Raw genomic sequence first — 288,358 nt, forward strand, 5'->3', positions numbered from 1 at the left:
AATGTTTACACTAGCTGGCCCTGACTTTGAATTCCAGCAGGGAGCCTTAGAGGGATGTTGTGAAGAGTTATTTCTTCTCAGATATTTCAGTAAGGCTGAAGTTATATCAATTTAGATAGGGTGCACAACTTAAGGCAATGCATGAACCATTAATATATTAGACTCACCAGCACTGGGACACAGCTATTGGGCATATATTGCTCTTCAAGAACATTACATTGTTCAATATTGTTGGTTTAGGAGAGAGTAAGAACTTTACAGTGCCACCTATTCAGTTCTTATGAAAGAACAAAGACTTGACTGTAGACTAAAGCCCAATTCACACATCAAGTAGAGCTATTTCACATAAATGGCTTGACTACTGGAGGTACATTCAGGCAGCCAGCCAAGAACTTCTTACATGTACAATGTGAATAATCTGTGCACAAATCACAGCATTAGTGGTTTTTGCTTCCATGTGAATTCTGGTGAAGTCACTGCATGCACGCAGGATTGGTTGATCCAAAAATGTATCATCTTCCAAATTATGAATCAGGCTGCTAAAAACTTGGATCAAACCAGTCTGGAGATGTTTTACGTTTGTCAATTTCTAAGCACTGACATACCCCACAGTCATATTTACAAGCTCTTCTCCATTGTATATGTAGTTAAGGTTACCAAGAATATGAGGGCACAGAAGTGAACCAGCAGAATTGCCAAAAAAACAAAGAACTGGCTGGCAGAAACGAAAAGGTTATGTTTTCATTAGGATGGCAGAGCAGAATTTCAGTCATACAAGACACCATGCAATTATAAGTGGTTTCATTTATCAAACAGAATTGTTTATTAGAAATAGTCTTCCAAAATAATTGAAGATCCGACAGCCTCTCTTGAGATTCACTTTGTGTTCAATTCTGCAAGATGCTCAAGCAATGGACAGCTGCTTCACCCTCCCAATGGATGCTAGCAAAAATAGTAACTTCATGGCCAACTCGCATGCATTCACCTCATAGCATTTAGAAGCTCTTATCATGGCCACATTACAAGTAGCCAAGTCCTTTCCCCCCACTCACTCCACAACCACCACCACAAACAGCAAACAGGGCTGTACTGGGCTGGAGCCCGACCAGCATGCACTGTATTTCCTTCATATCCTGCCTTCTGCCAACGAATGGCACTCAAGTTAGCTCGCAATAAAAACTGCATAGAAACAAAATCTTAAGACAAAAAACATAGCATAAAAGCAAATACATTAAAAACACAATTAAAATCCAACAAAGAAATAAGCAGCATCAGCTGATTAAAAAAAAAACCCTTTCGCATCAGATCAGTTTATATGCCAAAGGAATTTCTGAATATTATTGGGTGGAAATATTACAGCAGAATTGCACTGGTAAAAGCAATGGGTGTAACAACTCTTAGATACAAGTTTAATGTGACTGCAGTTTTTGTGTCACATCCATAGTAGATTGGTGTAAAGTTTATAGATGGGATATAGCGAGCGGAGAAAAAGGCTAAAGGCATCAGTTACCAATTAAGTGTACCTAGCATTAAATATTGAACATGAGCAGCCAGGGCTTGTTCCAGAAGGCAAAGTTAAAACACTGCTACAAACAAAGTAGTACAGGCAGGGTCCAATTGCAAGCCTTTTCAGGTATATGTATGAACTGATCAAAACAGTTTCCTATCATTAGGACCAGGACTTGGGACTATTTTATATTATTTTTTAAATTAAAGATTAAATAGCTGCATACTTGCAATAGTCAGCCATGTAGTCGAATCCTATGTAACCCCATCAGTCCAACGTGAGGATAACGCCTTAAGAATGCATGTTTGGAAAAGTTCAAGTCATGTGAGCAGTTCTTCACACTGGTGTTTGGAAATACTATTCAGTCTCAGAATGGGAACACAGGAACAGGACCTAAGCTTGCCAGGCTCAAGATCAGCATGGAACAAAACCAACACAGTCAGAGGAACATAGAACAGGAGTGCAGAATCCCAAGCCTGGGGTCCAAATCCAGCCTCCTGAGTTCTCCAGATTGCCACGCCCCATTTTCCAGGCCGCACACTCTTTCCCCCAACCACCAGTCATTTCGGGTTTCCTAGCTTTTGTGCCATTTCTTACCTATTCTGAAAGGTTAAAATGCAGTTCCTAAGGTTTAATTACTGGCAGTAAGTGCTCTAAACTAAATTATGCTGGTATTTTTGCCCCTACCCCTTTTGCCTTCAAATATCACAGGAATGAGCCCCCAAAAGCTTCTCTGAAATTGAATCCGGCCCTCAGACTGAAACAAGTTCTGTACCCCTGCTGTAGAGGGTATTTCTCAAAAGGGTTTTAGTGCTTACACTTTCTGGATGACTCCAAGGCAGGGCATGTACAAGTGTTTGGGAAAGAAAGATACCATAGAGCAGTTTCACATACAGGGGACATAGGACAGGACTGAGTTGAGACAAGGAATTAAAAACCAGTAGGCCAAATAAGCTAGGAATACATTCCAGTTTTTTATGCTCCAAAGCAAAGTATGTTCTGTTATATCTGATTACAAAATTGACCACATAGCCGAGATAAAGGTGTGTGCCTTTGTACGATACAAGATAGTACTCCAATAAACGAAGACCTGTGATTAAAAGAAACTAGATTCTGGCCTGTAGACCACTTTACATAAAGCAAAGTGAGGTGGGAGGAATCCCTAGACAAGCCTCTACCATTTCAAAGTATACCTGGAAGCACTCATTTTGAATGCTGTGCCATGCAAAAACTCTTTGCAAGTAAATCTGCATTATCACCTCATTCCCTGTTGTAGTTTTCTATCTGCAGGGAGTTTTTCAGATAGGGGAGGATGAAGAAAATGTTATGGCTCACTTGCAGTCTGAAGCAGTCCATCCAGCACAATAAGCAGCAAATAGCGGCTAGTGGGGTGACTCCCCCATTTTCTGGACCTCTGTAGTTACTTGAAGGAAAGGCACTTTTCACATACAAATCATAACTGAATAATGAAATGGAAATTAAAATAAGGCTGCAGTCCTCCATCAAAATATATATTCTTCAGCGGAATAATGTTTTGGATGGTAATGTTAATGTGAAATCTACCATTATTTCTCTTTAAGAAATCTAACATATGGAATCAAGCTCATCCTCCTCCTTGCAGAAATGCACCCTGTCTGTTATAGGCCATTCCCGAATATATACATTCCTGCCACCACTGCAGTCCATTATAACTCTCCCAATTCATTTTGCTACGCTGTAGACAAGGTATAGAACACTTGCCATTGCACTGAATGCCACCACACTGGGAAAGGGTGTTGTAGTACAAAATATCTTGCTCAGGAAGATTATATTGACTTTGGTACAATCCACTGAGACAACTACAAATAATTATGTGTTTTGGATGAGATATTCAAACGTCATTGCAAATTAAATGTTATATGTGTAACACTTCATTTTAACTTCTTTTTTCATCAAGAGTATTCTGTGTGAAATAACCAAAGTTTCAAAAGTTCTGGAAAGTAATTTAAGTAAGGGATTTAACATCCTTTGCAAAATTGCGGTATTTAGTTTAAATGAGCAAACAGTAGAGGAATGAAATTAAGAGATTTAAGGAAAGAAATACCGCCTGGAAAAAAAAAATGAAGCCTTGTTCTTGCATCAGAATTATTAGATCTTGCAATTTGCATATACAAATAATTCAGCAACATTCACTGGCATTATAAATACAGCAAGATCAAATTATAAATGTAATGAAAGAAAATATCACCATATAATACATACATATATTATAAAGATCTTGACATAAATTAAAATACAGTTTTGCATATACAGAAAGGATTCAGTAGCAATACATTAAAAATGATATTGCCTAATGAAAGCATTTCAAAATGTTGGAAACAAACGTATTCAGACTCTTTTAAAAACCAATTCATAAAATTCTTTTTCAAAACACTAATCAATACAGTAGGCATTCTTCTTTTGGGGTTGATTAATCCAAGCCATTAAGTATATACTTAGTACAAGATTTCAAACTTGATGGCATCAAGAAAGCCTTTCCAAATTGATTTGTCAGCCAAGAATCTATGTGCACTGCAGAGGATTCTGCAGTGCATTTCTGTGGCAAACAACAGACCTATTCAGCCTAGCTGGCCCTTATAGAAAGCAAGTGTGCGCCACAGAACCAGGGCTGCTCCCTGGATTTTGAGAAGCCCATGCAAAGAACATCAGTAGGCCGAAACACTCGGACAGAAACATATAGAAACACACACACACAGCAGATAAAAGAAAGAGGGACACTAGTGTTATGCAGGCTTCACAGCAAACTGTGGAAATAATGCAAGAAAAGGGTGCGAGGTCACGCATGCTATCCCCACCCCCAACATCCCGAGTGGGCCACCCCTGCCTGCTCCAACCCTGGCCCTCACATGTTCTCTGCAAAGGTTGGAAGGGAGATTCTAAGCACTTTCAGCTGAATGTGTTTCTCATCTCCCATTCAGACCTTTGTGCCAAACATGGGAAGTTCAGGGGTGGAGCAGGTGGGGATAGCACACTGAATCAGCTTAGAATCTCTCTTCAGTCCAACCAGAGTAGAGCTGACAGGGATGGGACTAGCACATGTGACCCCACACCCTCTTCACGCATGATTTCTGCAGGGTTTGGAGTAATGTCTGAATAGAGCTTATCTCTCATGCATATGGAGGAGAAAACCGTGATGTTCTCTCTCTCTCACACACACGCACACGCACACACACACACACATGGAACACTGGGCCTAACATCACTGTATTCTTTCTCTGATATTCTTTTCTGCTCCTAAGCTCTATATAGAACTGGCTGGTTAAATGGGGTTTGTGGGTGGGTTGGCTTAAAACTGCTGAGGAGTCAGGAGAGCTCTGCCTGCTGCACTGTCCATTACTAGGAACACTGATGATCACAGTAGGCGAGGCAGACTCAGAGCTTAGGCTATCCCAGCTTCCACAACAGACTGAGATAATCCTGAATGTTGTGGCTGATTGGAGGCACAACAAATCCTATGACAAAGGAAACAAGGGGACTAAGCATGCTGGCCCAGAAGGGAAGAGGCCCAGGTGATGGGGGGTCGAACAGCCAGTAGTCAGGCCAGACCAGGCCTTCCTCTCCCCACATAGCTGCATCAATGCACATACATGTTTGCAGGCATGTGTGTGCACAGTTTAAACAAAAAAAGTTAAGGCAGCAATTTGGGGGGTACTGAGCATTGCCAGTTTGTGCCAACCTCTGATCCTAAGCCTACATAGAACATGTCCAACACTCCCCTGCTGCTATACATTGCAGGACAATACCAGAAATAATAAATAAAATGTCTTTTGGTTAGCTTGTTCACAATTATTAGTCTTCTCATTGTTGAACCCCTGATAAACAGATGAGGAACCCAGGGTTTCCTAAAAACATAGCTTGAAATAACTGCTTTAGTATTAGTACTTGTGCATTTTCCAGATTAAGCAGGTACTTAAGAGCTTTGGCAATCAGTGTCCATTGTCACACAAGACAATAAACTGAGTCACACAGTGACTAGTTATGCAGATCAGAACGTATAATTTCTAATCACTATTTGGCATTTATTAATGCAATCTCATGCAATGTAAAAAAAGTAAGTACGAAAACCCTTAAATATATTTGTTACATCGTTGTATGAAGTATAGCAGCTGTATTGGACTAAAAGCCTCTGTACTGAAAAACAAGCTTTCTAAGGTTGCAGTCCACAAAGCTTGTAAAGCAGTTAAACTATCTTGTCATCACCATATGAGAGAACCTGGTAGAATAAGATTGCCTGAAGGGAATCCAACAAGCAACAGAGGAGGTTGTGTGCTTTTGACTCCTTCAGAGAACATAACCCCATACAATTCTCTGAAATTTGTGACTGTAGAAGTTATTACATGTTGGGAGAAATCTTCTAATTTAACTCCATATTTAGCTCACTGATTTTAGTATGACAATTATTCTGGCTTCACTAGTTCGTGGCCACGGATGAATAAGGAAACTTAAAAATCCCACCTTTGTCAATGAGTCTTGCCATGTGCTGTCTGGGCCAGATCCTATGTTGTTAAAAATGACTTTACTGAACAAGCAACGAATTAAGAGTTCTGCATTTTATTGATGTATCTAATAGTTGCTTCCGTCTACCCGTGCAGGCTTTTCCTCTACATCTGGAAATTTTAATGTCTTTGCTTGGATAATTTAAAAAAGAGCATGTACAATGCTTCCTCTTAAGTAGATCTCAGAGCTATGACTGCTGCTTAGGGAGGTCAAGGAAGAGAGCTGATACTATAAGAAGCAAGAAATCCCAGTGTCATGGGCCAGCTGCTGAAGCATGGGTGAGTGAGCAGCAACCAGCTACAGTAGTCTGGATTTACAGAGAGGCATGAAGTGGGAGATTACACTGGTGACTGTACTGCGTATTTCATGTTGGGGGGAGTTATTTATTTGGCTGGATAACTGCGAAGGGACTATTAAGCCTAGGAACCAAGACAATTGAGGGGAACATATTTCAGCCAAGATACCAAAACACCTCAGGCCATTCCTGATTTCTGGTGGTCAAAAACATAACTGTAGCAGCTGACCCTACTGCCAGAATAGCAGATATCTGTGTTTTAACAAAAGTGATATTAGGAATAATATAAATATTGTTTAGCCCTACTCAGTTTTTCTCTTTTCCTCATACTTTGTATTAGAAAGTGTTTGACAGTATTAAGGCTGTCAGAAGCAGCTTTCGAAACAGTGTGTGGAAACTGCTTTTTAAAAAGAAACTGAAAAGCCGCCTCAATTCGTCATTCAGTGGGTTTAGCTTAGTGGATTGGGCCCACACCACAGCATATTGGGCAGTCAGATGTTTAAGATTTTCAAAAGATGCTAGGATAGAAAATGTATTTAATACTCAACTCTTAACCAAATAATGATGTTTGCTTCAGGGGTCAGAGAGCTCAACATCAATCACCTCTTACAATAAATTCTGTGCTTAAGTGCATAACTACTGTACATATACACATAGATTTACAGAAGTGCATTACTGGGAAGACATAAGCAATAAATGGCAGTGCTTTAAAAACAGTGTGCTTTTAGACTTCTAACCTGAAGTGTATTCAATTAAAAGTAGGTAAGTAAAAGACCGATATGGAAACCTTCTAATCCTTTTCATTATTAAAAGTTTGCACTTTTCTCCCAGACACTATATTAAAATGAACATGGAATAAAACAGTGCAGGAACTAAAGTGAAGTGACCAGGTTACAGCCTACATAATTTTAAATAAGGCTTTTTATAGTTGCATTAAAAAAAATCAAATGAACAAGCCAGAACTATTGCATATTAGACATATATATATAGATGTATGCATTCATATAAATTATTTGTTAGTCTTTGTGCTCTTTTATGTATACCTTCTAAAAGATGGGGAAAATAATTACAAAATGTACTGTGGATTATGTCATTCATCTTCTGAGCTTGTTCTGTTCAAACTGTGGATGTGATCTAGACTTCCCATGAATGGAGTTCGGGTCATGGGACACTGGAGGAAGCGTGGGCAGGGGGAAGGGGGAGGGAAAGAGAGGCAACTGTATGTCAATTCATCTTTCCGCACTGCATCTTACATTGTTCCAGAGCAGCTTTTTCGGGGGGAGGGGGCGGGAGTGGAAATGGCAAAATTTCTTTTCCCCCTTTTTCCAGCAGGAGCCTCCACCTGATCCATGTCCCTTCCCATGAATCCAGCCCTCTGATATTTTATTTTCAGAGTACACACACACACACGAATTGAAGGAGCCCTTCATGGCCTAGATCCAGCCCTATATTTTCTTTTGAGAGAGAGAGAGAGAGTATATATATATGTATGTAGTGTGTGTGTGTGTGTGTGTATAGAAAGATAGATAAGATCAATTATTTTCCCCTTTTGCTGGTACCAAGAAGATTTTATCTTATTTATATCTTTTAAAATATAGTTAAGACCTATTTTGTTGGTTTACAGGTTATGGTAGCCATTAAAGCAAAACCCTAGGATGCAACCAACTAGTCATGTCCCATCAAAATGAACAAGTTTTGTGCTCTATCAGTGCATGATTGATTGCAAACTCAACTTGAGCTTCTGCAGGTACTCCTACATGTATGTGGAGCTCTTGGCACACAAAGGCAGCTTCATTGACTTTGATATTGCAGAGTTCTGTACATTTACAGGCAAAGCTGAAGTAAATGGGGAAATCTTTGCTCCTATGAGAGGTCTGTGTGCACTCTGGAGCTGAGAAACTACCAGATCATTTGGAGGGATACAATCCAGGGCATCATTATTTCCCTTAAGTACCACGGATATTATGGGAACTCAAGTGTATTTATCTGTGCACTTGATTGAATGCAAATACCTTAAAAAGGTAAAGGTGTCCCCAACCAGTCGTGTCCGACTCTAGGGTGCGGTGCTCATCCCCGTTTCTAAGCCGAAGAGCCAGCGCTGTCCGAAGACACTTCCGTGGTCATGTGGCCAGCATGACTGAACACCGAGGTGCACGGAACGTTGTTACCTTTCCCGCCGAGGCAGTACCTATTTATCTACTTGCAATTTCTTGCTTTTGAACTGCTAGGTTGGCAGAAGCTGGGACTGAAGACGGGCGCTCACTCCGTCATGCAGCACTCGGGTCTTGAACTGCTGACCTGCCGACCTTCCAGTCTGCAGTTCAGCATCTTAACCACTAAGCCACCGCGGCCCCCTAAGCCATGTTGGAAGTAAATGTTTTTGATTTCAGTGGATATTCTCATATAGTGGCTCAGATTCATCTAAGGTTAGTCATGACAATGCCCCATTGACTTCACTACTAACTTAATTCCATTACTTTCGATAGTACGTAGCCACAACTAACTTCAGTCAGATTGTTTTAAATGGAAGCAATACATTTTTCTTTACATATGTGTTTTATATCTGTCTTTACATCCATTTTTGACAGGAAGAACAAAATCTCTTACCCTTCAAAATACAAAATAGTTTCAAATATTGATAAATTCATTTATAAGTTAAATATGTTACTTTATGTTAATACTTTCTTTAACATTAGAATAAAATAATTTAAGATGATCTTTTAAGACTACTTAACTGAATTTTTAAAATTCTGTATTTACAATAGTGCTAATTGACAACGTGCCATTAAAACAGAACCATCGAGAATCCTGTCAGTAAAAAATATACTTTTTTAAAAAGCTAAAGTTCAAATCTCATGTTGTTGCTGATGAAGGATTCATGTACCTTTATAATCTACTGAAAGAGCTGTGCTTAACTGTAAGGATGTGAATCGTATCAAAAAAGCAAATGGGTCTAGCCTGGATTTTGAAACTTAAGATGAAGAAATACCTACAGAATATTAATTGACATTTTAGCACAGGGCAGGGCAGAAGGTAGATTTGGATCTAGGGTAGATCTCTGGATGATTTGCAGTAGAACGGCAAGGATTTCTGACTCCTAATTGTTTAACAAAAGGATTCTCCGCTACTCTAAATTATACTTCTGAAGTAAAGAAAGCTTCGGTAACTAGGAGAGAATGTGTGCGTGAAAGGCCTGTGAATTCAATTCAGTTCTGGTACTCGGAACAAATTCCTGGGCTCAGAATTCTTTAATTCTGTGGGTTGGATCCAGCTTTAGTCATGCTTAGAGTAGACCTATTGAAATGAATGGGATGAGTTAGTCATGACTAACTTAAGTCCCATTGATTTCAATGTTCTACTCTAAGCATGTGTAATTCTGGATCCAATTCAGTGTCTTTTGCACCAGGCTTCAGTTAGTGGATCTCTAGTAAAAACAACAAGAAAAAGTAGATCCCACAAGCCCGCCCCTATTCTAGCATACCTCGAACAGTGTGTTTTCCTCAGTCAACAATCCACATTAATATCAGTGGTTTTATATATGGGGCAAGATGTTAATGTTGCGTCAAACCAGTACAGAAACCCCAGGACATTATATGCAGATATTACTGAAATGAATTCAGCTTGCCCAAGAATACATATATGTTCTTGGACAGCCCAAATTCATTTCAGTGCATGGTTTCCTCGTAGAGTGTAACTATTGTGTGAAACATGCCCCAAGTGAAACAATGATCATGTGTTTATGGTAGTGTAAGTTTGGCTCTAGCATGTTTGATTTATAAACGTTAGGTGTTACTTTATAAGTCAGTTGAAAGCTAAATGTTAGAAATAAAAGGTCACAATTTCACATGTTTAGGCAAAATATGGGTATGATCCAGCCAAAGTCAAGCACTTTTAAAGTCCCATTGAAGTGTCTTAAAATATTTATTTCCTGCTCCTACATAGGTTCCTACTGGTCTTTCATCCAAGGGATTGATCAGATCCACACCTGCTTAGCTGCAGCAACACTACAGCATCAGGTGCTTCTAGACTACTAACTGGACTCCAAGTCCCATTAATTTCAATGGGAAAGATTTAAGCATATGCTTAATACACCCACTGAAACCAGTGGGTCTTAAATATGCCTAACATAGGCTGGATTGTGCCCTATATTCTTAACAGTAGATACTGTGATATATTGTACATGGGCATTTGTTATGCAAAATGTGAAAAATCACCTTGATCCAGCTAGGGGCACTACACATTCAGACACAGGTTTTGCACATATATCCTGAACTGGGTGGACATGCAAATGGGTGCTGTGAGTACAGCTCCTCTCCTTTATCCAACAGCTGGAGCTGCGCACATGGAACCCATTCAAAGCAATTGAAGTCCCACTGTTCAGCTGTTTCAAAGAAGGAGTGAGAGGCAGGAATCAACCTCTTCTTCCCCTTCTACTTCCCCACTAAATAACTGATTGGAAGTTTCTTCAACTGTTTGAAAAGGCTCTGTGCATGCACTTTTGAATCAGAGAGAAAGACATTTGAGTAATATATACATCTAAGGTGTCATTCAGAGAAAAACAAATATGGTCATATGTACATTTAGAGTTTAAAAAATCAATGGAAATAAATTAATGATTTACAAATCTCTGTACAGATGATTAAATAAAAAAATAAGGCAGGGATTTTCACTTGAAATTAGCATAATCAGAAAATATATCGATGAAATCTTGTACCACTTTGTAGCAGAATTCATACTGTTCCTGAAAAAGAGAGAGATTATGTGTACTTTGATGTGCTTATTTATCTCTGAAATATAATTATTCCCATGAGATATAACACTTAATTGTAGCATCATCATGCTACAAAGGTAACGTTTTAAATCCCTTAGCATTTGATAAAACTTTCTTAGTTGCAGGCTGTGGCACAATTAGTGATCAAGTAACACTGAATGGACTAAGCCTACTAATTTTCAAACGTAACAAGAACTCTAACTGTAGTTTCACTGAAAAAGCAGAGCTTGAAAGAGAGGTGGACAGGACTGACACTTTTCAATAAATGTGAAATTGTTTGATATTTATTGAACCCAATGTGGCTATAAACATCAATTCTGGCAGACGACGCTGGCAAATCAGGAGCTTTCCCGTTTACTTATTATCCAAGTTATTTATATTCCACCTTTTGGTGCAAGGCCTCACAAGGCAACTAAGAGAGCAATCCTAAGGTGGTGGTGGGGCAGCTACAGTAATGAAATGGTCTGCCACCAACCAGGGAGAACCTCTGCAGGCAGACTGGTCTTTCCACGGGTGGGCCACCCTCTCCATCCTGGGAAGAGGAGATCTGCAGCATTCAACAGCCATTGGGACACTCTCCCAGGAACCACAGAATTGCAACCAAAAAACTGTTAATTTCTGAAGCTGAAAAACCTACATTCTAGTTTGGAATGAATACATAAGCCAGATAATTGTTTTTAAATACATGTGAGAGGCAAGCAGAGCACAAATGTTCAGCTCTGATAAATGTTGCTCAAATATACAGGGAGTAACCTTTGCTGCAGTTCCTGGATTACAAAATGGCATAACAATATTTGCAGCATGGCATTACTTTTCTGATCTTGAGGACACAAGTGGGTCGGCTGTGACTCCCCAGTCCACTGTACAAACACTGCAAAGGGGCTATCTAGCAATGACAGAAGCTGTTGTGACATCACTCTGGAGGCAGAACTGGCTTCCAGTCCCGGATCAACAGGCTTGGGCACTGGGACTACATGTGCATGCAAACACACACACAATCCTATGTTATTCTACTTAAAAATCTGGGGCAAAATGTGGACTGTTGTGCTAGAAATGACAGGTGTCAGAAGGAGAAGAGTTACTATTTGGGGGCCGGTAGAGGAACTCCATGAAACACAGGAAACATTGCAGACTATGGAATGTTTACATCCAGTCATCAGAAGGGACTGGCTCATCACATATTTGAACAGTTTCCTTAAAAAAAATTAAAGCCAAGATTTGTCAGACCTCATGTTAAATGTCTATTTTTATTTTATTTGTCTTTTTATTTTTGTATTGTTGTTAATGATATTGTATTATTCATAAGTCAATAAAAATTTAAACAAAACAAAACAGGTGTGTGCTCAAAATATGGCATGATGCTCTTACCCATAGCTGCCTGCACATTTAATCTTGAATACCACAGAAATGCATGGAAGCTAAACAGAGGATATACCTGGGAAAATGAGCTCCCTGGGTTGTATCCAACAGTATCAATTCCTCTAGTGCAAATGATGTTGCACTAGTGGAAACCAAGTTCTGAACTATGCGCAAGGGGAGAATCCAACTACAGTTCTCCTTGCACAATTGGCTGCAGATCTGGCTTATTTATTTAGCTAAGAAAACAAATAGCCCTGGGTTTGACAAGCAACAAATACAGAAAAAAATAGGTAAGAAAGTAAAGCTTCTGTTTTCTCCACTTAGAATATAAATGATCTAGAATCCTTTGACAATTATTTTTGTGGATAAAATAACATACCAATGTTTGCACCATATGCGGTCTTTGCAGTCGTAAACTCTTCACAGCTTGAAATACATCTAAGAGCCCCTCAGCTTTGACTCGCTCCAGAATATTGCTGAGTGCTATGAATGTACCTGTTCTTCCAGCTCCAGCGCTACAAGACAAATATATTTCTTTGCTTTAACAAGATATCTTGCCAAACCCATATGCAGTGCAATAAAAATATACTCTGAATTGAGTCTCTGCTAATGAAAATAACTTCAATGTGCCCTGTATAGCTTCTTTGTCCCTTCCTAGGACTGGCAGAAGCAGAATAAAATTATACAGATTTGCTTAATTTAAACATACAGGCAGTAGAATTTAGTTTTATTCATCATGGAAGATTTTTTTTTTACCATGCAGACAAACATTCCTGAAATATACACTCATATTGGTCTTATTTAAATTTTTCAACCAGAGGAAGCTTAATCCTGCAATCACTTTATGTGTATAACTACTTACATAATGGCTTATCAATCAATCAGTGGAAACATCAGGTTGGATCCAGATTTGGTCCTCTGCAAATGGAAGTCTCCTTCATTTGCAGAGGAAATCAGGATGCAGTGAAGGCTTCCCACTGGTGGAATGGGGAAAGGCAGCAATTTTCTCCAATTCCCCCTTCCCCCTGCAGCCCCCAGCACTACCTTCTGTGCTGTTCCGTAGAGTCTCTGGAACAGCGTGGGAGGTAGTACTGGGAGCTGCAGGGGGAAGGGGGAATTGGAGAAAATTGCCACCCCTCCCCTTACTATTGGGCAGTATAGAAATGTAACAAATAAATACTACTTTGGCTATTGAGTGATATAGAAATGTAATAAATAAATAGTACAGCGCCAGCAGAATTCTACTGAGCAAGTCTAGATCCAACTTATTGCCATTATGTCTGAACCAAGCCTACTGTAAACTGCTTATCCAAATGCTGCTACCAACATTCAGGAACAGCATTCATTTTAAGTTTGCATAGAATAACATACATTTCTATAAAAAGTTACATCTTACCCTAGCACTTTTGGGAAATGCACAGAATATCCTTGAGTCTCACCTACCAGGGCAGTTTGAAAAATTAATGAAATCACCATGTGACTTTTGACTGCTGTGCATTACTCAGTACTGATAACCTATGAACCTAACGCAACGTGTGTACCATAGTTTTAGCTAACACGATTAGATGAAACGGGACTTCAAAATTCTGAACAGTTTATCCAGCTGAAGCATCTAAGCCAAGCAAGCACTGATCACATTCCCAGTGGTAGGGATATTTACCCAGGCAGCAGCTATACAGCACCAGCAAACAGCACTTTGCTGTTCCAGCTGATCCAGAAGAGGCTTTGGATAATCTTGCCCCAAGATCAAAGCATGACTGGAAGTGTGAATGGGAGCTGGTATGTGAGAGACCAGCAGCTAAGTGGAGAGCCCAAACCACTGAGTGGGTGAGCTGCTGCCTATAGTAACTTTTTCCAGCGAGAAGAGTTATATGCCCAGGCACCTGCCATAGCTCCCAAGGTAGTAGTAAGCAGCAGCAACCAGTGCTTCATTGTCCCACTGATATGAGAAAGGCAGCAGTGCCACTCTCTTGTTAACCTCAAGCAAAGCCACCTTAGTGGGAGCAGGGCCAGAAGGCTTGCAGGGTGGAGGCAAGATGATTGAAGTGTTTGAGGGTTTGGACTGGTTGAAAGGGGCTTAAAGGAAGAAGGGAGGATATGTTTTGGATTTTCCAGTTGGCATGACTGGTGCTCCTGGTCACTCTATGGGATATTGGAATTATTTTCAGCAATTTACACGATCCCAAGCACCCTGTCCCCCTTGGCAGAACCAAACTAGCTCTTTGGTACACCTTGGAGCTGAGGGCAATGAAGCAAGTGGGACATCAGCTGGAACGCAAGTGGAGCAGCACTCATGCTGGATCCGACTAACACTGGTTCAAGCTCGTTGTTGAGTCTACCATCTGGTGGTAAAGATGGCAAATTCTTTTCTGCCTCCATTGCATCTTCACAGAGTCATCCAGCAAAGCTGTTTCGGGTAGTGAAGGAGTTAGTTCAATCTGACCATGAGAGGGAATTGGTCACATCCTCAACAGTTTGCTGTGAGAAATTAGCACGACACTTTGAAGATAAAATTGCTCATATTCAGCATGACTTGGACTCCTCTATTAGTGTGGTTCCTTTAACCAAGGTGTCCAGAGCACCTGGTCCAACAGTATTGGATGAGTTTCAGTTGCTAAGGTATGAGGATGCAGACAAGCTGCTTGGATGAGGTTGATCAACCACTTCTATGCTCCACCCTTGCTCATCTTGGCTTGTTACATCTAATAAGGAGGGGATGGCCAGTTGAGTCCGGGAAACTGTAAATTCTTCCTTGAGAGAGTGGGCAGTACCAGCCTCCTTAAAAGAGGCAGTAATCAGGCCTCTCCTGAAGACTGAGACCTGGAAGTGGAGAACAACTTGCTAACATCTCCTTCTTGGGCAAGGTACTTGAGCGCATGGTTGCTGATCAACTCTACACATTCTTGGATGAAGTTGATTTTCTAGATCCACTTCAATCTCGGTTTAGGCGCAGTTTTGGGACAGAAACTGCCTTGGTCGCCCTGTGGAATGACCTTTGCTGATAGAAAGATAAAGGGAATGCAATCCTGTTGGTTCTTGTGGACCTCTCAGTGCCTTTGATACCATTGACCACGGCATCCTTCTGGAGTGGCTGTCTGGGTTGGGAGACATTCCTACCTGGATGGTCGCTTCCAGAAGGTGGTGCTGGGGGATTATTTCCCTGTTCCATGGCAATTATGTCATGGGGTTTCACAGGGCTCTGTTTCATCTCCCATGCGACTCAACATCTACATGAAACTGCTGGGGGAAGTTATCTGGGGATGTGGACTGAGGTGCTATCAATATGCTGATGACACCCAGCTATACCTCTCCTTTTCATCAAACCCAGATGAGGCAGTAGATGTCCTGAATTGGTGCCTGAGCAGTGTAATGGATCTGAATGAGGGCAAACAAACTGAACCTCAATCCAGACAAGATGGAGGTACTCTTAGCAGGTGGTTTGTCCAGTTGAGTGCCGTTCAGCCTGCCCTGGAGAGGTTGCCCTCCCCGTGAAAGATCAGGCATGCAGTTTGGGGTGCTCCTGGATTCATCACTGTCACTTGAGGCTCAGGTGGCCTTGGTGGCCAGGAGCACTTTTTACCAGTTTAGGTTGATATACCAGCTGCAGCCCTATCTGGACAAAGATAGCCTGTGACAGTCATCCATGCTCTGATAACCTCCCAGTTGGATTACTACAATGCATTCTACCTTTGAAGATGGTACAGAAACTTCAGTTAGTTCAAAATAGAGCTGCTAGGTTACTAACGGGACTGGCTGATTCTGAGCCCAATTCAAAGTGTTGGTGTTGCCCTTTAAAGCCCTAAACAGGTTGGGACCAGAGTATCTCAAGGCATGTCTTCTCCTGCATGTACCTGCTCAGACCCTTAGATCATCTTCAGGGGCCATCCTCTGGGTGCCCCTGCCAAAGGAAGCTAGGCAGATGGCTACAAGAGAGAGGGCCTTTTCAGTGATGGCACCCCACTTATGGAAGTTTGCCTGACACCTACGTTATCTTTTTAGTGATAGGCAAAGACCTTCCTTTTCTCTCAGGCATTTTAGAGACCTCCTTCTAGGTTATTATGGCTGTTTTATCAATTCCTGTGCTGTTTATTGTTTTGCATTATATTGTATTTTATTCTTTTAAATATTTGTATTGTATTTCATATTTTTAACTATATTTTAAAATGGCATTTTAACTGGCTGTAATCTGCCCAGAGAACATTAGTTATTGGGCAGATTAGAAATGTACTAAATAAACATAAATTTGGGCAAGCTGACATGGCCATCGGTAAAATAGGGAGCAGACAGCAGTGGGAGATAGAAGGGCCATCACAGGGGAAGATGATCTGATCTGACCATATACTGGTCACTCTGCTTTCTGGGCAATCTCCCAACCAGTAGTATCCTGGTAACTTGTATGATGGTCCCCAGGATTTGAGAGTCTTGCTGCTGAATGCCAGGTTGGTTAATGGAACACATCTGTCATCCCGGATTTGATTTTGTGCCAACCCTGTGTGTATCACAGAGACTTGGTTGGATGAGGTAGAAGGGATGACTTTATCTCAGCTGTATCAATCAGGTTTCTCTATGCAGCAGCAGGCTCAACCTGGGGGATGGGGAGGATGGGTTACAGCAGTATACTGGAATTTTGTTGCCCTACCATCCATGCCCTATCCAGCCTGCCAGATTTGGGGGGTTTGGGAGAGGTGTACTCTCTGTCCTGTTGCCTAATAGTCTCCCTACTTGCTCTGCCCAAGGTGATCTCAAGGGTAATGCTAGAATCCCGCAGGCTTGTTGTTCTGGGCTACTTCAGTGTCATTTCCTAAGGCCTCCCTGTCAGGAGCAGCTCAGGAGTTCATGGCATTTACAGGCCTGTCTCAGATAATAAAGTTCCATTGTCATAAATAGATCACTACTTGGTCAGACTTGGGCTCAGAGGCAACTCAGACCTTTGCCGGGGACCTATTAGGATAGGATTTCCCAGGAGGCTGATGGATCCCAAGTGGTTTTCTGATGGCTCTTGGGGATTTCCTGTCGGCGATATCGTTGAACCTCTGGTCAACCTTTGGAATGGGGAAAAGTCCTGGATGGTTAACACGATTGTTCCTAAACATCTTTTCACTGGACATGGATCCAATTACCTCCTTGGTGGTCTGAGGAGCTGATAGCAATGAAGAGAGAGGGTAGATGACTAGAACAAGGGTAGCAGAAAACCTGTGATGAATATGCTTGAACACAGGTTAGAGCTTGTATTAGAGCCCACTCTGTGGCAGTGATACACTATGCTCTGCATCTAAGGCCCTCCTCTGGGAGCCTCCTCCGAGGGAGACTCAGAGGGTGGCAACAAGGGAGATGGCCTTTTCGGTGGTGGCTCCACATTTATGGAATAATCTCCCTGATGAGACCCACCTGGCACCAACAATGTCATCTTTTCAGCGCCAGGTTAAAACTGCCCTCTTCTCTCAGGCATTTGGCAGCATATAATGAGTCTCTTGATTGTCTTTAGCTGATAGTTTTTAATTTGTTTTAGATTTATGTTGTTATGGTGTGTGTTATTTGTTTTATGTCATTATGTGAATGGCTTTTATATTTTATATAATAAAAATGGTTTATATTATAAATGGTTTTTAATTTTTGTGAACTGCCCACAGAGCTTTGGCTATGGGGCAGTATAGAAATATAATGAATGAATGAATGCATGCATGCATGCATGCCACCATTGCATCTGTTCAAATCCAGTCAGTGAAGCTATTCCAATTAGGAAGAGGTCTCATCTTGGCTCAGAGGGTGGAGGATAGGACTACTTGGTGCCTGCTGTGACCAATTTGTAGTGCATTTTGCATATCTGTTCCAACTTGCATGCTACAGTTAGAGCAATGCCAGTTGACATACCTTTGGCACCTGCTTCTCCAGTTAAATTGGATGTTTCAATTTGTCTAGTCTAAGGATTCTTGGAGAGGTAAAGCCAACTATATGTGTACTTGACCTTTGCCCATCCAGGCTAATGAGACTGGCCAGAGGTGGACTGGCCAAGTAGGTGGTGAGAGTCGTACATGTTTCTTTGCAAGAAGGGGTAGTTCTTGCATGTTTGAAAGAGGCTGTGGTACGGCCATTATTGGGGGACAAAACCCTCCTTTAGTTTTTAGTTTACACTGGAGAATTCCTGGCCAGTCTCCAATATTCCATTCTTGGACAAGGTGTTACAATTACCTAGATCCATTTCAATCCAGCTTTAAGCCTGGTTTAAGATCTACACTGAAAACTGGACGGGGGAGTACATTCCTGTTGGTTTTGCTAGACCACTTAGAGGCTTTCAGTATCAATGACCTGGACAGGCTCTCAGGAATGGGGAAGTCATTCAGGGTTTGTGGGTTCAGTGTCAACACCAAGCGGATGACACCCAACTCTCTTTCCCTTCCATCTCATTCCAAGGAGGCTGTCAAGGACTGAGCCATTGCCTGGAGACAGTAATGGGCTGAATGAAAGTAAAAGCTCTTCAAGCTGTTCAAGTACTTGAAAGATTGTCACAGAGAGGAAGGCCAGGATCTCTTCTCGATCATCCCAGAGTGCAGGACATGGAATAATGGGCTCAAGTAACAGGAAGCCAGATTCCGGCTGAACATCAGGAAAAACATCCTGACTGTTAGAGCAGTGCGACAATGGAACCAATTACCTAGGGAGGTGGTGGGTTCTCCCACACTGGAGGTATTCAAGATGAGGCTGGACAGCCATCTATCGGGGGTGCTCTGACTTGGATTCCTGCATTGAGCAGGGGGTTGGACTCGATGGTCTTGTAGGCCCCTTCCAACCCTACTATTCTATGAAAACCAAACAAGACAGAGATGCTCTTGGTCAGTAGAACTGACCCCGGAATTGGGGTTCAGCCTGTGTTAAATGGGATGGCACTCCCCTTGAAAACACAGGCACATAGTTTGGGGATTTTGGGGGGACTTGACCTTGACCTTGGATGCTCAGGTCTCTGTGGTGGCCAGGAGTGCTGTTGTACAGCTGAAGCTGGTGTGCCAACTATGCCCATTCCTGGACAATACAGATCTGGTCAGGGTGACATATTCCTTAGTTATATCCCATCTGGATTACTGTACTGTGCACTACATAAAGCTTCCTTTGAAGAGTATTCAGAAACTACAATTGGTCCAGAATGCAGCAGCCTGTTAATAAGGGTCGTGTACAGGAAGCATGCGACTGTCTTACTGAAACAGCTGCATTGGTTTCCAATTTGTTTCCAGATACAATTCAAAGTGCTGCTGATGACCCTTAAAGCCCTGAATATTTTAGGACCAGGATATTTGAATGACTGCCTTCTCCTGTACGACCTTACCCACCTACTGAGATCATCTTTGGAGGCCCTGTTACATGTGCCAACAACTTGTGAGATTTGTCTAGCTGGGACTAGGAAGAGGCCCTTTTCAGTGGCTGCAGCTAGGCTCTGAAACTCCCTTTCAAGGGAGGCCAATCTTACTTCCTCATGAAGAATCTTCTGGAAATTGGTGAAGACTTTGCTTCTTAGAATGGCTTTCAGTGAATAATTTTAAACTTGCTGTTTTAATCAGTTTCTACTTTTTAATATTGTAAATATTGTTGATTATTGTATGTTGTATTTTTCTGTTGCTGTTTTTGTGTTTTTTGTTATGGAGGGATGTTTTTAATTGTTAAATTATTTACTTGTTATGAGATATCTAGAACTCTTCAGAGATAAGGTAGGATATAAGTGTTTTTAAAAAAATTAATTAAATTAGGCCGCAGTCCTGAGCACATCTACCTGGGAATAAGGTTCATTAAATTCAGTGGGGCTGACTTCTGAATAGACATGCATAGGATTGTGTTGTAAACTGCTAATAAAGTTGTTTGCAGTATTAAAACCGGGTCTCTGCCATCTATGCTCCGGTAACCTCCAGATTACACTACTATAATTTGTTATATGTGGGGCTGCCTCTGAAGATGGTTTGGTAACTGCAGGTAGTTCATAATGCAACATCTATATTGCTAAGTGGACCAGGCATTACAATTATGTCATGCTCGTGCTTTGTTAACTGCACTGTCTCCTGATCAGTTTATGGGTTCAAAGTGATGGTTTTGATCTTTAAAGTGCTTCGTGGGTACCTGAAAGATTGCCTTGATCGTACACTAGGATCCTCATAAGATACCCAGTGGCAGCCCAAGACCTTTTGCTGCCTGAGGCGAAAGACAAGATGATGCCCCCTCCCATGCCATGTAAAACCCAACTGGACTGGCAGATGGATCTGTCTTCAACATTGCAGCCTTCAGGGGCAGTATCTTCCACTGCCCCTGAAGACTGCAGTCTAACTTAGAGGGTGCAGAGCAGGCCGCATGGCCCACAACTCTCTCCTCCAATACCTTGCTGCCACCTCCCATCATCTGCTGCCTGAGGTGACTGCTTCACTCTGGCTAATGGTAGGGCCAGCCCTGACCCTTCCCCAGCTTCCCCTGCTATCTAAGGTATGGTGGCCAGCTATGGGGGAAAGGGCCTTCTCAGTAGTCACAACTGACTGGAATGCTCTTCTCAGGAAGATTCACCTGGCACCTAGCCTGATGTCATATCAATGCCAGGCAAAATCCTTTTCACTTTTTCAGGTCTTTACATTAAATTTGATCTACTTTATTTTGACTGGGTTTGTTGTTTTTCTGCTGCTCCTAGTGATTTTGAGTTTATTTCTGTAGGTTTTTAAATGGAATTAAATTTTTTGTAAAACCCATAAAAAAAAACCAAATAAAATATCAAGAGACAAACATGGGACAAAATAGAATATTTTACCTGCAGTGCACCGTAATGGGATGGTTTCCTGTCTGCTGTTGCTGTTTTTGGACAGCTGCGATGAGGTCGATCATTCCTTTCCCTTCAGCAGGAATTCCAATTTCTGGCCATCCGTGAAAATGAAACTGTCGGACAAGCCTGCCCAGCTTCTCCTGATCATTCAAAACCAAGAAAGCCACAAATGTATGGCAGTTGTAAGAATGGCATGAAATACATTTAGTCTCTGAAATCCAACTACGCACCCTCTTCTCTACTGAGCCACCTCTATTTGTGGCCACAAAAATTAATTATGCAATTTATATCAGCCAAGATGATTGTCAGTAGAAATGAACATCTTATTTTAACAAGGCTTCTAAGCTAAATTAAGCTGCATTGTATTTACATAGACTTTTTAAAGCAAACTTGTTCAGAAAATTATAGTGGACACACACACAGTTAAAAAGTTATCAAGAGTACCTGACTGTGTGTAATCAAGAAGTCTCTTATGCTCAAGGCATCTGCAAGCGAGTCACTCTTTATCTCGATGGTAATCTCTCCATAAGTAACAGAATCCTCTGATGGCCAATACTGAAAACATTTTTCCTGTAATGTTCAGAAAATACGAGTAAATGCTGCTTTCAAAACTGAACGGTTGATATCTGGTCATGCAGCTACAGCAATGGTTCCTGAAAACCTTTATGAAAGAACTAATTCTAGTCTTGTTTTTCTCACAAGATTGTAGAGTACTTAAATACATAACAAATACAGGTATAAGCCACCCGTATCAGAGGGGTGAAAAAAAGAAGAAAAGATGTAGAAAATTCTAAATGATATCAGCTTTATTTTATGTCTATTTTGTATGTACAATGGATGCCATATGAACATACTTCATTTGCAAAACTTGTATTTTGGGGACAAACCAAAATGTTTTTTTAAAGAAAAAGCAATAAAGTCATGTTAAAGAACTTCCAAGCATCACATAACAATTTAGGCTGATTTTGTGATAACTTACAATGAAGGTAATCTATATCACTGTAAAAAAACACATTATACCCTACTTTAAAACAGAGCAATTCTATTAGCCTGGTCAGGGAGCGCTAACACTGGAGCCTCTGAGAAATCAAAAGCCCTGCCAGGCTCACACAAGCAGGGTAGAAGGGAGATGCAGTGTTTTTCCCCCATTTCCTTTTCCATTTCCTTTCTTTCTTAAACTATTTCCCTCCTATTGATGTCAGTGGGAGGGAAGGGCTGGCATAGTATTCCCCCTGTTCTGGGGCATAGGAGCACTGCAGAGCCACTCCAGGTGTGCCCAAAGAATGCCTCTTGATCAGGGGCGGCCTGTCCATATAGGTGAACTAGGAGCTTACCTAGGGCACCAAGTTAAGTGGGAGGAAATGGAAAGAAAAAATACAAATAAAATAACAAAGATGCCATTATTTCAATCCTATGCACATACAGAGGGAATATGACTGAGGCTGTGGGGGTGAACGAGGGACCGGCTGGGGATGGTGGGGCTGAGTCATGCTGCCTGCCCACCCACCTTTGGGACCCAGTCCTCCCTCAGGTAATGCAGGATATCCTCCTGCTGCTCCCAGCTGGAGACAGAGAGTAAGAGGCTCCCCCAAGAACAGCCGCTTCCTTTGCTCTGGGAGGGCTGAGCCTAGGGGCTGGCGGCACCTTGCTGGCCATGTCGCCCCGAAGATGCAACCAGGGCGCTTCTTTCAGGTACCTCCCTTGGGCGATACAGACGCGACTTCTGCTCCTGCACAGAGTGGATGGCTGTGCTTGTCTTTGTTGTTTTTATCAGACCATCAGTTCTCACAGAGTGCTTTGTAAAAAGAAAAGCATTTTGGGAGCGTTTTATTATAAATGGTGATATTTCTGCTTCTGAAGATGGGGAGGGGGGCAGGCGTTGCCTCTTCATTAAATGGAAAACAGGGGCAAAATGTTTTCCAGTTTCCCCCAAACCTCACCCTGGATCTGCCCTTTGGGTTAGGGAGAGCCGATTGCATGGTTCACCTAGGGTGTCAGTTTCTGGCAGCTGGTCTAGGGCCGACCTTGCTCCTGATCCATCCCCTTTTTGCTTCGGGAGCTCTGAAATTGGCAAGGGTTCCCCCATGCTGGGGGAGGACCAAAATATCCAAGGGCCCTTGGGACTCCCGGCCAGGGACCATAGGATTGCAGCCTTAGTTAACAAATGTAGGATAATGCTACAGGGAATATACAGACCTCTTGCTATGATGCAGCTGCAGACACTGAGCGCAGTCTAAAGAAAGCTAAGTAAGCATTATTAAGCTCCACTGACATCTGAGCACTCAATTGAGCACACTTAATTCCCATTGATTTCCTTGGCACTTGATTATGTGTAACTTTCTCTGGACTGGACAACAGTCTCTGAATTTTCAGTAGCGAGGATGGTCAAACCAGGTTAGACTCATTTGAATCCTGGCAACTCCCAGGCATATCATGATGCTGGATACCGTGGCTCAGTAACCACGCAACTGTAGCCAGCACTGTCCCATTCCTAGCCAGGAGATTTGGGGACTTGTCAGAGTAGTTGCAAATCATCGTAGCTAAGAGCAGAGCAGTAGCAGTCACATAGCCTCTGCGATGCACAGCACTTTGCTCTTCAAAATACCTGAGGTTTGCTCATGTCCATTTTTGTGGACCATTTTTATGAATCGCTCTGTAAGTGGATTGAATGCACTATATTCTTTTCCCTAACTTTGTTCTGTTTCACAAGTATTAATAACGAAACATTTAACAATACATTGGACAAAATTGTCATACTTGCTCTCTTTCCAGAACTTCTGTAAGCATAACAATTGTATGGCATTTCCACTCCCACACCATTCGCCAGAAGTCTTCCACAGTATGAGGAAGTGGTCCTTGGGTTGCAATGAAATAATCCTTTTGTCGATAGCCCTTCATACAAACACAAACACAAGAACTCATTTGATATCTTTGATACTTTGAAATTTAAAATTCTGATCCATCTAAAAGTAATTCTAAACAATCTGAAATATCAAAATACATATTTCTTTCAAGAAATTCTGTAAAGCTCCTGTCAGTGCCACTGCTGTTAAGCTAACTTTCACACCAACCCACAAATCAAGGAAATCCGAATTACGCCCAAGAACCTCACTGTTGATTATGGCATCTGCATGTGTCAGATAGGAGGTAAATAGCTGACATTCTGGCACTATTTCCTCTGACATCAGAAGGGTCAGGATTTCATCCAGTTATTATATAATGTATTTTCTTACTTACAAGCGGAAGGTGGGGATACCAGGTTCAGTATAGAGATCCACACAGGGAATATATACTAAGATTTAGAAAACTAATGAGCAATCTTGCAAGTAATTTCTGTCTCTGAAAATGTAATGAGGTGGCAGTGGTAATAGAGCTGTGTTCTTTGATAAAAAGTATTTGCTTTCTCCTAGAACTGTCTTAAGAGTATAGCCCTATTCAAGCATTCTACATCTTGGTATAGTAAACACGTGAGGACAGGGTCTATGCTAACACCTTCCCCTCCTCATGCATTTCCACTGGATACAAGAGCACAGCTTCCTGTATTCATGGAGGCTATCCATGTGATTTTGAACACTGATTTTCCAGCATTTTGGTTCATGTGGAGAGCCTCCATGAATACAGGAGGCTCTCCTCTTCAGAAAGTGGTTCTCCATGAGTAGAAGACACCAGAAACACATGAGGATGGGGCAAGGTTTGTATGCTCCTTTTCATCATGTGTTTACTGTAACAAGATGTAGAATGCCTAAATAGGGCTTATCAGTTAGCTAAATATATACACTGGGGCTGTTCACACAACACACTCACACAACCACAGAGTGCTGGGTTGATGTTGAACCATGGGTTGTTTGTTGAACCGTGGGTTAGCAGGTTGTCCGAACCAAGGACATTTTATTCAGGATGGCTTATTAACCATGCAGTGTGGCTTGTTAACTACACTGAACAACCCAACAACAAACCATGGGATCTCAAGGTGGCTTGAGAAAAATAAGCCACATTGTAGGGTTAACAAGCCGCTCTGCAGAAAACACGTTGTATTCATACAACATGCTAACCCATAGTTCAACAACAACCCAACACTCAGTGGTTGAGTGTGGGTTAGCATGTTGTGGGAAGCCAGCTATCGTGTAAAGAGAGCTGAACACCACCACTGAGGCCATAATGGTGACATTATGGAAATAAAGATGACCCACACCCGTGAGGTCAGAAATAAGTACACATTGTCAAAAGCGTAGTTGATATAAGTTGACTGGGGTAAACTTATTTAATGACAAAGAAAGAGCTTCAATACAGCTGGAATCTCCATATCCACTTTCTCCTAAGCAACAAGGAAAAAGGAAAAGGAAATCCTGCCTGTTGAAGCTCAGTTCTTAAGAAAGCAAGATCAAGGATGTTTGCTTCTCCCTGTTGACTTTTTAAATTCAAAGCCTTATTTTGTATTATGATGATTTGATTCTTTTTGAAAATTCTCACAGAATCATTGAGTTGGAAGGGACCTTGGAGGTCATCTAGTCCAAGCCACTGTTCACTGTGGGCTCTGCCCTGCAGGGTGCAGCCATAGCAAGTTACTCTTGAACATAGTTCATATGGCAACGATAACAGCACAAATGCAAAAATGTTGTTTCCTAGTCAAGTCCTAAACAAAGTTGATTTTGAAAAGACTTAAAAAATTGATGTTAAACTTATTCCACATGCAAAGAAGTACTTACATCGATGAAGGAAGCATTGATATAATCTGTGTACTCCTGACCTCGTTTCATTGAAAGAATCACTCTGTTAAAGTCATCTTAAATACAAAAAACAAACAAAACACACATTAGATTTTGCAAAATACTAAACATTTTACAGTAAATAATACTATATGAGCTATACCTGAAGGTTTTTATACAATCAAGTTTACAGTATAATTTATTTGTAGTTCAGTCTAGCAGTGCCACCTGCTGTTGAATGTATGACATTACTGTACTCAATTAAACAATTTGTTTTAATGAAATTGTTACACAATTTCTATTTAGAGGGAAATTAGTATCTTACATGGGATGATTTGGATAACTCTGGCTTTCTTCATATTCGCTGGCAGATTACCAGTTCTCATGTTTTCTTTCATTATTCGAACATTTGTTAATTTCTACAGCAAAAAAAGGTAACATTGAAAATTAGGCTATGACTTTGCGAATTACTCTATTAAAGCTCAGAAAGCGAAGTAACTAAAAGATTCAAGTTCAGATATCATGATAATCAATTCTAAAAGATTTCTAGCTGATAAACCTGATCAGGAACCATGCAATTCTACCTTCATGCATGCTCACTTACATTCCACCTATATATAGCAATAAAAACCCGAAAGCTTGTACCATATAGTACCTACTAATTCCTTTGTTTTCTGCAGGGAATAGAGGGAGCTATAAGAAGTGTTTTCAGGGACTGAAAATTTATGGGTTTGTTCTGTATATTTGTCTCTTTGATTGCAATTGATGTTGGTATGCAAGTACAGAACATATACCGAGTATCAATAGAATGATTTTTCAAAAACTGGTTTATGAATGGAAGATAGGAAACTTCCAAAGAGACCTACACCGATAAGGGAAAATTACTTTTTGTTCATTTTAAGATATTTGCAAATTCACCAGCAGCCAAAATGCACATGGAAAGCTTGAGGCACTGTTAGTCAGATAAATCTGTCAGAAAGAATAATATAAATGAACTTTATAAGACATCTTCACTCTAACTCTAGATGGTTTATGTATGGATAACATGATTAATGTCGCCAATAACCAAATCAAATTTTAATAAATAAAAAACATGCCAAAGTTCTAAGAGCTTTACCTTTTAAAACGTGAAGTTAAATAAATAAATAAATAAATATTCATATCCACCTTTTAAAGCTTGAACCTGACATATTTCTAAAAACGTATTTAATACTTACTTTAAACTCTTCTTCTAGCCCTATTTTGACGAGATTTGGTGTTGCATTGTGCGATGGCTGCAAGTGCTTTTCTAAAGAGGATACATCTAGTTCCGTGTCACCATAGAGGTAGTATTCAAGTAAGGCTTGATAAATGAAGGAGTACTGCATCTGAAAAGAAGCAAGACACTCTATAAATCAGGACACTTGTAATATTTTTGGTTACATAAAACTCAACAACATTATCTGATAGACCAATTTTGTGGGGCTAAATAACTTCCTCATTTCCCATTTTGACGGGCTAATAACACAATTTTATAATCAGAAAAATATACCTGTTGCCTTTAGAATAAATAGGTAAATTGCATATGGGCTATGCTTAGACATAACACTAAACTATCATTTATTGTTATGGAAACAAGCCTAGCCAAGCCTTAGGCATGTTCATTCTCTCTCCTCTCTCCTTTTCCACACAGATAAATCATTTAGTGTTACATCCCAAACCTAAGCTGTAGTTAATCTTAACTATGGTTTATTGAAACAAGCCAGCTTCATAAATCATTTTTTGAGTCAAGTTAGCTTCTTTCATTAAACCATAGCTAAGGCCAACCATAGTTGTCTGGATTTGGATGAAATGAGTACTTCCGATCTCCTTCTTGGGACTGTGCCAGAAGAGGAGAGAGAAAGGCAGAGCACTAGGCTTGTTTCTGTAACAATAAAATATAGTTTATTGTTATGGCGGAATGAGCCTGGGCAATGATTTATCTTTATGGCAGTTTTTTGCTGTTCACTGAATTATCTTTCCTTCAGGAATTGTGGTAGTGAAGGAGAAGATAAGGTGAGGCACTGAGTCAGAGACATGCATTAGGAGCTGTGCAGAGGTCGTACATTTTTCCTCTGGTAGTATGAAGCTCCACTCAAACCCACTTCAGTATCTACTTCCTTAGTAGTTATAGCGTACACATTCCTAAGCTAATATTTAGAACCACAAAGGCTAAATCCTATTTTTCAAAACATGAAACCTGCGTCTTAAAGATCATGAAAAAACTTCACCAGACCACGCTAATGCCAAGAATTGGAACTCTGCAGGCCAATCATAGTCATATAGATATTTCACATCCCTGCCATACTGAGTCAGGTCATTGGTCATCTAGCTCAGTATTGTTTATTTGTCCTCAGTGCCTGGCAACTGCTCTCCAGTGCTTCATAATGCCCTGCCACTGAGATACAGCTTTCCTCCCCTTTAACGGGTTTATTAGCTGTGGGAGAGAGCGCATCTGGTAAGAAACTAGCACTTATATTGGTTTCCCATCAAAAGGAGCACATTATTTGCTGAGGAGCCGAACAAATGTGAGGCACCCAGTAGAAAGAGCTCAAAATGAGTGTCAGATACTAGTCAGTGAAGATTGTTTGGCCCTGCACTGACTTAACAATTGAACAAATATAAATTGACTTTTTCTCTCCACTCCCACTCCCACTGCTTTGTTCTTCTAAGATTAAAAAAAAAAAAAACACGGTACAGGTACTGATAAGGCTACACTGAATTTTGGGAGCAAATACTTTCAATTATAAAAAGTAGGTTTCCACTGAAAGACCACTTTGTTACCTTTTTCACCCCCAGTTTGCTCCTAATTACTGCCCTGATTGGCTGGCTTTGGCAGCTAGCCAACTAGATTTAGCTATGTCACAACTGAGGACAAATTCAGTTAATTTAGAGCAGGAATAGACAGCTTGTGGCCCTCCAGATGTTTTGGTCTGCAATTCCCATCAGACCCAGGTAGCATAGCCAGAGATGAAGCATGATGGGAGTTGTAGGCCCAAACATCTGGAGGGCCACAAGTTGCCTATCTTTGCCTTAGAGTAAGGGCAAAACAAGGCCTATTAGAAAACAAAAAGGTGAGTAGATCAGGGCTGGAAGAAGACACTGCCCAGTTGGAAGGGCACACAGCAGCAGTCTTACTGTGCAATACTTTCCTGCCAACCCCGCCCTCCCCCAATAGCCAAAAAAGGAGGATTTTTTCATGGCATGGGCTTTTTCTTTGGCCAATCCTCCTCCAATTGTATCTGACCTCTACTTATAACTATATAACCTTTTTTCACATTTTAAGCTTAATTATGGTCAAAGATGGCCACATATTTTTTATTATTCCAGTTTATATACTGCTTTCCACAAAGGTAACAAAGCAGTGAACATAAAATACAAATGCATAAAAACAACAATAAATGTAAACATAAAAACAACACAATACAAATTAATCAACAATAAAACCACACATTCTACTGTGTGCTATAAACCATAGCTGGCTGGGTCACACTTCAGGGAAAGCCTGTGTAAAGAGATGAGTTGAATTTACTTACATCAGTCTGAACCATCTGTGGGCGTTGATTCCGGATTCTTGCCACAAACTCGAAAACATCAACTTTTTGTTCAGTATGCATCATGTCAATCATGGCATCTATTACTATGAACGTGCCTGTTCGGCCCACACCAGCACTTAGTAAGAAAAGAAATATACAGTTGAGCCAAGGCATATTGCAGTAACTTATTTGGTTTTATGGCTTCCTCTTCTGATGAATCCTTAGTCTCCATATTCCTTGCTCAACTTAGATTTCAAGTATTCTGATAGGTCACACCTGTATAGCATGTAGCACACAGTCTGTATTAAGTTCAGTAGTAGTAGAATCACTTGTTGCATTCAGTTCATTGTTAGACAGGGAGATTTTCTACACGAGGCTGTTAATCGGCTGTTAATCCACTGTATCTACTTTGGGTTTTGTTGCAGAGCTGAGATCTGACCACTACATAAAGAGCATTTCCTTTCTTGCTTTTCCACTTCACAACCTCTAGGTGGCACTGTGGTATAGCAGAATAGTGCAAATATACAGGTGAAAGAGTAGTTTCTTTCTCTTTCACAATTAAATGCAACATTTTCGCTGCTCTAAAAAAAATTGCCAAAAGTTCTCATTAGACACAGAAGCAAAACTGGAGGGCCACGTCATTTTCTAAAGAACCTGTAAAGAATCCTAGCAGGGAATGACAAGTGCATGATAAATGCTTCCTGTAGAAAAGCCCAGGGACTTGCAATAAAAAGTCTATATATAAACTGGGATGTGATCCCAAAGTCACTCAAATGCAAAAATCCATCTGCTGGACCACACTCATAAGCAGTCCTCTCTCCACCACCACCCTTCTTGAATTTGCTTCCAATTATTTAAGGTCAAATAATTAACTACATACTTAACTACATATGGTGGCAGACCTATGTCTTTAAACAGGTGACTGAGCCAGATCTGGCCTTTGCAGTGAAAGGGGTGGATACTTAGGGGGCACTAAACCCTCCATTTCCCCTTCATGGATCACTGCCTTGTTGTGGCGAAGGGGCTTGCATAATTCAGTGAAGCCATAAGCTATGCCGTGCAGGGCCACCCAAGACGGACAGGTCATGGCAGAGAGTTCTGACAAAATGTGGTCCACTGGAGAAGGAAATGGCAACCCACTCCAGTATTCTTGCCAAGAAAACCCCATGGAATGTATCACAAGGCTAAAAGATATGACGCCAGAAGATGAGCCCCTCAGGTCGGAAGGTGTCCAATATGCTACTGGGGAAGAGCAGAGGGTATTTCCAAGTAGCGCCAGAAAGAGTGAAGCGGCTGGGCCAAAGCCGAAAGGACACTCAGCTGTGGATGTGTCTGGTGGTGAAAAGAAAATCCGATGCTGTAAAGAACAATATTGTTTAGGAACCTGGAATGTCAGATCAATGAATCAAGGTAAGCTGGAGGTGGTCAAACATGAGATGGCAAGATTGAACATCGACATCTTGGGAATCAGCGAACTAAAATGGACAGGCATGGGCGAATTTAATTCAGGTGACCATCATGTCTACTATTGTGGGCAAGAATCCCTTAGAAGAAATGGAGTAGCACTCATAGTCAACAAAAGGGTGGGAAAAGCAGTACTGGGGTACAATCTTAAAAATGATAGAATGATCTCAGTACGAATCCAAGGCAAATCATTCAACATCACAGTAATTCAAGTCTATGCCCCAACCACTGAGGCCGAAGAAGCTGAGGTTGATCGGTTCTATGAAGACCTACAACACCTTCTAGAACTAACACCAAAAAAAGATGTCCTCTTCATCATAGGGGATTGGAATGCTAAAGTAGGAAGTCAAGAAATCACCGGGATAACAGGCAGGCATGGCCTTGGTGTACAAAATGAAGCAGGACAAAAGCTAATAGAGTTTTGCCAAGAGAACATGCTGATCATAGCAAACACTCTTTTCCAACAGCACAAGAGGCGACTCTACACATGGACGTCACCAGATGGTCAATATTGAAATCAGATTGATTATGTCCTTTGCAGCCAAAGATGGAGAAGCTCCATACAGTCAGTCAAAACAAGACCTGGAGCTAACTGTGGCTCAGATCATGAGCTGCTTCTTGCAACATTTCGGCTTAAATTGAAGAACGTTGGGAAAACCACTAAACCGTTCAGGTATGACCTAAATCATATCCCTGATGAATATACAGTGGAGGTGAGGAATAGATTTCAGGGATTAGACCTGATAGACAGAGTGCCTGAGGAACTATGGACGGAGGTCCGTAACATTGTTCAGGAGGCAGCAACGAAATCCATCCCAAAGAAAAAGAAATGCAAGAAAGCAAAGTGGCTGTCTGATGAGGCTTTACAAGTAGCTCACGAAAGAAGGGAAGCGAAAAGCAAGGGAGAAAGGGGAAGATATACCCAACTGAATGCAGAGTTCCAGAGAATAGCAAGGAGAGACAAGAAGGCTTTCTTAAATGAACAATGCAAAGAAATTGAGGAAAACAACAGAATGGGAAAGACTAGAGATCTCTTCAAGAAAATTGGAGATCTGAAGGGAACGTTTTGTGCAAAGACGGGCATGATAAAGGACAAAGAAGGCAGGGACCTAACAGAAGCAGATGAGATTAAGAAGAGGTGGCAAGAATACACAGAAGAACTATACAGGAAAGATCTGAATGTCCCTGATAGCCATGATAGTGCGGTCACTGAACTTGAGCCGGACATCCTAGAGAGTGAAGTCAAGTGGGCCCTAGGAAGCATTAGTAACAACAAAGCTAGCAGAGATGGCAGTATTCCAGCCGAGCTATTTAAAATCCTAAAAGATGATGCTGTTAAAGTGCTGCATTCAATATGCCAACAAATCTGGAACACTCAACAGTGGCCACAAGACTGGAAAAGGTCAGTTTACATTCCAATTCCAAAGAAGGGCAACGCCAAAGAGTGTTCAAACTACCGCACAATTGCGCTCATTTCACATGCCAGCAAGGTGATGCTCAAAATCCTACAAGCTAGGCTTCAGCAGTATGCGAACCGAGAACTACCGGAAGTACAAGCTGGGTTTCGAAGAGGCAGAGGAACTAGAGATCAAATCGCCAACATTCGCTGCATCATGGAGAAAGCAAGAGAATTCCAGAAAAACGTCTATTTCTGCTTCATTGACTACGCTAAAGCCTTTGATTGTGTGGATCACAACAAACTCTGGCAAATTCTTAAAGTGATGGGAGTACCAGACCACCTTACCTGTCTCCTGAGAAACCTGTACAAGGGTCAAGAAGCAACAGCAAGTACCAGACATGGAACAACCGATTGGTTCAAAATTGGGAAAGGAGTACGACAAGGCTGCATATTGTCACCCTGCTTATTTAACTTATATGCAGAGTACATCATGAGAAATGCCGGGTTGGATGAATCACAGGTCGGAATTAAGACTGCCGGGAGAATTATCAACAACCTCCGATATGCAGACGATACCACCCTAATGGCAGAAAGCGAAGAGGATCTCAAGAGCCTCTTGTTGAGGGTGAAAGAGGAGAGTGCAAAAGCTGGTTTGAAACTTAACATTAAAAAAACGAAGATCATGGCATCTGGCCCCATCACTTCCTGGCATATAGAAGGGGAAGGAATGGAAGCAGTGACAGATTTTACTTTCTTGGGCTCCAAGATCACCGCAGATGGTGACTGTAGCCATGAAATTAAAAGACGCTTGCTCCTTGGGAGGAAAGCTATGGCCAACCTAGACAGCATAGTAAGAAGCAGAGACATCACCTTGCCGACAAAAGTCCGTCTAATCAAAGCTATGGTTTTCCCAGTAGTAATGTATGGCTGTGAGAGCTGGACTATAAGGAAGGCTGAGCGCCGAAGAATCGATGCTTTCGAACTGTGGTGCTGGAGAAGACTCTTACGAGTCCCCTGGACTGCAAGGAGGTCAAATCAGTCCATTCTAAAGGAAATCAACCCTGAGTGCTCATTGGAAGGACAGATACTGAAGCTGAAGCTCCAATATTTTGGCCACCTAATGCGAAGAGAAAACTCCCTGGAAAAGACCCTGATGCTGGGAAAGACTGAAGGCAAAAGGAGAAGGGGATGGCAGAGGATGAGATGGCTAGATAGCATCACGGATGCAATGAATATGAACTTGAGCACGCTCCGGGAGAGAGCGCAGGACAGGAAGGCCTGGCGTGCTATGGTCCATGGGGTCACGAAGAGTTGGACACGACTGAACGACTGAACAACAAACCCTCCATTTGCTTTCTGCTTCTCCACCCACAACCCTTCCTCCAGCTGTTGGTCTTTCTAGCTGTTGCTCTTCCACATTTTGGAGGATAGACTAAGGAGGGGAAACAGCAGAGAGAAGGCCTCAGAACCCCCTCCCTGCTGCCCTTTTGCTTTATATCACACTCTGCACTTTCAGCTTTTCACAAGATTGAGGTCATCCCACGTTTCCTATCTTGCATCTGCTATCATCATGTGTATTTTGGCCCTGAGAATTACCTTTAATTTTCAACCTCTACCCAGTGAAGCCTTATTATGAGCACTGTTTCCTTGGTGGAAAGATGGGGTATAAATCAAATAAATATTAATAAATATTAACAGATAAATATGCTGAACCCAATTCTAGAATTTGTGATATTATACCATTTCCACATTAATATAAAAGTTAAAGGTAATAATGTACTGATATACAATTCAGTGCTCAAATGTTATAGTATTTAATATCACAAATGCTAGAACTACCACTAGAGGGAGCACAATTACTACTGATTACTGATCAAATCACCAGAAATTATTTGAGCCTTCTTTTCACAGAGGAAAAGGGCATGGCATCCTGTGCAAGGCATAAACTTTTTTCTTGTATTCTATTAATTTATTTTTTGTTATTGTTGTTATGATGTCATATTCCAGCTTTCTAAATCATAATATTTGTCCTTCTAGCATTAGATTGTATGGATACAATCTAAAGTTTATCAGTGATACCATTTCTTCTAAAATAATAACTGGGAATAGTTTATAAAGAGCATGTCTTATTTTTGCATTTTGATACAGAACTGATAAATATGATTTAAGAGTTTAAAATTCACTCTTCTTTCCTCAATCCAGCTCAGTTTGCCTCCCTCCACTTCCTTCTTGGTCCTGACAGATACAGAAAGCTACACAGAAAGCTTTGGAAATGCTCTTAGACATACACAAATGGAGTGCATAACTATGAAGAACTACTGCCTGAAACTTGTTAGTTTCCTCCCTATCGCTTTTGTATTATGTCTAGGGCAGGGCAGGGACTGTGTTGTTTTCACTGGGTTTTATCCAATTGTGTTGTGTCTCTTCCACTGACAGAAGCTCTTTGTTCCATCAGAGGCTTCTGAGAGTTGGGAGAAGGCAATTTTTACTTATTCCCCTTTTCTTCTGCAGCTCCCTGCAGCCCCAAAAATCTGCTCTAGAGGTGTGGACCCTTTGGAACAGTGTGGCAGGTGGCGCAAGGGGGGTGCAGAGGGAAAGGAGGAATTTGTGCAAATCACCTCCCTGCATTTCTGCTCACAGAAGCCTCCACTTAATCAAAGAGACTTCCATCAGTGGAGAGGACATGACTGGATACAGCCCTTCATCTAGGAGACTGTAGTTGCTTCATCAATACATAAATAATATTTATTTATTTCATAAGAAAAGTTTTATACAATGGGCTATTTTTGAAATTATAAAAATATGTTTGAAGGGAAATTTGGATATGCAGCATTATTGCTTGTTTGCAGAGAAACCCACACTATTTTACTGTGGCATAAGCCACAACAAGTGGCAGCCGTCTCAGAACACAGAAGTGGACAATCCCCACTAACTGATCCAAAAAAGAAAATAATCCAACCCTCCTGGTACATCTAGTTTATAGGGAGACCACCTCTTTTTCTTGACATACTTTAGATCAATATAAATTGTAGCTCTAGTCCTAGGAAGCATACTCTAGTCTGACTTGGGTTGCCCAACTGATGTGCACTAACATGTTGGAGCGGAGAATGCGAAGCCGATCTGTTACTTCATCTTTGAAAGATGCCTGAGTCGATCTAGTACTGGCTGAATGCTACAGCACCATCTTCAGAACATAAAGACGCTTATCTGTTATATCAGACCAAAGGTCCACCTAGTCCAACATCCTGTTGCTGACAGTGGTCAACCAGATGCTCCAGGAAGCATACAAGCAGAGCATGAAGACAACAGCCCTATTCTGAAACAGATATTAAGAGCAGGGATTGGTGCTGCAGTGCTCGTGGGTGCCCCTGTGCCTGCCACGACCCCTTCATCCCCTTCCACTCACTTAGGCTGCTCCAGCATCTCCTCCTCTGCCTCCCTTCCATCAGCTGTCACTGCTACTTGCTGCAGTTCCCACTTCACTGCGTTAATTCCACATCCTCCCCTCATCTCCTCCCCCATGTTGCCTGCTGTCTCCCGCTCTGCTAAATGGACACTTGTGAGTCATGGTGGAAAAACTCCTTCTGAGGGGCGATGGGGGAGGACAAGCAAGGGGAGGCAGGGCAAGGGATCTGGCAAGCAGCGGAACTGGGCAGAGAGACAGAGTGGTTCCCATGGTACTCTTCTCCTCACCTCTGCTTCTCAGCTTCCCCAGCTACATCTCTGGCTGGATTGCAAGATGTCGCAGGAGAGTGACCAAGCGGGGCAGTTTACTTCTCCTGTGGTGTTTGTTACAGCTATCAGAATGAGTCCTGTGAATGGTGTTTGGGAGGTATTCCTTGGTGAGCACGATGGGGGTTCTTCCAGTGAGCAGACAAAAATTACCCAACAAAAATCCAGTGAGTGTGTGTGAGTGGAGGGATGACTGGAGCTCCTCTCTCCACAACAAATATCTAGTGCTCCTTCCTGAGCGAGTGTATGAGCTCTTGCAATGAGTATGTAGGTGTGAGTATTTGCATGTGTCTGCCTGCCTGCGCTCTTTCCTTTGCTGAGAAAACCATGTCTAGTCCATTACTGCCTGCTGTACTTTGTAGCTCAATGGTAGAACATGTTCTTTAGATGCATAACATCCCAAGTTTACGTCTCTGCATCTGCCTCTCTGTTAACATTTACCTATATTTAATATTTAAAGATGGTTTGAATGCATTCTTCTACAATTTAATGACTTCAATGTCATTTGTTGTTCCTGTGTCATATGGTTGAGCACAATGGCCACACACCAACTGCAGGCAATTTGTGGTGGTACCCTCAACACTTCCTCAAAATTTCGTATGAGTCCACAAAACAACATCTCTGTGCCAGATATCTAATCTGCAGCAGTTCTTGACTAGAGAGATACTTATGTTTTGTAAAACAAAGATTCTGCTTCTTTACTTTACCATAACATCCTTTCCTCATTTTACCGTAACATCCTTTCAAGAAGCTTAAGCACTAAAATAAGGAAGTTTAATTTCTATGGTCTACAAATGGAACACACTTTGATCAAACAGAATCTGATATAATGAAAAAATCTTCCAGTATTAAAGCTTTAAGCTAGTTATTTTGAGTAAATCCTAGATCTCTTAACAGGTTAACAGTCTCAATGAGTAAACTGAAATGAAGTGAGAAAAACCTGCAGAACATATTCTCAGTTCAAGTGCGGATGTTATATAAGTCTGCTGTTGCTCTCTGAATAAAATGAAACCTTTCCTTATGCTGAAGATGAATGTAGTTTTGGCAACACTGATCCAGAAAAATGCCAATTTCCTAGCTCTGGTTCTGATGACAACTACCTCTCTTGGTCAGTTTTCCAGAAACCAGAGAGTGAAAATTCCTCAGACAGACATAGAAGTGGCACTAGCAGTTAAAACATGCAAAAACTGTTTTTGCTCAGTCCCTCTTAAGCTCATTCGTAAGAGACTGATAAGCATACTTGCATGTACCTGCACATATATGTACACATACCTGCAGTGAACCACAATAGGTCCAGCATGTGTAGGATTTAATGATTTTACTTTCTTCAGGAATTTGAGCATTCCAATAGGTGTGAAAGGCACTCCAAAATCAGGCCAGCTGGTGAAGTGAAGCTGAGTTACAAGCCTTGGGGCTTTGCAGCCATCGGAAACCTGCTGGGGACCCAGAAACAAAATATGACTATGACCATTTATATCCTGGGCTAGAATCAGTCAATTTACTTACTGATGTGACTGATCCCTCCCTCTTTACAAAACACATCAACAGTATCATCATATTCTTGGATCAAAAACCCTTCAGTTTAAAAAGAAGTATTAAGGTTCCGTCCAAATTCACTAATATGGAAAATTTTCCTGCAAAAAGCAGGAAAATTGCAAGTTAAGGCACCTGACATAATGTCTGAACCACATAAGCAATAAACATGTTCTACATGTTCTCCTCATTCCATCTATAGGAGAAGTACATTATGCACATACTAAAGAGAGGGCTTTCCCTGCAGTCGTGCCCCAAGTTTGGAATGCTCTCCTGAGGAAGGTACACCTGGCACCAACAATGTATTCCTTTCAGTGCCAGGTTAAAAGCTTTCTATCTGCCGAAGCACTTAGAATTATTTTTAGATAGTTATGTAGCTCTATTCTTTTCCATTGGATTGTTTACCAATTTATGTTTTAATATTGAATTGTTCTTACATTCTTATTATACTGCCCTGAAATCCAATTTTGGATGAAAGTGTAATTAATTCATCAATCCTTAAAATAAAAATAAATAAATACAGTCTTGCATATTGTGGTCACTTACAACTTAGTCTTCATGCACCAAAATGTTTCCCATGTCTTTCAGCAAGAGCCCTTGTGGTAGCGCCTTAACCTGGACCCTATAAGCACTGTTAACCCCTGCCCCAGGATTCACAAGTGGGTGAGGAACAATTCACTGCCAATGAACTCCTAGAAGCTCCAGAGAAGGAGGTGCTAGCAGAGTCTGAAGTGCTTCTTGATAGTGACCTGGTTCACATATAACATGTATTACATAACCCATGGTTTATGTAATCAATGGGATGTTGAATACTTGGTTGGCACGATGTGCGAACCTAGCCATGCTAACAAACCATGGTTTATTAACCATGAAAAACCTGGAAAGAGAACCCATAGTTTGTTATGTGGTAGTGAATTCTGGGTTGTTTAAACTATGGTTGTCATTACATGTGAACCCAGAACCATGGGTTGTTTATGGGTTGCTTCATCAAGCGACAGATGCAGTGGGCAAGAGCACTAAAAAAAACCCACAGCCTCTCTACATGCCAAACCTACAGAGCTATGAAGGCATTTTGGATGCAGGAGGGAGCGGGCGAAGGAGGAGGATGAAGGAAGCAAGCAACCTAGGGCTGAGAAAACAAACTGTGCTTTGTTCTACAGTCTGCCAGATAAAACTAGAGTAGGACAACAAACCATCAATTAACTATGGGTTAAATAAACCATGCGTTAGCATTATGTGTGAACAACGTCACTATGGTGACCAAAACTGTGCATGGAATTCCAAATGGAATCTCACTAGAGGCCTTCTACAATAGTATTAAGAAAATCAAAGCCAACATTATGCAAACCTAAGTTTTTTGAATGCTACTTCAACAAAAACATACAATTCCAAATATTATTTGTTAAAAAACAGCAACACAGACCAGGAATGTTTTACAATACGAAGAAAGTAATTACTTACTGGCTGAATACAAAATTTCCGAATAGTATAATCCACAAGAACTATACAGTCCTCCACAGAAACTCGGATGTTTCCATAAGTCCAGCATCCTTGATCAGGCCAGTATTGGAAACATTTGTCCTATGTAGATATTAGGAACACAAACACCGACCAGGTCAAACTGTGTTGTATGCCCCTCCAGAAATGATTGGCTGCAAAACTATACAGTTATTTTGAAACTACTAACAGTGTGCTGTTTAAATTCTAAAATGTAAACTGACCAAGACTGTCTAACTCTAATTATATTCAGAGTGAATTCAGAGTATGTTATGGGATATCGTAGGACCAAAAAATAATTGAGATACAGCTTTGTCCCCTCTGCATCGTTCTCTGACATTTAAAAGCTAATTTCTCCAAGTATAAGATTAGTTACAGGATAGGAAGTACCACATACTTTCAGACTAGAGCTATTGTAGCAGGGATAGAAGGAGACAGAAGGTGGTAAGATGCTTTCTTTAAAAAAGATCTAGGCTGCATATAGAGAGAATTATTGAGAACTCCATCAACATTTTTCTTTAAATGGAAGGAGAGGTCACCCTTGAGCAATGAAAAGGCTCATGCTTGTATTTTCTCTATTTCATTTCTAGTTTCCAGACGTATCATGTTCACTTTTAGCAACCTAAAAAGCATGAACAAAACAAAAAAATGCTAACATACACACACACACACACACACACACACACTATGGACACATACTAGCCATCATCCCCTACTGTTGCAGATGTGCTGGAAAACTTACAGTTTATCTTATATTTCAATCAGCTTTATTCTAAGAACTAGGAAAACATGCTTTAAGGGAAGCTGGAGCCAGAATACGCTATAGTAAAATTTGGCAACTGAAAAATGTCAGTGAATTAGGAAGAGAAAAACACAGTCAAATAATTGTCAGTATTTTTTCACAACGTATTAATTACCATTTTAAGATACATGTTGCTAACCCTACACAAATATATATTCTGTGATGGGAAACAGTTGCACAATAAATAATACTTTTTCTAGCAATGTAAGAAAAATTATATAGGTTCAAAACTAATTAGCTGCTAAAATTCCAGGACTAAATCCTGAAATTTCACATAGCAATTATCCTTTGGCAAAAAATATGATTCAAAAGGTTGACATGACTCAGATTAATTTCCTGAGTTAGTCACCAGTGAATTTTTGTAAGCTCAGAAAGGTCTACTTAGGTTGCCGTACTGCAGCAATTGTGTCAGAGACTAAAATATGATTAAAAGAACTAGAATAGGAAGTGGTTGTATTACTAACAGTCTTGTGGGCTATGGGACGGCTCCACACAGGATGAGGAAAAATAACTTTTGAAAGTTCTTGTTCACAGACTGCTTGGTTAGAGAGCAGATCCTGTACCCTCCCCCTACCCTCCCCAGATACTGGCAGCCATACACATGATGCCTTTAAGAGAATTTAGCTGGGAAAAGGTGGCAAAAGAGACTGCACAGCAGCTTTTGGCCACATGCACAAAGTGAGGCTTGGCATCACCACAGCAATTTAAGCTGCATACATCTAAAGGGACTCAAGGCAGGCAGAATATAAAATTGTTCAAATATGCAAGTAACCAGCCCTAAATAATTTCACCCTCATAACTAAAGTGCCCTCAAGGTGTAAGTAAGAGAAATTTAATAGGTTGTAAAGGTTTCACAGCTTTACTAAGTTGAGAATTTTCTCTCCTGGCTGGAGCACCCACTAGTTTATAGTATCCTCTTTTGTATTTTATTGATGACTCTAGCAGAAGGGTGAACAACCCTTTTTTTTTTCTGGAAGTAAGCGCAATTCCTTCCTGATACTTAAGAATTCTGATAATTAAGAATTTCCCTACAACTTGCATGTTTCAGTCATGATAGACATGTCAAAGTCTTTCTTAAAGTGTATAAAAGTGTATAAAAACCAAGAGTTTGTGCAGAAAGTGTCCCAGTTCTTACAGTGGCTGACAGACTTATATTATCTCAGTCCTTGCCACTGGAAGTTTTGAACTCTTGGTCAACCCAGGTTCCATGACAAGAGCTCCGACTGATCTCACACAGGAAGAGACAAACCTCAGAATCCCACTTAATCTCAGACAAACCCAGACAGAACACATCTACAGGGTGTGGAATACTGAAGTTCTATTGCTCATCAATTGCTTTTTTTGCTAGGACAAAGCCTAGACTGGGTGCTTAGGTCTGCACTTCACCACAGGCAATGGTCCACAAAAGCTTCATTGTAAAACTGGAGTGCAAGGCCTCTGGCCCATAGGCCTAATCGGCCCCACATGGCCTCTGAGGGTACCTGCAGTGGGCAGGGCTTAGGATCCAAGCCTAGCTCCCTGGAAAAATCCCCTCGGAAGGCATCCCCCACCCCCATCTGCTGCTATCTCCGATCTGAGATTGGAGACAACAGCAAGGCTTCCCCTGCTGGCATACAGGTGAGTCCCAGTGTCCCTCATCACTGCTGCTGTCTCTGATCTCAGATCAGAGACAGCAGCAGGGGTAGGAGCGATGGGACTCGCCTGCACCAGGGACAGCATCTGCTCTTCCTCACACAGGCAAGTCCCACTACGTTTCATTCATGCTGCTATGTCCGATGTCAGATCAGAGATAGTAATGGGGATGTGGGGTGGCCTGGATGTCTAACTTTGTACTAGAAGGAGGCACAGTTCTAAAGTGCCTCGTTCCAGCAAGAAGGAAAAGGGGGGGGGTGATGTCAGGCAGCAGGGTCATGCCCTCTGCTGTGACATCAGGAATGGGGCCACCCCTGATGTCATCCAGCACACAGTGGGTGGGGTGGGGTGGGGGCAATCTGGCCCCCAACCCCAAAACAGTTCTGCACCCCTGTTTTAAAAGGACACATTTATCCTTTTGTCATTGAGAGGTAGGAGCTTCACCATGCTCCAGTCTTCAGCTATAGCAATGGCTCAGACCTAGGAAAAGGTATGTTTGAACCCCCATCTGTCTTCAGAGATCTTTCTACAACTGTAACATCCACCCCCTTTTCTAAGTTGTGCATGTGTATAATTGGGTCCAACCTTTACCTTGTTTGGTTTGAAGCCTTAGCCACTTTGCGCAGGTTGCACTGACTGGTACAGTTCCCATACTGTTTGTATCCCAGACCACCCTGGTTCCCACTTCCTGGGGTGCCCCCACTTGACATCAAGTGGTAAAATGTGTACTTCGATCAAAGCAAGTAGAAAATAAATGTGATTGCATTGTGGATTTCAGATAGACCCCTTCCCCCCTCCTTTCTTCTTAGCGTGACTGTAATTCAGGACCAGCCTGAATACAAACTTTCTTCTTAGGACATACCTCCTTCAACCCCCTTCTTTTGCCCCATTCTCAAATTCTCTCTCCAACCCTTTCTTTTCTGCTTCCAAGACTGTTGGGTACCCTGATTTACCTGATCCCCAAGTTGTTGACCTCTCACACTGACAAACCTTCCTACAGTAGGCTGAGCAGTCAGTGCATGGCCGTGGCCTGGTTTAAGCTCAGAGACAGCCTCCAATAGAACAATGCCAGTATCCCCCAAAATACCATTCTCCCTGCAGGCTCTGAAGAGTAATTGTTTTGTATGCTTATGTTTGAATTACAATTGTTCTACCAAGTCCCTTTCCCCAAAGAAATGAGTGTACATTTTAAATGCTTGCTCCTATTTAATAGATTACCTATTGACTGAAGAAGCTTGTGTGCATGCGTGTGTGTGTACTATTTGGGTTTCCCCTCTTTGCCATATATGCACTATTGCCAATGTTAAAAAGATCCTTTTGATGAATGCATGTCTTTAGAATGTGCACAAGTTTTTGTATGTATCTAAAAGGAGCACATCCTGTCACAGTGTCTTACCTCTTTTCTCTCTTTCACATTTGTTAACATGACAATGGTCGCAGACTTCTGTTCCCATATCATCCTCCAGAAATCATTTACTGTGTCTTGCTTAGGACCTACACGTAGGATACAGCTACTGAATCAGAAGTTATGCATAACACAAGCAATGCTGCAATGACAAAGCGCCTCCAAGGGAGGAGAGCTACCAAATCTCATCTGTATTTAATTTAGTTAAAATGATTTCTATTTAACTTTTCCACTAAAGGGATAGCTTGACCACTATGGTTCATGCAGTGGAAACCTCAAAATTGGATTACTGCAGTGTGCTTTACTAAATGTTAGGAATGGGAGCGGCTTATCGTCAGCATATTACTCCTACAGTGAGACAACGAAACTGGCTGTTACTGGGCCAAGTTTAAGGGTTTGGTACTTTTTTACAAACCCTACCAGTACCTCCTGATGAGCGCAGCAACCCTTAAGTATCCTTGTCTTGAATTGTTTAGGGCATTGTAATACCTACCACTACAAATTGGACAGGTGCCAATTCTTCTGTGTTTTTGGCGCCTACTGAAAACATACTTTTTCCAACAAGCATTCCCAAGAAAGTGATCTTGACTTTTGTATACAAGTAATAGTATACAGTATTTAAGTAAGATCTTATACTGTATTGTTTTGTACATCGCTTAGAAATGTTAATTGTTAATTACATTAACATCCTGTTAATGTAAGCAATTCATAAATACCATCAAATAAATAAATAATAATTCTCAAAGCAGCTTGCCTCTTTTCCCAGGCATTTGGCAGCACATGATGAGTTTAGTTGGTCCTGGATGTGTCTTTAGTTATGACTGACGGTTCAAAGTTGTTTTTAGTTATTCGTTGTTTGTGTGTATTGTCTGTGTGCTTTTATATAAATGGCTTTTCAACTTTTTATATTGTATTTAATGTTTTAACTTCTGTAAACCACCCAGAGAGCTTCGGCTATGGGGCGGTATAGAAACGTAAATTATTATTATTATTATTATTATTATTATTATTTAGGAATGATAAACTGCAATAAACAGACATCAAACAAAAGCCAGGCATCTAAATGACACTAGTGTAGGCATCACACAAACTAATCTGGGGAGGGTGTTTCAAAGATGTAGCACCCACTACAAATAAGTTCCAGTGTCCAGCTGCCACCTGTCTAATCGTAGAAGGTGGGACACCTGGAAGAGATACTATCTAAGTTATTGGACAGGTTCATAGTGGAGAAGGCAGTCCTTTCATTTTATGGAAATGGACTGATAACAGCCCTCTGTGTTATACACTATGTGTTTACTATACAGACTGACTGTTTCAAGCACAGTTATGTATCTCCATACACTTTGCAGAAATAAACGTATTACACAAAATTGGGATATCTGGGATTAGTTCATAGAAGGAATGTTATTGTCATGAGCATGCTTTCCGATTATCCAATGGTTCCCTTTACTTTTTTTACAGTGAATTCCTGTACACGTCTACTCAGGTGTAAGTCCCATCAATCGTTAAGTCATGTCCGACTCTTCGTGACCCCATGGACCATAGCACGCCAGGCCTTCCTGTCCTCCGCTCTCTCCCGGAGTGTGCTCAAGTTTATCAATGGGGTTTACTCCCAGGTAAATTAATATAGGTTAGTAGCCTTAGTGGCTTGGAGTGCTTCTAGATGGGAGGCCCTTCTGCAAAAGAAGTACAACTAGGACATGCCACAGGCAAACAAAACCTTCCATAAAAGAGGTATTTCCTAGTGTGGCAGGTTGGCAAGATGGTGGCTCATTTGGCCCTACTGTTGCCCTACTGTCCATGCTGATTCTGCTATATGGACTAGCAGGAATCACAAGAACAATCAGAACAGCTCTCATGTGGTTTGCAGATGGTCCAGCACACATGCCACTCACAGAAGAACTATGGTTACTAAAGGAATCAGACATCTGGAAGCACAATCAGTTCAGATCACCTCAGCTATTTGGATGGTCAGTTCACCCACACACAGGGTAATACAGTGCTGAGAAAATGGTTTGTCATTTCACCCTATCCCCTGCCCCGAGCTGTGCCAATCTTTTCAAAATGCCATGGTTCAACTGCCCTCAACCACAGATGCAACTGTTAGACTCACTCCTCTACTCCTCTTTTTTCCTCTCCCTCCCAGCTGCTTTCCCACTCACCCCTGAAAAAATAGCAGCAAAGAACCCTTGGCATTCATTGTGAATTTTCTTAACTCTATACCCTCAACATTTCATAGGTCCTGAAATTTACAAATAACAAAACCAAAAACTAAAATTTTATATACTTCTGCATACTTAGGAAGCCTCCTGAGTATGTAGAAACTGTTCTCTCTTCTCCTTTTTTTTGGTGGACACATTTCACTTAAAAGCTGAGAGGCACTCAACCATCCAAATTCACCATTAGAGGGACTCAAGATTTTTGTTCCAGCTTTAGGTGGAACAGAATTAGAGGGAGCCTGTTTCCTTATCACAGTGGTATTGGTTTAAATCGGAGGGATGGTGGGATGATATTTGTGCCTCTCCAGATATTTTGGCCTACAGCTCTCACCAGCCTTAGCCAGTGTAGCCAATGGTGAGGGATGATGGAAGTTGTAGACCAAAACATCTGATGGACCATAAGTTGCCCACCCATGGTTTAAATAGTAAGGAGAAACAATGGAGGATAAATAGCATGGAAAAAGAAACTAAAAGAAGGCAACAACTCTTGCAAGTGTAATTTTCTAGGCAGTTTGAAATGGAGTCTTGCAGACTAGCAAGGTCCCAGAAATGCTACATTACAGTGAATAATAGAATAAATTAAATTATAAGTCATAAAATCTTTAAAATCTGACTTTGTAAAAAGTTTTGATTAGACTTGGTATAAGAGGAAACTGAGGTACACATTTCTGAAATCATTTTGCACATGCAGATGTACAGAACAAAATCTTTAAAAAGAGAAGTACGTGCAATAATGGAAACTAGAAAATACCTTGAGCTGCTATAAATTTATTCTTTTCCTTGTAGCCCTGAGAGAAAAAGAAGAAGCCTATCATTCTTTTTTATTTTATTTTATAGAAAATACCTTAAAAGATGCATTTTAAAATACTCAATGTGCTGCTTACTTTAAAAAAAAAAAACACTAGTAATTTAAACAGAAAAGCTATCCACTTACATCTATGTATGATGCATTAATATAGTCTGAACTCTGAACTCCATCCATCTGCATTAACATTACTCTGGAATGATCATCTGTAAAGAACATACATACATAATTAGAACCATTTATGGCAAATATGGATACAGTGTTGACAACTATCTGAAATGCATTTTTTCTTCTCAAAACAAAACAAGCCCTTAAAATATTATCCCGCCTAATGTGTATCTAAAGTCAACAGCAGCATATATGATAAATTGTTTATAAATGTTATGGCTTCCAAATGGAGCAACACCATATGTTCACATGTCTCAGATAATAAGTGGAATTTTTACAAGTATCATTGTGGTCTATATAATACGGTGAATACGAATTTTTATTAGAGAAAAACTGTGTTAATGGTGTTTAGATCTTTGCACTACTGCTAGTTTTTACTTTGGTTTTATTCTGTTGTTGTTTTAGACTTTTAGGGTGCAATCCTATGACAGAGAAAAGTCTGGCTGGGGAATGCTGGGAGTTGTTGGGCTTTTTCCTGTCTAAACCTGCATAGGATTGCACCCTTAACGTTTTTAATGTTATGTTTTAATATGTTCTTATATTTTATTGTTTGAAACACTCAGAGAGCTTTGGCTATTGGGCAGTGCAGAAATGTAATACATACATACAGTTTAAAAAATTATCTCATTTGTATGCCACCCCGTAACATAAAGTTCTCTGGTGATTTACAATAAACAAATACAAAATCAATTTAAATACAAAATTAAACATAAAACCACAACAAATGCAGCATAAAATACAACAACAAAACAAAATTCTCAGCACCACAAAATTAAACTCACAAATTTTTAAACTGAGGGGCCCAGAATTATATATTGTGGAACTTTAAAGATACTGGATTTATTGGGGCATATGCATTCATGGATAAGAGTCCACTTCAGATGTGTGAAAACTTATCGACATTTGGCAGGCACGTATTTTCAGTATATGCTGAAAGACAGAGGGATTCTTGGTTAGGGTTCTGATGACTTTGGAGATGTTCAGCCTGTTTTCAATATGGTTGCACTCCTCCCGGAGCAGTAGTTTGGAGGTGTTACTAGATACACAGATAGCAGCAGCAGCCAGGAATGCCTTTTACCAACTTGCACAAGCTGCACCCTATTCTGGAGAGGTCAGACCTGGCCTCTATTCAGGCTCTAGCCAGGTTGGATTACTGTAATGCAGTGTACATGGGGCTGCTCCGAATATAGTCCCGAAACTATAATTGGCTAGAAGGACGTGGCTAAAATATTGGTCAGGATCAGCAGGACCGTATTATGCCAATTCTGTGCCAACGTCACTGGTTACCAATTTGTTTCTAGATTCAATTCAAGGTGATGGCATTACTGTTTAAAGCCCTTAATCAGGGATGAGAAACCTGTGGCACTCCAGATGTTGTTGGGCTGCAGCTCCCATTGGCCCTAGCCAGCATAGTCATGAGGGATGATGGGAACTGCAGTGCAACACATCTGGAGAGCCACATGTTTCCCATCCCTGCCCTAAATGGATTTGGACCAGGGTTTCTCTGCCTATATGAAGCTGCTTGAAAACTCTGCTCTGCCTTAGACTTGAGGGCCATTCTCCTATATCGCCCCCACCAATGGAAGTGCAATTGGTGGAGAGGGAGATGAGAGGCAGGGCCTTTTCAGTTGTGGGTTCCACACTAGGGACATAAGAAGAAGCCTACTGGATTAAACCAAAGGCCTATCTAGTCCAACATGCTGTTTCCCACCAGATCTCTTTGGGAAGCCCACAAGCAGGAAATGTGGGCAACAACTCTCTCCTGCTGTTGTTCCCCCAGCAACTGGTTTTCAGAGGCATGCTGTCTCTGATCCTGGGGGTTCATGGATAGTAGCCATTATCCTCCATGAATTTGTCAATACCCTTTTGAGGATGCAATCCTATGCATGTTTAGGCAGAAAAAAAAGCCCTCCAGTTTCCCGCATTCCCCAGCCAGCCATTTGGCCACACTGTTTACAATTTTTCTCTATGTATATATGTATCTGCCAACTGAGGTTAACAACTTCATGCATGTGATAGACTCTGGTCCATAAAAGCTTATACCACACTAAATATGTTAGCCTTTAAGGTGCCACAAAACTGTTAGTTGTCTTTCTAAAACAGATTAGCATGGCTATCTGTCTGGAAAATGTTAAGACTATTCAGAATGTTGCACTTCCAAATATCTGCCTTATAGTGAAAATAAAAATAAATAAATACATACAAGGTAGTATGTTGGGATATCTGTTTTTTTCTCTATTTTCCTCTTTATTTGCCATCTCAAGTGTTCCTTGCATATATCCAGGTGGTAATGACTGCAAAGAAAATAAGTCGTGTCAGTTCAAAACAACACCCTATAACAAAGGGTCAAACAATGCCCTATAACGAAGATTAGTCAAACAAAGCTGTTGGCTTAAGTAAAACATTTATACCCCATAAAGTTTCATTGAAATAACAATATCAAATTTCAAATATTCAGCTCAAAATTCATTGGAAACCCAATCAAACATGATGCGATTTTTGTCATTTAGGAAAATGTTATTATTTCAAGTTACCCATGCAAACCCCTAATCTCAAAATGACTCATGTATAATTAAGAACTGAAGGACAAACGTTGATAGAAGCTGTCAAGATTACCAACTACTGATGAAGGACTCAAAATCCTAACAGCTTGAATCCAAACTGAGAAATTATAGATATGCAAGTGGGACAAGTGAAAGAACAATCATAAAGCAAGAAAGGTGTGTGTGGGGGGGGCGCATAGATGTGATCCCATGACAAAACTGGAATTACTAATAAATTACTTTGAGAAATCTATTTCAATCCAACAATGCAATTATATATAAATGGACACTTCAAACTATACTGCCTATAAAACTTTTAAAGTGTGTTAAGAACTGGTAAGTCTGCAAAGAACTCTCTTTCTCACACACAAACTCCCAGCTAATGTATACTCAACAAGGATCTAATAAAATTATTTGCTGCCCAATTCTATGCATGCTTATTTGGAAGTAAGTCTTACTGTGTTCAGTAGGGCTGACTTCCAGGAAAGTGTGCACAGGATTGCAGAATAAGAATTCTATGTATACATGGAAGGGCCCAATTTACATTGCACCCACCAGTTGCTTTTAAGAATATAAGTTTCTTAAAATGTTTCTAAGGCTATTCAATATGACAGAATTGCACTCCATGCCATTTCATATTCATAACACTACAATTATTTTTTTTATACCCTTTGTTTAAGCAGATTTCTTCCCAGATGAGAAAAATGCCTTGGGGCCAAACTAGATGTCACCTTTACCATGTAGTTTGCCTTTCTGTAAGTTGTTTGTGTGTTGTTGTTTTTAAGCAAATAGCATATGCGTTAGGGGGCCCAACTTGGATTGGGATCATGGTATGTGTGGGGGGATGGGAAGGGAGCTTTAATCCTTTGTCCCCACTGCTCCCCCATGCTTAGGAGCTATCTTCCCCTGTGAAGGAAGAGGGCCTTCTTGGTGGTAGCCCCCTCTCCTTGTGCAAAGCTCTCCCCACTGAAGTCTGCTGGTATCAACATTGTCATCTTTTGGTGCCAGGTTTCCTCTACTCCCAGGCATTTGATGGCATACGATATAGCTTTTAATGTCAGTTGTTTTATCAGGTCCCAGTACTGTATTGTAACTGAATGTTTCAGGTTTTATTTTGCTGTTTTAAATTGTTTTTAAATTTTCTAAATTAAAGAAAAATAAACTATGCAAGTGCAAACTACCTGACAAACATGACATCTAGGTTCGATCCTTAAAGGAAAAGGTAAATGTCAAGAGCATTAAAAATAAGCAATCCTCAGAAACATACTGCACATTGTGGAATTTCCTCTCAAAACCATGGTACAAACCAGACTGGTGGGATTAGACAGGCTTTATCGCTTGATAAGGAAGTCACCTTGTATGTGTGTTTTTTTTGTTGCCACAACAAGTATAAATTTGTTGTTTATGGTTTCAATGCCTGGGCTTGCTTTGCTTCTACCAACCTGCTTTATTTCCTCAAAGGAAAATAAAACAAGTAGAAGGTTAACCATGAACAACTATACGCTAAAATAGTTACATTATTTTAATAAACTGGCTTTCCTTAATTTCCCTTCAAAATATTTGTCAAAAAATAAAAGAGACAGCTTTTAAGCAAAAAGCGTACGTTAGATTACACTACTCTGCTTTTTGAACACCGCTTATTGCAAATTCATCAGAAGACTTGTGTAAAACTGGTAAACCGAACTTCCCGTTTCTGTATGAAACTGCAAAATAAAGTGAGGCAAGGGAGATTTTAAAATTGTTCCTATTTTAGAGTTTATACAGAAAAGCTGATTGAAGAACAAAACCATAACCGCCCCCATATGTTAACCCTCCTGTCTTTCGTTGTTTCACACAAATACTAAGGATTTTTATCTCGAAATCTCAACTTTACACCTCAGTGCATCCACATACACTCACAGTCTAGAATTTTCCAGGCACAAGTTGAATGTTCTACTTCAATAATTTGATCCTGGCTGCTTCCTGCCACCTGCATAGCATTAGATATACAGTTGTCCAGAGTGCAGCACTGGAAGGAAACTGATACACTACCCAGAAGGCCCTGGATCACTACACTTTACCTCTGGAGTGGTGAATGTCTTTTAGTTTTGTGATGGTTGAATTCAGTTTTGGAGAAGCACCTGGGGACCGCATTGGGTGGGCCTGGATGCAAAAGGAGATGGGGCAACAGCACCAAAAATGCCAGCATCTTTTAGACTGAAGCTCTTACTGCCAGTACTGGGAATCAGGAGATGCATTTCAACCATTTTGAAGGGCGAAGAAGCTGCCCAAAAGCCAGGAAACCACCAAACAATTGGTGGTTGGGGAAAAGGGAGCATGACCCTCTGGGGAACCCCAGATGACAGGACAGAGACTCCGGGAAGGCCAGATTTGGCCCCTGGGCCTGAGGTTCTCCACCCCTGCTTTACCACAATACTGGGGATTAGGCCATGGATAAGCAAGTAAAAGTGCAATCATATGCATGTTTAGAAAGAAGAAAATCCTACAACTCCCAGCATCCCCCAGCTGGCTGGGGAATGTTGGGAGTTGTAGGATTTTCTTCTGTCTAAACATGCATACGATTGAGCCCTAAGCTGCTCTTCCCCTACTCCTACACACAGTTTCTTCCATTTTTCTTATTTAAATAGTAACAATAGTAGTAGTACTGCAAAGTTGCCACAACTGTCCAATTATACTGGTGCAGGTGCTTCTAACCCATAATATAATGTTTGTACAATCATAGAATAGTGGGGTTGTAAGGGCCCTATAAGACCATCGAGTCCAACCCCCTGCTCAATGCCGTTATCCAAGTCAAAGCATCCCTGACAGGTGGCTGTCCAGCCTCATCTTGAATGCCTCCAGTTTGGGAGAGGCCACCACTTCCCTAGGTCATTTGTTCCATTGTCGTATTGCTCTAACAGTCAGGAAGTTTTTCCTGATGTTCAGCTGGAATCTGGCTTCCTGTAACTTGAGCCCATTATTCCGTGTCCTGCACTCTGGGATGATCGGGAAGAGATCCTGGCCTTCCTCTCTGTGACAGCCTTTCAAGTACTTGAAGAGCGCTATCATGTCTCCCCTCAGTCTTCTCTTCTCAAGGTTAAACATGACCAGTTCGTTCAGTCTCTCTTCATAGGGCTTTGTTTCCAGTCCTATGATCATCTTCATTGCCCTCCTCTGAACCCTCTCTCCAGAACCCTCTCCAATTTTATACCCTTCTGGGGATTAAACTAAGGATTTATATTTAGGGTTCCCTCTTTTGCATTCCTGCTATTAATCCCGCTTCAAGCTTTTAATGGAGCACTGCAAACTGAAGTAATAATTCTGAGGAAAATGTACTTGTTGATGACAGATTAACAAAATGCCATTACAGAGATAAACAAAATGTTGCTGTTTGGGTTGCTCCTGTTCAGGATACTAAATTCTATTCCTCCTCTCATCGGATTTAATGTCTCTCCTAGCTCCACCCCAACCCTACAACAGTCATTCAGTTTTCTGTGGCCACTTAGCATGCTATCTTAATTGGGTTGTTTTGGCACGCGCACACACACACACACACACACACACCACACTTCTGGGTTTTATACCCCTCTCTTGTGTGTTGGTGGTGGTATTTTGGCTACATAAGGAACAGCACTCAGGACACTGAAATAGAGGGGATTATATGTATCAGTTACCACCACTGCCAGCTCACTTGATTTCTAATTGTTGCTTTTTTGCTCCTTTCCTCTTAGAAATGTCCACCAAATACTTAACCTGCCATTTGACCATCAAACGCTTAAAAGTGAAATGGTAATCTTTATTTATTTGATGGATGTATTTATTACACATGCAAAGATAAACATTTAACTGACAGGCACAGTACTGTAAAAGCATATTTTAAGCACATAACCATAATACAAATTTCTGACATACTGTAGACCTATCAATTACAGAGCCCACTTCACACTATATTATAGGCTTAGCGGGCTCTACCCCATACTTGAGACAGTTTAATTGGCATTTGCTTTTTTACTTAGATGAGCTCAAATTTAAAGCAAATGCAGTTTATCCAGTGCCATAGCTACTTCTACTGGGAGTTGCTGAAAGATGTAAAAGTGAGTAAGTTCAATTTTGCACAACTGGTCATAAGTGGTCAGAAAGTACACCCAGCATGGTATGATCCTTTCTGCTACTCAGCTAGCAGCCAAACCAAAACACCCAAGCAAGACTCATGTACACAACCACAGTGAAGCAGGAAGCAAAAGAAGAATCTTTACTTCAAAGCCTACAAAAACAGCCCCTGAGAGACTACTATTAATGGGCAGCAAACACATTGGGGAGAGGATCCTGAGCAGCACTTGAAATCTCTTGGGTTTTCAACATGCTTCAAGCATATGATCAACATGCTTCTTGCTCCTCAAAACTGTCACTATGCTTCTTTACAGGTAGGAAAGTTCTGTCACTGATTCTCAAAGGGAGGTCCATAGTATTTTCCGGAAGTCTGAGAAACATCAGCTCTCCCACCCCCCATGCTAAGCATATAGATGCACCTTGCTACCACAGTCTAGGCTCCAGCAAGATGTGCTTGCATGCTATTTTAGAGGGAGACTAGAGTTTACTGTGGGATAGTTTGGTGATGATGTATCTCTTTTGTCCATAAAGCTTACTTTAATACAATCCATTTTCTTTGCACAATTTATGGTTTGAGAAACCATAAATTTATGGTTTGAGAAACTTCATGGCTTCTTAAGGCAGAGGACAGAATGTTGGACATGAAGAAGAATCTGTATCTTTAAGTGTGGAAGTAGCAGCATATGAGAAAGAAAGGTCATTCAGTTCTGCAAGTATCAGAGAAAGCCACCATGTTTGGAAAATATGAACATCACCATCTTCAGCTAAGATACCCTCATCAATTTTGCTGCCTTTCCCCCTCTATTCAGCATTTCTAGAGGAGAGAATAGTCAACACCCTTAATTGCTTTTGCTGTACCACAGTGGCTCACCCTGTCCTAGAAATTCTGTACAGGAATGTGGCAAATGAAAACCTAGAGGAGCTGCTGAGTAATCTGCCGAAATAGAGACAGGACCCAGGACTGCCAGACTCATGTCTGGGAAGTGATATTGCTCTAAACCAACAGCAAACTGAAAAACAGCCCGGTGGAGAAGAACTATAGGGCAAATTGATAAAGGGGAAGCATAGTAAGCATCCATTAGCTGAGAATGCCTTTTGAATTCAGGCAGAGAAGTGGTTGCAAACAGAGTTTTAAGATGCTGTATACCCAGCTCCATCTATGATCCTGTGCTAGAAGAAAGCATTGAAACCAACCACCTGCATGGTACCACTGACAAAACTGGTCCTGAGTCAGCAAGATTTTTAACATGTTAAGGCCCAAACTAAATGTTCTTTTGAACATGCATAGAAGAACTATGCATAATTGTTTTCCCTACTCTCATGCATGTGTGTGTGATTAGGATCGGGACCATGGCACTTTGGGAGGAAAGTTTAAGTTTCCCCCCTCATCCAGTTTCTTCAAAAATGGCTGGGGCAGGGATGCTTAAACCATCCTCTCCCAAAGTACCACGGTCCCAGTCTAAATCATGCCTACACGAACTTACAGGAGAGCAGCAAAAACAATCATACATAGCTCCACTATGCATCATTAGAAGAAAGTTTAATTTAATCCTAAATGTCACAATACATGTCCCTTCCAAAACAGTACATGTCCCTTCCAACTCAACGGGCAGCATCCAACAAGGCACTTACGTCCTGCTGATTCTCTCGTGCCCCACCAATTCCCATCCACAAGCAGCACCCACCACTTGTGGAATGGAGATTTAGTGCCCTGTGGGCAACCAGAAATGAATGAAAATGCTTGTTTATGGAACAGGGCAGGTCAGCAGAGCTTGCAAAAGGTAGCTCTGCTGACCTGTCCTGATCCAGAAATGAGCGTTTCCACTCATTTCAGGGCTTCCTCTGGGAAGTGTTAAACCTCTGTTGCACAAGCAGTGGGTCCTGCTTGTGAAACAAAATCAACAGGACCAAGCACTTGCACAAGAGAATCTGCAGGGCACAAGAGAACTGGTGGGGGTGTAAGCACCCTGTTGGATACTGCCCTGTGATTCTATAAAAAGCAAATTTGATTGAGTTTATATAGTATAGCTCCCTACTGGATTCTAAAACAAATGCTAAATGATGCACACATGAAATTGTTAAACATTTGGTCCTGCATCCATTCTTCCTTATGGTCACTTATTATTTGCTATGTCTTTTTATTGAAGAAAAACAAATAAATACAAAATAAGATGACTTACATTAAACTCCTCCCGAAATAACTTCCCATCATCAGCTGCTCTTATCCGTATTTCATCTTCAAGGCGCTCTACTGGAATAGGAAAATACTTCTTTGGGCCAGAGGGAGACCTCCTGAGAAGCATCACTCTTTGCTGTTCTGTCAAAAGAGGATGCCAAGCACATTCTATGAATAGTGGAAGTGCAGTGTCATTTAAGAACAAATGTTTGTTTATTTTAGAAGCACATTTCTATGGCTGACTTTAAAGTACATTGAAAAACATCCAGCTGGGAAACTGATGATTTCAATAAAAGCAAAAATATGCCAAGTAACACGTTCAAAGGTATGTGGTAGACTTCAAACAGTGAAATAATCTGTGGAACTCACAATTAGACTTAAAACAGTGAAAGAATCTGTGGAACTCAATCTCAGATCCTGGGTTGTGACCCAACATTGGCTAATTGTGTCAAACATACTGGAAATCCAATTAATTTTGGCATTAACTCTTCCATTAATGAGATTATAAACTTACTTACAGTGCCATGGAGTAATTTGTATTTTCATGGCAAAAAATAGCTTCATTAGTTGGTTTGCTTTTAACTACATCTTGACTTTCAATTTAGGGGGTGTTTAAAGGACCTCAGAGACATAATGAACAGGTCAGGTATTATGGCTGAGAAGTAAAGCTGGAACAGGGATAAAATGCCACAGATAAATCTCCTTAAGCAAATGTCATAGAACACTTGTGATTTAAAGACTTGTTCTCACTGATGTGCCTGGGCTGTATATTCAAACAGAAAACTAGCATGTCAGTGAGAAGAGTTCTAGCCAAGCTTTCCCTGCCATTTAGTTTTCTGTGTGCGGGGAATTTTTAGTATAGAGCAGTATTTTATCAAGTGAGCCCACACCTGCAGTCTAAAGTTATTCCATCCAGTCATAAGTTTACAACACAAGCAAAAACTAGGCTTAAATTAGCATGGGGGTGGGAGGAAATGAAGGAGAACATGGCAGCAATTTATAAATATCCAAAAGGACACTACAAAATGAGAAACAGAAAGTTTTTATAAGACTCAATGAGGAAAGGCCAAGCAGTGGGGGCAAAACTTGCAAAAGACCTTCCAAAACAGCAGATCAGTTTCAAGGCAATCAAGAATCCTAACTGTAAGAAAAATGTGGCAGTGATAAAGTGTCAAGGAAGCTGTTGATCTTTTTCCTATTGTGGATATTTTAAAGATGACACAGTGAGCATCTGCTGGAAATGGTTACATCTAGGGAAATGTGTTATTAGATGAGATAGAACTAGATTGTCCTCGATGCTCATTCCAACAGTATAATTTTATGAAATAACTATAATTGATCTTAAAACAGATGAGCATTCTTTATAAAATTTCCCATAAACTTCCTTTTAGATATTGTAAGACACTCTATACTTTGAAAAGTGTTAAATACATAAACTAATCATCACCAAATCTCTAAAAATCAAGGAGTTGGATCCAGACAGTCATACCTAGAGCAGGCCCATTGAAATCAATGAGACTTCAGCCATCACTTTCTAAGTATGACCAAGTCTGGATCCAACCCAATGATGTCATTTATTTAAACATACATTATTTAAACACAAATCTATCAGAACAAGCCATAGTCAGAAACACCTTTTAAACAATACCACACATCCGCCAGCACTTATTCCTGTCCCGGTCTTTGCATAGCTTGTTTGTGCAAGGCCTTTACTTTCTAACTGAGGTATTTAAATAATTAATTTAAATAGAAACATAAATAGAAACTGATAAATGAATACCCAACAATGCAACGTAAACAGGTTCATTATCATGTGAAGTATGTTCTTTAGAGAAATCATGTAGCAGGTGGCCACAATGCTAGGTTCCTAACCACAGTTAGCAAATAGCAGCATGTGCTCCATTTAATTGCCTGGCAAATATTCCTCCCCCTCCACTTAACCGTAGCTAAGCAGTTTGCATTATAGCAGTTTGCATTATAGGGCACCAGGGTTAAGGAGAAACCCTGTTTAGCCTTAATTGCAGTGAACATGTATGCCAGTCAAAATGGAGTGTGTGTGTGTGTGTCTGCATGTGTGTGTGTAGGGGGATATTTAAACATTTGAAAATTTATACTCCACCATTCCACTTCAAAAATGGAAACATTCAGCACAACTAAAAACCAAGTGTAGGCTACACTAGCAACAACACTGGTTAGTTTGGGGCATCAGATGAAAACAATTCTTTTCCAGTAGGACTTTTGATTAACAGTTGAGCCTATGTTTCAGAGCAGGATAATTGAAGGGCAGTATATATTTAATTTGACACCAACTGACTTTTGTGTATTTCATTGTATTTTATAATGATAATATATTGTATATTGTGACTGATCTGTGATCATTTTACATTGAAAGCTGGGATATAAAAAAAATTATTACAAAATAATAGATTAAAAAAACTATGAAGGAGCCAATTCATAAACAAATAATAAACATTACCAAACATTGCCAAAAGTCTGTCAAACAAGAAGAGTCCTCAACTGATGATGGAACACTGGCAAAGAGAAAAATGAATTCTCCAAGACAGGGGCTTCCACATTCTGGGTGCCAAAACATAAAAGGTCCTCCTGGGGTGGGAGGGGGTACAGGCAGTGCCCATTTGCTTATCATGGTTAGCATGGCACTAATGTTAGAGCTACATCAGCCTACTTTTATTCTTTTTAGGCAAAGCAGACTGACTGAACGCGTAATCTATATGTGATGATGGACCAGCACAAATGTTTGTAGAAAGACTCAGATTTTTGTGTGTGGAAAACTATCCAACAACTACATATAACTGAAAAACAGTAGATGCTGCAGTTTAATAATTCTGAACTCATCACTGAGTAAGTTCAATTTCACAACTGTCTCTACAGAAGGGAAAACCCATTTTTAGAAATACCAACCCCTGTTTCTTCCACTTAATCTGACACATTCTCTCTTGCTTCATTAATTTTTTTTAACTCTTTGTATTAGAAAAGGAGGTGAAGAATAGATTTAAGGGACTAGATTTAGTAGATAGGGTCCCGGAAGAACTATAGACAGAAGTTCGCAACATTGTTCAGGAGGCGGCAACAAAAAAACGTTCCAAAGAAAAAGAAAACCAAGAAGGCAAGATGGCTGTCTGCTGAGACACTGGAAGCAGCCCAAGAAAGAAGGAAAGCAAAAGGCAACAATGATAGGGGGAGATATGCCCAAGTAAATGCAAAATTCCAGAGGTTAGCCAGAAGAGATAAGGAATTATTTTTAAACAAGCAATGCGCGGAAGCGGAAGAAGATAATAGAATAGGAAGGACAAGAGACCTCTTCCAGAAAATCAGAAACATCAGAGGTAAATTCCAGGCAAAAATGGGTATGATCCAAAACAAAGATGGCAAGGACCTAACAGAAGCAGAAGAGATCAAGAAAAAGTGGCAAGAATATACGGAAGATCTGTATAGGAAGGATAATAATATCGGGGACAGATTTGATGGTGTGGTCAGTGAGCTAGAGCCAGACATCCTGAAGAGGGAGGTTGAATGGGCCTTAAGAAGCATTGCTAATAACAAGGCAGCAGGAGATGGCAGTATCCCAGCTGAACTGTTTAAAATCTTGCAAGATGATGCCGTCAAGGTGATGCATGCCATATGCCAGCAAATTTGGAAAACACAAGAATGGCCAACAGATTGGAAAAGATCAACTCATATCCCCATACCAAAAAAGGGAAGCACCAAAGAATGTTCAAACTGTCGAACAGTGGCACTTATTTCACATGCCAGTAAGGTAATGCTCAAGATCTTGCAAGGTAGACTCCAGCAATTCATGGAACGAGAATTGCCAGATGTACAAGCTGGGTTTAGAAAAGGCAGAGGAACTAGAGACCAAATTGCCAATATCCGCTGGATAATGGAGAAAGCCAGGGAGTTTCAGAAAAACATCTGTTTCTTTTTTATTGACTATTCTAAAGCCTTTGACTGTGTGGATCATCACAAATTGTGGCAAGTTCTTGGTGGGATGGGGATACCAAGTCATCTTGTCTGCCTCCTGAGGAATCTGTATAACGACCAAGTAGCAACAGTAAGAACAGACCACGGAACAACAGACTGGTTTAAGATTGGGAAAGGAGTACGGCAGGGTTGTATACTCTCACCCTACGTATTCAACCTGTACACAGAACACATCATGCGACGTCCTGGGCTTGATGAAGCCAAGGCTGGAGTTAAAATCGCTGGAAGAAACATTAACGATCTCAGATATGCAGATGATATCACTTTGATGGCTGAAAGTGAGGAGGAGCTAAGGAACCTCATGACGAAGGTGAAAGAAGAAAGTGCAAAAGCTGGGTTGCAGTTAAACCTCAAAAAACCCAAGATTATGGCAACCAGCTTGATTGACAACTGGCAAATAGAGGGAGAAAACGTGGAGGCAGTGACAGACTTTGTCTTTCTAGGCGTAAAGATTACTGCAGACGCTGACTGCAGCCAGGAAATCAGAAGACGTTTACTTCTTGGGAGGACAGCAATGACAAATCTTGACAAAATAGTGAAGAGCAGAGACATCACACTGACAACAAAGGTCCGCATAGTTAAAGCAATGGTATTCCCCATAGTAACCTATGGCTGCGAGAGCTGGACCATAAGGAAGGCTGAGTGAATGAAGATAGATGCTTCTGAACTGTGGTGCTGGAGGAAAATTCTGAGAGTGCCTTGGACTGCAAGAAGATCAAACCAGTCCATATTCCAGGAAATAAAGCCAGACTGCTCACTTGAGGGAATGATATTAAAGGCCAAACTGAAGTACTTTGGCCACATAATGAGAAGACAGGATAGCCTGGAGAAGATGCTGATGCTAGGGAAAGTGGAAGGCAAAAGGAAGAGTGGCCGACCAAGGGCAAGATGGATGGATGATATTCTGGAGGTGACACACTTGACCTTGGGGGAGCTGGGGGTGGCGACAGCTGACAGGAAGCTCTGGCGTGGGCTGGTCCATGACGTCACGAAGAGTCGGAAGCGAATGACGAAATAAACAACACATTAGGAAAGGCCTACAAGACTCCAAACTAGTACTCTTTATTTTTGCTTTATATGTGTATGGTTAACAGTTTTGTACTTGGAAATGTGGGTGTGCTTATACACCCATTTGAAAAAATGATAATTAAGCCAAGCTAAAAGGAAGTGGCTGGGTGTGGGGTTGGAGAAGAAATTAAATAATTTGTCCCGTTTCCCTCTGCTTTTGTTTAATTATTGCATGTTTGCATTACAGTTCTGCTTTAATATATGGGTGTCCTACGTTCCAACACTTGCTATACTTGTACCTCTATTAATGTTATACATGAACACCAGTAATAAGGGATTGTCTAGTTCGTGTAATTGCTGGAGATGCAACACACCTAATGCTTCTTTTATCAAAATGTTTTGGCAATGCCCAACAGTCTCTTCCTTTGGGGAGGAAGTTATAATATGGATAAACTCTGTGCTGGAACACTCTTTAATATGGAATGATATATTTGTTGTTGTTCAGTCGTTAAGTCGTGTCCGACTCTTCGTGACCCCATGGACCATAGCACACCAGGCCTTCCTGTCCTCCGCTCTCTCCCAGAGTGTGCTGAAGTTCATATTCATTGCATCGGTGATGCTATCTAGCCATCTCATCCTCTGCCATCTCCTTCTGCTTTTGCCTTCAATCTTTCCCAGCATCAGTGACTTTTCCAGTGAGTTTTCTCTTCGCATTAGGTGGCCAAAATATTTGAGCTTCAGCTTCAGTATCTGTCCTTCCAATGAGCACTCAGGGTTGATTTCCTTTAGGATGGACTGATTTGACCTCCTTGCAGTCCAGGGGACTTGTAAGAGTCTTCTCCAGCACCACAGTTTGAAAGCATCAGTTCTTCAGCACTCAGCCTTCCTTATAGTCCAGCTCTCACAGCCATACATTACTACTGGGAAAACCATAGCTTTGACTATACGGACCTTTGTCGGCAAGGTGATGTCTCTGCTTCTTCCTATGCTGTCTAGGTTTGCCATAGCTTTCCTCCCAAGGAGCAAGCGTCTTTTAATTTCATGGCTATAGTCACCGTCTGCAGTGATCTTGGAGCCCAAGAAAATAAAATCTGTCACAGCTTCCATTTCTTCCCCTTCTATACACCAGGAAGTGATGGGGCCAGATGCCATGATCTTAGTTTTTTTTAATGTTGAGTTTCAAACCAGCTTTTGCACTCTCCTCTTTCACCCTCAACAAGAGGCTCTTGAGATCCTCTTCGCTTTCTGCCATTAGGGTGGTATCGTCTGCATATCGGAGGTTGTTGATAATTCTCCCAGCAATCTTAATTCTGACCTGTGATTCATCCAACCCGGCGTTTCTCATGATGTACTCTGCATATAAGTTAAATAAGCAGGGTGACAATATACAGCCTTGTCATACTCCTTTCCCAATTTTGAACCAATCGGTTGTTCCATGTCTGGTTCTTAGTGTTGCTTCTTGATCCTTGTACAGGTTTCTCAGGATGCAGGTAAGGTGGTCTGGTACTCCCATCCCTTTAAGAATTTGCCAACGTTTGTTGTGATCCACACAACCAAAGGCCTTAGCATAGTCAATGAAGCAGAAATAGACACTTTTCTGGAGTTCTCTTGCTTTCTCCATGACCCAGAGAATGTTGGCAATTTGATCTCCAGTTCCTCTGCCTCTTTGGAACCCAGCTTGTACTTCCGGTAGTTCTCGGTTCACATACTGCTGAAGCCTAGCTTGTAGGATTTCGAGCATCACCTTGCTGGCATGTGAAATGAGCACAATTGTACGGTAGTTTGAACACTCTTTGGCACTGCCCTTCGTTGGAATTGGAATGTAAACTGACCTTTTCCAGTCTTGTGACCATTGTTGAGTGTTCCAAATTTGTTGGCATATTGAGTGCAGCACTTGAACAGCATCATCTTTTAGGATTTTAAATAGCTCAGCTGGAATACTGTCATCTCCGCTAGCTTTGTTGTTAGGAATGCTTCCTAAGGCCCATTTGACTTCACCCTCTAGGATGTCCGGCTCAAGTTCAGTGACCGCACTATCATGGCTATCAGGGACATTCACATCTTTCCTGTATAGTTCTTCTGTGTATTCTTTCCACCTCTTCTTAATCTCATCTGCTTCTGTTAGGTCCCTGCCTTCTTTGTCCTTTATCATGCCCGTCTTTGCACAAAACGTTCCCTTGAGATCTCCGATTTTCTTGAAAAGATCTCCAGTCTTTCCCATTCTGTTGTTTTCCTTGATGTCTTTGCATTGTTCATTTAAGAAGGCCTTCTTGTCTCTCCTTGCTATTCTCTGGAACTCTGCATTCAGTTGAATATATCTTCCCCTTTCTCCTTTGCTTTTCGGTTTCCTTCTTTCCTCAGCTACTTGTAAAGCCTCATCAGGCAGCCACTTGGCTTTCTTGCATTTCTTTTTCTTTGGGATGGATTGAGTTGCTGCCTCCTGAACAATGTTACGGACCTCCATCCATAGTTCCTCAGGCACTCTGTCTATCAGGTCTAATCCCTGAAATCTATTCATCACCTCCACGGTGTATTCATAAGGGATATGATTTAGGTCATAACTGAATGGTTTAGTGGTTTTCCCTACGTTCTCCAATTTAAGCCGAAATTTTGCAAGAAGCAGCTCATGATCTGAGCCACAGTCCGTTCCAAGTCTTGTTTTTACTGACTGTATAGAGCTTCTCCATCTTTGGCTGCAAAGGACATAATCAATCTGATTTCGATATTGACCTTCTGGTGATGTCCATGTGTAGAGTCGCCTCTTGTGCTGTTGGAAAAGAGTGTTTGCTATGATCAGCGTGTTCTCTTGGCAAAACTCTATTAGCTTTTGTCCTGCTTCATTTTGTACACCAAGGCCATGCTTGCCTGTTATCCCAGTGATTTCTTGACTTCCTACTTTGGCATCCCAATCCCCTATGATGAAAAGGACATCTTTTTTTGGTGTTAGTTCTAGAAAGTGTTGTAGGTCTTCACAGAACCGATCAACCTCAGCTTCTTCGGCCTCAGTGGTTGGGGCATAGACTTGAATTACTGTGATGTTGAATGGTTTGCCTTGGATTCGTACTGAGATCATTCTATCATTTTTGAGATTGTACCCCAGGACTGCTTTTCTCACCCTTTTATTGACTATGAGTGCTACTCCATTTCTTCTAAGGAATTCTTGCCCACAGTAGTAGATATAATGGTCACCTGAATTAAATTTGCCCATGCTTGTCCATTTTAGTTCGCTGATTTCCAAGATGTCGATGTTCAATCTTGCCATCTCATGTTTGACCACCTCCAGCTTACCTTGATTCATTGATCTTACATTCCAGGTTCCTAAACAATGTTGTTCTTTACAGCATCGGACTTTCTTTTCACCACCAGACACATCCACAGCTGAGTGTCCTTTCGGCTTTGGCCCAGCCACTTCACTCTTTCTGGCGCTAGTTGGAAATACCCTCTGCTCTTCCCCAGTAATATATTGGACACCTTCCGACCTGAGGGGCTCATCTTCCGGCGTCATATCTTTTAGCCTTATGATACGTTCCATGGGGTTTCCTTGGCAAGAATACTGGAGTGGGTTGCCATTTCCTTCTCCATTGGACCACATTTTGTCAGAACTCTCTGCCATGACTTGTCCGTCTTGGGTGGCCCTGCACGGCATAGCTTATGGCTTCACTGAGTTACGCAAGCCCCTTCGCCACAACAAGGCAGTGATCCATGAAGGGTGAATGATATATATGTGCTCTTAAACTATTTACTGGTTTCTTGGAAGTTAACTTAGGGTCAGTACAAATGGATTTTCCAAGCCTTTTTGACAGCTAAAAGACTGATATTACAACGTTGGAAGGACAAATGCTCACCTCCTATAATACAATGGACTGAGGTCCTAACAATGCTATCAACATTTGAATGGGTGATGTATCAGTGCCACTCATGAAAGGATAAATACATGGATATTTGGTCTGCTTTTCTCTAAGCTTATGTATCCTGTCTTTTTCAGAAAGTCATATTTAATGGTGTACTGATATTTTTATGTAGGTAATTTCTTGTCTTTTTCTTCTCCATGATTTGTTTTGTTAAAAGCACAATAAAAAGATTAATTAAAAAAACACTGGTGCAATGAAGGGGCTATTTAAAAATCTTACCTCTGAACTCATTGTCCTTAAGTAAGCAATTATCTCAGTCCCACCACCTGTAAAATGGGGACACTGTCCTACCTTACAAGGTTATTTTAAGTATTAATGGGCTGGATCTGTGTTGATTTCATCCCTAATGGAAGGATCTACAATCTGGATCACATTGGCAGGAGTGGGGGTGAGTTGACTTTGATGAATTCCCCCTTAAATTTGCAACCACGAGCTTCCTCCCATACTTTTCTGAAGGGTCCCTCAACCTTCCAGAGCAGATTTTCAGCAGGTACAGGTCGGGATGTGCGAATCAGCAAAAACTGAGCTCACCAACGTTCTACGAATTCCATCTCAAAGCTTGTTTCAAGTCAAGTCCGTATCAGATTGTGCGTTCTGTTTTGTTCTTTCTGAATGAAAATCCATGTGGATTTTCTCCAAATGTATGCATCAGTTGTGCACATCTCTGAAACGTATGCATTCTTCTCCCACTGACTGAAGCATATGTGTGTGCATTTTTCAAAAGTATGCATTTTTTCATGTGCGTTTTTCAAATGTGCGCATGCTGTTGCACACATTTTGAGGGGGCGGTTTCTGCAAATCACACTGCAAGCTTGGAAATGTACAGACTTCAACTTCAGGGTGTGCCCGAGTCTGTATTCAATCCAGAAGGTGTAAACTGGGTAAATCCTGATGTTCAAAAATGAACTGAAATGAATTCCTCATACATTCCTAGACACAGGTCACTACAGGAGAAAAAAAGAACATCCCACACACCAGCACCCACTTCCCCAAGAAGAAACATTCTCCTCACAGGAACTCTGAATCCAAGGCACTGCAATAATGTTCCTTATGAGGGGGGTGCTTTTTTCAGGCTGAGGACCACATTGCCTCAGTGGTGGAGCCAAAGCCCAGGGTAGGCTGGCCACTCCACATTCTCCCACATACTATTTATACACACTCACTGTCACACAAATAAGACACACATTCTCTCTCACACACACAAGATCCTGCTGCACTGCAAGTGAAGCCAATGGAAGGCTGGTCCCAAGCACAACTGCAGCATGGGGGGGTAATTTTGGAGGGTTTGCATCTGGATAGGGGAGGGTTAACCCTCCCCTGCCCAGTTGTGAACTTCTCCTCATCCTGCAGCACGTAGAGAGGGCAGAGTTGGCCTCCCTGGCATTTTTCAAGGGGAGACAGCAGTGCATGAGGACGGGAGGGTTAGCCCTTCCCACCCAGTAGCAACTCCCATGCCCCTTGCATGACAATTAGGCTTAAGAAAATAGCCCATTTGCACCAGTGGTGGATTTTAAAAAGCCTAATGGCTGAACAAAATGTTCAGCTACCCCCTCTCTCCTGAGCAGTGACACTTTAGGCTTTATGAAACTTCCATTGGAAGCAACAGAGGGGTTTAGAAAGCCTAACTGGTGTATGAAAGGGTGGGCAACCATGGAGGGTCAACTTGGGGGGCAGAGGGAGGCTGGGGGCCTCTCGCAGGTAACATCCAGCAGGCAGGCCAGACCTTCCCTACCGCTGACGTACCATAAACACTTGGAATGTAATAGATAAATGCTAAGCATTAGTAACATCACACGGGCCATGATCTAGCACATAGACAAATGGGCTTAAGCTCCACTGTTGTTAACCATGTGTTGCATTTATATATTACAGCATTATATTCTTAAATAATAAAGCATTATTAATTAGCTGTTCTGTATATTTTTGCAAGTCTAATTCACTTATTTAAGGCTGTTTCACACATTACACAGAAACAAATCCAGATTTGTCTCCCACGGTTCACTCAGAAGGTTGCTACAGCCAATTCTGACACTTCCACATATGAATCTGTATGGTATGTGTGTTTCACACTCCTGTTTGTCACATTCACACACATTTTTGGTGTATTTGTTTAAAATATTTATATAGCACCCCTCATCAAAACTTATTCCATCTCAGTGTATGCTTAATATATCTTTGTTCTACAACTCACACATATAAGTTAAGTGACCCAAAGTCTAACCTGACAAATGCTAACATTTAGTCTTTGCTTAAAACAAAATAATATGCTCCATTTCCAATCTTCTTTTGCTGAATTAAAACTTTCCTATGAAATCCTATAACCTCTTCTAAATACAGATACATGTGACAATATGTTATAAAATATTAAGTATGTTTTTAAAAGTAACAAATAGTTCTCAAATACAATAGAAACTTAAGAGTAACCAATGTTTTAATATGTATACATTTCCACTTTCAGCATATTTCCCACATTAAAAAACTAAAAAGCTAAATATGAAGAAAATTAAATGTGTAATTACCTTGCTCTTCTAAGATTCCATTTGGCATTTTTTTATCACTGGAATTCACAACTGCTTTTCTGTGTTTCCTGAACCTTAATAAATATAATGAGATGCATTTAGGGGGAGGTAGTGCAGATCTCATAGTCACAGATTACTTACAATTAACAAATATTACTGCTGATTATGTTTCACAAACCATGTAATCCTGGAGAAACTTTTTCTAAACATCTTTCAACTGTAAAAGCTTCAGTTGGTGCAGAAAAAAAGGGTGCGACATCCTCTGCTTCTCTAAGTAATGAGACTACAGCCAGCACAGCTGCATATACCCACACTTTCATTTCCGTATTAGATCACATGGAAACAAGATGTAACTAGTTCCAAGCCAAGTGTATATGAGTCATGCTTACCTGAAAAAATAGCCAGCTAAGAAAACTAAAATTATGAACACCAGAATCAAGATCAGCATTGAAGTCAATAGATGCTGCGGCTGGCCATTTACGTTTGGAGGACCTAGGATTTAAGAACAGAGACATGAAGTGGTGAAACAATGGATGGCTTACCGTCTGACACATAAAATTACATACTTAATACTTACAAAAGTAAAAGCACACAAATTAGCCACATGAAATTCTAGACAAGTCTCTGGGCTGGTTCACATGATGATTGCTGAACACTGTGCTATGGGCTGCTCTTGGGTTCTGGTGTGGCTTGTTAACCACCACCACAAGCCACCCTGTCCAGATTTGCACATCACAATAAGCTGCGACAACTGCCCGCCACAGCTTGAATATTTAGAATGGCAGCCAGCGTCCACCGCAAGCCACCATGGTTTATGTAAGCCACAGTGGCGGCCACCAATTATGCAAACCCTGTCTCTAAGTCATATTTTTCTAGTACTACCTGCATTTCAATGAATTAAAGTAAGACTGATTCATTAATTCATTTACACTGCTTTAAAGACATCAATTATATTAAAACTATTCACAAGTAGTCATCCCTGCACATCGATCAAAGTGGTGTGTGTGTTTTTTTAATTTGATATGAGTGAGAAGGATCTCTGTGATTTATCTGACCTGCACCAGATTAGAAAATACCTTTCTCCAATTTGGCCCACAGACATGATGGGGGGAGGGGTCAAAAAACCTGGTCATAAATAGTTTCCTCCTTTGTTAGCAGGGATATGTTGTTGTTTTTGTTCAGTCATTCAGTCGTGTCAGACTCTTCGTGACCCCATGGACCATAGCATGCCAGGCCTTCCTTAGCCTTGTGATACGTTCCATGGGGTTTTCTTGGCAAGAATACTGGAGTGGGTTGCCATTTCCTTCTCCACTGGACCACATTTTGTCAGAACTCCCTGCCATGACCTGTCCGTCTTGGGTGGCCCTGCACAGCATAGCTTATGGCTTCACTGAGTTACGCAAGCCCCTTCGCCACGACAAGGCAGTGATCCATGAAGGGGAGCAGGGATATACCATCAGGCAATAAGTGGGCCACCACTTATACATGGACATTCTTGGCTTTGCGTAGTATTTGACCATCAGCATATAACCCTGGCTGTCAAGAGCCTGGCATCCAGAGCTAGCCCAAGACATTTTACTGGCTGAGATTACGCAAGAAATGGTGTGTGTGTCCCCACCCCACAAAGCCACGGTGCACAGTAACCAAAGCCAGCCAAGTTATTTCAGCAATTGAGTCTGTCAAACACCTTTTCCTCCCTTTGACATTAATAAATTTAACAATAATAAATGAAACAATTCATTGTTCTTTCATGTCACCCTAAACCACGTGCCTGAAGTTACCACCTCACACTGATAGGACCAGCCCTTTAACTTTGTAAGCTTGAAATTGCAGTACTTTCCCCCTGCAGTTCTTTCTCCCTCTCGTATTCTGCAAACCAAGGTTTCAAGGAGGGATAAACTGCTCTTGAGAAAATGAAGAGAATCAGTAGCCAAAATAGATGCTGCCAGTGGTTAATTTTAAAACAGGAGCATATGCCTATTAGTTTAAGGAGGATGTAGTGGCACTTTACAAAAAATCCACACACACTGAGACACAAAGGGAGATAAACGTCAGACAAGGGGCCTTAAATGGTGAATGAAACTGGAGGATTACTGCTCCATGTGTAGCATCCTGGTTCAAAACTCTAATTCAAATTAAGGAAGAAACATGCATTTGCCTTCGTTTCATCCTGTTCTTTCCTCAAGGACTCCCAAGAATTGCTGGATGGGGAGTGGCATGTATTGAATGCTTATATTAGTTCTGGCCCTTGTGTAGTATTTCTGCGTATCTAGGATAGCTTACATTTTAAACGCCACAGGAACTAAATGTGTCAGGGTCCGATAAGTGTCTTAAAACATAGGACAGTGTGGAGGGGATTCTTACTATTACCTAGGTAATAGAGCTTCAGCTATTGGGCAATATAGAAATGTGATTGATTGATTAATTAATTAATCAATCAATCAATCAATCAATCCAGATCTCCTGTTTATTGTCAGTAACACAATTTCTGAGGATGAAATCCAGGATACTATATTTTCAAATGAAGAATGGTATAGTCATACAGCACAGAAACAATGGAGTAAAATGTAAAGACTATCAATAAAACAGTGTAACAGAAGGAGGAATAATATAAGGATGCAGGAGAGAAAATAGATGTTAACATTATTCACTGGGGAGAGTAATCATATGGCCACTAGACAGTGTCTAGAGGGCCATAGGATTTTCGGTTTCTGAGAACTGTGCTCCCTGCACCCTCCCCCAGCTGGTGCAATTCTCTCCATGCCAGCTGCTTCTCTATGCTCACAACAAATGGAGTGTGGAGAGGGCGGAAAGGGGACAGTCCCAGGGGTGGGGAGAGGAGGAAACTGCAGAAGCTCTTTATGAGGCTTCCTATGCACCATGCAGCCTCCCTCCCCTCCTGCTCCAACATCCATGGCTAGACATGCAAAATCACCCATCTGGCTGAAAATGCAGGATGGCCAGAGCACAGAGGAAAGGATTCCCTCTGTGCTCCAACCACTCTGCATTGGATAGGCATCAGCCTGTGAGCTTGGAGGCAGACGTCTTTCTCAATAAGATTGCACCCTAAAATATTGTGTTTAATAATTCCATCTCTGGAAGGGCGAAGAAAGAAAAGATGGATAATGAGATATGGGTGATAAAGCAGTATATAGTCATAGCACATATTAAAACACACAATTTGTTTTCACAATAATATTCTGGAGGCAGATATTCCTTGCGCAGAAATTAAATCATTGTCTGAAGAATATTTAGGGATTTTCAGGAACAGAACCACCCAAAATATTTAGTTATAGAAACAATTTAGCTTTCTTCCACCTCCAGTGTCAGAAAATGCAGGGTGATAACCACAAATTGGGTCCACATAATTCTCCTATTTAAAGTAAATATCAAACAAGGGAAGCACACCCATATTTGCAAGAATAGCTGGCAAGGCTTTATCCATCTCCACCTTTCTTAACTAGTAACCTGTCTTTAATTTTTCCAGGACTTTTTCTGTCTGTAATGAAATACACCTTCCATCCAGTGTCATGGCAACAGAATAACTAGTGTCCACAAGAGTATTCCAGACAAAGATTAAAACAGGATTTTTAAAAAGTACTCTGAATTTTTAATTTTAGGAAAAGTAAGCTTAATGTTCTAACTGTTAATCAGTCAATGCCACAAAGAGAGAATTAGGAAGGTGGCACACAATTTTATTTATTTATTTAATTTATTATTTTTATTTATTTACAATATTTATATAGCGCTCCACTTCAGAAGATTTCAGAGCATGAACAACAAAGGCAAAAGAATAAAACACCGGGTTAAACAAGTTTGATTTTTTTTTTTTAAGTAAAACATCCACCATTTAGTTTTTCTGGAAACCTAGAGGACTCCAAATTGACAATAAAATCAATTTTCTCATATATTTTTCAACCATGGTTTCTTTTTCTCCCTTCTTTCAAACTTTTAAACATAGCAGTAAATCTCTTTACATGCAACACAACGGATTGTACATGTGCAACAGAGTGTTTACTAAATGGTAGTTTTCTTGTACAGCATGACAAGCTGCCATCTGAACTTGGCAAACCATATCATCAGATTGAGATCAGATGAGTTATGTTGCTTTTTGGAAAAGGTAGTACACAGCCTACTTCACAAGCTTGCACTTCTCTAGAGTGGTGTGCACAAGCAAAGAAGTGATTGATTGATTCTATGATGCAAAATCATGATTGCCGAAGTGGGAAACCTAGAAGGGAACAATGCAATAAGGGTTGCCCCCTAGGTTTGGAGTTTAAAAAAAAAACAACTCTTCTACTTCTGCAAACCTCAGGTTTCTCCTGAGCATGCCACTACCTCCCTACACTTGTTTCTCATAGAGCCCATTTTGGCTACAGGTGTAAACTCCATTTCTTAGCCACAACACTGCACTACTGAAAAACGTATGTGCTAAACTGAAATTTAAAAATATATATTAGGAGAACCTACCAAGTGAATTGTACACTTCTATATGCAAACTTCTACCTGCAATATGCAGCTGGAAATGAAACAGTTTTGCACTAAGCACTGCACTACATACAGAGAACCATAGAAATACAAGGACCTGCCTTATACCAAGATCATGCTCTTTGTCTATCTAGCCAACTAGTGTCTATTCCAGGGGTAGGCAACTTGGTGCCCTCCAGATCTTTTGAACTACAACTCCCATAATTCTTGACCACTGGCTTTGCTGGTGGGAGGTTGCCTACTCCTGGTCTATTCGGATGGGCAGCAGCTCCTCAGAGTCTAGGGCAGAAGATTGGAAAGTTCATTCAAAGGATATGTACATATAAAAATATTGGGAAATCCTATTGTTGGTCAATTTCCCGTCACACACTAGGGTTTTCGATGCCAGTGCTACATGCACTTCCTGATTTCAAGATAAAATAAACATGAGGAAATGGAGCTCCCAAGCAACAGACCTTGCGAAGCTCCATCCTTCACTATCCAATTAAGATGTCAATGACAAGTATAGTGACAAACCAAGTTAATTTTAGGTGGTATGAAACAAAAAAGGGTGGTCACTGGAGCTAAGCACAAACTAAACTAGCTGTGAACTGAGATGCATCAGAATTAAGGGTTAGTATTTGGGACTTTGCCCCGATCAAAAGAAAAGAGGGTTGAGCTGCAGTAAAAGCACTAAAGTACACGCGTAGAGTGGAGCAGACATTAAGATCAAAGAACAGATGCACACACAGCAATGTATCCTGTTAAAGAGCGCAAGCACTTTGATATCACTGCATTACTGAAGATAGCTAATGTGAAGTTGAAAAAGAAAGCAGAGGACTGAGGTCAGGCCACATAATACTGAAATAATGCCTAACGCAGAGGTGTCAATATAATCTATACAGCTGTAGCTTTGAGTTTAGGGCTGACAGCAAAATACACCTGTCCTGAGCTATGCTGCTTGATTCTGCTTTTAACTCTCAACAGGTTCAAATATCATACAATACCATATTGGTTTTATGCCTTAACTTCTATTTCTGCAAAAGCTGTATTGCCTCACCCCAAGAGCTAACCTGTGAACGGTTTAATTTCATGGAATGGCAGTTAAAAGGTGAGAAATGTCTTCTCCGTGAAACATGCCAATTGATAAACAAATGGCCATTGCTTTATGCAAAATTGTTGGGTATATAAACTTTAGTTCTTTATTAGGTCTTATTGAACTCTGTTACAAACATAACACTTCATCTGTCTGATGAAATGGACTGAAGTCTATGAGAGCTTATACCATAATAAATTTGTTAGTCTTTAAAGGTGCCACAAGACCCTGTTGTTTTTGCTGCAACAAACTAATGCAGCTACACCTCTGGGAATGAGCACAGGGGGTTCTATTTTTCTTGTTTCACTTTTAATGTAATGTATTTAAATTAGAAATAAGTAAGAATAAAGGCCAGTACCACCCAATAATGCATTCCATAAAAGGCAATTATGGTATCTTGAAAACAGCAAAACAGTATGCAAAGATTGACCAAGGCTGCAATCCTATATGCCCTACCTAGGAGTAGGTCCTGCTGAGCTTAGTGGGGTTTACTTCAGAGTAAGCATGCAATAGGACTGCACTATACATCTCATGATTCAAACTATGGCTAAAATCTATCATAGCTTCTTCTTTTTTTGCCTTCATGCTAGTGGTGACTAAATTAGCATTGCAACAACTCCCCAAGCCTTTAAAACCACATAGATCACCAAATGTCACATGTTTATCAAATCACCACCTTCTCTTTTGAGTTTGTTTTGCAGTAGTTAAAGATCTATTTTGCTAAAGAATATTAAACACGGTTTGCTCTTTGTGCTTGCTTTTACTTCTAATTGCCGAGTAAACTGGATTACAAAAAATGTTGGTATAATGATGGATCAAGTTGCATTTGAGGGGTCTCAATCTCATGTACTCTGGCTGCAGCTATGTAAAGCAAACTAAAACGTCTACTAAGTTCAATGTCTACACTGCAGGACTGGGGCATCTCTAGAAAATAAAACATTATAAAGCCTATAATTAGAAAAACACCTTACAACCAGCTGTATTTCTAATTTCTGCAAAGTTGCCATTTAATTTATGGCAGCTTAGGGGAGAACTGTCTGTAGACATAGCTTTGTATCTTGAGAAATCCCATATGTTTCAGGAACATTTCCATATCTCTGTGTAGTGAGTTGCTACCTGGTCAGAAAATGTACCAGCCTAGCCAGTTTCAAGGTTCGTTTACCCACCACCCACCCAATCCCCCAGGCAGCAAAAGTGGGAAGGAGACACTGTGCTGGCTCAGTAGCTCTCCTTATTCATGCAGCCACTCACCACTGCCCCCTCCCTGCTGCCCATTTTGACCAGTTGTTCCAGCAGTCAGACCTTGATTTGCTTGACAGAGCCCTTCAAATGCCCAGTGGAGCCAGCAGATGAGACCAATGCTGGACAGAGCAGCTGGCAGCAGTATTAGCCAGGTGGCAGGGCAAGTGGTGGTGAGGGGGGGCTGCATGTGAGCATGTGTGTGTAAGAGAAGGCCGTTTGTGTGAGTGAGAAAGACAGAAGGCATCTCTACACCAGCCTAAAATCCTGCATTTAAAACGGGGCTTTCTGCTTCCGTTTTAAATGCAGGATCAGGACTCCCTTTTTCAGCTGCTTCCTTTCCCCCCTCTTTCCCCCCCTCCTTCTCCCCGTATCTAAGTCTTCCGTTATATTTCATTGAACTCGCTCCTCTTCTTGCCGCTTTTTCTCTTTTCACGGAGGGAACTCAAGCGGAACAAAATGGGGTAATTTGATAGCTCAATATCCGCGATCTAGTTAAAAATGGAACAAAGGGCATTTATTGCAGGAGATGCCTTGGAGGTTCATGGTAAAAAAATTCCATGAGGGAGCAATCTCAATCACAGGATAAAAGCTCTGTGTGAAGAAAGCCAGAATATGATAGGGGAAACTTAAGAGTATGTGCATATGAAATAGTGTGTGCGTGCAATGGAGAAATGCTTTCTAGATACTTAATTCCTTGAGCAGATAATGCATATTGTGACTGACCTGCAGTGTGTACCATTTTCTTGACTATCATTAATTCATTTGTGTGTGTGTGTGTGTGTGTTGAGGTGGTGGGGAGAGGGGTTAATTCTGTGACTTGGATCTCTTTCTTGAGTGATCTGTTTTTCATGAGTTTTGAGTTCTTTGTCATGGATTCACTAATTGTCTTTTTGACTAGAGATTCCTAGCCTGAGTGTTTCCTATCTGAAATACGGGTAAATATTTCCCCCCTAGAATGTCTTCTAAATGCTTATTCCTTGATACTATGTTGCATGTATATATGTATGTATGTTATACATGGGACTTGATGTGTAGACTGTTCTGACCTGCTTGAATAATGCATGTTTAGTTTTTGCTTTAGGCCTGGGACACAGCATCTGAAATGTGTAAGAATGACATGTATTGGCCTGGTATTATGTAAGGATGTATTGCATAGTAGTAGAGGGCATCTAAGGATAAGCAATAGCGGTACCCCTTGGATGAACATAGTGTTTTTTTCTATCCCTTTACCACTAGATTACACCCCATGACATATAGGCTCTATCCCTTGACCCTACCATGTACTGTCCCATCCAGGTATCAGACTCTTCTTTCAAGAGTAGTTCATGGGTTTCGTATGTACATAGGTGCTTCTTATTCACATATAATCAATACAGGGTAAACATAAATTCCAGCTAACTCCCAGACATGTTAGGATGTGTCCATTTTTCCAGATCTTGTCCCCAGAATAGTACTTCTAAAGTGGTGTGACTGATTATGACTACACGTCCATGTTCTATGGACATGGGGGGAAGTAAATACCTGATTAACTAAAGGACTAAAATTATAGTTATATGCTAACGATATTTTAAATGGTGCATTTTCTTTTGTTAAAACAGTAAAGCAAGTTTCGGTTTGATAAGAAAGTAAGTCTTGTATATATTTCATTATTTACCTGAACTTTCACTTCCCTCCAGATTTTTTTTTTCCTTTATGGTTTCAAAATTTCTGGAAATTGTATATCTCTTCCTCAGGTGTCTGTTTAAAGCTGCAGGTTGCAAAGGAGATATAATCCCATGCTTGCTACAAGTTGCCCACTCCTACTCTAAAGCAAAAAGCCTGAGAGGAGGGGTCTCAAATGAGGGAAAGGGAAGAATAGCAGAAGAAACAGAGGGCCAGTTCACAGGATCAAAATAAGCCACCATGGCTTATTTTAATCACGGCAAGTGGCAAGCATGTGCAGGGCACCATTTCCATAATCACTGCCCAGCTGTGGCTTGTCAGGTCATCCGAATCCAGGAAGCATGGCTTGTTGGGAGTGGGAAACAACTCTCCAATAACCATGGGCCCTGCATGCAACACAATTTCAATAATAATAATAAAGTTTTTTCTGTCTAAATATGCATAGGATTGTGCCTTTAGAGGTCCATGAGCACAGCACGAAGGGAACCCCTCCCCCTCAATATTATTATGAGAAAAGGGAAGAAAAAATCTTTCTATCCCTGCTGTCCATGTTCCTAATTTCAGGTAAGTTCAGATGTGAACTGCCCAGGGGGCGTTGGGTATTGACCGGTATAAATAAATAAACAAACAAACATTAATTTCAGAAATGTCTATTTTCTTTCAGACACTATTCTATCTCTCCCCACCCCCAGTAATCTTTTTTTCTCTACTAGAATAAACCACATTATATATGTTTGTGGGCTGGGATACTGTCACACATAGATTATACACCTTAACGTTAAAATATTTTACTGCTTGTTATTTGCTATTTATGCAATGATAAGGGATGGTTCTTTAAAAGCAAAAACGTGAAACCAATGTGTAATAAATATGACTTACATGTGTTCTTCCTAAACACTACAGGAACAGCTGCTACACTATTTACTTCAGCTATTATAGTACAATTGTCATACCTGTCTCCCCTGGGCATTATGTGGCTTTTGTCCAAAGTTCCTAAAGCAATTAGTATAATGGCCGAGCATAAAAGCTTCAAGTAATGTATTCAATAACGCTTTGCGTGCAAGGGTCTCAAGGGAACACAAGAGGTAAAGGAACTAATGGCAAAACGGAACAGGAGAGAGAAGGGAAACTTCTGAGACCCTTTGCTGCTGATAAGAGAAGGATCTACCTGAGAAAACATACACACGCATCAATGAGAAATATATAGTATGGACAGGAGCTGGACAAGCCAAACTGCCCTTTTCATTTTCTAAATTCATGAAATTCATATGTCAGACAGAATTTTCTTCTCTTTCCCCAGAGGCATCAGAGCAGTTAGCACTGGGATGATAGAAAGCAGTACATCCTGGGGTGAGAGCCCCACATTAACATCCTACTGGCAAAATCAGCTATTCCTTCAGTACTCTCTTGACAATTCTCAGCCAAAATGCCTCTTCAGCCAAGACAAAGGAGATTATTTTGTAGTGCTTAGTGAAATTTTGAATGGTTGCCGACATGGCTATTCTTTACTTTCAGAGGAATGGTAGTGAAAACCTCCAAGATTGAGTTCACCAGGACCTCCTCATGAGTAGGGCATTGCCTCTGGTATTTTGGTGTTTCTGGACAGCAGGGACTAGAGGCACCCATCTGTCAGAGTGCTTTAACTCAGGAAATATCCATGAATGTCCTGAGAATCCATTGGCTCAGAGGAATACCTTGCTAAAGCTGGATGAAGATCAGGAAGTATAGCCATAGTAACTGCCATGTTGGATCAGACCAAGGTCTAGAGAGTCAGCATTCTTTTTCCAACAGTATCCAACAATAACATCTGGTACACAGAGATTCTATTGCAGCTATCAAGCTTAGTAGTCACTGATAGATCCAGCCTCCATGAACTGAAACTTTAGAAGCCATTTAAGCTAGCAGCCCTCATCAAATTTTGTGGCAGTGAATTCCAAAGTTTAATTATGCACTTTTATTAGACATGTAACTTCTACCTCTCAACTCCATGCATGACCCTGATTTCTTTATTATGACAGAAGGGAAAAAAATCACCACACCATTTAAACCTCTTAGATTCCCACATGCTAGACATCTTATTTCTAAACTAAAAAAAAACCTAAAATACTTTAGCCTTTCCTTGTAGGTTGGGCTCATGAACAGAACACAAGCAAGTTCTGATCTTTGTATAAGATTCCCCTTCCTCTCTTAACATGGTACACAGAAAGAATGAGACCTGAGAGGACAGAAACTGCCCTGCCTGGGAGAAAACAGTTGTGGCAGTGTACTAACAGGAAAGAGTGAACACAGCATAATTTGTGTGAACTGCCAAGAACACTTTGGCTATTGGGTTGTTAATAAGTGCAATAAAGAAATAGAATAAATAATAAATAAAATTATGTGAGGTTAGTGCTCCCATGATTCATTTTTTCCAGCCATTCATTTTACTTTCTTTGGGTTTATAAACCTAAACTTTGCTTACAAATTAAGCCCAGCTGAAAAGCCAGTGTGTTTTTTTTCCTCAAAAGATAGTAGACAGGAGGGAAAAAGGAAAGTCTCTTGCCCTCTAAAGCCGTTCTTCTGTCTCTGGGGGTGAAAGCCTTTCCCAAACTATTCCAATTTCTTCAAGGGAGAATTTAAGTATTTTATCAAAGCTCTGTATGGATAGTTGCTACAAACTGGATGTTGGCACTAAGGAATCCGGAATATTTTGGATATGGGCCTGTTCATTTCGGAATGTTGAAGTGTATGGGATAAGAGTGGAAGACAGCAATCTAGAGAAACCTACCAGTCTTTAAATCCCATGGAAACTTAGTGCTTATTTAATTTTATTCCACAGGGTTTCTATGCCAAAATCATTTTAGATTTTGTCTTTTTAGATTTAGCTACCTTTAAATAAGCACCTAGAAGAGTGGCAGCTGCTTCTATATGGTTTGATCCCATATTGTTTAATACATGCACAGGGCTGATCACATGGGACTTTCCTGCTCAACTAGAACCAGACAGAGAGGACACTGATTGGGCGACAGAGATCTATACAATTGTCCCAGCCCAACCCCATCACATGTGCTCTTCTGTATCCTGGGATTGTACCAGGAGGAAGCAGCTCCTATTCTCTGGGGTGCCTTTGTAAGGGGAGCTAGTTCATGCAAGCAAATGTAAACACTGTTGTTGTTGTTCAGTCGTTAAGTCGTGTCCGACTCTTCGTGACCCCATGGACCATAGCACGCCAGGCCTTCCTGTCCTGCGCTCTCTCCCGGAGCATGCTCAAGTCCATAAATGTAAACATACCTTTGATCAAACAAATCACACAAGCAGTAGTATCACCATGCTTTAGCAGTTTCACGAGCAGATGACAGCAATTATCCTGTTCATGTACGATCATTAATACTGTCTCATACTGAAGTTCCAGTCCATTTCCTTGGCCAGAAAAGGTAATAGATGCACTATTTGCCTTGTAAGCAGTGCCGGGTTTAAAAATATTTTTAGCTATAGGAGGGGTGAACATTATACATACAAGTTTCGGGTGGCAATGTCAGTAGCCAATAAGTTTAAAAGTAAGGATACATGTTTGTAGTTTTGTAATAGTGCAGGTTTATTCTGTGTTTTGATTTGGTGTTTAGGTTAACACCATGTCAATGGTTACATTTGGAGATTTTGCAGAATTGGGTACTCTTTTCTCTATATAAGCATGGGTCCTTTAAGGGAAGAAGCATTGGTTTTCTGGTTCTCATTAGGTTTGAAGTTGTTTTAGATATATGTTCTCTTGTGTATGTGTTTTTTATTCTGTTCATGTGTTTTTTATTCTGTTCATGTGTTTTTTATTCTGTTCATGTGTTTTTTATTCTGTTCATGTGTTTTTTTATGTAAATGGCTTTTAATCTCTGTACACTAGGTTTTTTATGTTTTTAATTGTTGTAAACAGCCCAGAGAGCTTTAGCTATTGGGCGGTATAGAAATGTAATCAATAAATAAATACATGGCAACCAAGCCTCTTAGTTTCTGCTATCTGCCAGTTTTTTTTAATGAATTTGAAACCGTCAGTGACATTTTACTGGTGCCTGGGACTACTAGTGTTTATATGCTTTTTTGAAGTTAGAACCTGAAGCGGTTTCCCATTGCTGCTTCGGCTGCTAATGTTTGCATTGAGTGTGCAAAGGTGTACACTTCTGTATATTGCTTATGAGCGTAAGGATGAGCCTTAATTGGTGAGTTCTTTTTTAATCATGTCTATTGTAGTGGCTTTTAAATAATTAATATATTTTTTTAATTTTATGCTTCTGGATCGTGATACTATTATTACTGACTCAGAACTTTTCTGTACAAGGCTTTTAAGCTGCTGTATCTATTTTCAGTTTTGTTGCAGAACTGAGATCTGAACACTACAGGAACAGCACTTCCTTTCCTGCTTTTCCACTACAAAACCTCTACATGACACTGTGGCATAGTGGAATAATTACACAAGTAGAAAAAGCATTTTCTTTTCCTTTCACAAATAGTACTGCATTCTCCGCACTCTAAAAACACTTGCCAAAAGTTATTTTTAAAAACACTGAGTGTAAACATTTATTTATTTATTAGATTTAATAGCCCCCCTTCATGGTTCACTGCCTTGTTGTGGCGAAGGGGCTTGCGTAACTCAGTGAAGCCATAAGCTATGCTGTGCAGGGCCACCCAAGATGGACAGGTCATGGCGGAGAGTTCTGACAAAATGTGGTCCACTGGAGAAGGAAATGGCAACCCACTCCAGTATTCTTGCCAAGAAAACCCCATGGAACGTAGCACAAGGCTAAAAGATATGATGCTGGAAGATGAGCCCCTCAGGTCGGAAGGTGTCCAATATACTACTGGGGAAGAGCAGAGGGAAGTTCCAACTAGCGCCAGAAAGAGTGAAGCGGCTGGGCCAAAGCTGAAAGGACACTCAGCTGTGGAGGTGTCTGTGGTGAAAAGAAAGTCCGATGCTGTAAAGAACAATATTGTTTAAGAATCTGGAATGTAAGATCAATGAATCAAGGTAAGCTGGAGGTGGTCAAACATGAGATGGCAAGATTGAACATCGACTTCTTGGGAATCAGCGAACTAAAATGGACAGGCATGGGCAAATTTAATTCAGGTGACCATCATATCTACTACTGTGGGCAAGAATCCCTTAGAAGAAATGGAGTAGCACCCATAGTCAATAAAAGGGTGGGAAAAGCAGTCCTGGGGTACAATCTCAAAAACAGTAGAATGATCTCAGCACAAATCCAAGGCAAACCATTCAACATCACAGTAATTCAAGTCTATGCCCCAACCACTGAGGCCAAAGAAGCTGAGGTTGATCGGTTCTATGAAGACCTACAACACTTTCTAGAACTAACACCAAAAAAAGATGTCCTTTTCATCATAGGGGATTGGAATGCTAAAGTAGGAAGTCAAGAAATCACCGGAATAACAGGCAAGCATGGCCTTGGTGTACAAAATGAAGCAGGACAAAGGCTAATAGAGTTCTGCCAAGAGAACACGCTGATAATAGCAAACACTCTTTTCCAACAGCACAAGAGGCGACTCTACACATGGACATCACCAGATGGTCAATATCGAAATCAGATTGATTATGTCCTTTGCAGCCAAAGATGGAGAAGCTCTATACAGTCAGTAAAAACAAGACCTGGAGCTGACTGTGGCTCAAATATACAGTGGAGGTGAGGAATAGACTTAAGGGATTAGATCTGATAGACAGAGTGCCTGAGGAACTATGGACGGAGGTCCGTAACATTATTCAAGAGGCAGCAACTCAATCCATCCCTAAGAAAAAGAAATGCAAGAAAGCAAAGTGGCTGTCTGATGAGGCTTTACAAGTAGCTGAGGAAAGAAGGGAAGCGACAAGCAAGGGAGAAAGGGGAAGATCTATCCAACTGAATGCAGAGTTCCAGAGAATAGCAAGGAGAGACAAGAAGGTCTTCTTAAATGAACAATGCAAAGAAATCAAGGAAAACAACAGAATGGGAAAGACCAGAGATCTTTTCAAGAAAATCGGAGATCTCAAGGGAACGTTTTGTGCAAAGACGGGCATGATAAAGGACAAAGAAGGCAGGGACCTAACAGAAGCAGATGAGATTAAGAAGAGGTGGAAAGAATACACAGAAGAACTATACAGGAAAGATCTGAATGTCCCTGATAGCCATGATACTGCGGTCACAGAACTTGAGCCGGACATCCTCGAGAGTGAAGTCAAGTGGGCCTTAGGAAGCATTACTAACAACAAAGCCAGCGAAGATGACAGTATTCCAGCTGAGCTATTTAAAATCCTAAAAGATGATGCTGTTAAAGTGCTGCACTCAATATGCCAACAAATTTGGAACACTCAACAGTGGCCGCAAGACTGGAAAAGGTCAGTTTACATTCCAATTCCAAAGAAGGGCAACGCCAAAGAGTGTTCAAACTACCGTACAATGGTGCTCATTTCACATGCCAGCAAGGTTATGCTCAAAATCCTACAAGCTAGGCTTCAGCAGTATGTGAACTGAGAACTACCGGAAGTACAAACTGGGCTTCAAAGAGGCAGAGGAACTAGAGATCAAATCGTCAACATTCACTGGATCATGGAGAAAGCAAAAGAATTCCAGAAAAATGTCTATTTCTGCTTCATTGACTATGCTAAGGCCTTTGATTGTGTGGATCACAACAAACTGTGGCAAATTGTTAAAGAGATGGGAGTACCAGCCCACCTTACCTGTCTCCTGAGAAACCTGTACGAGGGTCAAGAAGCAACAGTAAGAACAGGACATGGAACAACCAATTGGTTCAAAATTGGGAAAGGAGTATGACAAGGCTGCATATTGTCGCCCTGCTTATTTAACTTATATGCAGAGTACATCATGAGAAACGCCAGGTTGGATTAATCACAGGTCGGAATTAAGATTGCCGGGAGAATTATCAACAACCTCAGATATGCAGACAATACCACCCTAATGGCAGAAAGCGAAGAAGTTCTAAACAGCCTCTTGTTGAGGGTAAAAGTGGAGAGTGCAAAAGCTGGTTTGAAATTCAACATTAAAAAAAATGAAGATCATGGCATCTGGCCCCATCACTTCCTGGCATATAGAAGGGGAAGAAATGGAAGCAGTGACAGATTTTATTTTCTTGGGCAGACGGCGACTGTAGCCATGAAATTAAAAGACGCTTGCTCCTTGGGAGGAAAGCTATGGCAAACCTAGACAGCATAGGAAGAAGCAGAGACATCACCTTGCCGACAGAGGTCCATATAATCAAAGCTATGGTTTTCCCAGTAGTAATGTATGGCTGTGAGAACTGGACTATTAGGAAGGCTGAGCGCTGAAGAACTGATGCTTTCGAACTGTGGTGCTGGAGAAGACACTTATGAATCCCCTGGACTGCAAGGAGGTCAAATCAGTCAAATTAACAACTGAACAACAACAAATTTATTAGCTGCCCATCTGGCCAGCTACCCAGCCACTCTAGGCAGCATACAATACTAATAACACAAATTACAACGAATTTACATAATCAACTGAACAAAACAACATAACAAAACAAAGCTGCTCTAAAAAAACCCTAACCCACCCCAAATGCCCACCTGAACAGCCAGGTTTTGAAAGCCTGGTGGAAGCTCATCAAAGAGGGGAATGGCGGAGGTCACTAGAGAGGGTATTCCACAGAGTGGGGGCCACCCTAGTCCTCACCAGCCTAGCTGTCCTGGCTGATGGGACAGACAGAAGGCCTACCGAGGCTGATCTCGTTGAGTGATTTCCCTGGTATTGTTGGAGGTGCTCCTTAAGATAGACTGGGCCAGAATCATATAGGGTTTTAAAGGTCATTGCCAACATCTTGAATTGGGCCCAGAAAACAACTGGTAACCAGTGCAACTCCTTCAGCATTGGAGTGATGTGATCTCACTGATGGCTGCCTTTAATCAGGTGGGATGCCGCATTCTGCACTAGCTGCAACTTCCGAACTGTCTTCAAGGGTAACCTACAGAGCATTATGGTAGTCTACGCAAGAGGAGACCAGGGCATGAACTACTGATGGGAGCAGATGGTTAGGGATATGGGGCGCAGACGCCATATCAGATGGAGGTGGTACAGCGCTGCCCGGCTCCCAGCTGACACCTGAGCCTCCATGGACAGCTGGATCAATATTGTATATTTTATGGTCGTAATGATCATAATAAAATTTATCTATGTGTACATGTCAAGCCTTTGGGGTCATCTCATTCACTGTGAATTAAAAAACCATTACAGAGCTCTTCTGCAGTCCATAATCACAGTACTATGAATGATTCATAACAACTGAGTTTTCATTCTTTTTGTTCTATCCAGGTTTGCTTATGCTTCCAAATAAAGGCACTGCTTCAATAAGGAAAACATAGATGTGTAAATCCAGGAAATTCTCATCTGGAAAAGAAAGTTCTCTGGTCAATGTCTATCTGTTTCACATGCCAATGTACTTTTCTCCAAGAGCCCGTTATTTTGGCCATAATCTAGAGATTATGCCCCACTAGAAGTTTTTTTTGTTAAGAGTTTCCCTCTCAGTAGCTATCACTACAGAACCCCCAGACTTGTATCTTATCGGGCAGTATCCAGCCATGTCATTCCGTTAGTACAAATGACATTCTGCTACCAGAAACTAGGTCCTGAACTACACACAAGAGGAAAATCCAACTAAAGTTACAATTGCACAATGGAAAGATTTGATGGAGCTCTGTTAGCACTTTTTGAGTTTGAGGAATGACACCATTGAATACTGCCCAATGTTTCCTCATGTTTAAAAATCAGTTGGATGCAAGAACTACTGTATAGGAAATATTTGTTTGTACATGCAGAGTATTTTGCTCAAGTTTCTCTGTTGGCATGTTTTCATGTAAACCTAATACACTACTTTTTAAGCTCCTTTTCCTCTCCTTCCTTGTATGTATTGATTTGTCCAAATAACTGAGGCTATGTTGCTTCCAAATATTGTTTTTGTGTTGTAATAGCTATTGATGGTTTTGAGATCCAAAAAGACCTCAGGAAGAAGACAGATGCTACATGGGGAAGGGGTGGAGCCAGTCTGGAAGTCCTCACATCCAAATGTGCCTCTTCCTCTCTGAGCTTGAAAAAATGGTTCTCAAAGTTTGCAGCAGAAGTTGTGGAGGGAGGAGCAACACTGGCAGCCACACCACTGGCTGGCATCTGGAATTTGAGTTCTGAAGCTAGACTTAGTCCACAATTTCACTGTTACTATTATGTCTGTTTTCACCTTGACCAATAGTTGCTTCCCCAAATCTCTCCTTCCGAACCATAATGGACACTGCAGATCCTGTAGCCATCCTTGTTTGTCGACTGGCCTGTTGCAAGCGATTAGATTGAGCTCACTAGGAGGGCTTCCCTTCTTTGTCATGCTTGAGGAGTCCCAATTTTCTTCTTCTTTACTAAGGTTCCTAACAACACAGAGAATTCTTAAAGCTGAAACATGAGGAGTGTCCAGAAGTGACACTGTGCAAAACTATCTGGAGCATATGAATACTGCTTGGGGCATAGGAAGTTGCCTTATACCAAGTCAGAGCATTGATCCATCTAGTTAAACACTGCCTGCATTGACTGGCAGCAGCACTCCAAGGTTCAGACAGGGGTCTTTCCCAGACCTAACTGGAGATGCTAGGGACCGATTTTGAGACCACCTGTATCCAAAGCATATGCTCTGTCACTGCGTTGTAGCCCTTCCCCTGCGGTAGCAGCAAAATGTTTAGAAAACAGGTGAGTCAGGATCCATGACTGGGTCTTGGACAGTCTTAACAGTAGCACCACCACCACTTTCTTTATTTGCTTGTTTTTAAAAGAAGAAGAAAGGTGAAAAAAAGAGAGGGGTAAATATACAATAAGAATTGTAAAAGGAGGCCCTAAGTTGTAAATTGTGGTGAGAGGTAGATCCTGGTTCTAAAAATGCTTATGACTGCTTATTCAGTTAATCAGAAAAACCTGACCCAAGAAATAAACTGACATTTTGAATAAGATATGTAAGCTTATTTAGACACACATGAGTTCAGCAAGAGGAAGAGTAGGTCAGTTTCAAGTCAGCTGTTACTATTTTATGTTTTGGATTAAATGCAGTTAAATTAAAATCTTAAAGTTATCATGGGTTTGTAGCAGCAATAAAAGTTTGATTCTTGCTCTTCAACCAAGAAGAGTTATCAAATATCTACTGGCAGCACTTAATGATAAGTACTGGGCTGTTGAAGCTTCTTATCAGTAATTCTGAAGACTCTTAACCTAGTATATAACTCTATAAATATTATTACAAAGGCTGACAGAAACACTGCTTGATTAGAACTCTGTCTTGATTAGAATGTCAATATGCGGATGACACGCAGCTCTACCTCTCGTTCAAATCTTCACCAAGGTTGGTCGTAGAATCCCTGTCCAAATGTCTGGAGACGGTGAGTGGCTGGATGGGGAGGAAGAAGCTGAAGCTGAACCCTGACAAGACCGAGGTACTTTTGGTGGGAGACAAGAGGAGGCTGGGGGATGCTGACCTGGTGTTGAATGGGGTACGGCTACCCTTGAAAGACCAGGTCCGCAGCCTGGGGGTCATTTTGGACTCCCAGCTGTCCATGGAGGCTCAGGTGTCAGCTGTGAGCCGGACAGCGCTGTATCAACTCCATCTGATATGGTGGCTGCGCCCCTTACTTCCCAACCATCTGCTCCCATCAGTACATGCCCTGGTCTCCTCTCGTTTAGACTACTGTAATGTGCTCTACGTGGGGTTACCCTTGAAGATGGTTTGGAAGCTGCAGCTGGTACAGAACTCGGCGGCTCGCCTGATTAAAGGCAGCCGCTGGTGAGATCACATCACCCCAGTGCTGAAGGAGTTGCACTGGTTACCAGTTGTTTTCCAGGCCAAATTCAAGGTGTCGATTTTGACCTTTAAAGCCCTATATGGTTCCGGCCCAGCCTATCTTAAGGAGCGCCTCCAGCAACACCAGACAGACCGCTTAACAAAATCAACCTCAGATGGCCTTCTCTCTGTCCCATCCGCCAGGACAGCTAGACTGGTGGGGACAAGGGACAGGGCCTTTTCTGTGTCGGCCCCCACTCTGTGGAACTCCCTCCCTAGGGAACTCCACCATGCCCCCTCTTTAATGAGCTTCCACTGTGCATTAAAAACGTGGTTGTTCAGGCAGGCATTTGGGGTGGGTTAGGGCATTTTAGAAAATGTTTTTGTTGTAGAATTTTATTGTTTTAAACTGTTTTATTATATGCTTGTACATCGCCCAGAGTGGCTGGGTGACCAGCCGGATGGGTGATTAATAAATTTAATAAATAAATAAATAAATAAATAGAACTCTGTCTGTTTCAAACATTTTTAATGTAGCTTTTTATTTGTTCTATATCTACCAATTAGGCTAGGCCACTGCAGATTGCTTACAAAAATATTTTAACTATGGACCAGTTCTTTGCACATTGTACAGTTAATGGAAATGTTATTCTATTGCCCATAGTCCATCTTAATCTACCCTAAACTTCAGTAAAGTTGCATATGCTCTCCATATCAGGGAAATTCACCTTATAGCCAGAGCCAGAATCTTCCTAGCTTAGGGCTAGGACAAAGGATAAGAAACAAATGTAACATAGGATAAGAAACAAGGAATCATAGAATCATAGAATAGTAGGGTTGGAAGGAACAAGATCATCGAGTCCAACCCCCTGCTCAGTGCAAATCGTGCAAATAAACAAACATTCATATAACACTTTCAAGTGTTCAAAGTGCTTAACATACATTACCTAGTTATAATCCTTACAACAAACCTATACAGTAAACCAGCATTATTATCCCCATATTACAGATGGACAGGAGGCAGACAGGCTTGCCTAAGGCTTCCTAATACATTCATGGCAGAAAGGGGGGACTTCCTGATCCACAGTTCCGTCTCTTAACCATTACACCACACTATTGATTTTTGCTCAAAAGTATCACACTCAAAATTTAAGTTACATAGCAGCAATGACCCTGTCCCCAACAGTATGGACAGGATTTTTAGGCTAACTGGTGTGGTGGGAGAGCTATGAATGGATGAAAATTTGAAGTACTAAGGAGTGAGAGAATGTGAACACATACTGGTAGTCACTGGTTCATGTTGAGCCTCTCTTGCTGTTCACTGAATTGTTAGACTGTCAAAAGCTTTGAAATCAGAGCTGCAAGAGAGCTTGCTTCCTCTTATTTCCCACCTGAAGCAAGTTGATAGAAGGGAAACTGCAAGGGAGTAACAGTTAGACTGATGGCAGTTAATTGTTATTTGGGGAATAGAGCAAGTTGACTGCCACATAGGATTTAGACAGAAAAGGAACACCTCAGAGAAGACTCTGGAGGAGATTATCACAATATTCAAATTGTCAATAGGAGCAGAACAGCAATCGTCAACAGATCCATTACTCATATTGTGGATAGTGTTCAACATATAAGGGCCAGGAAGCCCATTACAGAGGGATACCATGATTCTTAAAGTTTGTGACATATTGATATAAAAATGCTAAAACAGTAGCATCTGAAATGAACGAGCTGGAAAATATTCATGATATATATGAACAAGACTTACCCAAACTGACCCCAAAAATTCAAGGTTTCCTTACTTGTTGTTGTATCATTAGGTGATATAGTTCCATTGCCATGTAATGCTCCAATGTGTAGAAAACTAATAGAAATTAGCAAGACAGAACTGCAGTATTCCATCATGGACCTGTCAAGCAGACATGAAAACATATAAAAGCCATACTAAAAATAAATATTCAAAAAGTCATGTTGACATTCTAGTACAATGAAGGGTTGAGGTTTTTGTTTTTTAAATTTCCAAAGTTTTCTAAGATTAGTGCAATCACTAGTCTAGTACTCCAAGTCTTAGAGCATGAAACATTTTGGTATTCACACATAGTTTAACTATACAGAATATGTTTCCTTATACTGGTGTAAGGGGTCGTGGCCCTAATTCAGATAGGGATCATGGCAATCTAGAAGGGGGTAAACCTTTCCTCCTATCCATTTTTCCCAAAATCCCCCTGTCATGGGGTGTGGGTAGAATTTCAGAGAAAATGGGGGGGAGGTTTAACCCCCACTCCCAGATTGCCATGGTCCCAAATCATACACAGCTAACCTATGTGTGATTACCAGAACATTTCATTTGGTTCTTAGTCTCTGTCCTTTTGACTTCACGGGGTTCCAAGGTTGAATAATTAAGCTATTAGAAGACTTTCCTATACACATACCAAAAATAAAAGCTTACTCCTTGGAGCTGCTTCAGACATTATACAGATGTTGCAACATGGAACACACCCCACCCTTCTTATTTTCAACCCTTCTTCTGTAATATGCAAAGTGGTTATTCTCTCTTCTTCCCCCACATTTGGGATGGAGTACTTCAGCGTAGGAACAATGCACAAGTTCCCATACTGCATGTTACATGGGAAGTGCAAAAAGAGGAAATGCAAATCATACACATCTCCTCTGCTGCTGATTATTTGTAACATCGAAAAGCTTGCATTGATTACAGACACCGTTCTTGTTGAAGAAAGAAAGAAAAAGTGAAACACATTTTTATGAATTGAAAGCTAAACAACATATGCAGATAGAACAAATTCCTAGGTCCTGCGATGATCATTTTGTAACAATCTGCTAATGTTCTAGCCACGATGTTCTTGCTAACATCATTTTATATAGAGAGAGTTACTGTTTTCTACTTGGTGTTTTTCCCACAAGAAAATATTAAGTATTCAATTGTCTCACCTGCAGTCTGAAGTAGTACAGGTCTGAATATCAACTCCATTAATAGAAAAATAACTTATATCCCAAAATTATATTCTTGTAAAGGACTCTTTGTGCTACCACATTTAGATTTTATAATGCAGACTTGCAGTATATTTTTGACTCTCAAAACCACAGACATACAGTAATAGGCTCAATCCCATCTACCACGGGCAAAGCACTGATGTGTGTATGGAATCCCATAGAGATAGGAAATCTTTTTTCTTTTCAAGATCTGCATTACCTTGGTTGAAGCCTATTGGGGTCTAGATTCTAGCAGTGGGTGGGGCCAGAGCCTCAAGTGGGTGTGGTTACAGATGTAACTCTTACTTTTGTTCACTATGCAACAGATGTTGGGGAGGGGGGTTGGGGAAACACATCTGCATCCAGGCAGTTTCCTTCCCCAACTTGTGCAAAGTTCTCTCCATCAGCTTTGTAACTGGAGGACAGGTGGGAATGGGATGCAGTAAAGGTTGTGAGGGATAATAGCTTGCGGAGAGACTAGAAGTCCAAATTGAGAGGCCTGGAAGCCCATGGGCCAGAGTTTCCCGCCCCTACCATAGGGCAGAACCATTTTTTCCTCTTCTCCATCCGTACTCACAGACATTCAGCAAAACAAGCCATTATGGGAAATGGGACACCTCTGCATGCCTCCCATATCCCCATCCAGCTCTCCTCCTCCTGCTCAATCAATGAGCACTAGCCCTTGACCAAGTGGAGGAGTAGGGCAGGGATTTGGGAGGCACAGGCCTCCCATTCTCTGTAACAAATAGGGTGTCCACTTATATCTCACCAAAAACGATGGAAATGCATCACCAAAAAAGAGGACAAAAGAGGACAACAATTTGCATGACATCTGCATATACAAATGCATATGTATAGGTGCAAATTTATTAATAATAACTATAATTTAAATAGAAAACAATACATCTCACTATAGCAGAGAAGAATGAGCTAAGTGACCTGTGGGCCTGCTCAAGCTCCCATCCATGTATAAAGTGTTGAAGGACAACTTCAAGGTTCCTGTTCTCCCTCCTTATGGTTCTATTTACTTGAAATCAGACTTGGGCTGGACACCTTTTGAAAGGGGACACCTTCAAATAGAGGACTGTCACCTGCCTGTAAAGAAGGACACCTGGCTACACCAGTAACAGCCTGGCACAATTCCTGTGCATATACCCATGTATACATAATGGACTGAATCCATTATATTTTAAAATATTATTTCATTCAAAATTCACTTGTACAGATGAAGGATTTTACTTCTTAGTAAACATGCATAGGATTACGTTATAAATGTGGGAGGGGGGCAGTTGTAACTTTTTTTTCTTTATGGAAATATACCAGCAGAGACACAAATCCTGGCAGCTTTATAACACTTTAACTTGAACATGTGAAACAACACGAAGGTAGGTGTGTGTTTGTTGATTTGTGGTCATTTCCCCCCAAATTTAAATGGTTTGCATATCTGAGACAACAAAATCAGGAAACAACTTCTCTGAAGGGTATGAATGTGTAACAAAGGGTCAAAGGCTGTAATTCAGTAATACTGATTACATCATCAACCTTTCCTTAAAGTACTATGTTGTTGTTGTTGTTCAGTCGTTAAGTCATATCCGACTCTTCCTGACCCCATGGACCATAGCAAACATCTCAAATCAAAACATATTTTTTTAGCCTTAGACAGCCTGTTTCACTTCACTAGTCACTGACAATCTCAGTAATTACAGGATAAACTACACTCCAAAAATTGACTCCATTCTTGGCTGGATTTCTTTTAGACACATTGTTACAAACAAAGCAAGTAAACACCTAAATTTGGTACTCCAAAATCTGTTAAATTGACATAGACAGATTCTGCCAGATGGGATCACTGTTCGGAAAGTAGTAAAGTTATAATTGACAGCAATGAGTAATATAGGCAGTATATAAAACTGTTATAAAACAGTTCATAGATGGTAAACTTAAGATGGTACCCTCACTTTGTATTTGGGTCTACAATGAGACATGAGAGGCAGTTTCTCAAGTGTGCAGCATGGGCTTTGGAGGTCATTTTTCAAAGCCCTGTTATAGTTTAAGTCAAGATTTCAAAAGTGTAAGAGTAATATCTGTGGTGTCTATCCCTTTTCTATGAAATGTCCTCTGAATTGCCTAAATCCTTGTATGATTAAAATAAAGAAGTACTATGCCACTTCCAGTATATGTTTTGCTGACAAGGGCTAAAGTAGCTATAAGTGTTGAAGTTTTAGTAATTCTTAGGTTCAGTGAGGGGAAGGGGGAGTGACTGAGACAGACAGACAGCACATCATATTGGCTATGTTAAGATTCAATGCTAAACGAAGATTTAGTGTTATGAAAATAAGCCACAGAAGCCTTAGGCCTCCACACACACACCCCCTCCATATCTGGAACAGTCATGAGGAGATCATCAGAATTTTGCACTACCATTTTAACCATGGTTTGGTGTGTCATTCAAACGCTGTAGTTAATGTTAGCTATGGCTTTTTGAAAGAAGCCAGCTTCATAAACTATGGTTTAAAGTTCATTTGTTTCAACAAATCATAGTTCAGATCAGCCACTGTTTGTCAGAGTTCAGATTTCATGACAAGCTCAAGTTAATAAAAAACTGAAATGAAAGCTGCCAATCTAATCCTTGTGGCTGTGCCAGATATGGGGTGGGGTGCAGGGGAAGCACATGAGTCCAAGGTTTGCTGCAGCTCATTCCCATAATGGTAAACCATGGTTTAGCATTACATCCAAACGAGGCCAGTCTTAACCTGTCCCAAAACTTCATGTAGGGTAGGACGCAAATGTGATAAATGAATTAATGAACAGCTAGGCTAATATTTAGTTTTCATAAACCACAAGTATAAAAAACTACTTCTTCTTGTGTTAGTTCTATACAAACCAATGCCCAATTTGACTATTCTGATGACACCAAAAGATAGCACAAAGTTTAAACTTTGGGCTGTGCACTGCTTCGGCCTGAGGCCCGAACCCTGAATCAAAGCAGGCTGCTTCAGGTCACTTTGAGCCCAGGTCACTTTATTGCAGGGAGCCACCATTTTAAAAATGGCAACTTTCAGGAACTTCCAGGAGGTTACCATTTTAAAATGTCCGCCTCGGGACCTGGCGACGGTGGCAATGGTGGCGGAGATGGCAGAGGCGAGGAGAAGGTGGAGAAGGTGGGAGTGAAGGCAGCAGTGGAGAAGACAGCGGTGAGGAGAAGGCATTAGTAGAGGTGGCAGCGGCAGCAGAGAAAGCAGCAGCAGAGGAGGCGGCGGCGGTGAAGGCGCAGAGGTGGCGACGGAGGAGGAAAAGGTGGCAACAAGGTAAGGAGCTGGGAGGTTGCGCGGGGGCATCAGGGAGGGAACTGAAGCGGGGTTTGGCATCCGAATCCTGCTTCAGGTTCGGAGTCGGGTCAGAGGGCCCCCAAATCGGCCTGACCCAAATCGTGCCCCCATCCAAAGCCGCGAAGCATCTTCCGAGTCAGATCAGGGGCACAGCCCTAGTTTAAACCATGTGATGGGGAATGATACCCATTTTTGCCTGATAAACTAGTAGTCTGGCAAGAAACCTATTTTAGAATTTACTGAACTAGAAAAAGGAAAAGGATATTTTCCTGCCATGTTTGTAAAATATGTTCATTAATGGTAAAATATTTCTATTTACTCAGATATTAGATTATTGTATATTGTATTGTTGTAAATGGATCACTGCCTTGTTGTGGCGAAGGGGCTTGCGTAACTCAGTGAAGCCATACGCTATGCCGTGCAGGGCCACCCAAGATGGACAGGTCATGGCAGAGAGTTCTGACAAAATGTGGTCCACTGGAGAAGGAAATGGCAACCCACTCCAGTATTCCTGCCAAGAAAACCCCATGGAACGTATCACAAGGCTAAAAGATATGAGGCCGGAAGATGAGCCCCACAGGTCGGAAGCCGTCCAATATACTACTGGGGAAGAGCAGAGGGTATTTCCAAGTAGCACCAGAAAGAATGAAGCGGCTGGGCCAAAGCCGAAAGGACACTCAGCTGTGGAGGTGTCTGTGGTGAAAAGAAAATCCGATGCTGTAAAGAACAATATTGTTTAGGAACCTGGAATGTCAGATCAATGAATCAAGGTAAGCTGGAGGTGGTCAAACATGAGATGGCAAGATTGAACATCGACATCTTGGGAATCAGCGAACTAAAATGGACAGGCATGGGCGAATTTAATTCAGGTGACATCATATCTACTATTGTGGGCAAGAATCCCTTAGAAGAAATGGAGTAGCAATCATAGCCAACAAAAGGGTGGGAAAAGCAGTACTGGGGTACAATCTCAAAAACGATAGAATGATCTCATACGAATCCAAGGCAAACCATTCAACATCACAGTAATTCAAGTCTATGCCCCAACCACTGAGGCCGAAGAAGCTGAGGTTGATCGGTTCTATGAAGACCTACAACACCTTCTAGAACTAACACCAAAAAAAGATGTCCTCTTCATCATAGGGGATTGGAATGCTAAAGTAGGAAGTTAAGAAATCACCGGGATAACAGGCAGGCATGGCCTTGGTGTACAAAATGAAGCGGGACAAAGGCTAATAGAGTTTTGCCAAGAGAACACGCTGATCATAGCAAACACTCTTTTCCAACAGCACAAGAGACGACTCTACACATGGACATCACCAGATGGTCAATATCGAAATCAGATTGACTATGTACTTTGCAGCCAAAGATGGAGAAGCTCTATACAGTCAGTAAAAACAAGACCTGGAGCTGACTGTGGCTCAGATCATGAGCTTCTTGTTGCAAAATTTCGGCTTAAATTGAAGAACGTAGGGAAAACCACTAAACCATTCAGGTATGACCTAAATCATATCCCTGATGAATATAGAGTGGAGGTGAGGAATAGATTTCAGGGATTAGACCTGATAAACGGAGTGCCTGAGGAACTATGGACGGAGGTCCGTAACATTGTTCAGGAGGCAGCAACGAAATCCATCCCAAAGAAAAAGAAATGCAAGATAGCAAAGTGGCTGTCTGATGAGGCTTTACAAGTAGCTGAGGAAAGAAGGGAAGTGAAAAACAAGGGAGAAAGGGGAAGATATATCCAACTGAATGCAGAGTTCCAGAGAATAGCAAGGAGAGACAAGAAGGCCTTCTTAAATGAACAATGCAAAGAAATCAAGGAAAACAACAGAATGGGAAAGACTAGAGATCTCTTCAAGAAAATCGGAGATCTCAAGGGAACGTTTTGTGCAAAGATGGGCATGATAAAGGACAAAGAAGGCAGGGACCTAACAGAAGCAGATGAGATTAAGAAGAGGTGGCAAGAATACACAGAAGAACTATAGAGGAAAGATCTGAATGTCCCTGATAGCCATGATAGTGCGGTCACTGAACTTGAGCCGGAAATCCTCGAGAGTGAAGTCAAGTGGGCCTTAGGAAGCGTTAGTAACAACAAAGCTAGCGGAGATGACAGTATTCCAGCTGAGCTACTTAAAATCCTAAAAGATGATGCTGTTAAAGTGCTGCATTCAATATGCCAACAAATTTGGAACACTCAACAATGGCCGCAAGACTGGAAAAGGTCAGTTTACATTCCAATTTCAAAGAAAGGCAACGCCAAAGAGTGTTCAAACTACCGCACAATTGCGCTCATTTCACATGCCAGCAAGGTGATGCTCAAAATCGTACAAGCTAGGCTTCAGCAGTATGTGAACCGAGAACTACCGGAAGTACAAGCTGGGTTTCGAAGAGGCAGAGGAGCTAGAGATCAAATCGCCAACATTCACTGCATCATGGAGAAAGCAAGAGAATTCCAGAAAAATGTCTATTTCTGCTTCATTGACTAAGCTAAAGGCTTTGATTGTGTGGATCACAACAAACTGTGGCAAATTCTTAAAGTGATGGGAATACCAGACCACCTTACCTGTCTCCTGAGAAACCTGTATGAGGGTCAAGAAGCAACAGTAAGAACCAGACATGGAACAACTGAGTGGTTCAAAATTGGGAAAGGAGTACGACAAGGCTGCATATTGTCACCCTGCTTATTTAACTTATATGCAGAGTACATCATGAGAAATGCCGGGTTGGATAAATCACAGGTCGGAATTAAGATTTCTGGGAGAATTATCAACAACCTCCGATATGCAGATGATACCACCCTAATGGCAGAAAGTGAAGAGGATCTAAAGAGCCTCTTGTTCAGGGTGAAAGAGGAGAGTGCAAAAGCTGGTTTGAAACTCAACATTAAAAAAACTAAGATCATGGAATCTGGCCCTATCACTTCCTGGCAAATAGAAGGGGAAGAAATGGAAGCAGTGACAGATTTTACCTTCTTGGGCTCCAAGATCACTGCAGATGGTGACTGTAGCCATGAAATTAAAAGACGCTTGCTCCTTGGGAGGAAAGCTATGGCAAACCTAGACAGCATAGGAAGAAGCAGAGACATCACCTTGCCGACCAAGGTCCGTCTAATCAAAGCTATAGTTTTCCCAGTAGTAATGTATGGCTGTGAGAGCTGGACTATAAGGAAGGCTGAGTGCCGAAGAATCGATGCATTCGAACTGTGGTGCTGGAGAAGACTCTTACGAGTCCCCTGGACTGCAAGGAGGTCCAATCAGTCCATCCTAAAGGAAATCAACCCTGAGTGCTCATTGGAAGGACAGATACTGAAGCTGAAGTTCAAATATTTTGGCCACCTAATGAGAAGAGAAAAGTCACTGGAAAAGACCCTGATGCTGGGAAAGATTGAAGGCAAAAGGAGAAGGAGACGGCAGAGGATGAGATGGCTAGATAGCATCACCGATGCAATGAATATGAACTTGAGCACGCTCCGGGAGAGAGCGCAGGACAGGAAGGCCTGGCGTGCTATGGTCCATGGGGTCATGAAGAGTCAGACACGACTGAACGACTGAACAACAAATTGTTGTACAGCAGGTGGTGCTGTGTCAGTACTGTATAATGCTATACTTGAGACAAACCAAATGTCAGTTTCCTGCTTTTGCTGCAGCACTTCTGAAATATAAAAAATAGGAAACTACATCAGCACCATGAAATATTTGAAAGAGAAAGTAGCAATAGGTGGAAAAGATGAAGAAAAATTGAGTATTTCTAACATAAGCAAGTGGAAAAATGTACAGTGATTTAATAAATACATGATGTCTTAGAATGTGCTCACAAACAGTTTTGTTCTTCTGCAGGGAACAAGTATTACCTTTTATAATTTTATTAACAATCAGGTGCAGATGATTGGTCAAAATACATATTCTAAAGGATGAAAAATTCCTGAAGGCCCTCCATATAATGGTACACCATTAAGCCCCACCTCCCATTAAGATATGGGATTGGAGTCAACATAAGCCTCCCACAGACAGAAGGTTTCTGATCCAGAAATGCATTTCTGCTGGTGGCAGGAAGGTGAAGGCTAGCTATGCTAATTTTCCCTCCCAGTGTAGTCCCTTATTTTAATACAAACCTGTCTAATTTACACTTCCAAAATCAAGTGAAATGTTATTCTTTAGTATTCACACTTCTCCAAATTTTATGATGTAGCTCGCTGATTAGAAATGTGTATATTAGTGCACAAATATAAGTGCGCAAATAACAGAAAAAAGTAAATAAATAAAAGTCCACAGAAATGCGTACATTATGGAAAATAATTTACACAAATGCTTCGTATTAAGGAACATTGCTTGAAAAAATGCGTATTTTAGATAAATGCATATATTTGGTAAAACTGCATATAAAAACATGTATATCGGGAGAAATACACAAGAATGCATATGGATTTTTGTGCTGACTTTTAAGAAAAATTGTGAACTCATAAAGAAATGGGATGAACTTAAGACCGGAAAAAGTTAAAACTGATAGAAGCTGAAATTGTCAGGTTTGCCCAACCCTTTTGTGGGGAAACCTCCAGAACTGTGGGGGAGGTGGTGCTAAGAGCTGCCCTAATTGGCCAAAATCACCTCTCCCTCCCTTTCCAACAGCGGGAACATCCTGAGTTGAACTCCACTCAGAGGATATTCCCACTGGCAGAATGAAATGCTGGATCCAACTATGGAGACAAGGCTCTGCTCTAGATAACACCTCTTCAACAATTTGAATTCATGGAATTTCATTGTGCCACCGATCTTTTAATCTCTGTCTCCAAGGAGGCCTACACATCCATGCTCTAAAATTACTACACTAAGCCTTGATTACTCCAATTCTAGAATTCTTCCAGATTCCTGATTATGACTCCTTCCCCCCAACCGCTGAATGTTGGTGGTTTCCCAGCTTTCGTGCATTTTTTCCCTCATTTTAAAAGGTTGAAATGCCTCTCCTAAGGTTTCTTTATTGACAGTAAGGCTTTAAGCACCAATATGATGGACTTTTTAATTGTATTTTGGCCCCTTTTGCCTTCAGCCATGCCCACCACTGGAATGCAGCCTCTGAGAGCTTCTTTGAAATTGAATTTGGCCCTTAAGCTGAAAGGGGTTCCCCACTCCTGACTTAAATGAACGTTTACTCATACAAACTCTGCAAGTACAATGAAAGCCTTCTACCATTTTATGTGTCATTGTATGAAAGATATTGAAGACCAAAATAATCAGCACAAAATGTCAACAGAGATTGTTTGACTTTGAAAAATGCAATATTTCTTCTTCACAAGGCAGGAAGATCAAGTTCACACAGAGAGCAGAAGTTTTCTTACCCAGAAAGGATTATTTTGCTGTCTCACGGGGACAGTAACCAGTAGTGTCACAGGGACTACTACTGATTACTGATTAGAAAAAAAGAGAGAATACTTTAGCTTTGAATGAAGCTAAGTAGTTATTACAGCATTGTAGTTATTATTACTGTGTTGTTCCATAATATGCACTCAGAGTCCTGTTTAGACAATGCAGTTGTTCTCCATGAGCATTCAACCTTCACTGCTTATATGTTCCTGTTAAAAAGCAGTGTGTTAAAAACAACCACATGACTATGCAGTTTTTGTAATGACACTGAAAGGCTGTGTTTCTGCTGTTCAAATTTTAAAAATTAAGATACCACTTATCATTCACAAACTCCTGGGCTCTTAAAATGACTCTTTAGACCTTTATGTAAGCAGTAATTGCTATGATTATGGGGGCTGGAATACTGCTGCTATTTAATACTGCCGTAAATCTAAATGAAAGATAGGAGCATTGTGAAGACGCAATCCATCGAGTCAGACAATGGTTGCTGTAATTTTCATCTAATGATACAAAAAGATGCAGCTGCAGTAATTAAGCACAATCTGATATAAATTATAACTAGTTTAACAACAGGACAATAAAAAAGATGGGAAATTAGGATAAATGTGAATGGTATACTGATATGTTAAGTCTCATAGTGCACCCCACTGCAATTTACAGGTTCATGCTGAAGAATGGAGATTGGCTGTAGCCCTATGATACTGATCAGTGAATTGTTTTCATAATCACATGTGCATGAAATAGTAAGATGAAGAAAATGGAGATGATAACCAGAAAGTAGTAGAATAGCCAGTCTCTGCTTTGTCTGCAGTTCAGTACTCTGCATGTAAACATGTACAGAAACATGTACATGCTCAGTTGACAAGAGATTTTCAGTTGCAGACTTGATTGCAGCCTATTTAGCGTGCATACCATAGGTAGAACACTGTGCATCTCTGTTTCATACATGTCAGTGTGTTTTTGCATGCAACTTCTGAGACAGAGGCAGTAAATTATATTTAGATCAATTTCTGTTTAAAGCCACCCAACTGACTGGGACAGCAGGATGGCATAGCATACAGAAGTTAAAGCAAATGCATGCAGTGAGAGACCATGGGGCCCAGCAGTGCATCACCAACATTCTTTATTTGGCCCTCAGCTGGTTCCCCCCCAAAGAATTCAAAATCACACAAAGTAAAAAGTGGTAGTTCTCCATGTAAACCATATTAACCTATTTATCAGTAAAGTGTAGCACTTGCAGTGTTTATGTGTAGGCAGTCACAGAGGTTTGAAATGCAGAGCCAGATTAACGCAGTTGGCAAAAAATAGGTTTATCTATAAGAAAACCAGAACCATTTTGGACATACAGAAATAGACCAAAGTATTTCTAGACGTGGCTAAAAAGCAAACTTCCTTTGTCTCAGGATAGTTTAAAGGGACAAGGCACACACGTTAGTTAATGAGGAGGGAAAGAGCTGTCTGTCCTGCTGGGAGTACAATGACTGGAACTGCAGACACTGCTGAGTCATCTTTTCCCCCCACCTATGAACAGAGCTGCGCTGGGCCAGAGGTGCAAACCTTTGGCACAAGTCAAAAAGTGAGAGCTAAAGAACTCTTGCCCTGTGGCTCTTAGCCTGGGGCCACAAGAGAGAGAGACCTGATGCGTTACAACTTACATCTGGGAGGGAGAACTATAAAAAGAGCAACAGTAGCACTGGCAGGGAGTGCTGCTGCAACAGCCAGAAAACTGGCTCTTTAAAATCATCATCTCTGACTGTGCTTTCCAAATGCTGCCACAGTAAGGAACAGTGAAACCAACATCTGTGGATCAGGGGAAAGGACTTTTCCATTGTGGCATCCAGGTTATGGAATACTCTCCCCAGAGAAGTTTGGCTGGGCCTGTCATAGCCCACTTTTAAGTGGGCATTGAAAAAGCTGTATTATTGGAGTGGACTTGAGGGGTGTGGGTTGATGTTCTTCTCTCTTTTTTGGCACTTTAGTTTCTCTTGGTTTCTGTTTTATACTTTTATAAATATTGTGTTATTTTAAGGTATTATAAACTCTCTTGAGAAGGTATTTTGCCTAGAAGGTGGGGTTATATGTTTTTCAGATGGATAAAATAAAGAGGCAGGGAGCTTATGAAAAGTAAATGAGGGAAACGTAATCTAATTAGAGGTTTCTATTCCATATTCTACTAACTACTTTCTGGCAGGTAACAAAGGAATTAGCAGTTCAATTGAGATCTTCAGGAATTTGCCAGGCCTACACCTCACCCCACCCCCACTCTGCATTACTGCTTGCCAAAATGGGGTTTTGCTGTTTTTAAAATGCAAGATAGTGATGGGAAGCCAGTTAGGCCTTTTTGATTAAAAGGTATCATATATCCATCTACTTTGGCTTCCTTTCTAAGAGGATGAAGAATGCAAAGTTAAGTTGGATGATTGGAGTCACTGGTTTGAAACCTGTGACAGAATGTACAAACTCCCAAGGATGTACACCAGTTTCCACACCAATATTTTAGAATCCAAGGCAGAAACAAAATTAATGGTCAAGCTTTTTTTTCTTCCTTTTCTACACAAACCTTTCAAGCACCCACTCCAAATATTAAAGAAGGATGCTACACTTACCATTCAAATATGTGTGTTGCTTACTATAGTACTATAGTCTCCTTCCTGTAGGTTTTCCAGAAAAGACTGCCCCTGAACAAGCAATGACTAGGTAGCCACCAACTGCCACCTAAATAACTCTTTACTGAAATCAGCTCTCATGACCATTCCATAATTGTCGGATGCATTGTCAGAGGCAAACACACACTGCTGAATAATAATTTGAAAAGAAAATGCATGCGATGACAATATGCAAAACTAAAGAACATGACAGGAATAGTCAGATGCAATATTTTCCTTAACTGAAGCACACTTCAATATGAAGATGTTCTTAACATTCAGAACATGGTGCTTCTTTCTGGATGAAAAAAAAGGACAGATAACTAACTATATACCAGCCTTTCATAAGCTGTGTACCAGTAGTAATGCTTTCCTATCAGGACTCTGAAATTAGGTTTCGTCTGGAGATGTTAGACAGCCTCTAGCAGATCCCTGTGGTTCTGAAAAATGCTGCTGACATTTCACTTACTGAGATTGGATTAGAGAGATTTAATTGTGTGCCTAATTAAATTGAAGTCTCTGATAATATCCTATGCTTTATTCATTATGTTAAGCAAATATTACCATTGATTATATACTGCATCACATTGTCAGATTATGAAACTAATCACTGTCAGTGCTCATCTACACTTACATCTTAATTTTAATTTTAAAATTAATACCATATTAATCTGAAATGCAATGTAGAAGATTTGCTTTTAAAAAAAAATACCCACAACATGCAACAATAACTATCATTGCAAAAATCTCTTAAAGATAATATAAATTTGTATTATTTAATGAAAATTTCCCACCCCATTAGAAATGTCTGCACAGCTCAGAATACAAAATGGAACAATGTTGCTTTTAAATATACACAACCAAAGTTTTAAAACACACACACACATTCTGAATCTTTTGTCTCAGATGTAATTTGCAGAAATAGAGATAATTTGCACAAATTTTGGCTGCAAATTGCACAAATTTGCATAATCCGCACAAATTATGACTATAATTTGTGGAAATTATTTAAATATGCACAATCTACAGCTGTAATTTGTGCAAATGTGTTGTTGTTTTTTTAAAAAATCTATATAAATTCTGCCAGCTGGCTCAACTCGTTGCCCACTGAGTCAGGCCAGCTGGCAGAAGATGGAACAGAGTCTAGGGGGCCGAGCCAAAGAAAACTCATCGAGCTCTACCCCACAGCCAGATTCCTCCAACATCCATAGCTACATACAGGCCATGTTTCCACCTGTCTTTCACAACAAGGATGCAGAGAGGAACATTAAAAACATAAGAACTACCAAGCTCAATCAGACCAATGGCCATCTAGTCCAGCATTTTGTTTAACAGCATGCACTGTCATAGAAGAGAATTTTTCAGAGCTACCACTGTGTAGACATAAGCAACAAAGAGAAAAGATATGTACATGTGCCATGAATGAAAGAGTGGGTAAATAAAACAGTGATTACAGTATACTGTGCAGGAACTGAGTTGGTAAGGCACGCACATTACAATGGACAGTCAGACTAAATGCCCCTAGAATATGACTAAATATTCTAGAATATGACTAAATGCCACCTAGAATATGACTAAATACTCCTAGAATATGACTCCTAGTAGTGAGTATGCAAATGGGTGAACTGGAAGAGAAAAGCCTGTTATACACACTTTTAAATAACAATGGTGACAAGGCAAGATTGCCAGTGCTATTTATAGAATCATAGAAAAGTAGGGTTGGAAGGGGCCTACAAGGCCATCGAGTCCAACCCCCTGCTCAATGCAGGAATCCAAGTCAGAGCATCCCTGACAAATGGCTGTCCAGCCTCGTCTTGAAGGCCTCCAGTGTGGGAGAGCCCACCACCTCCCCAGGTAATTGGTTCCATTGTCGTATTGCTCTTACAGTCAGGAAGTTTTTCCTGATGTTCAGCCGGAATCTGGCTTCCTGTAACTTGAGCCCATTTATTCCGTGTCCTGCACTCTGGGATGATCAAGAAGAGATCCTGGCCTTCCTCTCTGTGACAACCTTTCAAGTACTTGAAGAGTGCTATCATATCTCCCCTCAGTCTTCTCTTCTCAAGGCTAAACATGCCCAGTTCTTTCAGTCTCTCTTCATAGGGCTTTGTTTCCAGTCCCCTGATCATCTTTGTTGCCCTCCTCTGAACCCTCTCCAGTTTGTCTGCATCCTTCTTAAAGTGTGGTGCCCAGAACTGGACACTGTACTCCAGATGAGGCCTAACCAGTGCTGAGTAGAGGGGAACTAGTACTTCCCGGGATTTGGAAGCTATGCTTCTATTAATACAGCCCAAAAGAGCATTGGCCTTTTTTGCAGCCACATCACATTGTTGGCTCATATTCAGCTTGTGATCGACAACAATTCCAAGATCCTTCTCGCTCGTAGTGTGGTTGAGCCACGTATCCCCCATCTTGTAACTGTGCATTTGGTTTCTTTTTCCTAGGGGCAGAACTTGGCATTTATCCCTATTAAATCTCATTCTGTTGTTTTCTGCCCAGCGCTCCAGTCTATCCAGATCACTTTGAATTTTGTTTCTGTCTTCCAAAGTATTAGCTATCCCTCCCAATTTGGTGTCATCCGCAAATTTGATCAGCATTCCCTGCACCTCCTCCTCCAAGTCATTAATAAAAATGTTGAAGAGCACTGGGCCCAGGACTGAGCCCTGTGGTAGCCCACTCGTTACCTCTCCCCAGTTTGAGAAGGTCCCATTGATAAGCACTCTTTGAGTCCAATTCTGTAGCCAACTGTGGATCCACCGGATCGTTGTTTCATCTAGCCCACTTTGAGCTAGTTTGCTCATCAGGATATCATGGGGCACTTTCTCGAAAGCTTTGCTGAAGTTGAGGTATATGATGTCTACAGCATTCCCACGGTCTACAAGGGAGGTGACTTGAACAAAAAATGAGATCAGATTTGTCTGGCAGGACTTGTTTTTGACAAATCCATGTTGGCTTCGAGTAATCACGGCACTGTTGTCAAGGTGCTTCCAGATGGATTCCTTTATCACCTGCTCCAGAATTTTCCCAGGGATTGATGTCAGACTGACTGGTCTGTAGTTCCCAGGTTCCTCCTTTTTACCCTTTTGGAAGATAGGAACAACGTTAGCCCTCCTCCAGTCATCTGGCACTTCCCCCGTCTTCCATGATTTCTCAAAGAGAATAGACAGCGGTTCTGAGAGTTCTTCTGCCACTTCCTTTATTACTCTAGGATGCAGTTCATCTGGCCCTGGAGATTTGAACTCATTCAAAGTCATTAGGTGTTCCTTGACCATATGCCTATCGATCTCAAGCTGCAATCCTGCCCCTTCAGCCTGTACTTTGCCTTTGCCAGGGGGGTCATAGACCCTCTTTAAAACATGCCAACGTTAATCATATTCATTCCTGCAAATATTATGAAATCTATTGGTTATTTTAATGAATCAACTACTAATTTTACCTTTGGTAACAGAGATTTATCCTCATCATAATCACTACTGTGTTCCGTTCTGTTCTTCTAGTCAAATGTTCAGTTCTCCTAGTAAAATGAATTTAATATTGTGTACGTTGTTAAAGCATAGTCATCCTGGTTGTGGATGCAGCCAAAACAATTATCACTGCACTAACAATCTGTCCTTGCTCCAGAATTATCTCATTGAAGCTGATCAGTTAATAATCTGAAAGTTGTGGAGTATGAAGATTTCAGGCTTAAACAATTGAAGTCATGATACAATGCCTACATGAACAGAAGAATATTTAAGACCTCAAAGACCAGAGAAGGGTCTGTGCTACTTTAACAAATGCATACTGGACAGATAATGAATACATATTGGATACTCCCTATCCTTTGAAACAAGCCAAGCCAAGCATTCTGCAGAATGGTGTCTTCTACACAGCCATTCCCATCCCTACACATCTACTTCCCTAAAACTAACCTTTCCTGCTAGAACATATTAGGATATTACATTCATATTGAGTACTTAGGACACTCCAATGTAGGTAGCCCAATGCAATTCCAATAGTACAGGTGCAGGAAACTTCCACCCGTGCTAGTCTCCTACGCATCCACATGCTTGATAGCAATCAGCACAAGCTCCAAAGTCCTCACAGCTGTCTTCTCACAGGGTGTGAGAATGTCCAAGGGAAGAGGCACCTGTTCTTTTCCCAAGACACTTGCCTTGTAACCAGTTTTACTTTGTGATGGTAAACCAAGAGTGCAAAAACCTGCCTTGTTCACCAATAGTGTACTATCCGTTGGCCATGGAAATAAAGTGATCCTGAATATGGCTCTTAATGCAAGTTTAAAGAACTGCTCATTCTTGTTTCTTGATAAAGATAAAACAAATATATAGGCTTCCAGATGGACAGCATTTATTACTATGAGCTATGCTTGTTGTTGTTGTTGTTGTTGTTGTTCAGTCGTGTCCGACTCTTCGTGACCCCATGGACCATAGCACGCCAGGCCTTCCTCCCGGAGTGTGCTTAGGTTCATATTCATTGCATCGGTGATGCTATCTAGCCATCTCATCCTCTGCCGTCCCCTTCTCCTTTGGCCTTCAATCTTTCCCAGCATCAGGGTTTTTTCCAGGGAGTTTTCTCTTCACATTAGGTAGCCAAAATATTTGAGCTTCAGCTTCAGTATCTATCCTTCCAATGAGCAGTCAGGGTTGATTTCCTTTAGGATTGATGGATTTGACCTCCTTGCAGTCCAGGGGACTTGTAAGAGTCTTCTCCAGCACCACAGTTCGAAAGCATCGATTCCTCGGCGCTCAGCCTTCCTTATAGTCCAGCTCTCACAGCCATACATTGCTACTGGGAAAACCATAGCTTTGATTATACGAACCTTTGTCGGCAAGGTGATGTCTGTGCTTCTTACTATGCTGTCTAGGTGTGCCATAGCTTTCCTTCCAAGGACCAAGCATCTTTTAATTTCATGGCTACAGTCACTGTCTGCGGTGATCTTGCAGCCCAAGAAGGTAAAATCTGTCACTGCTTCCATTTCTTCCCCTTCTATATGCCAGGAAGTGATGGGGCCAGATGCCATGATCTTCATTTTTTTAATGTTGAATTTCAAACCAGCTTTTGCACTCTCCACTTTCACCCTCAACAAGAGGCTCTTTAGATTCTCTATGCTTTCTGCCATTAGGGTGGCATCGTCTGCGTATCTGAAGTTGTTGATAATTCTCCTGGCAATCATAACCTGTGATTCATCCAACCCAGCGTTTCTCATGATGTAATCTGCATATAAATTAAATAAGCAGGACGACAATATAGAGCCTTGTCGTACTCCTTTCCCAATTTTGAACCAATCGGTTTTTCCATGTCCAGTTCTTACTGTTGCTTCTTGACCCTCATACAGGTTTCTCAGGAGACAGGTAAGGTGATCTGGTACTCCCATCTCTTTAACAATTTGCCACAGTTTGTTGTGATCCACACAATCTAAGGCTTAAGCGTAGTCAATGAAGCAGAAATAGTCATTTTTCTGGAATTCTCTTGCTTTCTCCATGATCCAGTGAATGTTGGCGATTTGATCTCTAGCTCCTCTGCCTCTTCAAAACCCAGCTCATACTTCCGGCAGTTCTGGGTTCACATACTGCTGAAGCCTAGCTTGTAGGACTTTGAGCATCACCTTGCTGGCATGTGAAATGAGCGCAATTGCGCGGTAGTTTGAACACTCTTTGGCATCGCCCTTCTTTGAAATTGGAATGTAAACTGACCTTTTCCAGTCTTGTGGCCACTGCTGAGTGTTCCAAATTTGTTGGCATATTGAGTGCAGCACTTTAACAGCATCATCTTTTAGGATTTTAAATAGCTCAGCTGGAATACTGTCATCTCCATTGGCTTTGTTGTTAGGAATGCTTCCTAAGGCCCACTTGACTTCACTCTCGAGGATGTCCAGCTCAAGTTCAGTGACCGCACTATCATGGCTATCAGGGACATTCAGATCTTTCCTCTATAGTTCTTCTGTGTATTCTTGCCACCTCTTCTTAATCTCATCTGCTTCTGTTAGGTCCCTGCCTTCTTTGTCCTTTATCATGCCCGTCTTTGCACAAAACATTCCCTTAAGATCTCTGATTTTCTTGAAAAGATCTTTAGTCTTTCCCATTCTATTGTTTTCTTCGATTTCTTTGCATTGTTCATTTAAGAAAGCCTTCTTGTCTCTCCTTGCTATTCTCTGGAACTCTGCATTCAGCTGGGTATATCTCCCCTTTCTCCCTTGCTTTTTGCTTCCATTCTTTCCTCAGCTACTTGTAAAGCCTCATCAGACAGCCACTTGGCTTTCTTGCATTTCTTTTTCTTTGGGATGGATTGAGTTGCTGCCTCTTGAATGATGTTATGGACCTCCATCCATAGTTCCTCAGGCACTCTGTCTATCAGGTCTAATCCCTGAAATCTATTCCTCACCTCCACTACATATTCATAAGGGATATGATTTAGGTCATACCTGAATGGTTTAATGCTTTTCCTTTCGTTCAATTTAAGCCGAAATTTTGCAACAAGAAGCTCATGATCTGAGCCACAGTCAGCTCCAGGTCTTGTTTTTACTGACTGTATAGAGCTTCTCCATCTTTGGCTGCAAAGTACATAGTCAATCTGGTTTCGATATTGACCATCTGGTGATGTCCATGTGTAGAGTCACCTCTTGTGCTGTTGGAAAAGAGTGTTTGCTATGATCAGCGTGTTCTCTTGGCAAAACTCTATTAGCCTTTGTCCTGCTTCATTTTGTACACCAAGGCCATGCTTGCCTGTTATCCTGGTGATTTCTTGACTTCCTACTTTAGCATTCCAATCCCCTATGATGAAGAGGACATCTTTTTTGGTGTTAGTTCTAGAAGGTGTTGTAGGTCTTCATAGAACTGATCAACCTCAGCTTCTTTGGCCTCAGTGGTTGGGGCATAGACTTGAATTACTGTGATGTTGAATGGTTTGCCTTGGATTCGTACTGAGATCATTCTATCATTTTTGAGATTGTACCCCAGGACTGCTTTTCCCACCCTTTTATTGACTATGGGTGCTACTCCATTTCTTCTAAGGGATTCTTGCCCACAGTAGTAGATACAATGGTCACCTGAATTAAATTCGCCCATGTTTGTCCATTTTAGTCCGCTGATTCCCAAGATGTCGATGTTCAATCTTGCCATCTCATGTTTGACCACCTCCAGCTTACCTTGATTCATTGATCTGACATTCCAGGTTCCGAAACAATCTTGTTCTTTACAGCATCGGATTTTCTTTTCACCACCAGACACATCCACAGCTGAGTGTCCTTTCGGCTTTGGCCCAGCCGCTTCACTCTTTCTAGCACTACTTGTAAATTCCCTCTGCTCTTCCCCAGTAGTATATTGGACACCTTCTGACCTGAGGGGCTCATCTTCCGGCATCATTTCTTTTAGCCTTGTGATACGTTCCATGGGGTTTCTTTGGCAAGAATACTGGAGTGGGTTGCCATTTCCTTCTCCAGTGGACCACATTTTGTCAGAACTCTTCATCATGACCTGTCCATCTTGGGTGGCCCTGCACGGCATAGCTTATGGCTTCACTGAGTTACGCAAGCCCCTTCACCACTACAAGGCAGTGATCCATGAATGAGCTATGCAAGATGCCTTTAATTTCTCTTTTCAGGAGCCTCTTTTTATAACCTAACTCATTACAAAGATGTCAAGCTTGCTTTTGATTGATTTTAAAATTAGCACAGATCAAGTGACTAGCATTGCATTGATTTATTCTCCACGAGTAACGAATGGAGGCACTAGCAAAAAGCGCTCCAAAGGCTTATTTTGTTTAAACAACTGTAACACACATGAAAAGAAGTCCATCATTTGAAGGTCAGTCATAAATATTCCAGGGGTAGAATACTGGTGACAAAAATTATAAATCTTAAAACAAAATGACACTGCATACAGAGCAGAAAGGTTGCTACACACCCTTCTAATTAAAGTTGCTGGATTTCAAGGTCCCCTATAATTCCTTCACCGCTGGCTCTTCCATAGCATATTCTTCTGAATATATCTGAAGCGAGTGAGCTCAATTGGGAGTTCATATCAACCTCTGCTCCAGTCTTCCACCTCATCTCCTCTGTTGCAGAAAATCCTTGTTGACACGAGCATGCAAACACTCATGGAAACCCAGTAATTTTGGGATATTTTGCAGAGCCATAATGCACACTTGGTGGATTGTACAGTGTACTAGACTAAGGTGGGGAAATCAGCTCAATGATAAGTATTAAGAATGAATACAAGTTTTTATTTCATCAAAACATTTCACAAACTTTTTCATGAAAAGGATGATCAGTTAGTACACAAACCTGTAACACTGGACTGGCAGACTGTTCCTCTTAACCATGGAACAGCAAGAGAAGACAAAGCTGGGGCATTATGGTTCACCAAATAAGGAGTGAGGAGGGTGCTATAGAAATAGTGAGGTGGACTTTGGCAGGCCTAACCACAATAGAATGACCTCAAGTTTCAGTGCCATTGGGTGGGCCCTGTGAGGGGCACAGTGGATAGATTTCCCTATATTAATGGGAAGAGAGATACATTAAAAAAAATCAGAGTGAGTATATTTATCTTGTTTCAGGAAAAGGGAAATACAAAAGATTTCACTTCCTGGTTGGTCACAGCTACTTGGGACTGAGGACTACAGTGTACCACCACCCTCTCCAAGGCTGATTTCCCAATGACAGTGGAAAAGGTGATGATGGGGAAACTAACAGCTGTTTAAGCCATTATTAGGGACCCTGGAACTCCACACAAATGCAGAATGTAGTTCAAAAACAGAATCTGGAATGGACAGCACTGGAACACCGTCTCTCCTTGAACTCTGACTCACCTGAAGAAAATAATGAGCATGGACAGAAGAAAAGGAGCTCAGAGAATAAAGGAAGGAAGGGAAGCTATCTATGTATTGGGGGTACCTGTGGAAACCTAGTAAAAAGAGCCTTGACTCTTAGCTCAGCTACAGGAGGAATGAACCATTGTGCTTAAAATCAACAACTCATAACCGTCACACCACTTTCTTTCACTATGAAGACACAATTCCCCGCAAGACACCTGCAGGAGGACAGCAGCCCCAATATTGTGGTCATGTTCACAAAGCAGGAGGGCCCTCAGATGTCACTGGAAGTTGAAAGGAAATGGGAGTTTGGCATCAGAGGGGGAAAGGAGGGGGTGCTATGAATGGACAGCAAAGAATGGAGAGAAAGCCAAATGAACCCCAGGCAGAGTGAATGAATGGTCTTGGAGCCAGTCTAACATTATGTCCACCATGCATGACATGGATCAACCTTTGTGCAGTATGAACAAACTGTCAGGATCAGCTAAATCAGGACCCTCATGATCTGTGCTTTAGTACCCCTAATAATGACTCTGCATAAATTTAAATGAAGTAAGCTAGTTGCATAGAGAGGAAAAAACAGAGCAACAGGCTTTAGTTCAAAGCTAACTGAAATAAACAATGACCTCTAAAAGGTCAGAAACAAGCTAGCCTGGGAATGTTTCAAATTTATGATGACACAGAAAAGCTGGATGAACTTTGAAGTTCTTTTTATAAAAACAAAAATCTAATTCTGTTGCTGGATAACCAAAACATGGCATTTCCACAGCACTCTCTGTAAATTATTATATTGCAACCTGTGAACAAAGTTTCATACTCTCTTCCCTACCCCCCACCCCAATAATACAACACAGCTATTGCTCACTCTCCCGTTTTCAAAGTAAACTGCTCTCATCATAGTTATTTTGCTATGCACTTAATTATTGTGTTATGCAATCCTATGTCAACTCACATGGAGAGGCCATAGCTCAATAGTAGAGTACATGCTTTGCATGCAGAAGGTTCCAGGTTCAATCCCTGATAACTCCAGGAAGAGCTAGGAAAGATTGCTGCCTGAAACCCTGGAGATTCGTTGCTAGTCAGTGTCGACAGTACTGAGCTGGATAGAGACCAATGATCTGATTCAGTATTAGGCAGCTTCTTAGGTTCCTAAGTAAGTCCCACTGAATTCAGTGGAACTTACTCCCATGTAAATGGGTACGGGATCGCAGTCTTAGACAAATATCCATCCAAGCAACAATTAATGTAAGTGTTACAATTCTGCTGTTCTCCAAATCCAGTTTTGATAATGGGCATTTGAGGAATTCATCAGATAGAATAACCTATCATTAAGCATACTCAATCAGTTTCAATGAACTGCATTTTCAGCAAGGCCATCACTGCATCTCTGATCATGTGGAAAAGATATCACTGCATGCTTTGGGTATCTATTTAGCTGCATTCCATGTTCTACAGCAAGAGTTTTACATTGGTACTGATACATATTCTAAACATATTTAAACCCTTTGACTAGATAATAGTGTACAATATAATCTGCTAGAATTTTGGTAAAGAAATTTAGCTGATAAATATGAAATTATATATCTGTTTTCTGATGAATTTGTCCTACAATTAAATAATTTAAGTCAGTTTAACTTGCCTTTTAAGTGGAATGTATAAATAAACTCAACATTCTACAATTACAGATATATCGAATTCCAATACGTTCTTCCATTACTGTTCAGAAATGCCCAAAGCACTCTACTTACCAGTAGACCAAGAATAGTGCTATTGACACATGCATGTAGCCTCTTATCGAAGGGGTGGATTATTCTTCAAAAATAGCTATGCTCCCCACAAAGACATATACAAATGAAATGTTATGCTGCCTTCAGAGAATAGCATGACCACATGTATCCTAATTCCACCACTCCTGTGCTCCATTTTAAAATGAATGTTTATATATCAGCCTCTCATGAGATTGACTTGTAATTCCCAACACACTCTTTCCCAAAAGCTCTGGCTGTTTAGGAATATGAGGAGGACAATTAATAAAATATAATAGATACCTGATCCAATGTACTTCCCCAGTATAATAGACCCCTGTAATAACGACAGTAAGCAGTGCTCTGATGCAGGAAGTTTTGTCATTGGAATACCTTCATTCATTCTATTTCATTAGGACTGCCCAGCTTACTAAATATATTCTCACACAAAAATGTTTGCATGACCTAGTCATATGTGAACATCCAGGCTCAGTAAAGAGTAAATCTCCTTTTATGCTTTATTTTGAAATGGATTTCAAGATTCAAACAGCCAAAATATAGATCTTCTATAATTCTGCATACAGACACATTAACATTAGAAAAAATAAAACTGGAAACCTCAGGATATAAGAACCAAGGCATCAGGATACAAATAATGTATCCAAACTCAATAATGTTGAGTTACTTACTTTCAAAGACCCATAACCCGTGGTGGGTGTCATGAGAGTTGCCTTTAGCATTCCTCTGCATAAAATTTAGCAGTTTGTAAGCAAAATGAAGCATGTAGAGCCTTGCAAGATAGAGGGGCTCTGTTTCTGGCTCTGTTAACTTACTCCTATCCAACCATTCCAATTTTACAAAAATATTATTGGAGGATTGTTTGGTTTCTGAGGGCCTCACTTGATATCTTTAACAAATGAAGCCCTCAGAAACCACACAGTACTCCAAAAATATATATATAAAAAAAATTGGGACGGTTAGATAGGAGTAAATTAACAGAGCCAGGAATACTGCTGGAGACTCTCTTAATAGTCCTGGCAAAGTGCGTGCAGCCCCTATTTTAGAGAAAGTTCAGAATGGGACCTCAGTGTACCAGGATGAAATTCATGAAATCCCCCCCACAACACACACAGGGTTAAAAAAATATGTCTCCATTCATGGTGGGGATTTCAGGAAACAAACTCTCTCTCTCTCTCTCTCTCTCTCTGTGTGTGTGTGTGTGTGTGTGTGTGTGTGTAGGGGCGTAATTCTCCCCACCTAGGGCACATTGGTCCACCCTGGTGCATTTTTTTTTTTACTCTAAAGTGTACTCACTCAGCTACATGCTATGCAATTAATAGAGCATGTAGTTTGACCCTCACAGCATGTATGGGAAGAGGTGGTTCTTCAGATATTGTAGTCCTTCTTTTAACTGTCTTATTTCTGTTGGAAAATGCCTATATGGTACTCTGCATATGCCTATGCTCTGTGGTTAACTGAAATGAGGATACAATCTGATGGACAATTACTAAGTATCTGGCAATAAAGGGATGAGGGCTGATGATATATCTATAGATACAGATAGCAGAGTTAGGCCTTTTGTGGGTCTTTGTTATTGTGGGTGATATTCTTGGAGTCTTGTCAGGAGGAAGAAGAGGACTCAGAGCTACACAGGTGTCATGGTCCAGGATCCCAAACTTTTGTCGTCAGAGGATTCTGATCCCTTGTACTCAGAAGAAAAGGGTCCTGAGTTTACGGTTCAGGGAGAGGACTTGGATGCAGAAAGGCATCAAGAGGCTTCCACCTTCTCAGAACCCAGTTCCCCAGGAAAACCGAAAGGTCCTGTCACCTGCATTCAGAGGAGACTGCATTTCTGTCCTTGAACTTTGAGGACTCTAGTCATGGCCCCCAACCACAACACAGCCACCCCTGCATTGTTGCAGCCTGAGGCTGCTAAAACAGACCAGACCCCTTTAAGAGAAAAGGCCTTAGTTGGTTAGAGGCAGGGCTAAGCAACATAAAGGAAGCCAAACCCTGCTTAAAGCTTAAGGGTCAGTCATGATCTGCTGCTTGTTGGAGCAACATACAGACAAGCACTCTGTGTTGCTATTCCCATTCCTGCTTCCCTGGGAAACCTGGCTTGCCCAAGACCTTGGTGAAAACCCAATCTATAGAAGACAGCCTGTAATCAAGCTTTCACCAATACCTAATGCTAAGCCCTCAGTGCAACAGATGCAGAACAGAGCCACTGGAAGCACACACAGGCTGCGTTCGGATGTCACTTTAAGCCATTTTTGAAACAGTCCATAATGCCCTGCCACACAACTGGGCTAATAAACTATTAGGCATAATCTGAGCCATCCCCCTGCCCCCTGTCCCACTACAGTCCTTCTGCCTGAGAAGTGGCACTGTTTCACCCATTGACAACATCACAGCAGCCTGTTTTAACCTTTCACAATATCCCAATGAGAGTGGAGAGGGGTGTGGTGAAGTACAGAGGCTTAATTCAATGCTTCAAGTATTGCCCCAACAAGGGGGTGGTGGCAATAAAGTGCTGGAAGTTTTCAGGATTGGGACCAAACCTCATACACAGCCTCCCCTAGCTGGGAGGCACCCAAAACACCATCAAATCCCTGCATGATTACTAACAAAGTAGCAGAAATCCTGTGAGCACCAAAACAGGGATGGCACAAATAAACCCTTGGGGGTTTGCAGGATTGGGACAAAACCCTCAATTGTGCATTTCCCCCCATAGCCATTGCTGGTATAGACACCTTTATTGTCCAAAATTGATGGCAAGAAAGTGGGGTTGCACATTTAGCCCTCCCTCCCAGAAATTGTTGGCAGAGCCACTTCTGTTCACTATAGAGCTAAAGTGAATTTGCACAAAAGCAGAATTGTATGCCCCTCAAACCCATTGCTGGCTTTATTGTCTCAAAATTGCTAAAGCACTTTAGCAATACAGTGGAATTGTGCACTACACACACACACACACACACACACACATTTTTGGCAGAGTCACTCCTAGTCGCTATAGCACTTTAGCACTAAAGCTAATTTGTGAAAAGCAGAATTGAACATCCCCCCCCCCCAACCACCACCATTTTGCTTCTTCACAGAAAAATGACTGGAGAAGGAAAAAAGGGGTGGGAGCTATAATTCCCTGACAGGTTGCTGGAATAGGGTGAGTTTGCACAGGTGGGGTGCCCTCATGGGAACTCTTCAGATGCTGTAGTGGATAATTGCATAATTTTGCTTCTTCATGAAAAAGTGTACATCACAGGAAAAAGGTGGTGGCAGCCATAACTCCCTGACAGAATAGGGTGAAATTGCACAGGTGGGTCCCCTTATAGGGTGCCTTCAGATGCTGTAGTGGATTATTGAGGAACTGTGCTTTTTCATGTAAAACTAAGCAGTTCTTTTCCTATTCCCCTATTTTTCTCTATTTTCCCCTATATCCCAAGTTGCGCAGTTTCAAAATAGCGATCAGGGAAACTTGTCATTGTGTAACTTTGCTGCAGCAAGAGAATGCAAGTACACCAAGTGTACTTGGGTAAATCTGTCATTTTGTAACTGTAGCATGATATCAGGGAAGGCTGTGCTTGTTTTGCTGTGGCTGTCTCTGGGCTGCTTGTCAGATCTCAGAAAAAGAGCTATGCAGGCCGGAGCAGACCAGCCACAATGGTTTTAACTGCTCTTGCCAGGCAACTCTGTAGACAATCAGAGTAAGCCACGCTGAGCACCAGACAACACGATAACCCACGGTGGGTTAAATAAACCTTACTGCAGTCCGTTGGATTATCAGAATGGCTTATTTTGGCCAAATAAGCCATCATAGATTTAAAAATTTCCAACAGACAACATGATAACCAACAATGGTTTAAAGAAGCCATGGTGGCTCATTTAACCAATCATGGGTTATCATGTCATCCAAACCCAGGCACAATCTATCACGTGGAGAAGAATTAAGATCTTGTAACAAATGCTGGAGAACTGCCTTTTCCATTGTTCCCAGCAGGGACAGCCTTGTATGAAGGATTCAGAAGTTTGGCAAGCTGGATTAGGCCATCCAGAGACTGCTCATCCCTGATCTAACTCTACTTCTTTCAACAATATTAATTTGGGTAATTTCTCAGATAAAAGCTTTTTAACTCAGCCATGGGTTTTTATTTCCTTGTCAATTCATGAAGTCACAAATATATTTTTTAAGCTGTTTATGCACAGATCAATAAAACACTCATGTCTACTGTAGTTTTGAACAGTGTCACCTACACATAATGCTGAGATCTGCTAAAGGTAAAATGGAAGCTGACGTTCAGCAAGGGCACAGTATACGCTAGGAAACACAGACTCCTTCCAGCTCCCTAGATTCCTAGAAATACCGTTCCCCCTTAGAGCTTGCACACCTATTTTTCTTGACCCTCTGCATAAGGGCTGCATCATGTTATGTCACATTCTCAGTCAAGTGACATAAAAGAAGCTGGAATGTAATTCTGGGAGAGAGCTAAAGTTTCCTATCTTTAATCAATACAATTAAATGCATTCCCCAAAGGATGATGAAGAAACCAAAAATGCAACTAATATACAACAAAAGCAATAAAACCACCAATACCATAGATCTCTCAATTTCTCCTATTGGGAGTGTGAAATATATTTATAATATTTATTGCTGATGCTAGGCAAAAGGTTTTGTTTAATGAAACACATAGTCAAGACCTTCATCTCCGCTGTCTAGGGGCTATACCACGTTATGCACACACTCTGAAAGAGAATTAAACATTAATATTATTCACCACTTCCACTTAAGCAAAATATTGCCTCATAAATGAAGAAAATTAATGATTAAAACTACACAAATAAATATTCCCACTGGAATAAGAAACTCTGCTGAAAAGATTATGATTGGTGTATAAACCTTGAAGATTGCATTAGAGACTAACAACTGCATGATCATAAGTTTCACAAAATGTAAATATTTTTAAAGACCCCAGATGCTAACATCTAGAGGCTAAATCCAAAATCTGGATTTTGCCTTCAAAAAGATTCATGTTGAATGACTTTGAAATGTTCACTAAGAAAGTATACAAAAACCTTGAAGAGACTGTGTAGGGTTTTTCCCCAGAGAGATTTAGATCTGACAACAATTAAAGTCAGTCTCATATCTTGTAAAAATCTGTGGACAAAATATTCCCAATGGCATCACAACCAGAGGGCCTGAGGGAAGAGACAGGGTCACTGGGGAAAACAGAGTAGCATGTTTCCAGTAGAGAGTCCCACAAATGTGTGTGAGACCAAAGTGCTCTTGTAGATGTTGGATGACATAAGACCTATAACTTGGATTTTGAGGAAAGTTTAACCTTTCCTTTTCCAGACTGAAGAGGAAGAAACATAAGCCTCTGACATGTACTGGCTTACCTTAGACAACTCTCCTGACTTAACTAGGACAGTCACAATTTTCAATCATCCTGATTTTAAAGTAGCACCTACAGTTATTTCTTTTTTCTACTACACTGTGTTAGCTAACACAGCAATGGGAGTAGATATCACAAAATAGCTGCCTATCAAAATTGTATATAAATCTCTGTGTTCTTGATAGACATTTCTTCACAGTGATTCCATAACATGATTCCAATAACAATAATAAAGTTCGTGCTGATACAAACAAAGGAACTAGTATACAGCATATCCTTGAAAATGAAAGTGCCATTGTCTTCCCCCAGAAAGCAACCATACTCTAGTCATCTATCATTTCAAATCCACGATAAAAAATATTGTACAGAGTCAAGTAACAAGCTTAATTCTGGTCATGTACACCTTTAATTTTGGTCAGGGTTAAAATGCTCTCTCTCTCTCTCTACCTGACAAATATGCTTCAGGCAAGCTGATTAAGGAACCCAATATAACAATCCCCTTCAGTATTTTGGTTGCTGAGAATGCAACTGAGTAATCAAAGTGGTAAACAAGTTCATGATCACTCCCCATTTTTTAGTATAGTGCAAGCAAAGTGCTATATTTTCTAATCAGCAGGCCAATCCAAAATTTGGCTTCTCTAATTACCCAGCAGGAACCAAACCAATCAAAATATTAATTATCAATTATCAATTATCAATCAATAAATGCACACGTGGAACTCAAGCAGAAAGAGTGCCAAAGCACATGGATCACTATTTAGCAATATATATTGCTAAATATATGGTGTGGGGGTGATCTGGACTGAGACCTCTGTGGGGAGCTGCTTGCTATGTCTTACAACTTTGACCCTCAGATTGTCTAGTTACAGGTAGCCCATCACAATATGCTATCTATTTGCTACTAATCAAATCAGTGTGACTTTTACCTCTTCAACAGCACCATTGTTAGCTGATAGTTTGTAAGTATACTCCAACAATTTCATCTACTTGTTGTTGTTGTTCAGTCGTGTCTGACTCTTCGTGACCCCATGGACCATAGCACGCCAGGCCTTCCTGTCCTCCGCTCTCTCCCGGAGCGTGCTCAAGTTCATATTCATTGCATCGGTGATGCTATCTAGCCATCTCATCCTCTGCTGTCCCCTTCTCCTTTTGCCTTCAGTCTTTCCCAGCATCAGGGTCTTTTCCAGAGAGTTTTCTCTTCGCATTACGTGGCCAAAATATTTGAGCTTCAGCTTCAGTATCTGTCCTTCCAATGAGCACTCAGGGTTGATTTCCTTTAGGATGGACTGATTGGACCTCCTTGCAGTCCAGGGGACTCGTAAGAGTCTTCTCCAGCACCACAATTCGAAAGCATCGATTCTTCGGCGCTCAGCCTTCCTTATAGTCCAGCTCTCACAGCCATACATTACTACTGGGAAAACCATAGCTTTGATTAGACGGACCTTTGTCGGCAAGGTGATGTCTCTGCTTCTTACTATGCTGTCTAGGTTGGCCATAGCTTTCCTCCCAAGGAGCAAGCGTCTTTTAATTTCATGGCTACAGTCACCGTCTGCGGTGATCTTGGAGCCCAAGAAAGTAAAATCTGTCACTGCTTCCATTTCTTCCCCTTCTATATGCCAGGAAGTGATGGGGCCAGATGTCATGATCTTAGTTTTTTTAATGTTGAGTTTCAAACCAGCTTTTGCACTCTCCTCTTTCACCCTCAACAAGAGGCTCTTGAAATCCTCTTCGGTTTCTGCCATTAGGGTGGTATCGTCTGCATATCGGAGGTTGTTGATAATTCTCCCAGCAATCTTAATTCCGACCTGTGATTCATCCAACCCGGCGTTTCTCATGATGTACTCTGCATATAAGTTAAATAAGCAGGGTGACAATATGCAGCCTTGTCGTACTCCTTTCCCAATTTTGAACCACTTGGTTGTTCCATGTCTGGTTCTGACTGTTGCTTCTTGACCCTCGTACAGGTTTCTCAGGAGACAGGTAAGGTGGTCTGGTACTCCCATCACTTTAAGAATTTGCCAGAGTTTGTTGTGATCCACACAATCAAAGGCTTTAGCGTAGTCAATGAAGCAGAAATAGACGTTTTTCTGGAATTCTCTTGCTTTCTCCATGAATCAACTATTAAAAGCTTCCATAGCCTAAATAGAATGACACATAATTGCCCAAGAAGCTGTGTGCTTCTTTTGGGATTCCAAATGATGACCCAGAAATAATTGGTAGACTGTCCTGACATTTTCCCTATTGAACTGGACAAAATATTTCATTTTTATTAAACTCTGTGGCCTTGGAAAGATAAAAAGCAAAACAAAACAAAATCTCTGCATGCATTCAGACAAAAAAGAAGAGCACAGTTTGAAGTAAAGTTTAAGACTTGAACTATGATGTGGAAAATTTTGTACTTATTTTAAGTGAGAGATTAAATTTAGGAATTTTAACTTTGAATAAACCTTATGAATGATGTGAGATTTAATCCCGCTGTCTTCTGGCACACATATTAGACCAAGACTCCATTCACCAAGGTGAATCAACCTGCTTCAGGCAACACAAAGAGGGCAGGATACATGAAGGAAAGAAATGGTGTCTGAGTTGTGTGAAGCAGGAGGACATTTTTAAAGTATTAGCGCTGGACAGGGTGCAGGAGGGATAGCATTTGGGTTCCACTTTAGGCAGCAAAGTGATTTAGCTTTGTACTACAAATTCCCAAATTAAGTAAAGAAAAAATTACAGATTAGGGATGGTCAAGGCCGGCCCGAGACATTTTGCTACTTGAGGTTAAGATGGCACTCCTTTCCATTCCATGTACAAAAGCCAACTGAACTGGCACTTTCTTCAACTCTGGTATGGGATGGCATCCTCCTTTGCACCTCAAGGCAGCAGGCTAGTTTAGGGAGCACAGGGCAGGTTGCATGACACACAGCTGTCTCTTCCAATATCTTGCTGCCACCTCCCAGCATCTGCTGCCTGAAGAGACTACTTGACTCCATCTAATGGTAGGGCAGTTCTGGGGCTGGTTTCAAACTAGTGTCCCTCCACTGCCAGAAGCTATCTAACAGCAGAAAAAGGAGAATGATTTTTAGTGATTCCTCATCCCCCTGCAGCTTCCCAATACACTTCCCCAAATTGTCCAAGCCTCTGGAGCAGATTTGGGGGTGCAAGGGGAGAGGGAATCACTGAAAATCACCCTCTCCCTTATACTGCTGATGGATGCCTTCATTCTATACTACCCAGTGTCATGAGACATTTTTCTACCTCAAGGTTTCCTAAACTGAAGATCTATCAAATTCATTGACAACTTTTCTATAAACACTAGATATATTTGGATTCCTGAAAATGTCTTTCAGTCTACAAGCCAGGACAAAAACTCTTACCATGTGTGATTAATAATGCTGAATGTAATTTTTAGAAAGGACTTCACCCCCAAAAATGGAAAAAAGGTGGTAGAAAGTTTCAAGAATGGTGCTTCCATGCAAATAATGTCCAGCCTATGCTGAAATGAATACAGAAGAAATGTGTACCCTGCAATGAGCTTTGGCCGCATCAAACCATACACCAAAACCTCCAGGAGAGTATCCTCTATGAGTGGCATACCATCACATCTGGCCCAACAGTTTGTCTGAGCACAGGGCACTGTGAAGTGCAGGGGCCCACAACCACTGGGTGTCAAGGGCTCCTTCGAGGCCTCTCTCAGTCTAATCCAGTAGCCAAGTCCAGACACAGACAAAGGGATTCCTTTCAAAGCTTTATTCTTCTTTTACAACCTAACAACTCTACCGTTTGCAACTAGATCTGAGCAGCACAGTATCTATGCCCTAAGCTGGAACAGCTGGTCCCCGTTTTAAAGGGAATTACTGGCAAACCCCTGAACTTAAGGACTAGGGAGAGTCCCTCCCCTTTTCCCTTGGATCCTCTGGGCGCAGCTGTTGTTTGTGCGCCAACCGGGCACTACGCCTCCTTTCTGCGCCCTCCATTTGGCGCCATTCTCTGCGTCAGCATCGCGCATCCACCAAGTCTGCTATCCGCGCTCTGTCACACCCTGGACTGCTATCTAAGCTAGGAATGCTGGTGGGAGGAATCTCCGTCAGCTGTTGGCCCTGGGAAAGAGGAGCGCGCTCCTCTCCCAGGAGCGACTGCTCTTCCTCAGAATCAGAACTACTCTGGGATTCTATGGGCTCAGTCTCCACGCTGACATCAGGTGTGATATAACATTGTTCTTTGGTAGGAAAGGCAAAAAAATAACTTGGGACACAATGAACGTATTTACAGAAGCCACAGCTGGCTGCGGAAGGTGAGCTCATAAGGATCTAGCAAACTAGGACCATCTGCACTTGAAAGTTCTCTACCAAACCTCTCTAATGAAAAGGACAAGGGGATGTCACCATGCTCCATCCACTAGCTGTGTGGCCTCTTGAAATGGTTAAATTTTCAATTTTCCTCCAGTTCATAATCTATTTAAAACAACACTGTATCATCTATCAATTGGCTATGGTGAGCCTTGACTTTAAGTGTCCTTTACAAGAAGCACTTTAATTTCCACTTAAAGCCTGGACCGCTTTCTTTTAAGCAGAAACAAGACAATTGCCCTTTTTGTGCACCTGGAAATTGCTCTTCCAGGACCAACCTATTCCTTTGTGAGTCTTTGTACCAAAAATTCTGATCTAGCCCCTACTGTTGTCCAATTACTTTACAAGGGCACTTGGCTAACTTGACTGAAGAATCCAAAATGACTCACTCCATGTGTCAGGGTGGAAACTGAGCCGATAGAACCCCAGAGCAGTTCTGATTCTGAGGAGGATCAGCAATCCGTGGGAGAGGAGCCAGCTCATCCCTCACAGGCACAGCAGCTGGCAGAGATTCCTCCTGCCGGCATTCCTGAGATAGATAGTGACCCGGGCAGTGAGAAAGTGCGGGAGGGGGGCTTGCTAGACGCTTGACACAGACGCAGGGAAGGCAATGGAGGGCACAGAAAGGTGGCGTAGCGCCCATTTGGCATGCAAGCAACGGCCGCCTCCTGTGGACCCAAGGAAAAGAGGGAGGATCTCTCCCTAGCCCATAAGTTCAGGGTCTTCAAGTGATTCTTCTTCAAATGGGGATCAACTGCCTACTCGGAGCATAGGCTACTCTGCTGTTCATTGCTTAGTTGCTGGTGATCAGCATTTGAAAGAGTCATTAAGCTGTAAAAGGATTAAAGCCTTGAAAAGAATCCTTTTGTCTGTGTCTTGAGTTGGCTATTGAAGTGTACTGAAAGGGGCCGCTAGGGCGCTCCTACCACACACACACACACTCCTAAGAGCATGGGCAGGCTGGTGCAGGTAAAGCCATGCTTTCAGATAGCTGGGTCCCAAGTCATTTAGGGCTTAAGTCAATACCAGCACCTTGAACTCAGCCTAAAATCAGATAGGTAACCAATGCCGCTCTTTCAGGATCAGTGTTATATATTACATAGTCCCTGACAGCTGTCCCCAGCAGCATTCTGGCAGCTGGATTTTGTACTAGTTGCAATTTTCAGAGCATTTACAATAATAACATTACAATAATCCAAATGAGACATTACCAGAGCATGTTTCTAGACAGAGCCTATCTCTGTCTTGAAACAGCTTTATCAGGTGCATCCACCAAATCTAGGCAAAGGCACTCTATGCTACTGAGATCACCTGGGCCTCCATTGACAAAGATGGATTGAGTAGTACTCCCATATTATGCACCTTTCAGACTAAATGCAACCCCATCCAGAAGAGGCTGTCTACCCAACTCCTAGACTCAAGAATCGCCCACCCACAATCCTGTCTTGTAAGGATTAATTCTACATTTATTGAGCCTCATCCAACCCATTACTGCCTCCAGCCACCATTCAACACCCACATAGCCTCACCTGATTCAGATTAAAGGAGTAATAGAGCTTGGTGTCATCAGCATACTTTTCACACCTCATCCCAAATCCCTTGATGACCTATCTCAAAGGCTTCATATAGATGTTAAAGAGCATGGACAGAGACATGTGTCCAGAGCACACATGATAACAATGTTTAATTAACACATTTTCATTTAAGAAGAGCCCTTCTGGATTAGACCAATGTTAGCATCCTGTTTTCCACTGTGTTCAATAATATATGCAGTGCAATCCTGTGCATGTCTATTCAGAAATAAGTGCCACTGAGTTCAATGTGGCTGATTCCTAGGTAAGTGTGTTGTTGTTGTTCAGTCATTAAGTCGTGTCCGACTCTTCGTGACCCCATGGACCATAGCATGCCAGGCCTTCCTGTCCTCCGTTCTCTCCCGGCGTGTGCTCAAGTTCATATTCATTGCATCGGTGATGCTATCTAGCCATCTCATCCTCTGCCGTCCCCTTCTCCTTTTGCCTTCCATCTTTCCCAGCATCAGGGTCTTTTCCAGTGAGTTTTCTCTTTGTATTAGGCAGCCAAAATATTTGAGCTTCAGCATCTGTCCTTCCAATGAGCACTCAGGGTTGATTTCCTTTAGGATGGACTGATTTGACCTCCTTGCAGTCCAGGGGACTCGTAAGAGTCTTCTCCAGCACCACAGTTCGAAAGCATCAATTCTTCACGCTCAGTCTTCCTTATGGTCCAGCTCTTATTTGCCTGTCCTTTTTACTCTCTAAAGACCTGGCACAAGGACAAGTTGATACCATATTATTGGTCCATGTTACAAATGAGACAGGGGAGAGGACAGTAACTGAACCGCGAGAATTCTCATCCCCACCTTTGGTCTGTGGTTTGTTTAGCAAGACATGAGAATCTAGACCTTTGGCTTGTCTCTAGCCCAACATGCCAGAGAAATAACCCAACAAGCTATGGGTTATTTCTCTGGCTTTTCAAGGGGTGGGCAACTCACACTAAACCAGGGGACCTGGGCACTACTTTAATTCCTACAGACATACACCCCAATGGACCACACTCCTAGCACCACTATGCCACTGAATTTGGTGGTGGTGGCAGCAAATTTAGTTTGTTCTCAGGCTAAATTTGACCTTTTTATTGCTCTGTAGCTGTTTGCCACCAAAATTCAATAGCAAACTGCCAGGGGGGTTGCAATGGCAAATTGGGCAACACGGTGGCAGGGGCTTTACTGAGTGGCAATAAGGCTTACAAGCTACATATTGCTCACCCCTATACTAAACAAACCAAGGTTCAAAGGTCCATGTTCGTTTAGCAACTCCCACTTGCAGCAGGACCAATTGGGCAGTGTGTGTGACACAGTGTGATTTTATGTTTCCTATTTTTCTTCAAGTTGTCTTCTAATGTCTCCTCATATCCACTTATATTTCAGTTATATCTTATATTATCGCTTTTATTAATTTCTCTTATTTCTTAAATCCACGTTTACTTGATTTTTGTCAATAAAGATGGCTTCTCTCTATAACTTCTCTCCCTGCTCCTAGTAGAGAACCTTGTAGACTTCAGGTGCCACAGTGTACTCTTGTTTTCTTTTACAATGTAACAAATGTGGCGTGAAAAGAAATAGAATGCAAAGTTTGAAACTGAGTACAAGCCTGAATACAATTGTAAACATATTGAAATGTATTTTGTAACCCAAAACATTTAAGTGTCCATGATTTTTGTCAATAAAGATGGCTTCTCTCTATAACTTCTCTCCCTGCTCCTAGTAGAGAACCTTGTAGACTTCAGGTGCCACAGTGTACTCTTGTTTTCTTTACAATGTAACAAATGTGGTATGAAAAGAAATAGAATGCAAAGTTTGAAACTGAATACAAGCCTGAATACAATTGTAAACATATTGAAATGTATTTTGTAGCCCAAAACATTTAAGTATCCATTGAGAACACTATGAAATGTAAAAAGGTCAACATTCTAAACCAGTCTATATCATGTGAATAGCCCAGATCAGGAAGGGGAGGTGTGAATGAGGGTGCTCTGGTATGTACTGAAGATTGCCAAAGTATCAGTTACAGAAGACAGAAATGGGCCAATAAAAGAGGGGTATCAGTAGATGTTTTGATAACAAGGACGGCACTTGATGACCAGAGAAGCAACCTTGAGAAATGTTGGAGAGTTGGAAGGAGGTGCCAGGCTGTCTACAACAAACGTCAATCCTGGGAATTTGGAACGTGATGGATTATCAACAAAGAACATAATGAACCCCTCCTTGACCTCATGAGCCCCAACGAGGGAAAAGGGTAATAAACCCCCTGAATCTGCCATTGTTCAGGAGGGGCGTGGTTGCATCTGGATCGTTTGTCTGTGCATATACCAACAGTACCCTCAATCCACGGGACACATATTAAGTGCTCTGGCCAAATACTTGATAGCGTCGTGGTGAGTATGTGTTGGGTAAAATTCAAGGAAAGGATTTTACTTTCCACAGCTCAGATAAGGTGCAGTTATCTTTGTTCTGTCATACTTAACCGTTTGGGTTTAGGATATAAGACAGCAGGCTTAGGCTTGGGCCTGGCTGACACTGTATCACCATTGCCTCAGTGGGCCATTTGCGGCATGGACCAATCTGGAGCTGAGCAACAAACAGTGCTAACTGTATATTTAGTCATTTAATGCACCACATTTGGTTAACTAAGTTTCTGCCTAAGAGGCGTGCAACCTCTTAAGCCTCAGAGAAGGGCACAACTTCTTGAGGACTGTTTGTTTTAGGCTCTTATCTAAGAGGCGTGCAACCTCTTGAGCTTCAGAGAGACTGAAACTCTTTGAGATTTCTTTGTAACTAAGTTTGTACCTGAGAGGCATGTAACCTCTTCAGCCTCAGAGAGCGTGCAGCTCTCTGGGGAGGTTCTACTTTTGCTTATTTCTTTTATTTCAATAAATCTCCTTTTCTTTCATCTACATTGGTTGTCTGCGTGTTCTTCTCCACCTCATAAGATCCCAAACCTCTCAGCCTGATCAACTGTGTGGTCCTGGGTAAATTGAAATCCATATTTCATATGTGCAAGCAAACTGCTCATACACAGCATGATGTGCCAACAAGGTCAGTGTTTCTCTCATGTGTGGATTTTAGAACTACATTCATTGGCTGCTAGAGCATCTAACCAAGACAAGCCCAGAAACCCAGAACTCTGTAGAATAAAACCCAAATTCTCAAGAAAGTACATTTTCTTCACATATTATGATGAATCTAGTCATATGTTGGGACACTGAGCATGTCTTGTAGTATCCTTAAACATCTATCAGTAAAAGATACATTAAGGGCGCAATCCTATCGGGATAGGCGACTGCCTCCAAACTCGGAGGTGACCACCTATCCAATGCAGGGCAGGAGAAGCATGAAGTGGATTGTCCCCTCCACGCTTTAGCCACCCTGCATTTGAGGCTAGACAGCTGATTTCAGTTGTCTAGCTGCAGAAAGGTGGAGTGGAGGAAGCAGCTGCCGGATGACACATAGGATGTATTGTCCCAGCATTTCTGCCTTCCCTGCCCCAGAACACCCCCAGGGACACCCCATTTTCGCCACTCCATGCTCCTCTTCTGAGTGCAGAAGGCAGGGCCATTCTGAGCTGCCTGCAAGGCAGCAAAGGAGGGGGGGAAGGTTGGTTCTCAGGGAACCGACCTCAGAGCGTGGGCTCCAAGGTCGGTTCCCAGAAACCAACATATCCTATGGCCATCTAGCCACTGACTAGCGGCCATAGGATTGTTCCCTAAATCAATAAGAAATAGCTATGGTGGGTACCTTACGGAGAGGATGAAAAAAAACCCTCTCCTATGGCCTCAACATTTCCAGAAATTTTATATCTCTAGTCTTATATTAAAGTCTTCATATTACATAGATGTTTAGAAAATATTTTGTGGGAGTAAAGGCCTGGTAGCAATATACTATCACCTTTGATTCATTATCTAAAAGAAAATATTTTATAATCAAAAGTTGTTCACTTCTTCAGAAAAAAACAAAAAAGGTCCTTGGAGGAAAAAAAATAGAAAACCTGTATTTCCCCCAAACTTTCAATTTTTTTTCTGGACCTTCACATTTCTAGTCTTTCCCCAATCTCTTGTCTCAGTCCAGATTTTTATAGTAAAGCCAGGAACAGATACTGTCACACTCTCAAATTCTATTTCCAATATTTTAAGTACAAGGCAACGTATTCCAAAATAAGCCATCTGGAAAAAAAAACAGCTTCTACAAAACTAAATAACTATAGGCGCAATCCTATGGGGGGTAGTCAGCCACCTCCAAACTCAGAGGTGACCAACTATCCAATGCTGGGCAGGCGGAGCATGGAGGGAAGGCCAAACAGTCGTCCCCTCTCCTCCCCCAGGAATGCCCCCTTTTCAGCCACTCCGTGCTGCTCTTACAAGCGTGTAGCCAGGGACGAACAATGCCGCCTACAAGGCAGCAGGGAGTTGGTTTTCTGGAACAGACCTCAGAGCGCTGGCTCCAGGGTCGGTTCCCAGAAAACAAAAATCCCATGGCCATCTAGACGCTGTCTAGCAGCCATAGGATTGTGCCCTGTATCTTTTAAAAGCTAAACAAATTAAAGTATTTCTTAGAAGGGCTACATTCCAACGTTGCCTTTTTAATTCTTACAGTGATAAATTGGGTGGAATATTTTCGATATGTTACTAATCATTGTTCAAGTATCACAGAAACATTTGCATTAATTAGTGTTGGTGTTGTATGCTTTTCAGCTCATCATAAAAAACTGGAAAAATCCAGATTTCCAATATAACTTTACATACAGCCATTAAAAAAGAATAATTGAGTGAATAGCAGAATATTTTCTATTCGCAATTTTAATATTTTGGTTATACACTACAGTTATTATTCTGAATACTCTATACTTCTACATTTCATTTATATTCTTTTGAAATAAGCTTTTGGCAAAATTGTCTTCATTCCCTTTTTAGTTAATTGAAACAGAAAAACTGACTCAAAGTTTTTTTTTCAAACAGCTGTCTCTGTAAACAATGATGGTCTAAAATAGATTATTAATAAATGGAAGTTATCTCAGAATGGTTTGTGCTCAACAAGACTAGACCTGTATAGGAACATTTAAACAGATTTAAAGGCAAAATAATAATCAGAAGAACAAAATGATCTCATTAACTTGGTATATTATATAGTTCACATTATCACCATGTTATCTTTATTATTTATCAATATGACTGATTTTATAGAGCTACGTGGAAGAAGTTTACTGTCTGAAATTCGAGCCATAAAAAGGCAACAAGGGCAAGGAAAGACAAGGTAGTATCAATATGGTAGACTATAACAGCATGCACGTTTAATTTAGTTTAGAATCCTAAGTGCTGGAAATTAAGATCCACTGAAATCAATGGGAATTCCAGATAAATATATTTAGAACTGGGAAGTTGGAAAATAATGGAAGAGAGATGCAGAGAAGGAGGTTTTGAGCAACATCTTCAATGAGGAAAAGGCAACGTAACATAGATATTCTGGGACAACACTAAGAAGTGGCCTGGGGAAAATACGGCAAAGTTTGAAACAGACAGTGAAGGTTGAAAGTTGTGAGGTTAAGATCTTTGCAAGATGTGTAATACGTGATAAAAGTGTTAAACCTTTAAGGTCTTAAGGGTGCAATCCAATGGGATAGTCATCTGCCTCCGAACTCAGAGGTGACCGACTATCCAATGCAGTGCAGGAGAAGTGCAAAAGGGATGTTCTTCTCCGCACTCTGGCTACCCTGCATTAGCAGCTAGATGGCTGATTTCAGCTTGGAGCAGTGGGAGAGGCCAGACAGCACATAGGAAGCATCATAACGATGCTTCTGCCGTCCCTTTCCCTCCCTGCCCCCAGGTGCACCCCTTTTTCCCCCGCTCTGTGCTGCTCTTACAAGTGTGGGGCTGGGGACAAACTGCACCTCTTACAAGGTGGTGGGGGCTGGGAGGTGGTTTTCTGGGAACTAGCCTCGAACCACTGGCTCCAAGGTCAGTTCCCATAAACCAAAAAATCCCATGGCCATCTAGCCGCTGTCTACCAGCCATAGGATTGCGTCCTTTGTACCGCTGATTCCAACAGTTGTATACTAAACTCTATCATTCATTGAATTTTCTTCAAGAATATGGTTTTGCTGATCTTGTGTGCAGTTTTTGTCATTAAATAAGAAGCAGCCCTGACTTTACTCTTTTCAAAGCTCATCTACATCCATGGAATTACTTTACAAATGTAGAAAATAACACACTTCAAGTTTTCTATTAAAATGTTTTGGGTAGATACAGACATGATTCAGCTATATGTGAATGTCTACACTAAGGAAGTATGGGTGTTAGCAATTCCAAATTGTTTTTATTCATCAGAAATCTTGCAATAATAATGTTGATGTACCATAATTCTAAATGAACATAATACACGTTTTTATCGGAATTTGAGTTTCATGGTATTTTTAAACAATACCATTATTTTCAGTGACTGTCATATTGATAATGTACAGCTCCCACTTCCCACTAACACTGAAAATGTAAGTCAAATCATTTGTTTTACTTGGGAAAGCTTGCACAGCAAATCAGAAACATAATTTCACTACAAAGCCTCATTAAGGGACTATACACTTATCTGTCTTATGAGGAATGCAACATAAAATTATGAGGTCTGAACTAATAAATGCATTGTGTCAAGTCTTAAATTACATATCCTAAATGTCAGAAGCTATAATTCAAAATACAAGATAGTTTAAACACCTCTCTCATCTAGCAACCTAAAGTTAATTAGCAACTTGCTATATATTATAAAATATGGCTAAAGACGCTTGAAAGAATATGTCTGATTAAGTATGAAATTTAATTCTCTTATAGTTCAGTTTCAAGCCACATGAAACTTCTACCTGATAAAGCATTTAGGGGGGGAAATCCTACTCATCCCAAATAAAATATTGATATATGGTCAAGTCAGAGCACTATTTTAGCACTAATGCAGACTTCCGAGGAAAGGGGACATTAGAAATATTTTACAATTTTCCTTCATAATCAAGCCAGCAGAGGTCCTAAGGCGTATCAGGTGGAAACTCAGTTTTCAGAAAAATAGACACTAGCTACAATACCCACTGATGAGCCACACCCTCAAGTTTTAGAACTCAGCATTCACTTCTCAACCTTAAAGAACTGCCAAAAGGCAAATAAAATGAAGTCAAACTCGGGGTTAATATGCCAAATCAATTGGCCAGCTATTATTTAATTGCAATCAAATATTTTCAAAATGTTCCATGAAGCCTGGAATGCTACTGTGTAGGTGACAGCTTCTCTTTTTAACGTTCTTGTGGTGTAACTGGTTAATAGCAGCAGGAGGGGTCTGTTTACCCCCTAACCCTGGTGCAGTCAGGGGGAAACCTAGCAGCATAACAAAATACATCCTACCAACTACTTGCTATAGACTGCAGACCACAAGAAAACAAGCACTCATCAGCAGAAAAGGTCAAAGAGCTGAGATGACAGTTCTCTACAGAGAACATTCATCTTGAAATGGGGAAGGGGTCAGGTGTGGGGGAAGGGGGCAAATATTTGCCAATAGTAAGCATTATGCCTGAACAGAGTATAACAATGCATGTAAAGGACATTGTGTTACACATGCTGACCCCACCGCCAACATCCCTGCACTAAGCAGGGAGATCGGAAGAGGGTTTATGTGAACAGAGGAGTCCACACGATTGGGAATCTGGCTTTATCAGGGTTACTGATCATGCAGGGGGATCTACTTGCATTCAAGTAGAGATCTCCTTCGGACCCTCACCCAGACACAAAAAGGGTGTGGGACTGAGAGGGCAAGGCCAGTACACAAGGGGACCCATGCCTGTTCAGGCAAAACACCTGAACAGGGCTGAAATGCTTTGCAATATCTCCCTTAAACTGACAGCTTCTTGTTGTTTGTTTGTAGATCACCACCACACATTTTTTCAGTGGCAGCCACCAGTTGATTTTGTCAGCAGCCCCACACACGCAGTGATCAATAGTGGTTACCTACTTTTGAAGGTCTCACTTCCACCATGCTTGTTGTAAGGTAATAAGTACCGTTTACATTACAATGCAAAATGTAGCAGGATATTTTAAGCGATATAGTAAGTTCATTTGTTTTGCCATATTTTTCGCCTTGATGAATTGCCTTCTTTTATCAGCCACCTCTTTGATGTAATCTGGAAATAATATTACTTTATCTTGTTTCCAAAAAATACTTCCACCCTCTCTTGCCAAACGCAGGATATAATTCTTTGTGGAAATTCTTGCAAATAGGACTATAATCATTTAGTCAGTCCCTTTAGCATTTGGCACACAAAATGCCTGCTCAATATCAAGTAAATAATCAGATGGCACAGGGAGTATCTCATGCAAAAGCTTGTCTACAAAGCTAGGCAAATGTACATCACTAGGCAAATTTTTAATACCAATAAAACATACATTGGATCTGCGCATGAAGGCCTCCAGTTGGGAAATTCTGGCAGATAATTTTTTTTTAAAAGCTTGTGTCATAGTTTCGTTCGTTGTCAGCCTATCTTGTAGTTCATTAACCTTCGCCTCCATTTTTTGCCACCAAGTGTTAATTAAACCAACAGCCCCTTGCAGGGCTGTGATGGAATTCGAATTGAATCCAACCTCTTGGCTTGCTCCGCAAATTGTGAAGATAAAGTTTTTATCAGAGTAAATAATTTCCCTATATCTTCTATTCTCGGAGCTTTTGCCAAGGGAGGTATGGGGGGAGTGGGTGGTGATGCAGTTCCTTTCTTTCTCCTTGCTGTAGTCATGTTTCTCTTCAAACAAATCTTGCAAGTCCTCAAATATTCTCAAATATGTTGATATTTCTTAAACCATCCTTCAGATGTTGTTGATATTTCTTAATCCATATATTACAATGGAACACAGCCCTGTTTTCTCCTACTAAATAGGAGTTTCAAAACAGCTTTTTGAGATGGTTAAGCTCTGGGAAGGTAGTCTTGGAATCCAGCCCCCCTGCTGCCTCACAAGATCTTATCCAGATGCTGCCTTGCCCCCCTTTTACTTCCGGGGGGAGATGAAAAGGTTTTTCAACCTTTTAAAAAGCTATTTGAGATAGCATCCCATGGAGGCTCCGCAGGATGCTGCAAGAGCGACACTGGTTCCAACCGGAAGTCCAGCTCTGATTGTTTCCAGTCATCATAGGTAGCAGGACTAGTTCAGAGATGGTGAGTGCTACTGATATACCTCAGTTTTAGTTCATTATTGTCAACTTAATGAAACATTTTCTATGTGATGTTTTGTTTGCAACTACATGCTAGTGACACCTCTTTGTTAAGCGATGACAAGGTAGTCTACGTAAATAAAAAGTGCTTCCATATATGGTATTAAAAGAGATGGATACCAGATACCTTCAAAATTGCTAAAGCAAACTCTGCCACATCTTTCTGACCTGACTTTTAAAAAACAGAGGTCAAAAAGCTTAGGTGAAAGTGGCAGAAATTGCACTCATAGCGCAATCCAAAAGTGTCAGTGTGTAGATCAAGCTTTTTATTCATTAAATAAGCTTGATCAGGTAGAGACATGGTGCTTTTCTTATCTTGCTGTTTAAATTTACAAGAACGTCACAAGATGGTGCCTTAACACTGTGAATAACGTCCTGAATTATTTAAAAACAGTGTAATGCAGAGAGAAGATAATGTGGTATGTGTTCAGTGCACAAATACAGAAAGAAAAACAAGGATTTCTGATGAATCGATAGAATTTAATAGGCTGAAAGTTGTAACAGCGCAGGACTAGCAGTAACCTACTTAGGGTCAAGAATACTTGAACCACAAAAAACAACTTATTTACACAATCAAGAACACAGCTGACAGGTAGCATTCTCTCTCTGATCTTATTTGAAAATTCCATACAGGCTTCCTTGGGAGATGGGATGCTCATTGTGTAAGGTCCAGCTCCCAGGTAAGCTTACATAGGTAGGCTTTCTCCTGCAGACATCTATTCCTAACACATGATGGAAGTTAAGGGCTGGGCTTGGGGAAACCGTGCAACCTCGGGACTCTCAACTGAGCCAGTTTCGAGGACCCCTTTGCCTTTGTGCCAAATGTGTTACCAAAGCTGATTCACATTAACCCAATTTCTTTTTAATATCAAAGAACATCCAATTTCCGCTATCATTCCTCAGCTTTATGAAGCAGAGCAGAAGAAGAGAGTCTGATGTCATGTTCAAAGAATACCCTCCCCTGTCCCTGGTTTATATGGGATGTTCCTGGTGGTTCTGCATGGATCTATGGCCCAACTGGAGTCCATCCAGAGTAGAGCCTTCAGTGTGGTGGCTCTCATTCTATAGAACTCCCTGCCTCTGGAAGTCAGGCAGGCACCAACATTGTGTTGTTTTCAGTGCCTGCTGAAGACATTTTTATTTCAAGAAGTCTTCCTTGATTGACCAGCCACAGTTTTTATTGGTATTTTTAACTTTTAATGTGTTGTTTTATTCTGTATTTTAATATAGTATTTTAATATAGTGTTTGTTTTATTCTTTTTCTCTTTTATTGTTCACCGTTCCGGAATCTGTTTAGATGTGGAGCAGTATATAAATGTTGTGAATTTTAAAAAATGTGAACGGGGCAGACAACTAGATAAAATACATGGCTACCCACGGGTACATTTTCTTTACTGAATCATGTTCTCCTCTTTCACATTTATCATGTCAGTCCAAATTAGACCATAAGCCCCTTGCGGCTAGGATAAAGGCTATGAACATTTGTGTCCTTAGAACACTACAGGTGTTAAGTTTATGCTAAGAAGCAGGACTTTCCCTAAGACAAGATATGGTATTTTCTACTGTAGTGCCTAAGGAAGTTATTATCCTATGAAAATTTCTCCACATACACAAACAATTAAGCATTCATAAAGTATATTAATGACATCCATCCTTAAAATTATCCAGCTTTGTTAAATCTTATGCACAGTTATATTTATGGATCCTCTTTCTGGATCATTGCTTTCCAGGAAAAACTGTACACAAACAATAAAATTAACAACACCGCACCTCGTCCTAAACAAATTTAAACAACCTTTTTTTGCCAGTCTCAGAATATGGCAAATAAAAATGAAAGATTTGATTTCCATGTGGGCTTCAGATTTTTCTACTATGACATTTACAAGGGTTGTAGAGTTATTTTCACAAATTTACATCCATTTCAACTTGAAATTTTAGTTTATTTCTAGAATTGTAATCAATTAATCAATATGAAAACAATATGACATGCTCCCCACAATGTCTCCAAGAGTGTTTTACATAACACAAATGAAATACAATTAGGGCTCAATTTTCTTACATGGCATATTAAAATCACTCCAAAAGCAAAGTGTCGGGAAAAGGATGTATTGCAAACTCTGATCAAGGAGGACAAATCAGTCAATCCTAAAGGAAATCAACCCTGACTGCTCATTGGAAGGACAGATACTGAAGCTGAAGCTCAAATATTTTGGCCACCTGATGTGAAGAGAAAACTCTCTGGAAAAGACCCTGATGCTGGGAAAGACTGAAGGCAAAAGGAGAAGGGGACGGCAGAGGATGAGATGGCTAGATAGCATCACGGATGCAATGAATATGGACTTGAGCACACTCCGGGAGAGAGCGCAGGACAGGAAGGCCTGGCGTGCTATGGTCCATGGGGTCACAAAGAGTCGGACACGACTGAACGACTGAACAACAACAACAACAACAACAAATACACTTCACATCTGATAGTTTCTTTTCAGATGGAAGAAATTGCTGTGGCTAAATGGCAGAGTGTATGCTCTCCATGTTTAGGGTCCAAGGCTCAAAGTCCAGCACCTTCAGCTAAACCTGGTAGGTAACTTGCAGCAAAAGTAGCACTAGAGGTACAGTTAGTGAGAATTTGTGGCACTCCTGGACTGCAGCATGTGTGTCCTTAAGGCTATGATGCAGTCAGGCTGCACTCCCACCAGCCTCTCCCACACTATCCTACAGTCCACTACCTAGCTATGGTGACTGCTACACTGCTAAAAAAGGGGAAATACATCACCAAGAAAAGAGGACAACGATTTGCATATGCACCTTTATACGGTTAGGTGTGCATGTAGAAATAATAACTACTATTTAAATAGAAATACAACACATCTCACCAGAGCAGAGCAAACTGACAAGCTGACCTGTGTGCTTGCTCAGTCTGCTATCCAAGTGCAAAGTACTGATGGGCAATTTCAAGGCCCCTGCTCTCCCTCCTTAAGGTTTTGGTGTCTTGTTTTTATTTTAAACAAGAATTGGACTGGATAGCCCACCAAACAGAGGACACCTTCAAACAGAGGACTGTCCTCTGTCAGCTTTCCAAAATATTAGTCTTCTGTAAAGTAGGACATCTGGCCACTCTATACCTAGCTCAATAGAGAGAGGTTATTCCAAGGTGTGGGGAGAATAGCTGTATCTGAACAGCAGTGCATACTAGAGCGGCAGTCCCTCATACTTGTAACACACATTTGACAAAATGTGTTGGCCATCACTGAGCTAAAGAAAGTCAGATAACAGGGTTGCAAAGGTCTCTCCCTGAGATTCCAGAGAGCAAGCAGTAGCAGCTGCCAATACTGGACTAGGTGTAAAGCTAGTGGTCTCTCTCCAAATAAGGCAGCTCTTTATATTTATGTAACTGCATAGAAAGATGTAACAACCACTGATCCAATAGGAATGTCTGGTTGCCAAAACAAGTGCATTTCATGGATTGCTTCCATCAGGTCAGAGGAAAATAATTTGCATCCAGCATAATTCATTATGTGCTTCCTTCCTAAAAGATGATCAGTCCTGTCAGTTACCACTGTGCATACACCTATTAGGTGGAGATTCACATACTCCTTCACCTTCCCACCTACACTTACCTACCTAACAATGCTGATCATGTGTTTACCACATGTGTTTAACACAGAGTAACAGCAGGTGCACAGCCTTCAGCTATGTGCAATATATTTTAATCAGGGCCAAAATTTGTATATAAACACTAAGTAATAAACTCTGTGCTTAAGTTGAACACAATTCTGAGTTTTTCCAGATTTAAAGAGCTATGAATTACATGGAATATTCCTGTTCCTTCCACATGTAAAGAAAGAGACCATATTTTAACTTTGATTTTTTTTAAGTAACAGCCTCCTTCACAGCACCTTCAATGTAAGAATGTACACATTAAAAGCTCTACAGAAAAATGATAAGACATTTATGAGTTACCAGCTGCTAGCCATAGTGTTCAATGCCCCCAAAAGCATGTATAATAATTTAAGATATATTTATTATTGAAAAGATACGATAACATTACTTGCATTATTACCACATTAGCACATATCTATTATTTCAAAAACCTTACACACAGGCTTATCCTTAACGCACCCATCTATTTCATTTTATTATTAAAAAGCAATTCCTTGACACTGACAATATTCTCTTGTCCAATTACAGCTACAATTTTATGCACATTTATTTGGAAGTAAGACCCTTTGATCTCAGTGAAACTTGCACTGAGTAAACATGCACAGGATCAGCTTGTATGTGACAGTAAATGGAACATGTCACTTCTCCAAGCTCCAGATTTTAATTTTGTTATATACAAAATTATATAACAAATGTGATGTTGTTCTTTTTTTTTGAAGTTATTTCACATCTACAAAATGCTGTCTTAGAAAAAAAAAACCCACCACTATAACAGTTAAACATATTTAAAACTAATAAAAGGTATGAATTAATTGCATTCTGTTACTTACAGTACATTCTTCCTTACACTACACACTTTGTTAAATCAAACAAATTAACCTCATTTACCTCTTTTTCATTCAGAGCAGGTCTACTGGACAACAAGTATAACAGCCTGGGATCCATTTTGCTTATTAACTGAATGTAACTATCAGCAAATCCTTCTTTCAGGAAATCCTGGCCTGAGTGAAATGCAGTTCCTTTTAACAGACAATGTATTGGCAGCTCCACCCTCCTCCTCTCCATCCCTCCCCTGCCCACTCATGTGCTTCTAAATGGAAACCTTGACTTCTGAACGCTATATTAGTGGTCTTGCCATGTGATAAATGGTCAAAAGGCTCAAGAGTCATAGGACTGTCTGGGAAAGGGCTGCTCTGTTTAACAGTGTAAAGATTTCCTCCTCTTACTGGAACAGGAAACATTCATTCTGATCAATGATTAAGAAATTACCAGCTTTCAACCCCACTCCTCAGACAATTTTTTCCATGCAGCTGCACATAGCCTGCATTTCCTATTCTAAAAAAGGCATAAAGAGAAAACAAGAAAGAAAGAAAGAAAGAAAGAAAGAAAGAAAGAAAGAAAGAACACACTAGAAATAAAACATGCAAGTTTTAATCTGGAAGGGAGAGTAACCCAGACCCCAAACATGCCCTGTATGAGCTGAGGAGACAGCTCCACAGTATTCTTTGCATTTGAAATTATAATCCATCAGCCCTATCAACAAATAGCCCCATCAACAAAGGTGGAAGTTTACGCCTCTACTGTAGTCTCCTTACTGACAGAGTAAATTACTACTCAGTACTGCAATTGTATCATGGAATTATCTTACAGGGCTGTAATCCTCCATGCATTCATCATCTGAGAAGAGTTTTAATAGAAAAGCAATACTGTTCCAGCAACCTCTAGAATGATGTGGGGCTGTACCAAATCTTCAGCTGTGACTTTTTTCTTTATCTATTTTGCAGGATTTCCAGCCCACCTTTCAGTGTGCACTGCCTCCACACGATGGTTTACAAAAATTTAACACACCACTACAAACAACAAAATATCCCCATCAACTCCACTAATTAATATGTAGCACAATAAAAACTTTAAAACACAGCACATTAAAATTAACCAAACACAGACTGGAATAAAATATCCTTTGCAACCTCTTAAAGATTGGAAATGATGGGGCCATTCGTATTCCCCTAGGAAGGGAATTCCAGAGGTGCGGGGCCACCACTAAGAAGGCCCTGTACCTGGCACTTACCAATTAAATAGCTCTTACTGACAGCAGCTGAGAGAGCAGGGCTTCTGGTACAGATCTTAAAGTTCAGGCAGTCTCGTATATGTGCAGGCAACGCGTCAGATTCTGTTCCAGATTCTGGAACCAGGTTAGGGCTTTAAAAGCCAAAACCACCACCTTAAATTGGACCCCAAAAAGAATAGGCAGGCAATGTAACCAGTACAGTATTGGTGTAATATGGTCCAATTGTCTGGCACCTACAATCACTTTCAGCTCAATTAAGAATGAGTACAACTCGTAACTCCCAACAGCCAATTCCTATGTGACCCACTTAACAACATAATCAAATTTTTAATTAATACACTATAACAAAACAACATATTTTAAACAAAGAATAAGTCTGCTGCCCCAAGTCTCAATATCACTCAAGTTAGAAAAGTTCAACTTAAAGACATGCATCCCTGTTTCCTCATTTATTTATGTGAAATTTGCCTTCAAAGGAAAGGGATAGGGTTAAAGGTTTGATTAGAAAAGAGAAGCCATTAGAGCCCTACCTTTCACCTCTTATGCCAGAGGAAGACCTGTCAAGCCTTCTTAAACCCTCCAAGCAGCATCAACGAGGCCAGTTCATCACTGGGACATCTCTGCTATAGCGTAGGCTTTATATGTATAGGATTCCACTGGATGGCTAGGGCTGCCAGATCTCCAGCTGTGGCCCTGAGACTCTGGTTTGGTGGTCTATGCTCAGGATGGCAATCTCAGGGTTTCAACTAGTCTCAAATTACTACCATTGAATCTTGAGTTTTGCAGCAATCTTAGCTGAAAATGGAACTATTTTTTTAATCATTCATTCTGAAAGAGGAAAGATTCCATAAGAGGGTTTTTTTTCCTTCTTGTCAACGTTTCCCTGATTTCCAATTAGAGTAGGGAGAGGTGGGGAATAAATGCCAGTCCCCGCAGCTTCTCGGAAGCAATGGTGAATTTCCTGGAGGGCACCTTGGAAATGATCCCCTGTAAAAGCTTGAAAATATTTTTTTTAACCAGAAATTCACTTGTAGTCCCTTGTGGAAGGGAGGGTCCATCCCATTTGCTTGCTCGATGAGCATCGCTAACCAATCGGGAATACAATAAGGAAAAACACATGCACACAATGTGGCTGCTAGTCGTAGTCTGCAGCAGAGAACATGGCTTTTGGAGAGAGAGGTGATGTGAGTGAAACAAAACAAAATCACTGCTATTTTCCCTGCATTAGGAAGAAGGGGGTTGTTTAAACTGTCTGTCCTGCTCTCTTATAGTTTCGAAAAGCACTCGGTACAGATACTTTATTTTATTCTGTTATTGCTATTATACAAGGCATTTCTACACGAGGCATTTATCGCCCACTCATCATTCCCTAATCATGGTTGTTTATGGGTTCTTAAGGCGACATAGTGACCCTCTAGTTTCACTTCTGTGTCTAAAGAGCACTACCAGAGAGGTTTTTTAGAGCAGGGGAAATGAGGTATTTATTTGTAAAAGTAAAAGAAACTGGTTTTGCCACTTGTATATTTGCGCTATTCCACTACACTACAGTGCCACCTAGAGGTTATGTGGTGGAAAAGCAGGAAAGGATACACTCCTCATGTAGCGCTCGGATCTCAATTCTGCTACAAAACCAAAAGTAGAAACAGTGACTTAACAGCTGATTAACAGCCTCGTGTAGAAAAGATCATTGTTTCATTATTACTACTAATAGCTAGCATTTTTGCTTTTTGAGCACTCAAAGAATTTATCTTATATTGACTCAGTAATTCTGATAGAAACCCTATAAGTATTATTGCAGGAGGGACATGGGCATGACACTGAGAGCTGGTGCAGTTAGTAGTTCTACACTCTGGACTTAATGGCCTTGAGGGCACTATAGATGGCAATCTGTATTACTTCATTTACTTCAAAATATTTCTGCAGTACTTTTTTGTTCACTTGCTTGTACTGTCTCTGTGAGCCCTGAGTCTAACAACTTTCTATGCTCTGAAATGAACATTTGCAATGCTCTTGGCAGGGAGGATAGGGAGAACACTAGATCTAGTTGGCTCTGCCTACAGGGACAGCCCCCCCCCCACCCCTCTGCACACCACCGGTCCCAAAAGGCTGGACTTTTATGAGTGACCATCAGTAACTTCTATTGCCATCAGCGACAGCCTTCTTAAGACTTTAAATGATCTTGCATTATCTATCAAAAACATAGTTGTTATACAGCAGACAATGCTGCTGTAAATTATTGAGCAAAGAGTCTGCATAACACACAAGAGTTTTCTTGTCAGGGCCAACTGTCATTGCCATGTGTTCCATAATGCTGCCAGACATGCCTGTTTAAAGATCAAGTACAATGTGGAGGCTCTTGTTCACAACATTTATTATGAGTTCTCCTGGAGCACCCTCAGAAATGAGAAACCCAAGGAATGCTTTGAGGCGGTTGGCATGAAGTTCCATACACTTTTCAGCCATGGAAATGCTTGGTGGGTCTCCCTCTTCCCTACTATCAAACTGCTACTCCTCTCTTGGCCTGCCATTAAATCCTATTTCCTGGAGCTGGGGGAAGAGCAGACCAGTGACACCATATGGCAGTTTATTAACCATCAGGCAGATGAGATGACAACCAATACCACTTCCCAAATTTCACTTCCAGAGTGCTACCTCTAGTTTGTGCATCATTTCATGAAAACTTTCCATGACTTTTATTATATTGGAAAAAAACATGCAGTCAGGCCACAGTTGCACACATTGGTATGCAACTTGAGGGAGAAAGTAATTAATTGTAGGGAAAAAGATTTTTGGGCAAGCAAAATTGTAGTCAAGTTCAAAACAGCTACCTGATTCTCAATGTGAATGTTTCAAAACAGATACAGTCAAAATGTACAACCAGGCAATAATGTATCTTCAGAAATGGTATGACTTTCAGAACACCTACGGGACTTTACAGCCTTTGATCTTGATCTAGATTAAGATAAGTTAGGCCTTGAACATGTATGTACAGTTGCCAAGATTCTGGATGTTGAGGTTAATGTAGAAGATTTTTTTTTTATGAGCTCAACCTAATTCAGAAATTTCTGCCAGAGGTGAGAAAATTAGATCTTCCTCTGGACCAGAAATGGGTGCAAATTACTGGAAAACATCAAATCTGCATCTCTTGCACAAGTTGATAGTGCTGTGATCACCATCCCATTAAGTGATGCATACATAAAAAGGGTGTTTTTCACATGGGAAACATATGGACAGACAAAACAGGAACCGCATGCCAGCCTCCTTAATTAAAGCAGAGTTTTATGTTAAATTCAATTATGAATTGAACTGTGTCCAATTTTTCAAATATATAAAGCTGCAACCACAGTTGCTTAGAGCATAAATTTCAAATCCCTAGTATAAATTTTAAGCACTGTGTAAATATTCTGTGATTGCACATTCAGTTTGTTCGTTATTGTAAAAATAAATAGTTAATTCTTCTTGTGTATTTAATTGCATAAAGGAAGCCCTGTCTGTCTGTCTGTCTGTCTGTCTGTCTCTCTCTCTCTCTCACACACACACACACTATTTTGCAATGGTTACTGCAGGGCCCCACCTCCTGTGATGGCTCAAGGGCCTGGCCCCCAGGATCTCAGGTTTTGGCCTTGACATCTCAGGGAATGGGATGCTGCTGACCTGCCAACCCTATGGCTGGATTATACTTCCTCAGACTCCTCCACCCTATGCTCTAACCCACAGGTGAGGAACTTGTGGCCCTCCAGATATTTTGGCCTACAACTCCCATCAGCCCTAGCCAGCATAGTCAATGTGAGTGATGATGGAAGTTGTAGGCCAAAACATCTGGAATGCCACAAATTGCCCATCCCTGCTCTAAGCAAATATCATTTAGCTTCCCTGTACCCCTATACAGCACATTTCTCTCTCTCTCTCTCTTCCCAGCTGATCCTGGCTTGCCGCTGGGATTTTGTAACCCAAATATCCACAGTCTCATCTCCTTTCACTCCTATCCCAGTTCTGCAGGTGATGAACAGCTGAGTTGACAGCTTCCTGGCTGGGTCTTCTTCTCTTTAGTTCTTCTCACTGACCATCCTGTCCAAATTGCCCTCCCTGCTGCAGCCCCTTGCCCCCGCTGTCCTGTCCACACACCGCCCCCCATGAGATACAACTTTAAAAACAGACTCATACAAAGCAAAACAAAGACAGATCAGAACAAAGCCATCTTTAAAACAAACCAGAGAGAAAATCCAGTTTTAAAATACATAAAAAAACCAGTTGGAACAAAACAGTTTTTATGGCCTACCTAAAGATAGGCAAAGATGAGGCCAACTTGACTGCCTTAGGGAGGTGAACTCCTCAGTTGGAATTCCAGTCACAAGTAAATCAGTTTTTTAAAAAGCAAATTTTTCTCATTACATTATCCTTAATACACATGTTTTAAAAACATAAACTTGTTCTAAGGAAAATCAAGTATTACCCAAGTAAATTGTTACTGAGGTGGTCAGCCTCATTGCCATTTTAAGCACATGGCTAACTCCTTGATTCTAGATGCTTCCATGTTGCCCAAAGTATGCCAAGTAAAAGTGTGAACATGTAAGACAGTAAAGAAGATGCACACCAGTTGCCCTCTTTTGGTGTGCACTACAGGTCATGTTTCCACACCTATGCAACAAGTGTGGCACCGCCAGGATACACAGAGGCATTGGTTGTGCCTGATCCCTAACCCAATCAAGCAATCCAAGGCACATTCCTGATTGACTGTCCAAAGCCTAAGAGGGAACATTCCATGTCAAAAGTACCACCAGTGGTAAACACTCATTAGCATCTGTTAAGGACCTACACCTAAACGTTGCACAACCATCTCCTCCTAAGGACTTTGCATTTTTGTGTTCACCATCGTGGCAAACCCATTAGTATGCTAGACACCCCCTTAGCCTTCCTTCCTAGGGGAAAACCACTCACTAAATCAAGGTCTTAAACAGAAATTCTTTCCAATAAAAGTTCAGTACATGTTATCCCAACAGTTCATTCTATCCCCTCCAGAGATTTCATTGCACATAGTCAATTCCCCCCCCAATTTCCCCATAGTCAATTTCCTCCCTCCTATCTCTCCTAGTCCTCCTTCCCCCTCCAGCTGTTTTTATTATTTCATACTTAGAAAAGGCTTATTTCCCAGTAGCGCAGTTTTAGGTCTATCACTTGCCCCATTTGGGCATCCCAATTCCTACCACTGCACACTCTTACTCTAGGTCAAGAGTAATGTGGTGCCCTCTACAACTCCAATAATCCCTGACCACAGGCCATGCTGGTTGGGGCTTATGGCAGTTATAGTCCAAAACATCTGGAGGACACCAGGTTGCCTACCCCTGCTCTAGGCTAAAGACTGTATTGACACAAATTCCTCTTCTATATGTACACATTACACACGTGGATGAGGATACATGGCAACAAGATAAGCAGATGGACTCTCAATTTTCCTTTCACCCAATTCTATCCCTGTTTTGAATCATGTCCTTTTTTCTTTTTTTTTACTTGACCCCCAGAACTAAAGGATTCTACCCTGAACGTTAGCCTTAAAACAGCCGGTGTGGTGTAGTGCTTAGAGTGCTGGACTAGGACTGGGAAGATCCGGGTTCTAGTTCACACTCTCCAACGAAGCTCACTGGGTGACTTTGGGCCAGTTACTGACTCTCAGCCTAACCTACCTCACAGGATTGTGGTGAGGATAATGTTGAGAGGAGCAGGACTACATAAGCCACCTTGGGTTCCTTGCAAAAGGGGAAAAAAAGTGAGATATAAATGTAATAATAAAACAAGAATAAAAATAGTGAATGCAATTATAATGAAAGCAGTTTTGCTGATATGTTTCGAGCATAGTTCTTTTTCAGCCATCTTTTCCCAAAAACAGACCAGTGTAAGAAGTAATTGCCATCAGTGCCATTATCTGACCCTATATTCTCTAAGGGGCTTCAAATACCATGTCTGTAGACATAGGGATGGCGGAGAATTTCTCCACGCATTCGGGCCCCCGAAATTGGCGGTGAAATTTTCCACCCCCCCCCCGGGATGGGACTTACCTCCTTCGAATGTCCCTCTCGGCGGCGGGTCCCGGCAGCGGTTCGGCGGCGTTTCAGCGGGGGCGGCGGCCGGTCTTCCGACCGGCTGCCGCCACCGCCATTACAAACTAAATGTAAAAAAACAACAACACACACACGTGATAGGCTACGTAACGATTTACGTAGCCTATCACGGCTGACTTTGGAAATCTAGCCGTGATAGGCTACGTAAATCATTACGTACCCTATCACGTGTGTGTGTGTGTGTTTTTACATTTACTTTTGTATTTCGCGGCCGGGGAGACGGGGCGCTTCTCCCCAGCCTGAATTTCGGCGGCGAGGGATGGGGCACCTCCCCCCCGGCCTGAATTTGAGCGGGGCGAGGCGGGGCGCCTCCCCCCCGGCCTGAACTTCGGGGGGAGAACCGAAGCGCCTCCCCTTCACCGCGAAGCAAGCTGCGAGACCAGGTAAGGGACTTTCATCCATCCTTATGTAGACATACAACATCTTCTTTTCAAGACTTCAAGTTAATGGAACAATTAAATGCTAAAAATTATATTCTGAGCACTCACATCTCAACCTAAAGCTAAACTGCAAAATATAGTTTAATGAAGGGTACTTCCACACATGCTGACCTTTAAAACATAACTTCAAGCTGTTAACTTCATACAACAATCTGAGGTTTCTTGAAAAAGAAAACAACACTTAAGATGGTGGTGGTGAATTGTTCATAGTTAATTATTAAATTATGTAGTGTACTCACCTACTAGAATAAGATGCTATAGGCTGCAAAGAAAAAGAGAGAGAGGAATTTAAAATATTATTGCTTTTTCCATTTTAGAAAGCTTTGCTGCTTTAACTTGATTACACATATCTATGATGCTTTACATGGACAGTTTCATCTCAAATTTAATCCTTTAGAAGAGATATCTAATAGTCGTTTCTTACTAGTTTAACAGAAGCACCCACATAAATAAGGTCACCTCATTGCGGAATCTGAACTAGTACAAGGCAATTATTGACAAACAGAACTTGCATATATTCACCTGAAAAAACAGCAACTGAAACTGACAAAAGCCCTGGTCAAATAAGAATGAACACATGGGGGAAGAAGTAGATTGAGATCACATACACTGGCCACATTTCCAGCTTCCACACACTAACAGTATCATTTGTGCAGGAACCTCTGCACAACAGCTCCCTAAAAACACATGTACTCGGGAAACACGGTGTGGATTACAGGGAGGCTTTTGCGCAAACATCTTGTACACATGAAAATTAGGTTGGGCTCTGGCTGGATCCAAACAACACCACACTTCCATGTTCCTAAGAAAGGTCTGGAATTGTATTTGTCAAACTGAGGCCTGTCATGCCATACAGCAAACCTGTTTTGAAACTGAGGAGAATATCATAAGCAGTTTGTAATTTGTCATGGAAAGGGCTAATATTCAACAGGAGGATGGGGGAACCCAACACATCCTTTGGACAAGCCCAAAGTTTTGGATCTTGGCCTATGATTTCTGTTCCATTAAGGCAACCATGACAGTTGATGGAACCATGATTTATCTGTGAAATCTAGGATAACCTTACAGATACACCTCTCTTTAACCAATACATGAACACCTCTATTAATATACTAGTAAAAATGTGAGGTGTAAATGGGATATACAGACAACTGGCTGTGTTCATAATCAGCAAGTATATTTCTACAACAAGTTTACACATACATGTTGGCTGCTGGTTTCCTCCCAAGGTCCCTTCCATATACAGGATAACATGGAGAAATCCCCATGTGAACTGAGCTGTTCACAGATATATCTCACAGCGGCCAGCAGTCATTTCCATAAACAAGGTTTCTTATATATAAAGATGTCAGATTATAAAGAAAAAGAAAGTCATCTGAGCAATCTACATCTACTAGTCGATTGCAGAGACCATGCCGAGAAAGGGTACCTCGTTGTTGGTTGAAAGACTATAGTAGCTAAGGAGGGAGGAATGTTATGTACCCTAGCGGGGGTACTGTGACTTAGTTATTGTTTTGAACCTTGGCAGCTCCTGTAGAGTTGGTAGTAGCAGAGTGGGTGGAGCTTCTGCTGAGTGCTTCACTTCTGTGTGTGATAAATAAAGAACAGTGGCTTGCTGATTCTTACAGTCATTCCTTCTGCCTATACAACATCCAGTTAAAATAGAACCTATTATGGCATTCTATTACCCTTCCTCCCTATATGACTCCAACCAGAATCTGGTCAAGACACAGGTTAAAACTAACTTTTTTAATGAATTCTTCTTTTCAACAGCCTATGCACAAAATAGTACAAGAAATTAGGTCACAAAGCACTGCACAGAAAGAGAGGGAGAGAGAGAGATGAATCCAAACACTAACATAGTTATTTCATAATCTGTAGCAATCTACTTGTTTTGTCCTGCATTCTAGAGAGAATTCATCCATCTTGGAGGATGTTGTATTGCACAGTATCTACCTGAATCATTTCAGTTGATTATGCTGCATATCAGAAACCACAGAACTAAACCTCATTTAACAGTCATTCTGCATTATGAAGATTAACAAGCTGCAAATAGTTCCAGTAACCAACTGAATTCAATAAAACTAGTTGTCCCCTTACACTCTAACACAGCTGCCCTCATTACCTACTGTATTCTCCTAACTACCAGAACACCCTCCTCCCTTCACCAAATCCCTCAGCCACTGACCTTCAATTTGGAGGTGCAAATGGCCAACATAAACAATTACAGAAGTAATTTTGCAGACAGTTACACAGGCCCAAACAATTTAGAAACTATCATACAATTGCAGTTGATTGAAACCGAAGATATGAACATAGCTCCACAGTATTTTCCATGAAATATGTATAGTTTCATATCTCAAGTGAGAAGGAAATGCTGTTGTGAACTTGTGATACTGCCATTCCTATTCTTATAAACAGTGTTTTCTTTTTAAGAATGCCTGAGGAAGCCTGGAAATGGATGTGAGGAAAATTGCCTTACAAATATTACGTCTTTATTTGAAATAAAGCTTCCAGGATAGAAATTAGTCATAAATAGAAGAAGGAGGTGTTGTCCCTAATGGACTGCAGATTGAGGACAAGGGACTTCATATATATATGTTAAACTCAAATACTATTGGGATTAGGGAAAGTAGGCAGAATAATTGGTTTATTAAAAAGGCTCATGGTTAATACTGTTTTGGAATAATAAGGTATAGGATAATATTCTACCTTATACAAATCACAACTATTGAAAAGTTGGTTTATACTAGAGGCTAATGTTCAAAGCAAATACTTTATATATAGTATAAACACAGAGACACATCTTTCTTTTTAAAATGTTTTTCTCACAGAGAATATGCCTAAACTGCTTTGTACATTATCTTCCAGAGTCTCAGGTTCTAAAATCTAGAAACATCCCACCCACTCTCCTCCAGACACAGGCACACACAGGACACAAAGAAATGAAGGAAGCTAATATTGAACTTCCCAGTTCCTAACAGATGTTTCCTGGAAAGGGAATGTGCATTGAGTCATTATGGCACAGTAAGCAGCTATATATAAATATGAAATTGTGACATTTAACCTAGTCAAATGCCTATAAAATGACCCATGCACATAATGTGTTCCCTCATTTTAAATAAGATCAAAATCTAACTTATTAACCTGCCTCAGTTATCTACAAAGTCTACAAACTTTCATAGTTATACTCAAAACCAATTTAAACATTATAGCTCTCAAATGGAGGCTTACCTATAGCAGTGCTTCACATGTCTGATACAACAGTTAATTCATGGAAACTCCCCTCCCCCCAATACAAATTGCAGACATGAGAGACATATCTGGATTGCTACCACAGAGGTAGCAAAGAGTTAAAGCACTCCTACCCCACATTCTAGGGTCCCAACTCAGATCACTTATTTTTAAGTTTTAAAAGAACAGGCGCAGCTGAATACTACATATTAAAAGCAATTTGTAACAGAAGCATTCCGGGATAATGAATATAGCAGGCAGTTTGAGCCTCAAACGGCACTTCCCATTCCAGCCACCAAGTAAAGATGTTTTGTTTTTAAATTTAAATTGCAGAAGAAGACCCGGATCTTGCAGATGCCGAGGGTGGCCCCTATGAGCACCATATTGGGGAAGGCACGTTTAACAAAACCAATATATTTTACTATTTTCAACATTATGGCCATAATAAACTTTTTCATTAGCACTCTTTCCACTTGAAGTTAAGATACTATCACACCTGGTGGGAAAATGAATGAGATCGGGTTGCTGAGTCATACTTTCAAAAACTGAGGGATGCCTACTGAATTCCATTGATCAATTGTGGAAGTAAAGGAGCAATTGCATAAAACAGGGATGGTCAACTTCTGTATTTTCAAGAAGCCACTCTATTTTCCAGATAGCGGTCTGGGGTAGCCACACCTCCCCATGGGTGGCCTAGCACTAGAATAAAGCTGGCACCACCTAGCAGTAAGTCTGCACAATTGTGGAGCCCATAGACTGAGATATACCCAAGGCATCACATATACTTTCCAAAGGGAGATACAACATTAAAGCATGGATCTTTCTTATAACACAGAAACTTATTATTTTCCTTGAAAATTAAATCCTGTGGTATGCTTTGCCACACTTTGATTAAAATTCTTTGGCTGCCAAGGACCAAATACAATTTTCTGAGAACAAATGAAAACTAGAGGCCACTTGTTTGCCATTCTTGGTCGACAAGGGGCTTCCCTAGCCAATCCATCATGTAACGTATTTATCCATTTAGTAATCCAAACTGCAATTTGAATTTATGATAGTGCATATCTTGACTAGACACAATGGGAGTACAGATACAACAAAACACAAACAAAAATATTATAAACACACCCCACTAACACAGCCCAACATCTCTCCTTTTAGTTGTTAACATGTACATTATTAGCCTTTCATGTTTTGTTAAAAGCAAGGCTGGTTACCAGCATTAATGCATTATGCTAGTGAGGTGAAAGGGAAAATGAATCAGAAACATACCAGCGATTTTCTGCTGCAAGTTTAAGTAAAGGATGACAGCTATAAATTAAGGGAACCTAGCAGAGCTAACTACATGCTTTCCAAGTGTTCTCAAAATAGGATACACAATATAGCATAGAAAGAAAACTACAGGATAGTGTAATCCAAATGAAAATTTGGAAACATTATCTTTGTGAATTCTTTCCCAATACTACTAAGACAATAATAGGAAGTCAATCAGTTATGTTACCATAATCCCCAGGAATACCATTCAATTAATAAAAATGGGGAAATGTTTAAAAAGCAAGATACTTTCTCTGAAAAATCTTTTTATAACCCTCACAGACCTTGTGTTAACACCAAACATTAATAAAGCAAAAAGTAAACTTGCAAACCTCTCTGTTATATGCACAAATTGATACTGTCTGAAACATAAAACTGATTTATGGGACATAAATATGGTGAAGGTTATGTACCTGTTTTATGAATAAACTTGACTGGAAAACCTAGATGTTGTTTATTGCATAAATTCCCTCTGAAGTATATAATGTCACTACTGTTATTCAAGTTAAAATTATTCCTGAAAACAATTCATGATGGCAAAAGCAGGTCAATTAAGGGTGGTACTTTAGCACTCGCATAGGCCTCTGCATGCATTCTTAGAGTTACAGGATTGATTTCAGAGCTTGCTTCTACCAGTAGAAGCATTCCCTGAGCAGGGTTCTGATCAGGACACTCTAGCAGATGGAAGAGGCCAATTCCTCCTTCCTTTGCAGCCCCCAACACCACTTCCCACACTGTTCCAGAGGAACCTCCAACCCTCTGGAGCAGATTTTTGTGGGGCATAGGTGACCACAGTAGGGGTGGGGTGGAACTCGTGTTCCAACCCATAGTGTTGGAACATGAATTCCATAGCACTTTTCCTGACCTTGGCCAAGAGCTGTTCACTTTTGTTGCCAATGACATCCACCTTTAATCTCCCAACCCCAGTCTGCAAGATGTGGTAACTTTGGATCTCTGAAATATTTTTCCCAGCATGTATCCTCCCCTATAGACTGAGTATATTGTGAGTTATCTGAGACCTATCTCTGTTGGTGGAACATTCTCCAAGGATTTGCGTGACTTTCTTGAAAACAGTTGCTGCTTTGCCTTATTGACTTTGCACAATCTATTGGCTCTACCAGAAATATAACATCTCAGGTAGCACCTTGGTGTTGTGTTGGATATGTGCTGGGGCTTCTTCCTGTGTCTAAAATTGCCAGCTGTGACTTCTGGACACATATTCCATGTGTCCCAAGCTAACTTTTAGCCTTCCCCAGCAAAAAACGTGTTAGTGCTGTGATGAAAATTCTTTATGCTTTCCCTCACCCCTGGCCATTTACAAGGAGGTTTGGAGCAAAAGAAGCTCTTCCAAAAGCAGACGAGAATTTCTCCAAAATCTTTGCAAGGGCATGACCTCCCACTTAGGTTAACTCTATGAAGTAGGTGAGGGTTTCTTTTGCTCTTTTTAAACATTAAAGCAAGGGTCCCCCATTGCTGTAAGAAGCACAGGACCCTCTCTGCTGCTTCTCACCACTCACACGTCCTAGAATGGCTTCAGAGCAACACTACAAAAAGTGATGTTGCATCACTCCCAAGCCTGGACTGGCTTGGAAGCACAACATCGCATGATCAAAGAAGCCACCGTGGCTCTTTTAAATCATTGCTGTATACCCAACAACAGGCCAAGGGTTATTTGAGGGTTGTTTCCCCCTCAAACAAGCCATGCCACCCACGTTCACACAACACGACAAGCTGCACCCAGGCTGGCAATCAAGCTAATGGCACCTGGCACAAGCTGCTGAATTAAATAAGCTGCAGTGGCTTGTTTTGATCTTGCAAACCGGGTCATTGCTCCAAAATCATTCTAAGCAGTGGAAGGCAGGAAATGGCAGAGAGTGCCTCATGGCATTGTGAGAAGCACAGGACACTTGTTTTGAAGTAAAAATAAGAGCAAAATACCCTCAGCTACCTCATATGGTTAAAGTAAGCGACAACCCATCCCATCTTTGAAGATTTCAGAGAAAATTCTCACACCCCCTCTCCGAAAAATCAAGAGAATACTGGACCCTACCCATGGGTGTGATATCTTCAGGAAACCTAGAGGGGGATTTTGGCCCAGCACTACAATAAGGTCTTAGCACACGCAGGCTAAATCTACACTAGTACTTAATATCGGTTTTGATATGCACTGATAACTGCTGGGGATATTATGCATTCTGTATACCGCTTCTCTAGCATTATATCCTGCTTTTTTATTCTGTATTGTCCAAAATGCCACAACAGGTGTCACTGCATGCACTACGAGGTATAAATGCGCTAGAGGGATATAGCATCACCATGATGGGATCGTATCTATATGACACGAGGTGTAGATCTGCCCCAGTGGGCATTGGCCCATGCATTCAACAGTGACCTGTGCCCGAACAAAGAGTTGGACTAAATGCAAAGGTATGCCACTCATAGAGGACAATCCCCTGGAGGTTTGGGTGTAAAATTTGGGATGGCATACCCCAGTTCATTATTCAATTTTGAGTATATTGGGATTGGGTAGCATTTGCATGAGGGCGCCATGCTTGACTGTGATTTGCACCCCAATGAAGAGTTGGCTGGATGTGAGGCTGTGGCTGCCCATCGAGGCTGCTCTCCCTGAGGTTTGGGTATATGGTTTGGGATGGTCCAAGTCTTAGCTTAAGCTGCACACACCCAGGTTCTTATTAATTTATTCATATTTCAGCTATTATTGGCGCGTTATTGACACACTTCCAGAATGAAGTGTTGAGTGCCGGAAGAAATGCTGTGACAACTCATAGAGGATATTGTACTTGAGGTGTGGGTAACCACACAAAGCACTCTGGGCCCTGTATTCTCCTCCTCTCCTAGTGCTGTCTTGCCTCTCCCCCAGTGCTGTCTTAAACAGGTAGCTTCACCTTGCTACATGGCAGGGTCAGTCCTGAGTGAAATTTATATAAAATTGTGATTTCACACTAAACCACACAATTGCTGCAGCTCTAGCCACCTATTTTCCATCTCCTGGAATGTAGACCTTGCTAAAAATTACATACTGCATTATTCATCACATTATTCATCCTGGCTCATGGACTAAAAGACAGAGTAACACATTTGTCAGTATCCTGTCCCCTGGGGGTTATTGCTTACTGTGATCCATATAAAAATGTTTCATATTTTAACCCAAAGTGCACAATATTAGGCTTAATGACTGTGCTAGTGGGGAAAATGAAATTCAAAGTATATGTCAGTCATGATGGGTTGATTCAGTCCTTCCCAGTTAGAATGAATTAACAAAATATTTGAGGAGTTACGGGATTTTGCTTTAGGAAAATCAGGTTAGGCCAAGTGGTTCAATACTGCAACTTTTTCAGTGTTTTCTCCAAAATATTCACATGCCAGACATTGTATGTAATTCCAAAAACAAATTAAGAATCCATATGTTTTGTGATGCTTATAGGATTACACTGTGTCCATATCTGCCCTTAATCAACCAATGGGTACTTTCGCCCCACCTTGGTACTTAAATCCTGATACATCTGCTTTCTATAACTGTTCACCCGCTCCAAGCCTGCAAGGAAGACTGCTGTCCCAACTTTATAGGGGGATATACAAAAGACCTGGTTATTAACCTTACACAAGCAGCCCTGACTGCCAGGGTTGGCCTTCCCATGAAGCAGGGTGAGACACTTGCCTCAGGCAGAAGAGCAGCAACTTGTGTGCTTCCTCCTCCGCTAGGAGGACCAGCTGCTGCTGTATGCCACCCTCCCTCTTCCATTGCTACCATGCCTCCCTCCACCCTTCCTACCCCACAGCTGCTGCCGCAGCTGCCACTCACTCTGCTGATCATCTCAGAACAGGCAGATGTGCTCTCTGAATACTGCCTGTACCACAGGCAATCTCCAGGGATCCCCCCCTCCCACAATGCCTGGCTGTGAGGAAGGACCCCTCAAGCCAGGTATTTAGTCCTGGTCAGGTCTTTGAAGAGGCACACCAGCTGCTTTTCTGACCAACACAGCTCTTCAGAGCACAGCAATAGGTGGGAGATACAGCGCCAAAGGGGTGACTGGGCTGGGCTGAGGCAGGAGGAAGACAGATGCGGTGAGCATAAGGGCAGGAAGAGGGGGGATGGACAGGGTGGCAGAGGGCAGAGGTGGGGGTGACGGATGAGGGAGGTGGGACACAGATGTGTTGGGGGAGGCTGGTGCAGAGGCAACAATGATGGGTGGCAGCCCATGTGCTCTCCTATCTCAGGTGGCCGGAAAGCACGCACCAGCGCCGCCAACTTTCTTACTATTCTAGACCTGTAAAACTTAAATGTAAAAAGGGGAGTTGAATGAAACTTGAACCCAGCCCCCCAAAAGAGTTTAGAGAAGTCTTGTCAGAACTGAACCTTCAACCTGAACTGGAAGCAAACACCTAAATACTGTGTCCAGTTCTGGGCACCACACTTTAAGAAAGATGCAGACAAACTGGAGAGGGTTCAGAGGAGGGCAACAAAGATGATCAGAGGACTGGAAACAAAGCCCTATGAAGACAGACTGAAAGAACTGGGCATGTTTAGCCTTCAGAAGAGAAGACTGAGGGGAGATATGATAGCGCTCTTCAAGTACTTGAAAGGTTGTCACAGAGAGGAAGGCCAGGATCTCTTCTTGATCATCCCAGAGTGCAGGACCCGGAATAATGGGCTCAAATTACAGGAAGCCAGATTCCGGCTGAACATCAGGAAAAACTTCTTGACTGTTAGAGCAATACGACAATGGAACCAATTACCGAGGGAGGTGGTGGGCTCTCCCACACTGGAGGCGTTCAAGGCAAGGCTGGACAGCCATCTGTCAGGGATGCTCTGACTTGGATTCCTGCATTGGGCAGGGGGTTGGACTCGATGGCCTTGTAGGCCCCTTCCAACCCTACTATTCTATGATTCTATGAAATACAAAACCAGTAATTGATTCAAAATACATGATCCCATAAGCAAAAGTGTAAGAGGTTCTTTTGAGTGTGGTGAAAAAGGCACATCTTTCTCTTTCCTCTCTCTATTGCACCACCCTCTGACCTTGAAGAGGCTGGCAAGAAAGACTATGGGGATTTCTACACCAGCCTAAAATCCTACATTTAAAACGGGGCTTTCCGCTTCTGTTTTAAATGCAGGATCACAACTTATTCCCTTTACACGTGCTTCCTTCTCTGTAGTTGGCCATTCCCATAGTGTTATGTTTCAGTGAAGAGGCATTACACATGCTCCAGGTTCAGCGATACTTGCTCCTGGGTTCCTGCCCCTTTCCCTCCCCTTGCACATTACTGGTGGATGGGGACTGACTGACATGCTGACAGCCCCCCCACTGATCTCCCTGGGCCTCGCCTACCTCTTCCATGCTTTTGGCCAGTTCCTGCAGCTCTGCCACTTTGCTGCTCCTCCGCTCTGCCATTCCCCCCCCCCCCGCTGCCGCTCTGCCACTCTATTTTGAATAGGCAGGCTGAAAATGGTGAGGAGCCAAAATGGCACAGAAGCAGGAAGTCTGAACGCCCATCAGACCTTTGTCACCACCTTTGACATGACCACGGCCCCAACAACCACACTCAGCACTTCATGCTAGGAGAGAAATACACGGAGAAATACATGGTGCTCCATTTGCACATATCTGAAAAAATACCCCATTTTTTCCATTTGAGGAAAACACGGGGGGAGGAAATAGTGGAATAATGACTGGACAATGACGATGTCATGTAATGGACCCGCACAATTCAGTGAGTGAGCAACCATGAATGCGCAATAAACTTGAGGTGTAGAGACCCTCTAAAAACCCTATATATCTCCCAGATAACTAATGAAGAAGAGACAGAGTAGAAGTTTCTGGAATTACCACAGTTCTCTTTTCTACTGAATTTACCCCAGGAACAAATTGCTTCTCCCAGATAAAGACAAGAAGCTATCCAACTGAAGTGGGGTAGTTTGATATTTCTAGAGACATATAATCCAAATGATCGAATGTGACTGATCTTTCACTCAGAAATGTCTTGCTAGCTCAGATTATGGCCTCGACCTTCAAAGTATTCATAATTCCAGGAAGCAAGAGACACCAGGCCAAAGAAAGGGCTCCTTCATACTGAGCTTTTATCTTGCGATTGAGATTACTCCTTCACTGAAGTTTGCGGGGATTGAGATTACTCCTTCACTGAAGTTTGCGGGCTCGTTACATGATGCCATGATCATTCAAGGCATCTCCTGCACTACATGCCCTTTGTTTCATTTTTAAATAGATCGCAGATAATGAGCTATCAGATTACCCTGTTGTGTTCCGTGCCACTTCAGTTTCTTTTGTGAAAAGAGTAAAAGCAGCAAAAAGAGGAGTGAGATCAATGAAAGATAATGGAAGAATCAGATATGGGGAGAGAGAGGGGAAGGGGGTGGGGGGAAAGGAAGTGGGTGAAAAAGGAAGTCGTTGTGATCCTGCATTTAAAATGGAAGCAGAAAGTCCTGTTTTAAATGCAGGATTTTAGGATGGTGTAGAGATGCCCAAAGTCTCACAAATACATTAGTCCTGTCCTTGATCTTTTAATCAATCATCTCAGTAAAAGTGAAAATAAGAAATGCTTTGCTAGATAAAGACCAAGCTCCCTCAGGTTCAGCTTTTTGTTTTCATCAAATGCTGTATTTTATTCACATATACTCACACTGTTTTCTTTAATTAGCTGTTTTAAAATTGTCTTGGCATTAGCCACCTTGAGCGTCCCAGGAATGGAACTGAAAGTATTAAAATATTTAAGTAACATATTTTAAATTATTATTAGTAGTAGTAGTAGTATTAACATTTATATACCACCCTATTTGCTAAAAAGCCATCAAGGCATATGCCAGTTTAAGGCAATAAAACCTTAAAACAATAAAAAAATAAAACGTTAAAACAGCTACATAATTTAGAAGGCTAAATTGAAAAGATGCATCGTCACACCCTTTGTAAAGCCAAAAGAGTGGGGGTAAATTGTAGTTCTTAAAAGAGCACATTCCAAAGTTTGGGAGCAACATAGGAGAAAGCCCTTTTAAGCATGCCTAAAGGAAGGGCCTCTGTGGGCAATTGTGCCCTCTCCTGCACATGTTAATAACCAGAAAGGTTCATAACAAGACAGGCAGTCCCTTAGATAGCCAGGTCCAAAGTCATTTAGGGCTTTAAAGATTAAAAGCAAAACCTTGAAATGAGCCTGGAAAACATTTTGCAACCAAAGCACGTCTTTCAAGACAGGTGTTATATGATGCCAATACCATGCTGCACTTTGTGCCAAATGACACTTCCAGACCTTCTTCAGGGGCAGCCCTACATAGAGTGCACTGAAATAAAATACATACACAATATGCAAGTCAAATACAGGAGCGCACAATCAAAGGTATGGTGTCACAGCTCCCTTTATTATTTTGTCTCCAGCATCTGGTACATAGTGCTATACTGCTTCTCAACATAGAAGGGCAGTATCCAACTGTGTCCGTTGACATAAATGACATTGCTCTAGCAGAAACTAGTTTCTGAAACATGAGCAAGCAGAGGATCCAACCTACATTATGTCTGCACAAGCACAGTTAGCAAGCGGTTGTGCATCATGTTTGCATGACCCACTGTGCACCCAGTTGTGCATTATGCTTGTGCAACCGGTTGCACAATGAAAAGATTTGGCAGAGCACTGTCAGTGCTGTTTGAGTTTATGGAATAACAGTGTTGGATAATGCCCAGAGATGCCACTTAGTTGCCAAAGCTAATACCTTTTATACCCCATCCTCCATGAACTTGTTTAATCCTTTTAAAAGGTCACCTAAGCTAATTAGTATCACTACATTTTAGGATTGCATAACTTAATTATGTATTCTATGAAGTACTTCATTTGGCTAATCCTAAGCCTACTGCCGATCAACTTTGGGGGTCCCAAATTCTAGTATTATGCAAGCAAGGAAAATCTTTTTCTCTCTTTGCTGTATAGCCATTCATAATTTTATAAATGTCTATTATGCCCCATCCCTTAGATATCTTTTCTTCTAAACAAAAAATCCTCAAATGCATTGTAGTTTCCTTATGGGAAGGTATGCCAACTGTTTGATCATTTTTGGCTGCAGTCCTGTGCACACTTACTTGGGATTAAGTCCCACTGAACAAGTGGAGCTTACATCTTGTTACAGATTCAGCTGCAAGTTTCCTTTCTATACCTTTTTCATTTCTTGAGGTATCCTTTTTGAGATTGAGGGACCAGAACTGTGAACAGTATTGTAACAGTGGCTTCACCACAGATCTGTGTAATGGCATTTCTACTTGCTGTTCTTCATCACTTGGACAGAGAAAACATAGAATTACCTGAAATGAGCTAAAGTTGAACTCTCTGTTCCTGCTGTGCTAGTCAGTGAAGAACGAACTTTCTTTGGGGAACTGAGATTCATTCTGCTCCCTCACTATCAACCATAACACCGTACAGTTATTATTGTTCTTATTGCCCCACACCCATCTCCTGCTGACCATTTTCCATAGAGCAGTATTGGAGAACGAACATGTGGCCCTCCAGATGTTGCTGGACTGCAACTCCTATCAGCCCTAGCCAGCATAGCCAATGGTGAAAGATGATGGGAGTTGCAGCCCAACAACTTTGGGAGGGCCAAAACTTTCCCCATTCCTGCTGTAGTGGAATGTGAGGGCTGGCCCAACCCAGACCCTTTGAGTTCCAACTCTGGGTAATCTAAGCTAGCCATATTTAAGCATACATTCTTGCAGCCGTCCCCAAACTGCATCAATCCCTATGGGAGCAGAAGAGACTTCCTAACTGACTTATGTGATTTGTCAAGGTACTTACCAGCATTTTCCCATTCTTTGCCTTCCTTGATTACCTTCATCCTGCCCATACCTAGCCATAAGTGGTGCCTCAAAGCACTTTGCCCTTTCCATCCTGCTCCATTTGTTTTCTCTGTCCATCTAGGCTAAGAGGCCCATGAGCCCATCTGTAGATCCTATAATATATTGGTCCTTAGCCACAGACTAACTCAGCCTTCCCCAACCTGGTGCTCCCCAGATGTTTTGGACTACAACTCCCAGCATTTTTTACCATTGGCCATATGGGCAGATGGGAGCTGGACTCCAAAGAAGGATTGGGAAAGGTGTCGGGTCTGGCTCCCCCAAGACACTGGCAACCAAACATGTGTTAAGGAAACAGCAGACTCCTTTATTTCAACAGGACACAGACACCCCACACGAGTCCACAGATCAGAGTTCTTAGTGAGCCCAAGTTCAAATATACTCAGATAATCCAAACATGAACCAGAAACAGGGTCTTAAAGTTCAGCGGTATATTCCAAGACATGATCCGAACGCCTGGGATTCAAAACATGCATTAGTTCAGGGTTCAGGAGTAGTCCAAGCGAAGAAATGTCCACACCAGTGACATTGTAGCAACAAATCTCTTTTGCCCCTGCAGCTTTTATGTGGGGTGACTAGAATTCATCGCTTGTCAATCTAGCCCTATGGGAAAATCTAGGCTGGAGTCGAAAACTCCATCTAACTAAAACTCCATCTAACTAGGTGTCGTTCCTCCTGCCTTTTCAGCTGTTGACAATGCCTAGAAGACAGCCTCGGGCATGCCTTTTCCTAGGGCAATTCTGCCTCTGGGCCACTTATCAAAGAATGTTCCCCAGGCTGTGGTAGCTTGGGCACTTTTTCCCAGGCTAGCTCTGGCTGTAGTTGAGAAGGAGGAGCTGCTTCCCCCTGACTGCAATCTTCTGTGAAACCAGGCAGAGATGAATTCCAAGCACCCTGATATTCCATACCTTGACTAGGTCCTAAATCAGATTCTTCTATCTATGAATCAGATTCTTCCTCTGAGACCACAGCACCAAGGAAAGGCATGACAGAAGGTTGTGGAAGGTTGGACTAGCTGATTCTGAATTAAGAACATGAAAGTCCTGCTGGAACAGACCCAAAAGTCCATCTTAGGAAGTAACCCAGTATTGCCCACTCTTACTTGCAGCAACTCTCCAGGGTCTAAGGCAGATGTCTTTGACATAACCTGATCCTTTTAACTGGAAATGCCAACGACTGATCCTTGGATTTCTGCATGCAAAGCAAATGCTCTACTACTGATCTATGGGTCCTTCTCTTCTGAACACAGGTGATCCAAACAATATAGGCTATAACAGCCCCCCCCCCATTCATCCTATCCCTAGAAGTAGTGAGATTTATATCAACAGTAACATATATCACTTTGACAGATGATACATATATTCTGAAATCTTTCCACCTCATTTCCATATGAAGCCCCAACCAATAATGTAAAGCTATTTATTAAATGTCCCCTTCATGGATCACTGTCTTGTTGTGGCGAAGGGGCTTGCGTAACTCAGTGAAGCCATAAGCTATGCCGTGCAGGGCCACCCAAGACGGACAGGTCATGGCAGAGAGTTCTGACAAAATGTGGTCCACTGGAGAAGGAAATGGCAACCCACTCCAGTATTCTTGCCAAGAAAACCCCATGGAACCTATCACAAGGCTAAAAGAGATGACGCCGGAAGATGAGCCCCTCAGGTCGGAAGGTGTCCAATATGCTACTGGGGAAGAGCAGAGGGTATTTCCAAGTAGCGCCAGAAAGAGTGAAGCGGCTGGGCCAAACCCGAAAGGACACTCAGCTGTGGATGTGTCTGGTGGTGAAAAGAAAATCCGATGCTGTAAAGAACAATATTGTTTAGGAACCTGGAATGTAAGGTCAATGAATCAAGGTAAGCTGGAGGTGGTCAAACATGAGATGGCAAGATTGAACATCGACATCTTGGGAATCAGCGAACTAAAATGGACAGGCATGGGCGAATTTAATTCAGGTGACCATCATATCTACTATTGTGGGCAAGAATCCCTTAGAAGAAATGGAGTAGCACTCATAGTCAACAAAAGGGTGGGAAAAGCAGTACTGGGGTACAATCTTAAAAATGATAGAATGATCTCAGTACGAATCCAAGGCAAACCATTCAACATCACAGTAATTCAAGTCTATGCCCCAACCACTGAGGCTGAAGAAGTTGAGGTTGATCGGTTCTATGAAGACCTACAACACCTTCTAGAACTAACACCAAAAAAAGATGTCCTCTTCATCATAGGGGATTGGAATGCTAAAGTAGGAAGTCAAGAAATCACCGGGATAACAGGCAGGCATGGCCTTGGTGTACAAAATGAAGCAGGACAAAAGCTAATAGAGTTTTGCCAAGAGAACATGCTGATCATAGCAAACACTCTTTTCCAACAGCACAAGAGGCGACTCTACACATGGACGTCACCAGATGGTCAATATCGAAATCAGATTGATTATGTCCTTTGCAGCCAAAGATGGAGAAGCTCCATACAGTCAGTAAAAACAAGACCTGGAGCTGACTGTGGCTCAGATCATGAGCTGCTTCTTGCAAAATTTCGGCTTAAATTGAAGAACGTCGGGAAAACCACTAAACCGTTCAGGTATGACCTAAGTCATATCCCTGATGAATATACAGTGGAGGTGAGGAATAGATTTCAGGGATTAGACCTGATAGACAGAGTGCCTGAGGAACTATGGACGGAGGTCCGTAACATTGTTCAGGAGGCAGCAACGAAATCCATCCCAAAGAAAAAGAAATGCAAGAAAGCAAAGTGGCTGTCTGATGAGGCTTTACAAGTAGCTGAGGAAAGAAGGGAAGCGAAAAGCAAGGGAGAAAGGGGAAGATATACCCAACTGAATGCAGAGTTCCAGAGAATAGCAAGGAGAGACAAGAAGGCCTTCTTAAATGAACAATGCAAAGAAATCGAGGAAAACAACAGAATGGGAAAGACTAGAGATCTCTTCAAGAAAATTGGAGATCTCAAGGGAACGTTTTGTGCAAAGACGGGCATGATAAAGGACAAAGAAGGCAGGGACCTAACAGAAGCAGATGAGATTAAGAAGAGGTGGAAAGAATACACAGAAGAACTATACAGGAAAGATCTGAATGTCCCTGATAGCCATGATAGTGCGGTCACTGAACTTGAGCCGGACATCCTAGAGAGTGAAGTCAAGTGGGCCTTAGGAAGCATTAGTAACAACAAAGCTAGCGGAGATGACAGTATTCCAGCTGAGCTATTTAAAATCCTAAAAGATGATGCTGTTAAAGTGCTGCATTCAATATGCCAACAAATCTGGAACACTCAACAGTGGCCACAAGACTGGAAAAGGTCAGTTTACATTCCAATTCCAAAGAAGGGCAACGCCAAAGAGTGTTCAAACTACCGCACAATTGCGCTCATTTCACATGCCAGCAAGGTGATGCTCAAAATCCTACAAGCTAGGCTTCAGCAGTATGCGAACCGAGAACTACCGGAAGTACAAGCTGGGTTTCGAAGAGGCAGAGGAACTAGAGATCAAATCGCCAACATTCGCTGCATCATGGAGAAAGCAAGAGAATTCCAGAAAAACGTCTATTTCTGCTTCATTGACTACGCTAAAGCCTTTGATTGTGTGGATCACAACAAACTCTGGCAAATTCTTAAAGTGATGGGAGTACCAGACCACCTTACCTGTCTCCTGAGAAACCTGTACGAGGGTCAAGAAGCAACAGTCAGAACCAGACATGGAACAACCGATTGGTTCAAAATTGGGAAAGGAGTACGACAAGGCTGCATACTGTCACCCTGCTTATTTAACTTATATGCAGAGTACATCATGAGAAATGCCGGGTTGGATGAATCAGAGGTCGGAATTAAGATTGCTGGGAGAATTATCAACAACCTCCGATATGCAGACGATACCACCCTAATGGCAGAAAGCGAAGAGGATCTCAAGAGCCTCTTGTTGAGGGTGAAAGAGGAGAGTGCAAAAGCTGGTTTGAAACTCAACATTAAAAAAACGAAGATCATGGCATCTGGCCCCATCACTTCCTGGCATATAGAAGGGGAAGAAATGGAAGCAGTGACAGATTTTACTTTCTTGGGCTCCAAGATCACCGCAGACGGTGACTGTAGCCATGAAATTAAAAGACGCTTGCTCCTTGGGAGGAAAGCTATGGCAAACCTAGACAGCATAGTAAGAAGCAGAGACATCACCTTGCCGACAAAGGTCCGTCTAATCAAAGCTATGGTTTTCCCAGTAGTAATGTATGGCTGTGAGAGCTGGACTATAAGGAAGGCTGAGCGCCGAAGAATTGATGCTTTCGAACTGTGGTGCTGGAGAAGACTCTTACGAGTGCCCTGGACTGCAAGGAGGTCAAATCAGTCCATCCTAAAGGAAATCAACCCTGAGTGCTCATTGGAAGGACAGATAATGAAGCTGAAGCTCCAATATTTTGGCCACCTAATGCGAAGAGAAAACTCCCTGGAAAAGACCCTGATGCTGGGAAAGACTGAAGGCAGAAGGAGAAGGGGACGGCAGAGGATGAGATGGCTAGATAGCATCACGGATGCAATGAATATGAACTTGAGCACGCTCCGGGAGAGAGCACAGGACAGGAAGGCCTGGCGTGCTATGGTCCATGGGGTCACGAAGAGTCGGACACGACTGAACGACTGAACAACAACAAATTTATTAAATGTAAATTATTTATCTTATGTACTACTGAATTTAATTTCTGTTGCTTCAGTTTAGGACATAATCCATCCTGCTCAATTTTTTAATGTGTTTGCTATGCTTTCTGAATTGGGCCAGGATCCAAGGACCTATTTTAAGCATACCTAAATGGCTTCCATGCAACCAGTGGTATTTTTACATTATTCGTTGTTATTCTTTTCAATGAGCAGATCTCCCAACCCGGAGAACAAACAGCTTCTAAATTCACCAGAATCTCAAAATGGGTAGGTCAGGCAGGATGTTGGCATGGGGGAGGGAAAGGAAGATATGGGACTGGAGTGTTCTTTATGGAACATTTGCAATGCCCGTTTAGACTGGTTATGCAGTTCTTCAGATTCCAACATCAGTGTACTTTTCAAACTTCATCAATGTATGCCTACTTCACTCTTCAAGCCACTTAAAAGAAATTACTGAATAAAAAGGCTCTTGACAAACTGTACTAGTTTTCTCCAGCTTCAAAGTTTGCCTTTCAGCACTGCCCTTTGTCTTCTCTTTTCTTTAATCTGCCCCTTAACCATCTTGCACAACATACAGAGAGATATGGTAATATAAGCAACCTGAAATCCATATCAAGAACTTTGCTAAAATCCAGATAAATAAGATACGCTGCATTTCACTTGTACAAAAGCCCAGTTGTCTTCTTAAAAGAAACATAACATTCATTGCCAAACTATTCCATATCTGTGGCAAACCACCCCGCTATAGTCTGCCATGAAAACGCCAGCGTAAGCAGCGTCCCTCTAGGGGTCAGTAATGACCTGGTGCTGCACAGGAGGAACCTTTCCTTTCCTTTCCTTTCCTTTCCTTTCCTTTCCTTTCCTTTCCTTTCCTTACCAAGCACTGATCTTATGACAAAGGTCTGTAACTATCCATATCATTTTTATCTCGTTAGTGATGCTTGTGTCTCACAGGCACTAACAATCTGATCCCATAATACTTGTTTATAAGCAAGTTCAAGTGACTTCAATGGGGCTTACTTCCAACTAGCTGTGGATTGGATTGCTGCTTGTTTGATTCTTTTCAGAAATTGCCTAAGCAGCAGCAAACTTGAACTGCAAGAATAAACACATCTGGCATAGCTTGTGACCAAAGTAGATGCTGTCATTTCTCTGGCATCTGTGCTGTAATGGTACACGCTGGATTCCATGTAGATGGCAAAGCTTTCCAAAACACAAAGATAGTGTGGTTCTCATTGTAGATAAACAGACTGGAGGAATGACAGCCTTTCCTGGGCATCCAATTAAAATGAGTCCACGATCTTACTATTTCAGATCTCAACCAAAAGAATGATTTAAATGGATATTTACAGTTTATTTTACTAATGAAAGTTTTATTCCCAGCCCCACCCCAAATTTTGGGCATTAACAAAGGGCTTCAAGGTTGCCTGGTGTTTTTTTTAAGAGTTAAAAAAAAAAAAAAAAAACCTCAGGCTTTTACTTAGGGTAGCAGCCATTTATCATGTCTAATAAATTAAATGCAGAAAAATTAACTGATAAGATAGTGACAAAATATTGCAGTATCTCGATATTTATATTTGATCACCATGGAACAAGCACATATTGTGAAAAATAATTTTTAAACGCAAGAAGCAAGAGATGCAGGAGCTCAGAACTATTCCTTCTGCATTTAACATTTTTAACAGGAAATACCTGTGACTGCTTGTTATAGTAGGAAATAGTTCTGACTCTCATGCAGAGAGACAGGATCAAGAAAGAGGCAGTCTGAATGTCACATGTGGAACTATGAAAGTAGCTAACAGGAGAAAATGCCTACTTCTTTTCAACTGCACTTAAAAAGTGCATTTATTCACTGCCACATTTGGGGAAAGCATCTCCCAGATGTTTACAAACTGGCATGGCTTGCAGGCCAATTGGCAGTGATGTTCAGCCAATCTTTCAGTCTTTGCCAGATTACTTTGGCTGCCTACTGTTACCTGGTTGGCCAATTAAGCAGCTATTATCACTGGCTAAGCATGAAGTACTGAAAGATGAAACTGACAGGAGCTGTCAGGGGTTCTGAGGCTTAAACCAGGAATATCAGTGTCTGGAGTTGAGACCTAACCTAGAGTTTCTCTCATGATGAGCATGGGCCCAAGAAACATAAAGTCACACCCCAAAGGTTAAGAATACTGTTCTTCAAGGGAATTAAATGAATGGCAATGTGTATATGAAGTGGATAAGTTCATGATTGCTTTGTCAGTGCATCTTCAGGTAAGAGAGGGCAATATCGGGAGGCAGAAACTGTATCACCGAGGTAGTGGGCTCTTCCACACTGGAGGCATCCAAGATGAAGCTGGACAGCCATCTGTCAGGGATGCTTTGACTTAGATTCCTGCATTGAGCAGGGGGTTGGACTGGATGGTCTTGTAGGCCCCTTCCAACCCTACTATTCTATGATTCACCCTAAAGGCCTTTAAACTAGGTGACACATGCAGAAGCTGTTCCAGGCCCTTCTGATGTGGGGAAGACCCGAGAGAGAGTGTATTCTGAAGGGTAAATCACTGGATATTTTGCAAAGCCTTTAGTAAAGAACAGATGCTATGGAACAGGAGCAAGGGAAGCAATACGGAACATCACTCCAGTCTGACTAGCTTGGAAGAATACTAGCACCACCAGCCTACCACTACGTGAGCTGCAGGCAACCCACAAAATAATGTCTATACCAAGAATCACAAGAGCGGATTGAAGCAGCACAGCACCTCAGTCACCAGAGCAGCACTCATATTATACACAAGTATGACACAGTTAGTGAACTGGTTTGCATGATCACCACAGCTAATAAGCCATAGTGGTTTGTGGTGCCCGTGGGCAGCAGGTTGCCATTCCAAGCCCCTCCACAGCAGCTTCTCATTACATGTGAACCAAGCAAGACTGAGTTTTTGGAGTGGTTGACAAGCCACTCAGAACACATAGGCTGTTTTAGGGTTGGGGTGGCTTGTCAACAACCCACCCTAACTGGGTTCACATGTAATGAGAAGCTGTGGCGCGTCCCTGCCATGCCTGACTATTCCAAATGGCGGCCACTGCCACAACAAAAAGCCCAGCAGGAAAATTCATCCATGGTGACTTCTCATTATGTGCAAACTGGGCCAGTCTGTCCACGAGGCTTTGGGCAACCAGTCATCTACAGATCCATGGTCATGGGGCATTACCTGAGGCTCTTAAGCAGGTCTAGGAAAAACAGGAGAAACTGAAACAGTACCCTTATACACCCACCAAATGTTCACGTTTACCAGTCAGTATAGGTTTGGGGTTCATATTACAGATGGAGACAATGCAAAAACCAAAGGAAGCATCATTCATGAAAATAGCCGAAGGGTGATGTTTAATCTAAATTAAACAAGAAAAAAAAATCCCAGAGGGGTATGAGTATATACTGTCTTTTTATTTTAAACAAAAGGTAAGTACTGAATATGGAAACACTCGGCTCCACTTACCTCTCAATTTTGTTTCATTTTTTAAAACCACTGTTAATAATATGGCTATATAACCTTAAAATGTGAGAACATTATAGTATTCTTTTACCTTGCAATGATTTTATAAACAAAAAAATGGACATCTCTAAATACACAGCTGCCTTTGAAAATCAGCCCAAGTTTCAAAGACCAAATAAGCCTATTTCATAACAACAGTTGAATATAAGCATCTATTCTCTTCCCCCTCTCTACCCCAGTGTCTGAGAAAGTTCTGTGAACTCATTATGAATACTTCCTCCACACAAAATAACACAGCTGTATTCATTTATAAAACAAAAACAGCACTGTAGGAAAATATGTTGCTCTTCATTCTGGTGCGTTATCAGTCCAACAAAAGGGTAATGTTAAAAATGGAAGGCATGCTATCTAGAAAGGTCAAACACATCTTGAATTAATTCTCTAGCACTTATATGGGGGAAACTAAACTTCACCACAATGTCTTTATCATCACTGTAAATTAACAGTGACAATGTCAGCAATGTGACAGGATCGTGAGTTAGCCTAGGCCCCGATGTGGGAACCAGTTAAACAGCCAAGGCAAACTTTTAAGATTATTAAGCAAACATAATAATGCCAACTGCCAGTGAAAAGCATGATCAGTCAAAGTGTATTTGCACAACCTTTTTTTCCTTTGTAAAGACATAACTTTTTGTCATCTTGCAATATTCATGTGCATTCCTGTTTTGTAAATGGTTTAACACATGTCTGTGTTACAAATACAGGTGAGGTGTGTACATGCTGGGAAGACATGGATACATGTCAGGATCAAGTACACACCTCACCCTTAATGTCCTGTTTCAGTGGACCTTTCAGATCTGGGGAGAGAAGGGAAGGCATGCCATACAGATAGAGTTACCAGATATCAGGGTTTGGCCTAGAGCCTCATGGAATCAAGCCACTCCTCCAGGCCAGATTAATCATTGGGATGTCAGCCTGGGTCAGGCAACCACACTGAACAACTTTTCTCTTAAGCCATCTAAGCATGCCTGCCAGTTGAATGGGCAAAAGTGCCAATGCAAAGCCCATGCAAAAGGAGGTCTAACAGTAGCAGTGGCAGCATGTTGGAGCTACACTGGGCCAGGTTGGACCAAGAAACAGTGCTGGTATTAACCTTTAAAGCCCTAAATGACTTAGGGCCAGGTTACCTTGAAGATCTTCTTCTCCCACACATACCTACTCTGACCTGAGGACCATTCTCTAAGGTTCTTCTCCAGGTGCTCCTGCCAAATGTATGTTTGTGTTCCACACTTAACTGAAGCTTAAGAAAGCTATCATTTTGTGGATAGCTCCTGTGCTTCTACTGCATTTTAACTTGTGGATTTAACAAAGCTTCAAAACTGCAAGAGAAACAAGTTGTAGATTGAAAGGGCGGAAGTGACAGGTTGCAAATTATCAGGGTAATTCTAAATTGAAGGACTGCCTTCCAAATGCCCTTGATATTAATCTGTGAAATTAGTTAAAATAGCATCAGATACCCTCTGAAAATTAATTATCTAATTCTTGAGCTAATTATGCATCTAAAGATAATTGCAGGTTCATTAGAAGCATTAACGCTAGGAAGATATTACCTTGTAACAGAGACTTCACATTAAGGCAGCTTCATTTCACCAGAGTTTGCGTTACAGCTTCTTTTAATCTAGGGCATACACCTCAAATTGTCATCCAGTATCACCTCCCAAGACCTGGCTACTAAGTAGGAACACAGCCAACATAAAACAGTGCCTCCAATCCCATCTCAGCCAGGCATTTGAGAAGGATACTACAGTACTCTGGAGGCATTTAGAATTGTATTAAAAGCCCCCGAGATCTCCAACAGAACAACAGACAGTATGCCTACATACATCAGTCAGTGGGAGAAATGGGTGGGAGGGTGCTGATGCACTCATGTCCTGCTTGTGGGTTCCCACTCAACAGCTGGTTGGCCACCCTGTGAACAGAATGCTGGACTAGATGGACCCTTGGTCTGATCCAGCATGGCTCTTCTTATGTAGGGATGTGTTCCCACGGTTCAATTTCCAATACAGGTCATCCATCAAGGTGACCAATGCTATTTCAATACAAAAACTAGGTCTGAACTGAAATTGGAAAGGAGCCAAATAATTCATTTCCACCAAGATAACTTGGGTTTGTGTTTTCAGCCACACACTTGAACACATTGCTTAAAAACGACAAACTAAAGACTGGGCAGTCTTATTCAGGACAGCGAGATGCAATTATGTTTTTTTTTTTTTTTTTTAAGTGTTACAACTATTTCCTTCAATATGGCTGGAACAGTACCTTCCCTCAGGGAAGCTTTTGCAACTTCAACCACCTAAGGGATCAGACTTCCTCTAGCTGTCTTGATGAACTAACTATGCAGAGACTGAAGACTGTGAGGAACCAAACTAAGAGAAAACATAGCCCCACATCCTGTTTTCTGCAACCTCAAGTCTAGGTACTTATGTATACAGTATTGCTCCTTCCTAAACAAAAGAGCTTGAATTGGCAGACAATGCCAAAATAAATAATTTGATTCAGTTTCTTGCCTCTCCCTCCCCCCTCCCAATAAAGAAGTTATTGCCAAGGGCACTGAACTCAGTTGTTTTGGGAACTGGAACAAGAATATATCTGTAAGAGAAACAAGTACTTAATCACCCAGAGAATAGGGTAAGAGTGGAGGACAGAGCATTGGTTTCATTACATTGAAGTGAACCATTATCACTATCAGCTGAGCTACTGCAACATCTCAGATGCTTTCATAATGTTCATGGACAGGGAGATTTTAAATTAATTCACAGTAACCTGGACTAAATTCTTATGCCACTGCAATCCTGCACAAAAGAATGATATTAATAGAATTGTGCTGAATGAAATGAACAGGACATAATGTGCATATAAGTGGGTGTAAGACTGCAGATTAATTTAAATCAAGAAAGCTGGGGGGCTCAATGAATCCTCAGCACATAGTAATACACTTTGCAAATAGATAAGGTTTTTCAAGGCAAAGCTTTCAGGACTCTTTATAGAAATGCTCTGAATATTCCATTACTTGTAAAAGTAAAATTTGCCAGATTAACTAAGGCATTTATTGTGCATTATATGGGAAACATCTGGCCTTTCATATTAAAATAGGAGGCATTGCTAATTACTTCCACCATGCTACCTGCTTAAAATCAGGCTGACATTTGTTATTTATGGAACATCTGGTAATATCTCATCAGGCTTCTGTTCTGTGCCACCATTTCTGTCAAAATATGACTCAAGTAAACATCACCACACACTGTACAGAAAACAGGAACAACCGTTCTTTGCCTTTAGGGTGGAAACCTCTCACCTTATTTACTTCCTTCATGCCCAAAAAAGGATAGTGTGTTATTACTGCTGGAGTATGTTGGACAATGTCTATCCCATATAACAAATGCAGAAGCATATATTTACTTATCTAGAATGCTAGATACTTCAAAAGAAAGACATAGGGATAGTTAGGGCACAGCTGAACCTTGAAGCTAAAGGGCTAGACGTATCAAAGATGAATAAGTCTGCACACACATAAAATAAATGTTGAAAAGGTAGCCATAAAGTCTTGTTATTGACTACCTGAGATAAACTGTCATGTGTTTTTGTGAAAAGCACCAAGAACAAGCAGAAGAGAACATAATCCTGAGCGCTTATTTTATAAAATGTAAACAAGAAAGGAATGCTGGCTTTCTTAACACTAGTAGCATTATTTGGGATACTAGATCAACATTCTAGCCTAATTGCACCTCAGATGTCCCCATATGCAGGCGGAAATACCCATATACATGAGAAGATTATATCCTTTCCTCTTTAAGGAGGAATTCATCAACATATCTGAAAGGATGAATAAAATGAATGTAAAATCCACCATTTAGAATCTAAAAGGAAGTTAATACTTATGTGCTTTTAGAGTCTGAAATGCATTCTGCTTAGAACACTGAAAAAACATCAGGATCAATAATTTTATCCAGATCTGGAATTCACAAGATATGTGGTCTAATTTTTTCAGAAATATTACTGTCCTCTTATTGCTTTCTGTCATGCAGAAAGTACAGATGCTGGGTACCTGTGTCAGGCCAACGGCATATTTTTATGCCATCAGAGAATGTGATAAAGGACTGCAAAACCACAACAAGATTCCTCCTAAGAAGGGTAAACACAGAAATACTGCATGGATTAGGTAAAGGAGCAGGCATAATAACCCATTTCAATATTTCTTTAAAAGTGAGATGGAGAATTGCTCTTAAACGTAACAAAATTACCCAGCAACTTCTACTGTGTAGTTACATTTGGTACTTTTAAAAAAAACGTTAATGGCAATTTCACCTCAAAACTGTATTAGTCACAGACACCATAGCTATGCGGATAGGTCCAGAAGTTAGTGGTTGCCCTTGGATACATAATTCCCTTTGACTATAGCTTCCTTACCAGAGAACCAGGCACAAGAAACTACTGTTCATTGAGATTTATGGTAGGGAGATGTTACACAGGAGTTAGGTATTAACAGCACTTAATTATTAATAAGGAGCAAATATCATGCACGTGTACCACAAGTACAAGTACAGGCCTGAATGCAGAAAGCAAATACTTTACTAGTCAGAGAGCAAATAAAAGCCAGTTTATACAACCCACTGAATCAAGCGGTAAAGCTTTTTCTGCATGACACCACTTCATGCCGCAGGTTCTCAATGAAAAACATTTGCTGGATATATAGAGAAAAAAATACTGTGTCAGTGGAAAGGTTAGGCTGAACCTTTTATTCATTACATCCTAATGTTCTGTTCCCATTTTAAAGGTGGAAAAAGGTTACTTTGTTTTTCCCAGTTTTTTCAGTTCTCTCCAATGCATATTAAAGTTGTTAATATGTCTCTCCCTAAAATAAGTCTCTAATAATGCTCTCTCTTAAATTTCAGTAGTATTGAGTAAGTGACACTAGTTCCATGGTCACTGGCAGAGTTTTAATCAGACATACATGCATAGTGCTGATGAACCTATTCATGTATCTTGTGTCTACTGTTCATTTTGATTATGAACAGTAATTTGGGCTGAAAAGCTACAGTTTGAATATGCATTTAATTTATATGTTAATTTGCCAGTGAGAATGTTCTTTAAATAAAATATATTGAAACTAGAATTAAGATGTGAATGCCTTCAACTTTTACTGCTGAACTAAATGGAAATGCTGCTTTTGAATTCAGTAAGACAGCCATCTGCTGTTCAGCCAAGCACCTTACTTTTACGCTGAGAATGTTGAAGAATTGTTGTCCTTCAAATGATACAGTTAATTTCTGTAGGCAGACATGCAAAATGGTCTGACCACATGGCAATACAAAGAGCAAGATGGAAATATCTCCCGCTGTCACCAGAGAACCAGGAAACAGATACCTTATGGCAAGACTATTGGCAATTTAACCTGCAACTGATTCTTCTCCTTTCAGCTTTCTTAGCATTGCTCTGGGTCACCACACAGGCTTTGATTACCAAATGTAGCCCTCCTTTCTCCTTCTGCCTTCTAGAGAGGGAACAGAAGGAAGTCTGTTGTGAAACACATAGTTGTTGCTTTAAAAAGAAGAAATCAGTGAAGCAAGAAAGAGTAATACTTTTCTGCTAGAAAATAGCACAAGGCTTTAAAATGAAACAGATCTCCCACAATTTATCTTCTATTTATCCTCCAGTGCTTGGGAAGAGTAATTAAAATATTTTTTAAAAAAAATCGTATTTCGAGGCTGAAGAGAGATACTTGCAGCTTGCATATTTGATTTTCAAGTCTGTCCAGCATAACTAATTTTGAAAAAGAAATTTGGAACAACATGCAAGGCAAGTTTGACTTATAATAAATCATTTTTATACTTTTGCAGACAAGTGGCAACCTAAATCTATTTGAACTGACCCTTCTATATCAGTGAAGGCCTACATAATTTTAGCATGGTTAAAAGCTTGGATAATATCACTCATCTGCTACTAATGCAGAAAGTGGCACATGCTCTGATCAAAAACGTTAAACTTGGAATAAATCTCCTATTGAGATTTATCACCTGCACATGAGTTTAGCTTTGTATGTTGCTCGAGACCAGCTATATCCTAGGGAAAAACTTTCCCCCTTTCCCTTCTAAAGTTATATTCGGAGTAGTTTCCAAAAGAAATGAATTATCTAGAACAGAGATGGGGAACCTCCAGCCCACAGAGCCTCCTTGGATTCCTCCAGAGAGCAGGGCTTGATCTCCAATCCCTGCCCCCTAGAGATATTCCCACTGTTATCTCTGATCACAGATAGTAGTGGAAATTCCCTTGCGTGCTTCCAGGGTGAGCAAGGTGCAGGGGAATCTCAGTTGTTATCTCCAATCACAGTTTGGACATAACAGTGGGGTGCAGGCAGTGAGGGACGTGGCCAGCACAGGAAGGGACTGCTCTTCCCCATTCCAGCTGAGTCCATTCGCACATGCATGATGCGAAGCTAGGGACTCATCCATGCTGTGGCTTCCCCCAGAGGAGGATGCAGTGCAGGTCAAGCAGCCCCAACCATGGCAGTGACTGAAGCAATCCACAATCCTATTCAATTCTATTTCTGGTAGTTTGAATAAGGACGAAGGTTTTTTTCACCTCATACTACATGTTAATTGGCTCAACATTGAAATGATGTCTCTGTTATCACTCAACAAGGCTTTGTGTATGATAACTTTTAAGGTAATTATCACTGTCTGTCTTTTCTGCATTTTGATTCCCTCTTACAACACAGTTTACATCTCCCTGTCCCCCAGTATGTGTATATAAATACGCCAATTTGAGATTAATACTTTATCCATCTGATGAAGAACACAGTGTCCATGAAAGCTTATAGGTCTTTAAGGTGCCACAAGGCTCTTTGTTGTTTTGAGTAGGGACTGTATTTCTAAATGTTACAGGAGACAGAATAATAAAGGCAGAACGACAGTATTTAAAGTGCTGCAGGACTTAGAACCCATTTTCATTTTTTTTAATGAGAGCTATATTATTTGCATGTAAATTGCTAGCCCTCCACTATGGCTCACTGGGTACATTTGGATGATCAAATCCCTGCTTAATAAGCTAAGACAGGCACAGGCTTTGTGCACCCGCATGCAGCCCATTTGCTGCCACCTCACTTCTCCCTTCACGCAGGTGGCAAGACAAACCAGGAACCTGCAGTTAACCACAACTTCCCATCACTTCTGAACTGGGAACTGTGGGTGCATGAAGCTCATGCATATCCTGGCTTATTCAGTCTGAACCAGACCGCTATGGTATCTGTACTCACCAAAAGAGACAACTTGGACATAGACACAGTCATGAATGTTATTTTCATCTTCTTTATGAATACTTTCATACTAATTCAAATATACTATATGACTATAACTGATTTTATTTAAATTACAATACATGATACATGCTTTTTCAAACACTATGCATTAAGTACAAAGGAAACAAGATTTTTTTTAAAGACTGCATCCTAAATGGCTTCCTAGGAAAGTGACAATCATTGCTGACAAGGTTAAACTTTTCACTGTAAAATACCTACATTCCTTTTCAGGATTTCAGATATGTGCATGAAGATGGTTTATTTTACATTGACTAAATATTTAACGTTCCCTCTCTTTCCTGTGTTAAAGCTGTGACTGCTGTTGCCTATGTAGCCAAAACAGAACCACCTATGCATAAAAAGAGGGTGAGAGAGCGTACAACAAAAAACTTTAGGGGAAAAAACCCCTCTAAGATGGAGGAAGAGGAACCCAAAACAGCCCACTGAGGTCTAAATACGCTCAGTGGGCATGGTATGCTGACTGAATGTTTGAGGAAGAGGAAGGAGGAGGGCATAGGTGACTGGGTGGAACAGTGAACAGGAGCATTCCACACTGCAACATTTGTTGCAGGTCACACCTGTTCAGTTGTATTCTAGTTGTCAGGGGCAACAGAACACTTTCCTTCTAAAGGTTATGCAAGAGCAGAAACTTTTGCTTTCTCGCCATATATAGGTGAAGATTGGCTAACTGGTAGACCACAGCCAGATCAATCTGTCTGTCCCCCCCACAAACATCTACATGTGGACCCCAAAATGGCCAAACACATTTTAACGAAGATGTGGCAGAAACATCTGTCTTATTTGTAAAGGAAATAAAGTTGACTCCAGAAGTCGTGAAATATTCAACAATTTTAAGTTTTTATGTTTGGGTTTTACGTGTGAACTGTCCTGGCCAGTAGTTCCTTAGAGCTAACATCTATATGAAGCCCCTGGGGGTGGTCATTAGGAGATTTGGGATGAGTATACTGATGACACCTAGCTCTATTTCTCTGTGACATCTGAATCAGGAGAGGCTGTGCCTGTGCCTGGGTGCCGCAATGGCTTGGATAAGGGCTAATAAACTGAGACTGAATATTCACAAGATGGAGACTCTATAGGTGGGTGGTTCCTGGATACAGGAATTGGGAACTTGCCAGTACTAGATGGGGTTGCACTCTCTCAGAAAGCACAGTACATAGGCTGGGGGTGCTCCTAGATTAATCATTGTCATTAGATACCCAAGTAACATCTGGGGCAAGGAAAGCTTATTACCAACTTCAGTTGGACAGGGATAGCCTGGCCACTGTAGTCCATGCATTGGTAATCTTGCGTTTAGATTACTGTAACATGCCTGCAACATACTGTAACATGTAACATTATTACCGTAACATGTCTACCGTTGTGCTTGGTCTGGAAGCTATAGCTGATGCAGAATGTGGTGGGCAGGTTACTGAGTGAGATGCCTGGCTGTGCATATATTATACTGGTGTTGAAGCAACTGCACTGACTACCCTTCAACTTCCAAGTCAGGTCAAAGGTTTTGCTTTTGGCATATAAAGCCCTGACTAACAAGGAACCAGCTTACCTTGCCGATCACCTCCCCCAGTATAGACCTGTGCAATCACTAAGATCATTAGAGGTGCCCTTGCTGTACCCCAAACGGCGAACTGCCATCAGGCAGCAACCCGGAAGTGGGCCTTTTCTGTGGTGGCACCCACATTATGGAATGCCCTCCCTGCTGATATTCAGGAGACACCAACTCTAGCATGTGTTAGGTGCCTCTTAAAAACCCATCTCTTTATCCAAGTCATCCCTGAACGATTGTGCTGCCAAGTTACTTAGTTTATTATAGTTCTTTTAGCTTTGGTTTTAAACATTTTAAACATTTTAACTGATGAGTGTTTGTACTTATGCTGTTTCTAATCTGATTCTGAAACTGCTTAGAGATATCTTTAGATATGTTAAGCCGTATATACACTGATATAACAGTAATAATAATGAGTCACCATTTATATTTCATATACCAGTGCTGCTATCCCATGCTCCTTTTATCAATAAACATATACAAGCATGTGTGTTCCATAACTGTGAAGACCTTATTGCTAGACAACAGAAACTTTATTAGAACCACCTGAATGCTGTGTGGCTACACACACTTCTGGCCCCTAGATCAGTATCTGAAATATAAACCTAGTTTGCACGTAACAACAACCACCCAGTTTAAAAAACAATGGCCTGTCATGAACAAGTGGGCATGCTGCCTGCAGCATTCTCACTTCTTCCACTTTTATTCTACAACCCACAATCTGCTCCTTTGTAGGCTGTGGAGCATGAAGTTCATACCCAGACCACTGGGTTGTTTGGACACATGTCATGCACCACAAGTGATGAAGGAGCGCATTGTAGGTTGTGGACCAAAAGTAGAAGAGGCAGACATGCTACAGGCAGTGCATCCGCTCTCTCCCACTCATGCATGACAACACATTGGTATATACAGTCAGGGCCAGAAATACTGGAACAAGGATAACTGTTTTGGCAGTTGGCCTCTGTACACCATCACATTGAAGTTGAAAGGAAACACACCCAGATGGGAGTGAAGTCAGGACTTCCAGCTGTAATTCAAGGGGATTGACAAAAGTGGGGTACTAACCATTCAGGAAGTACAGCCAGTGGCATACACACACACCCATCATTGGTGGCTCATAAGTAATGGAGCGAATGGCTGACAAGCAGCTGCATGGCCAGGTGTGGCCTGTTTCCATGGGTACCCCATGACCAATCAAGCAGATAAAAGGCCTGGAGGTGGTTCTGAGTGTTACATTTGCATTTGGTAGCTGTTCACTGGAACTCCCAACATGAGGTCCAAAGAGGTGTCCATGCGAGTGAGGAGGCCATCATTAGGCTGAGAAAACAACATAAACCCATCAGAGAGATAGCAAAAACATTGGGAGTGGCCAACACAACAGTTTGGAACATGCTGAAAAAGAAGGAATTAACTGGCAAGCTCAGCAATAGCAAAAGGCCTGGAAGAACCACAGAAGACAACTAAAGTGGATGACCGCAGAATTCTGCTCATGGTGAAGAGGAACCGTTTCACAATATCTAGCCAGGTCAAGAACCCTCTTGCGGAGGTAGGGATGTCATTGTCAGCATCCACAGTCAAGAGACGGCTTTATGAATGTAAATACAGAGGCTTCACAACAAGGTGCAAACCACTGGTAACACTCAAGAACCAAAAGGCCAGATTAGCCTTTGCCAGCAAACACCTAAAAAAGCTTGCCCAGTTCTGGAATAAGATTCTTTGGACTGATGAAACCAAGATTAACTTATACCAGAATGATGGGAAGAGAAAAGTATGGCGAAGGAAAGGTACAGGTCATGATCCAAAGCATACACATCATCTGTCAAACATGGTGGAGGCAGTGTTATGGCATGGGCATGTATGGCTGCCAATGGAACCAGGTCACTGGTGTTTATTGATGACCTGACTGCTGATAAAAGTAGCAGCATGAATTCTGAAGTGTATAGGGCTATAGTTTCTACTCAGATTCAGCTGAATACTGCCAAACTGATAGGACGCCGCTTCATATTGCAGATGGATAATGACCCAAAACATACAGCAAAAACTACCCAAGAGTTTCTGAAGGCAAAGAAGTGGGATGTTCTTCAATGGCCAAGTCAGTCACCTGATCTCAACCCAATAGAGCATGCTTTTCACTTACTGAAGACAAGACTGAAGGCAGCAAGACCCACAAACAAGCAGCAGCTGAAGGCAGCTGCAGTAAAGGCCTGGCAAAGCATCTCGAGGGAGGAAACTCAGCATTTGGTCATGTCCATGGGTTCCAGACTTCAGGCAGTCATTGACTGGAAAGTCAATTTTCATCCAGGTATTAAAGGCGACCCTTCAGTTTGAAATGATGTTGGTTTGTTCCATTAGTTATGAGCCACCAACGATGGGGATGTGTGTATGCCACTGGCTGTCCTTCCTGAATGGTTAGTGCCCCACTTTTGTCAAACCCCTTGAATTACAGCTGGAAGTCCTGACTTCGCTCCCATCTGGGTGTGTTTCCTTTCAACTTCAATGTGATGGTGTACAGAGGCCAACTGCCAAAACAGTTATCCTTGTTCCAATATTTCTGGCTCTGACTGTAGTGTGGGAGCATAAACGTAAGGAGCGACAAATCTAGGCCAGATTTGCTCAATGGCCATGTTCAAATAAGCCACAACTCTCGAGAACCCTGGCTTATCATTCACAAACAGCATGCTACTGCATGCTACCTAATCACTCCCACTTGGCTCCTCCTGCCAGCAAGAGCAGCTAAAGAAAACCAGAAATTATCTTGGTAGCAAAAGCTTAGCATTATGTCCAAACTATTTGTTATTCCCCTAATGAGCCAAAATCTGAAGCCAGTGTTTGTAGGTTTCCAATTCCTGGCTTGTTTGGAAGTGACGAGCCAGAAGTCCCTCCTCAGACGTGACGCTATGTTTTTACCTCCCGGTTACTATCTCATTACTTTACCCACTCTTTCTGGTGGGAGGAGCCAAGCAGGAATGATCAGGCAGGGTGTATGAGCATGCGCTCATGAACGATAAGCCAGGATTCCCCAGAATTCTGTTACATGCAAACATAGCCAATTGACTGGAAATTGATCCAAAATAGGCCATTACTTAAATCTATTACTAAAAGGTTGAAGAATGTGAGCAACACAGGGGCGGCATACAGGAAATGTGGTGCCATCAAGAGAACATCACGTGCACATGCAATTTAGAATTCACACACAGCATGTATGCATACATGGTACCTTCCTGAAAGCACTATCATTCATTATCACCTGCTTCTAAATTACATATTTGAAGGTTTTGATGTGGCCTGACTAGGTGCATGTTTCAAAAATCTGTAACCAACAACCCACCTGGACTAGCAGATGATGGCACATGTACTTTGCAAGCATGTTAGCACAGCTTCATCATGCATGTACAGTCATTTTGGAAGAGCTCTCCCTTCTATTCATGCTAAGGGTTCACCATGGAAGGGTAGGGAGAAAAGTTACCACTTTGGGTGGTCCTAAATTTCAATATATCTGAACAGCATTCCACCCACAGTTCAATCATACCTATTTTTCTAATTGTTTGCTACTATCAGTATATTATTTTAATCCTGAAAGAGAGTGTCACTGTTTGATAGATCTGCTGACTGAAGATTTTTTCTTGCTTACTGGCTCTGTTTTCAGTACAATGCATCATCAAGGCCAGCCTATCCCAAACGCAGCTTTTAATTTAATGCTGCCCACGTTAACAGTCGTAACTTTCATAGTTAGAAAGTATAGTTTAGCTTGGTCATGAGAATCTCTCTTATGTCCACAGTTATTCAAAAGAGATACTAAGTGGGCTATTAAAGATACACACATAGGTTTCACATAGGTTTAGAAAAACGAAAATGAAATAGAATTCAATTATTTAAACAAACAAAAATACTAAAATACAACCTTCTTTTTTGCCTCTCTAGCAATGGAAAAATGAGACCAATTAGCAGATCATACTTTAAAAGCTTTAAAAACAAAAAAATACACTCAATCACTGAAAAGGCCTGGGTGGATCACCATGTGCCAAAAAGATGAAAGAGGAGGTTCCAAGAATGCATCTCTGGGAAAGCTATTCCATAGCCAGGATGCCACCACTGAGAGGACCTTCACCCTGGTAGCTACCTACCTCAAGTCCCATGGCAAGGCACAGAGAGCAGGACCTCTGAAGAGGATCTTAAGGTCCAGGTAGGTTCATGTGGAAGACGACAGTCTTTCAAGTAAGCCAGTCCCCAGCCATTAGAGGTTTTCAAGCAGGAATAGGGAACATGAGTCCCTCTAGATGTTAGTGGATGATGACTGCCATTATCCCTGACCATTGGCCATGCTGGCCAGCACTGATGGGTGTTGGGAGTCCAAGAACATCTGGATGGCCACAGCTGCCCCACCCTTGCTTTAAAGGTTAAAATAAACTCTTTAAATTGGGCCTGGAAACAGATCAGGAGGCAGTGCAGCTGATAAAACACTTGTGTAATATGATCAAAACACCCAATCAGTGATCTGGCAGCCCTATTTTGGATCAACTGCATTTTTTATGCAGACCATTTTGAAAGAAATCCCCACATATGAAGCTTTGCAATAATCTAAAGGGGAGGCTGCAGCAACAATAGATATAGATGTAGTTCAGCGCACCAGATTTTGAGGTGACACAAATGACAGAGACAGTACAAAGTTTTTCATTTAGGAAAGAGAAATCAAATGCTCAAGTTGTAGTCAATCAGAAACTGATTATGGATCAGCAATGTGAAGTGGCTACAAAAAAGGCAAATGCAATTTTAGGTTGCATCAATGGAAGTATAGTTCCTAAGTCACAGGAAGTAATAATTCCACTCTATTCTGTGGTGGTCAGACCTCACCTTGAATACTATTTCTAATTCTGGACATCATACTTTAAGAAGGATTCAGAAAAACTGAAATGAGTTCAGAGAAGGACAACAAAGATTATCAGGGGACTAGAAACTAAGTCCAACAAGGAAAAGAACTGGGTTCTTTTAACCTTGAAAAGACTGAAGGGAGATATTGTGCGACCGCTCCTGAAAAAGTCCTCAATCTAGAGGTCTACTTTTTATTTACAAATACCCTTTTTGGGGGCAAGGTGCTTGAGAGGGGGGATGGCACAGCTGCAGAGGCACTTGGAGGATGTGTAATATCTAGACCTATTTCAATCTGGGTTCAGATTAGGGTTTTGTCACCCTGATGGATGGCCTGTATCAGGAGAGGGACAGAGGAAGCATGACCCTGTTGCTTCTCCTTGATCTCTCAGCAGCTTTAGATACCATCAGCCATGGTATTCTCCTGGACTGGCTCTGTAACGTTGGATTAGGGGGTACTCTATGGAATACCACAGAGCACAATCCTGTCACCAATGCTTTTTAACATCTACATGAAGCCATTGTGTGTGGTCATTAGGGGATTTAGGGCAAAGTGTCATCAATATACAGATGACACCGAGCTCTATTTCTCTGTTACATCTAAGTCAGTTCTGACCATGCATGACCTGGATCAGTACTTGGATGAAGTGGTGGGCTGGATGAGGGCCCACCAAATGAAACTGAATCCTGGTAAGATGGAAGATTTGTGGGTGAGTGGTTCCTGGGTCCAGGAGTTGGGTAATTTACCTGTTCTGGATGATGTTTCACTCCCCCTACAGGGTCAGGTATGTAGTTGGGGGGGGGCAGGGATGCTCTTGGATTCATCTCTATCTTTTGAGGCCCAAGTGGCCTTGGTGGCAAAGAGTCCCTATTACCAGCTTAGGCTGGCATGATAGCTACGACCACTCCTGGACAGGGATAGCCTGGCAACTATGATCCATGCATTGGTAACCTCAAAATTGGACTACTGCAATCCGCTTTATGTGGGGCTGTCCTTGAGGTTGGTTTGGAAGCTGCAGTGAGTGCAAAATGCAGTGGCTAGATCGCTCAGTGGAGCTTCTTACTGTGCACGTATGACTCCTGTGCTGAAAGCTCTGTACTGGCTGCTGATTAACTACCAAGCCATGTTCAAGGTCTTACTAATGGTTTATAAGGACCTGAAAAGCTCAGGACCAGGTTACCTGAGACACCACCTTCTTCTGTATAGGCCGTCCCCATCTTTACATGCTGACCATTTCAACACTGCAATAGCCACTAACACATTTATGTTTGTTTTATGTATGAACTAGTTTGCAGTGTGTACAGGCAAAATGTATCAGTAAACTGCAGTCACGGTATATAGTGTTTTGCTATTATTCATAAACCCATAGAGTTGGAAGGGGCCTTCCCCTTCTTGATGCAGGAAATCCAGAATTAGAGCACCCCCAAAAGATTGCTGTCCAGCATCTTCTAGGAGACCTCCAGTGAGTGAGATCCCCCTGCCCTGGTTTTTTGGTTCCATTGTCTAACTAACCACTCTTACCATTTAAGAAGTTTCTCCTATTGTTTAACCTAGAATGTTCAATTTTAGGAACAAAGCTGACCATAAGTTTCAATCTGTTTCATATTTGTTCTTTGCAGGACACATAAGAGCCATGCTGGATCAGACCAAGGGCCCATCTAGTCCAGCACTCTGTTCACCACAGAATAACATTATAGAGTTATTAGGTTTTACAGCAAATACACACTATTTGATGAAGGGGGTACCTGGTAACATAATTTCTTTAAAAAATAAATTAAGATTACATTCTTACAGAATGAACAAATATTTTGCCAGGACTCACAGAAAAATTAGTTTAAACAATGTATGTATTCAGACAAAATATATGCATTCCATGCAATTAGCACAATAAAACTGGCTTTGTGTAAATAATACTTCTATTGCAAACAGAATGTAAAACACTGTGCTTTAAAATAGTATATTCTATTTATGAGGCTTTAGACTAAAGGGCAGCCAGCTTCAATGTAAGCTGCAGAAATGATTTTCAAAATCAATAGTGGAACTGTGACCGAGGAACAATGCCTTGCTCACCACAAAATGAAATCTTTCACATTTAGCTACAATTGCTACTCAAAAGGCCCTTTGTGTGCTACAGCAACAAGATACAGGCGGATGCAATAGCCGTATTCCCCACAGGCCATATTTTACAGTCTGTATAAGGATCTGTAAGCAAGCCATCTTGTGTCAATATGAAACCCATGTGGCAAATGAATTGAAGAGACCTATAATCAAATACTTATGCACAGTGGGTAGCAATTTATTTTTCAAAGCATATTCCTTTATGCAACACCCGTCAGGGCCAAACTAGATGTGTCATTAAATGTGTCTTTGCATTTAACATGCAGGGTTTGTTTGTTTTTAAATGGAAGTTAACATCTGCTGGGGGGGGTGAACATTATCAGAATCACAGCAGGTGGGTAAGGCAATTAAACCCTTTCCTGCCCTGCAGTGGTCCTAAAGAAAAGCCCACCTCTGAATATGGCATTGGCAGGAAATCTCCATTGGCACAAATGGTATATGAACTGGCAAAAAATTCCCCAACTTCAGGGTACAGCTTTTTCCTTAGGACCACAGCAAGGGAAGAAAGGGTTAAATTCCTCTCCCCCACTGCTGCAATCTTGATCATTGTCAGCTTCCCCACCTGATGCTATTTGCATTTTTTCAAACTGTGCACATTAAATGCCATGTCTAGTACAGTGAGGCACTCCCATGTCCTCCAGCTGCAGACTGTATCCATTAAATGGGTAACATATGTGTTAACTGATCTCATCACACTTGCTTGATGTGCTTTGAATCTGGCCCTACTGGACTATACCATCATGTGCACCCTTTTGCTATTAATGGAGCTAGCAACATTTTCTGCTGGAAGACAATAATGCTACCTTCCTCACCTGGCCATTGTGCAGGTGCAAACTGCATATACATCATGGACACTGATAGCCAAGCTACACATTATGCTAATCACATAGCATGTAGCTGTGGCTTGCCCTTTTGTTTTACTTTACTGTAAGGATACATGGCCCCAATTTGGATCAGAACTACCATACTCCAGGAGAGGAAGATTAAACCTTGCCGCATTTTCCCCCCAAAATCCTCCTCCCCCCACTCTGCAAGAGTGGTAAACAAAACCAAAAAGCCTCCACTGGCCTCAGTTACATTCTGCACAATTAGAGTGAATTTCTAAAATTTCTGCCCCCAGCTCCAGAAATATCATTTACAAGTTGCCACCAACTGGTTGATCTAATTAATACTTCTGCTTTTCCAATTAAAGTCAATTCATCTTAAAAAAATCAGACTTCACAGTACATAATCCTGCAGTAGAGTTCTACTGTATAAATTCACATTATAGTTTCCTTGTACTTTCTTCTTCTTTTTACTTACAGTACCATAAGACTTTTTAGGACAGATTCCATTGCACAGGAATAGATCTCTTCCCAGAACTTCCCAATGAACTTAATTTTATTCCTCTCATCACAATAAGTCTGTAATCATAAACTAACTCATCTCACCAACAATTCACAAAGGCTTTGAGCTCTATTTTCACATTCTTTTGTAAAGAGGTCAAGGTTGCACAAGATGAATGACAAAAATAATAGGATAGCAGGGAACTGTCAGTTTCTTAAATAATCACTTCAATATCATGTGCTGTTTTCTTCTAACAAGTATCAAACATAGGGTTTGGATGGTAGTTAACAGGAAGAACTTATCCTACGCATGATGATGTCCGCCAACAGATACTTATAGGTGCTCATAGGTTGCTCTACCCATGATTATTGTTTAAAACATGCATCGTAAACAAAAAAAAACTATTCACAAGTTCAAATAAACACAGTATCATGAAATAGAGTTGCAGCTATTACATGGAAAAATGTATAATAATTTCCCCCTGAAATACTGTGCACATAACAGTAAGCAAAGTTATCATTGCTGCAATGTTGTGATGTCAACATTAGTGGCAGTATCCAATAATGCTGCTGCACCTCCACTATTTCCATGGTACCTGCAGGACCTACTGCTACAACAGGAACTAGGGCTTCTGAAAGCAACACTGGAAATGAGCAGAAACACTTCCTTCCAAAATCAGACAGGTCAGCAGAACTCCCTTCTGCAAATTCTACTGATCTGCCCCATTCTATATTTCCACTGTTTCCAGCTGCCTTACAAAGCACTAGCTTCCCATTTCACTAGCAGTCGGTCCTACTAGTATGTGAGCAGCATTACATCAACACTTTGACTTCTTGACCTGGTTCACATTAAATGCTAATTCATGAGTTAACCCAAGAATTGATGGGGCCACACAGGAACAAGTGAGCACGCTGCCTCCTGCCCACTCACCACTTCCACTTTGCATCTGCTTTCCTAAGCAACTCAGGAATGCCCCGGGTTCCTGGCTTGCTAGTCATGACATCTGAACCCAGCATTTAGGTTTTTAAGGGTTAAACAACCCAGAGTTATAACCCAACAATGAACTATGGATTCAAAATCTGTGTTGTTTAACTCTCAACAGCCTGAACCTAATGCCAAGTTTGGACGTCACAACTAACAACCCAGAAACAGGGTGTTCCTGCATTGATTAGCAAACTGGATGAAAAGTAGAAGTGGTGAGTGGGTGGGAGGTATTGCACTCTCTCACACTTGGCCCCAACAACCCATGGGTTAAACAACTCACAGGTTGTCACTATATGCAAACTGGGTCATTGACACCTTTCCAACCCACACATTAAAAATTAAGGTTGTAATCCCTTGCTCACTTACTTAAAATTAATCCCAGTGAGTTCAGTTGCAGGGAAAGATTACTGCTATTGGCAGCACTGGGACAATGATCCAGAGCCAGTGTGGTGTAGTGGCTAGAGTGTTGGACTGGGAGTCAGGAGATCTGGGTTCTAGTCCCCACTCGGCCATGGAAGCTCACTAGGTGACTTTGGGCCAGTCACAGACTCTCAGCCCAACCTACCTCACAGGGTTGTTGTTGTGAGGCTAAAATGGAGAGGAGGAGGATGATGTAAGCCACCTTGGGTTCCTTGCAAGAGGAAAAAAAGGTGGGATATAAATGTAATAAATAATAATAATAATAATAATAATAATAATAATTACAGTCACTGAGCAGGAGGAGACCCTTTTTTCAATGCTAAGCAGGGAGGCCCCATTCTTATCTCTGATCACAATTAGAGACAAGAATGATTTAAAGACATTTCTGCTTTAAACGCCTGCTCTTTAAATTTAAAGGTATTTAAAGAGTAGGGTATTTAAACCAGTCACACAAGGAGAAAGTGTGGAAATCTGAAGCTTGTGTTTTAAAAGTCCCTTTCCCCTGATATCATACTCTGTGGCTTACAATTGAGCAGACATGCACAGAATTGTACTATACTTTGTATGCCTAAAAGCTGTTGCACTATGACTTACTTATAAGTAGACATGCAAAGAACTGAATTGTGCAGGGTACAAAGCAGGGTACCAGCACAACTGCTGATTCTTCCACAGTTGTGGAAAACATGAATCTAGTCTTGAGTAAGAATCAGGATGTTGATTCTGAGCTTGGTGGGGTAGGAGATCAGATCCGTCTCCCTTCGTTGCAGGGAGGCATTTTATCCTCCCTCTGATCAAGAAATGTGCTCAAGCATTTACATAGCAGACATGTGGTTTGAATCGAGGAAAGTCCTTCCTCGGCAAGTTCATAGCGCTACACCGGCGTTTCAGACTGCCAATATCCCATGGTGTTTTTTTTATATATATTCCAGCTTATCTCCAATCTTTTTGAAAATGGGATAAATGGGAAAAGGCACAGGAGACATCCTGGAGGTTGATGATGTCGTGTAAAGGACCTGCAAAGTTCCGTGAGTGGCCAATCATGAGCATGCAATAAACCGTTTGTGTAGAGACACCCTCTGTCTACAAGGCATATGTTAAAGTTATGCATGCTGGTCTTCTTTACTTCCACGTAAGCAACTCAGATCAGGACCACAGTGTTCAGAGGGGTGGGGTTAAACCTTCACCCCACCCAGGCTTTTTCTCATGAAATTCCACCCTTTAATAAAAGGGAGAAAGGCTCCATTGGAGGCTCCTGTCATTGTTCCTTGACATTAGAAATTCAAGCCAACATTACCTAGTTTAATCTTTTACTAGTTTCCTAAGCTACCATGCTCAGCTGAGCTTTAGCTTTCCTTTGAAAACAGAATAGAAAATATTTATTACACAAGCCAGCCTGTGGCTCTACACCAACCTACTCCAACCAGGTGCACTCCAGATTAATTAGACTACAACTCACATCATTCCTAACCAGTATGCTGGCTGAGAATGTTGGGAGCTGCAGTCCAAAACATCTTGAAGGCACCCAACTGCCATATCCTATACTACTATAGGTGCTTGATGTCCCAGCTGTTGCGTTTCCTTGTTCCTATTCCTTCTTTTCATACAATACAGCAAAAAGGAATCCCATGGGTTACAATACATAGCAAAGATTGCTGTGACTCCTCTTAAACAGCCTCAGTCCTTCTAAAGCTTTTACCTGTCCAGTCCCCAACAAATACTCGCCTAATTCACCAAGCATATGCCAGACCAGGGATGGGGAATGTGTGGCCTTCCAGATGTTGCTGGATTGAAACTCCCATCACCTTTCACCATAGCTATGCTGCCTAAGGCTAATGAGCGTTGCAGTCCAACAACATCTGGAGGACCACATATTCTCCAGCCTGTACTAGACTCTGTACTGATCAACACAGTCCACATATTTTATTATATTATTTTTTATTTATAATACCTTTATATTGCTTAATATATTAAAATCTCTATGCAGTTCATATTAAAATGCAGCATAATATAAAAGCAAGATAAAAATACATAATTTGAAACATGTGAACAGATGAAATTGGTTGTGTGAACTGAGCCCTTATTACTGGATTTTTTCCAAACAGAAAATGAGGCCACACTACATTGGTTATTCAGTAAGTACACTTCCACATATTTTGTGGATGATCAACACTCTGAATTGGAGCAGTGGTTAAACATTTTCAATATAGAAAGAACAAGATCCATGCTTCACCAGAAATCCTTCTAAACATCCTAAGGCTGTCACTCTTTGTAATATAGTAACTAAATGCCAGGGACAGAAGTCAGCGCAAATTCTTAACTGGGTACTAGAGACGCATTAAGTGCCTAATTACATATAATATGATATGTAGTTCTGTGATCATGTTTTACTGTGGTTCCTGTCCCCTAAACTTTTTTCTTAATGCAGTGTAGCCTTGAGTGGTTTCAGTCTGAGCAGAGAAACAGTGGGGAAAGGCTGTTAAACCATTTCCTTCCTAGCCATTTGTCCAGCCAAAATCTTCCCCCCACCCAGAGGAAAAGGATACAAGGTCTCTGTATCTTTCCTACCTCAGGTAGAAAAGCAGTTTGGAATAGTAGCTGAGTGGACACATGGCTGAAATAATTACACAGCCCTTTCACGCACCCCGTCTACTGTGCAACCAGTTGCCACTCACATCTCTTTTGCTTTTGCTTTTTTAAAGTAGTGATACGTTGCTTCATGAGCTTTGATTCTTAATTCAAACCCAGGTAGTCCTGAGCCACTGTCATTACAAACTTAATGGAAGTCTTTAGGGCTGTAATCCAGTGCACACTTACCTGGGAAAAAGCCCCAATGACCATAGTGGGATTTACCTCTGAGTAACCATCCACAGGCTCAGGCTGCACAACGTATAGAATAATCCCCCATGCTTTCCAGTTGGCTAATTATACACTGAGATTATTACCGCCACCCTACTACCAAGATTCATCATGCCTTCCACTTTCTCAACGTTATCACCACCACCATTATCACACACCTTTCCTGAATATATGCACTACACAGAGAAGAGGGGCTCTTCCATATGTTCCCTTTGACAAATGGGTTCCTCATCTTGTCATTACTTAACCCAGAAACAAAATTAAGTAATAAAATTGCATTGCTAAATCTAAGCTCCCATGAATATAAGACCTTGGATAACTGCAAAAAGTACTATCTGGTACAGTATGCACTGCTACAATCCAGCTATGTAGAAAAAGTAACGGCAATACTGTCCATAAAAGCAAACACATACATACACAAGCTAGATAAACCCAGCAGGGGTGCCACAAGACTTAATTGAATTAATTTGTCATTTGATACCCCTAAGTGTCATATACTATTCAATAGGGCAAAAAATCATTAAAAGCAGAGTTCAAATGAAACACCAGGAAGCAATCAAATGCAAAACTGAGTCATTTCTGTCTTCAGCTGCCAGCACAATAGTCTTAACTTTGCTCTGCAACATGAGATTGTAAAATAAATATAGTCACATAAACCATAGGAGAAGGAAATGGCAACCCACTCCAGTATTCTTGCCAAGAAAACCCCATGGAACCTATCACAAGGCTAAAAGAGATGACGCCGGAAGATGAGCCCCTCAGGTCGGAAGGTGTCCAATATGCTACTGGGGAAGAGCAGAGGGTATTTCCAAGTAGCGCCAGAAAGAGTGAAGCGGCTGGGCCAAACCCGAAAGGACACTCAGCTGTGGATGTGTCTGGTGGTGAAAAGAAAGTCCGATGCTGTAAAGAACAATATTGTTTAGGAACCTGGAATGTCAGATCAATGAATCAAGGTAAGCTGGAGGTGGTCAAACATGAGATGGCAAGATTGAACATCGACATCTTGGGAATCAGCGAACTAAAATGGACAGGCATGGGCGAATTTAATTCAGGTGACCATCATATCTACTATTGTGGGCAAGAATCCCTTAGAAGAAATGGAGTAGCACTCATAGTCAACAAAAGGGTGGGAAAAGCAGTATTGGGGTACAATCTTAAAAATGATAGAATGATCTCAGTACGAATCCAAGGCAAACCATTCAACATCACAGTAATTCAAGTCTATGCCCCAACCACTGAGGCTGAAGAAGCTGAGGTTGATCGGTTCTACGAAGACCTACAACACCTTCTAGAACTAACACCAAAAAAAGATGTCCTCTCCATCATAGGGGATTGGAATGCTAAAGTAGGAAGTCAAGAAATCACCAGGATAACAGGCAGGCGTGGCCTTGGTGTACAAAATGAAGCAGGACAAAAGCTAATAGAGTTTTGCCAAGAGAACATGCTGATCATAGCAAACACTCTTTTCCAACAGCACAAGAGGCGACTCTACACATGGACATCACCAGATGGTCAATATCGAAATCAGATTGATTATGTCCTTTGCAGCCAAAGATGGAGAAGCTCCATACAGTCAGTAAAAACAAGACCTGGAGCTGACTGTGGCTCAGATCATGAGCTTTTTCTTGCAAAATTTCGGCTTAAATTGAAGAACGTCGGGAAAACCACTAAACTGTTCAGGTATGACCTAAATCATATCCCTGATGCATATACAGTGGAGGTGAGGAATAGATTTCAGGGATTAGACCTGATAGACAGAGTGCCTGAGGAACTATGGACGGAGGTCCGTAACATTGTTCAGGAGGCAGCAACGAAATCCATCCCAAAGAAAAAGAAATGCAAGAAAGCAAAGTGGCTGTCTGATGAGGCTTTACAAGTAGCTCACGAAAGAAGGGAAGCGAAAAGCAAGGGAGAAAGGGGAAGATATACCCAACTGAATGCAGAGTTCCAGAGAATAGCAAGGAGAGACAAGAAGGCCTTCTTAAATGAACAATGCAAAGAAATCGAGGAAAACAACAGAATGGGAAAGACTAGAGATCTCTTCAAGAAAATCAGAGATCTCAAGGGAACGTTTTGTGCAAAGACGGGCATGATAAAGGACAAAGAAGGCAGGGACCTAACAGAAGCAGATGAGATTAAGAAGAGGTGGCAAGAATACACAGAAGAACTATAGAGGAAAGATCTGAATGTCCCTGATAGCCATGATAGTGCGGTCACTGAACTTGAGCCGGACATCCTCGAGAGTGAAGTCAAGTGGGCCTTAGGAAGCATTAGTAACAACAAAGCTAGCGGAGATGACAGTATTCCAGCCGAGCTATTTAAAATCCTAAAAGATGATGCTGTTAAAGTGCTGCATTCAATATGTCAACGAATCTGGAACACTCAACAGTGGCCACAAGACTGGAAAAGGTCAGTTTACATTCCAATTCCAAAGAAGGGCAACGCCAAAGAGTGTTCAAAGTACCGCACAATTGCGCTCATTTCACATGCCAGCAAGGTGATGCTCAAAATCCTACAAGCTAGGCTTCAGCAGTATGTGAACCAAGAACTACCGGAAGTACAAGCTGGGTTTAGAAGAGGCAGAGGAACTAGAGATCAAATCGCCAACATTCGCTGCATCATGGAGAAAGCAAGAGAATTCCAGAAAAACGTCTATTTCTGCTTCATTGACTACGCTAAAGCCTTTGATTGTGTGGATCACAACAAACTGTGGCAAATTCTTAAAGTGATGGGAGTACCAGACCACCTTACTTGTCTCCTGAGAAACCTGTACGAGGGTCAAGAAGCAACAGTCAGAACCAGACATGGAACAACCGATTGGTTCAAAATTGGGAAAGGAGTACAACAAGGCTGCATATTGTCACCCTGCTTATTTAACTTATATGCAGAGTACATCATGAGAAATGCCGGGTTGGATGAATCACAGGTCGGAATTAAGACTGCCGGGAGAATTATCAACAACCTCCGATATGCAGACGATACCACCCTAATGGCAGAAAGCAAAGAGGATCTCAAGAGCCTCTTGTTGAGGGTGAAAGAGGAGAGTGCAAAAGCTGGTTTGAAACTCAACATTAAAAAAACTAAGATCATGGCATCTGGCCCCATCACTTCCTGGCATATAGAAGGGGAAGAAATGGAAGCAGTGACAGATTTTACTTTCTTGGGCTCCAAGATCACCGCAGATGGTGACTGTAGCCATGAAATTAAAAGACGCTTGCTCCTTGGGAGGAAAGCTATGGCCAACCTAGACAGCATAGTAAGAAGCAGAGACATCACCTTGCCGACAAAGGTCCGTCTAATCAAAGCTATGGTTTTCCAAGTAGTAATGTATGGCTGTGAGAGCTGGACTATAAGGAAGGCTGAGCGCCGAAGAATTGATGCTTTTGAACTGTGGTGCTGGAGAAGACTCTTACGAGTGCCCTGGACTGCAAGGAGGTCAAATCAGTCCATCCTAAAGGAAATCAACCTTGAGTGCTCATTGGAAGGACAGATAATGAAGCTGAAGCTCAAATATTTTGGCCACTTAATGCGAAGAGAAAACTCCCTGGAAAAGACCCTGATGCTGGGAAAGACTGAAGGCAAAAGGAGAAGGGGACGGCAGAGGATGAGATGGCTAGATAGCATCACGGATGCAATGAATATGAACTTGAGCACGCTCCGGGAGAGAGCGCAGGACAGGAAGGCCTGGCGTGCTATGGTCCATGGGGTCATGAAGAGTCGGACACGACTGAACGACTGAACAACAACAACACATAAACCATTCATTGATTGGTCCCTACACTGCAAGAATACAAGTAGAAAAATAAAATGCTGGTTTAAAATTACATACTCACTACTGCTCCTTGTTGTTGTTGTTGTTCAGTCATTAAGTCATGTCCGACTCTTCGTGACCCCATGGACCATAGCACGCCAGGCCTTCCTGTCCTCCACTCTCTCCCGGAGTGTGCTCAAGTTCATATTCATTGCATCGGTGATGCTATCTTGCCATCTCATCCTCTGCCGTCCCCTTCTCCTTTTGCCTTCAATCTTTCCCAGCATCAGGGTCTTTTCCAGGGAGTTTTCTCTTCGCATTAGGTGGCCAAAATATTTGAGCTTCAGCTTCAGTATCTGTCCTTCCAATGAGCAGTCAGGGTTGATTTCCTTTAGGATTGACTGATTTGAGGTTTTCCCTACGTTCTTCAATTTCAGCTGAAATTTTGCAACAAGAAGCTCATGGTCTGAGCCATAGTCAGCTCCAAGTCTTGTTTTTACTGACTATATAGAGCTTCTCCATCTTTGGCTGCAAAGTACATAATCAATCTGATTTCGATATTGACCATCTGGTGATGTCCATGTGCAGAGTCACCTCTTGTGCTGTTGGAAAAGAGTGTTTGCTATGATCAGCATGTTCTCTTGGCAAAACTCTATTAGCCTTTGTCCTGCTTCATTTTGTACACCAAGGCCATGTTTGCCTGTTATCCCAGTGATTTCTTGACTTCCTACTTTAGCATTCCAATCCCCTATGATGGAGAGGACATCTTTTTGGGGTGTTAGGCCTAGAAGGTGTAGTAGGTCTTCATAGAACCGATCAACCTCAGCTTCTTTGGCCTCAGTGGTTGGGGCATAGACTTGAATTACTGTGATGTTGAATGGTTTGCCTTGGATTCGTACTGAGATCATTCTATCGTTTTTGAGATTGTACCCCAGGACTGCTTTCCCCACCCTTTTATTGACTATGAGTGCTATTCCATTTCTTCTAAGGGATTCTTGCCCACAGTAGTAGATATAATGGTCACCTGAATTAAATTCGCCCATGCCTGTCCATTTTAGTTCGCTGATTCCCAAGATGTCAATGTTCAATCTTGCCATCTCATGTTTGACCACCTCCAGTTTACCTTGATTCATTGATCTTACATTCCAGGTTCCGAAACAATATTGTTCTTTACAGCATCGGACTTTCTTTTCACCACCAGACACATCCACAGCTGAGTGTCCTTTCGGCTTTGGCCCAGCCGCTTCACTCTTTCTGGCGCTAGTTGGAACTTCCCTCTGCTCTTCCCCAGTAAGACACCTTTCGACCTGAGGGGATCATCTTCTGGCGTCATATCTTTTAGCCTTGTGATACATTCCATGGGGTTTCCTTGGCAAGAATACTGGAGTGGGTTGCCATTTCCTTCTCCAGTGGACCACATTTTGTCAGAACTCTCCGCCATGACCTGTCTGCCTTGGGTGGCCCTGCACGGCATAGCTTATGGCTTCACTGAGTTATGCAAGCCCCTTCACCACAACAAGGCAGTGATCCATGAAGAGGATTACTGTTCCTACTCCCAATCTAAAATTGATACCATGTACTCCAAGATATCTAGCAAAACAAGCTACCAAGTTTCTAGCTCTGTATCATCTCCTGGTCGGGTTAAAGGTTGTTGCAACAAACATTAGAAACATACCATTCTCATAAATTGAGAGAAAAGCTGCCACCATCACATATTGCTTAAGGCAAGAGCTGGTTCAGACATATGTAGACTGTTCCATCCAGGAAGACTTCAAGTGGCCCTAGGGTAGCCTTCCCCAACCTGGTTGCCTCCAGATGTTTTGAACCGCTCCCAGCATTCTCAGTGATTGGTCATACAGGCTGGGGCTGATGGGAATTAGAGTCCAAAATATCTGGAGGGCACCAGGTTGGGGAAGGCCACCCTAGGGACACAACTGAATTGGGAACAGGATTGATGTCCAACAGCCACTGATTTCCAGCAGCAATTATTACAAGCACAGTAGCTGGCAAACATGCCAACATGGATCTCTACATGGCTACATCTATAGATTGATTGGAGAAGATGTTACTTTCTCCACATAGCTGTAACTCTGAAGACCCTTGGGAATGCTCTTTGTTTAGTCACTTACAAAAAAATACAGAACTGATCCTCAAGGCAGCACTACATTAGAGATGGAAGGGAAATTAGTTCAGTTCACATTTTAATGCAAGTTTACCTAATTTTGCACTTTCAGACCACTATTGGAACTGAAACTCAGTTATCCTTTTGAAAATTGCATTTCTCCAAGTTTTGCAGTGGAGCACTCCAAAAAAAAATGCATGTAAAAATATGTATATTAGGGGAAATGTTTAAAAATGCAGTATATTAGGGAAACTACTTGCAAAAAAGTGTGTATTAGGCAAAAATGCATACAAAATGCTTATGAATTTTCATGTGAACTTTAAAAAATATCAAAGTTCAGGATGGACTGAACTTATGACTGAAAAAATTCTCAAAGTTTGAGAAGAAACAAACTTAAGACTGGAAAAATGAGAAATTGAGAGAAACCAAAATGGACAGCTTCACCAATCTCTACATTACATGTTATGAGAAATGCATGGCCACTTCTGAGAACAGTACCCTTAGTCGAGCTCTTCCACTCTGCGGCATATAGTAAACTTGTCCCATATCCTGGTATAATTGAACTGTGCATTTCCCTGGTCATGTTCCGCATAACTGGCTACATAACTGAAATGGATAATGTTGTGGTGTCAGGACAATAAGTTTTACTACTCATTACAGAGGGGGAGAATATAGGACAGCTGTTTTCAATAGCAGCCCCATGCTTCTCATATTGTATAGATCTGCCTCTGAAGTCCTCAAACAGATGGTCTGAAAATGGGCAATCAATAAGAGGACCAAGGCACAAGTTCTGGATGTGTTAGGTTTGCTAAGTAACCAATTTTGCTCCAGTGCAAATTCTGTAAGCCAATGTCATCTCATGGGCAATATTTTGAAAAGGTTATGAGCACCACAGATTCAACCTAACCCACTAAGTGGCCTCCAGCATTAGTAACTTGCTTACTTTCAGCCTCAGATACACATCTACAAAATAGAAAGAATCAATCCCTTAGATCAGTGGTGGAGAACCTGTGGCAATTCAGATATTGTTAAGACCCCAACTCCCATCAGCACCAATACCATGGCCAATAATCAGGAATTATGGGAGTTGAAGTACAGCAACATCTGCAAGGCCACAAGTTTCCCACCTCTGCCTTAGATGAATGAGGATTATAAAGTGCTTTGCTGAATACTAGAATGCTATATAATGGGTGTGGACAGATTTCAGGTTTGTGGGATCTACTGTGTTTTTTTACTAGAACTGGATTCAGGTGCAAAAGACATACAGTTAGAATTAAGGAATTCTGAGCCCAGGAATTTGTTTTGAGTACCAGAACTGAATTGGGCTTGCAGGCCTTCTAGACCAAAATCCACTCCTGGTTACTCCTAGCTGTCTTCATTTCGGTAATCTTAATTTGGGGGTAGGGGAGAGAGGAGTCATTGCGTTGCTGCTATTGGAATCAAACAATTGGGAGTCAGAAATACTTGCCAGTCAACAGACAGGCACATTACCCAGGTAAGTATCAGTAGATCCTAATGTAGCATATTTATCCTAAAGCATACTTATCTGAATGTAAATGGCACTGACATTACTGGGATTTACTAATTTTGAGTAAATGTGTTTACACTGCAGAGTTTCTTATCTTCAATTTATTCATTTGCCCAGTAATATTTCATGATAAAAAGTAGCAATGTCTTGAGAGACATGTTACAGAGACTGATAGAACATACATTATTCCTAGAAAATTGCAACAAAGCAAACCCATAAACAATTTAAATGATTCTGTCTTTAGATGACTAAAGACCTAGCAGTACTAAATCCCTATTCCAGGTGACGCTTGCCTACACCTCAAGTTTCTCAAATCCAAACTGTTATTTGTTTGAGGAAAACCAATTCCACAAATCAATGTAAAGATTTTAACACCTGACTCAATACCATCTAGAGGTGAAAAAACAACTAAAGCATATCAAAGAGACATTTATAGCAAACTCCATTACTGCCATGAGCTAAATTCCACATAATTTGCATAAGAGAGCTTCTTACTATGTAAAAGATGCATAACTATGTTAATTAGTTTCAATTAAAAATCCAGCTGCTGGAAACACTGAGCCAAAAGCCTTACTACAGAGATATCTTGAATAACTTTTTTTTCCTAGATTCCCTTGTTTAGTCCAAGTGCAACAAATGCTATCACGACCAACATGTGATGGGATGGATATGACACTGCTTTTTCCTGGCCACATCCATAGCACTAGTTTGTCTTTGAGAGGTGCCTAGAAAGCAGAACTAGAAAAACACACCAAACTGGAGTCAGCATTCATTCCTTAATCTTCAGACCTTGGAACTGATGTAGTGCAGTGGCTAAGAGTGCAAGCATTAAGCTAGGAAGTCCTTTGCTCAAATTTTACTAAGGCTGAAATGCTAAACACACTTACTAGGGAGTATGCACCATTGAACAAAGTCAGATGTGCTCCGGACTAAACATGCATAGGATTGTGCTATAAGCACCTTTAGGCTGGTCACCAGATCTGTTTCATTGTCACCACCATCATACCCACTATTGCATGGGAACAAGTGACCTACCTTACAGGGTTGTTGTAGAGATTATTTATTTATTTATTTATTTCATTTCTATACCGCCCAATAGCCGAAGCTCTCTGGGCGGTTCACAAAAACTAAAACCAAACAACACACAATAAAACAATTTAAAATATATGGAACATTAAAACACAATAAAACACCAAAATGAACATATGCAAAGCACTTTGAACACTCAAAAGTGTTATATGAAATGCTGGGTATTAAATGGTTTAATGGCACCAGACGCCAAAGGTTACTTTTCAGTGCGTATTTAATGTAAATTTATTTGCTTCCAGTCATCCTGATTTCACAGCTTTGGTTGCTAGCAGTGCCTGGGAAGAACAGGGATGTGTGGAGAGGTAGCAGGACCCCGTTAGAGGCATTTCTTAACATTTTCTTGGCAAGTGAGGAGGGCAGCTAGAGCACCAGGTAGAAACATCCTTTCTGGTACCCTTCAAACCTTAGCCGCAGAGATTCAGAGCTTTAATTTACCCCCACCGCCTCCTTTCCTCCCCCCTCCCCCGCGGCCACTCATAAAATCGATTCCTGCATTTTATTCCAATTCAGCATGCGACTTTTCCTCCCCTTGCCACCTGCACGGGAATAGCTTGGCTTCTCTCCTTCATGGCGCTTTCTTTGCATAGGGAAATGCCATTTCCGCCTCTGACACCCACCCGCTCACCGCACGGGCAGCGAGCCAAAGCAAGCGGTGGGGCTGAGCGCCTCCACCTCTTCGCCCCCCGTTCTTTCCTCCGCCCCCCCCCCCCACCACCAGGGTCACCCCCTGGTTCTTCTCCTCCCCACAGGCGAACCGGAGCCCCTTTGCGGCTAAGGGGAGGCGCCTGTCCGCTCCATGCCCCGGTGCGGGACTGGGTGTGAAGAAACCAGCCCGCCTCCCCTGCTGCTGCGTCCAACCGCCCGGCGGCTCTGAGGAAAAACAGCCGGGGCTGACATTACTCCGGGCAGCGAGGGGAGCACTGAGCCGGCGGCACCGACAGCCCCTGCCTTGCCGCCTGCTCCCTTCCTCAGCTTACCTTCGGGGGACTCGCCCAGCTCGGCTCCTCAAGGCGCGCTGGCTCCTCATGCCCTCCTTGCACCGCCGCTTGCCAAGTGAGGCGGCGGCGGCAGCAGCAGCAAGCGGGGGACGCCCTGGCATTCACCCTGCCTGCCGCGGTTGCAGGGATCTCGCTCACAGCCACGCAGGAAATTTCCTCGCTCGTTCGCCTGCCTCCCTTCCTGCGTGCAGCAGTAATTCTGAGGCGGCGCCAGCCGAACGCGGGAGCCGCCTGCTGTCCGAGAGGAGAAATGGCGGCTGCAGATCCCGCCCCCCCCCCCCGGACTGGAAGCACGTGGGAATCGGCGGCCTTGTCGCACCCGAGACGCGGGTTGAGGGGGTGGGGTGCTATCGCCGCACGCAACAGGGGCCCACTTTTAGTCTTTAATCTACAGATCTCTCTTTCTCAGGTCGTTGCTGCAAAGGACAGGGCTTCTATACTTCCAGTGGTTGTACGGAAGGGGGACTTTGCACAAGTATAACTTGTGCGGGGATAAGAGAAGCTGCTCTGCTGAAATTCTCCCTCCTCTATGCAACTGCTAAAAGTAAAGGAACACCGTCCCACTTTGTCCCCGCGTGCTGACTCCTTCACACCTGCGACTGAGGTGGCTCCTTGACGGACGTTTGCGGACTCTTTACATGACGCAGGGACCCTCCTGCACTAACTGCCCTTTGTTCCGTTTTCAAATCGATCGCAGATAATGAGAAGGGAGCGCGTGTGAAGGGAGTCCCTTGTGATCGTGCGGAAAGCCCCGTTTTAAATGCAGGATTTCAAGCTGGTTTGTAGAAATGACCAGAGTGAGATGGCTGCCTCTGGCAGGAGGTTTTGGGTGTCATGCAAAAACGGAAAATTGCTAGTTATTTAATTTGTTGTTATTCTACTTTTATTTCTAGAGAGGGGATGAGGTGCTTGTGGAATTCTCACCCTTGGGTGTCAAAATAATATGGCCAGCCTTAGTGGGGAAGGGGGCGGGGGCATCTGATGCTCTGCCTTAGCCAGCAACATCTCTTCAGCCAGCCCTGCGCTTCCTGTTTCCCTTATCTTCTTTTAAAAAAACTAAACAAAAGTAGAAAACTGTATGGTATTACTGGTGTAACCCACCCTAGGTAGGCCACTGGCATTACTGGTCCTGGCCCACCAGCTGAAGACCATTGGACTACAGATATGAATTAGCAGCCATCATGTCTACAACACCAAGTCAGCGTTTCCCCTCCTTCTATCCCCCACCCCGCTGCCCCACCTTTTGTAACATCTTACCTGATCAAGAGATCTCGAGATCTTGAAAGCCTGCTCCTTGAGTTGGTCTAATAAAGGTATTGCACTAATATTGATCATTTCTTATGGCCAACAATAGCTATTTTTGCTAATATATAGGTATACATTTTTGCAATCCCATCCTCCAAAAGTAGAGCACAAAACAGTGTTTATAGAATACTGGGTTTGCTTTCCCTTGTATGAAACCCTAACCCTTGTATGTAGGAGGAGGCGGCAAAAATGCTAAGAAATGATGGAAAGGGTAAGGACAGAAATAAAGGTGGGCTGTGATAAAATTGAATTAGGGAGCAATCCTATGGCCACTAGACACTGTCTAGAAGGCCATAGGGTGTGCTTATTTCCGGGAACCAACATCGGAGCCCACACTCTGAGGTTAGTTCCTGGAAAACCGACCTCTCCCCTCATCTGCACTGCCTCAGAGGCAGCACATAGAAGACCCATCCTCTGCACTCAGAAGAGGAGTGTGGAGCGACTGAAAAGGGGGCTGGGGGCATTCTGGAGCGGGGAGAGCGGAGCTGTGCATATGACACATCCAATGGGTCATACGGCAGCTTCTTCTCACAGTGCCCCCCCTTCTGCTAGACAGCCGAAAATGGCTGTCTAGCAAAAAATAGCAAGGCTGAGGCACGGAGGAAACGATCTCCCCCCCGCCAGCCTTTCCTGCCTTGCTTTGGATAGGTGGTCGCTGCCGAGCTTGGAGGCGGCTGCTTATCTAGTTAGGATTGCGCCCTTAGGTGTTTTGTTCCCATGATATTAAGCATGCTTCACACATCCCCAAATGTTCTGTGCAGGAATTCATAGGGAGCCCACATATAGAGCATGTGACAATTATATACATGCAGTTTCTGCTGTGTGTACATGTGAGGTTCACATGTAATTGGCCTCCATCTTCCAGCCTGTGCCTATACACAAAAAAATGTGTGGGTATAGTTGTCACCACAGCTACAATAGTCAGCACAGGTTTCCCACAAATGCCAGCTCAGAAGTGTCATCCATCCATGAAGAAATGTGGTAATCTTAGATTTGTATTTTAAGCTTAGAAATGATGTGGGTGAAATGTTTTGACGTGTTTTGTATATGCTATACCAATTCCTACTTCCTTTCACCAGTGGAGGTAGGAGCTATCAAAAAGTGGACAGCAATGACACATGACTTTGCAGGAAGGTCTTGCAGTGGCAATGAAAACATTTGTTCAGTGGGCAGCAGTAATGAAAAGCAGAATTTGTGTTAGGCATTGTTGAGAAATGAATTGGAAAGAGAACATCCAGCATAATAAGTTCTTTATGTAAATTGATGGCAGGGATGCATTTGGAATACTGTTAATAGTTCTTGGGTGCTCCATCACAAAAATGAAAACACAGACCTGAAAAAGATGTGGAAAAAGGGACAACCAGATTAACACAGGGAAAGAGCATCTTCCCTACCTGGAAAGGTTAATGAATTTGAGGCTTCATAGTTTATAAAACGAATTACTAAAGAGGCGGGGAAGTGATAGAAGTTTATAAAATTATGAATGGTGCAGGAAGTGGGTAGAGAAAACATTTCTTCCCTTCCCATAATACAAGAATCTAGGGTCACAGAGTACAAATTATTGGCAGTGGAATCTTTAAGCTAGTTTCACACTTACAAGTACTGAAGTATATTTAGCTTTGCAAGCTCCCAGCGTGCTATTTGTCTCAGAGGACAAGTAGCTGAGGTTCTCCCAGGTCTGTGAAAATGGAGATGAGGCACGTTCAAAAGCTAGCAATTTTTGTTGTTGTTTTCTGGGGATTAGGGAGAGAAGATCCAGTCAGATAGGCTTCTGTCTGTGCTGGATTCTGCATGTGCGCACAAATGGCAATTCTTAACACATTGTTGAATTCAGGGAGGTGGTGTCAGGAGGGGTAAAGTTGAAGAGATGTAGTTCTTTTTCCCTCCTGGACTCTCTGGAATTAAGCAAAACACCGTGCCCATGTGAAAGCTTGCATTGAGGATGATGGATGGAGGGTTTCTTTGGGCAGAAAAGGCAGATTCTGAAAAGTAACAGGAAGCATGGGCTTGTTACAGGCTATTAGTGAAAATAACTTAAAATGGGATTAGACAAATTAATGGGGAATGGGTCTATTAATGGGGTATGCATCATGATGGCTAAATGGAACCTCCTTTTTGAGAAGCAGTACACCACTGAATACCAGATACTGGGGGAAAATTGTTGTTCTTGTTTATTCAGTCAGTCGCTTCCAACTCTTTGTGACTTCATGGACCAGCCCACGCCAGAGCTTCCTGTCGGCCATCGCCACCCCCAGCTCCCCCAAGGTCAAGTCCGTCATCTCCAGAATATCATCCATCCATCTTGCCCTTGGTCGGCCCCTCTTCCTTTTGCCTTCCGCTTTCCCTAGCATCAGCATCTTCTCCAGGGTATCCTGTCTTCACATTATGTGGCCAAAGTACTTCAGTTTTGCCTTTAACATCATTCCCTCAAGTGAGCAGTCTGGCTTTATTTCCTGGAGAATGGACTGGTTTGATCTTCTTGCAGTCCAAGGCACTCTCAGAATTTTCCTCCAGCACCACAGTTCAAAAGCATCTATCTTCCTTCACTCAGCCTTCCTTATGGTCCAGCTCTCACAGCAATAGGTTACTATGGGGAATACCATTGCTTTAACTATGGGGACCTTTGTTGTCAGTGTGATGTCTCTGCTCTTCACTATTTTATCAAGATTTGTCATTGCTGTCCTCCGAAGAAGTAAACGTCTTCTGATTTACTGGCTGCAGTCAGCGTCTGCAGTAATCTTTGCGCCTAGAAAGACAAAATCTGTCACTGCCTCCACATTTTCTCCCTCTATTTGCCAGTTATCAATCAAGCTGGTTGCCATAATAGTAGGACAGGATATAGTAGGACAGGATAATTGCATTCATGACCTGATTGTGGCCTTTCTTCCTGGAGGCATTTGGTTAGCCACTACAGAAAACAGAATGCTGAACCAAATTGATTCTTTTGTCTGGTCCAGCAGGGTTCTTCTTATGTCCAGATGTTTTAACTCCACCTCTCAAGCCTGCCAGCACAGTACCAACACCTTACCATTTAAAATACTGTCCATTCACAATGTCAAATTATTTAAGGATACTAATGAACTTGTGCTCATAAGGCACAGGATCAATCATATGGGTGTGATCACAACCATTAAAATGTATTCCGTCTTAATCAAACATTAAGAAGTATGTTTTAATATATTTAGGATGGTGCCCTGATCCTGTGCATTCACTAATCATCCTTTTCAAATCTAGCTCATCCTGAACAATATCCCATAGTTAGAGTTTAAAGCAATGACAACTGTGAGAAGTCCCATTCCTTACATACATATCAACACTTGGAACTTTACCAGGACCTGGCTAAGGGAGCAATCCTATGGCCGCTAGTCAGAGGCTAGATGACCATAGGATATCTAGTTTTCCAGGTCAGTCCCTGGAGAACTGACCCCCCCCACCCGTTCCATGCTGCCTCTCAGGCAGTGCAGAACAGCCCCACGCTCTGCGCCCCTAAGAGAAGTGCGGAGAGGCCAAAATGGGGCATTCCAGGGGGCATTCTGGAGTGGGGAAGGCAGAAGTGCCTGAATGACTATGCGTCATCCATCAGCCTCCTCCCCCACTCTGCCTTCCCTCAACTAGACAGCTGAAATCAGCTGTCTAGACACAAATGCAGGGCAGGAGCAGCGCGGAGAGAACAATCCCCTCTGTGCTTTTCCTGCCCTGCATTGGATAGGTGGTCGCCTCTGAGTTCGGTGGAGGCCGCCTATTCCCATAGGATTGCATCCTTAATGTATAAAGCACCTTCAGCAAAATAGGCTTTCTGTACATGTGGGAAAAGTAGCATCACCTGGACTGCAGTGACCAAGTAATCGTTGACTTAGCAGCTTCTGAACCAAACTTTGGTAATATCTAAAAATGTCTCTGATCGTCAGCCACAGTATTGTGCTCAAGGGGCTCTATTGGGCAGTATCCAATGGGATGCTTATACCTCCGTCAATTCTCTTGTTCCCCACTGATTGCTTCTGCAAGCAGCAGCCACTGCTTGTGGGACGGAGATTTAGCTCTTCCAGGGGCAACCAGAAACGAGTGAAAATGCTCCTTTCTGGAATGGGGCATATCAGTGGAACTCACCTAAGGGAGCTTCCACTTGTTTGGAGGCTTCCTCTAGCATTAAATCTCCATTGTGCAAGTGGTGGGTCCCGCTTGCACAACAGAATTGGCAGGGACCTAAGTGCCTCATTGGATACTTCCCATTGTCTATGCATAGAGGTGTTAAAATGGCACATACCGACAGTTGGATCAAAGGGGGTTGCAGAACACATGTTTTACATCCAGAATGTCACAGGTTCAATCCTTGGTAGATTAAAAGGTTCTCAGGCAACAGTGCTGAGAAAGACTGCCTGAGTCATTGGAAAGCAGCTGCAAGTTGGAGTAGATTGTAACAGGCAAGATGGATGAATGGGCTGACTTCATTATGTTTCTTGGTTTTTGGTAACAATTTACTATAGGTGGTGTTTTAGATCCCTTAGAAATGGACTGTGAAAAAACACTAAGAATTATTTCACAATTTGTTTTGTCATCCAAAATGATCCAAGACTACTATCCAAAGGATTACATTGGGCAAGTTACACCTGGAATCTTGCAACATGCTTCTTCATTTCATTTCATTTATTATATTTCTATACTGCCCCATAGCCAAAGCTCTCTGGGTAGCTAACAAAAATTAAAAACCCTTAAAATACATTATATAAAATATTAAAACCATTCACATAATGACGTAAAACAAATAACACGCACAACAACAACATACATCTAAAACAATTTAAAACAATCAGCCAGAGACAATCAAGAGACTCATTATATGCTGCCAAATGCCTGACAGAAGAGGGCAGTTTTAACCTGGTGCTGAAAAGAGGACAAAGTTGGCACCAGGCGGGTGTCGTCAGGGAGATTATTCCATAAATGGGGAGCCACCACTGAAAAGGGCCTCTCTCTTGTTGCCGCCCTTTGAGTCTCCCTCAGAGGAGGCTCCCGGAGGAGGGCCTTAGATGCAGAGCATAGTGCATAGTGCATGGTCAGTCCATGCAAGGAGAGGCGTTCTGTCAGGTACTGTGGTCCTGAGTCGTGTAGGCAAATGTAAGCATATAGGCAGCCTATGCAAGTGGACCAGAATCGGTCCTTCTGGTCCCTGTTATCAGTCTGGCTGCTGCATTTTACACAAGCTGCAGCTTCTGAACCATCTTCAAAGACAGCCCCACGTACAGCACATTGCAGTAATCTAACTTGGACGTTACCAGAGCATAGACAACTGAAGCCAGGTTATCCCTGTCCACATAGGGGCATAGCTGGGCTACCAACCGAAGTTGGTAGAAGGTACTCCATGGCACTGAGGCTACTGGACAAGGATGTAGGTTGGACCCATGTCATAGCTTTCTTTAAGAACCAGGAGCCACATTTGTAAGCCATATAAAAATGATATAAAAACTTGCCTTCTATTTGCTCTCCATTTCAAAGTATTTCAAAATAAGTTTAGTAAAAATAAATATCAGGAGGGCATTTAGTTTTTATGTACATAATATGTTTATAGATTAAACACAAGTGAGTCTGAATATTCCTTACAGGTGTAATCACTTGCAAATAATGTGACTAATTGAGGCTGCAATCCTATGCATGCCTACCTGGGAGTAAGCCTAATTGAAGACAGTGGGGTTTACTTCTGAGTAAATATGCATAGGGTTGCACTGTTGAATTGATGCTCATGTTTAAGCAATATAAACATGACATTGCTGAATATGTTCAAGAAAATTAGTACATTTTGTCCATTAGTGCATGAAATGCACTATGCTGATTTAAAAATAAACCTCTTATCTGTAGCTTTCAAGAAAAAGACGTGCAGAAAGCTGGTTGCTTCTGCAATCTGTATATTCTTTTCCTGTTAAAACATTGTTAAAGAGGTAGCAACATACTAAGACAAATTAACTGAATATTCAGTGATATCTATAGTCTATTTATGAGGCTTCATTTATAAGTGAACTGGGCTATGGATAAAGCACTTACCCATGTAAATGATTTTTGAACCCTGTCATTTTCAAGTGCTTACTGTGCATCTCAGACCGCACATGTTAGCACATGAACAATTGGCAGCCTGGCTGGGTGTGCTGCTACGGTGCTAATAATACAAGCAAATGGGCATGCAATCAATGCATTTGAATAAAAATCAATGCACTTGGAATATTTACAGAAAGTAGTATTTTGCCTGTTGCACATATCTCATGTTTAATTTCAGGCTTGGGCAGGCTGTCTCCAACTTCCATCAGACCCAGTCAGCATGGCCAGTGATCATGGATTATAGGAGTTGTGTCTAGCAACATCTGGAGGAACATAGGTTGACCCCCTCTGGTAGCCCAATCACATGAAGAGCTAGCACAGCCTTCCCCAACTTGGTATCCTACAGATGTTTTGGACTTCAACTTCCATCTGCCTCAGCCAGCATGGCCAATGCTCACAAATGCTGGGAATTGTCACTGAAAACGTCTGTGCTGTAGTAATTCCTTGATTTTTCTCCTCTAGCGCCTTTTATTTGAGGGGCAGGGTGCTAGCATAAGCCTGAAAATCTAGGTAAATACTTCAACAATCTGAGTCCATGCTATGTGTTATGGTTAATACCTGACAACGTGTCTGACAACAGGTGGCATATATCCCGTGTTGCACAAAATGTGAAGAGTCCAACACATCACTGGTAGTGTTTTCCAAGACACTCCCAAAATAGTTTTTCATGTGCATTGAGTCATATACAGAATATGTGATGGTGTAAGTGCATTTATGACTTTCTTATTCTGATGGTTGTTGGATGAACTGAATAAACCATTTGTTGCCATGCCAATACAATCTTGATATTATGCAAGGTATTCTTTTCTATCCATATATATGATGTCAACACCCACACATATCCTGTGAACAACCTTATTTATTATGCATATATGAAATTCTTTACCACATCATTGAAATGCAACAGCCATATAACATTTAGTATTGCATGTTGCAAAAGTATTCAAGTAACTCTGATTGCTGTCAGATGACCTGATGTTTGCTGATGTACACTGGCTAAAAATATGAGCTGGAGCAAATAGCACCTTTTGGGGGTGGCGTTACTAGGTCCATGGTGTGGGCAAAAAGGGTTTAAAATAGGCTCCCCACTCAGTGACCCCAGTCCCAATTGGGCTGACCTACAGCTGATATTTACATTTTAAAAACTATACACATTAATTGCAATTACACTATTAGCATCACATCTATTCTGGTCCTAATGCTGACCAAACTTACAGAGCTGATTTCAGTGGATTTTAAAAGAATGCTAATTAATTATTATTTTAAAGCACTCCATAGTTTGCATGTGAACTAATGTTGCTTATGTATTTGTGTCAATGGTGTGACATGCCAAAAAATGTTAAAAGAAAGGCTTGGGATTTGTCACCAATTGCACATTTCTGGGAGTTTTTATATGTAAACTGATAGCTGAATTTTTATATTTCATCATGGTTCTGATAAATCCTTGAAACAACTCATTAATTTTATTGATGCCTGTTGTGTCATCTGATCACTGGACTGATCATATATGCCTGTTGTTGTTTTTCCAATTTAGCCTAACAGCTAGATTTTATTCCCTTGAACAACCAAGAGATTCAGATGAAGGAGCAATTCCACCTCTGTGGGCAAATCTACTGCCTACAACTGACTTACATTGCTGAATTCAGAATAGAAAGATGAACACAGCAGACACACTTAATAGGACAAATGGCTTTATTCTGCTCATCACCTGCAAGTAGGTATTTGCAATAACTGTAGTGGCCCAGCAGTTGGATAAAGTCATTAAAATAACAATGTATCCAAGGGCACCAACAATTATTTTGAAGGCAGATATCAAAACTATGACTCCAAGAAGCATGTATTTTATCCCTCATCAATAAGTTTTTCTAAACAGTTTAAAAAACACACAATTGTGGTATCATGGAAATCCTCTAAAGCTGTGATCTGCTTTCATGAAGCAGAAGTGTTTTGGATCAAAACAAAATCCAAACCTGCACCAATGTTATCCAAATTCTGCAGTGATTTCTGCTCCCATTTTTTGCCATCAGAAATATACACATTTTCATGTACTTTTCTTTTTCATGTCTATTCTGATTCTGACACTGGGAGAATCACAGAATAGATGGACAAAAGTTTATGGAAAGCCAAAATAAGTGTCAATGGGAGGAAGGATGGCAATGAAAAATCACTATCTTCCAAATGGGAGCCCAGCTCAGCCCCACACACCCCCTGGGATTTTATCAGCTGCTTATATTCAATGTTTAAAAATAAGCATAAAGGTTAGAAACAGGATTTTTTAAAAATAAAATTGAAATTCTTAGGATATCGACAGTACAATCTTATACTTGTTTATTCAAAAAGAAGTCCTATTGAGTTCAACTGAGCTTACTCCTAACTGGCTATAGGATTATAGCCTAAATTTTGTTGTTGTTGTTCAGTCGTTCAGTCGTGTCCGACTCTTCGTGACCCCATGGACCATAGCACGCCAGGTCTTCCTGTCCTGCGCTCTCTCCCGGAGCGTGCTCAAGTTCATATTCATTGCATCCGTGATGCTATCTAGCCATCTCATCCTCTGCCGTCCCCTTCTCCTTTTGCCTTCAGTCTTTCCCAGCATCAGGGTCTTTTCCAGAGAGTTTTCTCGTCGCATTAGGTGGCCAAAATATTGGAGCTTCAGCTTCATTATCTGTCCTTCCAATGAGCACTCAGGGTTGATTTCCTTTAGGATGGACTGATTTGACCTCCTTGCAGTCCAGGGCACTCGTAAGAGTCTTCTCCAGCACCACAGTTCGAAAGCATCAGTTCTTCGGCGCTCAGCCTTCCTTATAGTCCAGCTCTCACAGCCATACATTACTACTGGGAAAACCATAGCTTTGATTAGACGGACCTTTGTTGGCAAGGTGATGTCTCTGCTTCTTACTATGCTGTCTAGGTTGGCCATAGCTTTCCTCCCAAGGAGCAAGCGTCTTTTAATTTCATGGCTACAGTCACCGTCTGCGGTGATCTTGGAGCCCAAGAAAGTAAAATCTGTCACTGCTTCCATTTCTTCCCCTTCTATATGCCAGGAAGTGATGGGGCCAGATGCCATGATCTTAGTTTTTTTAATGTTGAGTTTCAAACCAGCTTTTGCACTCTCCTCTTTCACCCTCAACAAGAGGCTCTTGAGATCCTCTTCGCTTTCTGCCATTAGGGTGGTATCGTCTGCATATCGGAGGTTGTTGATAATTCTCCCAGCAATCTTAATTCCGACCTGTGATTCATCCAGCCTGGCATTTCTCATGATGTACTCTGCATATAAGTTAAATAAGCAGGGTGACAATATGCAGCCTTGTCGTACTCCTTTCCCAATTTTGAACCAATCGGTTGTTCCATCTCTGGTTCTTACTGTTGCTTCTTGACCCTCGTACAGGTTTCTCAGGAGACAGGTAAGGTGGTCTGGTACTCCCATCACTTTAAGAATTTGCCACAGTTTGTTGTGATCCACACAATCAAAGGCTTTAGCGTAGTCAATGAAGCAGAAATAGACGTTTTTCTGGAATTCTCTTGCTTTCTCCATGATGCAGCGAATGTTGGCGATTTGATCTCTAGTTCCTCTGCCTCTTCTAAACCCAGCTTGTACTTCCGGTAGTTCTCGGTTCGCATACTGCTGAAGCCTAGCTTGTAGGATTTTGAGCATCACCTTGCTGGCATGTGAAATGAGCACAATTGTGCGGTAGTTTGAACACTCTTTGGCGTTGCCCTTCTTTGGAATTGGAATGTAAACTGACCTTTTCCAGTCTTGTGGCCACTGTTGAGTGTTCCAAATTTGTTGGCATATTGAATGCAGCACTTTAACAGCATCAGATCTTTCCTCTATAGTTCTTCTGTGTATTCTTGCCACCTCTTCTTAATGTCATCTGCTTCTGTTAGGTCCCTGCCTTCTTTGTCCTTTATCATGCCCGTCTTTGCACAAAACGTTCCCTTGAGATCTCCAATTTTCTTGAAGAGATCTCTAGTCTTTCCCATTCTGTTGTTTTCCTCGATTTCTTTGCATTGTTCATTTAAGAAGGCCTTCTTGTCTCTCCTTGCTATTCTCTGGAACTCTGCATTCACTTGGGTATATCTTCCCCTTTCTCCCTTGCTTTTCGCTTCCCTTCTTTCGTGAGCTACTTGTAAAGCCTCATCAGTCAGCCACTTTGCTTTCTTGCATTTCTTTTTCTTTGGGATGAATTTCGTTGCTGCCTCCTGAACAATGTTACGGACCTCCGTCCATAGTTCCTCAGGCACTCTGTCTATCAGGTCTAATCCCTGAAATCTATTCCTCACCTCCACTGTATATTCATCAGGGATATGATTTAGGTCATACCTGAACGGTATAGTGGTTTTCCCCACGTTCTTCAATTTAAGTCGAAATTTTGCAAGAAGCAGCTCATGATCTGAGCCACAGTCAGCTCCAGGTCTTGTTTTTACTGACTGTATGGAGCTTCTCCATCTTTGGCTGCAAAGGACATAATCAATCTGATTTCGATATTGACCATCTGGTGATGTCCATGTGTAGAGTCGCCTCTTGTGCTGTTGGAAGAGTGTTTGCTATGATCAGCGTGTTCTCTTGGCAAAACTCTATTAGCTTTTGTCCTGCTTCATTTTGTACACCAAGGCCATGCCTGCCTGTTATCCCGGTGATTTCTTGACTTCCTACTTTAGCATTCCAATCCCCTATGATGAAGAGGACATCTTTTTTTGGTGTTAGTTCTAGAAGGTGTTGTAGGTCTTCATAGAACCGATCAACCTCAGCTTCTTCGGCCTCAGTGGTTGGGGCATAGACTTGAATTACTGTGATGTTGAATGGTTTGCCTTGGATTCATACTGAGATCATTCTATCATTTTTAAGATTGTACCCCAGTACTGCTTTTCCCACCCTTTTGTTGACTATGAGTGCTACTCCATTTCTTCTAAGGGATTCTTGCCCACAATAGTAGATATGATAGTCACCTGAATTAAATTGGCCCATGCCTGTCCATTTTAGTTCGCTGATTCCCAAGATGTCTATGTTCAATCTTGCCATCTCATGTTTGACCACCTCCAGCTTACCTTGATTCATTGATCTGACATTCCAGGTTCCTAAACAATATTGTTCTTTACAGCATCGGATTTTCTTTTCACCACCAGACACATCCACAGCTGAGTGTCCTTTTGGCTTTGGCCCAGCCGCTTCACTCTTTCTGGCGCTACTTGGAAATACCCTCTGCTCTTCCCCAGTAGCATATTGGACACCTTCCGACCTGAGGGGCTCATCTTCCGGCGTCATCTCTTTTAGCCTTGTGATACGTTCCATGGGGTTTTCTTGGCAAGAATACTGGAGTGGGTTGCCATTTCCTTCTCCAGTGGACCACATTTTGTCAGAACTCTCTGCCATGACCTGTCCATCTTGGGTGGCCCTGCACGGCATAGCTTATGGCTTCATTGAGTTACGCAAGCCCCTTTGCCACAACAAGGCAGTGATCCAAATTCCACACTTGCATAGTGGGACCTCAGGTTTCAAAGAGAGACAGCTCACTGCATCAGCACCAGCTCCCTGATGCTTTCAGAGTACATGCTGCAGGTTAACTGTACATTCATTTAATGATTAACATCAGCTTCAGCTCAATACTGGCTTGCAGTAAGCTAATAGTTTGCACAAGCCTTTGGATACAGAGTTAGATGAGCATGGAAAGACCAAGGCCCCATCTACATGAGCCTTTTACTCTGGGGCTGCTGTGAGTTGAGGTCCTTCGGGACATATAACATAGTCACCACTTCACAGCCATCCATGGTTTTCTCCCGGAAAATGCAGATTTCCAAGGAGCCATTTTGCTGCAATGTTTTTTATTTGCTGTGTGCGGGTTTCCCCACGGTTATGAGCCATCTGTCCCCTCCCCAAACCGACTTCACATTTTGCAGTGGATGTATTGTAGGTGTGTATACATCACTCTGCATCACTCTGTGACACCCCTTTACTTCCACCATCTCTTCACAGCTGCGCAATTACAGAGGCACAGGAAAGCATTTTCATTTTTTTAATCACACTTTTGCACATTTTTGCAGCTTCGTATCTCTGCGATGCTTGCTTTTGGACTCAGCGCCCAAGGGCCGGGGTGGGGGAGGATCAACTTCACTCCAGCCACCATTTTGGAGCAATGAGTAGGTACGTACCACTCACGCTTGTGAGTGCGAACCATCGTGAGAGTCTCGGGATGGGGAACTGACAAACATGGTGTGGAAATGAAGGAGCACAGAACACCCACTTTTTACCTAATGAGGGACGGAAAGTCACAATTGAACCCCTAAAATACAAAACAGCCATTGAAGTGTCACACCCCCACGCTCGTGGGACTGCACAGCTGCGCATTAAATTATAATGGCAAAAAAGGGCACAGCAGAGTCTGTTAGGGAAGCCCACAGTAAATCGTGTGTGTATCCTAGCAGAAGCTAATTTGAACTGAAATGCTGCGCAGTTGCGATGTGGTGAAGGGTGAAAGCAGGGCCATGTAGACAGGGCCCAAGAGGAAGTGATAGCTTCAATCTGAGTATTTCATGAAGCCAATGGAGGAGACAAGAGAAACTGTTCAGAACATAAGTAATCATTGTGAGTGTTTAATTTTATGAAAATTGCAAGGTTGGTGAGTAAAAAATAATAGTCTGGCTTTTTTTCCTTCTTCTTTTTACATTATGTGAAAAACAGCCATCAATCAAAGAGAAAGCAACCCAACCTGCAATGTGGCGATAGAAGCAATAGGTAAGCCCAGTAGTTCTAAGCTATTCTCTCAGCTTTAGCCAACTGACCCCTAGACACACACACACACACACACACACACCTGCAAATGGAGTCTGGGCCACACTGGAGGGTTGTTGGAAACTGCTCAGTGTCTGACCTGCAGCATTCAGTGTGAACCTGCAGGGATGTCATAAGCTGTCGCCTCCAATCCACAGTGCCTTCCATTCTCCAAAATAGGGACAGTAAATTGCGTTTGCTTTTGGAATTGCAACAGCAGGGCTATTTTTAAATATTTCAAACTAAATCAGAACTGAGTTTGAAAGAGCAGGAACTTTTCTCTTTGCTGCTACATTTTGTGGAATTTTGCCATAGTACAATATTGGATTTCTCTCTTGATTTCTATGGGCAGTTCTGACCTCTGTCCCTGGGGACCTGTAAAAATAGCTTCTCAGTGTGAATCAGGAAATTACCTATCCTGACCTATCATTTTTTATCTTTAGGTGTCTCCTTCCTCATTTCCAGCAACTCCATTCCATTCCCTCTCTCACCCCAGCCAGTCCACTACATTCCATTCCCTTTCCCAACTAGTTTTCAGGGTATTTCCCCTCTCAACAGTCAAGTCAGTATTCTGTGAGCACAGGGCATGCTCAGTCCTTATTACACTATTTCCCACTTGGCAAGATTAAGGATTCACTCAACAGAATGTGGGTGTGGGTTATGGAGCTGCATGTCATAACATCCTGCCCCTTCCACTGCACACCTCCTGGCCACACATTTGACTTGGATTCTGGGGGCGGGGGGACTGGCTTGGGGGCGCTCCCTCCTGCCAGACAGAGCCATTCACCTCCTCCTTTTCCCTGTCGATTGCCATGTCTTTTTTTTTTTTTTTAAAGGCGATCGGGAGGATGTGCCCATAGACTTATACACAAATAGAGTCATGAATCTTGCATATAAGTCTATGTGTCCATAGTCTTATATGCAAGATTCACTGCTCTATTTTGCATATAACTCTATGGGCACATGCGATCAGCAGGATGTGCCCATAGACTTATACGCAAAATAGAGCGATGAATCTTGCATATAGGCCTATGGACACATAGACTTATATGCAAGATTCATGAATCTATTTGCGTATAAGTCTATGGGCACATCCTCCCGATCGCCTTTTTTTTTAAAGACATAGCAATCGGCAGGGACAGAGAGAGGGGGAACTGCTCTGGCTGGCAAGAAGCAGCCGAGTGCCATTCCGCCTCCAGTCCTTCTGGAGCGGTGGTAAGTGGTCCCAATCCACTGTGGATTCCTGAGGCTGGATTCCAAAGAATCCGGCCTCATTTGAATCCGTAGCAGATTTCTCTGACATCCCTACATTTGACAAGTATGAGAAAGGACACTACGCAACTTGTACCAATGCACGTGTTTCCCCCTATTAGGCATTTTCCCCATAAAGATTTGTTGTACTTATGAAGATGCCAAGGTTCTCCTTTGACCTGGACTCCTTGGGCAACTCCTTAAGGATCTCTTGCCTCCTTAAGAGTCCCACCTTCCTTCTTTTAAACTTCCTGTTCCAATAAAGTGGGGTTTAGCCTGTAGACATGGGGTGACTGACACTCTAGACACAGGGTTTAACCACAACAGTTTACTAGCAGATTTAAGGCAAACAAATTACAACTAAAGGTATGTATACAATAGAGATGAGTGATACAAAAGCCATGAAAAGAAAAGTTTCAAAACGCAAGTTCCTTTACCCTAGCTGTCCTTAGACTTTTCTAGGCTGCTGCTTCTTGCTAACTCTTCAGACCCTGCTCTCACTTCAGGCTCTGGCTATCTCTGCCTTTACTGACTCTCTCCTCCTCCCTCAAAAACTGCTTCAAACCTGAAGAAATGAAACTTAAGTGGAGAAGTGAAACTGACTCTTAACTGGAGAAATGAAACTACTCCACTCAGGGTTACCCCCTCCCAACAGAAAACTCCAGGCCTCTAAGCCTGACCTTTCCCCACTTTGCCTGGGTAGGCCTCAAACCTTACAGAAGACTTTGGGGTTCCCCTACCCATTTGCTGATTCCTCCTCCTTTTGTGTGTGCAGTGCAGTGTGGGCTACATAAGCAATGGCATTCAGACATTTGAATTGCTATTAGAATATATAATGATTAATTTTCTCACTATTAACTTATTATGCCCTGTATCTTCCAGATAGATAGATAGATAGATAGAAAATGATAGACAGACAGACAGACAGACAGACAGACAGATAGATAGATAGATACACAGCACAGCTATTGATGAGGGTGAAAACAAACGTTTTGCTTAAATATATTGTTGAATACTCTGTTGTTAGTCTTTCTATCTTTCATATATATATACACACACACATGCATACACACAGAGAGAGAGAGAGACAAAAGATGGAAAGACTAAAAACAGAATATTTTTTAAAATAGATTTTGATCCTCCTTCCAAATGTTCCACCTGTTTTAATGAGTGCCCCCCTTCCAGCTGCACATTCAGCGAGTGTGAAAGGGCACCCTACACACGTAGAAACATTTGTATGTAAAGCGCTACATGATGGGTATACTAGTCTAATCAGGATTACCCCTTGTGTGAAGAAGCTCTACATGTGCAGTGGTAGTGCCCTTTCTCATGCTCACCAAATGTGTGGTGAATGGGTGTGTCAGCAACTGTGGGCCAGGCTAGGTGAGGCACAAGGCACTCCCTGCATTCTTTTGACACACAAGGGGATTTGTCTGAACACCCCTTTAGTCGCTATGCTATACTAGTTCTAAGTATCTTCCATAATGAGGCAATTCTTAATGCTGGGTTCACATGTCACACTAACCCATAGTGGGTGGCAAGCTACGCTGGGTAGGTGGTTATGCAAACAACCTACTGTGCTCCCATCAGACAATCAGGCAAACAAGCTACACAGAGTAGTTTATTTCACCCCTGCCCCCTCCTCCTGTAGTCCTCCAGCCCAGATATCCCAGCTTCCTTTGCAGTGGGAACAGAAATCATTTGAGAGGAGCAGAGGTGCGGCAGTGTTTTTTGGCTGCTCTTGCAGAGCAGCTCTGTAGGCGATGTCCATAACCCATGCTGGCACAACAGACAACACGCTAACCACTGTAGGTAAAATAACCCTTACCGCAGAGCGTGGGTTCTGAGGGTGGCTTAATTGGGGGAATTAACCCATCATGGGTGGGAAAAACACCCCCACACACAACATGCTTACCCACCATGGCATAGTGTTACAGCTGAACGCAGCCAATCTCACCATGTGGGAAGTTAATGCAGAAATCTATAACAAAAAGAATGGGAGAAATCACATTGGGGTATTGTTCCACAGTAAAAGCAATGGCATAAATAGTTTTTAAGGAAACAACCATGAACAGAAGGTTGAGCTTAGTATTAGGCACAAACACATGCCACAGGTCATTTTTCTTACCAAGGAAAAAGGCACTCAAGATGACTTACAATCATAAATAAAACTTGATTCATTCAAACAGTTAAAAACACAACAATAACAGAATAAAACAACATCTAAACCAACAGACCTGCTTACATGGCAAAGGCCTGCTGGAATCAAAAGGTCTTTGTGGGCCAGCAGAAGGACAGCAAAGAGGGAGCAAACCTAGCCTCCCTTGTCAGGGAGTTCCACAGTTACGTGCTCCCTGTACCCAGCCCCATTCAACAGTCTGGCCACAGCATTCTGGACCAGCTGAAGTTTCTGAATGGTTTTTGAAGGCCACATAGAACTGTTACAGTAGTCCAAATGGGCTGTCACTAAGGCATGCTGGACTGTGGCTAGATCAGACATCTCTAGGAATGGGCATGGTGCATTAGACTCAGCTGCGTAAATGCACTCGTGCCCACCACCGAAACCTGGGCATAATCAAATGAGTTATTTTATTATGGAAATCGTGAAGCTCTTTACTCATCACGATGGGAGTGTTTTTCTTCTCACTGTGGTAACACTTTTACTGGAGATCAAAGTTCAGCTGTTATACATCTTTATTACCCCTGCTGTTAGTCCAAAGTTTATAGGTGTACGTTTCTGCCAACACAGATACCAGCAACAGTACCCCATTCTTCAGAAGCAGAAGTGAAGTCTCCACTCCCTGGATTTCTCATTAAAAGAGCTGAAGAATTGAGGGGAAATCTTACTTCATTTCAGGAAAAGGCTTTTCTGTCTGACAAAATGCCAACCAAACGAAAATCCATGATGTTTGCTTCTGCTTCTTTCACCAGCATCTGCTCCTTTGTGATAGTTTGCCTTGTTCTAGCAACCAAAAACTGGGTCTCAAGTGAGCTTAACTACACTAGCAACAATTCAACTGGGAAGACAACAGTTACATATGGACTGTTTGAAGGAGTTTGTTCAAGTAGGGCTGAAGTTGGCACACCAGAAGAGTTTTTCCAAGGTAACTGACTACTGAAGTCAATGTGCAGTTATTGTTGGGAGTAGTTTGGTTTAATGTGGTCTCTCTACCTAGGTATTATGAGCTGTGAGGTCATGACTTTAATTTGTTTATACACTGTTACTTTTGTGAAAGAGAAGAGTAACAGCAGGAAGCAACAAGCAGTAAAATAAAAATATAATCACAAATATTTTACAAGCAAACCTTTAAACAGTTATTGACAAAATAGTTAGTACATCACTAGGTGTATAAAAACAAATGATGATGATGATGATAATGATGATGATGATAATCTGGAAGATCGGTAACATGGAAATAATTAGCCATTTCATTTTGGGGGTTATATTATATGTAACATACAGTACTGTAATTTCATCATGGGCACATCTCAAGCAATGATACCTGTGTATTTCATTGGGATCTACATACAGAAGGTTTTCATAGAAACTCTAAAACTTTCCTAATAGTGTCCATATTATGGAATTGAAAGTGCCAGTTGCTGGTGATATTCCAGCCAGCCAAAGTTTGCAAATAAGTGCTCATATGACTTGCCTACTCATGTGAGCAGTGTAAGGTGAAAAAGAAAAATCATGCAAGAAGATTGCCATTTCCCTTAGACTGAGCTGTGGTGCTAGCTTTAGCTAATTCTTCCTGAGTTTTGTTGTTCACATATGTAGATGGCTAGTGTGATCATCAGTGGGAGGGAACCAGCTGGAATATGATCAGATTCAGAATTGTTTCAAAGTTACCATCAAAATGCTGTATTTCTTCTTTTGGATGCAATCCTCACATATTTAGACGTCATAAATCCCACTGAAGTCAAAGAAAAGTTTCTGCCCTTGTTTTCTGCACGCTAGGGAGTGTCTTGGGCATGGGCATTGCTATAAATAGGCACACCAGGTCATGTGCCCCGGATCTTTTTTGAGCTACCCCAGTGACATCATGTGCCTTAATACAAGCCTGCATCATACCTCTGGGCTCTGTAGCCTTGTGCTGACTAAGAGACCATAAGACTCACTCTCTTGGCAGACTAATAGGGGGTACAGCATGAAGGCAGCAGCCTTCTAAACAATAGGAAGCTATAAACTACACTGCCAACTTTTCTTCCGCAGTCTGCTCATTGTTTTTTTTTTTTCTGTCACTGCCTTTCTTCTCTTACTTGCCCACTGCTGGGTGCTTGCTTGCAATGGAAGTCCTCCCTCTGAAATATTAGTATTTCACACAGAATTTGATTTTACTGTCCCAAACTAGAAGTGGCTTCAGCACAGAAAAGGATTTAATTAGCCTCTACAAATGTCTTCCCCCTGCCCCAAGCTCACCTTTAACATCTACCACATAGCTGCGGGCAGCAGATTATGCCAAAAGGAGGATCATGTTCCAGAAAGTGTTAGGGAGGTTGCATGCAGAATGCCTCATGGCTCTCCAAGCAGGTGGGGAGCTTTTCAATAAGTTTTATGGTTTTAAAAAAGCAAGAAAAAGTCATCAGCCACCTTCTCTATTTCATTTATTTTATCTCTATACTACCCAATAGCCAAAGCTATCTGGGTGGGTCACAAAAATAAAAACCCCAAATACAACATAATAAAATCACCTCACCTCATACAGTTCATTAAGGTACGTACAATCTTCCCATCCCTCCACTCCTTCCCAAATTCCTCTGAAGCACTACCCCTCTGAAAGAAGCCACTTGTCTTGGGAAATTCTCTTCCTGGTCCTGCCTCCATTTACAATCACCATTCTTCTTTTCCTCCCCCTATCTTTCTGTCTCTTCTTTATTCCATCTAGAACATGGGTCCCCAAACTTTGTGGGCCTGTGGGCACATATGGCATTTTGAAAAGGTGGCCTGGGAACCACCACAAATTGGCTGCTCTAGCAGAGTGGGGGGAAATCACAAAAATGTTGACTGTGCCTCCCCCCTTATCTATGTTTGTGTGTGGACATAAATGTGCACCCTCTGAGCACTTCTCACTCTGGCTTCTCTCTCTCTCTCTCTGACTCTCTCTCTCTAGCTCCTCCACTCTCTGGTTCCTCCTTCTTTCTCCCTCCCTCCCTGAATTTCTCTCTCTGGCACCCCCCTCTCCCTGCTTCCTCCTCTCTGTGTCTCTGGCTCCCCCCCCCTTTTTCCCCCGCCCCATCCCAATGCAAGTTAATGTAGCAAATTTCCCATTAATTTTAATGGGGCAAGAAAATCAGCTGAAAATTAACTGGAGGGGAATGAAGCCCACCCCACTTTCCCAAGAACCTGTTGCCCCAAAGGTCCTTGGTGGGATGGGCTTTGCCTCCCTCCAGCCATTTTTAGGCAAGGAGGACTCCCTTCCCCATACAAGTGAATGGAGGAATAGCTCCATTCACTTGTGTGTAGGGGGGAATAGCTTGATGGGCACCTCAGCCTGGCCTTGTGGGTGCAGTAGTGCCCACAGATACTGCATTGGAGACCCCCCAGATCTAGAGCAAGTCTTGGGGAATTCTCAAGAAGGGAACACAGGAACATAGGAATACTGAGCCAGACTATCTAGTATTGTCGACACTGACTGGGAACAGCTTTCCAGGGTTTCAAGCAGGGTTTTTTCCTGCCCTAGCTGGAGATGTCAGGGATCAAATCTGGGACGTTCTGCATGCAAAGCATGTGCTTGACTGCTGAGCTATGGAAGGTGGTGGGAAAGAAAAGTTCTGAGCTATATTTAATTTTATAGAAACAGACAAGGGGATTTGTTTTTCTCCTCTTCCACCTCTCCCAACTCCTTGAGAAAAGTGGGTTCATATGGTTGCAGAGGAAGGAATCTGGGGCTACTTTATTTGTCAGTTGCCATTATCCAGCAATGAAATGACAAGCTTTAATAAAAGCAGGAGTTAATTTTGGAGGTGGGCTAAATACTACTCACTTGTACAATCCTATGCATGTCTACTCAGAAGTAAGTCCCATTATGTTCAATGGGGCTTACTCCAAGGAAAGTGTACATGGGATTCCAGCCCAAGTTACTTTTGTGGGGAGGTTTGCAACCTGATCCTCTGCATGTTTTCTCAGAAATAAGTCCTGAGTTGTGAGTGTGGTACTACAGGCTTAATAACCCCCCTACTTCATTCTTCTCCACTGACTTGGCTGTCCTTTCAGCCCGATTTATGCATGTTTTCTCATTTGTGTGTGGGGGGGTTGTTTTTGTTTTTTTGCATGGACTCTAGCCTCAGTGGTGAGGGAAAGGCACTTGGTATATGGCCAGAGGGGCTTTCTTCATAACTTAGCCATAGTATTGAACATAGACTTCTTGGCTGAATCCTGATGAAGTCATGACACAAATTAAGTTATGGGGAGGAGGAAACAACAAGCGCTTGCACATCATGAGGAGGAGGTAGAGGAGACTTGCAAAATACCAAAACAAAACTTCTGTTTTGTTGTTGGAGATCAGAAAAATTAGGAGGGATTGTTGTGTGGAGGGGAACAGAATCGATGTGATCTGATTGTTGATATCTTACAACAGGTGTGGTCAGTGCTTAATCTTTAAAAAGGAAATGTTGAGGTTTTAATCTCTGTGGAATGTATTCCATCACTATGAAGTGTGTGGTGAGGGGGAGGCTGTAATTGCTCAGTGGTAGGAGAAAAGTATTCTGCATATGCTCAGAGGCACTCCTTATTTCACCGCTATTTTTCCTCACATTGGTGAAATGTAAATAAATTTAAGTCATTCTAAATGTGCATACATCAACACATGCATATTTGTGCTGTGGGTCTGTGCCTGGGATCTTTTAAGTACTAAGTTCTAAATGTCAAAAATACTAGTTCTAAAGGACAACACTTCTAAAATGCTAGATGGAAGCATACTAAATGTTTCTGAGTAAATAAGTGATAAAAAGAGAGAGACGAAACGTAAGGTTTAAAATGGCGGAGTTAAATGTTCATATAACATTACATAATTTTCTGTGATGAGTCCTATATTTTTCAAATCATACTGGGCTATGAAGAAGGTATCCTGCAGAAAAAGGCAACCAAAATGCTCAAGGAGCTGGAGCTACTCCCCTGTGAGGAAAGATTACAATGTTTGGGGCTTTTTTAGCTTAGAAAAAAGGCAGGTAAGCGAGGACATGGTGATAGGAGATGTATAAAATTATGTCTGTTGTGGAGAAAGCAGTTAGAGAGATGTTTTTCTCCCTCTCTAATAATTCTAGAACCTAGGGTCATTGGATGAAGCTGAATGGTGGGAGATTCAGGACACATAAAAGAATGTACTTCTTCACACAGAACTATGGAATTCACTACCACAAGATGTAGTGATGGTCACCAACTTGGATGGCTTTAAAAGGCGATTTGACAAATTCATGGAGGATAAGGCTATCAATGGCTACTCATCATTATTAGCTATGTATTACCTCCAGTATCAAGAGGCATTATGCCTCTAAATGCCAGTTGCTTGCGAACATGAGCAAGAGGGAGCTATTGCACTCATGTCCTGCTTCTGGGCTTTCCATAGATATCTTGTTGGCCACTGTGGGAATAGAATGCTGGACTAGTTAATTCTTTCTTCTTCTGTGTTTATCTTTGTAGAAGATGCTATACATGTTAAAATGCATGAAGCAAATAGGCACACCAACCATGCCCAGCTGCATATACAAAGATCTTCGTGTGAGAGAGTGCCCTATTCACTTCATATAGCAGTTCCATGTTGTCATAGCTCCCAGGAGTTTAGACTCCTGGCGGCCTTTCCCCTCTGCAAGGTTGGGGGACCAATTAAAACGGTCCGCCCCTGGAGATTAATGGATTCCGATGGATTCCAGAGGGCTCTGGGGGATTTTCCTGCTGGTATGGCTGGTGCTCCTGTCAAAGCCCAGGTCGCTCTGTGGAATGCAGAGATGACTCGGGCGGTTGACACGATCGTGCCCAAGCGCCCTCTCCCTCTGAGCAGAGCCCGGCCAGCTCCTTGGTATACACCTGAGCTGAGGGCAATGAAGCAAGAGGGGAGACAGCTAGAACGCAGGTAGAGGAAAACTCGTGCTGAGTCTGACCGAACACAGGTAAGAGCCCACTATCGAGCCTACTCTGTGGCAGTGAGGGTGGCAAAGAGACAGTTCTTTTCCACCAGCATTGCATCTTCTCAGTGTCGTCCAGCGGAGCTTTTCCGAGTGGTTGGTGGCCTGTTACATTCTGGGCCAGGGAGAGAGATGGTAGAACCCTCGGTAGCACGCTGTGACAAGTTTGCACGGCACTTTGAGGATAAAGTCGCTCAGATTCGTCATGAATTGAACACCACCATTAATGCAGTTCCATTGGTAGAGGCGTTCAGAGCACCGTCTGGTCCAGTTTTATTGGATGAGTTTCAGTTACTGAGGCCTGAGGATGCGGACAAGGTGCTTGGCCAAGTCCGATCAACCACTTGTGTGCTTGACCCTTTCCCTTCATGGCTTATTAAATCAAACAAGGAGGGGTTGTCCGGCTGGGTCCAGGAGGTTGTAAATTCCTCCTTGAGAGACGGAGTGGTGCCTGCCGCTTTAAAAGAGGCAGTAATTAGACCACTCCTGAAAAAGCCTAACCTGGACGCAGAGGATGTTAACAATTATAGGCCAGTGGCCAACATCCCCTTCCTGGGCAAGGTGCTTGAGCGGGTGGTTGTAGGACAGCTCCAGGCACTCTTGAATGAAACGGATTATCTAGATCCATTTCAATCGGGCTTCAGGCCTGGTTTTGGAACAGAAACTGCCTTGGTCGCCCTGTGGGATGACCTCTGCCGGGAGAGGGACAGGGGGAGTGCAACCCTGTTGATTCTCCTGGACCTCTCAGCGGCTTTCGATACCATCGACCATGGTATCCTTCTGGATAGGTTGTCTGGGTTAGGAGTTGGAGGCACTGCACTACAGTGGTTCCGCTCCTACTTGGATGGCCGATTCCAGAAGGTGGTGCTGGGGGATTATTGCTCTGTGCCATGGCAATTGTGCCATGGGGTTCCACAGGGCTCTATTTTATCCCCCATGCTGTTTAACATCTACATGAAACTGCTGGGGGAGGTTATCCGGAGGTGTGGGCTGAGGTGCCATCAATACGCAGATGACACCCAGCTCTACCTCTCTTTCTCATCAAACCCAGGTGAGGCAGTGGCTGTTCTGAATCAGTGCCTGGGCACGGTAATGGACTGGATGAGGGCTAATAAACTGAAACTCAATCCAGACAAGACGGAGGTACTGTTAGTGGGTGGTTCGTCTGCCCGGCTAGGTGATATTCAACCTGTTCTGGAGGGGGTTACACTCCCCCTAAAGGATCAGGTTCGTAGTTTGGGGGTGCTCTTGGATCCAGAACTGTCACTTGAGACACAGGTGAACTCAGTGGCACGGAGCACTTTTTATCAGCTTAGGCTGGTATACCAACTACGCCCTTATCTGGACAGAGATAGCCTAGCTACAGTTATCCATGCTCTGATAACTTCTCGTCTGGATTACTGCAATGCGTTATATGTGGGGCTACCTTTGAAAACGGTCCGGAAACTTCAGCTGGTCCAAAATAGGGCAGCAAGATTGTTAACAGGGACTGGCCTGCAAGCTCATATTACGCCAGTACTTTTCCAGCTGCACTGGCTGCCAGTCCATTTCCGGGCCCGATTCAAAGTGCTGGTGTTAACATTCAAAGCCCTTAACGGCTTGGGGCCAGGTTACCTGAAGGATCGCCTCCTCCCATATGTGCCTGCCCGGACCGTATGTGCCTGCCCGGACCCGGATCATCAGCGGCCCTTCTCCGTGAGCCCCCGCCAAAGGTAGTGAGGCAGGTGGCTACTAGGAGGAGGGCTTTTTCTGTTGTGGCTCCCCGGCTCTGGAATGAGCTCCCTAGTGAGGTTCGCCTGGCACCTACATTGTATTCCTTTCAGCGCCAGGTGAAGACCTTTTTATTTTCCCAGGCATTTTAGCATTTTAGCTTTCTAAATTTTTATCTTTGCTGTTTTAAATCTGTATTTTAAACTCTTGCACTGCTGCTAGGTTTTATTGTGGTTGTATTGTTATATTGTGGTTTTAATGTTCTATATATTTTAAATTGTTTTATTGTGTGTTGTTTGGTTTTAATTTTTGTGAACTGCCCAGAGAGCTTTGGCTATTGGGCAGTATAGAAATAAATAAATAAATAAATAAATAAATTTAGAGTTCTGACTGAAACCAGGAGCAGATTCACCACCCCACTGACATCGGAGCCATCAGCCTCCACTGTGTCCTGCTTGTGAGTACACAGAATTATCTGGCTGACACTGTTGGAAACAGTACACTGGACTAGATGGAGCATAGTCTGATCTAGCATTTCAGTTCTTACATCCCATTTCTTTTATAATATTTTTATTATATCTTACATCCCATTTCTTTTATAATATTTTTTACATACTATGAAAGTTGCACCACCACTTTTTGCTATGCACCACATCCCAATGTATTGCACTAGACAATGATCTCTCATGCAGATCTTCTCAGGATACATAACTCCTGCTAATGATGGTGGAGGTTGAGTGAATGTAGAATTTGCTGTAAAGCTCTGCTGCGTGAATTAGACAGGTGCCATCATACAGCCATTCTTGAGCTGTAAGGAATTTGCTGGCAAAAGCAGTTTCTTTGTATATTAAAAGGTCAGTTAATTAGTTGCCTTTCAACACACACTAACAAGGACCTCCAATATTATCCTCCAAATGTATTGTGAGTGCTCCTCTGCTAGACAGTAAACTTGATCTTCTCCTTTACCCTTTGGATGTTAACAGTGCAAAGCATATGACGCTCAATCAAAGTAGGAGACTCTTAATAGGCTGCCATTAATGATTTATATCAGGGATGGGGAAAGAATGGCCCTCCGGGCATTGCTGGACTACATCCTCCCTCATCCACTTGTCTTTCTCCAAATATAACACAAACAATCTTACCAATGCATCCTCTGTTGTAAAAGGCTCAAGAAGCAGGGAGGACTCACCCCAGTTTTATCATCCTAAATTGGCTGCAGGTGAAATGAAGGCAATACCATTTTGTGACAGGAGAGGTTTCTTCTTATTACATTAGTGTCCTCTACTTCTGAGTAGACTGACTGGATTCTTTCTGCACTTACGGTAATGGTAAGTATTCTAGGTCCCTTCTGAACAAGACTACCTAACGGCAGAATCCAGAACATCCCTTTTCTAAGAAGTTTGGCATCTGGTTTATATAATTTTTCAGTCACCCAGAAAGTTATAGAAGAACATTATTTCTTCAACTGAATGGTTTTCCTGTAGATAATGGTTTACTAGGGGGCACTAGATCTTTTATTGCACATATTGGTGAAATGTTTACTCATACATTTCTTGAATGGTCTTTGGGTCTGGCCAACATATATTTTCTCAAACGGACATCTGATTGCATATATCACATGTGCACTGTGGCAAGAGTGGCAAACCCCCCTGCCACTCCTCACAATCTTGGTAGTACCACCACTATCCTCCCTCATCCCTTGTCAATACACTCCGCCCTGTGGTCATAAAACCCGAGAAGAAAGGACACCTGGGAGCATCCCGAATGCATTCTAACTTTTTTTCCCCTGGTTCTGTGCAAGTGTACACATTTGAAAGTCCTCTGCTATGACATCTATGTACTTCCCCCCTCCGTTTTACTGCTCTGCCTTAAAATTAGCGTATCTGTACTGATCCTGCCCCCACTGCTGTGCAACCCATATGTATATCTGACATCTAATAGCAGAGACCAGTGGAGTGAAGTGATAAGCACGAAAGGGGTGGGGGGTGGGGAGGGAAGCAGGTGGGAGCTGTAGGAGAAGGAGCTTTTTGGGTGGGTGTAATTACTTTGGTAGTACATGAAGCAGCCTTAAAAAAAAAGGTGTTCACTAGCAAGGGAATTGCTGAAGTGGAGGATGAAATCAACAGGGACATTGTCAAGAGGTGGATATCGGTATGCTGGGCTAAATAGCAGATATACAGCCTTACGCTCCTGCACACTTAAAAAAAAAAGTTAACAAATGCATTACCATGTTCATAAGGGCTCAGAAAATTATATGCACTTGGTGATGTGATGTGAGAGGCAGGGAGTTCCCTCATGAGCTGGCAACCCCAGTGGACCAGCTGAGCAACTGCAGAAAGGGTGCTGATGTAGGAAATGAGGAAATGAGGATTTCTGCTGCAAAGATGCCCAGGATACGTGCCAGGAGTAGGTGGGAGGACTAACGGGAGAACAACCCATGGAAAGCCACAGTGAACCAATCATGTGTTGGGGAGTAACGTGGGTTATTGAACAACCAACCAACCCATGATGACTTCTGTTTAGGATGGCTTATCATGATGTGCAAACTTGCCCATTTAAATGTGTATGATATAGAGGATTAGAAGACTTCTCACCAATATAGATAATATTTAGAGAGGTAATTTGTAAGTATTGGGGTGCTCAATTACGCTTGGTTTTTTCCTCAATATGTATACTCAGCATATGCGTATTGCAATGTTTCATAGTTTTAAGCTGCAGTTTGTCAACTGATTGTAGTCTGCAGGCATTTGCATTCTGTAGAGAACCTTGAACAGTCATTTGAGAGCTGGACATTGTTCCTGCTAGTATTCATTATTCATTAGTGTGATTCAGAAGGACTTGTTGGAAAAGATTATTCAAAATGGGAGTGTACTAGATACCCATTGGTCTCCTTGGAACACATCTTGCTGAACCACTGGTTCTTGTTTACAATTTGTAATTTTGTATATTTATATTACTGGATTATTATAAAATGATGTAGTTTAGGGGTGTATGTATACAATTACATTTCCATTGATACTTGCATATTCTTGTGGGTTTTCCACTCATTATACTTCTAGAAACCTGCCAGAAAAATTGAATCAGAACTGCATCAGATAGCAACACTTTAATGCAAGCAACAATAAATGACCATTATCGGCAACATCAGGGATTGTGTTACTGAGAGATTCATTGCATTATATTAGGTACATCACATGGATATGTATGGCAGAATGGTGGCATACTGAAATTAAGTATTGATCTTCTGCATATAAGGCATGAGCCAGGTAAAGTTCAGCACTTTGTATATCCATTAATTTCAATGGAAGAAAGTTAAGCACTTAAATCAATGCGACTTAAAATTCCTTAAATTTGTTTGGATTGTGCCCATAATTAGGAAATATTTGTATTAGTATCATCTATCATATATAAATATATTAAGGCCACCTTTTAAGGTATAACCCACATGGCATCTTCCATAGAATAAATTATAATAAAATACATTAGAACATATCTATTTCTAAAATCAATTTCAATACAATATAAATACAGCAGCTTATGTTCTTGTACTTTATTGTTAAAAGTTTTGTTTATTTGTTTAATGGTGTCACATTCCTTCATCCTCCCCCTTCGCAATCAACACACTCCAGGAAACAAGGCTTCAGGCTCAGTACTTTATTAGTAGCTTCTTTACAAATGCAGATTCCAGGAAACTCTCAGACTGGAATGAAACAGCTAATCTACACATCTATGAATATCAGTAGAGGAGCCAAATTGGAAGTTAGAGAAGTTGCCAGCAGTCTGGGCAAGAACTTCTGGCCAGGCTAGCTTTGCAGGGATGCCCCCCGCACAGGGTGGCTTCCTCCTACATTGGCTTTCATGAGTGGCCAACCTGGTGGAGCATCTGAGCTCCACCTCTAACTTTTCCCACTTCACTCTGCGATGGACCCCAGCATCCCTCAAGTCACGCCCCTCGCTCTTCTCCTCCCCCGAAACCTGAGTTCCCATGGTGGAGGAAAGCGGGGGGTGTTCAGGCTGAGCCATCTGTGTGTCAAGGTCTTGGGAAGAAAGCCTTGCCATATTTGAGCTCACTAGGGAGGGTGCCACCCCCTGTTCTGTCTGTCCCCATTCTGAATCTGAGCTGCTAGACATCTCCCCACACTCAGATTCATTCCTGACAAATGGGGGGGGGGGAAACTGATACTTGATTTTTACTTAAATAGTCTTATCAGGACTGTACCTGAAATACAAAGTTTAGTTGTCTTTACACTTGGTGAGTCACTATACGTCTTCATGTCTAATGGGCTGCAACCCTATACCCATTTACCAAGGAGTCCCATTGGACTCAATGAGGCTTAGTTCTGAGTAGATGCATATAGGATTGTACTGTGGGTGTCCAAATGTCAGGGATAAACTACAAATTACTACTACTTGTAGTAGCACTACTAATACTAATACTAATACTAATCATACTGAAAGAGTAAGGAAAGAGTGAATGAGCTAAATGTATGAGGATGTATGCCTGTCAGCTTGACTGGATCCCAAACTGTCCTTATAGATAAGAGCATAAGAGCTATGCTGAATCAGGCCAGAGGTCTACCTAGTCCAGCATTCTGTTCACACAGTGCCAGTCCAGTTAGGTAGCTGGACTGTGGGAAGCCAAATATAGGACATGAGTGCAATAGTGTCCTAGGTAAGGACACACTCTAGATAAAGACACCCTTCTCCAAAATGGTCCCCTCCAAATGTTTTGGACGACAACTCTCAGGAGTCCTAACCCTTGGTTGTACTGTCTGGGGCTGATGAGAATGAGGTCCAAAACTTTCTGGAGGGTACCAGGTTGGAGAACGATGCTGGGAAATCAAATATGCCTAATCATATGTGGTTGTAGGCTTCACACCCAATGTTTCTCAGCTTTTTACATTTTCACTCATAGGGATCAGTTCACCCAAAGCCATTTTCATCTGAGGTATTTAATCTCTGCATCTTCTGATATCAACTCTGAAAATGTGTTATTTTTCAGTTACAGATTTGATGGATAATACAACAGTGAAGAATTTCAACATTGTGATTATCATTCTGCTAGTTATTATTTTGCTCAGCTCCTTCCTCAGCTCTGGATTTACATGCTACAATGTCATTAGCAATCCCTACCAAACATTTTTGGGTCCTATTGGGGTCTATACCTGGAATTCCATATCTGGTAAGTAATATACATTAAAATATCTAATATTTTCAAATATAACCACCACCACCACCGCCACTACTACTACTACTACATGATTGCATCCTGGATACTAAACAACTCAAAAAGTTGGGGCGGGACCCCATAGGCAACAACCAATGGAATTATTTATTTATATAAAGTGCAAAATCAAAGCAATCAACTAGTGTAATATACAATGACCTGATGTTAGGGATGTACGAAAGTCACTTACCTTTTCGCAGGGGTGCTTCGCGGTGGGGGGGAGGTGCTTCGCTTCTCCCCCCGAAGTTCAGGCGAGGGGGGGGAGCCGTCCCGCCTCGCCCGGCTGAAATTCAGGCCGGGGAGAAGCGCCCCGTCTCCCCGGCCGTGAAACAAAGTGTAAAACAAAACAAAACCCCGTGATAGGCTACGTAACGATTAACGTAGCCTATCACGGCTAGATTTCCAAAGTCAGCCATGATAGGCTACGTAAATCGTTACGTAGCCTATCACGGGTGACTTTGAAAAAAAAGAAGAAGCGTGTACGCAAATGGCGGCGCTCTATGGGCACCGCCATTTGCATTCCTTATTTGGAATAAATACGGCGTAGTCTACGTAAATCTTTACATAGACTACCGGGACCAAATAAGGAACGCAAATGGCGGCGCCCATAGAGCGCCGCCATTTGTGTACGCGCTTTTTTTTTCTTTTTTCAAAGTCACCCGTGATAGGCTACGTAATGATTTACGTAGCCTATCATGGCTGACTTTGGAAATCTAGCTGTGATAGGCTACATTAATCGTTACGTAGCCTATCACGGGGTTTTGTGTTTTTTTTTACACTTTGTAATGGCGGCTGCCGCCCCCGCCCCCGCCGAAAGGCTGACGAACCGCCACCGGGACCCGCCGCCGGGAGGGACATTCGCCAAAGGTAAGTCCCATCCCGGGGGGGTGGCGGGGGGGTGGCAGAGAATTTCACCGCCGATTTCGGGGGGCTGAATGCGTTGGCGCTTGGCCCCCCGAAGATTCGGGGAGAAATTCTCCGCCATCCCTACCTGATGTACAGGATGGTTTGAAAAAAACACATGTTTAAGTGTATGACAATGTCACAAAATATCCATATGAAAATCCCTGGTTAATTCGATTCACTGCCAAATAACCAATAGTTCTGAAAGTCCACAAACTTCAGTGTAAACTAAACTTAGTGAACAGCTGAAAGATAGCCAGTCACTACCCAAATCTTCATCAGGAACCAACCTCCACATAAAAGCAAACCTCTGCAGTCTTTATAGCTAGGGAGCCAATATACACCAGAAACAGGTTCAAAACAATCTGCAGTGTATAATGTAAAAACCAATCTAAACATAGTTTTGCAAATGTACTGACACTCAAAAATACTTAGAATTGTAAGTAAAACTATAGATAAAAATATTATCTATAGAAGAAATGCTTTTCACAAACTTGGAACGGCTACTACAGCAGCTTCTTCAAAGAACCAAATAATCCCAAACCCATCAAAGTATTTTTCAATTAATCTTCAAAGGTATTCCACAGGATTCTTCCGGACCTTGATAAACACCACCTTGCTGTCACCACCACACACACACTGAAATATCTCCTGAACCCTGGAATCGTGCCGCCGCCCCCCCCCCCCATACACACACATACACGCGGCTTCCCCAGTAGCCATGATGTATTCCTGGTGCCTAAGTAAGCTGTACAAGTTGAAAGGAAACATACCGCAATGCTTTGCATTAGCCCGCTCTGTCTCCCACAACCAGCAAAAGTGGTTTGAAGCTGCAGTGGTAGAGCATCTGCTTTGGGAGGGACCGTAGCTTAGTGGTAGAGCACCTGCTTTGAATGCAGGAGGTCCCAGGTTCAATCCCCAGCATCTCCAGGTAGGGCTGGAAAAACTCCTGCCTGAAACCCTAGAGAGCCACTGCCAGTCAGTCTCAACAATACTGGGCTAGATGGACCAAGGGTCTGACTCCGTATAAGGCAGTCTCCTATGTTCTTGTGTTCTTTGGAACGACATAGACATTCCTTATGACATAAACATAGTGGTTTTGCCTGTTCCTCCACCATCTTATGCGTAGGTTCACCTCTAGCCTCAGGTGAGGTGCCACTACTTTGCCTTGCCTATCTAAATGTCACTGGTAGGTGACATTTTCCTCAGGTTATGGATCTTGTTTCTGGATCTTAAATCCTACCCAGTGACTACCTGCAAACACAATAGCCAAATACATTGTAAGTGGAACTCATGGAACACCTCCCATTTACAGTATGCATACAGAGCCGTTCAATCTCTAGCTTAGATTTTCTGTTGTGAAAAACATTATTTTGTATAAAATACTTACCAACGTATGTGGAATACATTGCAGCAAACCTGCTAACAAAAGTGTATTATTGTCCTAAACCAGCAGTTCCCAAACTTCTCAGTGAACCTTTCCATATTGTTCTGTCTGGTGACAAACCCTTGCTTACCACATAAGAACCTGGGTTCCATTCCCGGGTATCCTCTTAATTCATGTGGGGCAGTAACCAAGCCTGCTGGGTCTAGTTTCACCATGTGCAAGCTCAGAGCATCCCCCAAACCCATTTATAATAGCCCTCAGACAACTCCTCTGTAAACGGTGGTCACATGTCCTCTTTCACAGAGGAAAGGAAAGGTTCCTCCTGTGCAAGCACTGGGTCATTACTGACCCCTAGAGGGACGCCGCTTACGCTGGCGTTTTCATGGCAGACCATAGCAGGGTGGTTTGCCATTGCCTTCCCCAGTCGTGACTACCGTTCCCCCAGCAAGCTGGGTGCTCATTTTACCGACCTCGGAAGGATGGAAGGCTGAGTCGACCTGAGACAGCTACCCGAGACCCAGCTTCCGCTGGGATCAAACTCAGGTTGTGGGGAGCTGTTTTGAAGACATGCTCTGTTTGAAGGACTGTCCAGTCCAAGTCCAGTTTAAAGGTAAAGAACTATCAGAAGCAAGAGCTGGGCCTTAAAGTTGTCCATCAACAGCATCTGAACAGCAGGCTGAGCAAGGCACACAGGTCACCTTTCCACAGTCTTCTGCGCTATGGTGAATTGTACGGTATTTCAATTTAAATTATAATAATTAGTTCGAAATTTGCATCTATACATATATATTAGGATATCCAAATTTTTGTGCAAATATCTGTCCTCTCTGGTCCTCTTTTTTGGTGGTGCGTGTCTTCTTTTTTAGCAATTCATAACCAGCCATCCTACCTCTCTAACTGTGTATTGTAGAGGAAGTTCAGTAAGGGTAGATAAATCATCATTCAAGGCAGCTTGTCTGATGTTACCAACAATCTTTTCATGGAGGAAGCTTTGAGTTCCAAGCAACATAGTTTGAGAACCACTGCTCTAAACAAATTGTGTACAGAATTGTGAGCGCATCTTCTTATCTCACATCGCACATCTCACAATCGTCTTATTACTTGATCTGTATGTGAGCTTCTTAAAATGTAAGGCTATTGGCAAGAAGGACTATTAGTTTGACAATTGTGGTCAATAGCAACAATCCAAACAAGTTGTGTACGCATATTCAGATGGAAACCGAGTACATAGTCATGGGTTTTTTTTCAATTTTTTTTTTGTTACAATAGCAGCTTCAGCAGCTGCAGAGACAAGAAGCTTTTAAATCTCAACAGCTCCTTTGGATTGCAGCCAATATTTCTTAAATAAACTCTGTCTTTTAATCCATTATACTGGGAGTAATACAAGTGAAACCAGCATCATTTGTAATAAGAGACATCAGCTTTATCACTACTTACATTTAAGCAATATATATTTTATTTGTGCAATTAATGACTGGTGGAGGTTGTAAATATGCTACAACATGAAAAAGGATTCTGTACCGTTCACTATGAGTGCTTCATTTCAACAGTAAAATATGTAATGGGTTATATCCAATGGGACATTCTAAAACAAATGACAGTACTTGCCCATAGGGAAACACAGGCTTCTCCCTGCCCATAGGGACATCCTGAATGCCCACAGGGAAACATAAGCTTCTACCTGCACATAGGGAGATCCTGAATGCCCATTTGGAAACATACACTTCTACCTGCCCATAGGGAAACAGAGGTTTCTTTCCAGCCATAGGGAAATCCTGAATGCCCATAGGGAAATGTAGGCTTCTACTTGCCCACAGGGAAACATAGGTTCTACCTGCCTAATGGGAAACCCTGAATGTCCATAGGGAAACATAGTCTTCCACCTATGAGCAGGGAGAATCCTATGTTTCCCTATGGGCATTCAGGGTTTCCCTATGGGCAAATACTGTCATTTGTTTCAGTTGGTGTCACTCTGCCGATGGAATGCTGCTTGATCCAGTAGAGGCTTCCATCAGTGAAATGAGGAGAGAGGTGATTTTTAGCTATTTCCTATCCCCCCCTGCAGCCCTCTCCCAAATCTGTTCCAGAGCGTTGGAGACCTTTCAGAGCTGCATGGGAAGTGGCATGGGGGCTGCAGGGGGAGGGAGAAGCACCCCACATCACCTTCCCTCTTGCTCCACTGACGGAAGGCTCTGCTGGATCTAAGAGCACGCCATCAGTGGAGTGACAGCAATTGGATACAACCCAGTGTAAGTAAATATAACATATAATAACAACAGACAGCAGGTATTGTTCAAATAAACAACAAAGAAAACGCTCACACAATCATAGCAAAAACAGTCCAAGGAAAATATGACTGCACAGTGTGCCTAGTGCAGGGGAGATGTTTCAGTTACCTAGATGCAGTGGAGTAATCACTCTCCCAAAGCCTGGGCTCCCAATTACAGCGGGGGGGGGGGGTGCTTTTGTGCCTGCACTAGGACATATAGTCCGGGGGAAGGGGGACACGACAAGCTGATGCTACAGCTGCCTGGCTCACATGGGGTCAGTCGCTCTGTTCTTCCCCCAGCCAACAGGAAAATCAGTCAGGAGGGGGCAGAGCCAGCACAGGCAGACCAGAAGGAGAACTGCTTCTCTCTCATCCACTCGTAAGAGATACTGAGTTTCCAGCCTACCAAACCTCTGTTCTCTTTGTGCTATATGCTCCATCATTTGATTCTATATGCACCTGTTGTTTATTTGTGCAATTGCTATGAACTCCATATTAGCTACCGGTTGTCATGCACGGCAAGGAATTTTACCCAGGATCTTAACTGGTGGTTCTGCTCCTAGGTTTTTTTCCTTCCTTGCAGCAATCCGTATATCCCCTGCACAATTTCACCAATCTGAATCATCCACCCCACACCAAAGTTACTGTTCGCCCACTGGGAAAAATATAGGCATGAAATAGATGCCCCACTGGGAGGCAATCTAGATCATGGAAGTGGCACAGAAGGATGGTTTACCCCACTGGGATCCAATCCACCACTATTGATCCAATCAAAATCAGAGTCCCCAGAAGCTGCTTAAAAGTATAACAAACAAAACCCCAAACAACAAAAACATGTGAGATATGATTATGAACCTCTTATATCATATATGTTTTGGCTTTCTGTACTTGTACAAAAGTGATGATTCCTTTGGTCTGATTTCTAAAGGCTTGATCTGTCATTAGTATCTTGTGACATTTTAATTGGTCTTACTGCACTTACTGCTTTTGGATTTTTTTAATGGACCAACATGGCTCCCTATGATGTTTGATCTGTGGTAGTTATACCATACAAACATGATGTCACATGATAATTGGGATTATCATGTTATAAGCATAGTCAGATGACTCATTTGGGATCTTTTTAAAAACATTGCGAGGTCTGCTTAGCCTTTAAAAGGATTGCATGAGAACTGATGTTGCAGAAATAGGGCATAATTTTGCTGAGGGAAAAAAACTGGAAATACACTGGGGGTGTAAATGGGGGAAGTGTTTTCCAGATATAGCAGAAACTTGTGATATGTTAGACTTTTAAGATGAACACCATCAAACATATCCCTTGGGGTATAACCCTTTATTCCGTTATTAGGCTTACATCTGGTTTCATTTGATGTACTTTGCTATCTTTCTGAACCTGCTACTGAAATAACTCCAGTTCTTACACGGAATGTGTCTCTAGAGGCTCCTGATTTTTCTAACAGTAAGCTTTGGACTAAAAGAATGTATTCAAGGGTGGGGGAATTGTATTACAAAATACATCAGTACTAGATTGATCCCATATAGCTTCTTCTCTGTAGAATAGGGTGGCCACTTATGAACTGCCAAAAAAGAGGAAATGCATCTCTAAAAAAGAGAGGACAAAAGAAGATAGATATTTGCATATGCTAATTTATATGCATATATGCAAAAGTAAGAATGATTCTTATAATTTAAATAGAAATACAGTGCATTTCACTATATTGTGGAAGATTGTGACCTGTGTGCCTGCCTGTTCAGTCCAGTCCAGTTCAGTTCAGGTTCTCAGTGTTGATAAGCAACAGTTCTTATGGTTCTTTATCTTTAAACTGGACTTGGACCCCTTCAAACAGAGGACTGCCCTCTGTAAAAAAAAAAAAAAAAAAAGACACATTCCCCCACCTAAAGTGGAAAGATGATTCAATATACAGGCCTCTTTCAACCGAGTTCCCCTTATTCTTCTTTTTAATGCTTCCTTTTGGAAGTGACTTGATGCCAATATAGGAAGATTTTTATGGCATTGTAAAGGCAGGGTTCCATTCTCCAATGGAATTCAGTACAGTTGTTCCTAATATAAGGAGGCCTATGTTGGTTTACACTACCTTAATGAAGAACATCTTAGGGTGTAATCCTATATATGTTTACATAGAAAAAAGTCCTACAACTCCTAGCATTCCCCAGCCAACATGGCTGGCTCTGGAATACTGGGAATTACAGGATTTTTTTTCCTGTCTGAACATGCATAGGATTGCCCCCTTAATTCCAAATTGTAATACAAACTGATCTTTCCATATGTCTATATGCCCACTTATTTCTGTACTTACCTTAGCAGGGACCTAACTAATCAAGAGCTGCTCTCCAACACACCTGCACCAGTGTTCCATTGTGTTGACCATTATAATGTCCTTTCAGTGCAGATATAACATGTTTGATCATTGCTATGTCCAGAGAGGAGGTTACAGGAACAGAGGTAGCTGCCTTATATCGAGCCAGATCATTGGTCTATCTAGTTCAGTGTTGTCTACACTGACTGGCAACAGCTAGCTGTTCAGGGTCTCTGGCAGGTATCTTTTGCAGACCTACCTGGAGACGGACACAAGGGTTTGAACCTGTGACCTTTTGCATGCAAAGTATGTGTTCTACCACTTGGCTGTGGCCCTGGCCTTCTTGTGGTAGTACCACTGCAGATAGTACTGTACTGATGCAGAAAGACTTGGGCTATTAATGAGTGAGAAAGGCAGAAGAAGATGTATTGAGCTGTAGCCTTCTGTGTAGAATAGAAGAACCCAATGAAGGATTGGTTTATTCTAAATACTTCTGGAGATGGACCAGCATTCTAGTCTACACACTCATTTTTGTTGTAATGAATATTCATGTTGAACCACCTTAACTCCAATAAAGATGTACTGTTCTCCCTTCTAATGCTTTGATGAATATCCTTTCAAAAGACATACATATGTTTTGTGCACGTGGTGCGTCCTAATGACACAGGCCAACACTACCTTTTCATTTAAACTATTACTTTCATTCTGATCTGTATACTACTTATCATTTTCTTAAAACTTCTCTTGATATCAACCGCAGATGTAGTGCCCATTCTCACCCTGGAGAATTTCACAGGGTTGTTGTGGCTTTGAGTGCAGAGAGTGATTAACTTCAAAAAAAGGAATAGCACCAGTCTCAAATCTGCCTCAGAGGTATTCCTCGTCCCCTTTCCAAACAGTGGCACAGCCAGGTCTGCAAGAACCCTAGGCAAGACAAAGTTAATGCCCCCCTCCCATCTTAGTGGGATCCTGGTGGTGGCGGCAGCAGTCTTTTTCTTCTGTCTTTTTGTCTTTTTCTAGGGTGGGTGTGCTGCTACAATACAAAGCTCCACCATCACACCCATCATTTTCATTTCACAGAGTGCTTCTCTGGGTTCCACCTGGGGCCTAGAGAGGTATTCAGGGAAATGAAGATGTCAGGTGTGACTGCAGAGCCCTAGGAAGAAATAAAAAAGACAAAAAGAAATTGCCACTGCCAGGGTCATTTGGGGGCCCTCTGGGCTGTGGGGACCCTGGCTGTTTGCCCAGAGGCCCAGCCCTGGAAGTCTGTGCCACTGATTCAAAATTCTGTATCCTCTTATATGGAAAGTCAATTCTAGGATGGAGCCCTAGCTCAAGTGGAGCACTTTATTTAACTTTCTTGAAATAGGGCTCAAAATTACACCGAGATGTGTCTGTTTGACTATACCACAGTGCTCATATTACAAGAGGTGGTGGTCAGAGGTGCCCCCATTTGTTTATTTTGTGATGGCCCCCTAAGCTACTGTTTTTAGGAAGCTATGTGGTGGGCATGATTTTGATAAAATGTGGGCCAGGGGGTCAGGAGCTAGGCCTTAAGGGTTTTTGCCCTCACCTGTGCTGACTCCAGCGTTTTGAGGGCCCTTGGGCAAAACACTCTCAATGGGCCTCCTCCCTCAGTAAGTCTACCTTCTCACTGCCACTGGCACCAGCTGCTCTGGCACCTTCTCCCCTTTCTCATCATTGCTACCACTGGCTTGCTTGACAGGCAGAGAGCCAGTAAGCAAGGAGGCCGTGGTCTCTACTGCTCTTTTGTATCACCACCGCCATTGTCTGGGCCAGAACGAGAGGCAGGTGAACAAGCAGGTTGAACTGGTGAAGAGGACAAGCAACTCCAGGTGGCTCTGGCCAGTGGGCCCTCCTGGGCTATGGGCCTTTGGAAGGTGCCCAACCATGCCTACCCTTGATGTGGATACAGCCCTGGATACTGTAGCCCATTTTAGACATTCATCATGCCCACTGTCCTCTGCCCTCTCAAAACCCACACAGTCATCCAAAGAATTGAATAGAGCATATGCACAGACAATTGTATGCCTGTAGGCTCTGTACACATGACTGGGGTGTGTGCTTTTTTGCAGGGTTCCTGATTGTACAGTGAGCCTATGCATGTACATGTGTTAGCTCTATACACACTGGCTGGGAATTATGGGAGCTGCAGTCCAGTGTATCTGGAAGGCACAAGGTTGGGGGAAGGCTGCTCTATACATACTTTCGAGATCAGGAGTGGGGATAGCAGGAAGTGACCATTCATTCATTCCCTTTGGATTTGGAACACTACAATGGATTTGTAGATTTTAGGGTTATAATTAGTATGCCATACCATCATCCTCTTTCTTGTCATTGCTACCACTTGCTTGCATGCCAGGCAAAGAGCCAGTGAGCAAGTAGACAGTGGCACTCACTGTTCCTCCTTCTGACCACCACCGTTGTCCAGTAGTGTAGTGGCAAATTCAGAAGTGCAGGGTCCATTCGTGGCAGTCACAGCCACACACCACTCACAGCCATGCCCCCTTCTAAGATTGTACAACCTTGTAGGATATACAGTCTTCAACTGGGATCCAAAAACAGTGCAGCTGAGAGTAAGGCAGTGGTATTTCAATTGGACATCTGAGAAAAAATTCTGGGGTGTTAATCTTTTTCACTCACCCACCCACTCACTCACTCACTCACACACAAACATTTTAGGTTTTCAAAATATGATACTCTATGGAAGCTTCACCCTCTCAACTTAGGCCTCATGGACAGATCCCTTCTCATTTCAACAGCCCCCTTGCACAGTCCCTTATTGCCCCAACATTGCCCATTAGCCTTTCCTAAGCTCCTTCATTATATCTCTCCCATCCTGCAACAGAAACGTCTACACACCCAGCTGGACTGAAACACACACACACACACACACCTTTTTTCTCCTCTCCCCTCAACTGAGTTTTTCCTGTTTCCCTCCCTTCCACCAGGGTCTGTTTGTCCAACCAGATACATGCCAGCCTTGTACCAAAAAGTGTAGCTGACAGAGCAGGTTGCATTGGGCAATTCTGCTTACTGGAGAAATTAATATTCAAGAATTAACAGTGCAATCCAATGGGTGTTTATTCTGAATTAAATTTACAGAGATCTTGGGAAGGCAGCTAAGGCTGCAGTCCTATGCACACTTACCTGGGAGAAAGCCCAACTGGCAATTGAACATAGTGGGACTGACTTCTGAGCCACCATGCATAGGATTGTGTGATAAATCCTAAAAATTGGCACAAACCAGCCATCTGCCCTGCCCCATAAGTACATAATGGTGGAAAAGCCCGCCTCCCTCCACTGCCGTGGCCAGCAGTAGCAGCCCTGAATGGTGGCCAGTATTGCAGGAGATGAGGGCAGTGCCAGGCACGCAGGCATGGAGCAGGGACGGGCGGAGAAGCCAAGAGCTAAAGAGGAGAAGGGGGGGTGAGAGGAGGCTACAGAGCTCCCTCAGGCTCCCTCTCTCACTCGCTCCCTTTGTCTGGCCAGCTCTGCATAGTAGACAAGAAGCAGCCAAGAGGCAGCCGCCTGCACTCCCTCTGCTTCCTCCTCCTTCCCTAGTAGACTGCGACCCAGCTGGGGGCTGGCTTCAAAGAAAGTGCCAGAGCGAAGCCCCAGCGCGACCTGCCGCCACTACACTGCTGCTATTGTCTGGGCCAGAGTGAGACAAGCAGGTTGCACTGGTGAAGGGGAGCAACTCCCGGGGGGCCTCGGCAGTGGGCCCTTGCTGGGGGTGTGAGCCCTTGTCAAAAGTCCTACCATGCCCCTGATGCTGTCCTGTCCCTCATAATTCAAGCACTGCTCCACCAGCCTTGCTTTTTCCTCCCACCCCACCACCAGCCTGATTCAGGATTCAGTTGAAAACAGAATTAAATATAAAAGAACTATTCATGTACTTTTCACTCTCGCCAAATAATGTCTAATGATATCTAAATAATATTTGCTTTCCTACTTTTCAGGCTTCTTCTCTCTTCTGACCTTGATACTGTTTGCTGTGAATGTGGAAGTGAATGAAATGTCCTTTGCGCTGGTTATCCGACACTGCGGTTGGACAGCAAGCCAGGGAAAACCGGAACAATCCAATGCCTATGGATATTCATACTGGATTACGCTTCTTATAATCTTTCTCAATGCTGCAACTATTATCATCATTGTTTTTTACCAACATGCAAAGTATTCAAAAAGGAAGGAACAAGAGAGACCTATGGAAAGTGCACCGAAAGATGGCATTTTATTTTAGTGGGACCAGTTCCTTCATTTCAAGACCAAATGTGCAATCTAACCATCAGTTACATCATGTTGGAAGGCCCGTTGACATTTGTATGGCCAAAGTGCAGATAATTCTGTATACAGCTATTACCTAAATCAAGGGGTGGGGAACTTGTGACCCTCCAGATGTTTTTGAGCTCTAATTCTCATCAGCTCCAGGGACCATGGCCTGTGGTCAAGGATTATGGGAGTTGGAGTCCAGCAACATCTGAAGGACTACAGGTTCCCCACCCTTGACCCAAATGAATAAAATAGAACAACAATGTAATCAGGACAATCAGGACAGATAATGGAAACTTATACTTGTTCTTTTGGTAGCTATTTATTATGCTATTGTAGTTTATCATTTATTTCTGCTTCCTTCTACAAATGTATTTCTCTAAGGGCTCCACTCAGATCTGTACAGCTTGTGACTCAAAGCCACACTCAAGACTACCAGCTTAAATATCCTATCTGAAGTCAAATCCTATATCATTAAGAACTCACTGCACTGTGAATAGCATTGCTGTTGGGAATACTGCAACCTCATCTGCAGGTTATAGGAAGAGGGCAATGTTGCAGTTAGCTAGTTAATGCATGGGACTATTGGGCATAGCTACCCTTAAGATCTCTACGGCCTACAGTGTGGCTTCCTGTGCTCCCCCCACCCTTCCTCCTCCTTCTCTCTCTCTCTCTCTCTCTCTGACCTCCTCCATTGCTGGGAGCACACTTGTGTTTGCTCTCCCATTCCTGCCTGTGTTACAGAACACAAAGAAATGGACTGAACAAACTTATCTGAAACTATACACTGTACCTGCATTATATGCAAGAATATTATGAGTAAACTACTTTATCTTTACTTCACTGAAGAAAAATGTGGTCTCTTTTTTATTGGGTGTGCATGTAGTACTGGTAAACACTCATTCTTTTCTGCCTTTTGTTTTTTCTCTGCTAGCTGCCTTTCTAACAAGAAGCAACAGTACCAAATAATCCCATCAACTGCTACTTGTTGGGAGGAAAAAGGCTTGGGGAGGACAAGGTGGGAATGTGGCAGCTGGGAGAGGGTTAAGCAATCCACCTCTTCCATCCCAGCCACCCACTGCTTGGCTGTTGAAAAATTGCCCCTCCTGAAGCTAATAAAAGTGATCACCAGAATTTTGTTATGTGGGTTTGCATGTAATGTGTAGGTAGGAATGACCTGAAAAGGGTTAGACAAATCCACAGAGCAGGAGAGCAGAACCTCAGGCCTAGGGTCCCACTCCGGCTCTCCTGGGGTTTCAATCCAGCCCCCTGGGGTTCTCCAGATGGCTACATCCTCTTCCCCTGGCCCCACTTCCTTTTCCTTGACCAGCCCACTGATTTTTCAGTGGTTTCCTGGCAGGTGTGAAGTTTTTTCTCCATTCTAAAAGGTTGAAATGCCTCTTCCAAGGCTTAGCATTGTAAGAGCATGAAGCTACAATAGGCTGGTATTTTTTTCTATTTTGGCCTTCCCCTTTCCCTTTGGCCTCGACACTTTTGCCCTTGGCCCCACTCACCACTGGACTGCAGCCCCCCAAGAGTTTCTCTGAAACAGAATTCAGACATTGGGCTCAAAGCAGTTCAACACTCCTCCCACAGAGGATAGATTTATTAATGGCCAAGACAGCAAAATAGAACTACCATGTCCGGAAGCAGTATACTTAAGAACATAAGAAGAGCCCTGCTGGATCAGATCAAGGGTCCATCTAGTCCAGCATTCTGTTCTGAGTGGCCAGCCAGCTGTTGACCAGGATCCCACGAGCAGGACATGAGTGTATCAGTAGCTTCCCATCCATGTTACCCAGAAACTGGTGCACATAGGCAAAGTGCCTCTGATACTGGAAGTAGTGTATAGCCATCAGGACTAGTAGCCATTGATCTCCTTCTCCTCCATGAATTTGTCCAACCCCCATTTAAAGCCATCAAAATTGGTGGCCATCGCTACATCTTCAGGTAGTGAATTCCATAGTTTAACTATGCAGTGTGTGAAGAAGACCTTCCTCTTATCTGTCCTGAATCTCCCACCAACCAGCTCCATGGGATGACCCTGGGTCCTACATTTATGAGAGAGGGAGAAAAATGTCTCCCTATCCACATTCTCCACACCATGCATAATTTTGTAGACCTCTATCATGTCTCCCCTTACTTTTTTTCCAAGCTAAACAATCCCAGCTGTTGTACTTGTAACATTCCCTCACAGGGGAGTTGCTCCAGCCCCTTTATCATTTTAGTTGCCCTTTTCTTCACTTTTTCCATCTCTACAATATCTTTTTTTATGTGTGGTGACCAGAACTATACACAGTATTCCAAGTGTGGTCACACCATAGATTTGTATAAGGACAGTGTGATATTGCCAGTTTTATTTTCAGTTCCCTTCTTAATTATGCCTAACATGGAGTTTGCCTTTTTTTTACAGCAGCCACACACTGGGTTGACATTTTCATCGAGCTGTCCACCACAACCTCCAGATCTCTGTCTTGCTTGGTCTCTGCTAGTCAGATCCCATCAGGTTGTACTTGAAGTTGGAATTTTTGCTGCAAGAGAAATAGGGAAATTACAGAGGAAATTGCATAAAAATGGCAGCTTTCATCAAGAAGCCGGCAGGTGCAGGGTGCTCCTGGACCACTTGCTGACTCCTCCGGGGCTTGCGGGGCCCGGCAAGTGGCGGCAGGCAACAGCAGCGACTCAGCGAGCACCCACTGGGCACGGGCACAGGTGAGTCCATCCATCCCTATGTACAAAAAAGGGATTATAAAAAATCCTTTTAAAAAGGACGATAAAAAAGGATTATAAAAGTGATTATAACTTCAGTTTGAAGTGAAAAAAGTTATTTGTGGATTGTATTTTTATTACTTTTCAGCCAATTTCACTTTTTGTTTACTAATTGATATTCATTTTATAGTGCTTTTCTGTATAACCAGGCAATGCTGCATATTTAATCTATTGTAATCAATTACATTAAGCAATCTGTTCCCTTTTTTGGATCCCTACAAATAAATTAAAATTTAGAGTAGGGATATCAAGTGCTGGAGAGATGTGATAGCAAACAAGGGCTGAGTGGAAAGGAGGGAAAACGCTGACCATCTGCTTCTCTCCCCAGACAGATTTTTAGTGTCAAGGTCAAAAGTTGATCCAGTCCACAGTTTATATGGGTGAAAAACAGGCAGGGGGCAACCCTAACGCTGCCAGTATTAATATTTTCAGTATTGATATACTGGCCATTCTGAAGGCCTACAGGAGGGTTAGGCAAGCTTTTGGGGCCATGGGAACATTTGCAACTTGAGAAATTGTCCTGGGCACCACCACAAAATGGCTGCCATGGGAGGCATGGCAAAGAACAAGTAACCTGTCCAAAAGACTGAGTATAAGGCAGAGGTGGGTTCTGAGCCTCAACACGCTAAACCACTCCTCTGAATCCACTGTGTTCAGTACCAACGGAAATCTATTTTGCAGCGATTCCCACAACTGTTAACATATTCTCTTAATATGTTAGTTTTTATTTTTATTTTTTAAGTGGGAGGGGTAGGGCACCATGGCAAGCACCAAGAAAGACATTCGAGAGTGCATGGCACCTGTGGGTACCATGTAGCTGACCCTGGCCTACAGCATACCTATCACTTACCTCCATACATAGCTGCATTCAGGATGTGAACCTATTCTGACCCAGAGCTAGGGATGGATGGATGGATCTGTCAATCTCGGTCTCTGGTTTTTTTAAGGTCAAGCTTGCTCCATCCCTACAGCATATCTATCACTTACCTCTATACATACCTGCATTCAGGATGTGAACCTATTCTGACCCAGAGCTAGGGATGGATGGATCTGCCAATCTCGGTCTCTGGTTTTTTTAAGGTCAAGCTTGTTCCATCCCGTTTCTGCAAGATCCTGCAATTAAAAACCAAACCAAACCAATTTGTATACATTTTTCCTAATGTACACATTTTTCAGTGTATGCACCCATTGACTAAAGCGTGTTTGCACACATTTTTAAAATGTGTGCATTTTTCTTCACACATTTTTGAAATGTGTGCATTTTGCTGTGTGCATTTTGTCAAATGCATTTTGTTTTGTTTTGCTGAATACATTGCAAGCTCAGAAATGTATGAATTTCTGACCATAGCTTACATTTGTGACCGCAGTTGGGTCCAGGAGGTTCAAATTGAGTAAATCCGTAAAAAAAAAAAAAAATTCAACAGAGCTAATTTCCCACACATCCCTACCCAGAGTTCAAAAGGACTGCCATGTGGCCAAGAACTGAACCCGCTCTCAGCCAGAAGACGAATAGCACAGCATACTGAGTCCAGACAATATTGCCAGCAGTACTGATCTTGGGCCAAAAACAGGTTGTGCACAGACAGCATCCAACGTAGCCATTTCCAGATCCTAGAGCAATTAGCAATCACAGAACCAAAACCTCCTGGTAGAAATAGCATACATGTGTGTTAGCAGAGGGCTGTTATAATTAGAGGGCTGGAGAGATGTTTCTAATATAATTGTGAACCAGCAGGATATCTCCCCCACCCAAGCACCTCTACTTCATAAACACTGGGTGGACACTTTGCAGAGGATGGTCCTCTATTTGAAGGTGTCCTCTGTTTGAAGGACTGTCCAGTTTAAAGATCAAGAACCATCAGAGGGGACAGCCCAGGGTCTTTGAGGTAGCCCATCAACACTTGGACAGCAGACTGAGCAGGCACACAGGACAACAGTCTTGCCTGCTATGGTGGGCTGTATTATATTTCTATTTAAATTATAGTTATTATTTCTAAATTTGCAGCTATACATATAAATGAACATATGCAAATGTAATGCAAATTGGTGTCCTCTTCTTTAGTGATGCATTTCCTCCTTTGGGGTGATGCATATATGGCCAGCCTATGGATGCTGAGCACCTCTCCATGGAGCTGCCTAGGAATTTGTGGCCTACTCCAAAGAAAGACTGCTACAGGCAATTGGCCCGAATACCTTATTGCTGTAGCAACCACTGACTGCAGCCTGCCCTCTATATAATGCTTCTCTTCAGAAATCATCAGGTTTTCCTGCATGTCCCTTCATATCAACAGATCTGTATCGACAGCATCAACCATGTTCATCTGACAGAAAGCCCCAAGCTGATAATTTGCAGAAAGGAGATTCAGATAAGCACTCCATGCTCAAGGTGATTACTCTATGAAAATGGGAAATCTCCTGAGGTTCGTCCACTGCTGATAACAGTCTCTTGCTGCTCTGCAATTGATGGAGCCCTGCTGAGCCACTTATTTTCAAAGCCCAAGACATGGGCATTCTGATAATACAAATGCTCTGTTTCTACACTAACGCCTGATTGTAATCACATGGTATGATGGATGTCGGCTCAGCAAAACAGTGGCAATTGCTCGCTGAAGCTCACTGTGAAAATGTCTGCTGCTCAAGCAGAACTAGCAAATGCTTGGCTGTGTGCCAGATTAGCTTGTGGGCACAAAATGTCTGAATACTTTAGCGTAAACATCTCATGTGGCAAAAAGTAGTTTTAAGCTGCATACAATCTATACTTCTCTCTCAAAGGGTTGATTCAGCCTGTCACATGGAACTTTTCTCGGTTGGTTCATATAAGCTAATCAGTGTTGTTTTTTGAGGACCACTGTTTGATCTTTCTATACCATCACATTTTCTGACTTTACAGTCACTGCACTGAAGAATGCTTGAAAGGAATTAGAAAGGAATTAGAACTCAGCTGCTACATTTGACCTCTCTGACTTTGGTGCAGTGAAGCTATAGGCACACATGGGGGGGATGATGCATATAGCAGAGGGTTTCTTGGATGCTTCCACTGCAGTTACTTGCACTACTGAAGAGGCAAGCCACTTTTCAGATTGATTTTTTTTAAACTTTGCCTCTTCAGCATGTGGTAGAAACATCAAAAAACACTCCTAACTCTCTAACATTTTGTTTTATTTTCATTCTGGTCTGGGTACCACCTTTGAAGAGCGTTAGTGACAAATTGAACTAACAAACTAATCTACACATGCCTTTTATTTCCAACAAAGGCCAATGTGCATGTCTGTTTCAGTCATGGCATCCATGTTTTTCAGTCAGCCTGTCTTGACTTCCAACTGTGTTAATCCATAGCAAGTTGGTTGTGTGATTTCACTGCAATGACTGGCTTTTGGTTTATCATCACAAACTATCCCAAATCTGGGTTAGTGACCATGTGCCAAAAGGTAAATGTAGAAAAACTTCAGCCCTTGGCAGCGGAGCATCATCCATCCAGCCTGATGATGGCTGCCATGTAGAGGTGTGGTTTTGCTTCACATGAATCCTGAATCCAGAACCAAACTGGACAACTTTGGAGATATTCGGGGTGTCAAGAAATTCATTTTCTTTTTGTGTCCTAACTGCCTTTAAAAACTCCATTTTGTGAAGATGGGCTTGCACGTGCTTGTTAAAGCACTTGTGTGCATTATCTCATGCTGTTCTGATGTCAAGGCCCTTCAAGGCTGGAGCACAATGCTTGCCAATTAGAGCATCTCCACACCAGCCTAAAATCCCTTATTTAAAATGGGCCTTTCTGCTTCCGTTTTAAATGCAGGATCACAACAGACTGCCTTTACATGCACTTCCTCCCCTGCCCACTTTTCCCCTTCCTTCTCCCCCTTATCTAAGTCTTTGATATGTTTCATTATACAGCCACTAGATGACACTGTGGTCTAGCTCCTCTTATTGCACGGTTTCCTCTTTTCATGGAGGGAACTCAAGCGTGGTAATTTAATAGCTCATTACCTTCGATCTTTAAAAAAAAATGGAGTAAAGGTCATTTAGTGCGGGAGATGCCCTGGAGGTTAACTTCCTCATCTAAAGGACCCGCAAACCTCCGTGAGTAACCAATCTCAATAGCAGGATAAAAGCTCTGTGTGAAGAAGCCCTTAGACTAAATTATCTTAGCTGGCCTTCTGTGAGAACTTCCTACTCCCCCCCGCAAAGCCTACAAACACTATTGAGCCAGTGGGTGATTGCCTAAGAAGGTTCATCCCACATTTGTCAAAGACTTTGTGGGGGCTATTAATGCCCTTTGCCTTGGTTTTGTTTCTTTTGTCTCAGTTTGTTTCTGCCTTTGCTTTGGACTCCACATATACCTGTTTGGTCCTGTCCTTTTTGAAGACCTGTACTTCAGTGTGTATAGGCAGGTTTAAGCAAGCTTTGTTGTTTTCTACCTTGAAGCATTCTTTCCAAATGTTACTTTGGTTCTTGTATGCCTTTTATTCCCATTTTCCCCTTTCCCTTTTGTAAATAAACTTACCACCTATCATAATCAAATGTGTGTGCTTTATTCCAATTAAGCCTTGGTACTAAGTCCAGAACACTCCTCTTAGTTATTGCTACTGTTTAAGGTTTCAGGATTAGGGCTTTGGAATAAAGGGTGCTGACTTCGGCCCCTATTTTATAAGCTCTAGAGGTGTCTTGTAAAGTCTGAGAGTCACCTGGCTCAGACTGAGGTGGATATATGGGGTAGTGGCAGCCTACTTTGCTGGGTTGGTGTTCAGCCCAAAAAACCCTTTGCCCCTGCCTACACTGCTTGGAGCTGGGGCAATCCCCTGCCTCCCTTCACACAGAGCTTGTCATAAGCAAGGCTGGTGGCTTCCAAAGCAGCCCAAACCTAACTGGGTTCTTTCTGAAGCTTCAACAGAAAATTGGAAAGATAAAGAAACACAGACAGTAGCCCATACAAACCTTTGGATTTTCCAAAGTGGTGTTCTGATTCAAACACGACTGTGAGCTGAATCAGGGCCCTTTCCAAAATGCAGTCTAAACCAAATCTTGTCTTTTTTGTGCATTCTCTTGGATGCACATCTTTAATGCCACAGAGACTGGACATCATAACTCGCTCCAACATCTCCAAGATTTTCTGTTTTTAGGGAAGCTTTCTTATTTGCAAGAAACAACATACAAATGCTACCTGTGAGTTTTCCCCCACAGGGAAAATAGCAGCTTTGAGGAACCCTTACAATTGGGAAAACAACACAGAGAGGAAACATTTAGGCCCTTACCACTCCACCAGCACCATGACCCTGATCCAATTCACACTCCGTGCCCTGTTTCAATAAAAAAAACAAACCCCACAGGAGATCATAGTCATGGAACTCCCTAAACACCTCTAGGTCCAGGGTCCATCTTTCGACAGAAAAGCCTTGCTCCTGTCCTGAATGGGCATGGGAGTGTGTGTGTGTGTGTGTGCATGTGCGTGTGTGTGTTTCAATGTTGTCATGTAGGAGTATCAAAAATAATTTACCTTTTATATACAAATAAGCTACAGAATATGTTCTCTATATAAATTGATGCTAATTCTACTTCCCAGAACCCATGTATAAAGCAGCCTTCCCTAACCTGGTACCCTCAAGTTATTTTGGACTACAACTCCCAGGATTCCTGACCATTGGCCATGCTGACTGTGCCTGATGGGGAGCTGAAGTCCATACCTTCTGGAGGGCACAAAGTTGGGGAAGGTTGGTCTAACGTGTATAAGTCACTGACCCTGTTACGGTGGGCACAGTTAGAGCAATCAATTTTAATGTGCTTCCAAAGGAAGAAAATATTTTGTGGCTGTTTGCTAATTATATGAAGGCCATCCTTCCTACTACAGGATTCAAGAAGCAGTCTAGCTTCCATGTAAGGCTATTCTCACATCCAGGTAGCAAATAGGCATATAAGGACTCCCAAAAGTCAGCTAGCTTTGCTGTTCACAATAGGCCTATGTACATGACAACATAGGGAAAGCACAGGGAGAGAGTTCAGCATGCAGGGCCAGCACCAGACTTTAATGGGCCCTTGCCTGGTACCACCCTTCCCGCCCCATTGGCACTGCCACCACCCCAGCCTTCACTGCTCCTGACATCTGAGCCCCTTTTGGGCATTGCATGTTGGGGAATCTAAGATGATGGCAGCCCACCCGCCACAGCAGTGAATCAAGAGGTGGCCCTGCCCTGATAATAAGCACCGTGGATGGGCTAAACACAAGGAGGAGGTTGAGATGGAGGTATTAAGTGAATGGCACAATGACAGTAAGCAGCTGCTGCTACCATGCCTCTGATAGTGCTGAGGCCAGCAGAAGCCACTGGATCTGGGGGTAGGAGGAGAGGAAGAGGTACGTGACTGGTGGGGTTGGCAGGATCAGCAATGGGCCCTTTGTGACCCTGGGCCCTCAGCAGATGCTGACCTCTGATGTCAGCCCTGTTGGGCAGGAACAACAGGTGAGTGCTTACAATTCCTCTTAGAACTACAAGTACACATATCACCATATAGCACACCTAACACAACTTTTGTAGTGGAGTTCTACCTTCATTTTGCGAAGCACAGTACATATTTTACACTAACATGGCTTGTTGACATAACCTGCAAGCATATCAGGTGTTTGTGTCTCCCCCCCCCCCGCCCCCAATCACCCTGGAAATTCCACTGGGAGATCGAACCCTTGTCAAAGCATTCAGATATTCTTGAGCACACCTCTTTGAGATTACATGATATATGTGCCACCTTATGGGACCAGGAAATACCAGTCATCACTTAGAAATGGTGGGATAAAGAGAACCAAATGCTGCTGCTAGAAGGCCTCCCAAGGGCAGAAAAGAAGAACAACGTACCAGAAAATGCTGACCACAGCAGTTTATAAACATGTATTTGCTACAGCAGAACATTACTCATAATCACACAGGATGGCATATGTTCGGCCTTCCTGAGCAGGCAAGGGTCAAGTGAATTTAAAAGGTGAAATCAATCTGTGGCATCTGTAGTGCACAAGTCAGCTTAGCTAGCTGTGTTTTAGATATTGTAGGAACCAAAGACAGAGATGCTACAAAAGTAAAACCAATAGCCTTGTTATACATGTGGGATATTCCCTTGTCCACAGAAGAGAACTGGGAAGCACACACACACATACACACACACACTTGCTCCCACAATACATCCATTCGCGTCTTTCATATCAAGGCAGAGAATGTGGACAACATTAAACTTTTGAGAGGAGGAGTTTTGTAGACAATCGCATCATTGGATGCTTTTATGGAAATGTGGTGGGTGTTTTTAATATGGGAAAGCAGAATGTATTTGTTCTTAAAAGGTCAAGGTCCTTTTTACTCAGGTGATTCCCATCACAATGAGGGTTTTGATTCTGGGATTTTTTTAAATGGATTTTTCGATTCAGAATTCTTATCTGTCTGGCATTCATCTCCACCTAATTGGCAAGTTTTTACTCTGGGTGAGATACCTTCCAAAGGCTAATTTTATCTGCAGGTCACCTCCATTTTAAAAGCAAATCATGAGAATAATGTCCAAGGTAAATTTTTATTGTTTCAATACTTGTAAGTCTTATTGTTAATGTTATTACTCATGAGATGTGTACAATTTAAGCCAATAATTTCTGAACCTTTCCAAGGGATAGACAATTGACAACAGACAACTGACAATAAGACAATTGACTTAAAGACATATTTTCCATTTTCTCCTCCACCATTTTCAATAACATTTATGATAATATAATTTCCTATAGAGGCATACAAAATACAGTGATGAGCCATGGTAAATGGAAAGAATCCAGCAGCTGGCAGATTTTGAAAAGCACAATGCGACAGTAAAATAATACCTTTTCTTAAAGAGCAACCAGTGTTTACAATTAGAGCTGCTACCTGTAACAAACTTCTTCATAGAATAGAATAGTCACAGAATCTCATAGAATAGTAGGGTTAGAAGGGACCTATGAGACCATCGAGTCCAACCCCTCCTCCCCCTCCTCTTCCTCCTCCTCCTTTATTTTTTATGGCAACGAAAGGCTCTATCTTAGGAGCAATGAACTGGATTAAATGTAGGAAATATTAATGAATAGTTGGAGGAAATGTAGTGAACTACTGAGGGAGGTGCTCCCTCAATTCAAACCATGTGTCTGCCGTGTGAAGGAACCCATCATAATCCCCCAAAGGAACCGAAAGCAGAAAGCCATGATAAGTATACAGGTTTTTTGCTTAATGTAGACACCCTCTCTGTCTCAGTTGGGATCAGGACTTCTTTTTTAAAAAAAGTCATTGTGCTTTACTGTTATGTTAAACTGTTAATTTATCAGCTAATGATATTAAGTTTCCATAACCAAAGACAATTCAGATACTGTTAGGATGAATTTAAAATTCATGCTTAAGGGACAGTGCATGGGTTAAGAACCCTTAAAAGTGATATCAGTGTGCATGTGGAACCTAGCACAGGAGCTACATGTACCCAGCATCTTATTTGAACTGGGCCTAGGTCTGTCAGCCTCAGCTTCCAAATCTCCAACTGGTAATTGTCATGACTTCCATGAAAGGTTTGGTGTGAGAATCAGTATAATAAAGCTTGTAATAAAGTTTTTGGAGCCTGAGGATGTGGACAAGATGCTTGCATCTGTGCAGCCCACCACATGCTCTCTCAACCCTTGCCCTTCATGGCTTCTTTGAGCTGGTTGCAAGGAACTGACTGGATACATCAGGGGAGTGGTGAATGCATCACTGTGTTATGGTGTGGTACTTGCTGCCTTGAAGGAAGCATGGTGTGACCACTCCTGGAAAAAACCCTCCCTAGACCCAAGCAATTCAGTCCACAAATGCTAAGGGGCACATAACTGCTATAATCAAGCCACTAATAATATGCATACAAACGTCTTATATACATTTTATTACAAAGTGTATACATATATATCATACACAGAATAAGATCCAAATATATACTGCCTAAAGGCTAATGAGCAATAAACCCCACCAAAAGATCCAACAATTAAAAGGCAAATATGTGATGTTGGAATGAAAGGCACTGAATTCTAAATTCCTGAACTGGTGAGTGTATACTTTTAAAGAAATAACATACTGTTGTAACATGTACCTTGTTCCATATACACGTATATGCATACGTGATTTATATGTATACACTTTTTGTATGCATATTAGAGTTCCGTGGTTTAATAATAGCAGTTGTGTGTTCTTTAGCATTTGTTGGTAGTTTTTAACTGCAACTATTGTCCTCATTTATTTACTCTTTGCCTGTTTGTGAGTTGCAGTCCATCAACATCTGGCGTTCCAAAGAGAGGTTGCTTATTCTGTTTTCACAGAAGTAGCAGCAGCAGCAAGGCTCCATATGCCTCCATATGCCTTAAGTCTGGACTAAAAAGGAACTGGTTTGGCCTCTGTACACCATCTTGCTTAACAAAAATGAAAGGAGTTATATCTAGCAGTTTCATTCCTTTAATGAAAAACAAATGCTGACAGTTTTCCACTTAGGTGAAAGTGTGTGTGTGTGTGTGTGTGTGTGAGAGAGAGAGAGAGAGAGAGAGAGAGAACACACCATCAGCTTGATATTGTGCAGAAATAAAATCAAGCACCCATATTATCTGGAGTAATTTCAGCAAAACAAAGAGGCATGTCTGTCATTTTTGGGCACAGTTCAGCATATGTGATCAGGAGCAATCTGCTCTGGTCAGGAACAAGAGCCAAGCTGGAAAGGCTGTGAATGGTTCCTTGCGTACCTTCAAAAGGTCACATCCTGTGGCCAGGAAGAGATGATTTCACAGGGAGGGATCAGGAAGCTTTGCACTGTGAAGGCGATCCTTGCATCATCCTGTAAGCTGACCTACATTCCAGAAATAAGAACTGGTTTTCTGCTGCTTCCGTAGCTTCCTGGCACCAAGTTCTGTGTCATGCTGGAAATGGATTAGGAGGAGTCAGCTTTGCTTTCTACAACAGCGAGGCTTTGAGTAGAGCTCAGCAGATTTGCCATCTAAGTGGGATGGGTAGTAGTGATGCTCAAGGGTTTTCTTCAGTGTACATTTTGAAGTAAACCAGCCTGATCCACACTGATGCATGGATTGAATATTATGTACAGTTATCCTTTGGATTAGGCATTTCTTCAAATTTTGCAATGCAATTCTCAGCTCAGACAAAGGACCAAAATGCATGTCAACATGCATATTTAATTTAAAAATGTATTGAAAATGCAGATTCATGCGGAAGTAGGATGGGACCAATTTAGGAATGAACACATGTGAAACTGACATGGACTGGAAATAGACTGATCCTTCCATCTTTCGTTTGGAAGATGGGTGTCTTCCAAATGATGAAGGAAACAAGAGAGCAAATAAAGGGACAGCAGTTGATGGATATGCAGTTTTACCAGAGAGGAAAGTAGCCCTGTGCAAACATATTCTTGTCAACAGAATGGTAGGGGAAGAAGTTGGGATCCCACCTACTGGCCAGGTTCATCCATAACCTCTGAATAAAACCTTCAAGTATTCCCAAGCAGAATCTTTTCTGAAGTATATGTATGTTGTGGATGTTTGTTTAGGTATGATATTATAGACTATAACAAGATGTCAGGATGGCTCACAAAATACGATAACAGTTTTAAAATATACTGTAATGCAATTAAATGCAAGAAGATAAAATGCAGCATTAAAACCACATCAGATAAGATCAGGAACAGATAAAGAAAACAGAGAGCAGAAGATAAAAATCAGCAATGCTAACACAGGGTTAAGAGCTACAATGCATTACCAAAAAAAAAGGACATATATCTCCGAAAAGGGGATGAAAGAGGACACCGATTTGCATAACATTTGCATATGCTAATTTATATGTATAGTTGCAAATTTAGAAATAATAACAATAATTTAAATAGAAATACAATATATCTCACCTTAGTGTGGAAGACTGACCAGGTGACCTGTGTGCTTCTCAGTCTGCTGTCCAGGTGCTAACTCCAAGGTTCCTGCTCTCCCTTCTTATGGTTGTTTGACTTTAAACTGAACTTGACCTGGACAGCACATCACATAGAGGAACACTTCAAATAGAGGACTGTCCTCTGTTAACCAGGCCAGCCTAAGCCCAGGAAAATTTGCCTGGTGCTGAAAGGATGTTAGAGTACCTGCCAGATGGACCTCTCTGACAATGGTATTCCACAGCTGTGGTGCAACTACTGACAAGGCTCTTTCACTTGTGGCCACCTACCTTAGCTCATTTGGTGGAAGCCCTTGAAGAATGAAATGAAAGTGCACTGAAGATGCAATGAAAGTGCACAAAAGAGTGGGGCTAGTCCCAAACACACCCACGCCATCCCTCATCCCCCACACATTCAGTCAGTATTAATATCTCATCTGAAGAAGGCTAGTGAAACAGGATTGGAAATAGTGTCTGACATGTCCTGCTGCTTCCCCCTCTTGCTATGTAGTACTGCTAAGAGGTAGTCCATTGGTAATTTCTAAGAAAGAAGATGGCAGGGCTCAAAAAAAACTCAATTTCCAGAAGCCTCCCTGCTCTGACCAGAAGGACCTCTAAACCTAATTCTGCATCCGTTTATTTGTATGCCACTTTTCCATAACAACAACAACAAGAAGAAAGGGTTATACTAGATCAGACTACTTCACCAGCTTATCATCTGCTACCAAAATGGTTTTTAACTGGGATGGGAAGAACAATAGTATACTCCAATTATTCTGGGGTGGAGAAAGATATTTAGGATGCAATCCTATGCATGTTTACACAGAAAAAAATCCTACAACTTCCAGCATTTCCCAGCCAGTTTATTGTAGGCATGACTAGCTAGGGAATGCTGGGAGTTGTCGGACTTTTTTCTGTCTAAACATGCATAGGGTTGTGCCCTTATTTGTTTTTGAATTAAACTGCCCCTCCTCCAAATGGATTCCAGGTTGGTTTACAAGACATAAAATGTTCAGAATTATAATGCCATAAAAACAAGACATCACACAAACAATAACACTAAGAGGCGGCAAACAACCAGCAGAAGCCATGCGAACAGTTAAAATTCCAAGGCACATAGAAATGTCTTGACCTGGTATCTAAAAGTATATACTGTCGCCATTATGCTGATGGAACGTCTGCCCTTTCCTATGTGTGCTCAGCCTGGAAGAGGAGAGGTAAACACACCAGCAGAAACTATAAAAATGGTGTAAAATGGCAGCATTCCTGGAAACTCTACCAGTGCCCACCAATTAGGGCTGTGCTGGCAAAGAAGCCCACATATGGAGGAAGCCAAAAAACTCATGGCAATGGATACATGCCCCCAGCACACCCTCCTCATCACACACACACACACACACACACACTGATGCCAGAGCGCCCCATTCCATCAGCCCTCCTGACATGGCCAGGAATGGCCCCATTACTGCCAGCCCCCAAGCATCCCTTCAGGCAGGGGTTCAAATCTCCCATATACTCCTCAGAAGCACTGTGGAGGGGCGGCGTGGGGGATAGCCACAGCAGTTCTGTTTCACAACAAATGCTTCCCTTCCCTTGCTTACCTGTGTGCCAGGATGCTCTGTCTTGTTGTAGGAGTGGAGAAGGGCATTGTAGGGGTGGAGCATTGCTGTTGGGTGTTCTGAGGCAGAGTACTTGTATGACAGGGGTGCAGAATCTCTTTCAGCCCGACAGCCAAATTCCATTTTGGATAAGCTTCCAGGGGTCACAGTCCAGTGGTGGGCAGGGCCGCAGGCAAAAGTGGGCAGGGACAAATGCAAAAGGGGATGTTTTGCCAAGAGGCAACAGTTCTTTTTAGGATTCAGAAGCAACACACACACACAGGTGGATAAAAGTTTAAGGAGTTTATTAAAGAGCAGGCAAAGCGATAACATACAATACCAGTGCAGAGCAAGATAGCTTCCTTCTTGAGTACAGAACTCTGCTCTGAACCTGCTGATGATTAGATAACAATCTAATTAGATAACAAACTTTGAGATAAAATGACATTACATTAAGTAATGCTAGAATAATTCCTCTCTGAAAACCTGTCAAAACTAAAGGAGCAGCAAAAGCAGGATTTCAATAACATACACATAAAATGGATGAGTAACTACTTTATTAATATCTCATGTGTTGTAGCACCCAAGTGAGATTTAATGGCTGAATTCTGGCACAAATGAAACCCTGGAGACAAAATATATTAAATCTTTCACAAGTCACTATTCCCAAATGGTCAACAGCTTTCCCAGCTGCTATGAATGATTACTGAGAAGGGGGGTGCTTTAAGAAAGCTGTCAAAATGATAATATTTTGTATTGGCCTTGGAACACATAATCTGATAAGAAGTGGGCACCACTGTATCAGCAGATCCAAGTCAAAGCATTGATATAGCAGATGTCATGACCTCAAGCTATACAGTACTGTTGTGAAGTCATGCTTCTCATCATCACCACCACTTTTAATTTGTATGTCACTTTTCCACATGTGCCCAAAGCTGTTCACAACCCAAGAACAGCAATACAAAACCAAAAGTGCATATCAATACGTCACTTGCAATAGTACACCATTACCATTAACAAGCCAAACCATTCATTTCACTAATACTAACATAACATTTTAAATGAATTACAAAATAGGCAATATCAACCATTCAGACATAATATCAGTTCATATTAATCAGAAATGCATAAGCCAAAGACAAATACACCAAACCTTTCCAATGCATTGAAGCATCAACAAACACACAACCAAGAACCACTTCCCCCCAAAGTATGTTAACTAAACATTCGGTATTACCCATAAGGCTTACAAAGTTTGCTAGTGATCCAAAGTGGTGGGATGAGATTATATTTACTTGCTCCATTAAGACTGAAATATTTCTACTCTAACCTTGCTTATATAATTCCTGTCTTCATATACATAGAAGAACACACATATAAATTATGGTGTAGTAATGTAGCTCCATGCGTATAATCCAGACTCTTCTAATTATTGTGAAGACACCAAAAAAAGTTGTTAGTGCATTTTCTATATTACATATGATACTTAACATTAGAGCAAACCTTCATTTATCACTTCTGGTAGTAACTGTATTATGAACTATCCCAGTGCACCAAAAACTACAATATATATCCAATTGGGGGGTAAGATAGAAATGCTCGTATATATAGGGCACCATCATATTGAATGCACACTGGGTACTTGGAAGCCTCCAAACTTGGAGGCTTATGAGCATCCAATGCAGAGCAGGACACGCCTTGTGCCTCCGGCTCTGCATTTGAACTAGATGGGTGATTTTGTCCGTTTGGTGGAGGCTTTGGGGAGGGGGAGGGAAGGAGGCTGGGGCAGCCGTAGGATTTGTCCTATGGCTGCCACCCCAGTCTTCTCTCCTCCCTGCCCCCAGAAACACCTCCTTTTCCCCATCTCCGCTCTCTGTTTTATGAGCACGGAGAGGCAGCCAGCTGGTTCACCCACACTGGTTATGCGGGGAAGGGGAAGGGGTGGGAGCACGGTTTCCTGGCTTGGAGCTCGGAGCCCTGTCTACAAGCTTGGAGCCAGGAAACCAAAAAATCTCATGTCCCTAAAACATTCTTCTGAACAGAGAACTTAAAAATACAGGAATACAAGATTTCATTTTACCATGTAATATTTTTCTATGATTATATAATAGAAAAAAGAATTTAACTGATGACCAAGAAGGTTCAGCAGTGTAGAAATGTGTGGAAAAAAAATAAAGCCTTCTCAGAGATTCAAGGTCAATCATGGCCCATTTTAATGATAGTAAAAGAGTAATTTGCAAAGCAGGAAACTTAACAATAATAGGTTGAGCTATTTATTGCTGCAGCTTCTTGAGGCCCCAGGCAAGACTGAAATAGGTGTTACAAAAATACGTAGAATGATGCATGTGTTCCCCTTAAGTGTTTGTCATTTCTAGAAGCAAAACAACTACATTTTTCAGTTTTTTATTGTGAATTTCAACAAACAAATGAACAAACAACATACTGAAACCAAACAGGAAAAAAGTATATCAACATTCTAAAACCCTCAATTTCAAATTATTACAATATTCTAGAAAGAGGGGAAAAAAGAGGAGGGGAAAGTACAGGTTACACATAAACTTCAGTAAAAGCAGACCAAATATCCACATATAAGTCTGTTTGCAAGTTAGGCCTATATACCACTCTTTCAAATGTTGCTAGCATTGTTAAGTCTTCAATCCATTGCATTATGGGAGGTGAGCTTTTATCCTTCCAGTATCGTAGTATCAGTCTTTTAGCAACCAAAAGGGTGAGAAAATTCAATTATGCTGACCATGTGTTACATTCCAAGAAGCAGGAAAGTAATTTAAAAGAACATTTACATCAGCAAATATTAAAGAGCTTTCCAATACAAAATTTATCCATATAATAACTTCCTCCCAAAAAGAGGCAACCAATGCCCATTTCCAAAACATATGAATCAGAGAAGCATTGACTAAGTAGGCTAGATGAAACAACTATCAGGTGGATCCACAGTTGGCTACAGAATCGGACTCAAAGAGTGCTTATCAATGGGATCTTCTCCAACTGGGGAGAGGTAACAAGTGGGGTACCGCAGGGCTCAGTCCTGGGCCCAGTGCTCTTCAACGTGTTATTAATGACTTGGAGGAGGAGGTGCAGGGAATGCTGATCAAATTTGCAAATGACACCAAATTGGGTGGAATAGCTAATACCCTGGAAGACAGAGACAAAATTCAAAGTGATCTTGATAGGCTGGAGTGCTGGGCTGAAAACAACAGAATGAAATTTAATAGAGATAAATGCCGAGTTCTGCACCTAGGAAAAAGAATCTGAATGCACAGTTACAAGATGGGCGATACTTGGCTGAATGATACCACAAGTGAGAAGGATCTTGGAATTGTTGTCGATCACAAGCTGAATATGAGCCAACAATGAGATGTGGCTGCAAAAAAGGCCAATGCTCTTTTGGGCTGCATTAATAGAAGCATAGCTTCCAAATCCCGGGAAGTACTAGTTCCCCTCTACTCAGCACTGGTTAGGCCTCATCTGGAGTACTGTATCCAGTTCTGGGCACCACACTTTAAGAAGGATGCAGACAAACTGGAGAGGGTTCAGAGGAGGGCAACAAAGATGATCTGGGGACTGGAAACAAAGCCCTATGAAGAGAGACTGAAAGAACTGGGCATGTTAAGCCTTGAGAAGAGAAGATTGAGGGGAGATATGATAGTGCTCTTCAAGTACTTGAAAGGTTGTCACAGAGAGGAAGGCCAGGATCTCTTCTCAATCATCCCAGAATGCAGGACATGGAATAAATGGGCTCAAGTTACAGGAAGACAGATTCCGACTGAACATCAGAAAAAACGTCCTGACTGTTAGAGCAATACGACAATGGAACCAATTACCTGGGGATGTGGTGGGCTCTCCCACACTGGAGGCATTCAAGATGAAGCTGGATAGCCACTTGTCAGGGATGCTTTGACTTGGATTCCTGCATTGAGCAGGGGGTTGGACTTGATGGTCTTGTAGGCTCCTTCCAACCCTACTATTCTATGAGTCTGTGATTCTATGACTGCATCACACCTCCAACAATTAGCTGAATTTGAGAAACCTTTGTTAAAAAGACGTTGTGGTGTCCAATAGACCCGAAACAAACATTTTTGCTGAATAAGGCACAACTGAAGATCTGTTGAGATATACGATACAGATGCCAAAATGGCAGTCCATTGATTAAACAAATAGGATGTTCCAGTTCCCTGTTCCATACCTGCTGTAAACCACGTGTATCATATTTATTCATTGATAATAAGTATTTATAAACATGAATCATAGGTCAATATATCTGATCAGGTTCAATGAACATTTCCAGTAGCGAAGAAGACTCCGAAGCAGTAAATGCAGTTTGACCAAATCTAGATACCAACAAATGTTTCAGTTGCAAGTACTGCCACTCTGCTGTAGCAGGGAATTCAAATTGATCTCACAAAGTTGAAAATAACAAGAACTCATCATCAACTCCCACTAATTGATCCAGGGTAAAGATCATTTTATCTGTCCAGGTCTGCCATTAAAACATTTTCTTTCCAATTCTTAAATGTGGATTTCTCCATAAATTCAATTTAGCATAGTAAATGGGTCAAACTGTAAATGATGTGACATTATACACCACACTTCTCTAACTGTCAAAATTGTGGGAGGAGCTCTGTCTGCCTTAATATGCCAAGAACCTAATGGCATCCATTTAAAAAGGGACTCCAGACAAGAAGATTCCAACACTGACCAAGGTGGAAAATCTAATCTAAGTGGAAAAGACAAAAATTTAGTACAAGTCAGCAAATAGGCCCGATGGTAAATAGCTAGTGTCAGGGTTGGAACTGAGCCCATAGAGCCCCAAAGCAGCTCTGATTCTGAGGAAGAGCTACAACCCGTGGGAGAGGAGCCCGCTCGTCTCTCACAGGTGCAGCTGCAGGGAGAGGGCCCCCCGCTCACATTCCTGAGAGAGATAGTGACCCTGGCAGTGAACGAGCGGGCGATCGGTTGTTGCTAGACGCAAGGCGCCAGCGCAGAGAGAGGCGTGAGGTGGAGGGCGCCGACAGGAGGCGTTCAGCCCACTTGGTGCTATGGCAATGGCTGTGCCCCAATGCCCCACGGGTAAGGGCGGAGCATCCCCTTGTAGCCCATAAGTTTCAGAGCTTTCCTGCCCTTCTCCTCAAAGCGGGGACCAACTGTGTAGATGGAGCTTAGGTTACCCTGTTAGGATACCCTTTGCAGTTCCTTGCTTAGTTGCTGGCAATTAGCATCTGAAAGAGTCATTAAGGTGTAAAGGAATAAAGCCTTAGAGAGAATCCCTTTTGTCTGTGTCTTGTTTGGGCTACTGGAGGGGACTTTAAGAGGCAGCTAGGGTGCTCCTGACAGCTAGATCCAGAAAACCAAACCCGCCTTCATTAATTGGAAGTTGCATCCTTTTCAAAGATGTTCTTGGTGGAAAGGACCCCCCCCCCCCAATTAACGAAACAAGTTTTTGGAAATATTTGCCAGGTATAGATATAGGGATCCCACGTATAACATAAATAATTCGATGTATGGTATTCATCTTAAGTGTATTCACCTTACCCCATAAACTCAACTTTAAGGATGCCCATCTATCTATATGTCATGAAATATCATTGCTCAACTTGTTTAAATTTAACCTAATCATTTGAGATATATCTCTAGGGATAATTATTCCCAAATAAGTAATAAACTCTAAGCAAAACAGTTACATACATAACAACTCATACATAAGAAATATGATTATTGAAGGTAGCTTTCTATGTTACAGGGAAATGAACATGACAGGCACTTCCTCTCTCTCTCTTTTCACTTCTGGGATAATGCCGGAGGAAAGGAGAGGATATGTATCTCCCATGGGGTAGAAGAGTAATGGAAGGCATCAAATGCCTGTGTTGTGAGTGGACAGTGTCCATGAAGGCTTATGCAAGAATAAATGTGTTAGTATTTAAGTGCCACAAGGCTCTTTGTTATTTTTGCTGCAACATACTCAATGCAGCTACCCCTCTGAAAATTGTTACAGTCAGTGGACGGTGTGTGTATGGTCAATGACGTTACATAGTTTAGTCACTAGGTGGCAGTAGACATAGTTGTATCTGGGGGCATGTTTCCAAGCTATCTGCTTCACTTTGTTTGCAACTTTGTTGCCATGTTTCCCCAATCACATCTTCTCCTTTTCCTGTTTCCACAGCCCTTAAAGACCCGGCTTATCATCTCTGTAGCCTGGGGCTCTGTGCTGTTTCCACTGAGCTCTACCTGAATTATTTTCTTGTTGGTTGGGTGGAGTCTGAGTTGGATCCGATTACCTCATCAGTGTTCCTGCCTCCTCGGCTGTGTTTCTAGGACAACACAAGGAGAAGCTAATGGAGGAGTATGGGATTTTTTAAAAGGAATCAGCTTTGCTGTGAAGAGAGGCTTTTTTCCTCTTCGTCCCCCTTTCTCCTTTCCCCTGAAGGTCCAGATGCATTTGCATTTCAGGAGCAAGCCTCATTGAGCACAATGGGAGTTACTTCCGAGTAGACACACATATGCTTGTGCTGGGAAACAGGAGGGAGAACACAAAGAGGGAAACTAGCCCCATTTTAACCCGGAGGACCTCATTGACCACAATGGGAGTTACTTCTGGCAAGACAGTAATGGGTTAGTTGTGGGAAAGACAATGAAACCAGCCCCAGTTTTAATGCACAGGATTTCTATATGGAAGCTGTGAATGAGTTACGTCCTAAGACAATGGACCAAAGTCTTGAGATCAAGCTTAATCGCATTTAAGGAATTGGGCGTAAAAGTGTGCCATTTCAATTGGGGGGGGATCTCTGTAAGTTCTGATGTGGGCATTCAAAGGCAAGCCTCATTCAGCACAATGGGAGTTACTTCTGAGGATATACTAATGGGTTTTTTGTGGGAAAGAGATTCCGTTTTTACACACAAAGACAGAATCCAGCCCCCATTGTAACCCTCAGGATAGCTATAATGAAGCTGCAAAGTACTTTCTTCCTAAGGCAATTCATCGGAGCCTCTTTTGGTTGCTTAAATGCATTTAAGGAATTGGGCTTTAATGTGTGCCATTTCAATTGAGGGGGATCTCAGCCTCATCCACTGCAATGGGAGTTACTTCTGAGGAGACACGAATGGGTTTGTTGTGGGAAAGAGAATGAAACAACACCCATTTTAATGCACAGGATCTCTGCATGGAAGCTGTGAATGAGTTAGGTCCTAAGGCAATGGACCAGAGCCTCGAGATGGCGCTTAATCGCATTTAAGGAATTGGGCTTTGATATGTGCTGTGTCAATTGAGGGGCTTCTCTGTAGTTTCTGTGGTCATTGAGAGGGCAAGCCTCATTCGGCACAATGGGAGAACCCCCACCCCCACTGGGGTCATAGGCTGTGTTCTAGTGCTTATTTTCAATGATGTTTTTAAAGTCGATCCCTCGGCATCCTGCTCCAAAATGGTGATGAAACTTCCAGAGAACAGGGAGGGCAAGGATTGGGTCACTGAGGTCAGAGCAACACACCCACAAAGGCTGGGCTACACGCCCCATGGGCAGGACTATGATACCGGACCCAGTGTGATTGTGGAAACAGGTCAGTACGGAGCCACAGTAAGCTGGAAAAGTCGGACTAGAAGCAGTCTCAGAAGAAGCGGGATTTCAGTGATAAAATGCAGGGGTGGTGCTGAATGGTCACAACGTCATGGAGACAGAGATATCACCGTGCAGCTGTGCTGGAGTAAATACTGGTGGAAACACAGCCTGGGTGGAATCAGGAGTTTCCGATGTCTGTTCTCTTCTTGTTGGAGAGAGACAACACTAAGTCTTCCATGATGGTATGACTCAGCAGCTGAAACCATTCTGCTGGCCAGATGCAAGTAAGGCCATGGCTCCTATACCTTTGGAGTATCCTCTTCCACACCTCTGTTAAGAGTAAAGTAGCCCACTCCCCCATCTCATCTGGACACCCAATGGCTGGGTGGATTCAGTTTGTGAAAGAGAGCACCACAGATGGGCATTGTTTTCAAGGCATTCTGAAAAATGTTTCCTTATCAAGGGAAAAACTGTCTCTAAAAACAAAATACAAACTATCAATATACTCCTTAAAAAATAACAACCACAGCCACCAATACCCAATGTGATAAACAGTCTGGGAGGTAGCACTGGGCGCTGTGGGGGGTAAGGGCAATCGGAGAAAATGTATGTCCCATGCTCTTCCTCCAGTACCAGTACCACTGCTGAGCACAAGTCTGGATCCAACCCTGACTTGGATGGCACACAAGTCAGGAACTTGGACAAGAACTTCATAATCTCTCTCAAATGAGAACAGAAGAGTAACAGGAAACACCTGACTCCATCCAGCTACAACTAAGTCCACTGCTACATACTGACTAATTTACATAATGGCTCCACCCACACATTTACCTGGTTTGCACGTAATGACAACCCATGGATTGTTTAACCCATGGGTTATTGGAGACGAGAGGAAGTGAGCGAACACACTGCCTCCGGCGCACTCCTAGGGATGTACGAAAGTCACTTACCGTTTCGCGGATCTGCTTCGTGGTGGTGGGGGAGGTGCTCCGTCCCTCACCCCAGAATCCTCAACGGGGGGGAGGCGATCCATTCCTCCCCCCTGGAATCCTCGAATGGCCAGCTGTTCTCTGCGGCGGCTCTGTGGAGCAGCTGGCCAGGCCCAGGCCAGAGCTGTCCGTAGCCAGATTTCTGGCTGTGGAGGACTCTGGGTAAAAAAAAAAAACGTGTATGCAAATGGCGGCGGCTATGGCCGCCGCCATTTGCGTTCCTTATTTTTGGCGCCCGCTACGCTATTTGCGTTCCCCTTTATTTTCGCTGTAATAGTCTACGTAAATATTTACATAGACTAAGACGGCCAAAAATAAGGAACGCAAATGGCGGTGGCCATAGCTGCCGCCATTTGCATACGCAGTGGTTTTTTTTAACCTCTGTAAAAAAAACACACACACACCTCCAGACTGCAAATGGCGGCGGCGGCAGCAGCCGGTCGGAAGACCAGCCACCGCAGCCACCACCGCAGCTGCCACTGGAGCTGCCACCGCCCGGAACATCCACCCCAGGTAAGTCTCGTCCCGGGGGGGATCTGCGGGGGGGGGCAGGGGTGGCAGGCTGTTCCGCCACAGATTTCGGGGGGCCGAATGCACTGGCATTCGGCCTCACCGAGATCCGTGGCGGAATTCTCTGACATCCCTACGCACTCCTCACTTCCACTTTCAGTAAACAACCTTTAATCTCCCCATTTGTAGGCTGTGAATGTGACATCTGAACCTGGACACTCTGGGTTGTTTAGGAGTTAAACAACCTAGAGTTAACCTATGATTTTGTTATTGGGTGTAGATGGGGGAATTTTAGCAGTTGTAGTGTGTCTTCTTTCACGTCTGGTCACTCTCCCACAGCCTTCCCCAATCTGACTGAGGGATTCTGGGAGTTGTAGGCCAACACATCTGGAGGGCACCAGGTTGGGGAAGGCTTCCCTAGTAGCTGATGAAATTGGCAGAAGGGTTACATTTTGGGACAGGGAGTGTGGCAACAAGGTTTTGGCCTGCTGTCTGAAAATGGTAATAGTGGTGCCTTTGCATTCTGCTAGGCCCATCTTGCTGACTCTTGTGTAGCACACACACTGGTAGTTGCTTAGCAACCATTTGGCTGTGTTTATCAGGCATCACTGCTTGCCCTTTATTTCTGAATTTGCTAAAGAACATGCATAGCAAGAGATTTTTGAGTGACCTTCATCTTACAATAATATCTCGCATCACCAACTGGAATCTAAAGGATGCAAGGGGCGAGCATTTAAAACTATTTCCTCAGATGCACATAAATACTCCAACACACAATAACAACAGTAGTCATAGTACAGCAGCTAATAAAAGTAAGATAGGATCCATTTTAACAGGCTGATTTTTATGTTGGTTGCTGTTTGCTTGAGTGAAGGAGACATGCATCTATACCCATTGAGGAAGCTCTTAAGAAATGTATTCCCTCAATGTTAATTTTAATTATTGCCAGCTGTATATGTCATCATCTCCATATTTGTAGGTCCAGCTGTGTTACTACTGCTCTGAATACTGAAACATAAGCCTACTCAAAATGCAGATGAAGCATTTACAGGATTGCCAAATGCTAAACAAAAGATTCTGATACCTTGAACTCTTAAATTAAACAAAATGCTCCTGGTATCGTGGGGAGAGAGCCCAGACGTTTCTGGTGGATCTAGGGGTGGAGCGCAGTGTAAAAGCTGTCAGTTTACCTAAGATGGATAGTTATTGCATGGTCTTACAAGAGCCCTGCTGCCAGGGATATCGTCCACACGTTATATCACAACACAAATCAGACTACAGCTACACACCACAGTCGGAAGGGAAAGCTAATGAAGTCCCTGCAGATCAGATGGTTCAAGAAGATGAGCCAAGCACTGACACAGCTGAAGTCATGCAGATGCAACAAACAGTTGAAGAACCAAGCATATAAAAGTGATTGTAGAAAACACCCATTTTGCAGGTAGGAAATATGGAGACTGAGAGATGACTTGTCTAAGCAAGCTGGTAAATCCATGGCAGAGCGCTCCTGTGCATAACCAACCACACAAGGCAACTAGTGTACCTGTGACTAAGTACTCTTAGACCACAATCCTATGGCTGCTAGACAGCATCTCGATGGCCATAGGATTTTTCATTTTCTGGGAACTGAGCTCGGAGCCAGCATTCCAAGGTCAGGTCCCAGAAAACTGGCCCCCTCTCCCTCCCCCGCCACCTTGTAGGTGGCGCGGTTCATCCCTGGCTCCACACTCAAGAGGGGGCATTCCTTGGGGTGGGGAAGGGACAGCAGAAGTGCCATTACAATGCTTCCTATGCACTGTCTGGCCTCCCCCACCCCCACTCCGAGGTGCCCTGGCTAGATAGCCCAAATTGGCCATCTAAGCTGCCAATGCAGGACAGCTGCAGTGCAGAGGAGAAGATCCCCTCTGCACTCCACCCACCCTGCATTGGATAGTCAGTCACCTCTGAGTTCGGAGGCAGCTGACTATCCCCATAGGATTGCGCCCTTAATCACTCACAATTAGTTGACTTGTAAATTGAATCTAGAAGCTTCATAATTCTCAAAGGCATCACAAGCCTCGACTTTGTTCCTATGAAGGGTAATATTTTCATAATTTAAACCGAGATTGATTATGAGTTAATTTTTATTTCTGCACATGCGCGTTCTGCATGACTAAGCACACAAACTCTGCCATCATGGCACATGCTCAGATGTTGATTGCTGTAACCCTTTTCTTCTGGATGAAATGAACAAGTTCTCTTCGAAATGCTCATGCATGCGGAACCATTTTACCTTAACTGTGTAGTCCTATCCCCTTCAACAGCATCAGCAATGTGCCAGTTCTGCCTGAGATGCTGAGCAGACTCTTGAAGTGGATGCCTTTGCAGCTGTTGTCTCGGTGGTTATGGGTCCGCCTGTGTGTCAATCAACTGGTCTACTACTGTAAATAAAGCACATGTGTGAACAGCCAATAAAAGAAGGATGCCTCATAATGCATTATGTTGTGATGCAGTTGGAAAGCACCATATTATGTATACCACATTCCCGTGATGCAGTTTGGTGATGTGCAAGTGCAAAAATGTGCAGATAATTAAAAAACTCACTTTTGTCTGAATTTGTAATATTGGATTCATAATTCATCAAGCAAATTACAAATTATGATGGGATCAGTTAGCTCATTCATATTCTTAAGCACCATCCCCAAAACCTTAAGCACAAGGGAGACACAGAGCTTTTCTACATGAGGCATTTATTGCACACTCATCATTCCCTACTAATGGTTGTTTATAGGTTCTTTAGATGACATCATGATCCCCCAGTTTAGCTTCTGTTTTTAAAGAGCATTTTTGGTGAGGTTTTTTTTACAGTATGGAAAATATTATTCTAAAATATTTATTATTTTATTGAGAAGACAGGATACCCTGGAGAAGATGCTGATGCTAGGGAAAGTGGAAGGCAAAAGGAAGGTGCTGATGCTAGGGAAAGTGGAAGGCAAAAGGAAGAGGGGCCGACCAAGGGCAAGATGGATGGATGATATTCTGGAGGTGATGGACTCGACCTTGGGGGAGCTGGGGGTGGTGATGGCTGACAGGAAGCTCTGGTGTGGGCTGGTCCATGAAGTCACGAAGAGTTGGAGGCAACTGAACGAATAAACAACAATTATAATATTAATACTATAATATAGTATTAATTAAATACTATATTATTTGTAAAAGCGAAAGAAAACATTTTCCCACTTATATATTTGCACTATTCCGCTATACCACAGTGCCACCTAGAGGTTATGTAGAGGGAAAGGAAATGCTCTTTGTGTAGTGTTCAGATCTCAATTCTGCAATAAAACCGAAAGTACATAGAGTGGATTAACAATCTCATGTAGAAAAGCTCACAGAGTCACAAGAACAGAATAAATTATGCAAATAGAGGAACTATGCAAATTTGCCTACTTGATGCAAGTCACAGAATTCTCCTTGTTTGGGCACAGGATTTGGGCTCCCTGGGTGCAGAATTGTATGGACCATTGTATGCCAGCAGACCTAAATCAAGCAACTGGGCCAAGTCTATCTTTACTTTCTTGGATAAAGCAATTAGGCTGATCAGACAGGCATAATCTGAGTGAAGCATTCAGAAAATCAACCCACTATAGAAGTTGCAGGGAGGCAATCACAAGAATAAAAACTAGATCAAGTCTTTGGTGGAGATGGGTGAACAAGTGATGTTCATGTTTGCCCAGATTCTCCAAGCATCAACTTGATGCTTGTCTCTCCTTCAATTTCTGTGACCACTTGTGATTGCTGTTTAATTTGCATGAAGAGGAAAATTGCACAAATCAAATGCAATTGAATGGGGAAATTGTAGAAAAGCCGCATATTTTTCAAAATTGCACAACTTTCCCCCATAGACTAAAAAGGTGCAATTTCACACTGATTTTTTTCTCTGAATTTTGTGCAATGTTTGAATGCAAGTCCATGTTTGAGAATTTGCAAATATTTTCGGAGAACTCATTCTGCTGCTTGTGCTCATATTTGGGGTTGTGAATGGGGCACGCTGGACTGTTTTGTGAGTGCAAACGATATACTCGCACATCCCTAGTGTCTGGCAGCTGGTCATCACTAGAATGTCCAGGACTGGGGCTGATTGCAGCAAATTTATAGGACCGCCGGCCAATAAATTCCAGTGGGAAAAGCTTACTTGCTAAACCCTGTATGTCAATCTGCTGTTAGGAGTGCTGGTAAATAAAGTTGGCAACCCTTTTACTGCTAGCACTCTAATTAGGGTTTAGTGCCACGTGATGTGGTCCTTCTTCAGTTGCACTGAGAAAGTAACTTATCTGGACAGATCTAAACCATGTAAGTGTTTTTGCATCAAGAATAAGGTTCTACAGTCTTTTACAAATCCTATCTATAATCCAGGTATCACCATTTAAAGAAAGGTAATTAAAGTAACAGCCACGAGAGGGCAGCATAACCCTTTGTTTTAAGAAGGACAACACTTTTTACCTCACAATATTTGTTGCCTTTCTTATCTTTCTTCAAGTGATGATATTGTTAAGGAACTTTTATCCAGCAACACTTAAAGAGAGCCCTACCAGTCCAGATCAAGCCAATGGCCTATCAAATCCAGCATTCTGTTCTCACAGAAATGAAGCTGAACAGTGGGAGATTCAGGACAGATAGAAGGGAAATATTTCTTCCCACAGTGCATAGTCAAATTATGGCATTCATTCCCACAAAATGAATAGCTGGCAGAGAAACACTGGTGCGACGGTGCTGTTGCACTCATGTATTACTTGTGAGAGCTGATTGGCCACTGTGGGAACAAAATCCTGAACTAGAAAGACCCTTCATCTGATCCAGCATAGCTCTTTTTAAGTTCTCAGCAAAAGCAGCAGAATCAAATCGGTAAACTTCAATAACAGCAATGCCAAACATGATAGAGTCAAAAACACTATCTTTAAAACTCTTTAAAAAGAAAGACAAATACCAGCAGGACTAAAACACTCCGGGGGAAAAAAAATAGCAGCAGTTAGAACAGCTCACAGCCCCAAAGCCTTCCTCAATAGAAGGAGCCAGTCAGGCTTCCCTTGGGAGGGAGTTCCCAAATCTAGGTGCAGCTACTGAAAAGACCTTCTCCCTGGTCTTGAGAAGGGAGCTCAAGAGAGGACCTCCACTGATGACCTTAATCGGCAGGCAGGATCATATGGGGAGAGGCAGAGCTCCAGAGAACCTGGTTTGAAACTGTAAAATGTCGCCATCTTCCAAGGTGCACCTATACAATCAAACATAACAGTCATCCCACAACAGCATTAGAAAAGAAAGAGAGGAGGAGACCTCCTCAAGCATCCCTTCCCAACCTGGTGCTCACTAGATGTTTTAGATGACAACTCCCAGCATTCCTGACCATTGGCCATGCTGGCTGAGGCTGCTGGGAGCAAAAGTTCAAAACATCTGGAGGGCACCAAGTTGGGGAAGGCTGTCCTAAAGCCATGTAAAGCAAACATAAAAGCAAAGGAGCAGTTCTTTCTGAACATCTGTGGTGAACTGGTCTTCTCTCTGTAGAGAATGGACACACAGACAGAAGACAAGTTTACCACATGGATATGTGGATATACTGTGAGATTATAAGCAGCCACCCTATGGCAGCATGTTATTTAACTCCATGCTGAGAGATGTCTGGAAGAGATTAGGGACTGGCCACATTAATTTAAGGGGGTACAATCATTTAGCACAGCAGCTTTGGGTTCCCGGGGTATACAACCAGGAGTCCAATCCACTGATGTTTACTCATAAACAAAAAGTCTTACTGAATTAGATTGGGCTCATTCCCACATAAATTTGCCTAGGATCTGCCTAAGTCTTAAAGAGTCCTTGATTTCCAGTACTATTGACTTATTCTGATCATGTTATGTATTTTTGCACTACAAACAGTGATGGAATGTCTTGCTACAATGTCAGCTGCATTCGGAGACCTAAGTAAGTTGGGGACAACCAGGTTTCAGGTGTCTGCTGAAATTAACTATCACATCATTTTATAGATCAATCAGTCTAATTCTCCTTGAAAGAAACCAATGTGTTCAAGTGGCAATCAACGCCCAAAATGGCAGTTCAATCAAAACACAGGTGTCTGGCATGAGTGTGCTTAGCTGTAAAGCAATTCCCAGTGCTAAATAGACCACAGAAGGAGGCTAATATAGCTGGTTCCTATCATAATTATAGACACTTCAAAGAGCATCGTAAAGGGCATATAATAAACTCAAGCCTTAATTTTTTTTTTTAGCGATCTTTAAGAGTGCAATCCTATGCAAGCTTTGACAGAAAAAAGTCCTACAACTCCCAGCATGCCCCAGCAAGGCACAGGCAACCTCCAAGCACAGGTTCTTTGCAGAGAGCACACGGGCTCTGGAGTGGGAGTTAGCAAATACTGAAATGTACACACACAGTATATTGGCACTCCCTCTGTTTCTCATTGTGCCTACAAGTAGAAGGAAATCTAAATAGATGAAACATTATTTCTTGATATCCCATTCTTCTAGTATAAGTACCCAGAGCAACCTATATGGGAGCACGTGGCCCCTAAACTAACCTAATCCTAAACCAGGGGTGAGCAACTTGTACTCTTTCAGATGTTTTGGCTTACAACTCTCATCAGCCCTAGCCAACTTAGTCAATGGTGAGGGATCATGGAAATTATAGGCCAAAACATCTTGAGGACCAGAAGTTGTCCTCCCATCTCCTAAGCAATTTAATTTAATAAAGCTAGAACCAGCACTTCAAATTGAGACTGGAAGCCAATGGAGTTGATGCATGATCACAGGTATGCACTGTGACCTGAGAGAACCAAAGGAAAATCTGTCTGTATGCATTAGAATACAGATAAAATGCATTACTAAAATCCCATCTGGAGGTTACTGAAGCATGCCTGACTGAAGTCAAGTATGAGCTGAAGCTGATAAATGGTACCCTTAGCAACCCCCAAACTATGTACAACCCCATCCAGGACAGGTTGAACCACCTCATGTAGATTGTCAGTATTCTTGACTAGTAGTATCTCTGTCTTATCTAAATTAAGTTTCAGCTTCTTAACCCTCATCCACTCCTGAGCTGGCTCCAGATACCAGGTTTATAATTTCCACTGCCTCCCTGGGATTGGATGATGGGAACAAGAGGTAGCGCTGTGTGTAGGGATGGATTGTGTAAAATCTGTGCCATCTCTGTTTTGCAGGTTGTCATGAGCTTTCATTCTATCATCTGTCCCATCAATGGAATTGGATTTTTTTTTTAACTTTCCGAATTTGTGCAAATTTGCATGCACAAAATGCGCAAATTCTCACAAATGTGCAAATCCCCCCAGATAGGTATTTTCTCACCTTAGCCTATGGGGGAAATGCATATTTTTGGCCAGTGTTTTAAATTTTTGCATATTTTTCTGTGAAGAAATTTGGGCAAAATTCCTGAAGGTTAGAAAAACAGTCCACAAGTCTGCAGAATCCTCCCAACAGGGGAAAAGCCGGTCTGCTGTGGAATCCATGGGTTGGATTCATACAAATCTGAACTCATTTGGTTCCATTGCAGATTGCACTGACATCCGCAATGGATGCTCAAGAAGAGACCCTACTATTCTATGATTCTATGATCCCTAGCTGTGGGTCATCTGCATACTGGTGGCATCTCAGCCCAAGCCTCCAGATGGCCTCACCCAGTAGTTTCATATAGATATGAGAATATAGAACAGCTGTCTCCAAGCACCACCTTCCAGGTCCAGCCTTCCAGTTAGGAATGGAACACTGAAAAGCAGTATCTCACTTACCTTTCCTAACCAGATGGCCCAGAAGGATACCATGGCTGGTACTAGGAAAAACCATTGAAAAAAGTGAGAGAATCAGCAGGGTAGCACTCCCTGTCCATCTCCTGGTGCAGTCATCCATCAGGGTGACCAAAGTAGCTTGTTTCAAAATCAGGCTCGAATGGATCCAAATAATCCATTTCATTGAGCTCATTAATCACCACCATTTCCCCCCCACACGTTCATTTAAAGACAACACAGATGAACAGCATCTTCATGCTCCATGCAAAAGAAGGGTTTGCAGTGGGCCGGTGATATATCCAGAAAGGGATCATCGTAACATTTGAAGGGCAATGGGGTTAATGTGAGAACTAGGGTAGCATAGCGACCAAGGAGACTGAGATATGCACTGGAAATTCCTGGTTCAAATCTCACCTCTGCTGTGAACTCACAAGGTGTCATTATCTGTCAAGCTCAAGCCCTTCTCCCATCTGTAATATGGAGGAATGTTTAGCTCTTATACAGAAGTACTGTAAAGGTTACTGAGATACTGTATAAGATCTTATTTTACCACTCATCATGCCTTATAAATGCTGATTATTTTTCTCATTAAATATATGACTGGGAGCTCTGATTGGCCAAAGCCCCAAAGAGTTCTCACACATATGCCACACTCTTTACTTCCTTAGACTCTTGTGGGGTGAGGGTGAGAGGAGGCAGAAATTTATCAACAGTTCATCTGCACATGACTAGAGATGGGCAGATTTGTCTAGTTCATTTTTGTGGACATCCTCCTTTTCCCACCTCCAAGTCCATTCCAGTTCCATGCAGACTTCTTTTCCTTTCTTTTTTTACAGAAAAAAATCTGTTCGTATTTCAGTATATTTTCCCAATGGGTGCATTAATAGGCATATGACCCCATTGATGAAAACATGTTTGTGTGCATTTTAGAAATGTATACAGTGATTTTTTGCACATGTTTCAATTGTATGCATGTTCTCAAATGCATTTTTTTTTCTTTTGCAGAATGCATCACAACACAAGCCTAGAAAGGTACAGATTTTCTGCTGCAAATTGTGTAAGTTTCCATGTTCAGTTCTGGGAGGTGCAGTTCATAGAATCACAGAATCATAGAATAGTAGGGTTGGAAGGAGCCTACAAGGCCAACTAGTCCAACCCCCTGCTCAGTGCCGGAATCCAAGTCAGAGCATCCCTGACAGATGGCTGTCCAGCCTCGTCTTGAACACCTCCAGTGTGGGACAGCCCACCACATCCCTAGGTCATTGGTTCCGTTGTCGTATTGCTCTAACAGTCAGGAAGTTTTTCCTGATGTTCAGCCGGAATCTGGCTTCCTGTAACTTGAGCCCATTAGTCCGTGTCCTGCACTCTGGAATGATCGAGAAGAGATCCTGGCCTTCCTGTCTGTGACAACCTTTCAAGTACTTGAAGAGCGCTATCCTATCTCCCCTCAGTCTTCTCTTCTCAAGGCTTAACATGCCCAGTTCTTTCAGTCTCTCTTCATAGGGCTTTGTTTCCAGTCCCCTGATCATTTTTGTTGCCCTCCTCTGAACCCTCTCCAGTTTGTCTGCATCCTTCTGAAAGTGTGGTGCCCAGAACTGAACACAGTACTCCAGATGAGGCCTAACCAGTGCTGAGTAGAGGGAACTAGTACTTCCCGGGATTTGTAAGCTATGCTTCTATTAATGCAGCCCCAAATAGCATTTGACTTTTTTGCAGCCACTTCACATTGTTGGCTCATATTCAGCTTGTGATCGACAACAATTCCAAGATCCTTCTCGCTTGCCGTGTTGTTGAGCCACGTATCCCCCATCTTGTAACTATGCATTTGGTTTCTTTTTCCTAGGTGCGGAACTTGGCATTTATCCTTATTAAATGTCATTCTGTTGTTTTCTGCCAGGCGCTCCAGTCTATCTAGATCACTTTGAATTTTGTTTCTGTCTTCCAAAGTATTAGCTATCCTGTCCAATTTGGTGTCATCTGCAAATTTGATCAGCATTCACTGCACCTCCTCCTCCAAGTCATTAATAAAAATGTTGAAGAGCACTGGGCCCAGGACTGAGCCCTGCAGTACCTCACTCATTACCTCGCCCCAGTTTGAGAAGGTCCCATTGATAAGCACTCTTTGAGTCCAATTCTGTCACCAACTGTGGATCCACTGGATCGTTGTTTCATCTAGCCCACTTTGAGCTAGTTTGCTCATCAGGATATCATGGGGCACTTTGTCAAAAGCTTTGCTGAAGTTGAGGTATATGATGTCTACAGCATTCCCATGGTCCACAAGGGAGGTGACTTGATCAAAAACTGAGATCAGGTTCGTCTGGCAGGATTTGTTCTTGACAAATCCATGTTGGCTTTGAGTAATCACTGCATTGTTTTCAAGGTGCTTCCAGATGGATTGCTTTATCACCTGCTCCAGAAGTTTCCCAGGGATTGATGTCAGACTGACTCGTCTGTAGTTCCCAGGTTCCTCCTTTTTACCCTTTTTGAAGATAGGGACCACATTAGCCCTCCTCCAGTCATCTGGCACTTCCCCCGTCCTCCATGATTTCTCAAAGAGAATAGACAGCAGTTCTGAGAGTTCTTCTGCCAGTTCCTTTATTACTCTAGGATGCAGTTCATCTGGCCCTGGAGATTTGAACTCATTCAAAGTAGTTAGGTGTTGCTTGACCATATGCCTATCGATCTCAAGCTGCAATCCTGCCCCTTCAGCCTGTACTTCACCTTTGCCAGGGGGCTCATAGACCCTCTTTTGGGAGAAGACTGAGCCAAAGTGGGAATTGAGCACCTCTGCCTTTTCTTTGTCATCTGTTATCATTTTGCCCTCCTTATTTAATAGCTGAACCACCATTTCTTTCCTCTGCCTTTTACTATGCATGTAGCTGAAGAAAGCCTTTTTGTTGTTTTTAGCATCCCTCGCTAACCTCAGCTCATTCTCAGCTTTAGCCTTCGTGACATCATCCCTGCAATTCTGTGCTACCTGCCTGTACTCTTCCTTTATTGCTTGACCTTCTTTCCACTTCCTATATGTGTCCTTTTTTGTTTTCAGGTCATCCCTAAGCTTTTTGTGAAGCCACATTGGCTTCTTCTGTTGTCTTCCATCTTTTCTTCTTGTTGGAATTGTTTGTAATTGTGCCTTGAGAATTTCCTTTTTTAAAGTTCAGGTAAATCAATTTTTTTTAAAAAACCACAACCCAGGAGTGAATTTCTCAACCATCCCTAAACATGTCCTTTTTTTCCTAGGCTACAGAAAAAGGGAGTCCTTTTAAACAAGCAAGGAGCCCAGCAGAAATGCTTAAGAGTGGCACCATAAGTTGCTCATTTCCAAACTAATTATATACCACCTTGGTCATTTCTGTTACTGTCAAGCAAACAGTGTCACAGAGAATAGGAAATTAATCAGTGATCATGGGCAACTTACACTGTTTCCATTGAATCAGTCAGTCACCACTTCTTTACATATTTTACCTGTTTATTTCTGGAGCTCAATAAATATTTCAGACAACACTGCTGTCACATACACTATCGGCTTTTGCCTTAAGGATTATGGTGTTTGTTTACAGAATTCTTTGTACAGTCACATCAAATAGCAATCACATAGGCATCAACTGATGCTATCATATTGTAGGTTGTTTTTTGTTTTGTTTTATTTTTTAAAAAGCCCTTTGGTTTAAGAGATAAGTTAAGGTAGGCACTTACAGATTTATGCATGAATCAATATGCTTGGAAATTGAAAGTTAAGGAACCTGGCCTTATCTTCCAAGTCATGTAAGCAGTAAAAACACATTCCATACTCCCACATTTTTCCACCACAATTCTCCTCTTTGTCTGTAGGCCAATTCCTATGCTACTTGATGACACAGTAAAGTCACCTCAAGGTGATTTGAGCATGGAGATTTAATTTCAATGTACCCTTAATGTGATGAGATTGGATATTTACCACATTCCTTGCATGATTAATATCTGATCTCATATATGTGGGAGCAGTCAAATGAGTCATTAATTGCCCAAAAGTTACACTGGGATGGGCAACACATGGCCTGCGAGCTGCATAGATGCAGCCCCTCATGCCTTTTTTGCAGCCCCCACTGCCTCCCCCCCCCATTTGCCACAGAAATTCAGTGGTGAGATAGCCAAACACGATTGATTTCCCCTTGGATTAAGAGAAAACAACCTCTGTTTTGCTACCACAATTTGGCAGCACAATAGCAAAATAGAGAAAAATAAATGTCAAATTCAGTGGGGTGGAAGGGGGAGAGTGACGTTCCCAGTGTGTTCCAGACTCCCAGAAGCTGCCCACCCTGAAGTTACATGGTAAGATAATATCATAGTGAATTTACTCCATCAGCATGTAATGTGAGAACTGGGTATAAGATGTACTTTATCTATTCATTTGTCCTGTCCTGTTTAGGATGAGCCCACATTGGAGTCTGGAAGCTGAGCACTGGTCCAAAGTAAGCAAGAGCAAAGGACTAACAAGCAGAGGCTGTACAGCAAAGTAGCTGTTCAAAAAACAGAGGCAGAGAAGAAAAATGGTTAGAGATATGTCCTTCAGGACCCTGGACAATTCCCAGGAAAGTGATAACTTGTTCTGACAAGAGGTTGTTCGCTGACCGAGCTCTTATATAGCCCCTTGGACTGACCATGCCTCCCAGGCTCCACCCCTTTGCTGGAGAATGGAGATCCTTAAAGGGGCAAACCTCGAACCCAAATCTGGGTATTCCATCACTCTACTAACTCTCACCAGGCATGCTGCCTGTGGCTGTACAGACTCAGTGGTGCATGAGGCCCTTGGGAGCAAGGATGTTGTTTTCTTGGTGAGACCTGACTCAATGGCTGCAGTCATTGGGGCTCTTGGTTTGGGGGTCTGAGGTTCAGAAGATACCTGTTTTCTGGACTCAGGCTCAGTGGTGTCAGGATCCAGATCCAGCACCTTTGAGGACTGTGGTGTTGGTCTTTCTGATTCCACTGCCCCCTCTTCCTCCAAGTCAGTGTTCCATGTTACTGCTGGGAGTCTGGGTTACACCATTAATGCACAAAACTGCTATTATTTATATCTACCTCGTGGAGTGATGATGTCTTTATTGGACTTTGCCTCTGTTTTTGTCCACTTTTCTTGGTGATTGTCATGGTCTTACCTAGGGGTGGACGAAAGTCACTTACCTGTCCTCGAAGCTTGTTCCCAGTGGGGGGGAGGTGCTTCGCTGCTCCTCCCATGAAGTTCAGGCTGGGGGGGGAGGCTTCCCACCTCGCCTGGCCGAAATTCAGGCCGGGGGGGAGGCTTCCCGCCTCGCCCGGCCGAAATTCAGGCCGGGGAGGAGACGCCTCGCCTCGCCCGGCCGCGAACTCACAAGTTTTTGTTTTTTTTTAAACGCCCCCGTGATAGGCTACGTGACGATTAACGTAGCCTATCACGGCTAGATCTGCAAAGTCAGCCGTGATAGGCTACGTAAATCGTCACGTAGCCTATCACGGGTGACTTAAAAAAAAAAAAAAGCGCGTACGGATAATGGCGGCCCCCATAGGGAGCCGCCATTCGCGTTCCTTATTTGGTCGCTGTAGTCTACATAAATCTTTACGTAGACTACAGCGACCAAATAAGGAACGTGAATGGCGGCTCCCTATGGGGGCTGCCATTATCCGTACGCGCTTTTTTTTTTTTAAGTCACCCGTGATAGGCTACGTGACGATTTACGTAGCCTATCACGGCTGACTTTGCAGATCTAGCCATGATAGGCTACGTTAATCGTCACGTAGCCTATCACGGGGGCGTTTTTTTTTTTCTTTTATTGGAATGGCGGGGGCGGCAGCCGGTCAAAAGACCAGCTGCCGCTCCCGCCCCGGATGAACACCCGCCAGACCCGCCGCTGGGAGGGACATTCGGCAAAGGTAAGTCCTGTCCCGGGGGGGTGTGCGGGGGGTGGGGGGGCAGAGAATTTCTCCCCGAAACTTGTTCGGGGGGCCGAACACGTTGGTGCTCGGCCCCCCGAAGTTTCGGGGAGAAATTCTCCGCCATCCCTAGTCTCACCACAGCTTATTCACCAGCAAGCAGAGCAATTTGGAGCTGACCAACTGAAGAATGTTTATCAAGTGGACTGAACATTTTTAGTTCTTCAAGGTTTAATTGGCTGGTTAATCAACTAACATGGAGTTGACTAACCAGGGAGGCCCAATTTCAATAATTATAGGGAAATCTTAATTGGTGAGGTTGTTGGTTAAGACAATGCTTGAGGCTATTTTTATTCTGGTGTCTTATTGTAAACATTCACAATGCAAAAGAAAATATTAAAGATGGCTTTCTTTAAACAAGTGGTATTAATAACTAAATAATTCATTTAAAAAGCAATTCTATACATGTTTACTCAAAAGTAAGTGCCACTACATTCAGTGTGGCTTACTCCCAGCTAAGTGGGTATAAACTGCATCTTAAACTGTAAGATATCTCTCCAAAAGGACCTATATTAAGATTCTGGTATTATGCAAATTAATTAAATCATATTAAGTTGTTAAAAGGCAGACAATTAAACAAATCATCCTTAAATTGGTTGACAGTTTTAATTATTTTCCTTTTAAAGAAGATACATCTTTCCCCAACAGTAGACTCCATCCCCTTTCCATTCAGAGGAAAATACGTACAAAAAATAATCCATACTAAATATTTAAGCATAAAATATTTTTAAAAAACAGTTTTCCACAAAGGACCCCATGTCTGAAGAGTTGCTAATGTACATTACAATGGTTATAGATGTAGCATGTTTGGAGTCTGAAAAGCAACAGAAATAGAGAACACACAAAATATGTCAATATTTTAAGGTGTGTTTTCCTGTTTTCTTGAATCAGCTGCAAGGCAATATTTAAAATATGCAGAGATCCCAATTTCATTTAAAAAACAAACCTGGCTTATCAAAAATGGCACCTTATGAGTCCTGCAGTCATCACATCAGTCAACTTGACATGAAGGAACTTGACAGCTCTCCACCATCCATCTTAATTTGTCCTTCACAAATGTAAGAGGCAGGACGAATAATTAGGGATCCCTTTTCACCATAATAATGATGATTAAGTTCTAGCAACTTTCAGTCTTATCTTGTTTCCTTAAATTTTTATACCCCTGGCAATTTAAAGTCTTGAAACTTGTTTATGGTATTTATGTTCCATTATTTATGAAACCATTTTTAAAGTAAGAAAAGGTGTGATCCAGATAGCAATACTGCCATTATGGGAGGATGCCAAGGAAAGAAGATAGGGCCTTTTTAAAAAAGTAGTATTTAGTACATATATAGGTGATACTTCCAAACATTTTGCAGGGAATGTAGTTTGCTTTAAAGGCTTTTTTCCATCAGGAAGCATGAGAAATTATACAAAATGTGAATTGTTCCACAATCCTGTGCAAGTCTACTCAGAAGTAAGTCTCCCTGAATTCAGTGGAGCTTACTCCCAGATAAGTTGAATAGGATTGCGGCATAAATTGCTGTGCCTGAGCTTAACCTGCCTAAAGGAAGATATTCTCATGACTATTTTAGCCATCACACAGGTATTTTTTGTTTTTAAATTATACAGTGGTAGATAAACTACATGTATTCTGTCTTGTGAATGACTCAAGACATGTTCAGTTTGTAGACCAAACCAAGTTTATAATTCTTGAATGCTGAGGAGTCCCAAGCATAGCTTGGTTGAGAAGATGAGCATATATTGAACAACCCATAGAAGCAATGAAAACTAAAAATGCTGTCTCATGGCGAATATTGTGAATCCATTCTGAGGCTCGCATGGCATAGGGGGCTCTGCATGTTAAACAGTTATTATGTAGCTACTTATGCAAAACTGCTGTTTTTGCCATACCATGTTAGGGTGGATTTTTTTGCTGGTTTGTAGCACCATAGTTCAATTTACGCAACACATCTATGCAGCCAATCAATATTCATGAACTGATCTCCATATGCTGAAACCTTCATGTGGTTTTGATTTATAGAAGCCATTATACAAGCATGTATTAGCAGTTAACTAATATTTGGAATGTCTAAAACTGGGTTGATTTTTAACAGAGCTATCCTTCCGGGTGCAGAGTGAGAATGTGAAGGTGGATGAACCACCTCATCCGAAGCCCTGCCAAGCTCATGCTGGCAGGGCAAGAGCGATGGAAGAGTGATGTTTCTGCTGGTTCTTTCTTTCACTGTGCTTGATCTGAGATGTATTTTCTAAGAATTCCTTCCAATTGGTTTTAATGGGAGGGAATTAATCTATGCCAGCAGCTGGTTTGGGGGCATGTCTGGGGACCTGTAGCCTCTCCTGGCACACACCCTGGTCCATCCCCATTATGCCTTCTGTTCCCCTTTCTGGCTTCATAGTTCTGACATCAGAAAAGAACTGGCCACAGAGGTTTCTGCAAAGGTTGGGAGGGGGTCAGCTCTCCCCTCCCATGGAACATAGGATTGTACTAAAAATTAAGGTAGTTTTAATGTGAATGTGTCAAATATTCCAAGTGCTGTTACTTTCACTCAGGAAATAGAACCGTCACTTCTGGAAACCCTTTTCACTGCTGAATGAATAAATTTGCCGAAAGAGGGAAAAGAAAATGCAGCCAAATAAATAGCACAATAAGAATGAAATATTATAAATAAAAGCATTAGAAGACTTAAAGAAAATTAAGTGGCATATAAGGCAAATATCTTTATCCCAAATTTTTTATTTGTTTGTTTGTGATATTTATATACCACTAAATATAATAAAAACCCTAAGCAGCCTTTAAGGATAAAAACCTGTCAGGATGGTTTATGCCATTTATATCAACTGATCTGAAAACTCCCATGGGGTTCCCCATGAAATGTATCCGATTGAGTTAAGTGATCCCTTCTAGCCTGACATGGTAGCTTTTCTTCACTCCCCAAGGCTGTCTTTCTTGATCCCCATTGTCAGATTTCTTTTCTTCTTCTTCTGAGAATTTGCCTAAAGCAACCTTGCTTTCTTCACATTTTCTTTCTGGCTAAAGCACTGACTCATTTACATTCCTCTGCAGACATGGCAGGCATGTCTTATTTTGCAAATGCATTACACCTAAATGTTCAATTTGTCATTGTCAGGACCCAGGATGCCCTCCTCCAGAAACGATAAGCCTTCTAGGTCCCTTCCAGTCACAATACACCCTTGCATAATTATATTTTAAAAGCTTGGAAGCTGGGATGTTCCCAAGTGGCCTGGCCTTTGAGCAAAATCTGGTGTGTAATATGATTTTTTGGCTGCTCAAAGATCAGTTTATATCAAACCTTATTATCCAATAAGTTGTGGAATACACTTGACTGCATATAGTTTCCTTGAGGGACATTTTATTCCTACTTCTAGATAAAGCATGAAGGTATAATTGACTTATTTTGTTAATCTTATCTCAGCTATTTGTTTATTGAAATGTCTTGCCTGCCCATTTTTGAGGCCTTGAGGCTTTTACACAAAGTGGAAGGGGATGAGGGTCAAACCCATACAAAAAAGACCTAGAAGTAAAATATCTAAATTAAAAATACCACAGACTTCTTTAACCTAATCCACTACAATCTAGTTCATATCAAATTGTCTTAGAGCTGGGGTGTTTAACTTATCAAACCCATTAGTGTGGGACACAGCAGAGCTCTTCCATATTCCATACACATTATTCAACCATCTTTAAGTCAGGATTCTGATGCCCTTTACATCAACTTGCTCCCTCCCCCATGCACCATTCATTCTAAAATAGAAGCTGAATGTCAATGAGTGTGTCAAATATAGATTAGAGCACAGTAATGATAAAGTGAGGTAGAATCAATGTTTTAATGAAAATAGTATGGGCCTGGCCCCATGGCATCTGACTGGTGCCCACTTTGGTCCTTTTCTAACTCATTCAACAATATTATATCAAACAAAGCCACTGGGAAATGGTCAGGCCCAGATGTGGACTAGAGAAGAGAGGTCTGTGGCTGTGAGGAAGCCAATGAAAATTCTTTGAGCTTTTCTACACAAGGCATTTGTTGTGCAGTCATTATTCCCTACTCATGGTTCTTTACAGGTTCTTTAGACAATGATGTGACCCTCCAGTTTCACTTCTGTGCAAACAGCACTGTCTGTGGGGTTTTTTGTTTTTGTTTTTGAGCAGGGAAAATGGGGAATTGTTTCTGATGGTGAAAGAAAGTATGATTTCCTCTTGTGTATTTGCACTATTCCACTGTATCACAGTGTCACCTAGAAGTTGTATAGTAGAAAAGCAGGAAAGGAAATGCTCCTGTGTAGTGCTCAGATCTCAATTCTGCAACAAAACTGAAAGCAGATGCAGTGGATTAAAAGCCTCATGTAGAAAAGCTGTTTATGTACTTGCAGTATGGAGTTGGCATAGAAATGGTGCAGTCAAGAGAACCTTCTTGGCTGAATTTAAAGATCATGATGAACATAGGGCAGAAGACAGTCTATGATATCCTTCCCCAACCTGGTGTGTTGGACTAAACTCCCAGCACCCTCCCAGCATCTGGAGGGCACCAGGTTGTGGAAGGCTGGTCTATAGGTTAAGAGCGGTGAAAGCCAATTCACTACCAGTACTTTAGTGGAACACTAACGATGTGCTTTCTTCAACCTATTTCCAAGATGAGTCCCTCCCCTACACATGAAGGACATTCCAGTAATCCGATCTTGATATGAAAGAACAAAAGATGGCTGCTGAATTGGACAAAAATGTTTACAGGCTTCTCACCAGCTGAGTTGTTGAAAAATGCTTCTGCCACCAATTTGGACTGAGATTGCACATGAACGAATAAATCCAGGAGCATTCCAAGTCTGCGAACTCAAGGGGCATGGGAAACCTGAGATAACCTTTCATGTCAGAGGTGGGTAACTTGCAGCCCTCCAGATGTTTTGGCCTTCAACTCCCACCGGCCCTAGCCAGCATAGGTGAAGGATGATGGGAGTTGTAGGCCAAAATATTTGGAGGGGCACAAGTTGCCCACTCCTGTTTTATACTCTTATCTTCCATTGCTGGGGAAAATAATTATATAGCTATTTGTGGCCTCCCCACACCCACCTCCACAGTGTGTGACCAGTCCTACTTACTGGGAGGGGAAGTCGTGAGACTCTATCCCCTCCTTTACCAAACCCATGTAAACTGGTTTCTAATTAGCAAGTGTGTGCTACTTTAGGCTTCCTACAGGATTGTTCCAGCAGACAAGGTTAGTGAAGATGTGATAATCAGGGAATGGTTTGAGAGAAAAGGTATGCATACAGGGGCCAGGGGGGAAGGCATACTACAAGGGTAGGGGAAATGGCGGGATTGCCACTCCCTACTAATATCCCCACTCTCTGTTGGCAGTCAACTGTAGCCCCCAAACATGTCATCAACACTTGGAATGTTCTGTCTGTAGGTAGGCAGATCGTATTTTAAAAACATAGAATAGGTCTCTGCTTTCCTAAATATATGTTATTTTTGTTTAAGATCTCTAGAACCCAGATATACCAAGTTCTAGTATAAAGAATTCCAGTTCAACACTCTAACCTGGGCTAGATCTACACTAGTGCTTTTGATAGATATTGAAGTGCACTGATGACTTTTGGGGCACATGACACGACACATTCCATACACCACTTTTCTAGCGTTATTTCCCGCATTTTATTCCGTATTACCCAAAATGCCGCAACAGATGCATTTTGTATAGCAGATGCATGTATAAATGCACAAGTAAGACATAGCGTCACCATGATGGGATTGTAGCAATGTGATGAGCGGTGTAGATCTGGCCCCAGGCACACACCATTTTCTTTCCCTTACACTCTATGAGCATCTCTGCACCAGACTAAAATCCTGCATTTAAAATGGGGCTTTCTGCTTCTATTTTAAATGCAGGATCACAACAGACTCCCTTTAAACGCACTTCCTTTCCCCCTCCCCTCTCCCCTTCCTTCTCCCCCTTATCTGAGTCTTCCATATGTTTCATTGGTCTCACTCCACTTCTTGCTCCTTTTTCACAGAGGGAACTCAAGCGGAACACAAGTGCAATAATTTGATAGCTCGTTATCTCCAATCTATTCAGATCAGATGCTGCATTTTCTATCAGACAGAAATAAAGACAGAATAAAGCCTTTATCCAGACAGAATAAAGGTGCAATCCTATGGAGATGGGCAGCTGCTTCCTAACTCAGAGGCAACTGCCTATCCAATGCAGTGTCAGGATTCCCTTTTGCCCTGCTGAGAACTCCAATAGCCAAATCAACACTCAGACAAGAGGCTGCATTTCCAAGGCTTTAATTCCATTACCCTAATGAGGCATACAGATGCAAATTGCTAGAGACTCACAGACTACAAAGGAAAAGCCTTCAAGAAGTTCAAAGGGGAGCTACAAAAGTTGGTCTCTGTTTGGGAAAAGGCGGCAAACTCTCTTAACTTAAGGGGTGGGAGGGGAAACTCTCCCCCTCTCCCGTGACACCTCTAGGCACAGCTGTTGACGCTGAGCCAATCGGGCAGAGCACCTATGCTCAGCCCCTGAGATTTCCCGCTTGTGTCCGAGTCTGTGCCTTGAGTCTAAGAGTTCAGGTTTCCTTCCCTCTCCTCCCCCTGTTTGCTGTCACTCACAGGGATGTGTGAAGGGAGGGCCTCTCCATCCAGCTGTTCCTCTGAAGCCTGGGAAAGTTCCTCCCCCACGTGTTGCAGCTCTTCCTCAGAATCTGAACTGCTCTGACACTCTATATGCTCAGAGGCAACCCTGACATGCAGGGCAGGAGAAGCATGGAGGGGATCATTCCCTTCACGCTTCTCCTGCCCTGCATTTGTGGCTAGATAGCCAATTTCCTGCCTAGCCGCAGGAAGGTGAAGCAGGGGAGGAGCCTGCTGGATGACACATAGGATGTGGTGTACCGGCATTTCCGCCTTCCTCATCCCGGAATGCCCCATTTTGGCCGCTCCGCACTCCTCCTCCGAGCATGGCACGCAGGGCTCTTCCGCACTGCAGGGGAAGGTCAGTTCTCCGGGCACCGACCTTGGAGCACAGGCTCTGAGGTCAGTTCCTGGAAAACCACATGTTCTGTGGCCATCTAGCCATCCCCCCCATGCAGGAGATGCCCTGGAGGTTCACAGCATCATCTAAATGGCCTGCAAACTTCCGTGAGTAAGCAATCTCAATAGCAGGATAAAAACTCCATGTGAAGAAGTCCAAAGTTGCAGTCAGGCATAAATAATGCAATGGGATGCCATTCAAACAATACCCTTGTTAACCACAGAAAGGGCAGGTGGTGAACCAACGGTTGGGGCATGTCTCAGCAAGACCAGCTTCAGCTTTAGCATGCGATTTCAAGTAAGCTTTTTGAAGCATGCTTTAGCTACATGCTAAATCAGGTAACTGGGCTCACCTTTCAGGGTGGACACTGAGCCCATAGAATCCCAGAGTAGTTCTGATTCTGAGGAAGAGGAGCTGCTCCTGAGAGAGGAGCATGCTCATCCTTCCCAGGGCCAACAGCTGGCAGAGATTCCTCCCACCGGCATTCCTAGCATAGATAGCAGTCCCAGGAGTGAGAGAGCATGGGAAGCAGACTTGCTGGATGCGCGACACCGACGCAGGGAGTGGCGCCAAATGGAGGGCGCGGAAAGGAGGCATAGTGCCCGGTTGGCACACAAACAACGGTTGCGCCCAGAGGATCCAAGGGAAAAGGGGAGGGACTCTCCCTAGCCCATAAGTTCAGGGTCTGCCAGTGATTCTCCTTCAAACGGGGACCAACTGTTCCAACTTAGGGCATAGGTACTCTGCTGCTCATATCTAGTTGCTAACAGTAGAGTTGTTAAGTTGTAAAAGAGGAATAAAGCTTTGAAAAGAATCCCTTTGTCTGTGTCTGGACCTGGCTACTGGATTAGACTGAGAGAGGCCTCCAAGGAGCCCTTGACATCACCAGGGAGCAGCACTCCAAGCTATGTTTTCCATTAGCATTGACAAAATAACATCATAATGGATTAACTGAGGGGGTGGGGTGGGAGAATGGAGCCCAAGAAGGCAAAGTCCAAGTAATGTCGGTGAGGCCTGATGTCCAAATATGCGCTCTGCTGTGCCCAAAGTATGACTTCCAAAATCTGAACCCAGCTGGGGGTGGATGTTCTTGGAGGATAGACTGGGATAGGGTGAAAAATAGTAAGTGCAGAAGGGTTTAGCCTCCCCCCCCCATTGTGTACCCCTTTTGTGCTTTAACTTGCACACTTCCGATTGATTCTTCAGTTTGATACATATAATGCTACCATCCTCAGTTGGCAAATATGTGAGTGTGGAGACACACACATGTACAGAGGACAAAAGGTTCAGAGGAGGGAGAATGTTAATAGCAAGGCCAAAACATCATGAAATGCATGGGGGAGCATTAGGTCTGTCACATTTCTTTGCAGAGTCCACGTGTATGCATGATAAGAACAGATGTAAGGGCAGCAGACATAAGGGCAGCAGAAGTAAGGGCAGCGTCAGGGGTGCAGAACCTCTTTCGGCCATGAGGACAAATTTAGTTTTAGAGAAACTCTTGGAGTGGGATGGATTCCAGCAATGGACAAGGAGTGGGGCCCAGTGTAGTGGAAATGCCCCAGAAGACTTTTGTATATTGAGGAGATAGTGTCACATACTACAACTGCTTCTTTTATGCCTGAAACTCCTGTGAGACCTTAAAAATCAAGCCTCTTGGGCCTCTAAGAGCCTTCTAGCCTCTTGGCCTGACTCTTGATTTTTCTAACCAGTTGGATGGTACAGCCTTGGAAGGCAGGGAGGATCTCTTTGGCTGCGTTCCACCTGCTAAATTAACTGAAGATGAAAAAATGCCTAGACATCATGAGATCATCACAGCAGGTATACCTGATTAGAGAGCTGTGAAAGGCAGCACGTAGCCATGAGAGACTTTGCGTAGACAGATCCCTCCAGAGGGCCACCCAGCGGGAGCTTCGGCACAGACTGGGACCATGGAGGTGCTGCGCACTGGCTGACTGGAGTCTCTCCACTGTCGTTATCTGGGGCTCCTGACAGCAGAATGGAGGAGTAAAGTATTTTGCTTAGTTTTGCTTTATAACATCATATGCTTAACTGTAATACTCTGCCTGCTATAGCTAATAAAGCTTTTCGACTCTTACTCCCTTGTGTAGTCATGATTGCTCTGAATCCAAAAAAGGACCTCTCTGCCTTTGGCAAAACACTCAAATACCCCCAAATATCAGCATAGAGGCATTTAGCCCTTTTAGGACTGGGGCCAGATGTGCAAAAGCAGAGAAACACTAAATGATTAAAGGTTGTGGGGGGCAGAGTGACATGGAGAATGGACCATGGCCTTCTGGGAAACAACAGAGGCCTCGATTTGGCCCCCTGAGTCTGAGTTTCAACACCCCTGTACTACATAAACAAATGCCATGTTCTCTATTTATTGTTTAAATAAAGTTCTTATGTAGGGAAGTGGCATCTGCCAATCACTGCTGCTCTAATGCTCCCAAGGCATGACACACAAAGAAAACAATGTGAATTGTCAGGCTAGCAAGGTACAGGAGAGTACTGTGAACTCTTTCACTAAGCCCCCAGCAAGGAACTCAGCACTCTGCACTACAATCGGCCTCCCAGCCTAGGAACACAGACTGCAGCTACCACTTCAATAACAAGGAAGCAAAAATGAAGTCAGGACTACTTGGCAGTTCAAGAATGGGATAGATACATTCAGCCAGCCAACCAACCAGCAGTTTGGATAAATTCTGCCCAACTGGATACATTCCAGCCAGGAAACCAGGGTTTTCCCTTAAAGGCGACTTATACATCTTTTAAATTAATGATAAGTAAATGCTTTTGGAGATAAATTACAAAAATCTTGAAATGTCAGTAAATCTTTCTGTTTCTGTGCTCAGAGAGACTATCCTTGTTGCATTCATAAATCTATGAATGGTGACATATGAGTCTACGTTTAATTTTAATGGCAGACGGGGGTACCAAATCCATACATAATTTAAAGGTTCTCATCAAGCAACACAATGGAGAATCAATCCAATCTTCCCAGTTTCCCTTTGCACATCATTTATCCAACTGGTATGGGGGATTCCCAAAATATCTGGTGTCATAATTGATATCTAGTGCTGTACTCAAAGAGTCCTTTTTGCAGGAGTCAAAATCTTTTACCACCTGTAAAAAGGGGAATCCTTTCAAAAACAATGTATTAAGGGGGTACAAAAGCAAGTGCAAAACTGTTCATCTGTGCTGTCAGGCAGGGTAGGAAAGGAATGTGTCACCATGGCACTGAGGTAACCTGCAGGGATGGGTGGGAATTCATTGCCTGGTGCAGTGTGGTGTGGGATGGACAAATCTGTCAGTCTGGGGTTCTCTCAGTTTCTCATTTTTCCAGTATTAAATTTGGATAATCCTGAACTTTGAATTTCACCAGTATTAAGCTGGATTCATCCCAAACTTCAGTATTTTTTTTAAGTTCACATGAAAATTCCTAAGCATTTTTGTGCACATTTCTCCTAATACATTCATTTTTGTGTGCATTTTGCCTAATATACACATTTTTCAAGCAATTTTCCTAATAGAATGCATTTTTAACATTATTTCCCCCAATTTGCACTTTTTTGTACTCATTTTTTGATTGAAAACTCCATTGCAAAATTCAGAGAAGTGCGAATGTTGAAGGATTTGACCAAACTGAGTTTTGGTTGCATAATGATTTAAAAGCGTGAAATTAGCTAAGTTCACATTAAAATTCAAACTGGACAAATTTCTCACTCATCCCTAGTGGGAAGACACAGAACATTGGCTGGTTGCCTTGATAATGCAGGGATATGGCCCCCATTAGAACAGAGCTGCTCCATTTGCCCTCAGTGATGACATTATAGGGTCAAATCTGATTGGCTATATGATTTCACCTGACAGGCTGGGATCATGTTGTGAATGAGAAGAAAACTGTGTTGGAGATACTGCTGAAAACAAAATGGCTACAAATAACCACAAAAAAAGCTCCAAATATATGTTTGGATGTTTTTTTTTCTCCTCAGGGAAGCACTTGACTTCTGCCTTGTTTTTCCCCCTCAGGTAAAACAATGGCACCTCCCTAATGATGATATATTCACCTCACTTTAAAACCATTTTCCATGCCTAGTGTTGGATCCATAATTGGTCATATTTAGAGTAGAGCCATTGATTTCAGTTGGTCGACTCTAATTATGACTAAATCTGAATCCAACCCATAATCTGCAATTTAGGTCAAGTTGAACTCAATTCAGGCAAGAGTTCCCTTCCAAAATACACTGAGATATTAATATCTTATGAAGACATACTACAGAGCAACAACATCAACCAGAGGTGCTGATGTTGCCTATTATCATAGAACTGGAAAGTTGATGCCAGAACGCCAACGCTAAAAGTGACTATAATGCATGTTTAGCCCTGGGGCAACTTTTCAGATTTCATTGGCAGGGGTGGAGGAAGAGATTTCAGAGACAAGAAAAAAATGCAATAAGGTTCAAAGGCATAGTATTGTAGATGTTCAAGATTAAATTGTTCCAAAGCAGTGTATTTTTGCATAAGAGCAGTTAATCTACCTTTTATATCTCATAATAATCAGCGATATAGTTGCCCCTGGGGAATAATCACAAGTGTGGATTAATGACGTTCTCCTTCAGTATACAGAGAATGTCAGATCTGGCCACAGTGACACATGCGTTAGTTACATCCTGTTGGGAATACTGTAACATGCTCTATGTGGGGCTGTCTTTGAAAAGTGTTCGGATTCAGCTGGGCCCAATCTACATGGAAACAGAATGAGAAACGCTTTCTGGTTATAGCCAGATTTTCATGAAATCGCTTTGGCCCGTCAGTGGCACATGAAGCAAGAAAAGCAAAGTATACACTACCTAAAACCTGCTTTCCCAGGTCACACAGCACATGAAACTTTGGGGTTAGGTGAGTGGAGTCCAAGGAGTAGAACTGAACGTCATCAATCCTGTAGGTGCTGCTCAGCAAATGAGAGAAGCTTGTTCTCCACCCCTGTCCATGCTCCCCTGCTCAGGGAAGTGCTGAATTAAGCCCCTGTAGTTTACCCCACACCTCTCCCCTCTTATCCACCATTGGGATATCGTGAATGCTTGAAACAGGGAAAAGCAGGGGAAAGCAGCTACTGCACTATTGTAAATGCCCCAGACAGTGCTACTGCAATATTCTGAATGGGAAAACATACAAACTGTGAATCGATAAATCAGCAACTGTGCTATTGCAAATGCTTGAAACAGCGCTACTGTGATATTCTGAATGGGAAAAACAGGTTACATACTGTGAATTGAGAAACCAGCTACTGCACTTTTGTGAATGCTTGAAACAATACTGTTTCAATACTTCAATACTGTGAATGGAAAAAAGAGGCTAGATATTGCAATTGGGAAAGCAGCCCTACTGAAAATGGGGGAAAAGAGGGAATGGGGGGGGGAGGCGGCCCTACCCCATGACCAGGTTACTGCTAGGTCACAAAAATAGGCACACCCAGGATTTAATGTGGGGGAAAACACTACAGTGGAACTGCACAGGAGCCACATTTAAGGAAAAAAGGCACACTAAAAGGACTTTCTGAAAAGGCACCTTTTCCAAAGGGAAGCTGTGGACTGGCAATAGCATCAACTGTCATGAACGACCCTGTTGTGCCATGTAGATTGTGCCCTGGTCTAGAATATTGTTGCCAGACTACTGTCTAGGGCCACTTACAGAGAAAACGTGA

The 288,358-nt window shown here is 42.1% G+C and overlaps 2 protein-coding genes across 5 annotated transcripts; one reads left to right on the forward strand and one right to left on the reverse strand.

Annotated features, from left to right (window-relative positions):
* Positions 1 to 8,859: 8,859 nt before the first annotated feature.
* Positions 8,860 to 196,070, reverse strand: PTPRE (protein tyrosine phosphatase receptor type E). 4 transcript variants are annotated; one of them, XM_084845961.1, is made up of 22 exons: positions 195,863 to 196,070; positions 143,599 to 143,621; positions 142,485 to 142,547; positions 87,472 to 87,578; positions 66,807 to 66,909; positions 66,418 to 66,491; positions 54,982 to 55,118; positions 48,373 to 48,463; positions 46,131 to 46,207; positions 45,948 to 45,984; positions 42,969 to 43,066; positions 39,103 to 39,222; positions 37,381 to 37,544; positions 29,514 to 29,649; positions 27,177 to 27,326; positions 26,285 to 26,378; positions 25,960 to 26,036; positions 24,011 to 24,145; positions 21,698 to 21,823; positions 21,242 to 21,393; positions 12,848 to 12,983; positions 8,860 to 11,079 (listed from the first exon to the last, which is right to left on the reverse strand). In XM_084845961.1, exons 4-22 carry the CDS (start codon positions 87,572 to 87,574, stop codon positions 11,005 to 11,007), a joined length of 2,085 nt encoding a protein of 694 aa, XP_084702087.1. In that variant the 5' UTR covers positions 87,575 to 87,578; positions 142,485 to 142,547; positions 143,599 to 143,621; positions 195,863 to 196,070; the 3' UTR covers positions 8,860 to 11,004. The 4 variants fall into 4 exon arrangements, with proteins under 4 accessions (XP_084702087.1, XP_084702086.1, XP_084702088.1 ...); XM_084845960.1 differs by lacking the exons at positions 142,485 to 142,547; positions 143,599 to 143,621; positions 195,863 to 196,070 and adding an exon at positions 135,621 to 135,741; XM_084845962.1 differs by lacking the exons at positions 66,807 to 66,909; positions 87,472 to 87,578; positions 142,485 to 142,547; positions 143,599 to 143,621; positions 195,863 to 196,070 and adding an exon at positions 66,596 to 66,740.
* Positions 196,071 to 214,018: 17,948 nt separating this feature from the next.
* Positions 214,019 to 238,363, forward strand: CLRN3 (clarin 3). Its single transcript, XM_084841944.1, has 3 exons — positions 214,019 to 214,393; positions 226,123 to 226,302; positions 237,208 to 238,363. Exons 1-3 carry the CDS (start codon positions 214,171 to 214,173, stop codon positions 237,486 to 237,488), a joined length of 684 nt encoding a protein of 227 aa, XP_084698070.1. The 5' UTR covers positions 214,019 to 214,170; the 3' UTR covers positions 237,489 to 238,363.
* Positions 238,364 to 288,358: the final 49,995 nt, after the last annotated feature.

Source organism: Heloderma suspectum, chromosome 3 (assembly GCF_057233095.1).
Source record: "Heloderma suspectum isolate Gila_16-S chromosome 3, 16-S_ref, whole genome shotgun sequence".
Classification (NCBI taxonomy): domain Eukaryota; kingdom Metazoa; phylum Chordata; class Lepidosauria; order Squamata; family Helodermatidae; genus Heloderma; species Heloderma suspectum.

Bases quoted from the DNA above. Each gene is read 5' to 3' on its own strand.
- CLRN3 (XM_084841944.1), top strand. From the start codon at position 214,171: ATGCCAACCAAACGAAAATCCATGATGTTTGCTTCTGCTTCTTTCACC. The intron at 214,394-226,122 runs GTAACTGACTAC...GTTATTTTTCAG, and splicing joins ACCAGAAGAGTTTTTCCAAG to TTACAGATTTGATGGATAAT. The intron at 226,303-237,207 runs GTAAGTAATATA...CCTACTTTTCAG, and splicing joins TACCTGGAATTCCATATCTG to GCTTCTTCTCTCTTCTGACC.
- PTPRE (XM_084845960.1), bottom strand. The intron at 66,492-66,806 runs GTAAGCATGACT...ATATTTATTAAG, and splicing joins TTAGCTGGCTATTTTTTCAG to GTTCAGGAAACACAGAAAAG. The intron at 27,327-29,513 runs GTAAGTAAATTC...GCTTCTTTTCAG, and splicing joins CACAGATGGTTCAGACTGAT to ATGCAGTACTCCTTCATTTA.